Source organism: Oncorhynchus tshawytscha, linkage group LG06 (assembly GCF_018296145.1).
Source record: "Oncorhynchus tshawytscha isolate Ot180627B linkage group LG06, Otsh_v2.0, whole genome shotgun sequence".
NCBI lineage: Eukaryota > Metazoa > Chordata > Actinopteri > Salmoniformes > Salmonidae > Oncorhynchus > Oncorhynchus tshawytscha.
This window is the reverse complement of record NC_056434.1, coordinates 42,931,909-43,220,266: the sequence shown is the minus strand read 5'-3', so window position 1 is coordinate 43,220,266 and position 288,358 is coordinate 42,931,909. Positions and strand designations below refer to the sequence as shown.

Genomic DNA, 288,358 nt, shown 5'->3' with positions numbered 1-288,358 from the left:
CACCACCTCTGTGACACTCTTCAGCATACTGTATACTAGATGTATTGTGTACCGAGTAGTGGGCCATATGGAGTCTATTCATTGCTGAGGCATACACTGTCTTTCAGCATTATATTTAAGTCATTAAACTCACAAGTTATGGTAAGTTGAGTGATGAAAAGGGGAATTGTGTGGGTTCCCAGACAACTTGTCTTCCAAAACCTTTTGCTCCCCTTGAGATTCTTCTTAGCTTCTCCAGATTTGCACATTCCCTCTCAGGCCCAGATGAATGCTCGTTCCGAGGTAAAATTGGCCATCCTTTCACTTGTACACATTCCTCAATGGGACTAATACTTTGGAGGAGTGGATGAGGGCAACCAGCTCGGCAATACGATTAGCATATTTGCGTAATTAATTGTGGATTTCTTTCATTTTGAAAAATAGCAGCTGGTATGGGATGTGGCCTCCCGTCATGAGAATGGCAGCCACCCATAACACTTCAGAGCTGGCCAAAGACATGCACCCAGTCTCATTAAGGGGACTCCTACAAGCCTGCTGCTCTGAATGAGGAGACTGCTGATGCCTGTGAATGACTGGCTCTGCTGTTTTCCAGAGTGGGTGCATTCAGGTAATAATTATGATGCTTCTCTTCCCACACTCCGGAGCTGCATAAATCGGTCTAGTATTTTACCCACTTGGAGGCTTCGGTCTATTGTATCTTTGTGAGTAGCAACCAAACTTCAGTGTGTGGACAGTACAGCTGCCCACAACAACTGCAGAATTTTCCTGTATTTAGAGTGTTCTGACAAATTAACATGCGTATCTGATTTACACTTGTGTGTAAAGTACATAGAAATATCACAATGTTCGTAATATGGCAGAAAAATAGAAACACTGAAGGTGCTGTCCTGTTTTGTACACTGGGTACGTGCATATCACATTCCCAAAAGTTCAAACCTGACAAGCTCTTAGAGCATTCCAATGGAGAATTCTGAAAATAAAGTGTAAAAGTGTCAGAGTGTGTGAAGTGAGATGAATGAATGTGTAATCAGGGGAGTAGTACTGGTCCTGATTTAGCCCAGGAATGACAAGGGAGACCAGAGCCTCTCTGGGGATTCATATTTTGGGCCAAAGAGGGTGAATGAGTCATCATGGGCTGGGTCGATTGCATCCACAAAATAACATAGGGTATCTTCATTTCATGGATGCCTGCTTAATTAAGAAACTTTACTTTAAAAGTATAATGTCCCTGCTAAATTGTACTGTGCTCGTGATTCAGGGAAGGTCTGATTCTTGTGGTATTTTGATTGAACCTTTTAAGGTTTGCGTAAAGAGAATAATGCTCTTCTCTCTTGACATTTATTTGTGAAAGGCAAATCTTTTTTTGCCTAAATCAGTAGTGGCAAGACTATATAGTTTAGAGAGAACATCTGGGAACAGTATGATAAGGGTTATATGCATTAAGCTGAAGCAGCATTCATCAAATTTATGAGTAATTCGCACCATGCGAGAAGTTCAAGTTTCCACTGTTGTTGCATTGGGCGGTAGAAAAACACTGAGACAAGGGGAAAGAAAATAGTGAGTGGCTATTTGTCATCATGGTCAGGCTAAAGCTAAAATGGATGATCACTCCCAGATGAAAACACGCCACCAGTATTAATTTGTCTACATGTTAAATAGTGGTCTTTCATGGAATTGTAACTAGTTATTTGTTTTTTTTCTCAGAGCAATTGCTGGTTGCACTTCTTGATCATGGCTTGAATTCTGATTTTATGGAAATGTAATATCATAACATATGGTATAATGTTGTTGATTGAGCAACTTCTCCTCAAAGTGCATTCACCCAAATCAGAAGGATACAATGCAAGATATTCAGCTCAGGAGAAAAATGATGTAAGAGCTGGGGGTTAAAGAGGTAAAGGGATTTTTTAGAAAAAGAACATTCTCAATTGACGGTATGGGTTGAAAACACTTCAGAATACTTTCAAGTTACCATCGGGTTGAACTACTGTAAGTGTTGCTTGTACGGTTCAGCTAGTGTTAGTTGAGATAAGGATGACAGCAAATACAGCCTGTAAAACAATAACTGCACATTTGCTCCAAGTTTGAGTGGTAAACATCGGAATCCTACCTCAAACCATTACTATTAGAAGCCAAAGAAAACTCATGTATTCCAACACTCATCTCTTCAAGGATTCCAATTCAGAATGATTAAGGCTAATCTATGTATTTCTGACAATATTATTTATTGTGTGGATTGTAGTTCCTGTCCAGATTCTCCTAGGCAAATTACATTTTTTCAAAGACCCATTTATGGAAATCAAATCATTTTTGTTAAATCACATTTCATGATTTATGAGAAAGTCAAAATGTTTGTGTTGCTGTATTTTATGGGAAAGATATCAGTTACAGAAATATCAATCATATTTAATGGAACCACATATTACTGTCCTAAAATGAATGTTTGACAAAACATTTAGAACGTACTGTAGTAGTATTCAACAGGTGGAGAACAGTTTCATAACCAGACTCATGCCCTCAAACATGCATTGCGAGTATTGAATAACATACTGTACAGTAACTTAAAGCTAGAATTCTTAGTTGTTACATCCATTGTTGGACTTACACACTGATTATATATACCCATTGATTCTTAAAGAATATAACTTTTAAATGCCTCATGAGCTTAGGTCAACTGTCTTACCCCATCAGAACCCAAAACATAAGCTTGTTTTTCACTAATGTTTGTAAACAAAGCAAACATAAACAAACACTGTATAGCCACAAAACATGGTTAAAACTACAATTGTCCTATCATGATTGGTCAGTCCTTGCATTCATGGCTCTGTCTATGAATTTGAGAGTTGTTACAGCGCCATCCCTCAGCTTTTAAAAAATCAAAACAGAGGTGGGGTGCCTGCTTTGTTATTATTTCAATGAAGGACTCTAGCTTTAACTTGGTGGTACTCAATGGGTCAAATGTGAAAGCAGTTTAGCAGAGCCTTATTCTAACGATGATATGTCACCTTGATAAAGCTCTTGTACTCAAACTGTTGAAGGCCGAATAGGAATTAGATTCTCTCACTAAAACCTTTCACCCCGACTTCTGCACAGTCTCACACAACAGAACCAAACGAGTTTCTGCTTTAAGTGCACAACACCAATTTATAATGAAACAGAGTCGTCTCAAAGTTACAGAAAACCAAACACACTAAAAGCTCTTGGTTGTGCTTATGTTGGACTGTAGACTCTCTGATGTATGTGCCATGTGAATTATGATTTTTCCTGGTACGTAAACCACCCAGGTGTGGACTAGGAGACGTGTCTCTAAATTCTCCTCTACTGAAATCCTATGATGTTTTTTAAAATCTTTGCTGAACTTTTAGATCTTATTGAGCAATCATACATTTCTTGGCAATATTGTGAGTGCCACTTTGTTTTGGTCCAAGTAGTCAAGTGCAATACAGTACTCTCAGAGAAAGACCAATGTTCTTTCAATGTTAGCTTACAAAACACCAGCTCCTTAGATGAAGTTACATTATTATAATTGGATGTTCTTCCTTGTCTTCCTGGCTTGTTATCACTAAATAAATTGTTGTTGTGACAGTGTGGCTTGTTGGTTTTCTTTTGTGTTAGAACTAGCTGCCAAGTCCCATTTTCTAATAACGAAAGTGTTAATGGGTCAGGGCCACTTGGGAAACATAGTACAGCGTCAATTACCTCACCACAGCAAACTGGGATAGCAGAGCCATTGGCCGCATCTATAAACGTTTATATTGCAGAGAATGTTGCCAAGATACTGTACTTTGACGGTCACTTTTTTATACAGTAATTTACAGTAAATATTTCAATAAATTACAAATAAAAACTTCAATAATAAGTAGGGTCAAATCCTAGTGTGACCTGACTAGTAAAATATGTGTGAGCCTGGTTATTGCACATTAATGGCCTACTTGGAGACACTCAAGTTTTTTAATCATGTATCTCTTGACACATTCACAAAATAGTCATGGCCTCTAAACCTTCCAGCTGCCTACTGGACCTATTCCAACTAAACTATTGAAAGAGCTACTTCCTGTGCTTGGCTCTAATATGTTGAACTTAATAAATGGCTCCCTATCCTCTGGATGTGTACCAAACTTACTAAAAGTGGCAGTAATGAAGACTCTCTTGAAAAAGCCAAACCTTGACCTGGAAAATATACAAAATGATAGGCCTATATCGAATCTCCCATTCTTAAAAAGAAAAAGATTTTACTCAGCAACTCACTGCCTTCCTGAAGACAAATAATGTATACAAAACACTCCAGTCTGGTTTTAGACCCCGTCATGGTACTGAGACCAAAATCGTGAATGTGGTAAATTACTTTTAATGGCGTCAGTCCAAGGCTCTGCATCTGTCCTTGTGCTCGTAGACCTTAGTGCTGCTTACGACACAGTCAATCACCACATTCTTTTGGAGAGATTGGAAACCCAAATTTGTCTATGCAGACAAGATCTTGCCTGGTTTAGATCTTATCTGTCGAAAAGATATCAGATCCTCCCTGGTTATGGTTTGTCCTCTGACAAATATATGGTAAGTTTCGGTGTTTTCACTATATATGCTACCTCTTGGTGATATCATATGGAAACACAATGTCAACTTTCACTGCTATGCAGATGACACACAGCTATACATTTCGATGACACATGGTGAAGCCCCAAAATTGCCTAACCTGGAAGCCTGGGTTTCAGACATAAGTATGTGGATGGCGTAATTCTTTCAAAACAGAGATGCTAGTTCTAAGTCCCAAGAAACAAAGAGATCTCCTGTTTGATCTGACAATTCAACTTGATGGTTATCGTCATCTCAAATAAAACTAAAAGACCTCGGCGTTACTCTGGACCCAGATCTTTCTTTTGACAAACATATCAAAATATTACAAGAGCAGTTTTGTACCATTACAAAAATCTGATAATTTTTGTCTCAAAATAATGCAGAAAAGCAAATCCATGCTTTTGTCACTTCTAGATTAGACTACTGCAATGCTCTACTCTCCGGATACCTGGATAAAACACTAAATTAACGTCAGCTAATGCTAAATACGGCTGCTAGAATCTTGACTACAACCCCAAAATTATATAATATCACTCTACTTCTAGCCTCTGGCTTCTTGTTAAGGACTGGGCTGATTTCAAGGTTTTACTTGTAACCTACAAAGCATTACATGGACTTGCTCCTACCTATCGCTCCGATTTGGTCCTGCCGTACATACCTACATATATTCTACGGTTACGAGACTCAGGCTGGAGGCAGGTCTTTCTCCTATAGAGCTCAACTTTTATGGAATGGTCTGCTCATCCATGTGAGAGACGCAGACTCTGTCTCAACCTTTAAGTTTTTTCTGAAGACTCTTCTCTTCAGTAGGTCCTATGAATGAGTGTAGTCTGGCCCAGGGGTGCAAAGGGGAACGGCAAGGCACTGGAGTGCCGAAATACTTTTTCTGTCTCTGCCTGGCCGGCTCTCCACTGTGATTCTCTGCCTCTGACCTTATTACGAGGGTTGAGTCACTGGTTTGCTAGTGCTCTCTCATAGGAGGGGTTCATCAAGTCTTCATCAAGTGGCTAAGGTCCAAGCTATTTACGTCAATGAATAAGTGTCAGACACATCAAAATGTTTGGATTGGCTGTGAGTTTGTGGGAGCCTGGGGACTGGGGTCTCCATGGTGGACTCTTCAGACTAGTCTGACTACAGTCACAGTCCTCTCTCCAGTCCATTCCATTCCAGCCAGCTCATATCCTCATCAGCTGCATCTCTGATGGAGGACAAGAGTTCAATATGGGATTATAAATCTTATGATTAGGGCAAGGAGCTTTTCCTGCATGAGCTTGTGAACTAGGACCCGGGGCCTCATTTATCAATATGGCATAGAAACTATTCTAAAATACTACTTATGGATGGAATTTAGAATGTTTGTACGCATAGAAAAGGTGTGATTTGTCAAACAATCCTATGAGCATCACATGCAGACTGGTAGGAGAACCATTGATAAAATACCAATTGCTCTCAGCCTCGGTGCTCTTGCACGAACTTGGCTATTTGCATTTTGAAACTCGCCTAATTAACCATATATGGTCAAAAATCATCCCTTTAAAACCCGTGGGGAATCTTCAACGTCATATACCATGAAATACAACGGTGCAAACAAAAAAAGCTAAGGAAGAAAAACTTTTCCGAGACTGAAATAGAGATTCTAGTCAGTGGAGGCTGCTGAGGGGAGGATGGCTCATTATAATGTCTGTAATGGAGTCAATGGAATGGTATCAACCATATGGAAACCATGTTTGATGTGTTCTATGCCATGAAATTGACTCCATTCCAGCCATCATTAAGAGCCGTCCTCCCCCCAGCAGCCTCCACTGGTGCTATTGATTGAGTCCAACCAAAATGTTTTATTTGGATCGCTTTGTTGTGGTTTGACCAGTACAAACAAAAACATAGCTACAAAGAGAGGAACATTAGGACAATTAGGACAAGTTACTTTAGCAATGGCAAATTTACTTAAAACTCACCAATAAGCCATCCATCCTCAAGAGCTCCCTCCTGTAGGCATATAGGCCAACATTGTTGTTCTGCAGAATGAACTAGTTGTGTGTTCCACCTGGCCACCTTGCACCCACATTCAGCAGCGTTTTCTAAGCATACATAACCTATCACCTGCACATTAAGAGTGGAAGCCTTTTCTGTTCACATAGTTCAACTTGTTTCGGGATGGTGCTTTTATGGCGTTGTGGGTGCCGTCTATTGCTCCGTTCGTATTTCAGAACCCATTGATGGCAAAGACTTCAACCTGTTGTGCGATGGTGTATGGAAATTGAATGCTAAGAGTTTGTTTGGCTGATGATTGCATCCAAAACACTGGCTTATTGAGGGATGTATGATGCCAATCGGCAAGCTTCCACTGAAAAGTGCCCTTGGCCAAAAACACAAGAGTGGATAGCACTTTAGTGTACACCACAATGGCATGTGTTTGCCTTTCAAAGTAGGTCTTAAATATAGGGGTCAATTTCATGCCATATGTATTGAATTCAAAGTCAAATAAATCGTGAAAAATGAAGTTGAGAAAGTAAACATAATATTTTCGAGGATGAGTGAAATAATGGATGTTGAAATCACAAACCCAGCAATTGAAAGCAAAATGTATAGAATTGTAAACAAAAAGAAGACATCAAAAGCAAAAGCCAAATACATGTTAGCAAATAATTTTAAAGAGAGAGCAAAACTCGAAGACAAATGATTTAAAAAGTATATTTCAAAACGAATGCAAAAATAGTTTCTGCTTAAACTTTCCCAGCAACCAATCCTACTGAATAGATTTTGCCTACGCTCTTGCCTGCATGTACAACCTTTTGGTTACGGTACTCGTAATTTTGCATTCACTGCCAGTCTTTTCGATTGTGAGTTTTGGTATTATTTTCCGTGAAGGGCGGGTTTAGAGGGAGGCATAGACAATGAGTCTCCATTGGTCTACTAGTTTTGGAGTGACGGTTCGTCTTAACCCAATCAATGAACATGATAAACAGGCTTTTTTTCTATTGCCTTACTTAAGTGGACGGTCTGACGTCACCTCGTTTTAGGGTTTTAGTTAACGTACTTCAAAATTCTCAGTCACGAGTCAATAATGTATGGATATTAGAAGCATTTCTATCTAATACATTTAATGACAAACCATCTAACTACTTAGGTAAACATATTAAATACCTGTTTCGCAACGTTCGGCGCAGGTGTATGGCGAACTGGTTACCAACACCTGCACTGAACATAGTGCGTCAGGTAATTCATATGTTTACCTAAGTAGTTAGATGGTTTGTCAGACCGTCTAGTTAAGTATGCAATGGAAAAAAAGCCTGTCTATCATGTTCATCGATTGGGTTAAGACGAACCGTCACTCCAAAACTAGCGGACCAGTGGAGACTCATTGACTACGCCTCCCTGTAAACCCCACCCTTCACGAAAAAAGAATGTCAAAACTCGCAATCAAAAAGACTGGCAGTGAAAGCAAAGAAATAGACATTGAAAGCAAAAAATAAGTACGAGTAGCGTAACCAAAAGGTAGTACATGCAGGCAAGAGCGGAGGCAAATTGTATTCAATAGGACTGGTTGCTGGGAAAGTTTCACCGAAAACAATTTTTGCATTTGTTTTCAAATATGTTTTTTTTTCATAGAGTTTTGCTCACACTTAAAAATTATTTACTTAGAAGTATTTGGGGTTAGCTTTTGATGTCTTATTTTTGTTTACAATTCTACACATTTTGCTTTAAATTGTTGGGTTTTTGATTTCCACATCCATTATTTCACCCATCCTCGGAAATATAATATTTACATTCTCAACTTTTTTTTTCATGTTCACGATTTATTTTATTTTGAATTCAATACAGGTGGCGTGAAATTGACCCGGTATTTTAATCCTTGCAAAGATCCGATAAAAGTGTCTTTATAGTATTTCAACAATGGTTTCACTTTCACAAGTGCCTCTAATTTAACAAATGCACTGTGGTTGAATTATACATAGCCTGTCAAGACATGTTGCATGAATTCACAATTGAAAACTTAATCATTAATTATTACTCTCACAATTTCACACATTTTCAACATATATTTTCCACATTCTATGCTTGACAAGCAGTTCCCTTATTCCACCACTTTGCACTGTGCATAGGCATGGTCACACTCTCAAGGAAATTCACATTGATAAATCTCACCCTTTGCATGGAAATGATCCGACGCATGGTTTATGCACAGATTTGTGCCGACTCATGATTGATAAATGAGGCCCCTGGAGTTTATGCCTGTCAGATTGATCCTGGCCCTAATCATGAACACTTCTTGTTGACCAATGTGCTTTCAGTTCTGTAAACATCTACCCTTGTGTGCATCATACCTTTAATTGTGATCTAGCTCAAATACAGGGAGATATTGGTGTTTGTGTGGTCTTGATATAACTGTAGCTAACTTGAATTCATGTTTCAGATTCAGCATAAATAACACACAAATAACACATGCCTCAGAATGTATTCTTTCTTCAGGCGTACACTTTCAACCCTACTTGGCAAGTGCTGAAGTCATGGAATAAAAAGATCCATCATGTCCACTCAGATGGCCAGTGCTGTCTCTCAGCAATACCATGGCCTGATGAATGTCTGTTCCTATGCCATGAGACTCCTTCCAGCTATTTCGTGTTTATAAGAACTGGAGCTTCCATACCACTGGGGGCCTTTAAAGTGATAAGCTGCATTTATTTCCTAAACTCTGGGCGTGTTCTGTCTATGCCCTAGACCTCTGTTAAACTTGATGGTTAAACCAGAACCTGCCTCCAGATTTTTTATCGAAAAAATTATGACTCGTGAAAGGAACTATCCAGGGAAAAGATGGGAGATGATGATAAAAAACACAGATGCACCATGTTCTCCCTTTTTTTTGATGATGTCAGGAACTAAAATACACCTCTTGGCATCTTGCTATGAGAAAACGCATAACGTTTGATTCATGTATTATATAGCAGGCAGTAGATCATACACTGAATAAGTGTCAGGTTTAAATCATGTTTGTCCATCTGGGAAGGTGGAAACCCACGTGATTAACTAATCAGGCAATAATATTCCACATATCTTCTTAAATAATGGTTCAGAAAATTCCCAGGTGATGTAACAGCTCATCTCTCAAACATCCCAAACTAATATACTAACTAATATACTAATATAATAACAAAAATATAAACGCAACATGTAAAGTGTTGGTCCCATGTTTCATGAGCTGAAATAAAGATCCCAGAAATCTTTATAAAAAGCTTATTTCTCTCAAATTTTGTGCACAAATTTGTTTACATCCCTTTTAGTGAGGGTTTCTCCTTTGCCAAGATAATCCATCCACCTGACAGGTGTGGGATATCAATAATATGATCAAAGAGCATGATCCTTACACAGGTGCACCTTGTACTGGAGATAATAAAAGACCACGCTAAAATGTGCAGTTTTGTCACCCAACACAATACCACAGATGTCTCAAATTTTGAGATGTGCAATTGGCATGCTGACTGCAGGAATCTCCACCAGAGCTGTTGCGAGATCATTTAATGTTAATTTCTCTACCGTAAGCCACCTCCAATGTCATTTTAGAGAATTTAGCAATAAATTCATCCGGCCTCACAAGCGCAGACCACGTGTAACCACGTCGGCCCAGGACCTCCACATCTTCATCACCTGCGGGATCGTCTGACACCAGCCACCTGGACAGCCGATGAAACTGAGGAGTATTTCTGTCTGTAACGAAGACCTTTTGTGTAGAAAAAGTCGTTCTGATTGGCTAGGCCTGGCTCCCCAGTGGGTGGGCCTATGCCCTCCCAGGCCCACCCATGGCTGCACCCCTGCCCAGTTGTGAAAACCATAGATTCAGGCCTAATGAATCTATTTCAATTGACTGATTTCCTTATATGAACTGTAACTCAGTAAAATAGTTGAAATTGCTGCATGTTGTGTTTATATTTTTGTTCAGTATATTATTTGTCCAATACTATTTATTCTGCCTATTTCACATACTGTATGCCAAGCAGGGAGGCAGCTATAGCTGCGATTGGTTATGTTTACCCTGGTGATTTACAGTATCATTTATTCAGTATAATGGAAGGCTTTGGAATTGGATAGGGATCAGAATACGTTTCAGATCTACGTATGTTTCAGTCACACAAGTGCCAATGTAGCGTATAGATGACTATTCATTCAAATGTTTTGTCTCCACGTAATCCAATGATTATGAAAGTCCACACATACCTGAATAGATTTAACGATCCCAGCTCAGCTTTTTTTAAAATCTGCTATCCATATGGCTTCTTTCTTGTCATTCATGACTCACATAGGTACCTTTCCTTCCACATGTGTGCTCCAGCTCGTGAGCCTAATAGAGAAGTATATTCGCTATGGTACACAGATGTTTATTCTAAGGGTCATTTTTGTTGACGTCGTATTAACTCATATGTTTTAGCTAACTGACCCAACAATGATTTACGATCTCTGGGGACTTCCAGGAAGTGTAGGGCGTACATAATTACGAGGAGCATTTTTCCCACTCTTTCATCACTGATACTCACTGGACATTGTTTCTTAGGTCAGAGGTCAAGCAACTGGTATAGCACTTAAATCCCCACGCATCACTGATCCTCTGCTACAAGTTTGATCTACAACACCGGTGGGGACAAACACAAAGTCAATTGAATAATGTGAATGTTAGAATGGCCAAAACTGCAGTGGATGTGCATGTTTAGAGTTTGTGAGCATGTGGGGTATGGCTGTGAATGGTGAATGGGTCTTTCACATGCATTGTTTAGGTAGAACCTGAGTAATTGGCTGTGGTTACGCATATGTGTAGAGAAACAGAGGGAGAACAGAAGCCTTTGATCTAAACAGACCAGGCCAGCCATGCTTCTGCTGCACCTCCACACTTTTCTCCGTTTCTTTCGTCCAGGTGTGGGTGTAAAGGACAAAGGCATGGTCTGTGTAAATAGCACGTTCTACCTGGGGTCATTAAAAAACATCACTCATACAAAACACTCTTTGATACGCTCAGTGCGATAACAAAGAACATGTTTTTCACCTCCATAAATTTGTAAATGTTTCACCTTGTAAAATTCTCTGCTTGTAACTTTTGGGGATTGATACAGTTTTTACAATGCCATTAGCTAAATTGCGTTTTAAGGTACCTATGGCTGCTGTTATTTGAAAGTTGGCAAGAATGGTGTAATGAGAGACTACTATGTATTCTAGACTTCCTAAATGTACTATCGAAATTGAATAATAGCCAGCAGCATTCTTTCTTCTGGACAAAAATGTAATAAATTCTCAGAGCAGTGATTGGGGACATTGCCCTGTGTAGGGTGCTGTCTTTCGGATGGGATGTTAAACAAGTGTCCTGACTCTCTGTGGTCACTAAAGATGCCATGGCACTTATTGTAAGAGTAGGGGTGTTAACCCTGGTGTCCTGGCTAAATTCCCAATTTCCCAATCGTCCCCAGTTTCCAATTGGCTTATTCATCCCCCTCCCATGTAACTATTCCACATGTTGTTGCTATAAATGAGAATGTTGCTGTAAATGAGAATTCTCAGTCAACACGGTAAAATATACATAATACAAGTATAGTGCAGTACATACAAAGGCCATGCCATACAGAAAATATGAAACAGAGCCACATGCTCAGGACACCAACCCTGTGGCTGATATCCAGAAATCCTGTGGTAGATGAAGTACTACTGTACGTTGACTGAAGACTTCAAAAGAACCACCTGAGGATCAGGCAGCCATTATTAAAACAGTGTGTTTCCTTTGTGATGTCAAACGGATCCAGCTGAGATAGCAATACAAGTCCGGATTATCCATTTGTAAATGCGCTACAGATGGCCATACTAGCAACAAACTATCTGGTGATAAGCTACGGTTAAGGTTAGGTTTAGAATAAGGGTTAGTAGAGAGTTGGTTGAAATGTTACTGATAGTCTGTAGATAATCTAGAGATAGACTATCCAAATAAAGAGTTAGCAACATGATTTACTCTTATCAAACATCCAATAGAAAGTCTGGAATCTAGAAGCAGCTGCATGAAGTGGATAGTATAGCTAGCCCATATGTAACGGCTGTTGGTGGAAGAAGGTGAGGACCAAGGTGCAGCGTGGTACGTGTTCATCTTTATTATTGGAACTGAACACTGATTAACCAAAATAACAACGAGAATGAACAAAAACCAAAACAGTTCTGTCTGGTGCAGAAACTACCCACAAAACCCATGTGTGGGAAAAAACTACCTAAGTATGGTTCTCAATCAGACACAACGATAGACAGCTGCCTCCGATTGAGAACCACACCGCCAAACAACAAAGAAATACAAAACATAGAAACTGAACATAGAATGCCCACCCTAGTCACACCCTGGCCTAACCAAAATAGAGAATAAAAGCCTCTCTATGGCCAGGGCGTGACACCATATCTGAAGGCAAAACACAGCTGTTTCAAAATTAGATTAAATGTAACTGTAACATAGTGATTGCTGTTATACCTCCACAGCACATCCTAGAAGTCTCTTAAATGCTGCTTTTTGTTTTAGGTTTGAAAATGTACAGTTGACATAATAAATCAGCAGGAGGGGCTCTCCTAACATTACCATACTCTATTTCGGTAGATACAGTATCCACAATTTGATTTGAGTCCTTATATTATCATTGATCAATTCAAACATAATTGTTATCTTCACCGCATCTTCAGTCTTTACCAGCAAAGTTATGTGTTTGGCCTCGTGTGCTCTTCTCCCCCTAAGGAACATGCAGGTTTTCTGGTCATTTTGCATATATACAGAAAATCCACTTCCATGTATCTAACCGGTAATGATTTGGTGAACCACTCCCATGGGATCCTTGACACCAAACGCCTCAATCCTTTCATTATAGATTTAATTACCAGACCGTTAATTAAATTTCCCTGACCTTACCAATTATCTGTTGTTACACATGAAGTTAAGAATGTCCATGGAATGCTTTTTTAAAAGTTATTTTATGCAGAGAAATGATTTAAATCAGCTCTAATACATTCAGCACCTTAAGTGTAAAAATGTGCATCAGATTGTGTGTCGGTTTGGCAAGCTGTGTGTGTAGCCTATTCCAGAGGATGGGGAGAAGTGGAGGGATCCATTTCAATTACAATCTCAATACTATTGGTAAAATGTCAAGCCTCGGGATGTTGGAGTAAGTGGTTAGACAGAACGCCTGGAGCATCAGCTCAGATACAAACTGCATCATGAATGCACTACACAAACAAAGCAATTCAAACCTCAACGAACTCCATGAGTCCAGTTAAAAAGTTAAAAAGTCTGGAACGAGTGCAGAGGAGGGGTCCTTTAATTAAGATGTAACGTCATGGTTAGTGTGCCCCACAATCCCACGAGTAACAGAGGAATGATTCACATCATGCAAAAAGAAGAAAAGAAACACACCAAAAGCTTGATATTTTCAAGGAGGCCATTAAGCATTCACAAAGAGAAGCTGGTGGTGTATACAGGACACAGTCATTAAGGCCTGGTCTCTCATGGTGGTTAAAAGGTCTCTAAGCCCTGTAAAGCACTCTGGGTTTCTCAAGCTAATGAAGAAATATTGTCGGTTTTACACTGACAGCTTAATGGCTGGGTTAGTAAGGAGTTAACCGCCAGTCCTTATTCAGCGCCACAATGCCGTTTTAAACAGAGCGTAAAGTGAAAATTATTTTGGCAAATATGATTGCTTCCAGATCTGCTCCTTGCTCTCTCTCTAGAAAATGGAATGATACAATTAACCAGTTTAATTATCTTCTATGATGAATGGAATACACTTAGGCTACAGTACCTCTGATCAGTGGAGGCTCCTCAGAGGAGGAAGGGGAGGACAATAATAAAATAGGTTATCCTTTTTAGATAAAACTACACTAAATATATTCACGTCATCAAATAACAGATTAAAACACACTGTTTTGTAATGAATGTCTGCAGCAGCCTCAACAGCACTCTGTAGAGTAGTACCATGGTGTAGCCAAAGGAAAGGTATTTTCCAACCTCCTTTAGGTAAATTGACTTCAATACAAAACCTAGGACGCTCATGGTTAGACTTACACAGTAATTATGACGAGTTCTGGAGGACGTCCTGCAACCTATCAGAGTTCTTGCAGTATGAACCGACATGCTGCCCATCCAATAAAAGGATCAGAGAATGAATCTAGTACTGAAAGCATAAGCTACAGCTAGATAGCACTGCAGTGCATAAAGTGTGGTGAGTAGTTGACTCAAAGAGAGAGAAAAACAATAGTTGAAGAATTTTAAAGAAATTCATTTCTTAAAATATTAAGGAGAAGCAGTAGAGAGAGCGAGAGAGTTGGCTATATTTTATTGTAAAAATGTTCTTCTTAATTTACCTTTCACTTTGACTCAAACAATATTAGCTAGCTGGCATTTGATTGTGGGTTTGTTCTAGTTTGTTGACTATAATGTTAATATGGTGACAACTATTGTATGGAAGCTCTGTAGAGCTTAGCCGTTATGGCATGAAAGTTTGGCTTGAAGAAATGTATGCGCCTGGTCACAGAAAGCTAGCCACAAGTGAAGAGAAAAGGTGAGCGGGGGAGAGCATGTATTTATACAATGAGCAAAGTGATGATGCTGTATGTGGCTGCTATGAAAGTGAACTGTGTGTGAGGGTGATCAGGGGTGTATTCAGTCCGCCAATTTTATTGCAAAATGTTTGTCCAATAGAAACTCTAGTTTCAGTAGCAAAAGGGAACGTTTTTATGATTACACCCAGATCAGCTATATGCAGGCAAGTGTGCAAAGCTGTATTGAATGTGTCACATTGTCTGTCACCCAATCCCCTCCTCCCTTATCCAGAATAGGGGTGTGGCGACATGGCCATGTTCGTATTCGTATCCGTAATATCAGTTGATAGTCGTTTCGGGTGATACTCATGATAGGAAAAACCAAGTGTTTTAATATGCCTAAATAGATGTTTGCAAAATAACTCCCTGCACGTTCTCACTGCAAAAAAGCTGCAGATTAGGAGCAGTGCGCAGAGGGGTGGGTGAGTGTATGTCTGTGTCCTCAACTTGCAGAGGGCAGCCGAGTTTGCTGTCACTCAGTCAGAATGTGCATTAGCGGTTCTTATTTTTTTCCCTACCCTTGCCCCACTAGTTAGATATTGTACACATTGATAGCAAACGTCCTCGCCATGTGATTATTCATAGTAGCAGGCAACAGCAATCTAAATGATCAGACCAAAAACATGTAAGGAAAGGTGATCGGATGAAATTATGAAGTGAGTGGATGGAGAAATACAGGTTCACTCTCTCCAATCAGAGCAGCAGGATATTTACAGCCAGGCAAACTAGCCAATTTTGTTATTTAGACAAGCCTTTCTCAAACCCCTGTCCGGCCCACGCGTAGAGGAATGCTAGACGGTCCATAGAATATTTGTCTTGAATATGTTTTTTTGCATTTGGGTCCACCCCATATTTGACTTCAATAAATGCATGCCGTATGCCTACTTGCTCAATGTGCTGAACTATGCATGCTGCAGTAAAGAAATTGTGTTGCCATGATGAAGTACAGCTACACCAAACACACATGCACAAGCACACACACACTAGCCCTGCTGCACAAACTAGCCCTGCTGCGCAACCTGCATGCTGTCTCTCCTTGTTAACTAACCAAACGACCTATAGCCATGGCCTGCTCTAAACAAAAGCGAATAGATAAAAAACGTTATGCGAAAGAAGCGGACCCAACAAACTAACCTGAGGCAAAAAAGTATCATCCATTCCCTCGTAAGTACGATCCATGCTACATCAAGTTTGGATTTGTTTCAAATGACAGCTGCCCGCAAAAATCGGTCTGTGTGATATGTCAGACATGCCTTCACAGAGATGCTATGACACCATCGAAATTTAGAAACAAAACATCCACATCTCAAGGATAAACCAGATTTATTTTTAATGAAAAAAAGATTTGATGACCAGCCAAACAAAAATGCTGCACAATAATTTCCAAGACAATGAGAGTTTACTGAAGGCTTCATACTTACTCTCACATAACATTTCCATGTACCAGGCTCCTTTCACTATAGGTGAAAAGCTGGTCATCCCCTCAGTCGTGGACGGTTGCCGAGAGATTTTAAGCCCAACTGCTGCTACAAAGATCAGTGAAATCCCACTTTCCAATGACACTGTCATATGGCAGATGATATTGAATCACACGTTTTAGACAGACCCCGCATCAAATTGGTTTGCAATCCAATAAAGGAATAAAGGAACATGGATTACAATGGGACCATTGTGTTGGGATTTGTACCGATGGGGCTGCTGCCATGATGTCTCCCTTTGCACAGGCATGGCACTGTGTCATTCACTGCGACGTGCTGGCATCCAAGCGCTTATCTCCTGAACTCAACGAGGTCCTTAATAATGTTGTTAAGATGGTCAACTTCATAAAGGCAAACACTACCAACTCTCACATTTTTGCTGCGAGGAATTGGGGGCTGATCACTGTCACCTGCTTTTACGTGCTGGCTCTCCAGGGGGAGAGGGATCAGGAGGGTTAATGAACTGATTTCACACCCAAAATAAATCAGATCTAGCTCTGCACCTTCAAGACAATTAATGATTTACTAAACTTGCATACCTCTCTGATATACAGTACTTGACCATTTCAACCAACTGAACTTATCCATACAGGGATGTCCAAGTGACATTTTCCAGGCAAACTATAAAATTGCCGCTTTCAAGAAATAGCAGAGTGTCTGCAGAGACCGAGTGTATAGAGGAATTTTCAATATGTTCCCCCTATCTTCAACTCTGGCTGACGAGGGTGATGTGGACATAGATCACATGCTTAAATTGATGGGGTCACATCTGAACCAAATCTGCTCAAATTCGAGGATTACTTCCCCTCACAATCTGACCCACGCCCGGAAAGCAGTGGATGCATAATCCATTCACCAGCACTGAAGAGACTCACATATTCTCACCGGTTCTTCAGGATAAACTTTTGGAGATGTCCTGTGACCAAGGTCTGCACAGTCGTTTTATTGAGATGCGCCTTTCCATGTTCTGGCTGTTCAGCAGTGGAGAATACCCACAACTCAGTGAGATGGCAGTGAAGTTGTTAATCCCCTTTCAGTCTACCTACTTATATGAGACCAGCTACTCCTCTCTTGCTGCAAAAAAATGTAAATATTGCAGCAGACTGGCTGTTGAAAACACTTTGAGACTGTCCCTCTACTCCTTCCCTCCAAGGTTTGACCTGTTGGTGTCTAAGAGACAGGCACATCCATCTCATTGATTGAGTGATTCATCTTGTACTATTGATTTAAAAAAAAAATTATGTACACTGAACAAAAATATCAACGCAACATGTAAAGTGATGGTCCCATGTTTCATGAGCTGAAATAAAATATTTCAGAAATGGTCCATATACACAAAAAGCTCATTTCTCTCGCATGTTGTGCACAAATTTGTTTACATCCCTGTTGGTGAGCATTTCTCCTTTGCCAAGATAATCTATCCACCGGACAGGTGTGGCATATCAATAAGCTGATTAAACAGAATGAGCATTACAGAGATGCACCTTGAACTGGGGAAAATAAAAGGCCACTCTAAAATGTGCAGTTTTGTCACACAACACAATGCCACAGATGTCTCAAGTTTTTAGGGAGCATAATTGGTATGCTGACTGCAGGAATGTCCACTAGAGCTATTGCCAGATAATTGAATGTTAATTTCCTATCATAAGCCATTTCCAATGTAATTTTAGAGAATTTGGTAGTATGTCCAACTGGCCTCACAACTGCAGACCACGTGTAACCATGCTAGCCCAGGACCTCCACACCTCCGCGCTTCTTCCCCAGCGGGATCGTCTGAGACCAGTTACCTTTCAGTAGAGAATCGATTCATTTGGTTTAGTTGTCTCTATGAGCCAAGCTCATCGTCCTCACCGGGGTCTTGACCTGAACACAGTTCGGCGTCGTAACTGACTTCAGTGGGCAAATGCTCAGCTTCGATGGCCACTGGCACACAGGAGAAGTGTGCTCTTCACGGATGAATCGCAGTTTAAACTGTACTGGTCAGATGGCAGACAGCGTGTGTGGCGTCATGTGGGTGAACGGTTTGTTGATGTCAGCATTGTGAAGAGAGTGCCCCATGGTGGCGGTTGCGTTATGTTATTAGCAGACATAAGCTAAGGACAACAAACTCAATTACATTTTATCGATGGCAATTTGACTGCACATAAATCCCATGATGAGATGCTGAGGTCCGTTATCGTGCCATTCATCCGCCGCCATCACTTCATGTTTCAGCATGATAATGCAGGGCCCCATGTTGCAAGGATCTGGATCTGTACACAATTCCTGGAGACTGAAAATGTCCCAGTATTCCATGGCCTGCATACTCAGCAGACATGTCACCAATTGAGCATGTTTGGGATGCTCTGGATTGACGTGTACAACAGCATGTTCCAGTTCCCGCCAATATCCAGAAACGTCGCAGAGCCATTGAAGAGGAGTGGGACAACATTCTACAGGCCACAATCAACTCTAAATCAAATCAAATCTAATCACATTTTATTTGTCACATACACATGGTTAGCAGATGTTAATGCGAGTGTAGCGAAATGCTTGTGCTTCTAGTTCGGACAATGCAGTAATAATCCAACAAGTAATCTAACTAACAATTCCAACAAAAAAAACTACTGTCTTATACACAGTGTAAGGGGATAAAGAATATGTACATAAAGATATATGAATGAGTGACGGTACAGAGCAGCTTAGGCAAGATACAGTAGATGGTATCGAGTACAGTATATACATATGAGATGAGTATGTAAACAAAGTGGCATAGTTAAAGTGGCTAGTGATACATGTATTACATAAGGATGCAGTAGATGATATAGAGTACAGTATATACATATACATATGAGATGAATAATATAGGGTATGTAAACATTATATTAGGTAGCATTGTTTAAAGTGGCTAGTGATATATTTTACATCATTTCCCATCAATTCCCATTATTAAAGTGGCTGGAGTTGAGTCAGTGTGTTGGCAGCAGCCACTCAATGTTAGTGGTGGCTGTTTAACAGTCTGATGGCCTTGAGATAGAAGCTGTTTTTCAGTCGCTCGGTCCCAGCTTTGATGCACCTGTACTGACCTCGCCTTCTGGATGATAGCGGGGTAAACAGGCAGTGGCTCGGGTGGTTGTTGTCCTTGATGATCTTTATGGCCTTCCTGTAACATCGGGTGGTGTAGGTGTCCTGGAGGGCAGGTAGTTTGCCCCCGGTGATGCGTTGTGCAGACCTCACTACCCTCTGGAGAGCCTTACGGTTGTGGGCGGAGCAGTTGCCGTACCAGGCGGTGATACAGCCCGCCAGAATGCTCTCGATTGTGCATCTGTAGAAGTTTGTGAGTGCTTTTGGTGACAAGCCGAATTTCTTCAGCCTCCTGAGGTTGAAGAGGCGCTGCTGCGCCTTCTTCACGATGCTGTCTGTGTGAGTGGACCAATTCAGTTTGTCTGTGATGTGTATGCCGAGGAACTTGAAACTTACTACCCTCTCCACTACTGTTCCATCGATGTGGATAGGGGGGAGTTCCCTCTGCTGTTTCCTGAAGTCCACAATCATCTCCTTAGTTTTGTTGACATTGAGTGTGAGGTTATTTTCCTGACACCACACTCCGAGGGCCCTCACCTCCTCCCTGTAGGCCGTCTCGTCGTTGTTGGTAATCAAGCCTACCACTGTTGTGTCGTCCGCAAACTTGATGATTGAGTTGGAGGCGTGCGTGGCCACGCAGTCGTGGGTGAACAGGGAGTACAGGAGAGGGCTCAGAACGCACCCTTGTGGGGCCCCAGTGTTGAGGATCAGCGGGCTGGAGATGTTGTTGCCTACCCGCACCACCTGGGGGCGGCCCGTCAGGAAGTCCAGTACCCAGTTGCACAGGGCAGGGTCGAGACCCAGGGTCTTGAGCTTGATGACGAGCTTGGAGGGTACTATGGTGTTGAATGCCGAGCTGTAGTCAATGAACAGCATTCTCACATAGGTATTCCTCTTGTCCAGATGAGTTAGGGCAGTGTGCAGTGTGGTTGAGATTGCATCGTCTGTGGACCTATTTGGGCGGTAAGCAAATTGGAGTGGGTCTAGGGTGTCAGGTAGGGTGGAGGTGATGTGGTCCTTGACTAGTCTCTCAAAGCACTTCATGATGACGGAAGTGAGTGCTACAGGGCGGTAGTCGTTTAGCTCAGTTACCTTAGCTTTCTTGGGAACAGGAACAATGGTGGCCCTCTTGAAGCATGTGGGAACAGCAGACTGGTATAGGGATTAATTGAATATGTCCGTGAACACACCGGCCAGCTGGTCTGCGCATGCTCTGAGGGCGCGGCTGGGGAGATGTGGCGCATGTGAAGGAGATGTGTCGTGCCGCATGAGGAAAACGGTGGTCACACCAGACACTGACTGGTTTTCAAATCCACGCCATTACCTTTTTTTTTAAGGTATCTGTGACCAAAAGATGTGTATCTGTATTCCCAGTCATGTGAAATCCATGGATTATCGCCTAATCAATGGCAATCACTGAATGCCATTAGGCATACTTTTTGGGGGTTTTGTAAACAGATGTCTATTTCCATTCATCAAATCACACAAGTGTACATGCATTGCACTAGCTACTGTAGGTTTCCATCCAATTGGTGACAGATTTTCATGCAAATAAAAACAATATGTGCATTTTCTCACCAAATTGACTAGTTGCAGATCAAAGGCTGTGCGTGACGAGGTAGTGCACATAAAGAATTTTGCGGTTAAATGTACTGAATAAAAAATACAAGTTAAATGGGTTTCCATCACATGTTCAACTCTACTGATGTTTTCTAAAAAAAATGTTTTTTTTTTATAGTGAGAGTGCCCACTCTGGTATTGGCATGTGCACTCTAGATAGTATCTGCTCGCTGTTGGCTATAGAGCACACATAGTCTGCATGATGAGATCATTATGGACAAAAGAGGTAGATTTCTTTTTATTTGTCAAACGGCAGCCAAGCGTTGATGATCATTTCACCAGAAGAAGCCCCTCGATATTTATTGGAAAGGAGCGCAAACTCATCACCTTGCACATTCACCACCCTGTGAAGTCCTTCGTAATTGATGTCATCTGTAGCCTAACAGACTGGATGCATTCCCGACTAGTCGCAGTGGGAGGACCACACGTCATTGCACAGCTCCAAATTTACTTTGATATGATGGTTACCATATCAATATTTGAGTATAAAATCATTTCCACTGACATTTCTCGCATAATTCATTGTACCAAACACAAAAATATCCCACATTGTCTAGCATGTTTAGTGTTGAGGAAATGTTTTCTGTTTCCTTCAGGCCTGTCATGACATGTTTTATCCGACATGTACAGTATATACTTAAAGCATAAAAAAGGTTGGATGGAAACCTGGTTAGTTTGGATTATGTCCCATGGATTATGTTTTCAGTGAAAAGGTGGGAAGGTATTTAATGTGTCCACATTGATATACAATTTTTTGCAGTAGGAGAGTTTTAACCTTTGGTGTCAGTAGAGACAGGTCTTTTCCCATTCATGCTCCATGATGAAGAGCAGCAGAACTAGGTTACCATCATTCCAAGTGGCGCCCTATTCCCTATATAGTTTACTGCTTCTGATTAGGGCCATTTGAGGTGCTGCCTTGTGTTTTGTTTGGTACGTTTACTCATATGAGGAAGCATCTTAGCTCCCTACTGTATGGATATGCTGCTGATGTCAACGCTTGATATAATCAAAAGCTCCAAAGTGATTGATTACAATCAGGCGTGTGAGGAAACTATCAGGACTGTTTGAAATTGAAAATACTTGGAAATACCGCCTCTCAGTACTTTAGCTGGAGAAAATGATTTGAGGAAAGACACGTTTGGGTGATTTGTGCGAAGACTGCAAACATTTGTTAATATTTCGATAACTTTTATGTTTCTTAGACAATTGAAAAATATGGCAATACTTGTCAGGAAATAAAAACAACTCTCACATGTGACTCGCCGATTAATAGTTTTTAACAGTTCCGAATCTATTTCATCTAAATAACTGATGCATCACTGTCACACAGCAAACCTGAGAGAACTCTGCACTTCCTCAGCCAGGCTCTTGTTTTGAAGGCAAAATGGTTTGCACATGCTCTGATCTCAATAGAAACGCAGCCCCAAGCCCTATCCAGGGTTTAATATATGAGCGGTTGCCAACTGAAGCAATGTTGAGATGGTTATAGTAGAACATGAAAGAGAATAGTTGATTTCAGTTGCAATAGGCAATTTCCCACAGACCGAGTCACAGTAAAGGTTGTGAAGCGCATCGTATCTTGGACAGGCACTTGGAGAGGCACTTTGAATTAAGTCATGTCATCAAGATGGCTGTTCTTCGCACATACACTCTTCATCCCAATTATTTGTATATATCAGCAGAAGTGGATTCTCTGACATGCTAAATATGAGAAAAACACACTGTTTATATCAGTCCAGAACTATCCCCGGAATTTCAAGTCAACTGGTCCATTTTCATATTACAACTCTAAAGGGTTTTCCATTGGAATTAATTTCAGAACTGTCAAGGGCCTCTGAAACCCTGGCGCTCGACATTCTGAAGCCTATTTGCAAATGACCTCCTTCACCAGAGATGAAGATAGAATAACATAGCCTGCTCTCTATTCAAGAAGTACCTGGGTTAGCTACTGCACAGGGCAGAGGTGGGGAGCCAAGCCGGGGAATGTCAAAGCTGGGTAATAGAATCCTCACTGATTTGGGGCCTGTTGCACCTTCCCACACAGCCACCCACCAGCTGGTATTCCATTTCCTTATTTGTGTTTTTCTATCCTGGTGTCCAGAGTTATTAGCAACACTTTGTGCTCGCTCCTGATACACTGGTGTAATAAAGCAGACTCTGGTGTACTTGCGCACGGTGTCCATGTTCCAGATTTGCATGATGGATCAGAGTGGTGTCTGGCTGCGGCAGGTCGTCTGTTCTAATGGGTCTCTGAGGAGCACAATCAGCCATTTCCACTGCGCTCCGGATAAATAACTAGTGGGAGGGTTCGGCTCTGGAGGTACGGCAGGGACTGGGAGGGAAAGCACCCTGCAAAAATGCCTAAAATACCAGCTCCCTCTCAACAAGATAATAAGCCTAATGGTGAGTGAATGTATAGAACCAGAGACACACACTACCTAAAATGCATCCATATTTCCAAAATCAAGGCCTATATGTCAATTTTTGTGCATTCACAATGTTTCTAAACCCATGATGAAGGGTAGCGTTAGGTGTGCTGGCTCCCAGTCAAATCGCATTTCAGAGCCCTTTGCCCTGCTCTGTGAGTTTAACCCCACTGTAATGTTTATGTTCACTGGAAGCTCAAGAGGTGTTAAGTATTACACTGACAAGCGCTCTTAATAAAAATCTATTTAGGGCACAAAATCTATGTTCTATGACAAACACACATTGAGTGGCGCAGCGGTCTAAGGCTCTGCATCTCAGTGCAAGAGGCATCACTGTAGTCCCTGGTTTGAATCCAGGCTGCATCACATCTGGCTGTGAGTCCCATAGGGCGGCGCACAATTAGCCCAGCGTCGTCCAGGTTTGGCTGGGGTAGGCCGTCATCGTAAATAAGAATTTGTTCTTAACTTGACTTGCCTAGTTAAATAAAGGTAAAAAAACAACAACAAAAAACAATTTGAACATGTGAAAATTAAATCTACTATAGCAGTGCATACTAGTGCAAAAAGTGCATACAAATGATAGATAAACAATAAATACCACAAAAAAATAAGATTCAGAGCTTTCTAACAGTATAAGGCATTACTAGAAAATGATAATAAGATTCAGAGCTTTCTAACAGTATAAGGCATTACTAGATAACGATAATAAGATTCGGAGCTTTCTTACAGTATAAGGCAGTACTAGATAACGATAATAAGATTCAGAGCTTTCTAACAGTATAAGGCATTACTAGATAACGATAATAAGATTCAGAGCTTTCTAATAGTATAAGGCATTACTAGATAACGATAATAAGATTCAGAGCTTTCTAACAGTATAAGGCATTACTAGATAACGATAATAAGATTCAGAGCTTTCTAACAGTATAAGGCATTACTAGATAACGATAATAAGATTCAGAGCTTTCTAACAGTATAAGGCATTACTAGATAACGTTTTTTGACTCAACTGGACGACCTTTCAATTTTCCGCATGAATCGAATGGCGGTTTGTGGTAACAGTAGGGGGAGGTGTATGCTTCCTCATCGAACGTTTGTGGTAACAGTAGGGGGAGGTGTATGCTTCCTCATCGAACGTTTGTGGTAACAGTAGGGGGAGGTGTATGCTTCCTCATCGAACGTTTGTGGTAACAGTAGGGGAGGTGTATGCTTCCTCATCGAACGTTTGTGGTAACAGTAGGGGAGGTGTATGCTTCCTCATCGAACGTTTGTGGTAACAGTAGGGGAGGTGTATGCTTCCTCATCGAACGTTTGTGGTAACAGTAGGGGAGGTGTATGCTTCCTCATCGAACGTTTGTGGTAACAGTAGGGGAGGTGTATGCTTCCTCATCGAACGTTTGTGGTAACAGTAGGGGGAGGTGTATGCTTCCTCATCAACAACTCCTGGTGGACCGAAGTTGAAAACATCTAGAACTCCTGTTCATCCGACCTGGAGTTGTTGATGCTAAAATGTGTGTTATTATCACAGCTGTGGACATACCACCACAAGCAAACAAGCAAAACCTAGCGAACTGTACAAGAACAGTAGTCAGCAAGAATCCTCTTACCCAGATGCAGTCTTTATTGTCGCAGGGGATTTTAACCAATACGTTTTAAAACAAATTCTTCCAAAATATCCCCAACATGTATCATGCCCAACGAGAGGAAAGAACGTGTTGTTTTCATATTCGCAATGACAGTCATTAGAGTGTATAGTATGTACAGGAGAGGAGAGAGCACACAACCTTGTGGAGATCCAGAGGAAGAGCAGAGCTGCTTTAACATGACGCCATTTACTTGCACTTGGCACTTTGCCCAAGGAAGCGAAGGTAACCTGCCTAAATGACTACCGCCCTGTACAACTCATGTCGGTAGCCATGGAGTGCTTTGAAAGGCTGGTCATGCCTCACATCAACACCATCATCCTGGAAACACTAGACCAACTCCAATTCGCATACAGCCCCAACAGATCCACAGATGACGCAATCTCAATCGCACTCCACACTGTCCTTTCCCACCTGGACAAAAGGAACACCTACAGTATGTGAGATTGCTGTTCATTGACAACAGCTCTGCGTTCAAAATCATAGTGCCCACAAAGCCCATCACTATGCTAAGGACCTTGGGACTAAACACCTCCCTCTGCAACTGGATCCTAGACTTCCTGATGGGCCGTCCCCAGGTGGTAAGGGTAGGCAACAACACATCTGCCACGCAGATCCTCAACACTGGGCCCCTCAGGGGTACGTGCCTAGTCCCCTCCTGTAATCCCTGTTCCCCCACAACTGCATGGCCAAGCACGACTCCAACACCATCATTAAGTTTTCTGACAACACATCAGTGGTAGGCCTGGTCACCGACAACAACGAGACAGCCAATAGGGAGGAGGTCAGAGACCAGGACAATAACCTCTACCTCAATGTGAGCAAGACAAAGGAGCTTATCGTGGACTACAGGAAAAGGAAGGCCGAACAGGCCCCCATTAACATTGACAGGGCTGTAGTGGAGCGGGTCGAGAGTTTCAAGTTCATTGTTGTCCACATCACCAACAAACTATCATGGTCCAAACACACCAAGACAGTTGTGAAGTGGGCACAACAACATCTTTCCCCCCTCAGGAGACTGAAAAGATTTGGCATGGGTCCCCAGATCCTCAAAAAGGTCTACAGCTGTACCATCGAGAGCATCCTGACCGGTTGTACCACTGCCTGGTATGGTAACTGCTCTGCATCTGACCGTAAGGCGCTGCAGAGAGAAGTGCGTATGGCCCAGTACATCACTGTGACCAAGCTTCCTGCCATCCAGGAACTATATACTAGGCGGTGTTAGAGGAAGGCCCCAAAAAATGGGGACCTTTAAGAGAATGTGACTGGCGGAATGTTGTACTGTATGTGGAGGATGAGGGCTGCAGTTGGTATCTCAGATAGGGGGGAGTGAGGCCTAAGAGGGTTTTATAAATTAGCATCAACCAGTGGGTCTTGATACGGTTAAACAGAGATGACCAACAAGATGGCGCCGATAGAGATGGCAGCTTCGCTTCCAGTCCTTAGGAAACCATGCAGTATTTTCTTTTAATGTATTATTCTTACATTGTTAGCCCAGAAAACCTTAAGTGTTATTACATACAGCCGGGAAGAACTGTTGGATATCAGAGAGATGTCAACTTACCAGCATAACCAGCACAACGACCAGGAATATGACTTTCCCAAAGAGGATCCTTTGTCTGCACCTCCCATCATAGCACTGAGACTGCACTCGTGAAAGTGGTCAATTACCTTTAAATGGCATCAGATCAAGGCTCTGCATCTGTCCTTGTGTCCTAGACCTTAGTGCTGCTTTTGGTACCATTGATCACCACATTAGTTTGGAGAGATTGGAAACACACATTGGTCTACACGGACAAGTTCTGGCCTGGTTTAGATCTTATCTGTCGGAAAGATATCAGTTTGTCTCTGTGGATGGTTCCGTTTTAGGACCACTATTGTTTTCACTATATATTTTACCTCTTGGTGATGTCATTTGATACACAGCTGTACATTTCAATGAAACATGGTGAAGCCCCAACATTGCCCTCCCTGGAAGCCTATGTTTCAGACATAAGTAAGTGGATGGCGGCAAATGTTTTACTTTTAAACTCGGACAAAACAGAGACGCTAGTTCTAGGTCCCAAGAAACAAAGATATCTTCTGTTGGATCTGACAATTCATCTTGATGGTTGTACAGTCATCTCAAATAAAACTATGAAGGACATCGGCGTTACTCTGGACCCTGATCTCTCTTTTGACGAACATATCAATAATATTTCAAGGACATCTTTTTACCATCTTCATAACATTGCAGAAATCAGAAACTTTCTGTCCAAATATAATGAAGAAAAATGTATCCATGTTTTTGTCACTTCTAGATTAGACTACTGCAATGCTCTACTTTCCGGCTACCCGGATAAAGCACTAAATAAACTTCAGTGAGTGCTAAACACGGCTGCTACAATCTTGACTAGAACCCAAAAATGTGATCTGCACTGGCTTCCTGTTTTAAGGTAAGGGCTGATTTCAAGGTTTTACTGCTAACCTACAAAGCATTACATGGGCTTGCTCCTACCTATCTTTCCAATTTGGTCCTGCCGTACATACCTACACGTACGCTACGGTCACAAGACGCAGGCCTCCTTAGTGTCCCTAGAATTTCTAAGCAAACAGCTGGAAGCATTCTCCTATAGAGCTCCATTTTTATGGAATGGTCTGCCTATCCATGTGAGAGACGCAGACTCGGTCTCGACCTTTAAGTCTTTATTGAAGACTCATCTCTTCAATAGGTCCAATGATTGAGTGTGTCTGGTCCAGGCGTGTGAAGGTGAACGGAAAGGCACTGGAGCGACGAAACACCCTTGCTCTCTCTGCCTGGACGGCTCCCCTCTCTCCACTGTGATTCTCTGCCTCTAACCCTATTATGGGAGCTGAGTCACTGGCTTACTGGTGCTCTTCCATGCTGTCCCAAGGAGGGGTGCATCACTTGAGTGGGTTGAGTCACTGACGTGATCTTCCTGTCTGGGTTGGCGCCCCCCTCGGGTTTGTGCCGTGGGGGAGATCTTTGTGGGCTATACTCAGCCTTGTCTCAGGGTAGTAGGTTGGTGGTTGAAGATTGCTTGCTCTAGTGGTGTGGGGGCTGTGCTTTGGCAAAGTGGGTGGGGTTATATACTGCCTGTTTGGCCCTGTCCGGGGATATCGTCGGACAGGGCCACAGTGTCTCCCTGATCCCTCCTGTCTCAGCCTCCAGTATTTATGCTGCAATAGTTTGTGTCGACGGTCTAGGGTTAGTCTGCTATATCTGGAGTATTTCTCCTGTCTTATCCGGTGTCCTGTGTGAATTTAAGTATGTTCCCACTAATTTTCTATCTCTCTTTATCTCTCGTTCTCTTTCTCATTCTCTCTCTCTGATGACTCCTTGCTGTGCCCAGTCCACCTGGTCATGCTGCTGCTCCAGTGTTCTGTCTGCAGCTATGGAACCCTGACCTGTTCATTGGACGTGCTACCTTGTCCCAGGCCTGCTGTTTTGGACTCTCTCTCTCTACCGCACCTGCTATCTCTAACTCTGAATGATCGGCTATGAAAAGCAAACTCTGGCTTTACTCAAAGTCAGAGGCATGTCTTTAGTAAAAATTGAAAAAGCAAGGGGCCTGAACAGCTACCCTGGGGAATTCCTCATTCTAACTGGATTATATTTGATAGGCTTCCATTAAAGAACACCCTCTGTGTTCTGTTAGACAAGTAACTCTTTATCCACATTTTCTTTTCTTTTTTTTTAAATTTCACCTTTATTTAACAAGGTAGGCCAGTTGAGAACAAGTTCTCATTTACAACTGCGACCTGGCCAAAATAAAGCAAAGCAGTGTGACAAAAACAACAGAGTTAAAAACAGGATAAACAATCGTACACTCAATAACACAATAGAAAAATCTGTGTACAGTGTGTGCAAATGAAGTAAGCAGGTAAGGCAATAAATAGGCCAATAATGGTGAGCAATTACAATTTAGCAATTTACACTGAAGTGATATGTGTGCAGATGAGGATATGCAAGTAGAAATACTGGTGTGCAAAAGAGCAGAAAAAAATCCAACAGCTTGGTGCATTCAACACCTCTCATAAATACCTCTCCTAAATTATAGCAGGGGGTGTAAAGCAGGTGTAAAGCCATCATAAAACATATGTTTTTCCAGCAGCAGACTATGATCAATAATGTCAAAAGCTGCACTGAAGTCTAACAATCATTTTATCATAAATTTGTCTCAGCCAATCATCAGTCATTTGTGTAAGTGCTGTGCTTGTTGAGTGCCCTTCCCTATAAGCATGCTGAAATTCTGTTGTCAATTTGTTTACTATAAAATAGCATTGTATCTGTTGAAACACATTTTTTTCCAGAAGTTTACTAAGGGTTGGTGATAGGCTGATTGGTCGGCTATTTGAGCCAGTATAGGGGGCTTTACTATTCTTGGGTAGCGGAATGACTTTAGCTTCCCTCCAGGCCTATCTAGTAGGCTTAAATAGAAGATGTGGCAAATAGGAGTGGCAATATCTTATGCTATTATCCTCAGTAATTTCCCATCTAGATTGTCAGACCCTGGTGGCTTGTTATTGTTGATAGACACCAATACTTTTTCACCTCTTCCACACTGACTTTATGGAATTCAAAAGTACAATCTTTGCCTTTCATAATTTGGTCCGATATACTTGGATGTGTAGTGTCAGCATTTGTTGCTGGCATGTCATCCCTAAGTTTGCTTATCTTGTCAATGAAAAAGTAATTAAAGTAGTTTGCAATATCAGCGGGCTTTGTGATGAATGAGCCATCTGATTCAATAAATGAAGGAGCTGAGTTGGCTTTTTTCCCGAAAATTTCATTTATGCTGCCCCAAAGCTTTTTACTATCATTCTTTATATAATTTATCTTCGTTTCATAGTGTAGTTTCTTTATATTTTGATTTAGTTTAGTCACATGATTTCTTAATTTGCAGTACATTTGCCAATCACTTGGGCGTATTATCTCCCAAGAGAATTCTCCTCGGTTATCGTCACAGCCGTGTATATCCCTCCCGCAAGCGGATACCAAGACGGACATCAAGGAACTTGACTGGACTTTATGCAAACTGAAAACCATATATTCTGAGGCTCCATTTATTATAGCTGGGGATTTCAACAAAGCTAATTTGAGAACAAGGCTACATAAATTCTGTCAGCATATCGATTGCAGTACACGAGCGAATAACACACTCGACCATTGCTACTTTAACTTCTGCGATGCATGCAAGGCCCTCCCCCGCCCTCCTTTTGAAAAATCCGACCTTGACTCCATCTTGTTGCTTCCCTCCTATAGGCAGAAACTAAAACAGGGAGCGCCCATGCTTAAGTCTACCCAACGCTGGTCTGACCAATCGGATTACACGCTTCAAGATTGCTTCGAACATGTGGACTGGGATATGTTCTGGGTAGCCTCAGACAATAACATTGACTTATACGCTGACTCGGTGAGTGAGTTTATAAGGAAGTGTATAGGAGATATTGTACCTACTGTGACTATTAAAACCTTCCCTAATCAGAAACAGCGGATTGATGGCAGCATTCGGGCAAAACTGAAAGCACGTACCACCGCATTTAATCATGGCATGGCGACTAGAAACATGGCCGAATACAAACAGCGTAGTTATTCCCTCCATAAGGGAATCAAACAAGCAAAGCGTCAGTATAGAGACAAAGTGGAGTTGCAAATCAAAGTCTCAAACATGAGACGTATGTGGCAGGGTCTACAGACCATCTCGGGACTACAAAAAGAAAACCAGCCCCTTCGTGGACATCAAAGTCTTGCTTCCAGACAAAATAAACAACTTCTTTGCGCACTTTGAGGACAATACAGTGCCACCCGACGCGGCCCGCTACCAAAGACTGTGGGCTCTCCTTCTCAGTGGCTGAAGTGAGTAAAACATTTAAACGTGTTAACCCTCGCAGGGCTACTGTCCCCAAATGCTTCAAGATGGCCACCATTGTTCCTGTTCCCAAGAAAGCTAAGGTAATTGAACTAAATGACTATCGCCCTGTAGCACTCACTTCTGTCATCATGAAGTGCTTTGAGAGACTAGTCAAGGATCATATCACCTCCACACTACCTGTCACGCTAGACCCACTCCAATTTGCTTACCGCCCCAATAGGTCCACAGACGATGCAATGACCATCACACTGCACACTGCCCTATCCCATCTGGACAAGAGGAATACCTATGTAAGAATGCTGTTCATTGACTACAGCTCAGCATTCAACACCATAGTACTCTCCAAACTCATCATTAAGCTTGATACCCTGGGTCTCGACCCCGCCCTGTTCAACTGGGTCCTGGACTTCCTGACGGTACGTCCCCAGGTGGTGAAGGTAGGAAACAACATCTCCACTCCGCTGATCCACAACACTGAGGCCCCACAAGGGTGCATTCTCCCTGTTCAACCACGACTGTGTGGTCATGCACGCCTCCAACTCAATCATCAAGTTTGCGGACGACACTACAGTGGCAGGCTTGATCACCAACAACGACGAGGAGGTGAGAGCCCTCGGAGTGCGGTGCCAGGAAAATAACCTCTCACGCAAAAATGAAAAAATGTGGCTTGTCATCGAAAACTCTAACTTTTAGAGCTGTACAATTGAGAGCATCCTGTCGGGCTGTATCACCTCCTGGTACGGCAACTGCACCGCCCACAACCGCAGGGCTCTCCAGAGGGAGGTGCGGTCTGCACAACACATCACCGGGGGCAAACTACCTGCCCTCCAGGACACCTACAACACCCAATGTCACAGGAAGGCAAAAAAGATCATCAAGGACAATAACCACCCCAGCCACTGCCTGTTCACCCTGCTTCCATCCAGAAGAGGAGGTCGGTACAGGTGCATCAAAGCTGGGACAGAGCGATTGAAGAACAGCTTCTATCTCAAGGCCATCAGATTGTTAAACAGCCACCACAAGCACAGAGAGGTGGCTGCCTACCTACAGACTTGATATCATTGGCCACTTGAATAAATGGAACACTAGTCACTTATTAATAATGCCACTTTAAGAATGTTTACACATCTCACATTATTCATCTCATATGTATTTACTGAATACTGTATCTTTCACTATCTATTGCATCTTAGTCGCACTGTCACTGCTCATCCATATATTTTATATGTATATATTCTTATCCCATTCCTTTACTAGATTAGGTTTTGTTGTGGAATTTGTTAGATATTAGGTTTTGTTGTGGAATTGTTCGATATTACCTGTTAGATACTGCTGCAATGTCGGATCTAGAAGCATAAGCATTTCGCTACTCTCGCAGCAACATCTGATTATCATATGTATGTGACCAATAACATTCTATTTGGATTACAGAGTATAGATTGCAGTGATGTGTCCTACAATTCCACTGAGTAAACAGGCAGAAAGGAAACAGTATGAAAATGTAAAAATATATTAAATTAAACAGGTTCGTTGGCTTAATCCAATCAAATGACTAATTAATACAGCGGGCACAGTATAATTCCCTGAGAGGTGTTCTGTTGTAGGCAAGCTGCTTTCTTGTTCTGAAGTTGAAGCTTGGATCAAGGTCTAAAAAACTAAGAGTTGTCAGGCAATATCCGGGGTTCCATTGGAATGTGAAACTGTAGCTCTATCCTGAACAGAGTTTGGTTTCTCTCTGAATAATCTTGGGGTAAAGAAAGGGCCTCTTGAGTTTCCCAACGAAAGTGGTGCTGTGAATAACAGTGCTTTGAGTTGTTTTGTGGTGCTTTGTAAATCTGATGTGCTGTGTCACACTCAAGCTGTATTTAGGATGTCAGATGAGCAACCAGGAGGCACTTAACACTGCGCAATTACATCACATAAACAGTAATTATTCTCTATTTCAACTTTGCATCGGGTATAATTATCATTCTCTTTGCACTTTTTTTTCATTCAGTTTAGGCTAGTTGCTATCTGTGATGGGTAGTCAAGTGTTTTATGTTTGGCAGTCATGCAACTGTGCAAAGTAACATTATCGATCTGGTTACCGGAAAGACAACAGATAGCTTGCAATACCTTTTCTGTAACACAGCTCTCTATAATATACAACATTTGATCATTTTGTATATTGTATGTGTTTGATATATTTATGCAGGGCTCATCTGTAAAAGAGACCCTAGTCTCAGTATGACTTCCCTGTCAAAATAAAGGTTGAATATGTCGTGTTCATGCTCTATTTCTGTCATCACAGACATGCTCCATAGCCACTGATGTTCTTCTCTAATCCATCTGAGTAGGAGTGGATAGAAGTCCACTCCAATCCCAATGACCACAGTCACCCCTGAGAGAAGGACAGACAAGTGGGAAACCTGCCCAGATGCAGCCCAGATGCTTAATAGCCCACTATTATTGTATGTGGAGCGTATGTCTCCTGCTGGGCAATAACAAGTGCTGTCCCTCGGATAGCTCCCCCCTCCCATATTCCCTGGTCCATCTTCACTGATCTTGAATGGAACTCCAGCTGTCTAGGAATCTGGAGAAGTGCCTTGTTTTGATATACGCTTGCTGGATCCTCCACATCTGTCTCTCTCCCTGGAACGAATCAATCCTGACGCCTCGCTGCGGCCGCACCTGCTGTTCTCACATTATACAGTAATGCACAGACTGCATAAACAGACTCAACGTAGGCTGGGAACAACTATGGGAATGGCTACCCAGTGTTGAGGAGTGAGGACAGACGGAAGACAAACTGTGTTCTGTCCTCACCGAGAGAGAGAGAGAGAGAGAGAGAGAGAGAGAGAAAGGGTGTCATTTCCTGAGCGAAGGACTCAGATGCTGCCAAATGATAGGGAGTTTATGAGGCTCCTGGGCCTCGGCTGTAACAGTGCTCTGTAAATCCTCCCAGGCTGCCATTTTGACATGACAGGGTTCTGGGTTCCATCACTGGCTCCTCTTTTCACACATGCTGTGTGTGATTACACCCTGTAAAGGCATGGCAGGCTGGGCCCAGGGCACTAGGTGAAGCGTTAGAGGTGATCTGAGGCCAGGCTCAAGAGGGGTTACCCTGAGGTTGAATGTGGTGGTGTCTGTACAAAGTGGCAGTATGGTTCAGAAGTTTAACATTATTATTTTTTTATTTTTTTATTTTACTCTCTCTCAGTATGATCTCTCTTCTCTCTCATGAGCTAGAGTTTTGTAAGTTAGCTAAATGGATACTGCTGATATTCAGCTTCCTATTTTTTTATTGTCATATAGCAAAACGTCTTAATAGTACATGTATGAACTATGAATGGCGGCAGCTTGTTCAATGCTGCCGTGAGTGTCCAAGCTAAAATTGGAACACACCAGGGTTGTTACAGTACAAGAAGATAAGGCCATGAGGACATGCAGAGGAAACTTTACACCATGGATGATGGAGGACCACCCAATTTAATTACATTACCTGGGCAGTATCAGTGACACACACCCACACCTACAGTACACACACATACAACATTACTATTATCACACAGTCACATCAGTGGGTCATTTTTACACCGCCGCTTGTCTACATGGTGCAACATAAATTAACAAGTCAACAGTAAACATGTCATCCCCCACGAATGATGCAGCGCCCAAACTTATGTTGCGTTGATTGAGAGAGAAAGAGAGCGAGAATGAGAACGAGAGAGAGAGAGTGTGTATGATAGAGAGAGAGAGCGAGAGAGAGAGAAAGAGAGAGAGAGAGAGAGAGAGAGAGAGAGAGAGAGAGAGAGAGAGAGAGAGAGAGAGAGAGAGAGAGAGAGAGTGTATGAGAGAGAGAGAGAGGAGAGAGAGAGAGAGGGAGAGAAAAACATGGAAAATATAATGGGTCAGGCTTATAGGTCCTTGTGGTAAAAACTTGTTGCTCATGAGGAGATACATATATGTACAACATGTCATGACTGTAGTTAAAATGGGACAGGAGATATGTTTGTTCAATGTCTGGAATTTCAGTTGTTTACTACAGCTCCCGCCCTGGGCCAATCAGTGTAATTTTGTAAATGCTGGATCACTATGGCAAGACGCATCATTCAACCAAGTTTCGTGAAAATCAGTTGGTGTTTGAGATATTTCCTGTGACTAACTAACGTATGCACGTACGAATGTATGGAGACAGAACCATAGTCCCCCCCTCGATTTCATTGTGGGGGACAGTTACTGAAAGAATATCCATGTGCCACATTGATGAATGTATTGTCTTTTGAGTGGGCTCTACCTCTCCTACATACTGTATAGGAGTCATGACTGGGGAGGATGAGGAATATTTACTCTTTATGGCTCTCTAAAGCTGTCTCGTTAGAGTTATGAAGTGATAAAAGGATGCTGGCAGAGAGGAGATGAGTGGAATATTTCTCCATGATAACAGTGCCAGTTGTGTTTGCTTTTTGAAATAGAAATGTAACATTTGCAGTTAATAGTATCTGAAATTGCGGTCTTTTATTGTAACTATGAAGCACATTTCCTCTGCAACAATGATGAATCGCTAAGATTGCTTTGGTTTAATGGAATCAAAAATGCCCAATCTCTTCTTTCCGACAACTTAGTGTAGACATCTCTCTCGTTATTAATGAGGTTTGAACACAGAAAAAAAATTGTTATGACAGTACAACACTTCCCATAAATATGAATGGAATTTGTTTAAAATGTTCTTTGCACAATGTTGTAGATTCATCTTTAGAAATGAGTATGCTGGTTGCTATTAGATTGCATCTGGTATTTTCAATATCCACTGTTATGAAAACATCAATCACCTTGAAATTGTGAATAGCAGAAAGTTAGGTTGGAATTTTGCAATGATACAACTATTTACACGTTTTACTTGTGTCATGATGAAATAAATGCCACGTATAGCACAACAATGTGAAAAATGGATCCGAATATTTTCACAATTGATTAATCTATTAATTGCCCAGACTGGTATAATGAATGTGTTCAATCTGATTACAGTAATATATTGGGTTCCCAAATTACACAGAAAACATTAACATTCATTGTTCTCTTTGATGATACTAGATCCTCCTCTATTCAGGAGCTTCATCTTGTACAATGACTATTGTTGAAATGTGTGACTCACCGGGATCCATTTGTACATTTCTTCATAGAAGACTGAGTTCAGAATGCATTTTAGTCATATAACATTGTCTGTTTATGCATGTCAGCAGGTGATATATCAGCAATTATTCTGTTTGATTCACTGTCACCCACACCCTCCTGTTGTGAACTAACAATGCCTCTTGTTAACACGGTGCCACAATGACAAGAGAGATGTTTTCTATGAAGGATTCAGGTTCAGACTAGGCCTACTCTGGCTTTTATATGCAAGCCAATTTGCCATCTAAAGCTCTGTGTCTCATTATCAAGCAGACAGGAGGCCTAGTGGTCTGGTCAAAAAGCTCCCCATAATATTTATATTTCATAGATGTTATAAAGAGTTTGTTTTAGCTGTTATTCCTGCTAATTGAAGAGGTGAATTGTTATTTTTGTTGTTGTTGCTGTGCTCGGCTGTCAAACAGAGCCCTTCTTCATTGGGGTTTATTGGCAAGCTTTCTTCACCTTCCTTGAGATGACAAACAGATCTCTCAAGAACATATTTTCATCTAAAAAACACATTCCAACCCGAAACAAGGCATTAACAGACCTAGACTTGTCTTCCACTAAAATGTTAGACATTTTTGTATAATTTTTTGGACTGCATTCTCTACAACTTCATTCGACACACCTTCACCTTCATAGCCTACTAAACTTCCGTTGCCTCCATCTTCTACTGTCGTCAATCGAGCCGTTAAACAAAGGTGCATTCAGGAGCGCCAAACATCCTGTGGTTTTGGGTAATGCAATGTTGCCAATTCCCAAGGAGGCTATTTTAACGCTTTAGGTATGGGTCTGCACTTATTATTGAATTGTGTATTGATGGTAATTATATGTTTGTATTACCTGATTGTGTTTATGTGCATTTCATGCCTTTATTTCATGACATTGATATTTGATGGTTGTAAAATACAAAGTGAGGCCTTGATGAAAGTGTATTTCAATTCTTGTCATTCCTGTCAGGACCAGACATAGAACAGGTTCATGGATGAATGACAGGAAACCGTGTTGGTTTCAAGTTTTAATGTCACATGCACAAGTACAGTGAAATTAATTTATTGCACACTCAAAACCAAACAATGGAATAATCAATAACAATGTATTACACAAAAAAATTAAAATAATAATAAATATAAAGAACACAATAAGTAAGAAAGCATACTATTTACAGGGTCAGTTCCAATACGATATTTACAATGAGCAAGGATACCGGAGGTATGGAGGTAGATACACCACATGATCAAAAGTATGTGGACACCTACTTGTTGAACATCTCATTCCAAAATCATGGGTATTAATATGGAGTTGGTCCCCCCTTTGCTGCTATATTACAGGCTCCACTCTTCTGGGAAGGCTTTCCACTAGATGTTGGAACATTGAGGTGGGAACTTGCTTCCATTCAGCCACAAGAAGTCAGGCACAGATTTATGGGCAACTAGGCCTGGCTTGTAGTCGGCATTTCCAATTCATCCCAAAGGAGTTTGATGGGGTTGAGGTCAGGGCTCTGTACAGGCCAGTCAAGTTCTTCCACACCGATCTCGACAAACCATTTCTGTATGGACCTTGTTTTGTGCACGGGGGCATTGTCATGCTGAAACAGGAAAGGGCCTTCCCCAAACTGTTGCCACAAAGTTGGAAGCACAGAATCGTCTAGAATGTCATTGTATGCTGTAGCGTTAAGATTTCCCTCCACTGGAACTAAGGGGCCTAGCCCTCCACCAAACTCTACAGTTGGCAGTATGCATTTCGTTAGGTAGTGTTCTCCTGGCATCTGCCAAACCCAGATTTGTCTGTCGGACTGCCAGATGGTGAAGAGTAATTCATCACTCCAGAGAACACATTTTCCAAAGTCCAATGGCGGCGAGCTTTACACCACTCCAGCCAACACTTGGCATTGCGCATGGTGACCTTAGACTTGTGTGCGGTTGCTTGGCCATGGAAACCCATTTCATGAAGCTCCCAACTAACAGATCTTGTGCTGATGTTGCTTCAAGAGGCAGTTTGTAACTCGATAGTGAGTGTTGCAACAGAGGACAGATGATTTTTACATGCTACGCGCTTCAACACTTGGCGGTCCCCTTCTGTGTGCATGTGTGGCCTATCACTTTGCAGCTGAGTCGTTGTTGCTCATAGACGTTTCCACTTCACAATAACAGCACTTACAGTTGACCGGGGCAGCTCTAGTAGGACAGAAATTTGACAGTGCCACGTTGAAAGTCCCTGAGCTCTTCAGTACGAGCCATTCTACTGCCAATGTTTGTCTATGGATTTTGCATGGTGTTGATGGTGTTGGAGTCGTGCATGGCCATGCAGTCGTGGGTAGTCATTGTGTCATTAAGCCTAAGAGTTCTTGGGGACAGGAATGATGGTGTTCATCTTATAACATGTGAGGATAACAGACTGGGACAAGGACCGTTTGAAAATGACTGTGAATATGCTCTGAGAACGTGCCATGCAGTACTGTCGGGCCCCGCAGCCTTGCGGGTGTTGACCTGATTAAAGATCTTTTTCACGTCAGAGAGCAAGATCATCCAATCCTCTGGGTCGGTGACGGCCCTCACACCTGGCACGATGTTGTTGTTATCAAAGCTTGCATAAAATTTTAAATTAATTGAGTTTGTCCGGTACAGAGGAATCGTTGGGCAGATCACAGTTGGATCGTCCTTTGTAATCTGTAATGGACTGGAGCCCCTGCCACATGCGGCGGGCATCAGAGCCTGTATAGTATGATTCAACCTTATTCCTATATTGTCCTTTTGCTCGTTTGATTACTCTGAGGAGGTCATATAGAGACTTCTTGTACTTATTCCTGTCCTCGGATGTAGCCTCAGGTTTGTCTACGATAGCTCTGTGTGTGGTGGCCCTGTAATTTAGTTTAGCTCCAACCTCGGTGTTAATCCAGGGCTTTTGATTGGGGAAGCAGCGAACCCAAACCGAGGGGACAACGTCGCTGATAAATGTTCTAATGAAGCCGGTGACGGAGGTGGTTAGCTCGTCAATGTTATTTGCGTTCCAATCAGCGCTAGCAAAGCAGTCCTGTAGCACAATCTCTTATTCTTATTTCTTAACGGAGCGAGTCATGGGTACATCCTGTTTGAGTTTCTGCTTGTAAATAGGAAGAAATTAGCCCAGATTTCCCCCCCAAACACACTCCCTTTTCCCGGGATATATAATGTCAAGAAATCTGTCAATTATAAGAAATGATTTCTATGAACAGCGTGATGTGAAATGGAACTGTTAAATGATATGCAATGTCTAAATCTGTCTTCTTAGGCCTTCTCTGCTCTGCCATCTGCATGCTGAATAACACTCAGGGTGCATTGTCATAGTTTACCGTATTTAATTACACAAAGTCGCCATAAATTCGAAGCGCACGCATGGTTTATGCTAAAACTGTAGATGCGTCACTGAAAGGTAGTTAACGCGGTAATAAAAATGGCTGCTACTGTTGGGACAACCTGCTTCCAACCCACTGGGAACACCACGTCATTTCAATGTGGATAATTGGGTAATATTTGGTTGAGACGCTGATCAATGAGATTACCACTTGTATTCACCCATTCAAAAAGACAGGCAAAAGTTAGTTGAATATGCTCTCAACCATTCTAAAAGCACAACCAAATTCCAATGGAAAAACAATGACGGCGTTTTGGGCTTAGCTTTCACCTAAATGTCTTTCACCGCCCTTTCAGCCATTTAATAGCACAGCAATGTTCAAATGGGAATACAGTGTCAGCTATTTTGTTAATTTATACAACAGATGAACGTGTTATCACTGTCCTAATAGCAGAACCAAATGACCTGGATTGCAGTTGAAATTCCATTAAATGTACGTGGCGCAAGAGATCAAAGCCGTTCTCCGTCTGAGATTCTGTGCAGATTATTATATCAATTGTGAAGATTTCTGGAGACCTGCGATGACCTATGCATGCTATCTTGAACAAGCAAGCTTTATATCATTACATAAGAATACATTCATATTTACAATAACCTCCAAATGTGGCCATGGATGTCTTACACATTTTAAGGTTGAATGTTACATTAGTTTGCAAGATAAACTTTACTTTAGGCTATTTAATGTACTACAAAGGTAATATTGAATTGTGTTTAGTTGACAATGCAACCAAATATCAACATACCAACATTTAAAGGAGATGTATCTACTGCTTGGACAGTTCCGTCAGTTCCGCCACTGACTTAAATTTAAAGTCTGGCTTTGATTCCAGTTGGTTTACAAATGAGTTAATTATTTATATGTTGGATACAACCAGAAATATAAATAAAATAATAGGACTAAATCAAATCAAACATTTAATCAACTTTAAATTAATTGATTTGATTGAGTCCTATTCTTTCACTTAGATTTTTGGTTGAGATGTGAATCCAACTATTTAACTTTATTTAACATTTATTTAACTATTTAATTAATTTCTAGATAAACTGGATATCAGTAAATATTAGTATATATAATTGGAGATCAAATCCAATGTATTTTCCACCTCGAGTCCATGTCACAATACGTTGAGACAACGTTGATTCAACCACTTTGTGCCCAGTGGGAAATAATAATCACTTGGACACATCACAACTGGTGGGAGGATTTGCTGAGAAAGAGAAGAGCAGATTAGCCGACAAGTTCCAGGCCATGGTGATGAAAGACATCCGTTTCTCACTAACCATAAATGAGTACACCTCCAGCCAGAAAAATTGATTGATGAATATAAATATACATACCTTCCAAGAGTACTGGACTCTGGGGATGGTTAAACTCCCAGGTAGCCTGCCAGGTGAAAGGGTGAAGGAGATGTTGGTTGCGCAATCGGCCTCATACAACCTCACAATGCAAGACCACATTGTGTGCAGCACTACAGATGGTGCATCAGTTAAGGTGAAGTATGGGAAACTTGTCGTTCCAGAGCTACAGCTGTGCTACTGTGACAGACTGTAATATACTGCCCTCAAGCTCAACCCCTGGCCCCAAGTGACAGTGATGATAAGAATGATGCTGATTATGAAGAGGAAGATGGGGAGTGTGAGGAACATACGAGCTCAGAGGGGAGCTGCCCAGCACAGTGGAGAAAGTTAGGAGGATTGCATGTCACTTTCGCAAATAAGGGGGTTAGCGATGACAAGCTACAGGGGAACGTGAAGGAAGAAATCGAGAAAAGAGACAAAAAATTCAACTGGATTGCCGGCAGATATGGTGGAGATGTATGTGAGGTGGCACAGGGCTGTGAACAAGCCCTGACCGACGCACAACTGAAGCTGCTGATCGAACTCTGTATTTGCCTTAAACTGGTGAAGATGGGTGTGGAGTCACTGTGCCAGCTGGACTGCACCATCATCAAAGGTGCCATCGAGGCCAGGTTCGTGGAGAAGAAGCAGAAGAACTTAATGTCCTTCTTTAGGTATGCTGACATACTAATTCTCTTTTATTATAAGGTATGCCTATTAGGCTAATAATATAAATGAAATGGTCTTTTATGTTTTTTATGCAAAATGGGTTAAGCTACGTGGCTGTTTTTTAAACATTTTATTAATTTATCTTTTCATTTTCATACCCATAGGTACTGTACCTCCTGAATCCCGGAGCGCTGAGGTGAGAGAGAGAACAAAAAAGGAAACCGATTTGCTGAAGATCTTGTCTAAGGAATTCTCCCTGCTCGAAGCAAACCAACAACAGGCCAAAATGCATCCAGCTCCTGTTTGAGAGGCTCGCTACAACCCAGGTCACCTCTGTGGAGGCCGTGAGAATTAAGGCTCACGTTATTCTACATTTGTTTGTTTTTATTTGTGGTCTTGATAATCAGTCAGCTACAGTTACATTTAATTTGATTACGTTGTGTAGCCAGAAGGCTTATGTTTAATTTATTTTATGCTATTGTGATGTGGTTCTCTTGGCGGTGGAGGTTTCAGTGAGGAGGCAGCAAGATGGTGACTGTGCAATGCCCAAGGTGAGATGTTTATTTACAATGAAGTAGGGAAATAAGTCAAAGCAAAAAAAAATAAACAAGACAATGGACAGACCGGCACATAGACAAGACACCTCTCTCATCATTGTATCTGTAAAGACCTGCAGTGTCACTTTTAGTTTCTGGTCTAAGCTACGAGATCGGCCGCCCAAGTTCAAATACAGTATACCCTTCCAGATGATTCTACAGGCCCTATTAAAGGAAAGACTTAGTCCTCCTCTACTCTCAGCTAAGATGATTCATTTTACATAAGGGAAGTATTGTACAGAAGTTATTAAGCAGATGGTGGCCTGTGAAATGTCAAAAGTAGGCTGCATTTAGCTCTAGGTACAGAAAGCTACTCTGAAAATATAGTTGACCAAGCTACCAATTACTTCACACTGGAAGAAGTTAACCTACACTACAGCTACCCTTAACCAAGTTACTTTGAAAAGTAGTTCACTACATGCACACTACTTTTTGATAAATGATCATATCTAAATCTGAAATGACATAGACTACAAATTGTAAGTCAGATGTTAATTTATCCTATTAAACCAAAACTATGTTTTAAGTGAGAATTACACAGGTCTGATACTGAAAAAGAAAGGAAATTATTGCCTACTTCACCAGTAATTTAATTTTGCAAAAAAACTAGCGTGTACTTCCAATAGTTGGCTACACCGCTACATGGCAAAGAAGTAATTAACTACTGAAAACACTACCAAGATTTGAATTTGGTTAAACTACCACCAAGCTACTGCAAAACGTTGTTAAATTACTAGTTGAACAACATGTAGTTCACTACTCCCCAATTCTGTTACAGGTATAACTGCACAGATTCATGTGACTTCAGCAAAGACTATATTCACTTGCATTTAAGACAATAACTACTATTTATGTTAATAGCCAATTGTTCAAAACGCGTTTTTCTTTCAGTTGGTTTCCTTGTACTTTGCTGGTTCTGACAAAGCAGAGGAAGAAAGGGCCACACTATCCTCCCATCATTCCAGCACCTTTCATCCGCAGGGCCTGACTTTTTTGTTGTTGTTGATCTGTGGTACAGATAGCGTTGAGAGAAGCATTCAATTGAAATGCAAAAGAAATGCAATTTCCTGAAGCTAAAAAAGCCCTTTCAATAATATGAAGCAGTGTCTTGGAGATGCACATGTAGATGCCTTATTGTTAAGGCAAGCATTTCGTGCCTAATCCTCGTTCTAATGCTTCTTCTGTCAAGCAATTACAATGGCTGTTGAGTACAAAGGGAAAGACATCCCTGCGTCACGCACAGCGATCCGCTCTGAAGACGGCGAATGTTCACTCCGAGTGCCCCGCCCACACCACTCAGATCAAAGCCCCGATAGGTCGCTGGCACATTCTGCAAAATATTTGCTTGATAAAAGCTGGCAGATTTGCCATATAACAACATAATAAGAAAAATACCCACATAAGGAAGTGGTAAACCCCTCTATTCCAGCTCGGACTCCTCTGGATGCAAAAGGCAATATCGTAACATGATGAAGTAGGTCATGAAAATGGAAGACAGATGTGATATATTTCCTTGAGTTCTGGACACAGGGAATCCACGACTTAATGATAAAAATGTGCATTTATTGATCTAGAAGCAGGAAATCAGATCGCATGAGATGTGCTCCTCGGGGATGGAAGTTCAGACCTTTTTAATTTGAAAGTTTAAAGTGTCGTTGTGGTCCTCTTGCATGGCTAGAATTGAAGGCTAACATATTGGTATGCATACAAAAGGTCCCATTTGGCAGCAGCGAAAAGTCAATTTATTCTTAAAAATTACAAAGAGAATCAGTACCTGTTGAGCACTCATAGTAAGTGGCTTATACTGTATTTACTCTTATTGGCTATTGACCATAACATCCTTATGCCATTACCGAATGCAATCTGTCATCTTCTGTCCTCAACTTGTAATTCTTTGCTAATAATCCCTGGATTAATAATGGAGTTATCAGTGGTACATAAACACCTGTTGTAACGATTCTCGTCGTAGGTGGAAGAAGGAGAGGACCAAAGCTCAGCGGGGTTAGTGTTCATCTTATTTAATAATAATCAAAACTGAACAACAAAAACACAACCGAAACAGTTCTGTCTGGTGCAGACACACAAAGACTGAAAATAATCACCCACAAAACACAATAGAAAACAGGCTACCTAAATATGGTCCTCAATCAGGGACAACGATTGACAGCTGCCTCTGATTGAGAACCATATCAGGCCAAACACAGAAATAGAAAATCATAGAAAAACTAACATAGACAACCCACCCAACTCACACCCTGACCATACTAAAACAAAAGACATAACAAAGGAACTAAGGTCAGAACGTGACACCTGTAGTGTAGTTAGGTAGGCTATGGAGGCAATGAGGACATATTATGATGTGGAGATATTGTGTGTGAATACCTTTTTCATGTGTGCCTGTTCCTCTCATCTCAGAACTATTACCTCGCTTTTTGGCAGTGAGGAAATGGATGAACAGGATGAACATGGTTGAATTAATTTTGAGCATTAGCTACAATAGAACTGGCATAGCGCAGCGTAGGCTTCCACTCCAACTGCAGTCACCACACATGCACATAATGTATTTTAACTGCCTGTGCATTTATAGAATGGTGTCGAAGTCAACCATATCATATGGTTAGCATCGCAAAGGGGCAGGAACAACCATCCTTGTTAAACCAAATGGTAAGAAATAAGAGCACTTCATTGAGTTGGTGCGTGCTTCCAAGGCCCAGCTATCTGACATGTTTGATCATGATATGCCACGATAAGAGAAGCACACCTGTGTTGGTAGAATATGATCCAAAATGGAATGGACAATGGCAATGGGCTTCGCACATCACATTCTGAATCAATAAGGAACCCTGGATACCATGGGGTGTTCACATCATGGGAGTGGACCAGACGCACATATGTGGGAAACATCACAAGGGTTACTGGGTAGGGCCTTCTGCTCGTCAGGTCCGAGGTATGGGGAGGGGGAGGAGCGGGCGAGACATGCAGGCCAGATGTAGACACTGTGTTACCCTTCCCTTCCATATGGGAATATTTACATCCCCTTTGTGTTGTACATAGATGAAAGCAGGAGGTCCATTTGAGTAGATTTTATGACACATTTTCAGCAAATTTTCAGTGGAACTTTAAATGCCTTGTAAAACCCGTTCCATAGTCTGCAAGACCACCCCATTAAGTCTGATACCCTTTGTGAATGAGGCAAATGAGTATGGACTGTATATACTGTATCAGTATATTCAGTAGAAGGAAGTCATGGGAAATGTGTTTCTGAGGCTAAGTATTACATGCTAAAGTAAATGTCAAATAAACTCTTCAAAACACCCCCCCAAAACACGCAGGCAGATGATGAAAGCAGAACACCATTATTTTATTGTGGAAAAAAAAGAAACATTGGGAAAGTCTATTCTGGCACGTTTTTTTTTATATTACAAAAAAGCAAAGGCTACAAATCTTGATAATTTATACAAATACAACTTTCCAAAAATATAACTTTAGAAACTCTGAGTGCTCTGTGAGCATGAGTCTGCAATACAACCCACCGCTTGAAATCCCTGAGCAGAGACACAGAATGAAACACTTATTTCCATCTTCAGACACACACTCGTTTGTTCATCAACACTTTATACACAAGACAAATTAGCACAACTTGTGATGGGGGATGGTGGTGTTGGGGAGAAGGTGTGAGGGTAGAATACTTCATGGTGATAACCGAGCTCAACACTTCATTATATCAGACAGATAGACATGGTGATCATAGCAAAATACACCACAGTGTTGATGCAGTCGAGACAAACGCAACCGTTACGACAGTAAGAACCAGTAGAGCTATCGAGCTCCAGCCGGACAGACAGACTGCCGTGCTGTGCTTTCAAAAGACTGACAGACAGACATGAGAACAGAGGTTACGTACAGAGTGGAACAGGGCTCATACATGCTTAATGTTCAAAAAGAACAAGGCAACTATCATACTACTAACTCCATAAAGCACTGGATATGACCTCTGAGGATGGGGTCACTGTGTAGGGAAGTGGACAGCACAAGAAAATGCAATGTTTAAATACTTTTGCCGTTTTGCTAGTCATTTCAATTATCATGAACTTTGTTTTCTTTGTGTCAAGTGCAATATTTGAGCAAAATTAAGATGCTTCTGTTTGAATTTTGGAGTCAAATGGTTGTATTTTTTCAGCCAGAATCGCAAGGAAAAGTCTTCTAGACAAACGTGTACAGGTATATCACATTTCATAAAGTGAAATGGATCAATACTTATCTTATCTTACTAATCTTATCTTCAACATACACTTGGAAATGTAACACAGTACCAGCTGGTTTATATGCCAAGATAACACAAAGAAATAACTTACAAATATTCAACCGCCCGGTGGCTGTGGGCTTCTTTACAATAAACATAAATGTCATAGCGGGATTATCTGTTTCTCCAAAATAAAGTTTCTTCCAAGTTGGAGATACAGTTAATAAACGGTGGTAAAAAATGTTTTATGACAACAACCAAGTAGATGTAAATTACACAGAATATATACAATATTGACATGTAAGACTGAAAAGAGTGAGAGAACATGATGTTTTGATGCTAGGAAAAATTATTAATATCTTACACATACTGAACTTGCTGGGTGGGCACTGACCTTCCCTTGCAAGTCAGACTATTGTCTATTATACTGTATGTAGGTTTTTACTGTATATATTCAAATCCATATATACATACAAGTAAAAGAAAAGGAACATTTTCAAACAAAGCAATATTGCATTAAAAGATTCCCTTAGACAAACTATGACTGTGCATTGTTATGTAATGGAGTGCATCGGTTTGACGGCTACTTGGTTATAAGATTTCAGACATCAACGATGACTTCCAACTGTCCTCTTATCATGTCTTGTATTGCGAAGGGAGGGGAAGCCTTCAGTTCTCTGCTGCTGTCCAAACCTCCAACTAGCATGTCAGCTGATGGGGGGGGGGGCTAATGTTAAGTACCATGGGAAGGTAATTTGCCATTTCCTTTCAAAACACATTAGCTACCTTCCTCGAAGTAAATTATCCAAGGAGACATTAGTAGCCTACACCAGAGTCATATCCTAATCTTAATATATGGCTCTGACCTACACCAGAGTCATATCCTAATCTTAATATATGGCTCTGACCTACACCAGAGTCATATCCTAATCTTAATATATGGCTCTGACCTACACAGGAGCCATATACTCATCTTAATATATGGCTCTGACCTACACAGGAGCCATATACTCATCTTAATATATGGCTCTGACCTACACAGGAGCCGTATACTCATCTTAATATATGGCTCTGACCTACACAGGAGCCATATACTCATCTTAATATATGGCTCTGACCTACACAGGAGCCATGTTATGTCACTCTATGAAACAACAAGCCTAGAGAAGCAATTTGAAATTCACTGCTACATTTACATGGAATAGTTTTGCGCCTTCACATAGTAAGGCATGATAGAGTTAGCAAATAATGACAGAAACTCCAGCTCAAATTCATTTCACCTTTCCTTCAAACTATCTTATTGGTATTTTCTCTCACAACTAACACTGTGTCTTTTGGCAAATTATATTCTCTGGATTCATATGTTTCAGGGTGGGAAATCCTCAGAGCGCTCCTTGACTGTACCCTGAGAGCACATGTTCCATTTATACGGTATCTGTTTTCTCTTGTGGAAGTGTTATTTATAAGACGATATCGATCAGTGGGTTACTTTTTTGAATCACTCAACGATGCTCAACAATCTGCTACATCTCTTTGCAGGAGCTGTAGGTCTCAATGTCCAACGTGTTAAATCAGTGAAATCTCATAAACAATCACAATGAATGTCAGTCCTGGTCACCACTAGTTGAGTTCAATTTGAGAATGTATCGTTAAAGCTGTTATCTCCTATATCATGCCATGAGTTTCACTGATGTGCACAGAAGCCAATGAACACAACTTTCATTAGACCAGAAACTTAATTCGGCGGTGAGAAAAAAAGCGTAACTTCTACTGCAGTGTTCCTGCTTCGGAGGGCAGCGCCTTGGGACTCTGCCCCAGGACAAACGTTGTCCTACATGATCCTATAAGCATCTATAACTAATTAAATTCCTAATTAATCACAAGACTTCAAGTATGAACCTATGGCCCACTTCAAATTAAGTGCTCTGGTAGAGATTCACAGACCCTGGGAGAGCACACATTTTGGACAAAGTTCCAGGAAGACATTATTCAAAGGTAGTGCTCCTCACAACGGACACCCTCCCAGGGAAGCTACTCCTGGCCTGAGGAGTAGTGAAGAGTCACAAGGAGCGTTCTGCAGTCTTGTGCCTTTTTCTGCTGTCCTCCTCCATCCTCACTACCCCAGTTTCTCCTCCAAGGGAGCAGCGGCCCACTTCTTCCCCAGGCCTGCTGCACAGATGGCTGACTGGCTGGTGAGTTAACTCACGGCCCCATTGTCCTCAGGCCCTGTTTCTCCATTATGTTCCACAGTTTACGCAGATTAGACTGGGTGATGGTGTCGTCTGGCTTCAGCTGCAACGCTCGCAGGTAGTTGGTCTCCGCCTCCTGCAGCTTCCCGTTGAGATGGAGAATGGCCCCCAGGTTCATCAGGGCTGCTGGATACTGGAACACAAGAGCAGGACAGAACAGTTCAGTCATTCTCAGAAGCACGTCTCACAGAAGGCTACACTGCTAAAAAAGTACGGTGCCTTTTGGTTCTTTACAGTACCATTTCATCTAGCAGTATAGCAAAATCATTGGTTAGACGTCACTCTGAATGGTCTCTTCAGTAATAGCAGACACTGTAACAGTCAGAGATGGATATGCAAGAGAATGAGTGGAGAGTGGAGTAGATTGTCGAGAGCAGAGTCAGGCCTAGTGAGACAGTAGCAGAAGAGGCAGGAGAGTAACCGTCTCATACAGTACCACTCAGTCAGAGTGCCAGAGCTGTTAGCACATTAAAACACTTATGTCCTCTGGTTAGACTGAGGAATAAATTGCAAAGCACAGCTAGAACATTACGTCATCCCGAGGCTCAGAACCATAAAAAGAATAATACAAAAAGAAAATTAGACAAGTTATGTCATTATCTACACTGAACAAAAATATAAACGCAACATGCAACAATTTCTAAGATTATACTGAGTTACAGTTCATATAAGGAAATCAGTCCATTTAAATAAATAAATTAGGCCTCAGTCTACAGATTTCATGACTGGGATTAAAGATATGCATCTGTTGGTCACAGATAACATAAAAAAAGGTAGGGGCATGGATCCGAGAACCAGTCAGTGTCTGGTGTGACAATCATTTGACTCATGCAGCGCGACAGATATCCTTCACAGAGAGTTGATCAGGCTGTTGATTGTGGCCTGTGGAATGTTGTCCCACTCCTCTTCAATGGCTGTGCAAATTTGCTGGATATTGGCGAGAGCTAGAACATACTGTTGTACACTTCAATCCACAGCATCTCAAACATGCTCAATGGGTCTGTCTGGTGAGTATGCAGGCCATGGAATAACTAGGCCATTTTTAAGCTTCCACGAATTGTATACAGATCCATGCATGCATATTTGTATATATTTTATTTTTTTGACCTTTATTTAACTAGGCAAATCAGTTAAGAACACAATTAAATCACCCAACCTCAACCCAATTGAGATGGTTTGGGATGAGTGAAATAAAAACAGCCACCAAGTGCTCAGCATATGTGGGAACTCCTTCAAGACTGTTGGAAAAGCATTCCAGGTGAAGCTGGTTGAGAGAATACCAAGGGTGGCTACTTTGAAGAATCTAGAATCTAAAATATATTTGGATTTGCTTGACACTTTTTTGGTTTCTACATGATTCCATGTGTTATTTCATAGTTTTGATGTCTTCACTATTATTCTACAATGTAGAAAATAGTACAAATAAAGAAAAACCCTGGAATGAGTTTGTGTGTCCAAACTTTTGACTGATACTGTACTTCATGTATGAATCTAGATGGCCAAAAAAACATTTTCAAAAGGAAAGTACTTCTCAAAAGAGATGGCATGACAGTCTAACACTAACAAGTTCAGAGAATATTGATAGGACATTGATTAAAGTTGAAAAAAGTAGCAGGACATTTTTAATCACATTGAAGCTTGTTTGACTAGAATGGAGTCATTCTATTGTCGGAAACCAAACTCTACTTCTATTCACACACTGAGAAGAAATTAAGAATTTTATAAACTTTTGGGGAAATTTGTGAAAATGTCAAACCTTGACATAAACACATGGCGTTTCATGAGGCAAAGACCTATGGGTCATAATTACTTATTTATTATTATTATTTAAAAAAATAAATATTTATAGAATATCGGAAACATACAATATACTTGCATTGAAGCCGCTCAACAACTACCCCATACCAGTCATCCAACAGACTCCCATTCAGAGCGATACACAAGCATCCAGGGTCAATGCCCTGCTCAAGGGCCAAAAAAACATGAACCCGAACCCTCCGAGATCCCCCCCACAGTTCCCCAATAGCTGTCCCTCAACCATTCGAGACCCCTCCCACAGTCCCCCCCAAGAAGAAAAACAAACAAACAATTAATTCCATTCCCCACCCCCAAGAACCCCCTAATGCACCAACAACCAAGAGAATGAACTAAAGAGAAAAAAGGAAAAGACAGAAGAAAACAGCGAACAACAATTACTTTCGCTTTATCGCAAACCCAACACAACATACTTTCTATTGACCGATTACAATAATGTCTATTAAAATATTAAAAATATATATATTTTACCTTTATTTAACTAGGCAAGTCAGTTAAGAACACATTCTTATTTTCAATGACAGCCTAGGAACAGTGGGTTAACTGCCTGTTCAGGGGCAGAATGACAGATTTGTACCTTGTCAGCTTGGGGATTTGAACGTGCAACCTTTTGGTTACTAGTCCAACAGTCTAACCACTAGGCTACCCTGCCACCCTCAATTACCAAAACTGAGGACAAATGTCATGATCGGTTAATTCAACCAAGGGCTTTAACCTCTTTAATGAGTCAGCCAATAGGAAAATAGTCATTTTTCAGACCTTCAACTAAAACAGTCCCACTTAACAGGGACATCGTTTCATCTTGGAAGCCATATTGTGACAGTAGTGATGCTGTTGGACCAGCAATCCGGACTGCCCAGTCCGTAGTGCCATTCTGAGGGGAGTTTTGTGTCAGGACTTCTCCATGTCTCTGTGGCCTGTTTGGGGCGGTATATCCACAATTCAACCCAGCTCTTTGAAGTGGGCCACATGATTAACATATTATAATGTTTTTTCCTGCTGATGCCATGAGGCAAATACCAGAACCAGTCCAAGGGATGTGTCATCCGGGATAGTAGAATAGTAGTGCAAGTGTTCAGTGCACCATCTAAATAATCCCTGGGAGTTTAAATAGAGACCATGGGAGTGTATCACATCTCACATCTGATCTCCATTTTATCTGAAGGAGTAGAGCAGAAGTGTACTTGTGTCGTTAAGCGACTGTTACTGAGTAATAGCACATGGCGTTACATTTTGATAATTCATTACTGTTTGGAATGTAAAAGTTGACTCGACAGCATGTTGTGGAAGAAATAACACTAGTTGTATTCATGAGCATCATGACACGTGATTCCTAAAGTGGGCATTGATGATTTCTGTTTGTTTTTTATTATTTACCATTAGTAAAAAGAAAAAGAAAAGACAGGAGTAGGAAATGAAGTCATATAGAATAACTCATAAGTAATCATGACCCATAGGTCTTTGTCTCATGAAACGCCACGTGTTTATGTCAAGGTTTGACATTTTCGCAAATTTCCCCGAAAGTTTATAAAAGCCTTAGACCGTAAAACAATGTGGGGTGATGCTGCTGCCAACACTGTAGCACGGCAGGGAAAAAGTGACTATATACGGAATGGGAAATGCTGCAAGGTTTACAGATTTCTAAACATACCCCACTATGCACATTTGTATAAACAACAGGGGCTTTGTGAAATATTTGAAGTTGATACTAATCTCTGGAAATAAAACTAAATGCATGTCTTGACTGTAAAACTAAAATAATTTTCAACTTGTATGTTGTAATCGATTAAATAACATGCATTGTGTGGAACAAATAGAAGCTTGACTAGTAATTTCAACAGGCTCTAAGGGCTGTCTGCTAGCAAATAATACATCTCTTATCCTAGTAGCCCCAGGACCTAGAAGCATTAGTCCGAAGGTACAGGACCAAAAATACTTCTTATGTCATGGAGACTAAAGACATTTTTGGTCATCCAGTCATGAATGAGTTCCTGGAGGCGAGGACATTAAAACCACAGACACTCTCCCATTGTCTGGCCATTTGTCTTGCTTTGTCCACACTGGTCTGAGCTGTGCTAGCTGCAGTAACAATCATTTTCAGCTCTGCTCTGGGCTGTTCTGCTCCAGTCTAGGAAACTTATCATCTCTGTTTTTCCAGTGTCAAGGTTGGATGAGTGATGATACGTTGCATGATCATTTATATGGGAACAATATGTCCAGTAGCGCCTCTCCTCTCATAAGAGGAGTTAAATTGATAAATACATCAAACTTGCCTTTGAATTAATCGCATTGTCCCTTAGACAGCCCCACGTGTCCCTTAACAGACACACAGAGAAAGTATTCAGACCCCTTGACTTTTTCCACATTTTGTTAGGTTACATCCTTATTCCAAAATTGATTACGCCCCCCCCCCCGCATCATTTTACACACAATATCCCATAACTACATAGCAAAAACAGGTTTTAGAAATGTTTGCTAATTTATAAAAACAAAAAACTGATATATCACTTTTACATAAGTATTCAGACCCTTTACTCAGTACTTTGTTGAAGCAACTTTGGCAGCGACTACAGTCTCGAGTCTTCTTCGAAATGACGCTACAAACTCTGTCAGGTTGGATGGGGAGCATTGCTGCACAGCTATTTTCAGGTCTCTCTAGATATGTTCAATCGGGTTCAAGTCCGGGCTCTGGTTGGACCACTCAAGCATATTCAGAGACTTGTCCCGAAACCACTCCTGCGTTGTCTTGGCTGTGTGTTTTGGGTCATTGTCCTGTTGGAAGATGAACCTTCGCCCCAGTCTGAGGTCCTGAGCGCTCTGGAGCAGGTTTTCATCAAGGATCTCTCTGTACTTTGGTCCGTTCATCTTTGCCTTGATCCTGACTAGTCTCCCAGTCCTTAGAGCCCTGTCAGAGTGACCATTGGGTTCTTGATCACCTCCTTGACCAAGGCCCTTCTCCCCCGATTGCTCAGTTTAGTGGACGGCCAGCTCTAGGAAGAGTCCGTTGAAGAATGATGGAGGCCACTGTTATTGGGGACCTGCAATGCTGCAGACATTTTTTGGTCCCCTTCCCCAGATTTGTGCCTCGACACACAATCCTGTCTCGGAGCTCTACAGACAATTCCTTCAACCTCATGGCTTGGTTTTTGCTCTGACATGCACTGTCAACTGTGGGACCTTTTATAGACAGGTGTGTGCCTTTCCAAATCATGTATAATCAATTGAATTTACCACAGGTGGACTCCAATCAAGTTGTAGAAACATGTCAAGGATGATCAATGGAAACAGGATGCACCTGAGCTCAATCTTGAGTCTTATAGCGAAGGGTCTGAATACTTATGTAAATAAGGTATATCTGTTTTTTTTAAACTTTTAATACATTTGCAAAAATGTCTAAAAACCTGTTTTCTCTTTGTCATTATTGGGTATTTATGTGTAGATTGCTGAGGATACATTTAAAAAAAATCTATTTTAGAATAAGGCTGTAACATAACAAAATGTGGAAAAAGTCAAGGGGTCTGAATACTTTCCATGAGCACTGTAAGAAAACATATTCACTACAGTGGCTGGGGCCAAAGTAAAGGCTGGCATGACCAGGACTTCCCACTCCTGCTGACTCCAGTGTGTTAAAGCAGTTAATTGTCAGACAAAAATTCATTTGTGATTTCATCTTAGAAGTGCTTTGGTAACCACGGACTGCAGGACTGGTACTTTTGTAGCTATAGAAATATTCCCAGCAGAAGAAGTCAAATTTTCTCTATGTTTAGATCACACGAGCAGACAGATTTCATGGCTAAATGGTTATGGTAATGTTGACCCTGAAATTGATGGGTCAAACCCCAGAAAAATGGTAATCAAAAACTGACCACACCGAGAAAAACACTCAACTTGTTAATCGAAAGGGCAACACATCGGTAGTGGTGATACCATGTGTGTTACTGTTCGTCTGTGGTGTTGGAGTGGTTCCACTGTGTTTGAGGTGGAATTCCCAGCATCACCAATGGAGATGCCCACTGTACTACTTACTGTTGGCCTGACTGATACACTCAGAGGAGAGGTGGAGGAGTCACCCAAACCACAGTAAGAGGACTCACAGTAGGTGGCTCTAGTTTCAGCCATATGCCATTCAATCAGGGGTGGAAGTAACAAATGACAGATACTCTCATTACTGTAATTGAGTAGCTTTTCTGAGTACTTGTACTTTTTTGAGTATTTAATTATGTTTGAATGAGGTATTGTACTTCGCTACCTTTTTAAAACCATCCATTACAGAGTACAATTTTGTAGGCTATCCAAGGAAAGTTTGCGAGAGCTCATCGTTGCTTAGTCAGTGACCAATCAAATCAAATTTCTCAGTTAATTTAGTTCAAGACGTATCGTGAAAGAGGGGAAAGGTTTCTATGGAGACGGAGGAGACTGTGACCAGTTCTCCTTCAAGCACAGGAAAGGCCATGCAATGCAAGTGTTGCTTATCCATGATGGCGGATGTGGCAGCCTAAAAAAACTCTGCTTCAAACTTCAGGAAACATTGTAGAGGTAAGATAACTAGCTATTTTTTTATGAATGAGCAAAATCAAACATTTCCCTATGGATGGCTTTATCAGCTAGTATAGCTAGTTATCTAATAGTCTAACTTACGGACGTTAACTAGCTTAGTTGTCTAGCAGGCTAATGTTAGCAAGCTATTCTTGCAGCTAAGTTAGCTACATGGCTAACCACCACCTGATGATGAAATACGGCTAGCATGTCAATGTCAATATTAGTGGTTGCAAGCTAGCTAGCTATGAAAGTTATCTGGGTTAGCTAACAACATTAGGCTAAGGTCAGCAAGTGAGCGAGCTAGCTACTGTAAGGGAGCTAGCTAGCTAGCCAATATTAGCCTGCTTGGTCATGACATACAGTATTTAGACCTAGGATTTTTAGCTATGTACTGTACTTTGTGTAAATTAGGATAACCTTCATATAAAATCCAGAGACACAGTAAGTCTAACTGTGCATATAACTGTGTGAGTCTACACAATAAGTACAACTAGACATGGACTCATCTCAACATTAGACATGTTTTTAGGTCTGAGAACATCTGACAAACTCACTTCAGTCTCATTATCTGAGAATAATAAGTATGGAAAGTAGAGGTCGATTTAAAAAAATCTATCAATCATAATCACTAGTTATAACTACACATGGTTGATGATATTACTAGTTTATCTAGCGTGTCCTGCGTTGCATATAATCAATGCAGTGCGCATTCGCGAAAAAGGACTGTCGTTGCTCCAACGTGTACCTAACCATAAACATCAATGCCTTTCTTAAAATCAATACACAGAAGTATATATTTTTAAACCTGCATTTTTAGCTAAAAGAAATCCAGGTTAGCAGGCAATATTAACCAGGTGAAATTGTGTCACTTCTCTTGCGTTCATTGCACGCAGAGTCAGGGTATATGCAACAGTTTGGGCCGCCTGGCTCATTGCAAACTAATTTGCCAGAATTTTACGTAATTATGACATAACATTGAAGGTTGTGCAATGTAACTGGAATATTTAGACTTATGGATGCCATCCGTTAGATAAAATACGTAGCGGTTCCGTATTTCACTGAAAGAATAAACGTTTTGTTTTCGAAATGATAGTTTCCGGATTCGACCATATTAATGACCAAAGGCTCGTATTTCTGTGTGTTATTATGTTATAATTAAGTCTATGATTTGATATTTGATAGAGCAGTCTGACTGAGCTATGGTAGGCACCAGCAGGCTCGTAAGCATTCATTCAAACAACACTTTCGTGCTTTTTGCCAGCAGCTCTTCACTATGATTCAAGCATTGCGCTGCATCAACTCCCGAGATGAGGCTGGTGTAACCGATGTGAAATGGCTAGCTAGTTAGCGGGGTGAGCGCTAATAGCGTTTCAAACGTCACTCGCTCTGAGACTTGGAGTAGTTGTTTCCCTTGCTCTGCATGGGTAACGCTGCTTTGAGGGTGACTGTTGTCGATGTGTTCCTGGTTCGAGCCCAGGAAGAGGGATGGAAGCTATACTGTTACACTGGCAATACTAAAGTGCCTATAAGAACATCCAATAGTCAAAGGTATATGAAATACAAATCGTATAGAGAGAAATAGTCCTATAATTCCTATAATAACTACAACCTAAACTTCTCACCCGGGAATATTGAAGACTCATGTTAAAAGGAACCACCAGCTTTCATATGTTCTCATGTTCTAAGCAAGGAACTTAAACGTTCGCTTTCTTACATGGCACATATTGCACTTTTACTTTCTTCTCCAACACTTTGTTTTTGGATTATTTAAACCAAATTGAACATGTTTCATTATTTATTTGAGGTTAAATTGATTTAATTGATGTATTATATTAAGTTAAAATAAGTGTTCATTCAGTATTGTTGTAATTGTCATTATTACAAATAAAATAAAACAATCAGCCGATTAATCGGTATCGGCTTTTTTTGGCCCTCCAGTTATCGGTATTGGCGTTGAAAAATCATAATCGGTTGACCTCTAATGGAAAGTCTGTGTTTGGGCTATTGTAATGTCAGTGATATGATTAACTAAGTTACCACATAAAGCAGAATTTGCTGAAATATTCATTATGTGTATGTTTACCCCTATAGAGGTTTGGTCTACCTGAAGCATCCTCTTGACACAATGACATAGGACGGGACAGAGCAACAGAGACAGCGTTCATCTGATGAAGATGAATTCTTGTCATCACTGATGCCCAAAAGGCCACAAGGTACAAGGGAGCTGGATGGGTACTTTGCCTGTGTGTTAGACAAGACGAACTGGCTTCATTCCTTTCCATACATAAATGAACATAGGCCTGAACACAGCAGCATACAAATTAGATTCTCTAGTTCATCTGACTCTGGAGAAGTAGATAAATGGCCTCGTTGTTAAAATCCCGAAGTATGCCTTTAAATGTACATGGAGGGCTAATATCAACAACATGCATATCAATATCTCCTGGCTCAAAGTAGAGGAGAGAACACTACAGGTCTTTGAGAGAGGTATTGACGTGTTAAAAGTCCCGAACTGTCTGTTCAATCGGATAACACACAGCTCAGACACTCATATATACCCCACAAGACAGTCCCCAAGTCCAGAACAGAGGCTAGGAAATGCACAGTACTATACACTGAGTGTACAAAACATTAGAAGCAAGTGCTCTTTCCATGACATAGACTGACCAGGTAAATTCAGCTGAAGGCTATGATCCCTTACTGTCATTTGTTCAATTCACTTTAATCAGTGTAGATGAAGGGGAGGAGACAGGTTAAAGAATGATTTTTAAGCCTTGAGACAATTGAGACATGGATTGTGTATGTGTGCCAGTCAGAGGGTGAATGGGCAGGACAAGGATTTTAGTGACTTTGAATGGGGTATGGTAGTAGGTGCCTGGCGCACCGGTTTGAGTTTGTCAAGAACTGCAACACTGCTGAGTTTTTCACGCTCAACAGTTTCCTGTGTGTATCAAGGATGGTATACCATCCAAAGAATGGTACACCATCCAACTTGACACAACTGTGGGAAGCATTGGAGTCAACATGGGTCAGCATCCCTGTGGAAGCTCTGTTGAATTGAGGCTGTTCTGGGGGTAAAAGGGCGATGCAACTCAATATTAGGTAGGTGCTCCTAATGTTTTGTACACTCAGTGACTACATGGAATGATCTTTCACCTCAGGTAACTCAAGCTAGCATGAAATCAGATTTAAAAAACAGATTAAACAACACCTCATTCTTAGTAATGTAATATTGGAGCAATGTAAATTTGTATAATGCACAATGTTTTGTAGATCTGTTTAGACCCCAGGAAGAGTAGCTGCTGCCTTGCCAACAGCTAATGGGGATCCAAATAAAATACTAAAATTCTAAATACTAACTTTCTTGAGGAAGACAAATTGAAACCAGCTGTCTGGGAGTGAATAATCAGGTGAAGTTAAAGCTGTGACCCCTGGAGGAGAAGATCTGGCTGAACACAATGAAATAGCATCACAGGCCTTCACACAAGACACTTCCACATTAGAGAGAATGGTGTGCAAGGACTCCTGGGTAGGGAATGGTGTGCAAGGACTCCTGGGTAGGGATTCTACTGCTCTTCCTGCTTTTCCTTTTAGTCCTGCTCCAGCCGAGCTTCAAAAGATCCCCCTTCCTGCCCCAATGACCCTCCGCCCACCCTACGCTACCCTTTCCTCTGGCATGTAGTCGTGACAGAAGCACCACCAGATGTGCAACATATTCGCCGGACCTCAGAAGAAACAGCTGCTTAAAGCCATGGGAGTATGATGAGGAGGGAGCAACGACCGGCCATAAACCCCCTTAATTCCACTGTAAATAGAAAGCATAGGGACCATATCTAATTGGCCTGACAAATGTAAAGGCTGCAGATGCTGTCATTTTATGGTGCCCTACGTAGGCCTCTAATAGGCTGGTCTCTGGACAGGAGGACACAGGGGAGGGTTGAGGCACCAAAGCCCTCGAGTTAAGCCAATCGTCCAGTCCTACTCAAAGTGAATGGACACACGGATATCATTTGAAAAGTCAAGCAGTCAAGCAATACAGAGGCTGAAGCATAGCACCGAATGACAAATGAAGATAGACAGGAACATGGTCCAAGTCAAGTCACATCAGAGAGAACAGAGGGTAATACTGGGGAAGCTGGATGAACATCCTCAATAATTATCTAGCCTCCACTGTAAGCAGGCCAAATGGCAAAGGAGGCGTCCCAACTATTTGACCCCATTGGGCTGAAACTGCCTCTGTTTTTGCATCAAATGCATGTTTACATACATTATTTGTGGATGCTAAGAGATGAAAATGTGAAAATGATGACGATATGTTCCTGAAATAGACAACCACATAGGAAAGAAGATACAGATGATCGTGCTGCTCTGCATCTCAGCCAATGTTCTGACATTTTACTTTACACTTCAAGCATCACACACAAGACACTTCTCATGTCTTCACACATCTCAGTGTGAAAGATACTAATTTTAGATATGACTTCTACAGGAACACTTGGATGGATCGCACAGCTTCAGCTTCACGCTCTATCTTTTTCTCATATTTACTGCTGAGCACCAGAAGAATGAAGCTCCTATACAATAATAAGATGTCTTCACAGCAGGGACTGCCTGTGTGTGCATGCAAGTCATTCATTTATTGGACAAAATGCTTGCCTTAACTCCATCTATGATAGCCTAATCATGGAGACTCACCTGAGTGTACCAATGTTCACATTTGTACTTTCTACTGGTCTTCTAACAAAATGGGGGATTAAACAGCGCAATAAGCATTCTAATAACCAAACAGGGAATAGGGGAGACCGGGGTTCTGTGTTACATAGGTTGCTTTTCACAGTATAGTTTAGTCTGTTACTCCCAATCTAGAGGGTGCTGTGTAGTCTAGTCATTTTAAGGTTAAAATGTGTGACTACTTTGAGGTGAAGGGAATTTGTGTGTTTTTATGGGAGGTGAAAGTATAGTCTTGGTATTTTCATTGTTTGAACTATGGGAGTCAGATATTCATGAACAATTGTTTGTTGGAATGAGGAAAGGGATGGCTATATTTCAAACTTATTTTCAAAGTTGCTAGGTCAAGACATGTGGTAATTAGCATAATCTTGTTTTTATGCTCAGTTGGAGAGAGTTATATAATAAGTTATACTTACAAAGTATAAACTGCGTAATTTTGTAAACAATATTGTTCAATCAAAATAACCTGGCTATTTCTAAGACTGTAGGCTACATTCATTTCTTTATTTCAAGTAGACAGTGTTTTTGATAGGTAAGATCTCCCATTTTGGAATAAGCATACAAGGACTAAAGGGAAGCCATTTCAACCCAAGACCTTGGTCTTTCTAATAATGTTGAAAAGAGTCTCATCCTATAGGCCTACAGGTGAGAAAAAAAAGTCAAAAGTGTGACACACAGCCCCGGACTCCCCTAATCTGATGCATTGCACTGTTACCGACAACATTTTATGGAGGAGAAATCAAATGATGATTTAGTCTGCATTTCATCAAATTCAACACTGCATTCACTTTCTGTCAATGTGGGTACCAAAAAGTATGCTTTGTGAACACCCTGCGTTCTGTGGTGATTGGCTTATGATTTGCTCGTGGCAAAGGAGATCGAACCGATGAGACCTTTAATATTCTCAAACAATGGCCTCTAACACACTCCCGACATGCTCTGAATTTTAATTCACATGTAAACCACGGTCAGGGGTTGAATTGTTAAAATGTCATGGTATATCAAAAATGCTAAAATGCTGACTGGAGCCTGCATTTGTTACTTGAGATGAATAAAATACACCACCAAAAGTTTAATTTAGGGGCTTTAGGTTTTTGTATGTTATATTGAAGCTAATTTCCTGCAATTCTACATTGGGAGAGGTGTAGTTGCCCTTTAATTCACCATATGTTTGGTTAGTTGTCATGAATGTCGTCAGGGAAATGACCGGACTAAGGGGCAGCGTGGTGAGCGTACATTTCTTTTTATTTTGAATGTCGTCAACAAAAACAAGAGCCAACAAAAACAACAAATACAAGAAAAAACAAGAAACGACGACGACGACGACGACGACGACGACGACGACGACGACGACGACGACGACGACGCTGACTAGGGCTACAGGCCACTAACAAAGTCAACCACCCACAACTAAGGTGGAAAAACAGGCTGCCTAAGTATGATTCCCAATCCGAGACAACGATAGACAGCTGTCCCTGATTGAGAAACATACCCGGCCAAAACATAGAAACAGAAAACATAGAAACTAGAATTCCCACCCTAGTCACACCCTGGCCTAACCAAAATAGAGAATAAAAGCCTCTCTATGGCCAGGGCATGACACTAGTGGTGTTTCTGTACTGTACAATGTACAGTAGGCCTAGTGTACATGTGATGGCTGAGTTTGCAAGTACAAATTACCACCCGATTGATAGGTTACAAATCATCATGATATCATTCTGCCAGGTAGGCCTACTTTGGAGTCAACATTTAATTAGAAAGGGTTTTGGGAAAAGCCTTAGAAATGACTGTTTTGGTATGCTGACTGGCAACACAACACACATGGTCGCTCACAAACAGGCGTTACTTCTTCAGAAAGTTGCAGGAAATACGAATCACTGATTAATTATTTTAACTAATTATGAGAAACTAGTTCAATTGAACTACCCTACCGCTGTAAACTAGTCTAGGGACAACCAGTTGTTTGAGCTGCATGCTCTTGCTGCCCGACAGATGATATTCTGCTCAAACTAGGCTACGAGTGTGGCGTGTTGTTTTTGTGCGCAGCACACATCGTGAGGTGTATGTTGATAGGCTACTGATGTTACGATTGTCCATTTTATCCCTCCCTCATCACCTCCTCTCCATTTGGCCAGACTGTCGTTTTTGTCTCCAGAGTGCCTCTACTAAGGGTTTCAGATATTTTCGCTGTAAAAAAAAATCCAGAATCGTACACTTTTTGACCTTTTTTTTTTCCTAACAAGGGTTATCTAAATTCACCTTTAGTAGCACTGAATTATAGAAATGAGCTCCACACTTAACCTTCCACTCTTTGGTGTCCTGTCTCTATTAATGCATTGCTTTGAACTACATTATGACAATAATGAGGATCTTTCTGCTCTAAAACGGTGGGAATTTGAGACTCACAAATACAAGATAGTCCATTGAAAGCACACAACTATTTGCACATTTTTTACACTCTATATTACATAAACACAGCGGGCAAATGGTGTAAATTGTGTATGTTGTACGTTTACATCTACAGGAAACATTTCTGTTGGCTGAATCAAACATCACGACGGGTGACACTGTCCAGACAAACTCGGATTGTTCCTTGACAAGTGATTTCTTCTAATCAGGATGGAACTAACATTAAGACCACAGAGGCCAAACATTATGTCCCCCACTGCAGTTCAAACAAAGTCAAATCTGTGTCGTCAAATGATACTCAACTACTTGAGTCTATTCATTATCCACACAGCAAAGCCCTGTGACTAAGTGTTATTATCATTATTCCTTTCAATCGAACCACCCTTAAATTGCCCTGGCCCCTCCTTTGAAGTCCCTGATTGATGCTACACAAACAAACCTTAGAGCTCCGATGACTTGACAATGCAGGCCTTTGTGAGGAAACAGGCAGAGCAGTGATTGGTCAGAGAGCCACACAGCCAGTGATTGCAGACAGAGTGTCCATCATGTTGAGTAATAATAGGTCAACAGAGGTTGATGTACTCACGTTAGGTCTTATGCTGGCTGCCTGTCCATAATACTTCTCGGCTGCGTCGTTGAGACTGGCTTGTCTGCAAAGGAAAGCACAAAAAGCAATCATCCCTCATCTTTATTGCTTCGAACTTCAGAGGGTTCATAAGAGACCTTGAACTCTGTCTGTTTAATGCTGCTACGGGGTCAGTAAGGTTAGGCCACGCCGGAGAATGCCGTGTAGCAACGAGAGGAGTCAATGAAACAGGCAATTTGTTGCAGGCCTTTCAGCAGACAGCCCTCCATGCTGAGTGGTGTACAGCATGCCTTGATTGTTTTCATTATATCCTGGGTCGCAACCTTTGTGTCATGATCTTTGACCTGCGTGTCATTACAATAGGCCTCTCATCAACCATTGCCTTAGTAAGAACAAACATCACTTCAAAGGCCTGTCCCCTGTCTTCTATGTAAACCCATCTATTGTTTTTGGTACTGTCGCTGGGGTTGACAACTAGGAAGGAGGCCTAGGAAGGAGATTATCACAGAAACCCATGTGAAAATGTGTTGCAAGTTTATGTACTTTACAAAAATTGGGAGCATCATATCATGATTTTTAATTGTACTGTACAAACACAACAACAAAACATGCAGTGCAAACAATATAGTAATGTAAGGTAAAGGCACCTCTAGACAGATGGGTAGCCTGCAAATCCCAGAAGACTAGAAGTACTTAGAGTCTGTAGATTCTCCAATAAAAGTTACAGTCAAAACAAGAACGTTCTCCATATGTTCATCATCTCCATCCACAATATGCTACGCTAGTAAACTTAGATTACTGTCCTACCTGACTGTGTGACTCTTTCCCTTTGGCCAAGAGTTTTTCCGTTTATTCATATTCCTATAAATCAGAAATCATTTTTACAACCCGCAGCTGCATTTCACTGATGGTAGCAATTGTCTCACTGCAAACAGTTTAACTTTGACAGAGTCAAGGACGGAGTCAACGACTGCTGGCTCCGGAGTCCCGAGTCGTAATGATGAAAGCAAGACCATCTGAACTGAACAGGGCTTTCATTAAGCCTGTCTGGCCATATTAAGGAATCCTCCTCCATATTGCAGCGCTATACAGCCACTTTCACATTCCACGACTAGCACGACAACACCCCGAAGATATCCATACCTGAGTTATCTCTGAACCCAGAACAAAATCTCATAGTCTGTCAAAAGAGACTAATACCTGACCTACAGGTTATTCTGCAGAGCATAAGTGCTGTCATATTCTTGTTGAACTTTAATCAGAACACGTTATGATTTCAAGTTTCAAGTTTTATTAGACGTATGTACGGGATATGCATGGTATACATCGTCTAACAAAATCCTTACTTGCAGGTCCTTTATCGATAACGAAACAACAATGAGAAATAATAAAAGATAAGAATATGAACATAACGTTTGATAGGTCAAGAGGCAAGAGAAGCAGTTCTGATAAATTCGCAGTACTCATCATCTCATGTCAGTCTGCGTTATTGATAGCAGCATACAGCGTGCAATTCTAATAATAGCAAAATCCCAAGTTCTCTCTAGAATCCAATATTTCAATCACCACAATATCCAGCGGTAGGGAGGAGTTTCCCTCATTCAATTTTCATTTTGCCAAATCTGAATGTCACATTTGAGATGCTAAAACAAAAAATGCACACAAAAAAACAAATGATACACAACACCATTAAGCTTCCTTTGAGACCAATGTTGTTAAGCAACAGTGGTAATGGCTGGTCAACAGACATGGGTGGATCCTTTCACCGTGAGGTGACACCAGTAGTGGTATGAGGGACTGGGATGGAGTCTGTGGTGTGAAATGATATGGTGAAGATGTTTTGTACGGACATGCGATCAAACTCAAGAAAAGAACACAGCTTGGCTTCGGCATCTGTCATACTATATCCAGCAATGAGGATTGAGAATCATTGAGAATCCTTACTCAGTGCAGAGAGCCCTGCCTCCCTCCAATAACTGTTGATACAGTTCAGTCCAAGGCCTTTGTGTAGGAGGTGTGGATACTGGCATGTGTCACTGTTATTCACAAGTTATCACTATGAAAACTCAAACACACTGGTTTCTATTTTCGACTTGTGACAAAATGCACCTTAGTTTGCAATTTCGTCATGTAAAAACTGGGGCACTGGCATTTTCCAGACCTAATGCCTGGTTCTGCAATTTACCTGTCTAACATCAGCTTGCTTGCGCTGTGGTTGGAGGAGTGGCAATATTTAAAAACAAGGGCAAAAGTGACTATTTCACACAGCTCTAAGGAGTGGGTTGAAATGTACGGAATGGGTACCAAGAGGAAAATGGGAGAGGGTCATGCTTTTTCAATTTCACTCAAGGTGAGGTTTTTAAATCTAGTCCAGGGTAGGGACATTCAATTTGCAATTGACAAAGTCAAAATTTCTCTGTGTTTTAGAATGAGTTGCTTATTAGGCTATATGTTGATGTGTGCCTGATGCCACCCCTCATCTCTGATTCTCCGCTGTGTGCACAATATCAAGTGTGCACAATATCAAGTGTGCTATAGGCTATTTAGTGTGGTCTCAATCAAATGAACAATAGCCTATACAGTAGGCTATAGGCTACAGATGTGCATGCTTGGAGAAGCACAGATCAAAGTTATATTTCTAAGATAGCTGCTGGGATGGTGTAAATAAAACTAGGCTGCATTATACACTGCAATGGATATTCCAACCCTGAACCCTGGCCTGCTCTGCTCTTGCTGATCAAAACCTTTGTGTGTGCTGCCCAACCAATGGCTGTGCTGTGTAGGCCTACAGTGGCAGTTCAGGAGGAGAGTCAAAGGCTTCTTCTAAAAATGTTTTTTTTTTTTTTGCAATATCTTGTGTGCTTGCTAGCCTATAGCCTATGTTCTGTTCAGTTTGAGAAGGAGAGCAGGAGCACAAAGATGAGAAGGAGGACCGGAGGTCAACTTTGACAGCTTGTTACAACTATAATTTATTGAACTTATTAGAGTTATTGACCTCACAATAAACCAGATTCTAGTAACTTACATTGTGGTGCTGAAACAATCAATAGGAAATGGGCAGCTTTATGATGCTGAAAGTAGGCAATGTTGAATAGGCATCATTTATTTCAATCCTTAATTTTAATGACACTTTATTAACAACAAGAGGGCTTTGTGTTGGAGACTATTTCTTCCTATTTAAGAAATAAGAGGTAGGCCTACCTGTTTGACAGACAAAATGAGTCTAATAGCTGCTATATCCATAGATTTGTCAGACAATACTTCCACCCACTATGCACTCTTTGAAAAGCCTACCTTCGTGTCAGTGAAGGGCTGTTAAGTTTAAACCAGGACTGGAATTGAGGGGGTATGAGAGGGTATGCCATAGGCTTACCTTTATTAAAGAAAATGGGGAAAAAAAGCACAGGCCCACCCCTTGTTGGCTTAAGATTGAGATGTTTTGTTGTTGTACGGATCGTTTATATAAAGTGATCTGCAACAGTGCTTTGGACCTCGGTGCTTTATGCTACGAAACAAGCTGTCAAATACCCAGGAAATACGTGATGCATATGGGTATATCATTGTTTCGTTTCCTTGACATTCAGAGGCTGAGCTACAATCTTCTACAGCCGAAGACACAAAACATGTACTTTGCTTGGGAAGTCATCATATTCTGTCACTATAAACTAATTAAGCTATTCACTTTCTGTACAATAGAAGATGTTTAAACCCAAGACAGCTTTTAGGGAAACACTTGTGACTTTCTCTAGTTGGGTTAAGCCACGGAAGAAGAGCAGCCACCAATTAAAGCTGACATTTTTCTGCGTCGGTAGGCGTACTCTGTCTGGGGTGGAAAGGTCGGGCCTAACTTTTGAAAGTACCATGCTCAGATTCCTAATGACGTCTTAGATTTAATTATTTGCAAACAAGACATACTGATTTGACATTAGAGAAATATGATAAGATGAACACATAGGCATATCTCTGTCTATTCTTAGCCTGTAATTTCGGTATTTTGTGTGGTATTAAAACATATTCTGCTAATACTAAAATGACAGAATTGCATTGCATTTTTCTCAGACCTACAAACAAGATAACAGATTGATGCAATGCTTTTACTATAAAGGAGAACTTTCCACCCCTACTCTTGTCCACGGTGGTCTTTCCCACAACCTTCTGGCCCGCAGCTCTGTGCATCAAAATTCCTGTGTTGCCATGTCATGCTTATAGGACAAAAAAATGTTTCTAAAACTGTATATTTAAGGCTCTGACCTGTCCAAGAAGTGAAGGTAAACGGTAGGCATGTTCTCTGCTATCCACTTGATGTTTTAATCATTATTTTGGGTATAGGGGAGAGCCATCCAGTTTCATTTCAGAGAGGTCTGATTTTCGGAGAGGTCCGATGTGACCCTTATTATAAATAAAGTTCACTCGCTAAAGGGATGTTTTAAGACCCACAAAAAGCAGGTCTTAACAGTTGATTTTGGCATGGAAGAGTTGTGCTTTATGTGCCGGTGCATCTCATATTCAGACTCATAAAAAACATGATTGGTTTCCCCCCATTTCGTTTAAAAACAAAGCATAGCCTTAATCAAGGCTGGTTAACCAAAATGTGTCTTCCCTCTGAATCAGAGAGGTGTGGGGGGCTGCATTAATCAAAGTCTTCGACGCCCAGGGAGCAGTTGTTGTTGGGGGTTAACTGCCCTGCTCAAGGGCAGAACAGCAGATTTTTCAACCTGCTGGCTTGGGAATTAGAAACAATTACCTTTCGGTTTCTGGCCCAATGCTCTTAACCGCTAGGCTACCTGCCGCCGTCAGGTTTACAGCATCGCATAGGCACATCTTTTTTTTAATCCTGGCCATTTGCCAAGTAGCCTATGAATAAAGGGGTTTTAAATGGTCTACTGAGAGTGCTGTGAAATATATTAGAGATTTTTACCCTGATGCTTTTTCATTATTCACAATTCACATACCCGCATACTTCATTATGCTTGTTCAAGTAGACTACCCATTTCCATTTTAAAGAGCGCCCCTCGTCCGATTACCAAAGACACGCTACTCCAAACTATTCGGTTCTCCTATAATGCCATATCAACAGCATTTTGTTAGAGAATCTGCCTCGCACAACAATACAAATAACAGGAGCCTATTATTTTTTTTATAGACGTGTGAATGCTACGCATAAAGACATTTAGGTCGACATGTGCACATTTTGTACAAGTGCCATTGTACGAGAGAAGCGATTTATGATATCATGCTTCTGACCACACACTATTTAGAGATGTTGTTGTTTAAACAAACGGATTGCTTTTGTTTCCTGTTTCATATCAAGCCCTCTGCTACCCTTACCCTAGGCCTAGGCTAAGAAGGCTGGTTCCACAGCAATGTACTGTCTTTTTTATCCTGGCCTTGCAAAGTAGCTATCCATAAAATCTGTTTTAAATGGTCTATTTCAATTTCAGTGCCTTGAATTGAAAATATACTGCACATTCTTAAACATACACACACACATATGCCTACCTGCATACTTAATTTAGCTTGTTCAAGTATCCATCCCCATCTCCAAAGACCGTATCTCATCCGGTTACCAAAGCTGCGCTCCTCCAAACGTATTTAAATGATTCAGTTCTACAATACAGTACCAATGGTAGGCCTAGGCTATATTTTTCTTATTTTCTTATTGCCTCATACATACAATACAATTTACAGGAGCCTAGTATTTTTTATTTTAGGGGAAGAGTGATGCGTAAAGACATGTAGGCTAAGCTAGGCTCATTGAAGCGAATTACAACAATGTTATGTTGACTGCCAACTCTCCAAACATAGTAGGCTATTGAGAAAACACTGGATGTTGATTGGCCAGTGAGTGGCCAAGCCCTCGTCACACCTATTACTTGTTATTCCTCAAAACCCAGCCTTTCGCGCTACTGTGAGCTATTGTGCTCATAATTCCGGCTGTGAAAATAGCTAAACATATTTCTGACACACTACAGGACCTATAGCGCTACTGCCAACCCTTATATTTAAGCGTTGGCAGTTAAAATAGAGCGCCCTGTTTTTGTGCAACTCGAGAAAGCAGAGCCCAAGCTAACACCGCAATTGAGCAGCATGGATCATCATTTATCAACTAAGAGTTGAATAAACAAATACTTCACACAAAATGCCCATTATTCAAAGCAGTATTACTTATTTTCTCAACAATAACTCCTTGCGTAACCTCATTCAACTGTTTAACAAATAGTCTTTCAAAAGTAACTTAAATAGTGCCCCATACCAGAAATTGTGCAGCGATGACAAATATGGGTTTGGTGTCTAACCGTGACCGTAACCATGTGTTGCGATAACCGCAATCATATTCAGAATAGAATTTCTTCTCAAGAATTAATCTAATTCTATATAATTTTCAAGTCTATAAACATATCATTATCAGACTGGCGAACTGGAGAGCCGCCAAACCATTGTCACCAGACAAACAAGATCTTTCATACGAGTGGCAAAGGATTGCCAGGGGGTAGTGGCTTGTGAGAGCACAGCGAGCACAATGAGAGAAGACGACAAACTTCTGCCGTCGGTTAGACCCAAGTCCTCTGAGATAAAGCTGCTGGGAAGAGAGGCAAGAGAGGAGAACTAGAAGAGGATGGAGTGGAAGAGAGGGAGCGAAAATAGGGATCATGAGTGAATGAAAATAAAGAACTCCCTGGATGAAACAACGTTGGAACATATTTCACATCAGCAACACGACCGCCGAGCCCTCTGTCGTCGAGCCCTGACAGTTGGTCATCTAACGATGCTTTATTAACCCCAGTGCAGACGCACAGACACACAAGTCAAACAGCCGGCAGCACAGTACATCTAACGCAGTTTCAAAAAACTAACGTAATGAACAAATTGCTTCAGCAACAACAGACAGTGTAGGATATGTGTACTAACTACGGTGAGCCCATCTGTCTCGAGCAACAACACACACAAACGTTACACAAATGTTCCTTGTTCCTTCTGTCAAACAAGTCTGGCTTCCCGGAAGTGTGTTGTGACATCACACAGCTAGTGAACGGTGGGTCTGGCATGCAGAGGGATTTGAGCACTTAAAGGGCAGCATTAGCACATTCCCCTGGGAGACAGCACTCAGCCAGCCTTCCCTTCCCTTCCCTTCGCCTGCCAGCTGATGCCGCTGCTCAGTAGCCCTACGAAGGTTTGGAATAACGTGCTGATTGTTTAAAGAAGGCCGGGGGAAATGGATAGTGAGGAAGTAAACTTGTCAAAGACCAAGGGCCCCAGAGAGCAATAAGAGAAGGTTTTCACATCTGAAAGCCCAGTCCCCCATCCTCCCTATTCAGATTCACTAGTATCCCCCACCAGCCTTTCACGTCTTGGTTCCAAGACAAACACATAAAGAACATGAGTTCCAGAGCGATGCCAGCGCAGTGGTGGGGAGCCCCTTGCTGAGCCCAGCCTGAGACCCTCTTTAACAGCCAGGGGTCCGGACCCTGGAAGAGGCTCTGTAAAGCATGGCCAGCTGAGCTGGTGGTGCTGCACATCCCCCTGGATCAGAGTGCTGTGCAGTGGGCCACCATGTGAAAACCAGCTGGATAAAGACATTATATAGCACTGCATGACACAGCCTCTTTCTGTCTTTGGTAAAGAAAGTGAACTGCAAAAACTACCTCAGTGAAGCACAATGATTCAAGACATCGCATTAACGATTTTAGTAGTCGTAATATCCCACAGCCAGCAGTAGTAATTCTCACACAGATAAACCCTGATTTACCCTAATAAGTCTAAACAAGGGACATCTCTAAACTAGTAAATATAATATTGTTGGCTCTAAGCTGAGCTCCCTCAGTCTGTGTGGCATACTGTAAATTGGCACGTTCCTCTATTTACACATTTCCACTCGTGGCTTGCGCCTCAAACACAACAACTGGCGGCTTCCAGGAGAACTGTGAGTCAGACGCCGCGCTGCTGAACTTTGGTCTGATTTTAAACGGGCTTTTCAAGAATGAGCCAGAAACAGCAGAGGGTGTGCAGAGGGAGGCACGTAGCTGCGTGGCGTTCTAAGACAAGATGGCAGCTCCCTGGCTACCGCTGCAGCAACAGAGAAGGGGATTACAGCAGCCGGTAAAGTAAATCACACTGGCAGTAGAGCGCTGTAATCCCTGGGATAAAGTGTACAGACCGTAGACGCTCTCCCTCCCTCTCCCAGCTCTTGTCCCCTCCCCTCCCTCACAGTGTGTCCATCCCATCCAACACTCACCTGAGCATGTGGGCTGCACTGAAGACAACATCAAACTCCCCGCTGTCCAGACGCGCCGCCTTCTCAGCCATCTCAGCCGCTTCCAGAAGACGAGACTCCTCCAACAAAAACTGACCTGGGAGCAGCCAGAGAGAACAGAAACACCAAGTTAAAATGCTGTACGTGGATGTATTCCTAGAGTGGGATGAATACTTGCTGGGAATATTGTGTTTGGCCCGTGGAGATAGGGCGGACAGCGGCCGGCCTACCAATGATTTGCTGAAACACAAGATACAAGTAGAGCGTACCATCGCTCTTTGGGTATCGCTCAGGTCCATTTGTCCAATTAGGAGGATCTTGATAGATATGTTACTCTGACATGTGCGTCGGGCCTGGCTGGAGTTCTGCATGTCTGAGGTGCAGCTGAAATTATAGAGCAGGGCCTTTGTAGCCCATCCTATTGAGGCTAGAGTGTGGATCCCTGATGGGGGCATGAACTGGGGTCGGACCTCTCGGAGAGGGTCAGGTTTGTGGAGGAATTAATAGCCTGTTGGTTTTGGTGAGCTCCACTACTGTACAATGCTCCCAGACCACTGGTGGAAACCAAGCATATTTTCCTACATAGCTGCGGATGAAATGTAGACCTTGCTGCTACAGGTCTTAGGTAAAGGAGAGACCACTTCGGCACTGACTGATTTCCAATGTACTGCAGAGCACCTCCATGTTAGAAACACTGCTATGGCAGGGAATAGATTTCAATATGTCAACGCTTGTTTCATTGGAGTGGTTAAGGATAAGTGAAAGCTGTTCCTTAAAATATCAAGACATTTTTACGAAAGATTGATCACACGGTACATTACCACAAATTCTTCTGCTGGCACTCGCTCTCAAACCCACATTTCAAAGAGGACACTTGAAGTGACCTTAGTAGAGATCAAATTGGTTGTTTCTCGTAAGATCAAATGGTGTTCAGCAGAAAAGACATGTCAACTGTCACGTTCCTTCTTTCCACATCTGTGCACATGTCATATTTGAGAACAATGTGAGGAAATTGGGGTTTATCTTCATTGGTCAATAGTGTGAATATTCCCTCACGCTATCCTCCCCAACCAGCCACGTACACAACCTTAATACAGGAAGAGAGGTCAGCCAGCATTGCTAACTACCTGGAAGGGATCCAGTCAAGATGTGTGTCTTTGTGTGTGTGTGTGTGTGTGTGTGTGTGTGTCTCTGTGGATAGGCTTTGGTTCAAAAACCCACAAGAGAGAGTGGTCCTGAGAAATGACTTTTTCTCGGGGTTGGGCTCAATTCAGATTTTTTTTAAATATATTTTTTTATAAATCCAATTCAAGTAGTAAACAGGATACAGAATTGCAATTTTGAATTAGAATTAAAGGAAATACCTCTTCTATTCTACCTCAAATATCGCTTCTATTCTATATTAGGTCTAGTCTATAAAAATATCCATCTTGTACATAAAACATCAAACATGTCGTTATATACATACAGTATTGTTGAAAAAAATGATTTTCAGGACAAACTCTTAAACTGAATGATGAAGGAAAACAAAACTTGTAAGCAAATATTCTAAGTTATTATATTTCAATAATCACTTAGATTTTGTTCAATATGGAGGGAAAAATACTTCATTAACCCTCAAGTTGACCCCGATGCTTTCAAAAAGAAGCCAAACAAATGAAATGGTTGGTGGAAATATACTTGTCTATTCTAAGCACTAAGGTTAAAAGAGCATATGAACATTGTTTCCAGAGAAAAGTTATTTATTCTTTGGTATCTGGAAGTGTGACCTGTCAGATTTAATGAAACTCTCATGTTTTATGACTGAGTGGAATTTCTTTGAATTGCACTGAATTCAATTCTACTTCCTGCCACTCAAACTCAAAATAAAAATTCTACATCCTGTGGAGTTTGGCCAATTCAATTTGAATTTCAACTCATGAGTTGAATGAGGTCAGAACAGTGTAACATACAGATATTATTTGTTGTAGTGCAAAAGTACACTTTTTGGTTGGTTCAATGTGGCCAATGGCATGTCAGAAGATTAACCTTAGTATACAGTATAACCTTTATATCATTTTGGTAAATCAAAAGAAACCCAAAACCCCCAAACTGTACCACTTACCATAGTGCATATAGCAATTTCCTTTAGTGGGGTCTAGTTGGATGGCCTTCAGAAAGTACCTCTCTGCTCCGGTCTTCTGACCCTAAGAAGGGAGATTAATTAGATACATTGTTACTATTTTTTGCCGTTGCTATGCCGTCAATTTCAATATAAAAACATAATTTTACATGTCAGAGCTGATTTTTGCCAAGCCACAAACTAACTGTAACATTAAATCTTAATAAGAAGACATAAAACACATGTAACTACATTATTCTTTTAACACCTTGTGTCATCCTACGAAAGATTTAATCTCAAAGTACACAATGTCATGCTTGGCACAGTTGACTGCCTGGTCTGAGCATTTAATCATAACACACTTCTATCTGTACAAATAACACTTGTATGACCGCAAAAGCGCTGTGTGTGGCCAAACTACTGTAGCTGAGAGAGCGAGACCCAACAGACATGCACACACACACATACAACTGCACACACACACACGCAGTACGACATAGAGACATAGATCTTGAGAGAGGGCGTGGAGAGGCATGCTGGGTTACTCGAGCCTGATGAGGGGCAGCAGCAGCAGTGACAGATTGGGGCCCAGAGGAGCCAGCCCCCCGGGGGCCTCAGAGAGCTGGACCAAATCACTGCTAACACACAGAGGCTCCAGCCAGCACAGCTGCCTCTCTGTCTCACGCACATAACACTGGTCTCATCTGTGTATCAGCTGCACTCTGATCAACAATACATCTATATTCTATAAACATAATGCCAGTTATCAATCATTGCCTATAGAAATCTAAATATAAGAAATGCCACAGCATTTTAAATTATGTTTAAAAAAAAGCTGCAAGGACACCCTTAATTTTACAGTACATATGCCAGTAACTATAATAAATTATGTTTATGCATTCCATTATATAGAATGAAAGAAGACAATTCCTACATTTGAATTAAAAAGTCTTTAAAAAAAAAGCCATTTATCTAAACACTGCAATCCGATATGGATTTTATTTCACCTTTACTTTATCAGGGAATCATACTGAGACCAAGGTCTCTTTTACAGATGAGCCCTAAATGACAGAAATTACAGAAAATACACACATCAATATACTGTATAAATACATGCCTCCATTTTTTCACTGTGCTGACCTTCAATAACTCAAGAAGTATCCACAAGTGTAAATGTTTGAGTGTAATATTCATTGATGTGATGGAACATTTTACGAGCAATAAGTATATGTTTAATGCAGCTCAAGGCGTGAAAGTGACAGTAACAGAGCCAGTGCGAAAGGCATTATTTCTGTATGCTTTCACACTCAAATTCACAAATAGTACAAAGCACTCAGTTGAGGAGCAGCTGGAATAGTCATAACATCAGCATATTTCTGTTTACTCAAGTTCAGACAAAATGTCTGGCAGGAAACCACGTTATGACAATTTAATGCACTGGCTCTCATTGTGCGTGTGGTTTTGAATGGACCCGGATAGTCTAATGTTCATTTCACAATATTGATAGAGAATCTACAGTGTATGAGGTACATACATTGCAGGTTTGACTGAGAAGTGAGGAACTCTCTTTACTGATAAAAAGTTGTCAGGCAATGTGTGGAAAATGACTCCATTGATGTTCTCATGTTTTGAATCCATGCTTTGCCTTATCAGTCCTAGGAGTTCTCTGAGCAGATTGTTGAATGAAATCCAGCTGCATAATTTCAACACTTAGAGCCCATCAGCTTTCCCTCTCACAACTGTCAGGTATCCAGATCAAAACTATATTTAGTGTGGTGGATTGTATGTAGTTGTCACGATCATTTAGAGATGGATTGGACCAAGGTGCAGCGTGGTAGGCGAACATCTTACTTTATTTAAAATGAACACCCAAAATACAAAACAAACGTAACGTTCTGCATGCTACACAGCACCTATACAAAATCAAGGTCCCACAAACAAAAGGTGGAAAAACGTTGCCTAAGTATGATCCCCAATCAGAGATAACGATAGACAGCTGCCTCTGATTGGGAACCATACCCGGCCAACAAAGAAATAGGAAAACTAGAATGCCCACCCTAATCACACCCCGACCTAACCAAATAGAGAAATAAAAAGGCTTTCTAAGGTCAGCGTGACAGTAGTAGAGGTCATCACGGATCCACCTGTACCCAAATACCCGACACCTGATGCTTTCAATATACTTTGTATCCCTCATTTACTCAAGTGTTTCCTTTATTTTGGAAGTGACCTGTAATATGGACGAAGAGGTATTGAAACAAAATGGAATATAACGTTGCGAATGAATTTCGGAATGACACAATTTCATGTGAAGACCTGCATCACTATAGTGAGAGCTTATAGTGCAATTTCTAAAATGATGTATTTGAATGTTTTTGGAGCATTTCTTTATGTATTTTCTTCTTCGGGGGCCCATACTACACAACGAGGATGAGGAACTGATTTGCTGTTTGGGGTAAGTTTCTATAAAACATGTGAAATCACTAAAAAGGTTTCTGGACCCATCTATAATATGTCATTTTACATCAAAAATAGAGAGTTGGTTGTAAAAATAAAACTTCTCCTTTAACTGACTTTAACTGAAGGAAGGGCCAGTACAGATTCGAATGTGAAATCTGCAGTAGAGAGAAAGATGGAAATGTTATAATCTATGCTGCTGCTCTTGCTTTTTAAGAGAGTGGAGCATGGCACCTGTATCTTGTTGTTGTTGTTGTTGGCCAATCATAAGTCATCAAAACAGCAATAATCATAGAGCCTCTAGATATCTAATCAATGTAAGACGGAATTAAAAGTTAAAGGAGAAGGATAGGCTACAACGACCAAGAGCCAACAGGTAGGCTGCTACTTAATACTCTGAATGGAGTTGTTTTTATTTGTAACTGTAGGATGAGAAAGGTCATGCACTGCAGCCTCAATTAGCATAGCTAATAGCTTAACTATCTTCTCCCGGTTTGATGCAGTCAAGACAGGTAATCATATTTGATGATAAATAAACTAGCTATGACAGCTAAACTAATATAGCGCGAGTCGGCTTGGTTGGTTGCTGTCTCTCGTCTCTCCCTCCCTGTTCCCCGTGTTACTCGCTCACAATACGGCCCCTCCCCCATCTGCCAGAGCGGCACCTCTCTCTCCCTCCTCTCCCTTTATCAGCTCTGGTTAATTTAGTAGGTTAAAAAATGACTTTTCTGCTGTTTCCCTCACTGGGATCGGGTCTGGATCCGACCAGGTCTTTACAGAATGAATCTAGTTGTCATCGGGTCCGTTCAGAAAGGGTCTCTATATAAAATAAATTAATTCATGCATATTGTTTCTGGGTGGGAAAGCCCCAGAACCATTTCAGAACGAGTCCAACTTTCTGGACCCGTGAAGTCCTCTAATATGTAGCCAATGCTCTAAACCTGTCTGTGCAGTAAACACAGTAACAGCAGTAGAGAGAAAGCATCATAATAATTATGTTTGATGGATGGCCTGACAGCCTGCAGTGTTTGGAAGAATCTCTCTCTCTCTGACTGTTTGGTGAAGGGGCTGTTTGGTAAGGTGGAGAAATAATATGAAAAAAATCCCTGCCACCCATATCCACTTCCTATTCAGTGTCAACTCATTATAGAGGTGCAATATCCTGTTTTCACACATACTGTATTTATTGTTAGTGGTGACCCCCTAATCTCCCGGTGACATCAGACGCGGAACAGATGTGTATTGCCGCTCTGGCAGCCACCAAGGTAATTATGAATGGAGCCTGCATCACACTAGGCCCGGAAATGACTTGTGAATGACTGAGTTCAATAACACACACCACCACGGTGCATATCTCCGAATGACACCATCCTCCACCATAATCGAGCGAATCACATCCCCCAATGCACCACTAACCCTCTCCATACCCACAAACCCCTGCCAGGATCTGAACCTAGGACCTCTGACTGGACAGCACAGACTTACACAGATTTGCAGATGTTATCACAGGTGCAGCAAAATGCTTATGTTTCTAGCTCCAACAGTGCAGTAATAATATCTAGCAATACAATAACCAATGACCAAAAAGCAAAAAAATCGAATAAATAAACATACATACCTGGGCCGTTTTAGATACAAATGTGTGCTGGGGCTGGTTCAGCCACTGCATTTTACACTATGATCTGTTCTTTCAAAATCATCTCAAGGTTAGCTAGCCTGTAAGTCTGACAGCGCTCTCCTCTCCTCATCCCATAATTTACACCCAGAGGAGAAAGGAGGCCATTGTCTATCTTTGCCTGAGATCCAGGCACACGGCCCTGAGCTCTGAACTCCCCACTTTCCTCTAAGTCAATAGACCTTTCTTAACTAAAACATCTACTTCTCACTCCTTATCAAATCAAATCAAATGTAATTGGTCCATACACATATTTAGCAGATGTTATTGCGGGTGTAGCGAATTGCTTGTGTTCCTAGCTCCAACATTGCAGTAGTATCTAGCAATTCACAACAATACATACACACATCTAAAAGTAAAAGACTGGAATGAAGAAATATAAAAATATTAAATCGAGCAATGTCGGACTGGCATTGACTAAAATATGGTAGAATATAATACTCATTCATATGTATATATTGTAAGGCACAAAGTAAACGTTGTTTAAACATTATTAAAGTGACTAGTGTTCCATTATTTAAGTGACTAGTGTTCCATTATTTAAGTGACTAGTGTTCCATTATTAAAGTGGCCAGTCATTCAGTGAGTTTTGCCCTGCCTGCCATTTTTCTGCTTCTTTTAGATAGTGTTTTTCACCCAGTGTATGCTGTGACAAATGTACATTTCAGAGATTGTGTCTAGTGGCTTCTGTTAATCTTTACCAATTAGTGCCAGCTAACGGTCACCCCAGCACAAGTTTTTTTTTTATGCATGTGATGTCAGAATGCATTCACTGTTCCAAAATGTGATAGGCTTTACTGAGCCGGACAAACTTCTCTCTTCGATGAGAGCCTAAGCACATCCCCAGTGTTTCCCCAGATCAAGTATGCAGACATTTGCGCAGTCTTGCACAAACTTTTTCCCCCTGGCACATTTTCTGGCCGGTGCTCGCATTGCCTTCATTGTTGTTCTCCTTACAAATAATAACTTTGGACATGTGTGCGTTCCTATCAAAGTAAGTGCCTTATTTTCTCTATATAGTGTTGTCGTTTCTACTGTAGCATACAGTATGAATGGAGCATAATGTATTTACAGTTTTATTTACATTTTCAAGTACTGGTGACAAATCATGCATTCTGATTATTGCATCTATTGTAATGGACACCTATGATGTTGTCACGACTTCCTCCAAAGTCGGTTCCTCTCCTTGTTCGGGCTGCGTTCGGCGGTCGATGTCGCCGTAGCCATCGCAGATCTACCTTTCATTTTCCATTTTTTTTGTCTTGTCTCATCTTCCTGCACACCTGGTTTACATCTCCTACTATTAACATGTGTATTTAACCCTCTGTTCCCTCCATGTCTGTGTGGGGTATTGTTTATTGTCTAGGTTTATTGTCAAGGTTTATTGTAAAGGTTGGCATGCTTCCGGCTGGTCTACTACCGGTTTTGTTTTACCAGTGCTTTGTGGCAGCCGGTACTTTTGCTGCATCACTTGTTCTGTGGGCATTTGTTTTGTGACGCGGTTGCGTTCTGTATTATGATTGCCTAAGTAAAGTGCTTTGTCCATTCATCTCTGATCTCCTGCGCCTGACTTCCATGCACCAGCTACACCAACCATTGACAGATGTGTGTAAAATAGTTTTTTGAAGTTTGTATGATGAGCTAAGCTATTTGCAATCTATGTTTTGCACCATGTTTGTTGACATTATACAATGCATTCTGGGTGTCACGTAAACGTCTGTCAGACCAAACATGTTATAACAAAATGAGGTAAAGGAATGTTTCACTCATCTTTCAAGTAAACCTCCAGAAGTGAATGATGGTAGATGACACATCCCCTTTAATATAATTACATACTGCAAACTCATTTTGTCTCCTCTTCTTATCTTTGGATTACGCGAAAAAACAAACATCGTGGCACAAACTACCCATCGTCTGATTACTTTAGATTTTTTTAGAAAGTGTTTTACTCAATTATTATAAGAGTTAGCTAAATATGACTGCTTGTGTTACGTCAATTTTCCCACAGTTAGCGCTAGGCCTAATGTAACCTACATTTTCCGGGTTTGGTGGATTGTGTTATGCTGTCGCTACTTCTATATATGTCTGAAAAGTGCCATCAAAAACAAACTGGTCACATTCAGGACATAGCTTTGTAAGGGCTGTGTTTGTGCAAAATGTTTCTGTGAAAAAACAATGTGGCCAGTTCAAACGCTGACTGTTGTGTCAATCTAAACTGGACGTTCTAAATAAGTGTTCCAATCACACCAGTTTGAGCGTACGCTGCAGGGACCACTGTAGAATGATCACACCGGTTTGAGCGTACGCTGCAGGGACCACTGTAGAATGATCACACTTGTTTTTTGGTATGTGTCAAAGGGTTAAGAAGTAACTTTTCTCTTAAATACCTGCAAAAATTTTATTTAAACACATTACTCAGCTCACCATAGTTTTGTTCAACATGTACAGTAAGATCATGGATATATTTAAGGTTAAATGCTGAATACTCCAGCTTCTCCTTAATACATTATTTTTCTAATAAAATGTCATCAGAACTGGCATACAGTTGAAGTCGGAAGTTTACATATACTTAGGTTGGAGTCATTAAAACTCATTTTTCGACCACTACACAAATTTCTTGTTAACAAACTGTAGTTTTTGCAAGTCGGTTAGGACATCTACTTTGTGTATGACACAAGTAATTTTTCCAACAATTGTTTACAGACAGATTATTTCACTTATAATTCACTTAATCACAATTCCAGTGGATCAGAAGTTCACAAACACTAAGTTGACTGTGCCTTTAAACAGCTTGGAAAATTCTAGAAAATGATGTCATGGCTTTAGAAGCTTCTGATAGGCTATTTGACATAATTTGAGTCAATTGGAGGTGTACCTGTGGATGTATTTCAAGGCCTACCTTAAAACTCAGTGCCTCCTTGCTTGACATCATGGGGAAATCAAGATGCTGGAGGAAACGGGTATTTATTTATCTTGATTGTCCTGGATAGTCCTGACCCAACAAATTAATGGGACTTGAAAAAATCTCTGGTTAAGCACTGGAAATGAGGGGAGACCAATAGGAAGGGCCTGGTCCATCTTTAAACCTGTTGAGTGTAGGGGGCAGTATTTTGATGTTTGGATTAAAAACGTACCCAAATGAAGCAGCCTATTTCTCAGGCCCAGAATCTAGAATATGCATATAACTGTCAGATTAGGATAGAAAACTCTCTAAAGTTTCCAAAACTGTCAAAATATTGTCTGTGAGTATAACAGAACTGATATTGCAGGCGAAAATCCAACCAGGAAGTGGCTTCTATTTTGAAAGCTCCATGTTCCATTGCATGCCTTCCCTCCATTTAAAAAAAATAGTGAGAAAGATCACATCACGTCAGGGGGATGGCTGGTTGCCAGCAGCGTTTTGCATGTGCAACAGAGTGGAACAGCCATTTTCTCTCTCTCTGCTATTGAAGAAGCTACTGTACGGTTGAAATATTATCGATTATATATTTTAAAAACAACCTGAAGATTGATTATAATAAACGTTTGACATGTTTCTACAAACTTTACGGATACTATTTGGAATTTTCGTCTGCCCTGTCATGACCGCTCGAGCCTTTGGATTTCTGAACATAACGCGCCAACCAAATGGAGGTATTTTGGATATAAAACATTTATGGAACAAAAGGAACATTTATTGTGTAACTGGGAGTCTCGTGAGTGCAAACATCCGAAGATCATCAAAGGTAAGCGATTCATTTTATTGCGTTTCTGCCTTTTGTGACTTTGCTGCTAGCTGTTTGTAATGTTTTGTCTGCTGAGAGAGATTTCCTTACATAAACACTTGGTATGCTTTTGCCAAAAAGCAATGCAATTCGCTCTGCAATTCAGCGGATGTTGACGAAAATGATCCTGCTAACGGGATGGCTGCATCAAGAAGTTAACCACTCCAGAGGGCTCATCCCCATCCCAGGACCGTTGAACACATTCATGTCCCTCCCTCAGGGGCCAGACGCTGGGTTGCTGCCTGGAAGAGAGTGGCATCAGCCTGGGGAGAGGGGGGCCATCTTCACCATCCTGGGCCCGATCTGTCACTGCTCACTGTGTGCACCACACGACCCCTTCCCTGTGAACTCTGGAACCCTGTGGAGTGAACTACCCGCAGCACACAAACCAGCCTTTCTCCTATTAGTCAAACATGGGTCAACCACGTGACCTTGGTCAATATCATCTGAGTGCACAGAGGCACAGAATGAGGCACAGAAGGCAGCACGGTCTGGAGTTAGAGGATTCACATCAGATCAGCCACTCCACAGAGATTCCTCAGGGCTAATGGGTTTCAGACGCTGGTTAGTTAGCTCGAGCCATTTGCAACCTCTGTTGTTGAAATTGATTAGGGTTCAATATGGAGTGCCTGTTAAGAATTAGTCTGGGGATTTGGTAAAAGATCTTAAAAACACACAGGGCGGTCATGACATGGGTTTCAATCAGGAAGCTATCGCCACAGGATGATGGGGCACCTTGAGAAATTCAATGTTATCCTCACACAAGCCCGCACACATGCACAAGCCATTGATTAACTGCATACAGACTCTCGGGCTACTTGCGAAGCTGAAGAAGGATAAGAAAGAAGAGGAAGATAATAACGATGATGAAGAACAACTTACCGTGAGGGCGAGGAGTTTGCCGTAGGTCAGGTGTGCTGGGATGTGGTCTGGCTTGGCTCTCAGGGACTCTTTGTACCAGTGCTCGGCATCGGTCAGCTTGTTCAGTCTCATGTAGGCCTCTCCTGCGAGGGGAAGTGAGGGGTTGGGTCAAAAGGTAAGGAGCAACACGTCTTCCTATTGTCTCACACATTCAATGACAGCTAGGGCAGTCATCCAGAAAGGCCAGCCATGACTCCAGCGCACTTTGAAACCCGATACCAAATTCAGGTTTTATTAGCTAATGGAGCTATTACTAGGACTATGTTCAGGGACACACCCATTACAACATTGCTCAGTGACAATCCTGTAAAAATAATAATCGAACCTAAAGGTGGATTTTCAGATCACCCCCCATGTGTTTGTTAGATGGAGTTGTGGGAGGCCTAATATACTTCAGGCCTAACGTACTTTGCTAAGACTGGCCTGAGCTGATCGGATGACATAACGCTGATGACATGAGTAGAAACACCCTCCCTGATCCTTCAGACATCATCTGATACCTCATCCAGCCCCTCACACGTGTTATAAGAATGCTGACGACACAGTTGGGTAAATGGGGAAAGCACAAGCCAAAACAATGTTTTAAATGTAATTATCTCAGGAATAATACAGGGACAGGGGATGTGACAGTGATAGGTTTCACATGAACTTGTAACATGGTTCGTTTTTCAATCCACACCCATGTCTCGGCGAGGAGTGCCAATTACGGGATGTGTAATCTAAACTAGAGGACTGAAGCTAGATAATACACGGGGGATTATGGCTAATCATTTCCATTGATAAGAAACTGGAGAGAAAAAACAGGTGGCCAGGGGTGGACTGGAACAAAAATCCATCCCTGGCATTTTAGCCACACCAGCCCACAACACTGCACGTGTGTTATGTGTGTCAGGACACCTGAGTGACTAAACAAAATCAAATGGGGTACCCTGGAGGTCGAGGCCCCTGGGCATGTCATCTCGCCATGATAACTACAATATGTAGATAGCTGGTTACCTAATTTACCCAGCTAGCTAACATGGCCAGTAGTTGACCAACTTGACATTTCTGGCAGGTCTGTCATACATAAGACATAAGAGGAAAACTGCCCATATTGAAATTGAACTTTGTGCATTGTACTATTACTATTGTACTATTCTCAACAGCAGTAAGTTAAAAGCCTGACTGCGGAAGGGACCCGTAGTCAGTATTGACCCCGTTCTGTGTCCAGATCCGGAGCGTTGTCCACCAGTTGAGTATGGCTGCAGTACACTATAGTACAGCAATTCTCAACTGTTACTGTACCAGCGAATGGTGAAACAAAGTCCTCCTCCTTTTTTAACCAGCTCATGTTTAAAACCAGAACAACATGTAAAAGCACCACTGGAGATACAACTCACCACTATAACTTTGCCGCTGTTGCCGCTCTGTTGTGCAGTCTGTCTCTGCATCTTATCTGCTGTCACTCTGTCTGTCCTGTCTGTCTGTCACTCTGTCCGTCTGTGCTTCTCCTTGTTCTCCTCTGTTGTGCAGTCTGTCTCTGCATCTTCTCTGCTGTCACTCTGTCCGTCCTGTCTGTCTGTCACTCTGTCCGTCCTGTCTGTCTGTCACTCTGTCCATCTGTGCTTCTCCTTGTTCTCCTCTGTTGTCACTCTGTCTGTCTGTCACCTCTAAGTGTTAATTGCTATTACATAGAGAGCCAGCATATTAAGGAACATCTGTGTCTCTCTTTTCTTCCTACTTCTAATGCACTCACCTATAAGCTGTCTCTGCTAAGCCTAGCATCCTTTCCCATAGTACTGTGCTGGGCACAGCAACATCCTAGTTGTGAATGAATAAACACATTTATTAGATAAAGAAGAACAATTACTGCCTAATAGATGACCATTGGCTCATAATACCTTATGAAAGCCTAACTACACTGAACAAAAATATAAACGCAATATGAAACAATTTCAAAGATTTCACTGAGTTACAGTTCATATAAGGAAATCAGTCAATTGAAATAAATGCAATATGCCCTAATCTACGGATCTCACATGACTGGGAATACAGATATGCATCTGCTGATCACAGATACCTTAAAAAAGAAGGTAGGGGTGTGGATCAGAAAACCAGTCTGTATCTGGTGTGACCACCATTTGCCTCATGTAGCGCAACACATCTCCTTCGCATAGATTTGATCAGGCTGTTGATTGTGGCCTGTGGAATGTTGTCCCACTCCTCTTCAATGACTGTACGAAGTTGCTGGATATTGGTGGGAACTGGAACAGGCTGTCGTACACGTCGATCCAGAGCATCCCAAACATGTCAGCTTCCAGGAATTGTGTACAGATCCTGGTGACATGGGGCCGTGTATTATCATGCTGAAACATGAGGTGATTGGAGTGGATGAATGGCACGACAATGGGCCTCAGCATCTCGTCATGGTATCTATGTGCGTTCAAATTGCCATCGATAAAATGCAATTGTGTTCATTGTTCATAGCTTTTGCCTGCCCATACCATGACCCCATGGGGCACTCTGTTCACAATGTTGACATCAGCAAACTGCTCGCCCACACAACGCCATACACGCTGTCTGCCATCTGAAACCGGGATTCATCTGTGAAGAGCACACTTCTCCAGCGTGCCAGTGGCCATCGAAAGTGAGCCTTTGTCCACTGAAGTCGGTTACAATGTGAACTGCAGTGCAAGGCCAAAATTAATATTAAATTATTTGGCAACAGCTCTGGTGTCACGCCCTGACCATAGAGAGCTGTTTATTCTCTGTTGGTTGGGGAGTGATCGTGACTAGGGTGGGTCATCTAGGTGATTAATGGTTTATGTTGACGTGGTATGGTTCCCAATCAGAGACAGCTGTTTATCGTTGTCTCTGATTCGGGATCATATTTAGGCAGCCATTTCCTCATTGTGCTTTGTGGGATCTTGTCTACAGTTAGTTGCCTGTGTGCACACCAGTAGCGTCACGTTTTGTTTGTTTGTTTTGTTTGGTGAGTTTCTATTAATTAAAATATGTGGAACTCTACACACGCCTTGGTCCAATCATTATAACGATCGTGACATCTGGTGAACTTTTCTGCAGTCATTGTACCAATTGCATGCTCCCTCAAAACTTGAGACATCTGTGGCATTATGTTGTGTGACGACAACTTAACATTTTAGAGTGGCATTTAACTGTCTCCAGTACAAGGTGCACATGCGTAATAATCATGCTGTTTAATCAGCTTCTTGATATGCCACACCTGTCAGGTGGATGAATTACATTGGCAAAGGAGAAATGCTCACTAACAGGGATGTAAACAAATGTGTGCAAAATGTTTTAGAGAAATAAGCATTTTGTGGGTATCCTAACGGTTAATTACTATTACATACAGTACCTTCAGAAAGTATTCACACCCCTTGACTTTTTCCACATTTTGTTGTGTTACAAAGTGGGATTCAAATTGATTTAATTGTCATTTTTTGTCAACGATCTACTCAAAACACTCTGCCAACATCGATTTTTAAAAATGTATTGTAAAGAAAATTGTGTATCATAAAACACATATGTCTTGATTAAATAAGTATTCAACCCCCTGAGTCAATCCATGTTAGAATCACCTTTCATAGCAATTATAGTGGTCAGTCTTTCTGGGTAAGTCTCTAAGAGCTTCCTACACCTGGAATGTGCAACATTTGCTCATTATTCTTTTCATAATTATTTTATGTCCGTCACATTGGTTGTTGATCATTGCTAGACAACCATTTTCAGGTCTTACCATTGATTTTCAAGCAGATTTAACTCAAAACTGTAACTCTGCCACTGTCTTCATGGTAAGCAACTCCAGTGTATTGTCATGCTGAAAGGTGAATTCCTCTCCTGTTGTCAGGTGAAAGCAGACTGAACCAGGTTTTCCTCTAGGAATTTGCCTGTGCTTAGCTGTATTCGGTTTCTTTTTTTCCTGAAAAACTCCCCAATCCTTAACGATTACAACTATAGCCATAACATGATATAGACACCACTATGTTTGAAAATGTGGAGAGTGCAACTCAGTAATGTGTTGTACTGGATTTGCCCCAAACATAAAAATAAAATCAAATCAAATGTATTTGTCACATGCGCCGAATACAACAGGTGTAGACCTTACCGTGAAATGCTTACATACAAGCCCTTAACTTTATTTCTTGAACTGCATTGTTGGTTAAGAAAATGTTTACAAAAAAAATGAAAAATACAATAAAATAACAATAATGAGGCTATATACAGGGGCTACTGGTACCAAGTCAATGTGTGGGGGTACATGTTAGTCAAGGTATTTGTACATGTAAGTAGGAACACTTTGTATTCAGGACCAAAAGTGAATTGCTGGGACCTCCCGAGTGGCGCAGCGGTCTAAGGCACAGCACTGATCTAGGCCGCGACCGGGAGACCCATGAGGCGGCGCACAATTAGCCCAGCTTCGTCTGGGTTAGGGGAAGGTTTGGCCAGCCGGGATGTCCTTGTCCAATCGCGCTCTAGCGACTCCTGTGGCAGGCCGGGATCATGCATGCTGATATGGTCGCCAGTTGTACGGTGTTTCCACCAACACATTGTGGCCGGTTTGTATGTTAGGTTAGTATTGTGTAGGGCGGCGCTTAAATTGGCCCAGCGTCATGCGGGTTAGGGTTTGGCCGGGGTAGGCTGTCATTGTAATTGAGAATTTGTTCTTTATTTAACTTGGCAAGTCAGTTAAGTTTTTAAATAAATAAATGAAATAAATAAATAAAACTACAATGCTGTTGATCCATCCTCCTATCACCGCCATTAAACTCTAACTATTTTACAGTCAGCATTGGCCTCATGGTGAAATCCCTGAGGTTTTGTTCCTCTCAGGCAAGTGATTTAGGAAGGATGCCTGTATATTTGTAGTGACTGGATTTATTGACACACCATCCAGTGTAATGAATAACTTCACCCTGCTCAAAAGGATAGTCATTGTCTGTAGATTTTTTTTACCCGTCTACCAATACAGTGGGGCAAAAAAGTATTTAGTCAGCCACCAATTGTGCAAGTTCTCCCACTTAAAAAGATGAGAGGCCTGTAATTTTCATCATAGGTACACTTCAACAATGAAAATGAGAAAACAAAATCCAGAAAATCACATTGTAGGATTTTTTATGAATTTATTTGCAAATTATGGTGGAAAATAAGTATTTGGTCACCTACAAACAAGCAAGATTTCTGGCTCTCACAGACCTCTAACTTCTTCTTTAAGAGGCTCCTCTGTCCTCCACTCGTTACCTGTATTAATGGCACCTGTTTGAACTTGTTATCAGTATAAAAGACACCTGTCCACAACCCCAAACAGTCACAATCCAAACTCCACTATGGCCAAGACCAAATGCTGTCAAAGGACACCAGAAACAAAATTGTAGACCTGCACCAGGCTGGGAAGACTGAATCTGCAATAGGTAAGCAGCTTGGTTTGAAGAAATCAACTGTGGGAGCAATTATTAGGAAATGGAAGACATACAAGACCACTGATAATCTCCCTCGATTTGGGGCTCCACGCAAGATCTCACCCCGTGGGGTCAAAATGATCACAAGAACGGTGAGCAAAAATCCCAGAACCACACGGGGGGACCTAGTGAATGACCTGCAGAGAGCTGGGACCAAAGTAACAAAGCCTACCATCACTAACATACTTCGCCGCCAGGGACTCAAATCCTGCATTGCCAGACGTGTCCCCCTGCTTAAGCCAGTACATGTCCAGGCCCGTCTGAAGTTTGCTAGAGAGCATTTGGATGATCCAGAAGAAGATTGGGAGAATGTCATATGGTCAGATGAAACCAAAATAGAACTTTTTGGTAAAAACTCAACTCGTCGTGTTTGGAGGACAAAGAATACTGAGTTTCATCCAAAGAACACCATACCTACTGTGAAGCATGGGGGTGGAAACATCATGCTTTGGGGCTGTTTTTCTGCAAAGGGACCAGGACGACTGATCCGTGTAAAGGAAAGAATGAATGGGGCCATGTATTGTGAGATTTTGAGTAAAAACCTCCTTCCATCAGCAAGGGCATTGAAGATGAAACGTAGCTGGGTCTTTCAGCATGACAATGATCCCAAACACACCGCCCGGGCAATGAAGGAGTGGCTTCGTAAGAAGCATTTCAAAGTCCTGGAGTGGCCTAGCCAGTCTCCAGATCTCAACCCCATAGAAAATCTTTGGAGGGAGTTGAAAGTCTGTGTTGCCCAGAAACAGCCCCAAAACATCACTGCTCTAGAGGAGATCTGCATGGAGGAATGGGCCAAAATACCAGCAACAGTGTGTGAAAACCTCGTGAAGACATGCAGAAAACGTTTGACCTCTGTCATTGCCAATAAAGGGTATATAACAAAGTATTGAGATAAACTTTTGTTATTGACCAAATACTTATTTTCCACCAAAATTTGCAAATAAATTCATTAAAAGTCCTACAATGATATTTTCTGGATTTTTTTTCTCTCAATTTGTCTGTCATAGGTACACTTCAACTATGATGAAAATTACAGGCCTCTCATCTTTTTAAGTGGGAGAACTTGCACAATTGGTGGCTGACTAAATACTTTTTTGCCCCACTGTATGTGCCCTTCTATGCGAGGCATTGGAAAACCTCTCTGGTCTTTGTGGTTGAATCTGTGTTTTGACATTTGAAATTCACTGCTCGAATGATGGACCTTACAATTATCTGTAAGTGTGGGGTAAAGAGATGAGGTAGTCATTCAAAAATAATGTTAAACACTATTACTGCACAAAGAGTGAGTCCATTCAACTTATTATGTGACTGACTTGTTACGATCATTTTTACTCCTGAACTTATTTAGGCTTGCAATTTGTAAACATTTTGAAAAACATAATTTCACTTTGACATTATGTGGTTTAAATCTCAATTTAATACATGTTAAATGCAGGCTGTAACACAACAAAATGAGGAAAAAGTCAGCGGGTTTGAATACTTTCTGAAGGCACTGTATATAATATAGAGCCAAAATATAAATAAACTGGCAGTACATGTGTCTAGCATCACTAGGACCAGAAGACCACACTGCCTGTGCTGGGCCCAGCAACATCCTAGGGTAACATTTTATTTCAAGGTTCCATAATTAACACTTTATAAAGGTATTTACAAACTCTTTGCACACCATGTATTAACTATTACTCCCACATTTGTCAATGTAAGTTAGCTAGTTATTCACACATGCACACAGTACATATATTTCCTTGAACATCCTGTTTTGTGTGCTTGTTCTTTTACCAGGTACTGCAGGAATGTCTACCAATGGCATGGCCATCATTTTGTGATATTAAACTGGTTACTCAAAATACTTATAAAGTATTTAGAAAGTATAAATAGCACTCACTTTAGATTGGGGAATGCAAAAATAATTTTCTAATGATTAATGTGGGAGAAATTATAAATAAATGCTAAACACAATTTATAAATGCCTTTATAAATGGTTTATTATGGATCCTTAAAATACATGCCTTATAGATGACCATTGTCTTATTTACTACCTTATAACAGCGTAACTACATATTTAAGCAATAAGGCACGGGGGGGTGTGGTATATGGCCAATATACCACGGCTAAGAGCTGTTCTTCACACGATGCAACGCGGAGTACCTGGATACAGCCCTTAGCCATAGTATACAAACCCCTGAGGTGCCTTATTGCTATTATAAACTGGTTACCAACATAATTAGAACAGTAAAAATACATGTTTTGTCATACCCGTGGTATACGGTCGGATATACCTAGGCTGTCAGTCAATCAGCATTCAGGGCTCGAACCACCCAGTTTATAATTAAAATGAGAGAATGTAATGTGTTACCCCCTGCCCACTTAGCTAAGTGTTTAAATATTAGGCTACATATAATTCAATAGAAGAAAATAGGGAGCGAGAAGGAGAGAGAGAGACTGCCAGTTCCTTAATGTTTTGGCTGTATAATACTGCTAACAAGTGACCGGCCTTTCAGCGAATGAAATAGGCGGGACTTTCCAGCCTCCAAAGGCAGTAGCTATGTAATGCAATCCGAAAGCGGAGTCACTCGTTACTACGAGATCAATAACCCACTCGCTGAGCTGAAGAGACTGAGATTCAGAAGCAAATAAACATTTACCCTCTGTGGATAGACCAAGTACCCCAGGGGGTCTTAGTACCCCTGGTTGGGAACCACTGCACTACATGACCAAAAGTATGTGGACACCTGCTCGAACAGCTTCTGGAGTGTTTCCACTGCTTCAGAGTCCAATGACAGCGAGCTTTACACCACTACAGCCGACAATTGGCATTGCGCATGGGGATGTTAGGCTTGTGTGCAACTGCTCGGTCATGGAAACACATTTTATGAAGCTCCCGACTAACAGTTCTTGTGCTGACGTTGCTTCCAGAGACAGTTTGGAACTCGATAGTGAGTGTTGCAACCGAGGATAGACCGTTTGTACGCGCTACGTGCTTCAGGACTCGTCAGTTCGTTTTGTGAGCTTGTGCGGCTGATCCGTTGTTGCTCCTAGATGTTTCCACTTCACAATAACATCACTTACAGTTGACCGGGGCAGCTACAGCAGGGCAAAAATTTGACGAACTGACTTGTTGGAAAGGTGGCATCCTATGACGGTGCCACGTTGAAAGTCACTGAGCTCTTCAGTACGGGCCACTCTACTTCCAATGTTTGTCTATGGAGATTACATGGCTGTGTGCTCGATTTTATACACCTTTCAGCAACGGATGTGGCTGAAATAGCCAAATCTACTAATTTGAAGGTGTGTCCACATACTTTTGTATATATATATATATATCGCATTTTGTGGTCAATTTCGACCAGCCCACCCCAATTAAAGATGATTCGGCCCTTCTGGCATTTGCCAGAATTGCCATTCGGCCAATCCGCCCATGCAGGTGGCTGGTGAGGAATGCTAACCTGCTGACCTCTGAGACGATCAACAGACATCTCCGTGTTCTTCATTAGCAATAGCCTGTAATGTACCCTTAATATACCCTTAAATACAGGATACTCAAGCATGTAAATGGTATCAAATATAAGACCCCATTTTATGTTTTGCTGATGATAAGGATCAGAGTTTGGGAAGTCTTTTGTAAGCCAGTATATAAAGTATCCAAAGAAAGTCTGTTAGAAGAGATCTTTAAAACTGTTCTCCATCAGCACAAACCTTTTTTCCTTTCAGATCAGATGTGAGATATTGTATGAAATAGTTGGGTTACAGAATCCCCAGACTTAATAAATGTCCTTATCAGCAGCTAATATAATACTGTATCTTGACTGTTATGATTATGATACGGGCAATATGAATAGCTTAATCTATATACATATTTGTCAGACATGATGTAATGTAGAGCTGGTAACAGCAACCGACTTTGTGCCTTTCTAGCCAACTATCAGCTTCAGATGGAGCTCTGTGAGGGAGCACAGACACGGACATAAAATTTGAAGTGAAACAAATCTCAAGGACTTGAAAACCACATATAGTGGAACATTCCATTGCACCTTTGAGAGGAGGGGGGGTGGCAGATTAAGACCCAACTTTGACCCAGACAGCCATGTAAACTGCCAAAATTTGCCAGAAATATGGGAAAATGCTGTACCACCCAACCTCCCACAGCTCTTACAGCTTTCAAACTGTTAGAGATGATTTGGTCAACAATTGGACATAATCTCAGCACCTCTGTCAAGCTGAATTGGACTCCACTGGTAAATGTACTGTATTAGGGGGGCTTGTTGGAATTCAGCAAGAGAGTGAGAGGGCGAGGGAGTGAAAGAGAGAGACCTAGAAGAAAAAGAGAGAGGGAGAGAAATAGAGAGTGAGAGAACGATAGAAAGGAACAACATGGGGGAGCCACAGAGGGAGCAAAGGCAGATTGAGACTTCTCAGCAGGGCTGAGAATGGCCATTGAGTGACAAGGGTGTGAGTGGAATTGGGGGTCACTTGAAATTAAATATTATTGTTTTTTGCAATCAAAAGTCACAACTCAGTCTGCAGCTGCTTTCACATGACTGTAACTTGAGGAGCGCGGTTATTATTGCAGTGGAAAGCAAATTAACTGCGTTAACGCACAGTGGAAACCTCAACATTGGGGCCTCAATGGGTGCGTTGAGCTGCTGCCACACACCCCGACTTTGATGCCGGTTTACGTATCTTAGGGAAAAAAACGATGAAGATTTATAAGACGTTGTGAAAACAGAGCACCTTTAAAAAGAACAACCCTAGGCAGAGTCTACCCTCCGAAACCATGCTAATTTGTCATGCTTACTGTAAGTCTAGCTCAGCTGACGAGCTCAAGACCCTGGCCACAAGCAATACAATTCACTCCTGAGACCCTTCAGGTGGAATAAAGTTCAACAAACAGCCAACAACTGACACAATGGTTGCAAATGTACCCCCACACTTCCAAATGAAACACACATTAACTTGCATTCCAATCTACCAATCTTCTATTCCATTTTAATATTATTTTTTCTCACAAAAAAAACAACAGCTTCTGTGTTTGGTTCGAGAGAAAGAGAATTGCCGCTTACCCATCATGTTATAAAGGCTCTGAGGTGCAAATTGTCTTGGCATTTTCCGTATTGCTTCTTTATACACCGTGAGGGCCTCCTATGAATTAATAAAACAAAAAGAACCATCCATTAGGCACGAGGGCCCAACCAGGCCGGGGCCACAAGTCATTTCCCTACTGCAGTCAATGGAATGGTATCAACCACATGGAAACTACGTGTTTGATACCACTCCATTGACTCCATTCCAGCCATTATTATGAGCCTTCCTCCTCTCAGCAGCCTCCACTAGTGTGTGTTTCTGTGTGTATGTTTGGTGTGTGTGTGTCCCTGTGAGTGTGTATGTGTGTGTGCACCCTCCATCTTCCCCTCTATCCTACCTCCTGGTGCCCCTGCTCATGGAGCAGCTTGCCCAGGTTGTATAGGCAGCTGGTAACGGAGCTCTTGTGGGCGTGGGGGTCTTTCAGGTTCTCGTCGGGGATATCGGCGCAGGTCAGGAAGGTCCTCTTGGCTTCATCCAGTCTCCCCTGGTTCATCAGGACGATCCCTGTGTTCAAGTAGGCTGCTGCAGGGGGGAATGAGAGATCAAATACACGATCAACATGCAGGCAGAGAGTAATTAGGCTCTATGGGGCTGAAACTAGTCATTATCAAGCGTCTTTCGGAAATAAATTGGCCACCCACTGTGGATCAATTGGCTGCCACATCCATGGGGTGCCAATACATGTTCAAGACTCAGAGGGGATGGAATGTGAATGGGAGTCTGCAGGGTGGAACTGGCTCTACTAATAATGTATGTGCGCCTCTGCATGGCATGATGAAACGTAGACTACACTAGTGTCCTACCTAGCCCCTCTCCTCAGTTCTCTCTGTCCTTTGTCCATCCAAAGTGAACTGGCCAAGTTCCAAATTCTACTCAACAATCCCATTCTAGGAATAAATTGCATATATTCCCTTGGCTAGAGTGTTGGTGAAGACTGTTTCCATTAAGGATGTGTGCCTGAAAGGGATATGAGAAGAGTGTGAATAGAACTGTCTATCACTAGAGCTTTTCAATCGTCATGGAGATGGCACTTTGGAATCGTTACTTGACCAGATTCCAAGTTGTACCAGCTGTCAGTTAAACGCAGTGAAGAATGGTAAGACCTTGACAAATGACATCTATTATCTGACTTGCTCTCATTCCTTCACTTCCATCACCACGACCACCGCTTTAGGTAACTCATTCATTTAGCTATCGCCAGTAAAAGATGGGGTAATTGCATAATGAATGAGGACTATGATCATCATCTTGATTGTATTCATCATTATTAATTACACTTTGGGAGACAATGGAAGGGAAATCAAGGACTCCACTGTTTATCTGTCATCGGTTGATAGGAAAAACTATGGGGAATAATTGAGCACGTGAGAGTGACTTCTGCTAACCAGGCAGTGTGACAGTTGAACGATGCTGATAACGAGCTAGCAGGAAGCGTGCATGAAAGAGTGAAGGTAAGACTCACGGAAAACAAGCACATTAAGGGAGAAGGAGAGAGAAAGAGGGGGATAATGAACTAACAGAAAACATGCATGCAACTTTCCTGAAGGTAAGAGAGGAAAAGAATTATCATTGAGAGAGGAGAGAGAGAGACTTTGACCTCGATTCATATTAAATTAAATGATGCAATAGTTTAATCTGTCGGCTTGTGGTCCTTGAAAGCTAATCTACAGGTTGTATTCAATCATTCATTTAGCAATGTAGCAGGCCTGCCTGTGCCCTCCCTCACCCTCAGTCCCATTGGCAGTTGCCTGGACATTGGCACTGTGCAATACCAAGAGCTGGAAATTGTTAACAAAAAGAGGAGCTGTACTTACAAGCCAGAGTTGGCCTGCTCCCAATGGCCAGTTTATAGTAGTGGAGCGCCTCAGAGAACTTGTTGTTTTCTTGTAGCAGCAAACCGCTATAACAGAGAGAAGTAACAGAGAAAGGTAGGCACTCTCACGTCTACAAATCTCAACAGAAGTGACTAATTAACGTCCAATGTGTCTGATAAGACTGAATAACATAAGACAACAAGGTAATACAGCTTCCCAGTAATTACTAGATGAATATAATTGGAAACAGTGCCGTGAAATAAAATGCTACTGTACCTAATCTCTACATCTGTTCTAAACAATCTAAAAGTGGAACATAATCTAAGGTTCTGTTGAGTAACACCTAAAGCCCTTGGGGCTAATGTTGAGTATTGGCTGTCTGCTGGCTGTTGTCCTACCCTCATGCTGACATAGCATGATTAACAACCTACTGTCACAGACACAGCAGGAACACAAAACACAATTTCCTCTCTGTGAAGACCACTGATCAATAGACAGACGTGTGTGTGTGTGTGTGTGTGTGTAAGGGGAGACGGTGATGCTCATGTATGCAAACAGAGTGTATGCTGAAGTAAAAAGGGCTTTATAAATACATTTGATTTGATAAAGACACTCACAGGTTATACAGCATGTCTGCCATGTTCCGGCGGTAGTAGAGGGCGTTCCTGTACGCCTGCTCCGCCTCCGCCATCTTGCCCTGGTTCTTTAGGACGTTTCCAAGATTGCCCCATGCTGATAGAGGGAGAAAATAAGGTTAACAGGGTCAATCAACATGGCCGCCAGCCTCTTTCGAACACCCTCTGTCCCTGCCTTAGGTTTTCATTTGCGTATCTGAAAAAGTACGAGCTATTGTTAATCACGGCACTTTCCTCGCTGCACTAAAAACTGCTATGGTGAAACCTCTTCTGAATAAAAGTAATCTAGATTATTCAGCTCTTCAGCCAATCTCCAACCTTAAGGAAAATTCTGGAGAAATAGTTTCAAACAGCTAAATTATTTTTTAATTGCCAACTGTATATTTGTTTATTCCAATCTGTCTTTTGGGCCCAGCACAGTAAAGCACGTCTCTGTGCCTTAGTTAAAGTGGTAAATTAGCTTAGAGCTAACACAGATGCCAAACAGGTATCTGTCCTTGTACTCTTGGATTTAAGTGCTGCATTTGACACTGTTGACCATGATGTCCTTCTGGACAGACTGGAGAGATCCAAATTGGCGTAGCAGTCGGACGTGTGTTTTTCTTGTCGCGTGTTAATTAGTCTGTAAATAGTCTTTTTTTTGTATATATTTTATTCTCACTTTACATCTACGAACAATCTACGAACTTTCCTGCAACCAGCCTCATCCAATGTGGTACGGATATGCTATTTTTTTTATACCTTATAACTGGAACCTCCATCAGAACCTATCCAGCAAACTAGCTACTAATCATTGTTTGCCACTGCTAGTGGTCTTCACCTTTAGCTCGGACACTAGCCAGCTTTAGCTCGGACAATTACCTGCCAGTCGGCACAGCGCGATATCAACCCAGAGCATATCCGACGCAAGCTCTGGACCATTACACCGGATCATCGCAGCTACCGAGCTGCAACCGAGTGGCTCCTGTTGGCTAAGGCCTCTGTCCCGAAGCAAGCACCAGTTAGCCTTGAGGTAGCCTCGAGCTAGGCCCATCTCCCGGCCAGCCGAAAGAGTATACTAGCTAGCTGTTTATTCCATGTGTAACTCTGTGTTGTTGTTTTTGTCGCACTGCTTTGCTTTATCTTGGCCAGAATATGTGGACAACTACAAATACCTAGGTGCCTGGTTAGACTGTAAACTCTCCTTCCAGAGTCACATTAAGCATCTCCAATCCAAAATAAAATCTAGAATCGGCTTCCTATTTCGCAACAAAGCCTCCTTCACTCATGCTGCCAAACATACCCTCGTAAAACTGTGTTGTTGTTTTTGTCGCACTGCTTTGCTTTATCTTGGCCAGGTTGCAGTTGTCAATGAGAACTTGTTCTCAACTGGCCTACCTGCTTAAATAAAGGTGAGAAAAAAAAGGAGGTGGATTGGCCTCTGGTCCGGTTCTAAAAATAGATATCACATGTGGTGTTTTGGGTCCGGTACTGTTCAGTTTATGTGTTACCCCTTGGCAGCGTTAATAGAAAGCCCAGCATTGGTTTCCACTGCTATGCAGACGATACACAACTTTACATTTCTGTGTCACCAGAGGATTTTAGCTCCACAGATAAATTATTAGACCGTATTAGTGATTTAAATACTTGGATGGCTCACAACTTCCTCCATCTAAATCAAGACAAGACCGAGGTCCTTATTATTGGAGCCAAAGCACAGAGAAAGAATCTGTCCGCACATTTGAATAAAGATAAAACACCAGGTAAAAATCCTAGGTGTCATTTTAGATTCTGAACTCAATATCGAACCACACATTAGGAATGGGACCAAAATAGCTTTTTACCACCTGAGGAACATTGCCAAGTTCAGGCCGTTTCTATCTTAGGCTGTACAGAGAAACTCATCCATGCTTATATTACAAGCAGGCTTGACCACTGTAATGCTCTCATGTCTGGTCTACCCAAGGAAGCCATTGGTCAACTGCAAAACATACAGAATGCTGCAGCACGGTTACTGACCAAGACCAGACGGGGAGCACACATTACACTGATTTTCAAGTCTGCACTAGCTGCCTGTGAGGTTTTAAAGATGATTCTATTGGTTTTAAATCAATCTATGATTGTGCACCCCAATGCATGTCAGACATGCTTTTGAGTTATGTACCTCAGGTCCTATGGCACTGGCCTTTTAGTCATTTTTAACTCTAGGACCAAGATAGATATGGATAGGCAGCCTTTAGTTACTATGCCCCAGCCTCTGGAATAGCCTGCCAGAGAACCTGAGGGATTTCGAAACTATGGACATATTTACAACAGATCTTATACACCTTCGCTTTTCCTTACAGTGCTTTTTTTAGACTTTCAGTTTTTGTTGTTACTCTTTTCTTTTTTATCCTCTTATGTTTGTTGTGTAGTAAATATTTCATTGTTTTTTATTCTTTTTTCCCTGTGAAGGCGCATTGCGTTGCATTCATGTCTAAAATGTGCTATATAAATAAAGCCTGATCCCAGATCTGTATTGTCTTGCCACGTCACGTCAAATGTCAAGTCAAACAATGACCATAGGGGTTGGCAAGAGAGCGCAAACTGATATGGGAACAGGCTGGTTTTAACCCTCCTTAGAGGGCATTGTGCAGGCTGGGACAGAGGGCATATCCACAGCTGGTACTGAGCTACTGGGACCAGAGGCTAAGGAAAGAAAGACTCCCCAGGGAGTCAGTGTGTCAAAGAGCCCAATTATTTCCAAACAGAAAATGAATAAAATAACGGTTCCATACGACTGCTCTATAGTATATTAATATAGAGGGAAAATGTAGTCTGGCAGACTGGACAATGGTGCAATCTCAGGGGTGTGAATGAAGTAGGTATATTAGCTACATTTCTGTTGTCAAGTGGTATTTGTATTTTCCTATGAAAAATATGTCTATATTGATTACTGCTTTACAAGAAAATGCACATGCACAACATGATTAAAAGTATGAGGACACCTGCCCGTCGAACATATCATTCCAAAATCATGGACATGAAAACGGAGTTGGTCCCCCCTTTTGCTGCTATAACAGCCTCCACTCTTCTGGGAAGGCTTTCCACTAGATGTGGAACATTGGTGAGGGGACTTGCATTCATTCAGCCAAGAGCATTAGTGAGGTTGGGCGCTAATGTTGGGTGATTAGCCTGGCTCGCAGTCGGCGTTCCAATTCATCCCAAAGGTGTTTGATGGGGATGAGGGGCCTAGCCCTAACCATGAAAAACAGCCCCAGACCATTATTCCTCCTCCACCAAACTACAGTGAATTGAGGCAGGTAGCGTTCTCCTGGCATCCGCCAAACCCAGATTCGTCCGTCGGACTGCCAGATGGTGAAGAGTGATTCATCACTCCAGGGAACGCATTTCCACTGCTCCAGAGTCCAATGGCGGCAAGCTTTAAACCACTCCAGCAGACGCTTGTCATTGCACATGGTAATCTTAGGCTTGTGTGCGGCTGCTCGGCCATTGAAACCTATTTCATGAAGCTCCTGCCGAACATTTCTTGTGCTGACGTTGCTTCCAGAGGCAGTTTGGAACTCGGTAGTGAGTGTTGCAACCAAGGAAAGATGGTTTTATGCGCTACGTGCTTTAGAACTCGGCGGTCCCCTTCTGTGAGCCTGTGTGGCCTACCACTTCGCGGCTGAGCCGTTGTTGCTCCTAGACATTTACACTTCACAATAACAGCACTTGCAGTTGACCGGGGCAGCTCCAGCAGGGCAGAAATTTGACCAACTGACTTGTTGGAAAGGCGGCATCCTATGACTGTGCCACGATAAACGTCACTGAGCTCTTCAGTAAGGCCATTGTAGTGCCAATGTTTGTCTATGGAGACTGCATGGCGATGTGCTCAATTTTATACACCTGTCAGTAACGGGTGTGGCTGAAATAGCCAAATCCACTCATTTGACGGGGTGTCCACATACTTTTGTATATATAGTGTAGCTTGACAAACAAATCGACTGAATAGTGTTACTCTTCAATATTTTAGCTTGACAACTAAATCAATACTGCAGCTAAGTATGGACAGTTGGGATCCATCATGTATACATATGGGCTTATGTATGCACTTATGCACTATTTAACTGGGTCTATATACTGCCGAAGGCAGTAAGAGTAAGAGAACTGTGAACATGAATGACAGTGAACAATCTGTCCCTTAGATGCTCTCCCGATGGCTGTATAGGACAGGAAAGACAAAGAGTGAGTCATTCGGGTTGCATTTCATAAAAATGTATCAAGTGCTCAGTTATGCCAAAGGCTCCTTTTGAGCTATGCATTTATATACTAGTTTAGGTGTCCGAGAGAGATATCGCCGAAGTCTAAATAACAACAATAGGAAAGCCGAGCAGAGCAAAAAAAACAAAAAAAAACAAGTCAATAACTTCACCCTCTAAAATGCGACTGTAAATACAATAAGACCTTTTAAAGGTTATATACTACAACAGAAACCTTGCCATGTGAATTTGTTCCGCCTCTTTAACTGTGCTTTCTCACAGAACTTATTCTCAATGCTTAACGGAGTGTGTCACTATTTCAGACGCGGCCCATTGCGTCTCATCACACATCGTATGAGGACAGTGAGCCAGGGAAGGAACGTAGCTGCTGCTCTGAGTTGCGTTGCCAGGATAAACACCTGTCATGTATCGGCCCTGCCGCAGAATCTGAAAGGGAAATGAGCTAACACAACATGTCCTGCCGTTACCTTTGTCCTTAGCCCGGGCTCACTATCTCAGGAGTAACACTATTAGCTATACAGTACTCTTTGGATGACCGTGAGCCTAAATTTAAATGTTTGAATATTCTAGTAATGTAGTTTCCCCTCATTGCCAATCAAGCAGCGGTCAGTGAAGATGTCCTCCAAAAGTAAGAAGGAGAGAGACTCTAGTCTGCCATAGTGGGATATTTAGTAGGTTTACAATGAAGGCTTTGTGTTGAAAGGTCCTTCAGCCATGATATACTGCCTGGAGAGGATAAACTATCTGGAAGCAGATATACTGTAAACAATTTAACAAGGAGCTCTGAACACTCATGCTCACATCTCAGAGTACATTTAAAAAATCACCCTTTCTATCACTCCCACATTAACAGGGAGTAGCTATCGCGCTATCACTTCACGTGATGTTACTTTAGGCCATACAGAGTCAGCCTATATTATGTGAGAATGTTAAAGTGTGTGTGTGTGTGTATGCTTGTCTGTGTGTGTTACCTTTAGCAGGATTCACGTATATTCCTGACTTGTAGAGCATCTCCTCGTTCTGCCAGTCCTGGTTCCTCAGCACCGTTTTAACCCCAAACAGCAGGACCATGGCAGCGCTACAGTACACCACCACAGTCCTGGACGACCTCCGCCTCAGCCGCACGTACAGGGACCTCAGCCCCACCGCCAGCAGCAGACAGAAACCCATACTGGGGATGTACAGTACTCTCTCTGCTATCACAAAGCCCACGTAGAAGAACAGGTTGGTGGCAGGGAGGAAAGGGATGGCCAGTAGGCCCAAGGAGAACGCCACTACATTCTCAGTGGTGGGCAGTCGAGTCCTCGTGACGTAATGCTTTTTGGTACCGTTTTGTGCACTGGCAGGGTGAGGCTCTGTTTCAGAGTTTGTGTGGTCGGGAAGGTCAGGGTGGTAATAGCTGTGTCCATTGGTGTTGGACTTCCCGTTGCCGTTGGTTACATGATGGGTTTTTCCGTTGGTTTCCTTGCCCTTGACCCGGCGGGTGCAAAGCCCAAACCAAGTCAGGAGGAGCAGTCCCACATAGAAGGCCACAGTATGAAGGTTCCTCCATTCGACAATGCCTCTGATCAGAGGCAAGGCGTCCATGGACCAATCGAAGCTCAGCGTGTCCGGGCAGAGGAGGAGCCACATGTTGACAGCGGGCAGGTAGAGGAAGGTAAGTGCTCGGGTGAGAAGGGACGGGGAGTCCCCCGCTGGGTTGTCTGAGTTGGAGAAGTTGGGTGGTTTGTTACCCATCCAGTAAAGGCGGCAGACCAGCAGAACAGCCCCCCAGGCAGCCAACAGCAACACACTCAACAGCAGGTGGACGTTCCTCCTCTGGAAGAGAGAGAAAACAACAACAGAGCTGAAACTAGGAGGAACGGCAATCGACTGGAAAGCTAGCAGCAACAGAAAGAAAATATCATGAGAAGCTAGAGCCAAAGTCGTTTTCTGGTTGATTGGTGATTTTTCTAACTCTTGGAGTCTTTGCATTTGATTTTGATCCAGGCCATGTCGGTCAATTGAGCATAAGATTGAATGTAATAACTGGAAAAACAACACAAGAAATTATAACGGTTTGTTAACGGAAAAGGAAAAACACAAGTGTGTCATGTATCGTTATCTATCATGCACAATTTTCTCAGCCAAGTGTTAGACTGCATCTTTAGAATGTGTTGCAAAAGTCAACTACAATGGATTTTATTGTTATGTTTTGGCTGTGATGTGGGTTTTTAAACACCCATGCACAGGAAGATATCAGTTAACAGTTGCTTGGGCTTATAAACCAACAGAAAAAAAGAAATGGGAAAAACTGCCCTGTGACTTTATCTTTGACTTCAGCCAAAATAATCACGGCTACACTGGATTCATTGCCTGTTGCTGAGCAAATGTGGTCTAACATCATAGCATTCACTTATTCCGTGTTGTCTTTCTCTTCACAGACCTGGCCTTTGCCGACATGTCAAAATAAACTGCAGAATACGGGCCCATAGACGGTCTTAACTGTCATATTGCAAGCTTGATATGAAATACTTTGTGAAACTCTTACACGGAAATGATTGTGAAGTATTTATAAAGCGTTTGAATCTTTTACACTTTGGTGGGAGCGCAGATAAAAAAGCTGGCCTATATTGATCCCAATAGAACAGTTCCCGCAGTAGGATCAACTGGCCATTCTTACTGTGTTTATTTTGGAAAGAACACTCCGCTTAAAAAATCTTTAAGGCTTCCCTTTCACAATAACGCCAACTAGTATATGCAGGGAAACATTCATTTGTGCCCTGCAACAGTTCTCTGTGGTCATGAGAGGTTGATCTCATACTGGCACAGCATCCAATCATGAGGCTATAATACATAACATATCATATCTGACCAATGTATGTATTGTAATTGACTCATTTCCCCATAGAGATTGAATGAAAAGGATCAGACCAGACTGCCTATCACAAAGAGACATTACACAGACAAAGCCCTGGAGTTATGCAATGGACTTTAATTCGTATCATTCCTTAGAGATCTCAAGATAATAGACCTCCCTCACAGACATACACACAATAGAGTATTGGCTTTTATTCCCCATGTGCTGTACAGTACTCCTTTGGTACGTACACCCCTATTTACCATTTAAATAGAAAGCCATTGCTGGTGTCGAGCTGAAATCCCTTTAAGTCCATTTGATGTGCCCTCTTCCATCTCAGCATGTCAAATGGATTACATGTAGCATCTACTGTATGATCAAATACTGGGTCATTCCGTGAAATGAGTGCCTTTTGCGTCCCTTTGATATTCCATGTAGAAATGTTGCACCAATATTGCATTTTAAAAGCCTGTTTCATTAATTGACTTGCCCTTTAATAGACACCCCATGGAGAATTCAACAAATCTCAACTTTTTAAAAACATTTTCCTTCTAGGAAGATTTTAACCCATTTAATCCCCCAAAATGTTACCATCATTGTAAATCTATTTTGTTTTTTTGACAAAGTCATTTCTGAAGATTATTATTTATTTAATGTGATTATTTATTTCATTTATGTCTGTCGCTCATTTTAAGGTCAACCCTGTTACGTGAAATGAACTTTAATTTTCATGAGGTGAAACAATACCTTTTAAAATATTTTTTTCTAAAGAAGCATTGAACATCTAATAGTCAACCCAGTGTAAAAGCAGGTGAGCAGGATATACTCTTTTGGGGAATTTCCAGGTGTTTTGTGCTGGAAAAGTGGGCAAGTCAAACACACCTACTCACTTAAGGGTTTTTCTTAAGTTTTTTCATATTTTCTACATTGTAGAATAATAGTGAAGGCATCAAAACTATGAAGTAACACACATGGAATCATGTAGTAACCAAAAAAGTATTAAACAAATCAAAATATATTTTATATTTGAGATTCTTCAAAGTAGCAACCCTTTTCCTTGATGACAGCTTTGCACACTTTTGGCATTCTCTCAACCAGCTTCATGAGGTAGGGGTGGTATACAGAAGACAGCCCTATTTGGTAAAAGACCAAGTCCATATTATGGCAAGAAAAGCTCAAATAAGCAAAGAGAATTGACAGTCTATCATTACTTTAAGACATGAAGGTCAGTCAATGCGGAAAACTTCAAGAATTTTGGAAGTTTCTTCAAGTGCAGTTGCAAAAGCCTTCAAGCGCTATGATGAAACTGGCTCTCATGAGGACCGCCACAGGAAAGGAAGACGCAGAGTTACCTCCGCTGCAGAGGATAAGTCCATTAGAGTTACCAACTTTCAGAAACTGGCAATTAACTGCACCTCAGATTGCACGTCACAGAGTTCAAGTAACAGACACATCTCAACATGAACTGTTCAGAGGAGACTGCGTGAAAAAGGCCTTCGTGGTCGAATTGCTGCAAAGAAACCACTACTAAATGACACCAATAATAAGAAGAGTTGCTTGGGGAAAGAAACGCAAGCGATGGACATTAGACCAGTGGAAATCTGTCCTTCGGTCCAAATTTAAGATTTTTGGTTCCAACCGTTGTGTCTTTGTGAGACGCAGAGTAGGTGAACGGATGATCTCCACATAGGTGGTTCCCACCGTGAAGCATGTAGGACGCAATCTGATGGTGTGAGGGTGCTTGCTAGTGACACTGCCTGTGATTTATTTAGAATTCAAGGCACACTTAACCAGCATGGCTACCACAGCATTCTGCAGCGATATGCCATCTCATCTGGTTTGTGGGACTACAATTTTTTTTTCCTGTTTTTCAACAGGACAAGACCCAAAACACACCTCCAGGCTGTGTAAGGGCTATTTTACAAAGAAGGAGAGTGATGTAGTGCTGCATCAGATGACCTGGCTTCCACAATCACCTGACCTCAACCCAATTGAGATGGTTTGGGATGAGTTGGTCCGCAGAGTGAAGGAAAAGCAGCCAACAAGTGCTCTGCTTATGTGGGAACTCCTTCAAGACTGTTGAAAAAGCATTCCAGGTGACTACCTCATGAAGCTGGTTGAGAGAATGCAAAGCTGTCATCAAGGCAAAGGGTGGCTACAATGAAGATAAAATATATATATATATATAAAATATAAAATATATTTTGATTTGTTTAACACAAATGTTGGTTTCATGATTGTAGCTGGGCCACTCAAAGACATTCAGAGACTTGTCCCAAAGCCACTCCTGTGTTGTCTTGTGTGCTTAGGGTCAATGTCCTGTTGGAAGGTGAACCTTTGCCCCAGTCTGAGGTCCTGAGCACTCTGGAGCAGGTTATCATCAAGGATCTCTCTATATATTGCTCTGTTCATCATTGACTCGATCCTGCCTAGTCTCCCAGTCCCTGCCACAGAAAAACATCCCCACAGCATGATGCTGCCACCACTATGCTTCACCATAGGGATGGTGCCAGGTTTCCTCCAGACGCGACGCTTGGCATTCAGGCCAAAGAGTTCAATCTTAGTTTCATCAGAACAGAGATTCTGGTTTCGCATGGTCTGCGAGTCTTTAGGTGCCTTTTGGCAAACTCCAAGTGGGCTTTCATGTGCATTTTACTGAGGACTGGCTTCCGTCTGGCCACTCTAATATAAATCAAATCAAATGTATTTGTCACATACACATGGTTAGCAGATGCGAGCGTAGCGAAATGCTTGTGCTTCTAGTTCCGACAATGCAGTAATAACCAACGAGTAATCTAATGAAACATTTCCAAACCTACTACCTTATACACACAAGTGTAAAGGGATAAAGAATATGTATATAAGATATATGAATGAGTGATGGTACAGAACGGCATAGAAGATGCAGTAGATGGTATCGAAGGGCCTTCTTGTTGGAGTGTTGCAGAGATGGTTGTCCTTCTGGAAGGTTCTCCCATCTCCACAGAAGAACTCTGGAGCTCAGGTCAGAGTGACCATCAGGTTCTTGGTCACCTCCCTGGCCAAGGCCCTTTTCTCCAGATTGCTCAGTTCTGCCGGGCGGGCCAGCTCTAGAAAGAGTCTTGGTGGTTCCAAACTTCTTGATGGAGGCCATTGTGTTCTTGGGGACATTCAATGCAGACATTTTTTGCTACCCTTCCCCAGATCTGTGCCTCGACACAATCATGTCTTGTAGATCTACAGACAATTCCTTCGACCTCATGGTTTGGTTTTTGCTCTGATATGCACTGTCAACTGTGGGACCTTATATATACAGGTGTTTGCTTTCCCAAATCATGTCCAATCAATAGAATTTACCACAGGTGGACTCCAATGAAGTTGTAGAAACATCTCAGGATGCACCTGACCTCAATTTCAAGTCTCATAGAAAAGGGTTTAAATAATTATGGAAATAAGGTATTATTATTTATTATTTTATACATTTGCAAAAATGTCAAAAAATGTATTTTCACTTTGTTATTATGGGGTATTGTGTGTAGATTGCAGAGGATAAAAAAATGTAATCCATTTTCAAATAAGGCTGTAACGTAACAAAATGTGGAAAAAGTCAAAGGGTGTGAATACTTTCTGAAGGAACTGTATATGCTACTTCTCAACCAACAGCCTATTGACCAAACAATCGACCAGTCGACTAATTGGGGTCAGCCCTAGATGGCAGAGAGCGTGTAAAGTGGCGAGCGGTTTGCTGATGTCAATGTTGTGAACAGAGTGCCCCATGGTAGAGGTGGGGTTATGGTATGGGCAGACATAAGCTACAGACAACGAACACAATTGCATTTTTATCGAAGGCAATTTGAATGCACAGAGTTACTGTGATGAGATCGTGAGGCCAATTGTCGTGCCATTCATCCGCCGCCATCACCTCATGTTTCAGGAAACTGAAAATGTCCCAGTTTTTCCATAGCCTGCATACTCACCTGACATGTCACCCATACAGGATGTTTAGGATGCTCTGAATCGTCGTGTACAACAGCGTGTTCCAGTTCCCGCCAAGGTCCAGTAACTTCACACAGCCATTGAAGAGCAGTGGGACAATTTTCTACAGGCCATAGTCAACAGCCTGATCAACTCTATGTGAGAGGGACGTGTCACGCAGCATGGGGCAAATGGTGGTCACATCAGATATTGACTGGTTTTCTGATCCACGCCCCTACTTTATTTTTTTAAGGTATCTGTGACCAACAGTTGCATATCTGTATTCCCAGTCATGTGAAATCCCTCGATTTCAATTGACTGATTTACTTGTATGAACCCTAACTCGGTACAAATCTTTGTTGCTTTTATATTTTTGTTCTGTGTAATAGTCATTTTTTGATGTAACCTCTTGAGATGGGAATGTGTTTTTTATGAAAATGAACACGTGCTCTTTATTACATAATGTTAAAATGAGGTGGGTTTTTTTAATGACCAAGTTAAACTACTCAAAAAGGCACCGAAATGGTGGAACGACCCTACTGCATATCGCAGCTGTGACAGTGGCTGCGACCGTGGCTGTGTTATTGATCTTCCCCTCTGTCTTTTGACATTGCAGATTGATTCAGTGAGGAGATGTGCGTATCCTCAGGGGAAATGGGACTAAAGGGGCAGACTCTCCTCTCATCTGCCGCTGATGACTAGCAGTGATGTACAGTACAGAGTCATTCTCCCCACAGATAGTGACAGTGGTGAACACAGACAGGCCTTCAGCTAGGCTACTACCACAGTACAATAGAGAGACTTGTACTGTTAATGAATTGCTCACAAACCCACACGTCATGCTACTCACTGAAAGAGATAAAGAGAATGATTCAGTCATTCCATATTAAAAATCATAGGGATGCTCTTTAAGGAAACCATAACCCAATTGGTTCATGGATGGGGTATAGCTTAATACAATAATAGTATAGCCACTTGATTTAATTACTCTATGTAGTAATTTACAGACATAACATTGTCAATGGAACATCCAGTCTGTTAATCAGTACAATATGTCAAATATGTTGTAAATCTACATGTTGAAGACATCAAAATTCTTCATAACTGTTCGTTCGTTTGACATCTGTTTTAGTTCATTGATCAAAGTTTTGCTTCGAACAAACATTGAAATTCGAGATTCTGCTATGCCGTACAATCCATCACAATCGCTCCTTACAAACTATGAACTGGTGTGTTGTCAGAGTAACTACGGAATTATCATCAGATCATTAGATGCAGGACTAATTGACAGAGATCAAATCTGAATTGATTCCAGCATTGAGTCTCTTCCGTTTACCCCTGGTATGGTTTTGTGGGCCATCTAGGCCCCCATGAAGTAGGCCTCATGTCAAAATGGCCCAGTTGTAGAACTGTGTACCCGTCCAGTTTAATCTTTAAGCGGCAGGCTACAGAGGCGGAGAGGAACGGCATGACTGAAGAGAAAGACCGAGGCAGCCGGAGACTCAATCTTCCCATCTCCGGCTATTGAGATTAAGTAAGACATTCATTAAATATGTATTCAGCCATGCTGTACTCATTTGTAAGTGAGCCTGTTGGTGTAGGCTATGCTACCATACAGCTTCAGAGCAAGATTCCTTAACATTACCAAGCTAGCACAATTGGAAGTTGTGGGAACTTGTGTTTATAGTTTCACATTGGTTGTGGGAACTAAGCCACACGTTTCCTGACCGGTAAAACTGCAAGTGTTAGATTTGAACTTCTGAGAACAGAAGTGGAATTTTCTCCTGCTCTGTGAATGTTTACATTAAGGTTACAGGAGGCTCTGATAAAGTTTTACGCTGGTTCCTTAAAAGTCAATCTGGGAGGTTTTATTAATGGAAATTATAGGTTATTTCGATTTAAAAATATATATATATATTCTTGAAAACTTTCACTGAATGTTTCAATAAGTCTTTTAATAACACTGTTAGCTTATTTTGGATTTCACTTTTTTGAACTCCAAGAACAGATAGGACACATGGAAATGAATTTCCTTAGCCTTTAACCAGGAAAAAATATTTCTGCACTGAAATTCCCACAGAAGAATGTTGTTTCTTAAGGTTCTCTGAACTATTTGAGAACATTCCCAATGTCAAACCAGTTGGAGAACATTCCTAGAACATTACCATAATTGAAATGAAATGCAACTGTGTTTGAACTTTTAGTAAATGCTCTGTTAAAGTGACAAAACACCAAGAACATAAATGTTTTTTGTCAAGTTCCTTAAATTTGCTGAGAATGTTCCAAAGCCAAGCAACTACCGTGCACCATTCCCAGAAAGGTGTGGGAAGCTTGTATGCAAAATAACCATAGAACAACCACACTCTCACAAAGCTCTAAGATACATATGGTTCTCAGAGCGTTATGTGCAAGTTGAATAGACTGTCGTTGGATACCATCCCAATTAAAAAACAAGGTGTAAGGGCAACACTGTCAAAATGTATAACAAATCAGGACATTGTTTTCAAAGGATGAGGATCCACTGTTCAAATCAAATCTAATTGTATTGGTCACATACACATATTTAGCAGATGTTAATGTGAGTGTAGCGAAAGGCTTGTGTTCCTAGCTCCAACAGTGCAGTAGTATCTAAAAATTCACAACAATACAAACAAATCTAAAAGTAAAGTAATGGAATTAAGAAATACATAAATATTAGGAAGAGCAATGTCGGAGTGGCATTGACTAAAATACAGTAAAATAGAATACAGTATATACGTACATATGAAATGAGTAAAGCTGTATGTAAACATTAAAGTGACCAGTGATTCCATATCTATGTACATAGGGAAACAGCCTCTAAGGTGCAGGGTTGAGTAACCAGATGGTAGCCGGCTAGTGATGGCTGTTTAACAGTCTGATGGCTTTGAGATAGAAGCTGTTTTTCAGTCTCTCGGTCCCAGCTTTGATGCACCTGTACTGACCTCGCCTTCTGGATGGTAGCGGGGTGAACAGGCAGTGCCTCCGGTGGTTGATGTCCTTTTTGGCCTCCCTGTGACATCGGTGCTGTAGGTGTCCTAGAGGGCAGGCAGTGTACCCCCGGTGATGCGTTGGGCCGACCGCACCACCCTCTGGAGAGACCTGCGGTTGCAGGGTGGTGCAGTTGCCATACCAGGCAGTGATACAGTCCATTCCAGAGGTTAATATGTTGCTTGGCAACAGAAAATTCACCAGTTCAAATCTTCATATCCCATGTTTCTTGCTAATTCAAGAACAACTATCAAAAGTCTTAGGTCAGGTCCCAATGGAAGATGAAGAGGAGGGACAGTTTCACCTACTCAGCATTACTTCAGGTAAACAGAATACAATGGCTATGCTTCCCGAAATAAAGCATTAAAGCTGTAACTTTTTGGGTGACCCGACCAAATTCACATATAAATGTGTGTTATAGATCTGCCAGTCTTATTGAAAGCAAGTCAAAGAAGCGGTAGATCTGTTCCATGTGCTCTATTTCTATGCTTCCAGCTCTTAAGTTTTGTCTTTGCGTCTTTTACGCTTTTTGTTTTTTACACCAGCGTCAAACAACTGAAAATATAATATCGTTGGTTATGGAAAATATATTTCACAGTGGTTTAGATGGTACACTGATTCTCTACACTATACTTGTTTGTTTTGTCACATAAACTGTAAATAGGCTATTTGAATTTTAGAAACCAGCAAATGGACGGAGCAATTTCTGCATAGTGCATCTTTTAAGAAATCATTGGCTTTCATGTTATAAAATTCCTCTTTAATCTTATAGGAGCACACATAAAGAACTTGCTCTAACGGAGGTTTAAACCTATTACAACCACAGGACCATGACTTTTAGAAAGTTAGCCTAACTCACCATGAACTTAGTGGTTCTGCTCAAGGGAAGCGAACAGACGACTACAGCACTGCTGACTACAGTATTACACATCTTGATGAACACCACACCAATATCACAATGTCATTTACTGTGGTGTATGGTATCTGTGTCAGGAGTACGTGAAAGGACAAGCTGGGGAGCTGATGTGTAAGTACGGCCAGAGAGACTAAGGGAAAGTAGGTTAAGCAGCCCTATAGGGCAGGAAGACATAAGGGCTCACTTCCCCTGGAACAGAGGTTAATATCATATCTATGTATCATAGGACTCCACTAGGAGGCGTGATGGACACAGAGGAACGTGGCATTTAAAGCTGACCGCAGTAGGATTAGCCATTGTGTCAGTTCAAAGGACATGTCATGGCTATTACTAAAATAAACACATGAACAAAGGGGATTATGGTCAATGTCATCACCCTTTCACCTCGGGCTTGTCCTCCGCAAATAATACATTTTACTGTGCAGATTTTAGTTGAAAGATGATCTGACCCTGGGATAGCCTTGTCCCAGATCTGTTTGTGCTGCCTTGCCAACTGACCATAGGAGTTGGCAAAAAAGCACAAACGGATCTGGGACCAGGATAACTTTGGGACGCTCTTATGACATTATTGATTTGTGCGAGGAGCTGAAATTAGTCAATGGATAGAACATGTCGGGACATTGTGACCGTTCCACGTCACATCTGATGATGACAGAGCCGTACCCCATTTCAATTCTTCATTCTGAATCTTTCAACCTCAAAAAAGCAAGATATGAGATGTCAACAGCTGTATGAGTCGCTGCTATGTTCGAGTGACGTTAAAAGCAGAGCCAAAAACATGTTGATGTGGTTTAGCTTGTGAATTAAGTAACAGCGAGGAAGCACAGCTTTGGGTTGAAATATATATGACAAACATAAAAAAGAGGATAGCGGCAACGGGACATTTCATGCTTTTCTACAGATGTAAATCAGCATTGTTCTTGTTGGCCGTGAAATCCACCCTACATCCCAGATCCCCCTGCCATTAGGTCCCACAGTTCTGTCCTCTGAACTTCACATGAACCTGTCGGTTGTCCGTTTAAAAAAAACTCCACAAATCTGGCTTTACACACACTAAATCCAACTCAAAAAAAAAGATTATAGTGCAAAGTAGCTCCGCCACTTCTCAATCTAAACAAGCGGGAGAAACTGTAAATAAGATGATGTGGATTTGGAAGGGGACCAGGATCTGCAGCTGTTGTAGGATGCTGCCAGGGAGGTCAGAGTGCTGTGGTGTTAATAACACCTGCTGCTGGGGTTCTGGACAGGATTTACTGAGCGCCACGTCACAGTGCTTTCACACCATCCCCCGGGTCTGGGCAGGGGCTTAAGACACCACCTCTGTGTTTAGCCAAGGCGCACCAGGGGGGAGAGATTTGAAGAGGGGCTCCGCGTGTTGGATGTGGAGCTGGGACTGGAACGGCAGTCTGAGTGGGCTGGGAGCCAGAGGCAGCTCACGGAGTGCCACGTAACAAATGTGACGCCACCACCCCACTCTGCAGGGCTGAGCTCGCTGCGCATGGCTGCCTCTGACTCTGGCTTGGGCTCTGCCAGGCAGATTTATCCCTGTTGTGATGGGACCACCTTCCAGCAGGGCAGAAGGGCATTTGAGTCTCCTGCTGACTGTGTGCTGCTGATGGCTCTCTGGCCCAGGGCGTACGCATACCCAGTACCTGGCTCTGGGACAAACAAGTATGTCATGCTAACTCTCTAACTCACTTCACAGCCTCATGGGCACAGTCAAACACCACCATGCTAACCACATGTCTGTTGGAGTTTTCTGTGTATGCCATGCTATTTCCTGTGTCTCTGTTAGGTACAGGCTAATACCTTAGGCAGAATGGCAAACATGAAAAGAGCCTTGAATGACATTTCAACACATACCATTTGTGAATTCTACACTCTTTCATATATGGACTCACTTTACTGCCTGGTTTAGACTAGCTGGGGAAAATTGACTGCAAAACAGAACAGGATATCAGTTGAACAAACTGGAAATGCATTGTGTCTGCTAAAGAAAACCTTTGGAGGGTTCACTGGCCGGTGTTGGAGAACTTGATGCGCATCACTATTATCTCATAATTAAACAAACATGTGCCTCTCCCTAATATGCCTCCAGTTAAAATGTCCTCCTTTCAAAAGCACAAGTTCAATTACGGGCCCAGCAAGGGGTCCCTGAGTGCCACAAATCCATTATGCTGTGAGCCAAGGAATTCCAACTTGGTCTATTTTGTCTATAATCCCGTTTAGCTTGAAATAAGTGGTTTAGCACTTCCCGGTAGGAGGCATAAGGGATATTTCTCCCCCTTTTTTCTTTTTGTATTTCAACTTTATGAGGAAGGCAGGTGAAGAAAATATCCTTGGAGATGAAGTGCAAAAATGAACAATTACAGAAAGTATTGGTGCTTTGAATGCCTTTTTTCTCAACACTTGGGGTGGAAACGAGCGGAAAGAAAGTTTGATCCAAAAACGGTTATTGAGAGCTGCCACTGAATTGTAAGAGAGGTGCTCTGCCATTGATTAGGCTTGAGAACTGGAATTGGCAGCGTTCCAAAAAAAAAACATGTTTGTGGCCATCCGGTTTTCAATACCAAAGCCTATACGTTCACATGCTTAGACCTTGCTGTTCACTTTGTGCTCCTTTCCTAAAAACTGATATATTCACACCCTCCACTGGCTAACATGACAACCAGCTTCATGCTGGCCTGTCTTGTACCATAGCATATTCTGTGTTCTCTCTCCTTATCTGCAGAGTTTGTTCAGTAAGTAAGCAGTGAATCCTGGTGAGTAAAACATGCTGATTGTTTGCAGGAATGACAAGATATGAGTCTCTGTGTATTACTTCCCAAAAATGTGTGATGGATAACTAACGTCTGGCCAAGGTTTCCTAGATGGTTTAGAAAACTCATCTCTCTGGGAAACCAAATAGTGCCTTAGATAAGCTTCTCTGGTTAGTGGGGAAATTAGGAAGGAGCATGAGGCTGTACAATGTACAATGGACATTTTCCATTTTATGATCTTGTCCTCAATATTAGTCAAATAAACCCGTTGATCCGTTTGTCAGAAGAGCGACCAAGTAAAAACACACATTAAATTCAACTGAACCTTTGACCAATTAAGCAAACATCCAAAGATCTACCCGTCACAAACACACTATAACAAGTTGTTAAAATAAGGCAAAAGTGGTGCCATAACCTTGACAGTGTTCACCTCTAACGACCACAGAGCGTGACCAGGACTCACGTGACTCCTGTGGGCCACATGGTTCGAGGGGTCACGGGGTCAAACCTTCAGTGGGTCAGCCACAGCAGTGGCCTGTATCAAAGCATTTAACCTGGGTAAACCTCCTCACAGCCTGGACACAACCCACAGAGTCAGCTGGTCCTGGTATGGAAGTTATGGAACCCCCTCAGTCAAGAGACAGTCATGGAGAAACCCACAGGAGACTCTGGGAACGGGCCAGAGATGAGGCAGGAAAAAAAGGACATTAATTGACTGTGAGAAATTTAAGATAAGGGAAATAAAAACACGGGGGCTTCCGGCAGAGTGGCAAAGGCCAAGAAGAGGGGAAGATGAGAGAGGATGGCGCACCATCACTTCGCATGAGAGGAAATTACTTTCAAAGAGCATAGCTCATGGGACTGACAACATTAATCCACAACGGCTATCTGGGTGCTCACTGCTGTACTTTCAAAGCACTTTCTTTGCTTTCCAAACTGACATGGATTAGATGTTCAATGACAGCCTATATACAAAACCCAGGACTATAGCCTTGAAACTGTTGAAACTTAAATGGCTTGAGTTACGCCAGCTCATGTTCTGTTGGTCAGCCTTTATGAACCATAAACACAATCAGCAGATGACCCCTTTCAGAACGATACATTCAACACCTCTCTCTGTCTCTCTCTGTCTTTCTCTCTCTCTGTCTCTCTCTCTCTGTCTCTCTCTCTCTCTCTGTCTCTCTCTCTGTCTCGGTCTCTCTCTCTTTCTCTCTCTCTCTGTCTTGGTCTCTCTCTCTCTGTCTCTCTCTCTCTGTCTCTGTCTCTCTCTCTCTGTCTCTCTCTCTCTGTCTCGGTCTCTCTCTGTCTCGGTCTCTCTCTGTCTCGGTCTCTCTCTGTCTCTCTCTCTCAAACCATTTAGCACACTCATTTGACGTTCCAATCATCCCCTCTGCCCATTCCGAGGAAAGCACAATCATACACACTCCTGTTGAAGCGGTTCCTTTCTCACCAAAGACGGGTGACCCTGGTGTGAGGGTCAGAGAGGTTCCCCTTCCCCCTGTGTCTTAATCAGAGCCCATTAATGTCCCTCATAAGTAGCAATCAGTAGTGGCGAAACTGAAGAGCCTCATTCAAAGTGTAAAAACGACACGTTTCCCTCTCCTCAACCTGAGGGAGCCTCCTAACTGGAGGAAATATAAAAAAGAGCGCCCCTTGGTAGGGAATGTGCTGCATTAGCAGGAACGTTACAGTCTCTCCCTGAAGTATGATTGGGGTGGTCTAACACCAACCTAAAGCCTTAGGAAACATAAACAGTCAATCAATGTGAGATCCTACAATTGTTAAGTTTGAGTGAATATCGTAACTTGAGTTGATAGGGTGTCTGAAATGGAAACCAAACTTCACAACATATTCCAAAGTCCTGCTTGGCTGTGTGATAACTACATGACAATTTGGCTGAGACAAGATGCTGATTCAAGTTTGCTTGCAGGATGGACGGAGGAAAGACAGAGGAAAGAGGTCCTGGAGTTTGATGTTAATTCAGCACGATCCATGAAAACTGCATGGATTTGGGATTTCTAAAGAGCTTCATGCTGTACGTTCCCAGTCGCCTGTTGGTTGGCAACACTGTTTGAAAATGAAAAGAGCTCTGCTCTCTGCTTTGGTTTCTCACTCATTACCACGCCATTTGGCAGATCAGACCTCCTGCGTGCAGGCTTTAGACTGGATTTAGAGGCAATGTAAGCCTCTTCACAGAACATGCATGAAATGAAGGAGGCAGACATGAGATCCAAGCCAAGATCTGCTGTCAGAGCGCTGTCAGAAGCCAATCACTTTCACTTCTCTCAGAGAGGGGTCATTTCACAGGGTGCCTTTCTCTGGATGTTGTTGTGATGTTTTGTCTTAATAAGGTCCACTGCATTTCTGTGACAAGGTAACATTAGCGCTCTTTGTATTGGCCACACTTGACCGGAGAACACTTCAATAAAGACAAAGTGAGGACTTGCGGTTTGACAATGAATCGCTGACACAGGTTTATAGGGAGCATTTAGAGAGTAATATTGTTTTTAAGGTCAAATACCACCCGATAATAAGCTATTTGACATTCACCCTGAATCGATTCATAATGGCTATTTCGGTCATAAATATGAGCGTGAATTATAGTGTCTACAAAAAAGTCAAATATTACGTTTAGTGTGTGTGCTTGTGTGTGTGTCGTGAGGAGGAGAGAGAAGGGGCAAAGCAAACGCCTCTTTTACTCAAACAGAATAATCAAATCTCATCACCCCCCAACCTCCCGTCCCCAACCCACCCCAGCACAGTCTCTCCTCCCAACCACAATCAACTCTCCTTCCCTTCCACCCAACTCTCCACATGCCCACCTTACATAACGTTATCAATGTTGGATGGAAATATAACATGAGGATAGCACGAAAGCCTTGAAAGAAATGTCGCTTTTTCCTTCTTGCCTCTCTTCGTCAGCATATGATGCACATGTAGTTGACACCAGGCCCTCGCCTCTGGAGTCTGATTTTAAAAGCCAGACGGGGAGAGGATGGGGTGAGCTGACGGTGTGTGTGTGTGTGTGTGTATATGTGTGTGTGTCTGTGTGGTGGTATATCGGAGCCATCCTCTCCATTGAGTACAAAATTAGTACTGTCAACTCCTACACTTTAATTACAGAGCCCTCGGTGGAAATCCTGAAAAAATATCATATCCTACGCTATAGTGCCATAAGGTCACGCTAAAGATATTGACTAAAAACAGATTTTAAATAATATTATACTGGTGATGATTACTAATCAATCACAATATTTTACTCAAATTTTCGGACACTTAATCTGAACATTTCCAGGAGACATTTAGAACTGACTAGATCTTTGCCCTTTCGTTTTATTTTTTTAGTTTTTTTTTACAGCTATCTAAAAAGCATTGAACAAAACTCATTTGCTGAATACAAAATGTTCATTGTTGTGGACTAGTGTCTGTGCCGAAGAAGTATTGAGTCACCGTCCTAGCCTACATGATATGGCATACAGTTTATATTAATGGAAAGGATGGTGACACTGAAGGACACAAGGAGACAAAGATGTTTTATGCCCTTGCAGGAAGCATTCTGTCCAAAAAAATGAAGCGAGAGAAAAAAAAATCAGGCGAGAGAGAAAAAAACTTCTGCTAGAAGTGTGGGAATATTCTAGGAGGCATGACTGACTCCTTCCTTTTGGTCTCCCGACCTTCCCTTGTCTCTCCCTGTAGCCTTGGATTCCAACCAGAGCATGATAGCTCAATTCTGGCTCCACACAGCAGCATTTTGAGGGGGAGAGAGGAGACATTCCCAGCTGTGTTAGCACAGGAGGTTGGCACCTCAGGTGGTTGGTTCCCGTTTTGTTCTTCTGTCATATTATGGCATCACAGTTTCAGTGTTTGGAAACAGTGTTGTTGATGCACTGGAGTTGATGATGAATCTGGGAAAGAGTAGTTTATCTGCAGTATTCATATATAATATATTATTTATTGTGAATGGTGAATCTCAATGGTGATTGCTTGGGTTAGAACATACAAAGGATGACTCACTTGCTCTACGCAAATATTTTTCTGTGGAGTAAAATGTCAAATAAATCAGCAAATATGAAACATCAGCCCACAATTCATTATATGGTTGTCGTCGACTTCCGATCTGGTTTTTGTTGATTCCTTTGTGGTGTGTAGACATCTTGTTACATACAAAACAAACCTTTGATCACACAGAACGAGAGGGAATTTCATCAAAGTGGGTCTTACTTCTGCTCAAGTGGCATTGTTTTGAGAATGATTTTCCACAATTTGTATTCATGTTTACAGGCAGATTGTCCAATGTGGCTTCGCTACGCCGCTGTGATAATCGTTCCAGTGTGTCACAATGGTGAAATTCAAATTTAGTCTGAGCCAAGACAGTTAATCACAAATTACAAACTTAATGTTTCAGGATAAGAACTATGTGGCTCAGCAATAAAACTAGAGCTGTGGGGAAAATACTGCTGTGGAACATCATTCAATCACTCAATCTTTCATGTCTGCACAAGCTAATTCAGCAAAATACATGTGTCTAATCACAAGGACCTGGTTTGGAGTGAGATAAATTACCTAAGAGCTAACTCACTGGTCATAATAATTGGTCTTACAGTGCATTCGGAAAGTATTCTGACCCTTTGACTTTTTCCACATTTTGTTACGTTACAGCCTTACTCTAAAATTGATTGAATTTGATTTTTCCTCATCAATTTACACACAATACCACATAATGACAAATCAAAAACAGGTTTTTAGAAATGATTGCAAATGTATTAAAAATTAAAAACAGAAACATGACATTTACATAAGTATTCAGACACTTTACTCAGTATTTTGTTGAAGCACCTTTGGCAGCGATTACATTCTCGAGTCTTCTTGGGCATGACGCTACAAGCTTGGCACCCCTGTATTTGGGGAGTTTCTACAATTGTTCTCTGTAAATCCTCTCAAGCTCTCTTTCTCTCTGTCAGATTGGACAGGGAGCATTGCTGCAAAGCTATTTTCAGGTCTCTCCAGATATGTTAGATCGGATTCAAGTCCGGACTCTGGCTGGGCCACTCAAGGACATTCGTTGACTTGTCCTGAAGACACACCTGAGTTGTCTTGGCTGTGTGCTTAGGGTTGTTATCCTGTTGGAAGGTGGACCTTCGCCCCAGTCTGAGGTCCTGAGTGCTCTGGAGAAGGTTTTCATCAAAAATCTCTCTGTACTCTGCTGCATTCATCTTTCCCTTGATTCTGACCAGTCTCCCAGTTCCTGACACTGAAAATATCCCCACAGCATGATGCTGCCACCACCATGCTTCACTGTAGGGATGGTGCCAGGTTTCCTCCTTTGGCATTCAGGCCAAAGAGTTCAATCTTGGTTTCATCAGACCAGAGAATCTTGTTTCTCATGGTCTGAGAGTCTTTAGGTGCCTTTTGGCAAACACCAAGAGGAGTGGCTTCCGTCTGGCCACTCTAACATAAGGGCCTTCTTGTTGGAGTGCGGCAGAGATGGTTGTCCTTCTGGAAGGTTCACCCATCTCCACAGAAGAACTCTGGAGCTCTGCCAGAGTGACCATCAGGTTCTTGGTCACCTCCCTGACCAAGGCCCTTCTCCCCCGATTGCTCAGTTTGGCTAGGCAGCCAGCTCTATGAAGTGTCTTGGTGGTTCCAAACTTCTTCCACTTAAGAATGATGGAGGCCATTCTGTTCTTGGGGACTTTCAATGCTGCAGACATTTTATTTGTTTAATGTTGCAGACATCTGTACCTCGACACGATCCTGTCTAAGAGCTCTACGTACATTTTCTTCGACCTCATGGCTTGGTTGTTTTCTCTGACATGCACTTCCAACTGTGGGACCTTATATAGACAGGTGTGTGCCTTTCCAAATCATATCCAATCATTTGAATTTACCACAGGTGGACTCCAATCAAGTTGTAGAAACATCAATGATGATCAATGGAAACAGAACATGAGCTCAATTTCGAGTCTTATATCAAAGGGTCTGAATAGTTATGTAAATACGGTATTTACGTTTTTTAATATGTAAATGTGGATACATTTCAGCATACCTGTTTCCGCTTTGTCATTATGGGGTATTGTGTGTAGATTCATGAGGGGAAATAATAATTTAATCCATTCTAGAATAAGGCTGTAACGTAACAAAATGTGGAAAAGGTCAAGGGGTCTGAATACTTCCGAATGCACTGTATATGGTCACTGTGATTTATTGTCACTGTAACTGACTGTGACTGTGATGAAATGGTATGTATGACCGTGAGCAAGAGCAGTGTGACAATGACAGATGGGAATTGCCTGAGACAGGGTCTAGGACAGGGCTGGAACCAGAGGCTGGGTGGGGACTCTGCGAGGCCTCCAAGGCATGCACCTACCTGGTTGGCGACTAAAATGTTGCGTTGTTGTCCTTTTTTTTTAACTCGCTATAACATTCATATCAAAAACAATCTGCTATACGGGTATTTAATATACGGTAAGAGCGAGAGGAAGTTAGTGGTTGATGCAATGCAGAATTTTAAAGGTCAGTGGAGGACCTGGATGTCCTGCATGAAATCAACAGAGAGAGAGAGAGAGGTTTTGTGAACATTCCAGTGCATCTGCAACTCTGCATGTCCTAAAATACCCAAATAGACCAAGGGATGTCAGATGGAACATTGCCCTTTGAGAATGTTTTGTCCAGAGCCTGCCTCTTTCTCTTTCTCTCCATCCTTCTCTCTACAGTATGTATTTATTTTTGTCCCTCTCTCTCTCCCTCTCTCTCACTCTCTCTCTACCTCGCTCTACCTCGCTCTACCTCGCTCTACCACACTCTTCTTCTCTCTACCTCACACCCCTCTCTCTGCCATTTCCAACCTCCATCCTATCTTCCTTCCTCCCTCTCTTCTCTTTTCTTTCTCTCCTTCTCTCCCTCCTTCTCATCTCCAGAAGCTTCGGCAGCAGGGTGATGTGGGTGGATAGTGGTCTGCTAGCTTTGGTTGCTACGCTCAGAGAGGGATCACAGCCCAGACACATAACCATAGCAGACAGCTAGCCAATCACTTCAGGTAAAAATGGGACCACTGCTCCGCTCTGGGTGAGCTCAGTATAGATTCTATTGATGTTATAGGACAACATACTGGAGAGCTCTCAAAAATGCACCTTCCTATTTGCTGTGCCTTTTTTGGGTTCAGATGTAAAATAGCAGAAAAACAAGCAGCAGACCTATATTAGAGTATATTACTGACCACTCCATAATACAAAATGTAGTGAAGGGATTTAAAAGTAAAACATTTGATCGAAGAGGATAACAGGAGGACCATCCAGGTCCTCCTCTTTCTCCAAGACAGTCGTGAAGAGGCCACGACAACACCTTTTCCCCCTCAGGAGACTGAAAAGATTGTCAGAGGAAAGCCCATAAAATTGCCAGACTCTGGTCTCCCAAGTCATAGACTGTTTTCTCTGCTACCGCACGGCAAGCGGTACCGGAGCGCCAAGACTAGGACCAAAAGGCTCCTACTCGCTGTTTACTATCTATGCATTGTCACTTCACCCCTACCTACATGTACAAGTTACCTCAACTAACCTGTACCCCCGCACACTGACTCGGTACCGGCACCCCCTGTATATAGCCTCGTTATTGTTACGTTATTGTGCTACTTTTGATCTTTTTTTTCTCTCTTTTTTTTACTGTTGTTTATTTGGTAAATATTTTCTTAACTCTTCTTGAAATGCACTGTTGGTTAAGGGCTTGTAAGTAAGAATTTCACGATGAGGTCTACACCTGTCATATTCGGCCCATGTGACAAATGAAGTCTGATTTGATGTGATTTGAGAACACATTGTGGTTAATAATGCAGTATTATTTGGCTGCATTGGGCACATCACAGTGACTACAGTGCCATCCTCATTTCTACTCCAAAATGAGCTGGTTCTGGTTGAGGACTTCACATGTCTCTTTATTGTCTCTTCACTAGACAAATATGAATTGCTTTGAGTTCCAAAACAGTAGTTTGCGACAGCGCAATCACAGTTAGATTAATATCAATTAACCTGAGCGTGTTTGCAAAGCATACAAATCATGTTATTCATCAGCAGTCAAAACAAACCACTGAGTGTTCTCATAAAATACTAATTAAAATGGGGAACAGGTAAAAAGTAAAGTAAAAAATAATTTAATATAAATTCTTTGTTCTGAATCTCTGGTGCATGGAACTAATCTCACTGAAAATCTGAATTCCAAGACACTGCACAGACGAAGGCATGAGCTCCATATTTTTTCGACTACTGTAATTGTGACCAGGGTTATTTCCAGCCCAGCGTATAAATCAAACATGCTCAGTGAAAGCCTTAAAGATCATGAAACAGACAGCCTCAACAACCACAGAATCTATATTGAACCTAAAGCATGACAGTTCCCTGGATCGGGTGTGTATGACACTTCCCACTCTTTCTGTAGCATGCAGGTCTGGGGGAAAGCTAACAGAGAATCAATGGAAGAAGTTTGGAATAGAAGATGGTGCCGACGGACATGGCAGCTCTGCTTCTAGCTCCTAAGCTACTTTTCAGTATACTTATTTTATTGTGTGTTATTTCTTACATTATCAGGCAAGAACTTTTTTGGTGTTATTACATACAGCAGGAAATAACTTTTGGATATGAAGGCGGCGGTAACTCACCAGCATTACGACCAGAAATACGACTTTCCCGAATTGGATCCTTTGTTTGTACCCCCCAAGGCAATTAAACATATCCCAGAAGCTGCTCCAAGACCCCGCCGGCTGAGAAGAGGTATTCGGAGTGGACTTCTAGTCCGACTCGTGTGGAGTGCACACCATTTACCGCTTCCTAATATATTACTCGCTAATGTTCAGTCGCTTGACAATAAAGAAGACGAGCTCAGAGGAGAGGATTTCCTTCCAGAGAGACATCAGGGACTGGCTCTCTCTGGATATACGGTCCCTGTCCATACAGTCAGCTGGGTTCTCGGTGCATCGTACAGACAGAAATAAAGAACTCTACGGGAAGAAGAAAGGCGGTTGTGTGTTTCACAATTAACTACTCATGGTGTGATTGTGATAACGTAAAGGAACTTGGGGTCCTTTTGTTCACCCAACCTAGAATACCTCACAATTAAATGCTGACCATATTACCTCCCAAGAGAGTTCTCTTCGGTTATAGTCGCAGCCGTGTATATTCCCCGTCAAGCCGATACCACGACGGCCCTCAAGGAACTACACTGGACTTTGTGTCACATCTGTCCTGCAACGCCCTCTACTGCTCATCCTGTGTCTCCTTGACCTGCTGCCATTCCCCCAGTACTCTCTCCCTCTCTCTCTCTGTGTGTGTGTGATTGTGTGGGCGGAGACAAGTGTGCTAGAGCTAGAGCAGATCCCCACCAGCTGCAACCTGTTCCATAATCAAGACCTCTACAAATACTCAGCCCTTCCACTTCCACACTACCAGATTGTAATCTCTGCTCAGTCATTCTACGTTTCTAGCCGTTTGTTATTATTCAGATCCTGTTATTCTGTTGTGCCTGTTTTCCTTGCCTGATGCTGTTTTCCTCTCCGCTACAGTTCTGCCCGTCCTGACTCTGGTCCCTGTCTCCAGTCCCATGTCTCGCCATCCTGCTACTCTGTCCTGGATTCCCCACTCTACTACTCCCTTGGATTCTCCTCTGGACCTGCTTACCCTGTCTCAACCCCTCTCGCTCCAGCCTCAGACTCCGTACGTGGGTTTCCAGCAACCCACCCGAGCTTCCCCTGACCTGCACTCCATCTCCCCCTGTGTCTCAATAAATACCTTGGTTACTTCATCCAAGTCTCCTCGTCTGAGTCTGCTCTTGGGTTCCCCTGTTCCAGTTCCACTTTGTGCAAACTGGAAACCACATATCCTGAGGCCGCATTTATTGTAGCTGGGGATTTTAACAAAGCAAATTTGACAAACTCTACCAAAATTCTACCAATACATTGCCTGTAGAACTTACGTTTCAAAAACTCTTGTCCATTGTTACTTGGATGGCTACAAGGCTCTCCCCCGTCCTCCCTTCGGCAAATCAGATCACGACTCCTCATCCCTTCCTAATTCCTAAATTAAACAGGAAGTACCTGTGCTAAGGTCTATTCAACTCTGGTCTTACCAATTGGAATCTATGCTTCAAGATTGAAAATAACATTGACTTATACACGGACACAGTGACTAAGTTCATCGGGGGATGTCATATAGGGGACGTTGTTCCCACTGTGACTATTAAAACCTACACAAACCAAAAACCGTGGATAGATGGCAGCATTCAAGCAAAACTGAAAGCGTGAACCACCGCATTTGACCACTGAAAAGTGACTGGGAATATGGTTGAATAGAAACAGTGTAGTTATTCCCTCCGTGAGGCAATACAACAGGCAAAATGTCAGTACAGAGACAAAGTGAAGTCGAAATTCAATGGCTCAGACACGAGACGTATATGGCAGGGTCTACAGACAATCACAGATTACAAAGGGAAAACCAGCCACGTCATTGACACCTACGTCTTGCTCCCGGACAAGCTAAACACATTCTTTGCCCGCTTTTAGGATAACACAGTGCCACAGCTGTGGCCTGCTCCCAAGGACTGTGGACTGTCGTTCTCTGTGGCCAATGTGAGTAAGACATTTAAGCGTGTTAACCCTCGCAGGGCTGCCGGTCCAGACAACATCCCTAGCCGCATCCTCAGAGCATGCGCAGACCAGCTGACTGGAATGTTTACGAACATATTCAATCTATACCTAACCCAGTCTGCTGTCCCCACTTGCTTCAAAATGTCCACCATTGTTCCCGTACCCAAGAAAGCAAAGGTAACTTAACTAAACGACTATAAATTATATGATCCCTAGTGCTAGTTAAGGATAATATCACCTCCACCTTACTGGACACCCTAGACCTACTTAAATATGAATACCAAATAGAAATGCATACCCCAATAGATCCACAGACGATGCAATCGCCATAGCACTGCACACTCCCCTATCCCATCTGGACAAGAGGAATACCTATGTAAGAATGCTGTTCATTGACTATATCTCAGCCTTCAAAACCATAGTACCCTCCAAGCTCATCATTAAGCTTGTGGCCCTGGGTCTGCAACTGGGTCCTGGATTTCCTGATGGGCCGCCCCCAGGTGGTGAAGGTAGGAAACGACACCTTTTGGCTGATCCTCAACACTGGGGCCCCACAAGGGTGCGTGCCAAGCTCCCTCTTGCACTCCCTGTTCACCCATGACTGTGCGGCCACGCACGCCTCCAACTCAATCATCAAGTTTGCAGACGACACAACAGTAGTAGGCCTAATTACCAACATTGACGAGACAGGTAGGAGGTGAGGGCCCTGGCGGAGTGGTGCCAGGAAAATAACCTCTCCCTCAACGTCAACAAAATGAAGGCGCTGATCGTGGACTTCGGAAGACAGCAGAGGGAGTATGCCCCCATCCACATCAATGTGACCCCAGTGGAGAAGGTGAAAAGCTTCAAGTTCCTCGGCGCACTGACAATCTGAAATGGTCCACCCACAGAGACAGTGTGGTGAAGAAGCCACACCAGAGCCTCTTCAACCTCAGGAGGCTGAATAAATTTGGCTTGCCCCCTAAGACTCTCACAAACCTTTACAGATGCACAATCGAGAGCCTCCTGTCGGGCAGTATCACAGCCTGGTATGGCAACTGCACCGCCTGCAATCGCAGGTCTCTCCAGAGGCTGGTGCAGTCTGCCCAACACATCCCCGGGAGCATACTGCCTGCCCTCCAGGACACCTACAGCACCCGATGTCGCAGGAAGGCCAACAAGATAATCAAGGATATCAACCACCCGAGCCACGGCCTGTTCACCCCGCTATCATCCAGAAGGCGGGGTCAGTACAGGTGCATCAAAGCTGGGACTGAAAGACTGAAAAACAGCTTCTATCTCAAGGCCATCAAACTGTTAAACAGCCATCATTAGCCGGCTACCATCTGGTTACTCAACTCTGCACCTTACACCATTGCCTCAACCCTGCACCATCTGGTTACTCAACCCTGCACCTTACACCATTGCCTCAACCCTGCACCATCTGGTTACTCAACCCTGCACCATCTGGTTACTCAACCCTGCACCTTACACCATTGCCTCAACCCTGCACCATCTGGTTACTCAACCCTGCACCTTACACCATTGCCTCAACCCTGCACCATCTGGTTACTCAACCTTGCACCTTACACCATTGCCTCAACCCTGCACCATCTGGTTACTCAACCCTGCACCTTAAACCATTGCTTCAACCCTGCACCATCTGGTTACTCAATCCTGCACATTAACCATTGCCTCAACCCTGCACCATCTGGTTACTCAACTCTGCACCTTACACCATTGCCTCAACCCTGCACCATCCGGTTACTCAACCCTGCACCTTACACCATTGCCTCAACCCTGCACCATCTGGTTACTCAACTCTGCACCTTACATCATTGCCTCAACCCTGCACCCTGCACCATTGCCTCAACCCTGCACCATCTGGTTACTCAACCCTACACCTTACACCATTGCCTCAGCCCTGCACCATCTGGTTACTCAACCCTACACCTTACACCATTGCCTCAGCCCTGCACCATCTGGTTACTCAACCCTACACCTTACACCATTGCCTCAACCCTGCACCATCTGGTTACTCAACTCTGCACCTTACATCATAGCCTTAACCCTGCACCATCTGGTTACTCAACCCTGCACCTTACACCATTGCCTCAACCCTGCACCATCTGGTTACTCAACCCTGCACCTTACGCCATTGCCTCAACCCTGCACCATCTGGTTACTCAACTCTGCACCTTACATCATTGCCTCAACCCTGCACCATCTGGTTACTCAACCCTGCACCTTACACCATTGCCTCAGCCCTGCACCATCTGGTTACTCAACCCTACACCTGCACCATTGCCTCAACCCTGCACCATCTGGTTACTCAACTCTGCACCTTACATCATAGCCTCAACCCTGCACCATCTGGTTACTCAACCCTGCACCTTACACCATTGCCTCAACCCTGCACCATCTGGTTACTCAACCCTGCACCTTACGCCATTGCCTCAACCCTGCACCATCTGGTTACTCAACTCTGCACCTTACATCATTGCCTCAACCCTGCACCCTGCACCAATGCCTCAACCCTGCACCATCTGGTTACTCAACTCTGTACCTTACACCATTGCCTCAACCCTGCACCATCTGGTTACTCAACCCTACACCTTACACCATTGCCTCAGCCCTGCACCATCTGGTTACTCAACCCTACACCTTACACCATTGCCTCAACCCTGCACCATCTGGTTACTCAACTCTGCACCTTACATCATAGCCTTAACCCTGCACCATCTGGTTACTCAACCCTGCACCTTACACCATTGCCTCAACCCTGCACCATCTGGTTACTCAATCCTGCACCTTACGCCATTGCCTCAACCCTGCACCATCTGGTTACTCAACTCTGCACCTTACATCATTGCCTCAACCCTGCACCATCTGGTTACTCAACCCTGCACCTTACACCATTGCCTCAGCCCTGCACCATCTGGTTACTCAACCCTACACCTTACACCATTGCCTCAACCCTGCACCATCTGGTTACTCAACTCTGCACCTTACATCATAGCCTCAACCCTGCACCATCTGGTTACTCAACCCTGCACCTTACACCATTGCCTCAACCCTGCACCATCTGGTTACTCAACCCTGCACCTTACGCCATTGCCTCAACCCTGCACCATCTGGTTACTCAACTCTGCACCTTACATCATTGCCTCAACCCTGCACCCTGCACCATTGCCTCAACCCTGCACCATCTGGTTACTCAACTCTGTACCTTACACCATTGCCTCAACCCTGCACCATCTGGTTACTCAACCCTACACCTTACACCATTGCCTCAGCCCTGCACCATCTGGTTACTCAACCCTACACCTTACACCATTGCCTCAACCCTGCACCATCTGGTTACTCAACTCTGCACCTTACATCATAGCCTTAACCCTGCACCATCTGGTTACTCAACCCTGCACCTTACATCATTGCCTCAACCCTGCACCATCTGGTTACTCAACCCTGCACCTTACACCATTGCCTCAGCCCTGCACCATCTGGTTACTCAACCCTACACCTTACACCATTGCCTCAACCCTGCACCATCTGGTTACTCAACTCTGCACCTTACATCATAGCCTCAACCCTGCACCATCTGGTTACTCAACCCTGCACCTTACACCATTGCCTCAACCCTGCACCATCTGGTTACTCAACCCTGCACCTTACGCCATTGCCTCAACCCTGCACCATCTGGTTACTCAACTCTGCACCTTACATCATTGCCTCAACCCTGCACCATCTGGTTACTCAACCCTGCACCTTACACCATTGCCTCAACCCTGCACCATCTGGTTACTCAACCCTGCTGCTGCCCTATGTACATAGACATGGAATCGCTGGTCACTTTAATAATGGATCACTGGCCACTTTAATAAATGTTCACATACTGTTTTACTCATTTCATATGTATATATTGTCTTCTACTATATTTTAGTCAATGCCACTCTGACATTGCTTGTCCTAATATTTATATATTCCTTAATTCTATTATTTTGCTTTTAGATTTGTGTGTATGGTTGTGAATTGTTATATATTACTGCACTGTTGGAGCTAGGAACACAACCCAACAACATATGCTAAACATGGGTATGTGACCAATAAGATTTGATTTGAAACTGCTTGTGAGCAGACTGGTTCTAAATAAAGGAAAGAGAGGATAAGAAACAGAGAGAGAGAGAAATTGAGAAAGGGGCTGTAAGATATTTGGAGCGGCCAGCGAGCGGATCTTTGTTTTCAAAGAGATGTCATGTTACTTTCTGCTACTTAGTGAGTGTGCTCTGTTTCTCTCTCTCTCTCTCTCTCTCTCTCTTCTGTTTTGCTCACTCTCGCAAAGGGGAGAGCCAGGGTCAGAGCCTTGGCTGTCTCCGACACGATGCGTGTCAGCTCCTCTTATCCCTGATGAGGGGTGGGCCAGAGAAAGAAAGATCTCGAGCTCCCAACTGCTGTCACTTTCCATCAACGCAGGTCCACCACTATAGCCAGTAGCTGTAGAGCTGGAGGACGGAACAGTAGAGACCTGTTCATTCAGCATCAGTGGAATTTCTACACATTATAGTGTTACTTGATATTAGCTTCTGCAGAATGAGGAAAAACACTGAAAACAAAGCCTTACTGTTGACCGTGTTCCCCATTTCAATATACTGCACTGCGTCTACTCTTCGGAGGAAACTACTGTATCTGCTTCATTTCTAAATAGACAGAGCATTAGAAGGACGCATTTTACCTGAACAGTCTGCGTCTGGGTCTCCTCTCCCAGGCGAGGCCCAGTGGAGTGTATCAATTCACAGGTGGGTGAGGGCAGGGTACACTGGCTACCTCCACTATGCCCACTCCATCACACAGTGACAGCAGTCATTTAGAACATCAGACATCTGTGGACCCCTAAGTATAAGACTCTGGAGGGTCTCACATGGCAAGAACATGTCACGTCTACATACAGGGAGCACAACTCACATGCACCTCTCACACCCTTACTACCAACATTTTAGACAGAGCAACGCCAGAGGTCTGCCTGCCTCTTCTCAGACAGAGAGTCTGCAGCACCTGAGCCAGGCTGGTTACACTGGGCATGCTCAGTCCACTGCCAGAAACATAACTGATAACAGCAGTTTGAGGAGAGTACATCTACAGACAATATATGAGGTGGTTCTATATCTAAATAAATTCAAATCTAAATAAAATAAAGTTTTATTGGTCACATACATTTATTTAGAAGATGTTAATGCGGGTGTAGGGAAAGGCTTGTGTTCCTAGCTCCAATAGTGCAGTAGTATCTAACAAATCACAACAATACACACAAATCTAAAAGTAAAAGAATGGAATGAAGAAATCATTTCAGCCTCATGAGGGAGAAGAGGCACTACCGAGCCTTCTTCACATCTGTGCTGGTGTGAGCGGACCATGTTAAGTCCTCAGTGATGTAGACACAGAGGAACCTGAAGCTCTTGACACTCTCCACTGCGGCCCCGTCGATGTGGATGGGGGTGTGCACCCGCCTCTGTTTCCTGTAGGCCACGATCAGTGCCTTGGTCTTGCTGACGTTGAGGGAGTGATTGTTGTCCTGGCAACACACTGCCAGGTATCTGACCTCCTCCACTCATCGCAGTTGGTGCTCAGGCTTACCATCAGCAAACTTGATAATGGAGTTGTGTGAGGCCACATAGTCGTGGGAGCACAGGGAGTACAGGAGGGAGCTAAGCACTGCCCCTGGGGGGCCCCGTGTTGTGGGTCAGCATGGCGGTGTTGCTGCCTACTCTTACAACCTGGGGTCGGCCCGTCAGGAAGTCGAGAATCCAGATGCAGAGAAAGGTGTTCAATCCCAGGGTCCCGAACTTGGAGGGCACTATGGTGTTGAATGCTGAGCTGTAGTAAATTAACAGCATCCTCACATACTGTAAGTATTGCTCTTTTCTAGGTGGGAGAGAGCAGTGTGGAGTGCAATTGAGATTGCGTCGTCTGTGGATCTGTTGGGGCGGCATGCAAATTGAAGCAAACATGATGCTAGTGCTGCTCTGTTTTCTCCCCTGTTTGAGATGTTATGGCAGAATGTACTATTATGTGGGTACAACTGTCCACAGTCACAAACAGAGGAACTATGGGCCTTCACTCCCTTTATACAAAATCTAGACTGCACATCAAAAGGGAACTATTTTAATTTCAGTCATCATGAAATGTTTACCCAAAATCGCAGGGGAAAAACATTTAGTTCTCTTCTCTTTTCTAATTTTTAAAGCTCCCGAGTAGACAAAACTCTTTGTCACACAGTTGTCGAAACATTTACTTTAATAGCCAACAAACAAAGCAATTTGCTTGATGGAAAAACGTTGCATAAGCCAAGTCCTCAGGAAATACTTTTTTACTGCATATTGCTAATGACGAAACATTCTGAGCTCATATTGAAAAGCAATGCTAACGTTGGCCAAGCTAGGTGTACTAATTGTATCTTACTTCAGTATCTGTTATCGGAAATGAGCCTATGAACCAGTTCCACGTACAACAATAGCTAATAAAACGTTGGTTTTTTTCCACATAAAGATAAATCAGTTACACCACAAATGTGAGCGTTGCCAGCCATGTTATATTTAGTAGGCTCAATACAGGCTAGCATGCTATTCTTCCATAAATGCTACAACACTACATGATGAATATCCACGTTTTAAAGGGGGGCTTGAATAAACACACTCTGACAGTGTAGAAAATGATTCCCATCCCTATTGACTACATGTCTTGGCTGTAGTCTAGGATTGGAGTAGAGTCTAATCCTGACCTGGTGAAAATAGTGCAGAATGTGATATCCCTAGTGTAAACATTAGGCCAGACTCCAATACACATGTACCAGTGTAACTATAGCTAGCTAGAGCAAACGGGACAGTCCTAATGTTTGTGGCAGGATATATCATAGTTTGTTTGTTTGTCAAAAAGACGTTGACTCTTAGAAAAAAAAGTGCTATCTAGAACCTTTTAGGATTCTTCGGCTGTCCCCATAGGAGAACCCTTTGAATAATCCTTTTTTTGGTTCCAGGTATAACCTTTTTGGGTTACATGTAGAACCCTTTCTACAGAGGGTTCTATATGGAACCCAAAAGGGTTATACCTGGAAACAAAAATGGTTCTACATGGAACCAAAAAGGGTTCTCCTATGGGGACAGCCAAAGAACCCTTTTAGAACCCTTTTTTCTAAGAGTGTACTAGATGTACAAAATGTCTAAGTCTGTATGGTAATTAAAAACAGCTGTTTAATTGTAGTGACGGGTGACTGGCTGGAGGAACACTGTGTTTTTAAAAAAAAATTATAAAGGGGGTAAGCAGCAACCAAGAGCATCCAAGAGCTCTACCAGGTTTCTCAATAAAACTCTCCCTAGAGAACTAGGAAGAAGAGGCTGCCAAGAGCTCAGAGACCCAGCCTCCAGCCTCTCTCTCTCTCTGTTAACCCAACATGTGCTCATTCACTTACTCTCATCCTCTCTTTCTTTTTTCAATGCACACACACACACACATACAATTGCCTCTCACACACGCACACCTCTTTGTTGCTTGACTATGTCAGGAAAGGGAAATACTGAACACCAGCATATTTGATGCTGATGATATTTCATGCTGACGAGATGAAATCTATCATTCCAACAAGCACATTATATATAAAGAAAATGGAACACAATACTAAGCATATGATGATGATTTACGTTTCTCATCAGTCTGGCGCTCAAACTGCTGCTTCAGCATATCTACAGTATCTAAAATCCACATGCCTGCAATGTGTCTAACAATCCACATGCCTGCAATGTGTCTAACAATCATTGAAACCAATGACATTTGAAATATTAAGGAACTTTCTTTTAGCATGCCTAAACACAAATCCAAATGGTGGCCGTTTCAGGTTGACAGCAGCGACACATTTGGTCTGGGAAAAAATCATGTCATTTCTCAGGAAATGGCACATGCTAAATTAGGAGTGATGGACCTCTCGGTCTTCAGTTCAATAACATGCATTTTTCTCCCCTGCATCTGTGTGACAGGGCTTCATAACTGACCAATCAGCGGCAAGCCGTTCGAGGTGTAAAAAGACATGGACAGCAGCCACTTAATGCTGGCAGAGACAAACGCACATTAGCATGTGAATAGCAGCTCCAACAAATTAGGCTCGAATAAAGCAGTGTTTTCGGAGGTGCCAAGACTCATACATGTGGAATGGAAGGGCTGCAACAACAACAACACTCCAATAAAACGTGGTGAAATATGTAGGGATTTTCACATGGCTGATTACTGTGTACAGTGTACACCAGTGGTTTGTGTTCTTGGAGGGTGGGCCAGCTAAAACTGGGCTACACAGAAAGAGCGAGCCATTCACATTAGTCATGCACATTCTGTCTTTAAAAGTCACTTCTCGTATTTCTTAAAAAATATTTATTTATTTCTCTCTGTCTGTCTCTCTCTCCTCATCACCCACTAGTAATAGCAATGTGTTGGCAGTTTCGTTGGCTGGTTTTATAGACAGAAAACCCTGCACTATGAATCTGTCAAGAAGAAACCACAACTAGAAAAGTTGACCAGTGGCCAGCCACTGGCATAGACTAGAGTGGACAATGATTTAGCAAGACAGAAATGGCAACAAATGAAACCTGCTGACTGGTCAGTCCGGCTTTTCAGAGTATACAGAGCTGATGGAGAGCGGGGACTGAATGTCAACGCTGAATGTGTAGAATCCGCACTATACAGTACATAGTGTGCCAATAGCACCTCTGCTGCAGGCATTTGAGTTTGGCTGGCAGGCAATGGCTGGAAAAGGTCCAGGTTCTAGTTTTGTCCAGGTTCCATTGACTCAGAGGAAATGACTGGAGACACACACACATGCACTCGCACACGCACACAATGCTGGCCTCGAGCAGCTGAGATTATTCCCATGTGGCATTCCATGTTGTAACAAATGGACGCCAGTTATAGCCTGGTCATCCTCTATTAGTGGCACAATAAATACACACTGAAATCAAGGGATATTTTTTTAGCAGTTAGTATAAATCTTATTTAAACCTTTGGCTTAGCTACTCAGCAAAAAAGTTATGCACAGAGATCACATTCCAAAATATCCATGCCATAGATACCACAGTAGACATGAAAGTAGGGCTGGGCAATATGGCATAAAAATTATATCTAGATTTGAAAAAAATGTATGGTCGATTCACAATATAGTGTATATCTAGATGAAATAAGCTTTGTTGTATATTTAAATGTTCTTTTTAGTTTTTACATTTAACTAGACAAGTCAGTTAAGAACAAATTCTTATTTACAACAATGGCCTACACCAGCCAAACCCAGACGACGATGGGCCAATTGTGCACCGCCCTATGGTACTCCCAATCACAGCCGCTTGTGATACAGCCTGGATTTGAACTAGGGTGTCTGTAGTGACACCTCTAGCACCGAGATGCAGTGCCTTAGACCGCTGTGCAACTCGGTTATATACACTGCATTTCAAACAGTCAGCAATAATCTAATGAATTCAGGGCTTGTGAAGTTATACCTAGGCTAAATATAAGCCTTCCACAACCATAATTGTATTATTTTAACAAAAATAGTTTAACCTGCTTTGTTGCAAAAATCACTGTTCTGGCTTTCAAGTCTATCAATGTAAATGGCCTTTTTGTTACAAGTTTAACCAGAACCATGCATAATGCACATTCACTTATAATGACTAACTTATTGTAGCAGGCGTTATAGAAAATGAACACAGGTCTCATGAACAATCTCTCAAATGCAAGCCCATGTGCTAGTGAGTAGCCAACTAATCTTGATATTTTATTTGAAAGTTGCTAGCTTACAAGGTAGAATAGTTGAATGGTTATGAACACACCCTTATGTCTCCAACTGTTTGAACAGCATTGTCCACTTTGTTCAGATGTTGAAATTGAGTGGCCTACCTTATTTCTCAGAATGAGAAAACGAGTTGCCAATTCCATACACAATTGTGTTTTATGCTTATTGCACATTTATAGAACTCAGACTAGACAACTAGTAGAACAATCTTTGGCTAAAATGCTGCTAGAGGTACCGCAATGTCGTGCGTGACAAACTGAGCATTCATTTTCCAGAATCAATGTTCATTGATCCTCCCGTTTTAGTGGTGTCTGCTCTGTGTGCAATTTGAGGAGTTGAGACATAAAAAGGGTATCATTAAAAAGATGAACTTCTCCTTTATTACAGTAAAATAATGCCTCAATGTATTTCAGTGTCAACATGACCGGGTCTGATGGACCAAACCTCAAATGCAAATAGCGAGTTGAAAGCGCTTGTCAGAGAGGAAGAAGTGATCTCTCATCTTTGTTGTTGTGAGTGATGGGGGGAGGGGCTTGGTGTGTGTGTGAAAATGGGAAAGTGCACACGGCACAGAAGGAGCGAAAGAGATGAGACCAAAAAGACAACATGAGAACAAGTGGACATAAATACTCAGAAAAACGTTTCTGTATTTTTTTTCATGATTCTTGCAATACAAGTATTTGGAATATGGTGCAAAAACATACATCCTAATTAATCTAAATCATTTGATATTTATCATCCTACATGGAAGGTGAATCCGGGTGAAAGCTATGATCTAGCCTGGCGGATACGAGTCACAAACGGTCGAGCCATAAGCTCAACACTTTTAAAGAAAGAACCACTGTACATCGCACAGTTCGGGCTTGATCTGATTTATCTCTAGAGAAACTGGGCATTGCGCTCACAGAAAAAAAAACGAACTAAATGGAATTAAAATAATTGAACAGACGTCGGTCGGTCAATTGGTTGTTTAAAACTGAAACCGCACACAGAACACATAATGAAACAATGGGAGATTTACAGTGGATATAAAACGTTAATGTAATTGACTGAAAGCCACAATCAGATAAGGAACCCATTTCATGATCCGATAACGTTCTCAAAATGTCAACCTACTTCAGCTGAGAGTATACAGGAAAATGTAAAATACCATGTTAACATGTTATCTAGAGATGAGGTGAGAGAGAATGAGTGATTTACAGTGTCTATATTATGACAGCCTCAGCCTCAAAAGGAGTTGGTGTCAGTCTCATCTGTTTGAGGCAGAGGCTGTCCCAATATGGACACCGTAATAGTTAGATGTTAAACAGTGAAACACAGTGGCAGACTGAGCTTTAACACCTTAAATAATGCCTTATTTCTCTCCAATCGCCAAGCCTCACTTCCTAAACGTTGTACCCTCCACAACGGCCTGTTCTCACACTTCCTAAACCTTGTATCCCTCCACAACGGTCTGTTCTCACACTTCCTAAAAGTTGTATTTAGGGTTGCACGTTTTGGGGAATATTCAGAGGTGGAAACGTTCCGTGGGAATCCAGGGGAATATATGGGAATTAACAGAAATATATGCAAATTAATATTAATACCATTTAAATGTAGATGATTTTTGAATTGGATATATTTACCATTTCATATGGAGACAGAAACCTTTTACCTTATCATTGTAAGGGATTTCCTCCTCTTCTTCCGAAGTGGAGAGGCGAGAAGGATCGGAGGACCAATATGCAGCGTGGTTAAAGTTCATGGTTCTTTAATCAGAGAAACTATACATGAACAGAATACAAAACAAGAAACGTGAAAACCCCAAAACAGTCCCGTGTGGCACAAACACTGACACAGGAGACAACCACCCACAAAATACCCAAAGAATATGGCTGCCTAAATATGGTTCCCAATAAGAGACAACGATAAACACCTGCGTCTGATTGAGAACCACTCTAGGCAACCATCGACTTACCTAGACAACTACACTGAACACAACCCCATACATTTTAATAAACCCCTAGACAAGACAAAACACAATAAATCACCCATGTCACCCTGGCCTAACCAAAATAATAAAGAAAACACAGATAACTGAGACCAGGGCTTAGTTAAAGGTGCGGACTCCCGGCCGCACACCTAAACCCATAGGGGAAGGTCTGGGTGGGCGTCTGTCCACGGTGGCGGCTCTGGCGCGGGACGTGGACCCCACTCCAACATAGTCTTAGTCCGCTTTCTTAGCGTCCTTTGAGTGGCGACCCTCGCCACCAACCTTAGCCTAAAAACCCTAAAAGAGGGCCCCACTGGACTGAGGGTCAGCTCGGGACTGAGGGGTAGCTCAGGCTGGTTGAGGCTCTGGCAGCTCAGGCTGGTTGGCGGATCTGGCTCTGGCAGCTTCTGGCTGAATGGCTGACTGGCGGCTCTGGCGGATCCTGGCTGACTGGCGGCTCTGGCGGATCCTGGCTGACAGGCGGGAGACTCTGGAGGATCCTGGCTGACTGGCGGCTCTGGACAGGCGGGAGACTCTGGCGGCTCTGGACAGGCGGGAGACTCTGGCGGCTCTGGACAGGCGGGAGACTCTGGCGGCTCTGGACAGGCTGGGAGACTCTGGCGGCTCTGGACAGGCGGGAGACTCTGGCGGCTCTGGACAGATCGGGAGACTGGCAGGCGGGAGACTCTGGCGGCTCTGGACAGGCGGGAGACTCTGGCGGCTCTGGACAGGGCGGGAGACTCTGGCGGCTCTGGACAGGCGGGAGACTCTGGCGGCTCTGGACAGGCGGGGAGACTCTGGCGGCTCTGGACAGGCGGGAGACTCTGGCGGCTCTGGACAGGCGGGAGACTCTGGCGGCTCTGGACAGGCGGGAGACTCTGGCGGCTCTGGACAGGCGGGAGACTCTGGCGGCTCTGGACAGGCGGGAGACTCTGGCGGCTCTGGACAGGCGGGAGACTCTGGCGGCTCTGGACAGGCGGGAGACTCTGGCGGCTCTGGACAGGCGGGAGACTCTGGCGGCTCTGGACAGGCGGGAGACTCTGGCGGCTCTGGACAGGCGGGAGACTCTGGCGGCTCTGGACAGACTCTGCGGGCTCTGGAGACTCTGGACAGGCGGGAGACTCTGGCTCTGGACAGGCGGGAGACTCTGGCGGCTCTGGACAGGCGGGAGACTCTGGCGGCTCTGGACAGGCGGGAGACTCTGGCGGCTCTGGACAGGCGGGAGACTCTGGCGGTGGTACTGGGCCGAGGACGCGCACCTCAGGGAGAGTGCGTGGAGCTTCCACCGGAGGGCTGATGCGTGGAGGTGGTACTGGATAGACCGGACCGTGCAGGCGCACTGGAGCTCTTGAGCACCAATCCTGCCCAACCTTACCTGGTTGAATGATCCCCAATGATCCATCCACCGGGGACACCATGCGCAAGGCTGGTGCCATGTACGCCGGCCCAAGGAGACGCACTGGAGACCAGATGCGTAGAGCCGGCTTCATGGCACCTGGCTCGATGCCCACTCTAGCCCGGCCAATACGAGGAGCTGGTATGTACCGCACCGGGCTATGCACCCGCACTGGGGACACCGTGCGCTCCACAGCATAACACGGTGCCTGCCCGGTCTCTCGCCCCCCAGTAAGCACAGGAAGTTGGCGCAGGTCTCCCACCTGGCTTCGCCATACTTCCTGTGTGCCTCCCCCCAAGACATTGGGGCTGACTCTCGGGCTTCCATCCACAACGCCGTGCTGCCTCCTCATACCAGCGCGTCTCCGCCTTCGCTGCCTCCAGCTCGAGAATCTGTGGAAAGAACTGAAAACTGCTGTTCACAAATGCTCTCCATCCAACCTCACTGAGCTCGAGCTGTTTTGCAAGGAGGAATGGGAAAAAATGTCAGTCTCTCGATGTGCAAAACTGATAGAGACATACCCCAAGCGACTTACAGCTGTAATCGCAGCAAAAGGTGGCGCTACAAAGTATTAACTTAAGGGGGCTGAATAATTTTGCACGCCCAATTTTTCAGTTTTTGATTTGTTTAAAATATCCAATAAATGTTGTTCCACTTCATGATTGTGTCCCACAAAAAAATACAGTTTTATATCTTTATGTTTGAAGCCTGAAATGTGGCAAAAGGTCGCAAAGTTCAAGGGGGCCGAATACTTTCGCAAGGTACTGTAGCTAACCATTTCCTTGGCTCTCTTGTAGAGTGTATCCATTGTTTTCAGTGCCATGATGTCCTTGAGGAGCAGATTCAATGCATGAGCAGCACAGCCAATGGGTGTGATTTGAGGGTAGGACTCCTCCACTTTAGACCAAGCAGCCTTCATGTTCACAGCATTGTCTGTCACCAGTGCAAATAACTTCTGTAGTCCAAGGTGATTGATGACTGCCTTCAGCTCATCTTTAATGTAGACACCGGTGTGTCTGTTGTCCCTTGTGTCTGTGCTCTTGTAGAATACTGGTTGAGGGGTGGAGATGATGTAGTTAATTATTCCCTGCCCACGAACATTCGACCACCCATCAGAGATGATTGCAATACAGTCTGCTTTCTCTGTGATTTGCTTGACCTTCACGTGAACTCTGTTGAACTCTACATCCAGCAAATGAGTAGATAAAGAATTTCTGGTTGGAGGGGTGTATGCTGGGCGAAGAACATTCAGAAATCTCTTCCAATACACATTGCCTGTGGGCATCAGAGGTGAACCAATTGCATACACAGCTCGAGCAAGACGTTCATCAGCATTTCTCTGACTACGTTCCTCCATTGAGTCAAAAACATTTCTGATTCCAGGAGGACCATGAGCTGTTGCTATCATGGAGGACCATGAGCTGTTGCTATATAAAGATTATAATTTTTTTTAAAGAAAAAAATCAATACAATTCCATGTACAGATAAATAGTTAGATTAAACAACTCCTTTGTAAGAATTAAAAAAAAAAATGAAACATGTATGGAAACAGGTGAATTAACACTCCTTAGTTAGCAGTCTCAAGCAAGCTAAACCCCACATGGTAGCAAAAACTAGCTTGCAGAAATTGTTAACAAGTTAGAAATTATTTAAACACACTTCGCTGTAGACTACTATTTATTAGTTAACAAAAAAATAATCGGTGTCATATACACTATATTCACCCCACCCAGTATTGTAATCAAAACTGACCAGAAAGCATGTAGTCCTTGGCTCAGACAATGTAGTAGTGTGGGCTCAGTAGCATCTCATTAGTGTGCAAGATCTTGAGAATCAGCTGTACATGTGATGGAAGAGTGCACTGGGCATGTGATGGAAGAATGCACTGTGCATGCAGAAGGTTGCAATTCCATTGAATTGGGGATAGTTTAACCAAAATATGCCACAAGACCTAGAATTGCCTTATGTGTATAGCTAACATTTTTAATGAATTTAAACAAAGTTCCCAAAATTCCCGGGCTTAACTTCCCATGGAAAATTTCTGAAAAAAATCTGGAAATTTACCGGAAAGTTTCTGGCCCTTTGCAACCCTAGTTGTATCCCTCCACAACGGCCTGTTCTCACACTTAACGATGGGAAGTTCTTCGTCACAAAGCTTAACGGCTCAACTGTCATATATCTCTGGGCCAGACTGTGAAGAAGTATATTTATTTCTGTTGTGTCCATTCCAGATCTTTACATATACACAGGCTGATAGTTTCGTAAGGCGGACATTGGCCAAATGACAGCGGCCTGTCCCATTCATACCAACAAAGTAGACATCTGAAAGCAGGTTTCAACATTCATACAGAAGACTTGGCGTCGTTATCACAGAAAAATACATAATGTAACCGTCCATACTGTAAACGCATGAGACCTGCCAGCCTTAATGACACTCAAGTGATGGGAGTGATCTGTCAACTTTCCCTGCTTGTTTCCTCTGTGCTGGGGTTCAAAGATATGCAGTGTGGGATGCTGCACTAGAAATGAACACCAAATAAGCCCAACTTATTTCCAAAGCATACTATCCTTTATTCCTTATTTCACCTGAAACAGCACAGGGAGAGAACACAGCGTCACAATGTTTGCTGTCCTATGTTGATCTAAATACAGACTTTTCCTTCCTTTTCCCCCCTCAGAGTAAATTATGTTGAGTGTTGAGCAAGTGCAGGTAGACCCCATGACTCCATCAGGGCCAATTCAAAGATGGCACTGCAGACAAAACATCCGTTACAAGCCTCTGATGTATTCAACTGATTTGACAGTAAAATGGGATCTACTTGTCATATGCATAGAATATGGCACACAGGTGTTTTCCCAGACCATTCATCAACACCATGGCAAAGCATAAGATAATCCATAGGCTCTGGCCCAACCATGACAGCATTGTGCAAGTAGATCGGCCTGTATTGGCAGGGGAGGTGTGTTTGTGTGTTGGGTTTCTAATCAAATATTTAGAAGCTGTCAGATATGAAGTATCCTCTCCTGTAGCCCTCCTAGCACTGCATTCTCCCGGGCAATGCCACGCCTGACACACTATTAGCAGGCCTGTCTGCCTCAGTCAATGTATAGGCCATACTCCAGAGGACACCAAGGCTCAGTTAAGGCTTAAATCATGAGAGAGGCCCGTGTAGAGACGAAGACAGCAAGGGGCCTCGCTCACTTTTTCACACTATGATGAGCACTAAAACAGAAAGGATAGATTTTCTTACTTTCTCTCTCTTTCTCTATTTTTTTGTCTATGTCATTTCTTCCCCCCCGTCCCCACCAACTCTCCCCCTCCCAGAAATGTGCTTGGTACATCGTCTGTATGAGTCAGCATCCTGTGGTGCCATCGGCCCTTCTTGGATCCCTTTTGTCACATTTGTGCACATGTCTTGTTCAATTTGGCCTGATGTGCAGAGACTTGTGGAAGTCACATTGATTCGACAGCAGACGGTAAGCATTTGTGACAGGGCGCAGTAGAGGAAAAGGCTACTTGATGATGGCTTTGTGCTAAGAAAGAAACAAGGAAATTGTAAGACTAGGCTAGATTCTCATTCCTGTTTATCTTTGATTAGTGTATGTATAAAGGCTGGACATGGTTTATTTTTCTCTCCCTGTAATATTATTAGGGCTGTCAAATGTGTTATTTGCAGTTAACATTTGAGATTTGTAATGCCCTAAAAAAAAGTTCACACATTTCATCTCATCTCCATTTCTTTAACCAAAAGTTAACGTTTCCACACTGACCCTTTTAAGTGCAGCACAAAACGTGCTCGGCTGTTGCTGTGTGCTCTCAGTCTCAGCAGCTATAGATAAAGGCTCCTAGTTAAAAAGGCTTCTGAAGTTTAATTATATACGCAACAATTATAATCTATATAATCACACGTCCTGTTGCTGCAGGATTATTTTCCTGCTGTAGCAAACTGGCTTAAATTAATAGCTCAGACACACCGGTATGATTGTCAAATGTTTCTTCTGAACAGTGTCAGCAGCCAATCTCTTTTGTGTTTACAACACTTGTTGTATTCGGCGCATGTGACGAATAAAGTTTGATTTGACCTTGAAGTCGTCAGCCACTTGGCCTAGTTAAAATACTCCACACCAGAAGGTGGCAGTAACGTTGTTTTGCAATGCATTTCCATGTGTGTTGCTTATGGTCTATATTCCAATGTTGTATTTTGTAGAATGCCCTTGTTGATACTAGCCAGATGACCACAGGTAGATAACTACCTAGCAAGATGATGAAGAAACTATTTAATTCACTCTCCATGATCCCATATTGCCAATGCCAGCCCATAGCGAAATGTTTAGCTAGCTAGTTAACATTCTCGTATTCGCTAGATATCACAACATAGCTAGCTACACTGCACTAACTCGGCAGCTAACACAGGCAGCCGTTTCATGGAAACGAATCCATTGTGATTTAATTATAATCTCAATACTAGCGACAGTGGTTAGCTAGCTTGGAGGAAGTATTTAATGTGGTGTGCAATGCGTCTGTGCACTTAGCTAGCTACCATCCCAAAGCCTACATTGCATATGAAGTGTGACTGGCTCATGACATTTAATGTACAGAGAAAATGCCCTATTTTTTTCCTTTTTGTTGTTACCCCTATTGGCTCCCCCAAGTGTTGGTTCGTGCTCTCTGATTGGCTCAAAGTCAAGTTGTTGGCCACTGATAAGCATTACGAATTTACAAGTTGAAACGGCATGTCCGTCACTACCGGGTCGGCAGGCACCGTAAGCAGGTAGAACGACCTACCACTGTGATAAGTATCTGTCGGCAGTGAGATTCTCTGTGTGTTTCATGCTTCAGATCTGACATCTGTAGCAGCTCCTGTAGAGCGGTCTGTGGTGCTTAAACATCCACCATGCACGCAGCTTTGAGCAACAATAAAGCTAGCCGTTTAGTTATGCACAGTTTTGCACAGAAGTCGCTAGCAAATGCTAACGTTAGCTAGCTAGTTAACCAAACAAGAATGTTTACAATGCCACGGATGAATGCCTCTTGTTTCAAATAATTTCCCACAATGATTTTAAAATCGGAAGAGGACATCCATTCAATTTAGCTACTGTTTTTGTTGTAGTTCACAGGTTAAAAGATTTAAGCAAATGATTCCAATTCTAGTAGTAGCAGCTTGGGATCTAGTTGAAGAACATGGATAAGTAGCCTAGGATAAATCTAATAGCTGTATGATATTTTACATGATCTCCGACCTGTCTGATCTGTTATTTATGTAGTGTCCTATAACCAAAATATATTATACCTACAACCCAATGTGATGTTCTTTTAAATGGAAACATCTTTAACTATGCTAAAATTTAAACAATATATATTTGTTTCAATTAATCAAATTAATCGCACAGAAAACCATGTGATTAACTCAATAAAATGATTTAATCGTTTGACAAGCCCTAAGTGTTACACAAACACACGCTAAAAACACGTGATGAAGATTCATTCCAATGATAAGGCCTTGCATGTAAACGTACCACCTCATCATCATTATGTCACATTAAAGTATCATTCCTCTCAATAACATGCACTACATTATAGTGACAGACGATGAATGATCAAATCCTGAAACTGTGATCGTTTTAATTGTTTACTTATTACTAAAGCGAGATCTAATTGGTGTTTGGTAACAAATGGTGTCACAAGGGGAGTTAACGATGGATAATGATAATGACACTGTTCAAGGATAATGTAGGATTTGTACACAAGACGACAGACAGCAAGGCAACATGGGAATTCAAATTCAACTGACAAAAGTCCTTATCAGCTTCCCATGACCCCATTTCCATAATAATATGATTCCCTAACTCACGTCACTGCTCTGACAGTCACTTACGGATGTGTATCTTTGTGATTTGTATCCAAATACACAAACAGTATATAAGCTCCATGACTATGAACAAACAGAAGAAATAGCCTACTTTCCCTTTGCTTTTCTTCCCCACGTGTATATTTTCTTGCATTCAAAGGACAAAACAACAGCTCTTTCCGGATCATACAGCTGCACATACATGGCAAAATGTTTCGCAAATTACATCCTAATGAAAAGCAAACATAACACAGGCATACTTCCACACAACAACACCCATGTGAATAGATGGGCTTTCCACTTTGCAGTTTGCTGGGGTTTTGCCAAAGGGAGAGAGAGAGAGGAGGGAATCAGATACATGGGAAAAAACAAACTGTTTACCTTGTAGAAGAGCATGATGACCTGACGCAACTTGAGCCGGTGGAACACACAGACGTCATAGAGTGCCGACACGGCCAATACCGTCACCCCCTGCTCTTTCCACAGCATGCTGCAGGCAGCACAACCCAGGCTGCCCAGGAGCCAGGCCCCCAGCCTGCAGGGCCCCGCAGGGCCCCCTCGCAGGGCACAGTGACGCACGTAGCACAGCAGAGACAGCAAGAAGAAGAGGGCGGCGCCCACGTCGGCACGGCCTACCACGCCCGCCACCGCCTCTGTGTGGATGGGATGCGAGGCGAACAATAACCCAGCCAGGAGGCTCCACAGGCCCTCTCCTAGCAGCAAGCGGGCCAGCCAGGTGAAGAGGGCCGTGACGGCTCCATGGAGGCCCACGTTGACCAGGTGGTAGCCCCAGGGCTCCAGGCCACCCAGGGCATGGTTGAGGCGGAAGGAGAGGGTACACAGGGGCCGGTAGGACTTGTGGCTGCCGCTGTGGGTGAGCAGGGTGCCCCAGAAGTCATCGTAGAAGATGTTGATCCACGGAGTCTCTGGTAGCAGATCCTGGTTGGTTTTGATCGCACGGCTGTGGGCAGATGGAAAACAGAGGGGTTAGAAGATGAATGTGCAATGATCCTCATGTTTATGGATTACCTGATCAAGGGCAATGCCACCACAGTGCTTGGGACTGGCGTGTCAGTCAATTCAATCAATATGACACAGTATGTCTTCACTGTACCATCACATTCAGTAGAATTGCAAGGACTGAAAGAAATGCTTGGATTTCAGCAGTGGTCATTTATCATGCACCAAAGATAGGAGCCTTAGACAGAAATCAAATCACCTTGAAACCTGCTCATGCTTGACAGGGACACAACTCATCACAGAGAAGGCTGATGTACATGTAAAGATGTGTGATCCCCCCTCGGAGTGTGATACATTGCTGTATATAAGTACTGTAGCTTGAAACCTGCGTAAACCTTCTTTGAGAGTGGTATTGTGGCCTTCACCGACGTCAAGTCTCAGAATAAGCAAAGAGAGAGGAGTGCTCACCAAGGCTCTTACTGTGTGGACTCAGGGACTGCAGAGGCGCATGTACCACACCCTTGACCGAAAACGAATAAAGCAACAAAGAGAGAGAGAGAGGGGATGCCACGTTGGCGTAAAGGAGCATGGGGAGCCAGGGACCAAAGATGTGTCAATCACAGCTAGCCCTGTGTTTACCAACCGTTGAGTGCTGGGTATCTCACACACAGACACGCCACACTGTGTCAAGAGAGAGAGGCAAGGGAGGAAGGATGAACAAATATGTTTGTGGAAGGGATTACAAAGCAGGAGGGACTAGAGAGAGCAAACTAGAGAGCAGTGTTAAGGCCATGCATAATAAGTGTTGAGGGGCCATGGACACTCATGGAGAGACCATGCTGTGCATGTATAGTAGCTACCCCACCACGGGGCAACCCTGGCCTGTGTACTGTACTGTCCCCCCTCCCCATGGCTGGTGTCCGGGGTTGCGCCTGAGTATTTGACCCTGACGGCCATACATCAGGCCTAAACTGTGTGAGGTGTGAGGGTTGGAAGATGTGCAATTAGCCCCCTACCGGAGCACACAATGTCCGCGTCTTTGTTACCTAGCTGTGAGGTGGCTCTGGCACTGACACAAGACCTTGAACCCAGTGTGTCTGGGAAGTAGGCGGGAGACAGGGGGAGGCAGGTGGAGCAGGCGGGGAGATGATGGCTATGTAATGAGTCTCCTTGGAGAGGAGGAGGTGCATGATAATACAGAATGCCACCGCATAATTAAAAAGCCTGATGGATGGGACGTGTGATAACATACTGGGAACGACAGGTTGTAATGAGTCCCCACGGCAGGCACAATTAGCACACGCAATTAGACGTGGAGCGAGGAGAGGGAGAAAACAGGCACACACTGCACAACACACAATAACAGACTGAGATAAACAAGGAATTCAAAGAAATGCGCCACGGCGGCAGATGAATCAAGGTGAATAATTTATCTATGGATCATTTTTTGGGGGAAACCTCTGCATTTGTGTAGCTCTTAAACCTAGAACTTTACCCGGCATTGTCCTACATAGCCGCAAATAGCAACCATCTTGCCCTGCTTCTCAATATGGCTATGCCAGAAAGCAGATGAGGTTGTTGAAAAGGGGAAAGGTATGGAGATTGCAACCCACAAAAATAGCTAAATAAACTACCTCTGACAGGGCGAGGACAAATAGCCCTCCTTATGATAGATCTGGGGGGAAATTAATACAACCAACCTGGCCTATATGGAAGCTGAGAGGCAAAGATGATCAGCCGGAGATATTTCTATGAAATGAAAATGCCTGACATGTCAGTGAGCAGATCATTGGGTTTCAGACCTGGTTTCAAAAAATCATTTCATATACAGTACATGACATGGGATTGATAGAGCGTGCCTGGCGCAATCGAACCAATAGAATAGTCACAAAAGTGCCAACCCCACCCATCTGGCTGGGGTAAGACAGGGTAAAGCAAATGCTGAAATTATGTGATAGATTTCTAATAGTATTTGAACCCAGGCCGGATGGGTTTCTCTGGACCTCCAGGCAGCTCACCGCTGACAGAGTAAGATCTCTCTTTGGTTCATGGCTCTGATATACAAGTTTATTTTCTCTAGCCCATTTGTCAAGTGAGATCTTCACTCCAGCACAAGGCGCTCATATCAGAGGCATTATGGTTCAACTACAACTTTAATCCATTTGGAAGACAAGTGTGCCTTTTTTCCATTGTACATTGAAGTGGTGGCAGAAAGGACAGATACATTATATATTGTTTGAAACCTCACCAGCTCTGGCACCAAAATAAAATACCAAAACCCAATGCCAATCCTTCAAACCCACAGTCTCTGCGAAGCAGCCATGGATGCCTGAATCACAATGCATACAATGCATTCAGAAAGTATTCAGACCCCTTCACTTTTTCCACATTTTGTCACGTGACAGCCTTATTCTAAAATCTAAACACAATACCCCATAATGACTAAGCAAAACCAGGTCTTAAGAAATGTGTGTAAATGTATTAAAAATTAAAAATAAACAGAAATACATTATTTACATAAGTATTCAGACCCTTTGCTATGAGACTCGAAATTGAGCTCAGGTGCATCCTGTTTCCATTGATTATCCTTGATGTTTCTACAACTTGATTGGAGTCCACCTGTGGTAAATTCAATTGATTGGACATGATTTGGAAAGACACACACCTGTCTATATAAGGTCCCACAGTTGACAGTGCATGTCAGAGCAAAAAACCAAGCCATGAGGTCAAAAGGAATTGTCCGTAGAGCTCAGAGACAGGATTGTGTCGAGACACAGATCTGGGGAAGGGTACCAAAAATTTCTGCAGCATTGAAGGTCCCCAAGAACACAGTGGCCTCCATTCTTAAATGGAAGAAGTTTGGAACGACCAAGACTCTTCCTAGGGCTGGCCGCCCGGCCAAACTGAGCAATCGGGGGAGAAGGGTCTTGGTTAGGGAGATGAACAAGAACCCAATTGCTTCTCTGACAGAGCTCCAGATTTTCTCTGTGGAGATAGGAGAACCTTCCAGAAGGACAACCATCTCGGCGGTACTGCACCAATCAGGCCTCTATGGTCGAGAGGCCAGATGGAAGCCACTCCTCAGTAAAAGGCACAAGACAACCGCTTGGAGTTTGGCACCTAAAGGAGTCTCAGACCATGAGAAACAAGATTTTCTGGTCTGATGAAACCAAGATTAAACTCTTTGGCCTGAATGGCAAGCATCACATCTGGAGGAAACCAGGCACCGCTCATCACCTGGCCAATTACTATCCCTACGGTGAAGCATGGTGGTGGCAGCTGTGGGGATGTTTTTTAGCGACAGGGACTGGGAGACTAGTCAGGATCGAGGGAAAGGTGAACGGAGCAAAGTGCAGGGAGATCCTTGATGAAAACCTGCTCCAGAGTGCTCAGGACCTCAGACTGGGGTGAAGGTTCACCTTCCAACAGGACAACAGCACAAAGCTGGAGTGACTTCGGGACAAGTCTCTGAGTGTCCTTGAGTGGGACAGCCAGAGCCCGGACTTCAACCCGAACTAACATTTCTGGAGGCCTGAAAATAGCTGTGCAGCAACGTGTGCGGATTGATGAGGGATTTTTTTTTCTTCCATTTTAGAATAAGGCTGTAAAGTAACAAAATATGGAAAAAGTTAAGGGGTCTGAATACTTTCGAATGCACTGTATGTTCAGCTCTCCGATTGTCAGCTTCTTGAATGTCACGTCAGAGAGGCAGGCGAGCACCTACACCACTGCAGTTGACAGGCACTCTCAGGGGGAGAGGATGAAAGACTGTAGAAAGAGAGCGAGGGGAATAAGAGAAGGGGTCGTATAACCCACATCATCTTAACCACCGCTGTTCCAAGTGGATGTCTACAGAGGAATTACGACATTTGTATGATGACGAGTCTAATCATAGCCATTTTCTCAATGCAATCCAAGGCCATTCATTAATTAGTCCTGTTTAGCATGGTTGCGTGGGTCCTGATCGCCACAGCACATCCAGCCCCATTCAGCTCTGGTTAAAGGGCCTGCCGGTCCTGCCTGGCAGAGTGGAAGATTGGGTTTATGTGGCTGGGCCCGTCTTTCTGGGAAGCAGGCAGCAGCAGGACCTCTCTGTGCACTGCAAATCTTTTCCAGCCGTGAGTGCATTCCTTTGCCACCCGCACGCTTTCTGCGCCTGCCTGGCGACTCCCAGAGGACCAGCGGGATCATGTGACCGCTAACAAGCGAAACCCGAAAAAGCACCACCTCCCACTTCCTCACACCCCACCCAGGCTTCCACCCTTTCCCACCCAAGTTATGTCTGCTCCCCAATTTCTAGGATGAGTATTGTGTGACTCAATCGATCAGATATTTTTTCCCTCATCACTCCGGCTTGCCAAAGTTTTTGCACCAATTCTGGTGCACTTTTTATGTTCTAAGTATTTCAATGTTCACTTTTAACAGGAGGGTTCACCCAAAGCTCAAGAAAAGATAGGCCTACAGAGCAGGCTAGTCAGAAAAACATATAAACGATGCAAGGTCATAGAGGAAACATGATCAACTTTATGTAGGCCTAGTATGTAGATAACTTAATACACCAGGCAAGATGGTACTCATAGTGATTGTTGTGACTAGACAAAACTTAAATGCAGCAGTGTTGACAGCAGCTCATGACTTCAAATGTTTTGAGGCCAGAGTAGTGCATGACTTCATCAAAACAAAGGCCTGTGATTCACCCAGAAAGGAAAACAAACTCAGTAAAGTGTCTGGTGCTTATATCAAAGCCGTGATTAAGAGCCAATCCATGCTTAAGAATGTGTTCTTAACTGACTTGCCTGGTTAAATAAAGGTAAAATTTAAAATTAAAAAAAATTGAATTCCATAGGGCTTTGCCGTGCGCCTCTCAAAATTTGTAAAAATGCGGAGGGCTCCGTATAGCTCCGCATTGATTGGTTGACGGTACCGTAGGTGAGGGCAGGAAGTCCTGTAAAAACACTAACTCACTTCCTTGACAACTTCCTTCACAAAAGCTCTGCGCTGCTCAGCAAAGTGCAAGAAGAATGAATGTCCTGACATCTGCAGAGGCCGTATCACCGTAAATGTTGCAAGGTTAATGCAGACTTCGAATTGACCACGCAGCGCCTTTAACTGCCCTCACAAGCTCCAAATCTTCTCAATGAAGAGGATCACTTTCCCTTCAAAAAGGCTCAACATTAAAGAGATAGCAACAGAAAACATGGATAACATGGATAGTTTGAAAACGCAATGGTTAAAAGCTCAATTGAAATTATACATGTATTTTCATTTTAATAGCAGTGCGTATGATTCATGCCACAATGAAATTGCAATGTATGGACCCCAAAAAATATATTCAAGGTACCAATTCCATGGCACATGGTTTATGAACTGATACACAAAAATGTCATTTAAATTTAAATGATAATACAAAATTCTTGCATCCAATAGAATGTTAAATATATGGGTATAAACTTCCCAGCTCTGCAGATTTTGCTGTGTCATTAGATCATTTATTTTGGTATTGTCCATATAGAATTCCAATATGGATGGTGTTAAGCGATAGATGGGAGGGGTTGAATCGTGGGAATAAAAACAACAAGATAACGATTGTAAAATACACTGTCTGTAATATGTATACAGTATGAATAAGGTGAAAGTAGAAGCCTAAGTGTTGTTGTTCATTAGTTTACTCCAATTAGGGGAGGGGTGGCAGGGTTAGTGGAAAATAATAAAGGAAAATATATTTTGTTACATTACAGCCTTATTCTACAATTGATTTAATTGTTTTATTTCCTCATCAATCTTCACACAATAGGTCCTCTGTAGGTCCTCTCAAGCGCTGTCAGGTTGGATGGAGAGCATTGCTGCACAGCTATTTTCAGGTCTCTCCAGAGATGTTCGATCGGGTTCAAGTTCAGGCTCTGGCTGGATCACTCAAGGACATTCAGAGACTTGACCTGAAGCCACTCCTGCATTGTCTTGGCTGAGTACTTAGGGTTGTTGTCCTGTTGGAAGGAGAACCTTCGCCCAATCTGAAGTTCTGAGCGCTCAGTAGCATGCTTTCATCGTGGCTCTCTCTCTCTGTACTTTGCTCTGTTAATATTTCCCTTGATCCTGATAAGTCTTCCAGTCCCTGTCGCTAAAAAACATCCCCAAAGCATGATGCTGCCACCACCATGCTTCACTGTAGGGATGGTGCCAGGTTTCCTCCAGATGTGACACTTGGCATTCAGGCCAAAGAACTACAATCTTGGTTTCATCAGACCAGAGAATCTTGTTTCTCATGGTCTGAGAGTCCTTTAGGTGCCTTTTGGCAAATTTCAAGCAGCTGTCATGTGCCTTTTACTGAAGAGTGGCTTCCCTCTGGCGACTCTACCATTAAGGCCTGATTGGTGGAGTGCTGCAGAGATGGTTGTCCTTCTGTAAGATTCTCCCATTTCCACATAGGAACTCTGGAGCTCTGTTCGGGTTCCTGGTCACCTCCCTGACCAAGGTCCTTCTCCCCTGAATGCTCATACAATTCCTTTGACCTCATTGCTTGGTTATCAACTGTTGGACCACACATAGACAAGTGTGTGCCTTTCCAAATCATGTCCAATCAATTGAATTTACAACAGGTGGACAACAATCAAGTTGTAGAAGCATCTCAATAATTATCAATGGAAACAGGATGCACCTGAGCTCAATTACGATTCTCATAGCAAAGGGTATGTATACTTATGTAAATAAGGTATTTCTGTTTTATCAAATGGAAAAGGGGAAGGGGTCTGAATACTTTCCAGATGCACTGTATATATATATATATATATATATATATATAGTAACAGTCAAACGTTTGGACACACCTACTCATTCCAGGGTTTTTATTTATTTTTACTATTTTCTACATTGTAGAATAATAGTGAAGACATCAAAACTATGAAATAACACATATGGAATCATGTAGTAACCAAACAAGTGTTAAACAAATCAAAATATATATGATTCTTCAAAGTAGCCACCCTTTGCCTTGATGACAGCTTTGCACACTCTTGGCATTCTCTGAACATGCTTCTTGGAAGCCATTTCAGTTAATTTGTGGAATTTCTTTCCTTCTTGATGCATTTGAGCCAATCAGTTGTGTTGTGACAAGGTAGACGTGGTAAACAGAAGATAGTCCTATTTGGTAAAAGACCAAGTGCATATTACGGCAAGAACAGCTCAAATAAGGAAGGCAGTTTGCCACTGATTCATTCCAAACCACTCCTTGTTGAATTTGCGATTTCCAACTTGTTATATAATGTTTATGTCCAATGAGCACCGTTATGTTTTATCTGTAATTTATCTTCATATGACAAGGATTGAAAAGGGTTTGCCAGTAGATTGCAGATTTTTTTCTTTATATAACCAGGTAAGCTAGCTGAGAACAAGTTCTCATTTACAACTGCGACCTGGCCAAGATAGAGCAAAGCAGTGTGACACAAATAACACAGAGTTACACATGGGATAAACAAAAAGTACAGTCAATAACACAATAGAAAAGTATATATACAGTGTGTACAAATGTAGTAAGATTAGGGAGGTAAGGCAATAAATAGGCTATAGTGGCGAAATAATTTAAAATTAGCAATTAAACACTGGAGTGATAGATGTGCAGAAGATGAATGTGCAAGTAGAGATACTGGGAGGTAAAGTAGATTAAAAAAATAACAATATGGGGATGAGGTAGTTGGGTGGGCTATTTACAGATGGGCTATGTACAGGTGCACTGATCAGTAAGCTGCTCTGACAGCTGATGCTTAAAGTTAGTGAGGGAGATATAAGTCTCCAGCTTCAGTGATTCTTGCAATTTGTTCCAGTCATTGGCAGCAGAGAACTGGAAGGAAAGGCAGCCAAAGTAGCTGTTGGCTTAGGGGAGGACCAGTGAAATATACCTGCTGGAGCGCGTGCTACGGGTGGGTGCTGCTATGGTGAACAGTGAGCTGAGATAAGGCGGGCTTTACCTAGCAAAGATGACCTGGAGCCAGTGTGTGTGTCGATGAATACGAAGCGAGGGCCAGTCAACGAGAGCATACAGGTCGCAGTGTAGCACTGTGATAGACTACATCCAATTTGCTGAGTAGAGTGTTGGAGGCTAAATGACATCACCAAAGTCAAGGATCGATAGGATAGTCAGTTTTACGAGGGTATGTTTGGCAGCATGAGTGAAGGATGCTTTGTTGCGAAATAGGAAGCTGATTCTAGATTTAATTTTAGATTGGGGATGCTTAATGTGAGTCTGGAAGGAGAGTTTACAGTCTAACCAGACACCTAGGTATTTGTAGTTATCATTATCTAAATCAGAACCGTCCAGAGTAGTGATGCTAGATGGGCAGGCGGGTGTGGGCAGCGATCAGTTGAAAGCATGCATTTAGTTTTACTTGCATTTAAGAGCAGTTGAAGGCCACGGAAGGAGTGATGTATGGCATTGAAGCTCGTCTGGAGGTTAGTTAACACATTGTCCAAAGAAGGGCCAGAAGTATACAGAATGATGTCGTCTGCGTAGAGGTGGATCAGAGAATCACCAGCAGCACGAGCGACATCATTGATGTATACAGAGAAAAGAGTCGGCCCGAGAATGTTGAACCCTTTGACACCCCCATAGAGACTGCCAGAGGTCCGGATAACAGGCCCTCCGATTTGACACACTGAACTCTATCTGAGAAGTAGTTGGTGAACCAGGCAAGGCAGTCATTTGAGAAACCAAGACTGTTGAGTCTGCCGATAAGAATGTGGTGATTGAGAGTCGAAAGCCTTGGCCAGGTCGACGAATACGTCTGCACAGTATAGTCTTTTATCGATGGCGGTTATGATATCGTTTAGGACCTTGAGCATGGCTGAGGTGCACCCATGACCAGCTCGGAAACCAGATTGCATAGCGGAGAAGGTACGGTGGGATTCAAAATGGTCGGTGATCTGTTTGTTAACTTGGCTTTAGAAGACGTTAGAAAGGCAGGGTAGGACAGATATAGGTCTGTAACCGTTTGGGTCTAGAGTGTCTCCCCTTTGAAGAGGGGGATGACCGTTGCAGCTTTCCAATCTTTAGGGATCTCAGATGATATGAAAGAGAGGTTGAACAGGCTAGTAATAGGGGTTGGAACAAATGCGGTGAATCATTTTAGAAAGAGAGGGTCCAGATTGTCTAGCCCAGCTGATTAAAAGGGATCCAGATTTTGCAGCTCTTTCAGAACATCAGTTATCTGTATTTGGGTGAAGGAGAATTGGGAGAGAAATGAAGAAGTTACTGTGCGGGGTGCAGAGCTGTTGACCAGGTTAGGGATAGCCAGGTGGAAAGCATGGCCAGCCGTAGAAAAATTATTATTGAAATTCTCGATTATCGTAGATATATCGGTGGTGACAGTGTTTCCTAGCCTCAGTGCAGTGGGAGGCTGGGAGGAGGTGCTCTTATTCTCCATGGACTTTCATATGATGATGACCACTTGTCTAGCTTGCTAGCTAGGATTTTGAAAGGACGATGTTGACATCATACTTTCAAAACATCAGTCCAATCAAAGCTACTGTAGATATAATGTGATTTCACATCATTTTAACTATGGCCAATAACCTTGAGCCTTCTTGGATGGGCACTTCTAATGTAAATCTATGGCAGCACCCAAGGGGCTTGAACTTTCTAGCTCTCCCTGTAGATTTTGCGGTGACGTAGTGTCCCCATGAGTGACAGAACACTGCGCCAATCACGGCAGCAACTAGAGAACATTACCAACCCCTACGCTCTGTATTTTCCGCTGGCTGCCCCACCACCACAGAAGTAACTGAGCTAGTCTGAAACATCTGCATTTTGGAGATTAACGGTACCATTAACTATTTGGAATGGGATGATGAATCAGATGAATCAGAGAGCAGAAGCCAGATACGAGTACAGATACCTTCCAAAGACTGCAGAAGAAACTGGCAGAATAATGACTATGCTAATTCTGTCAGTGTGGTTCCTTCCTTCAGCCAATAAAATACAGCTGAGATGAATGGAGAGTTTCACATAAAAACAGCTGCACTCACACATCCTCTTTGACAGAAATATGTAAGATTTAGAGAACGTAAAGTTGACAGGCAAACATTTTGAAAAATGTTTAAACAGCCTACTTACTTTTATCATACAGCATGCTATCAGAGAGAATTTTAGAGAGGGAGAGCAATGACTGTAAAAAGTGGTCTTCTCAGAACAATACACAATCGTTTCCACTTTATGCCAGCATGTAAAACCAGGGGAAACTGCACTGGCAGTTGGGAAAGGTGATGTCGTTTCTGCCAAGTATGTGTCATCACCCTGCTTTAATATCTGAAAGGAGCACAGCCGTATCTTGCAAATGCCTACCGAGGCCTTTATGTTCTCATTTCAGGTTTTCCACCATCTCCTTTGTGTAATGTTTCTTTCCGTGGGCATGCTAACAGGTCAACAATAGAACAGTATAAAACCTTAATGCCTCTCATGGTGCCATTTTGAATGATTTCTCAAGGTTGGCAATCTGACTATTTCATTTTTAGCTCAAGTGCTTATGAGGACTGTTTCTGTTTGTAAAATCATGACAATACATGCTGTATCTGTTAAGGAAGTGTAACATAAACATTTGTATCTTTCTTATGCAAGAACACCACACATCATGAATACTACTGTAAAAGTCATCTTTATGATTGACTTTTACTCTCACTCATGGAAGAAAGGGTGTCTTATCAATTGTAGTACTATATTCTTTTGAATTTCAACATACTCAAAACCCCCCAAAATATAATTTGAATACATTAATTATTAATATAAGTAAGAGATTATAATAAAAAGCTCAGTCAGTCACAGAAGTAATTTGCCTAAAGAGAGAAAAAAACATAGTCCTTTGTGTCATCGTTACAAATCAGGTATTAGAGAAACACTATTAATGGGACATGTCTGGATAAGAATGTGCCAAATGTACCAAAACATGATCAAGTCTCAGTGCTATTGCATACTCATACAGAAGTATGCCTGTTCTGAGTAAATGCTGATTTCCTTCAATTCATATTCAGACAACAATCATATTAGATATCTTTGTCAACAGACACCTTGATCACAAACAATGGTTCCTGAGTTATCACTACAATTCATGTCTGCACCACACAGCTAAACATCAATTATTATATATATTTTTAAATTCTATATGACCTGCTGGCAGCCGATTACAATACGTCAGCCATTTTGCTAATTGAGTTTAGTAGGCCTATAAGTAGCCTGGTCTCAGATCTGTGCTGTCAGTTTGTGTAGTTTTGACAATGGCGTGACAATTCATAGGCGTTGGCAAGACTGGGACCACAAGAGAACTGGGACCACAAGCTATACAGTCAGTGGAGGAGAGAGTTTAGTGACCCGCCAGTCAGCCAGCACAAACAGGGAAAGTAATTGTGATTTGTTTCAGGAAACTAGGCGTATGTCGCACGTCACTACGTCACAGGAGAGGCAGTTGAAAGTAAACTTTGGCAGAAATGCCTTCTGGAACATGTGAACTTTCATGTGCCATAACAACAAACATGTACGCCATCTGTAAATACGAATAAAATTGTTAAATTACGAGCCTAGATGGTTTAGCCACGGAAAAAGTTGGGAACCTTCCCAGGATTGGCTGAGATAATGGATGGGCTGGACATGCCGAGAGATGAGTTCGGATTGGTCTGTCATGTAGCAGGCTTCTGTCTATAACATGAGCTGGTCAGTATGGCTCGCTTCGAGACAAGCAACACTGAAGCTTGCATGAGAGCACCAGCAGTTCCGGACGACTGTGTGATCATGCTCCCCATATCTGATGTGAGCAAGACCTTTAACCTTTTCACATGTGCGTTCCAAATATCTCTAACAGTCGCCCTCAGTGTGAGTTGTTTCATGCACGTGATGTCAGAAAGAACTCACTGTTCCAAAATGTGATTATTACACAACAGGACAGTTAACACGCACTGCCTGCTAATTATCTATAGGCTATGTTTCAATTTGTCAATTTATTGAGGTGTTTTCCGCCTCCTCATTAATTCACATAGAAGTAGCCCATTTCAGAGACAATTTATGTTAGAGGCTTTACTGAGCTGGATAAACTTCTCTATTTGAGGAGAGCCCACCGTACTTCACTCATGTTTGCGCAGATCAGGTATTCATATATTTACGCAGTCTTGCAAGAATTGGAACATTTTCTTGCTGGCGCTCGCTTTGCCTTCCTTCTTGTTTTCCTTACAAATAATAACTTTGGACAGTAAGTTCCTTATTTTCTGTATATCGTGATTTCGTTTCTACTATGGGCGCATACAGTATGTATGTACAGTGGGGCAAAAAAGTATTTAGTCAGCCACCGATTGTGCAATTTCTCCCACTTAAAAAGATGAGAGAGGCCTGTAATTTTCATCATAGGTACACTTCAACTATGACAGACAAAATGAGAAAAAAAATCCTGAAAATCACATTGTAGGATTTTTAATGAATTTATTTGCAAATTATGGTGGAAAATAAGTATTTGGTCACCTAAAAACAAGCAAGATTTCTGGCTCTCACAGACCTGTAACTTCTTCTTTAAGTGGCTCCTCTGTCCTCCACTCGTTACCTGTATTAATGGCACCTGTTTGAACTTATCAGTATAAAAGACACCTGTCCACAACCTCAAACAGTCACACTCCAAACTCTACTACAAACATAAGCAATTTTCTGTAATTGGCTCATCATTAACTTGTAAATAATTATCTTGTTGTCAGTTTATTTTCCTGTAATAATGAAGACAAATGAGCTAAAGGGAAGATGTTGTCAGCTATATGATATGGTCATTATTTTAACTGGCTAGCAAGTTAACTTAACATTAGCTAGCTAGCTAACAAGGTAGAAACAAACCAAAACATTGTTTAGAAAGTTGTTTTTAGTTGCCTGGTTTGCTAGATTGACATTTACTAAATGTATTTTTAAAGGGTGGGTTTATTGGTGGTAAAATAATCTAATTATGCTATTTTGGGCAGCCTGTCATTTTTGTGTTTATACTTTTTCATAACGACAATGACAAGTTTGATGTCAGACTGTCACGCCCTGACCATAGAGAGGCTTTTTATCCTTTATGTTGGTTAGGTCAGGGTGTGACTAGGGTGGGTAATCTAGGTTGTTTTATTTCTATGTTGGCCTGGTATGGTTCCCAATCAGAGGCAGCTGTTTAGCGTTGTCTCTGATTGGGGATCATATTTAGGAAGCCATTTCCCCACTGGTTTTGTGGGATCTTGTTTATGTATAGTTGCCTATGAGCACTCCATAGCTTCATGTGTCATTTGCTCTTTATTGTTTTTTTGTGCGGTTCACTTCAAATAGAATATGTCGAACCGATTTCACACTGCACTTTGGTCCGAATGTTATTACGACGATCGTGACACAGACGACAACAGAATGTTCATGATGTCACTGCGACAACTTCGATAGACGTAGTATAAAACAGCGTTTAGTCTTGAAATATTTGGTTGTTCACATATGAATCCTTAAAGAGATGGGTGGGGCTAAAGCTTAAGAGGTTGTGAACGATGCTGAATGGGTGTAGACAAAGAAGAACTCTCCAGTAGGTTTACCAAAACATTCAAGAGCCATTTTCTCAAAAGTGAGATTACAAGTTTCTCAACTTTCAAAGCATAATTACTTTCCCATTGTTCCTCAACTGTAGTGTATGACATACCGTTTTCTAGAGTCTCTACTTTTATCCAATGTAAAAATTGGTCGGTCACAATTGTGGTGTAGATCATTGTAGCCAGTACACGAACACCGTAGTCACTGAAAATCCCCATTTGTAAGGGATGAATAGTTCCTCCACTCTGTTTGACATGTATGATAAGTGAGATTATAATAGAAGCCTCAGACAATATCAGAGGAATGTGAGTGTTATACAAGATTGGATCACTTGTTTAAAAGCATCTGTTGTTTGTTAAGTCATTGTTGGAAATAGTATAACTAGCTAACCTATTTGATTGCTATGCACATGAAAACCTACTTGCATTTGACATAAATTACTAAAATGCAGGTAAAAGAAGAAAGACAGATTTTGTATACAATATCTTCCCACAAAAAACTCTTCAGATCTGACTGGCATTTCCTTGTTGGTTCGAGAGCAGAATGATTGACACAAGCCCAGCCCAGGCACTTTCTCATTAAAATATGTAATTGTCCTACGAACTACACAAATTAAGTGTTGGGTGTTACGCATCTCTCCTTCGACAAGGATAAATTACTCCTCTGCAATCCCACGTTAAAAGTTGTTAATGGAGGAGTAGATACTGGGAGTTTAAGATGCAGGTGACACTGGGTCAAAGTCAATAAGAGTAGTGCTTAACCTCCTCTAGGGGTTTGCTTTTATATAAAAATGTATATGCTCATATTATTTTTTATATTACCTTTATTTAACTAGGCAAGTCAGTTAAGAACAAATTCTTATTTCAATGACGGACTAGGAACAGTGGGTTAACTGCCTGTTCTAGGGCAGAACGACAGATTTGTACCTTGTCAACTCGGGGGTTTGAACTTGCGGTTACTAGTCCAACGCTCTAACCACTAGGCTACCCTTACCCTCATTATACAGTAATTTGTCTTTTATTTGCATAAATGACTCATTAAATTTCCCCTATGAGGGACAATAAAGTTGTATCGGATTGAATATAATAGAATTCCATAGTCTGAGGTCAAGAAAACTGAAGGATGAACTATTATAATTAGAAACCTCCAAAACTATTTTAGCATATTAGCATTTTCTAACACAGCAGAATGAGTCCATCCCTGCGAGGGGTTATTTGCAATGCTCCGTCAGTACAAACGCAAAGGCTCACTCCATTTCACGCCACAGTAGATAAGCAAACAGTGGGACACTGTGACAGATCATGGAGCGGAGCTGGGCAGTGATGAAGTACTGTTTTAGCTCAATGGACGACACCGCCTGCTCCCTAGCATCTTGATCAGTCCTTTGTAGTAGACTGGGATAGTCCTATTGGGGTGTGCTCTGCATACTGATCACCATGGAGAAATGAGCACCGGGCAGCCCTGGTTAGGCAGCTATGCATGGTGGAAGGTTGCTTTGGGCGAGGTGTTTGTTGCATCATTAGCTGTACTGTAACAGAGCAGAGCCACAGCAGGGCTGTGATTAATAGGGCTGTCGGAGTGCCCCTCCCACTCAGACGGAACCATGTCTGGCTGCACTGCCCAGGATTAGACAGAGTAATAAAGGCAATTTTCCGCACTCAGCACTGTTTAGTCAAACAGGAGCCACGGATGGAGGTAAATGCTCTGCAAGAAATTAAACTTCTTACAGATGGAAATATTGCCTTTCTTAACTGCATAGCATAGTTTGGCATCCTCTAAAGGCCATGAAGACCCTCGTAGTGCATAGTAGCAGTTCCTCTGCAAAATGAGAGTTATAGCTAAAACACGTTTTCTTCCATTGAGCCAAGTTAGGGCGTTCTTCAGTACAACCATCCCTTTTCTGCAGTGCCTCTTTCCAAGGCTAACTTTCAAGTTGTATGTAGGTTATAGCATTGCCTAGCCAATCTCAGCCAGGTGTGAGAGCCAATTACAAACCTGCCTGTGCAGAGCAGGCTGTGTGATATACACTCTGATTATTACATCCCATAAACCTGTCAACAAGCTCCTGACTCCTGGGTAGACAGCAGAGGGCTGCCGTGACAACACCATGCCATGCACTTTCTATCCATCTCTCTCACTTTCTCTCTACCTCCATCTTTCTCTGCCCCTTTTCCTCTACCACCCTGTCCCGCTAGCACCCAATCTTCCCTCCCCTTCTCCTCTGTCTTTGGTTAACCCCTACTGTGTAAGGGGTTACCAGATTCATACATGGAAAAACAGATCAATCAAAAGGAAGCTTGTTTTTAATAATTTTTTTCTCCACAAAAAGGGCTTTATTACAGACAGAAATAAACCTCAGTTTCATCATCTATCCGGGTGGCTGGTCTCAGACAATCCCATAGGTGAAGAAGTGGGATACAGAGGTTCTGGGCTGGCATTGTAGCACGTGGTCTGTGGTTGTGAGGCCGGTTGGACGTACTGCCAAATTCTCTAAAACAACATTGAAGGTGGCTTATGGTAGAGAAATTAACATTAAATTCTCTGGCAACAGCTCTGGCGGACATTCCAGCAGTCAGCATGCCAATTGCACACTTCTTCAAAACTTGAGACATCTGTGGCATTGTGTTGTGTGACAAAACTGCACATTTTAGAGTGGCCTTTTATTGTCCTCAGCACAAGGTGCACCTGTGTAATGATCATGCTGTTTAATCAGCTTCTTGATACTCCACACCTGTCAGGTGGATGGATTATCTTGGCAAAGGAGAAATGCTCACTAACAGGGATGTAAACACATTTTTGCACATAATTTGATATAGGCTTTTTGTGCATATGGAACATTTCTGAGATCTTTTATAGATACTCATGAAACATGGGACACACACTTCACATGTTGCGTTTATATTTTTGATCAGTTTATATATAAACAAAAGTGTAACCCCTTTGTTTTGGCAACAAACTAAACTTCAATATATGATGTGCCTTCAGAAAGTATTCCCCTTTACATTTTGTGTTACAGCCTGAATAAAACATGTATTCCATTTAGATTTTGTGTCAATGATGTACACACAATACACCATAATGTCAAAGTGGAATTTTTTGTTTGTGGAAATGTTGTTTATCAATAATAATAAAAATAAGCCAAAATGTCTTGAGTCAATAAGCACTCAACCCCTTTGTTATGTCAAGCCTAAATACGTTCAGGAGTTAAAATGTGCTTAACAAATCACATAATAAGTTGCATGGACTCATTCCGTGTTCAATAATAGGGGTTAACATGCTTTTTGAACGACTAACCCATCTCTGTACCCCGAACATACAATTATCTGTAAGATCCCTCAGTCGAGCAGGGAGGTTTTTCAATGCCTCGCAAAAAATGGCACCTATTGGTAGATGTGTAAAAAGAAAAAGCAGACGCTGAATATCCCTTTAAGCATGGTGACGTTATTAATTACACTTTGGATGGTGTATCAATACACCAAGTCATTATGAAGACACAGGCATCCTCCCTTAACTCTGTTGCCGGAGAGGCAGGAAATTGCTCAGGGAATTCACCATGAGGCCGATGGTGATTTTAAAACAAGAGTTTAATTGTTGTGATATGAGAAAACTAAGGCTGGATCAACAAAATTGTAGTTACTCCACAATACTAACTTTAAATGACAGAGTGAAAAGAAGGAAGCCAGCACAGAAAACAAATATTCCAAAACATGCATCCTGTTTGCAACAAGGCACTAAAGTAATACTGCAAAAATTGTGGCAAAGAAATTAACTTTTTGCCCTGAATACAAATAATGAGTCACTTGAGTACCCCTTTTCATATTTTTAAGCATGGTTGTGGCATCATGTCATGCTATGCTTGTCATGGCAAGGACTAGGGAGTTTTTAAGGATGAAAAGAAATGGAATACAACTATAAGCACAGGCAAAATCCTAGAGGAAAACCTGGTTCAGTCTGCTGTCCAACAAACACAGGGAGACAAATTCACCTTTCAGCAGGAAAATAACCTAAAACACAAGGCCAAATCTACACTGGAGTTGCTTACCAAGATACTTTGAATGTTCCTGAGTGGTGCTTCTGTAAAGTATTGACTTTGTAGAAGGGGGCGTGAATATTTATGTAAATCAGATATTTCTGTATTTAATTTTCAAATATGTCGAAAAACATGTTTTTACTTTGTCATAATGAGATATTGTGTGAAGACGGATGCTAACTTTTTTTTATTAATCCATTTTGAATTCAGGCTGCAACATAACAAAATGTGGCATAAATCAAGGAGAATATATACTTGTTTTAAAGGCACTTCGATAAATTTTTTAATCTAATACCGGGCTATCTTCAGACCGACGTGTTCGTGAGAGTCTCATTTTCATATTAGTTTGTAGGTCAAACTGGTCAGACACTACAGACAGAAGTCGGCAGATCGGCGGTACCGACTTCAGACGAGTCTTGCGAGGATTGTGGGGGTCCTAGAGAAAAACAACCGACATGTACGTGTTTGTGAGTGTCTCAAATTTCCATATTAGTTCGTAGGTCAAACTTTTCGGACACGACAGACTTTTTGTGAGAACACAGATTTTCGGGATGTTTGCTGGTCTGACAAACACAGACGTAGCTCTGCCACCTTCCACCACAGATGCGTAAGGCTGACATCACCGGATGCGGTGTACTGAGACGCAGCCCATGCAAAAAAATCCCCAGATATCTCTAGCTTATACAGACGGATTTTGATGAGGGATTTTTGATTACGCTAATTACATTCCTACAGGGGCACGGACATCGACTCTTGGTTAAGGTTTGTGGGTAGACATAGGTCAGTGGTTTCCACTGTTGTAGATCAGGTGTTTTCCTTCCTGAGGGTTTAATTCAACATGCCATCCAGTCATCCAGTCAGATTATGTTCTGAAAGAGCTGCAAAATCTGGACCCCTACAAATCAGCCGGGCTAGACATTCTGGACCCTTTTTAAAATTATCTGCCGAAATTGTTGCAACCCCTATTCCTAGCCTGTTCAACCTCTCTTTCGTGTCGTCTGATATTCCCAAAGATTGGAACTCTTGACCCAAACTGCTACAGACCTATATCTATCCTACCCTGCCTTTCTAAGGTCTTCGAAAGCCAAGTCAACAAACAGATTACCGACCATTTCGAATGCCACCATAACCTCTCCGCTATGCAATCTGGTTTCCGAGCTGGTCATGGGTGCACCTCAGCCACACTCAAGGTCCTAAACAATATCTTAACTGCCATCGATAAGAAACAACACTGTGCAGCTGTATTCATTGACCTGGCCAAGGCTTTCGACTCTGTCAATCACCACATCCTCATTGGCAGACTCGATAGCCTTAGTTTCTCAAATGATTGCCTCGCCTGGTTCACCAACTACTTCTCCGATAGAGTTCAGTGTGTCAAATTGGAGGGCCTGTTGTCCGGTCGTCTGGCAGTCTCTATGGGGGTGCCACAGGGTTCAATTCTTAAACCAACTATCTTCTCTGTATACATCAATGATGTCGCTCTTGCTGCTGGTGAGTCTCTGATCTACCTCTACGCAGACGACACCATTCTGTATACTTCTGGCCCTTCTTTGGACACTGTTAACAACCCTCCAGACGAGCTTCAATGCCATACAACTTAAATACAAGTAAAAATAAATGCATGCACTTCAACCGATCGCTGCCTGCACCTGCCCGCCCGTCCAACATCACTACTCTGGACGGTTCTGACTTAGAATATGTGAACAACTACAAATACCTAGGTGTCTGGTTAGACTGTAAACTCTCCATCCAGACTCACATCAAACATCTCCAATCCAAAGTCCTATTTCGCAACAAAGCATCCTGCACTCATGCTGCCAAACATACCCTTGTAAAACTGACCATCCTACCAATCCTCGACTTCGGCGATGTAATTTACAAAATAGCCTCCAATACCCTACTCAATAAATTGGATGCAGTCTATCACAGTGCCATCTGTTTTGTCACCAAAGCCCCATATACTAACCACCACTGCGACCTGTACGCTCTCATTGGCTGGCCCTCGCTTCATACTCGTCACCAAACCCACTGGCTCCAGGTCATCTACAAGACCCAGCTCGCTGGTCACCATAGCAGCACCCACCTGTAGCACACGCTGAAGCAGGTATATCTCTCTGGTCACCCCCAAAATCAATTCTTCCTTTGGCCGCCTCTCCTTCCAGTTCTCTGCTGCCAATGACTGGAATGAACTACAAAAATCTCTGAAACTGGAAACACTTATCTCCCTCACTAGCTTTAAGCACCAGCTGTCAGAGCAGCTCACAGATTACTGCACCTGTACATAGCCCATCTATAATTTAGCCCACACAACTACCTCTTTCCCTACTGTATGTATTTATTTATTTTGCTCCCTTGCACCCCATTATTTATATCTCTACTTTGCACATTTTTCCACTGCAAATCAACCATTCCAGTGTTTTACTTGCTATATTGTATTTACTTCGCCACCATGGCCTTTTTTTGCCTTTACCTCCCTTATCTCACCTCATTTGCTCACATTGTATATAGACTTATTTTTCTACTGTATTATTGACTGTATGTTTGTTTTACTCCATGTGTAACTCTGTGTTGTTGTATGTGTCGAACTGCTTTGCTTTATCTTGGCCAGGTCACAATTTTAAATGAGAACTTGTTCTCAACTTGCCTACCTGGTTAAATAAAGGTGAAATAAATAAAAATATAAAAAATATTTAAAAAATACAAATGCAGGCCCTCCTGAGAAAAAGTCTACTCAGAGACCCAAACACCTGTCTACTCCCTGTTGACATACTGTATGATGAGACAGGCTTCAAGACGGTTGTGTAGGGAGACATGAACACGGGTCTATTGTATGGCCATGCCAGGGAAAATAAAATACATGTGCTCATTGTGCTGCTGGGTTGAACATCTGTGGCAGGATTAGGAAATCGGAGGAATAGACATTTAAAAACAGTTTTAAGCCAATTAAATGCATTTAACTGCTTAGCTCTTAAGAATCTTACTGTCAGGCAGCTCCGGCAGACAAATACGCTTTATCCAATGCCTCTTATACTATGCTCTGGAGGAAGGATGTTATCCATCTTATCACTTAGTCATGGCCAGTCTGTCTGTCTCTGTCTCTCGCTGACCCATGTCTAAACAGTCTACTAGACAGTCCAGACAGTTTTAGTGGGGCTCATCCTGCTCCTCCACAGCCTTATTCACAACAGGATAAGTTTTGTCACGACATGACCTTTTTGGCCAGGGTATAATACATTAATTAAACTTTGTTCCCCTTGTGTTTTGGAGCGCACTCCTGTCACTCGTGGACAGGGACATCAATACGGGGGCCCATTTTCTCATCTGCTCGTGCTCTGTTTGCATGCTGGGTCCCATCCTGCCTACCTTGGGGCATTTTTATCATTTGGGCTGGGGGGGGGTTGTTGACCCAGATGAGCGAGAGCGGGCCTGTAGAATGTCGGGCCCTAGACTCCCATGCAGGCAGGACATGTGGCAGGGAAGAGGGGTGGGTGGTGGGCCTGTGTCCTGCCATCTCTCTTTCCCTGCCCCCCCAGCGCTGAGGGACTTTAAGAGGCACCCCTACATTCAGGATGGGCCAGGTCATGGCACGGCACTGCTGAGCCTTCCTCTTTCCTCTGTCCACTGAAGTTTATAGCCGGAGCATAAGTGCAGGAAGAGCAACTGAGAAAGAATGCCAGCGGACCAAGAAGGAGCGGATGCTTTTAGTGCTCTGATCTCCGCTAGCACGAGTCTTATTTCAGTCGGTGGCATTCAAAAGAGCTGTTGGAGTAACATTACAGTCTATTCATTGTGCTGCTATGGCCAATCGTCCTGCATCTGCTGGTGCCTAAGGACACAATGAGGCCATGGCTTACCACTCTACTGATCACTCTGGGAGGGATTGTGATTACCTAGTGTTTTCTGAGAGCTCAGTGCAACCTATCACTGCATCTCAGAGCAAGAGGCATCACTACAGTCCCTGGTTCGAATCCAGGCTGTATCACATCCGGCCGTGATTGGGAGTCCCATAGGGCGGAGCACAACTGGCCCAGCGTCGTCCGGGTTTGGCCGGGTTAGGCCGTCATTGTAAATAAGTCTTAACTGACTTGCCTAGTTAGATAAAAAGGTTAAATAAAGGTTAAATAAAAAATAAATAAAATGTGAATAGGCCAAGGAGCAATGCGAGAGGGAGAGCTAACTAGGGGTTTAAACTAATCATACCTAGCCGTCACCATGTCTTGAGACACGTCAGTGAAGACGTCTTGAGACGTCTTAGAATGTACTACTTTTTAAGAAGCTGTAAGTGATATCACTAAGGTTTCATTATTTACTTATTGATTCAAAATGGCAATGTCTCGAAATGTCTTGAGACACAGGTGATGGCTGGGTATGTCATATTCCCAATATCCTGTTTATGTAGATGAGCAAGAGGTGAAAAACACTGCCATCCTTTTAAACTTCAGGGCGGGCACATTGTGATGATTAGTGTAATGTGGATGCCATTACCAAATTAAAATAAACCCTGTTTACATTATGTAAACAAAAACTGCTACGACACACTAACACATTTGCTCATTTAATACAACTGTACCCTCTGAAATCGGATACTGTTGTTTTTCCCGAGACAACACCACCACAGACCGGTGGCATACGTGGCGTATCCACATGTGCACAGATTTGATTATGCAAATGAGGGAGGTTTCAAGCGGGATGCGGCTCTGTGTGATCTCATTAGATAGTCACTACAGCCCTGTGTTGACATATGCCTCCCACCCTACACCTTATTACCTCCCCATTAGGGTTCCGGGCTTAATTGAAGGCACATGGAGCCCCCATTGGAGAAGACCATATTGAGCGAAGGCTCCCAGTGCAACAGTGGAGGGCCTGGCTGCTTAACATTGAGTGGTTCCCCATTGTGTAGTTGGTAGCTCTCGAATGGTATCCATTGCGGCCTACCTCTGATAATGCTGCCTTTAACTCAGTGTTTGTTCTCAGATAGCCAAGGCCATGATTCAGATAGGCCAGATAGCCAAGGACTGCGATCTGGAAAAACAAACACGCTAGGCTAGGACAAGTATAATCTGGTCAAGGTCTAGTAATAGGGTATCAAACAGATAATGGGGTATTTACTGGTGAGCCAGAGTAGACTCCAAACCGGACGACAGCTTCCTTATTCCATATCATGTTTAACATGGAATATACAGTATATTTGTTCAGGTTTGTAAACACAAATATTTGTATATAGAGTTGAATGTATTGGAAAGAGATTTTGAAAAATGTATATAAATCTAAGTATAAAACAAATGAGGAAAGGAAGACATCTGGTCCATCTCCTCGCCCTTCAGGCCTTCATTAATGCAAAGCAACCGATGAGCACCGCTCTCGCGTGAGACTGCAGAGTCTAGTAATCCTATAAACATGTCTAAAAGGGATCCAAATAGCCACTTAAGTGTTTTTAAATGCTTTGTCTTCCACATGGTGTCAATTTGCATTTTTGTGAAGGAGCTCATTTATTTTAAATTTTACAGCCACCAAATCACAAAAACCACACATCCTTCCTGGTAAGCAGTTGTACTTTTACTGCCTTTTGACTTCACCATTTACTTTTTCCATTTACATAATGCTGAATTCCTCAATGTAGAAATTAAAACAAATTAACAACATGTTGCTCAGACAGTTGATGGCGTGTCGGGTTATTTAAGTCCTGCCATGAGCTTAGTTAAAAAAAAAAAACTGTGTTGGCCAATAAAAACAAACTGTTTAAATACAATTAATGGAAAAAAACTAAATCGGTGAGAAGCTATAACAAAGCGGGCTTAATCGTCACACAGTCTGACAGCGTCGGGTCACATACCATGAAAAACCACTAAATCAGAAAGTTATCTGGGGGGGGGACGCTTTTAGCAGGCTTGCAGCTAGCAAACAGGCTAAAGAAGTCATGTGGTTTCATTTGACATTTGAGTCATTTAGCAGATGCTCTTATCCAGAGTGATTTTCAGTAGTGAGGGCATACATTTTTGTACTTTTTCATAATGGTCCCACAAGGGAATTAAACCCACAACCCTGCCGTTGCAAGTGCCATACTCTACCAACTGAGCCACACGGAAACCTACGGCTTCAATGCAACAACGCAGCCAGTGCGGTTAACTGTACATATAGTTCACCAGACCAGGGGGTCAAACCATGCCAACCCCTCCGACTTCCGTTTCCTGATACATTCACATGGTCTTCACTGCATTATTATCTCAATGTGTTATGAAATAGTTACTTTCCTTGAGTCAATACAATACTTGGATCATTTTCCTCACTCCAATCAGCCGGCTTAATTGAATTACAGACCTAGATGTACTGCAACAGTCAGCATAATCCATTCAGTAAAACAACATTTGAGGGGTTTTAAATAGGGAGAGCTGAAAACTGATTTTGCAATATCAATAGCATTGAACCATCCTAGGCAAAACTAAGCAGAAACAATTGTCTATGATTGATGTGCTTTGCCTGACCACATTATACCTGCGATTATGAAGAAAGAAGGATTGCATTAGCGGAAACCGACCCTGTTTCGATGGCAGGCCTGTCGGCAGAACAGCTAGCTGATTGTCTTGATTAGCTAGACAGAACAGTGTGGTGGGATTTAGATCAGAGTTTTTCTTCAGCTCAATCTTTACCAGGTTGTACAAGTTTGATTAAGTTTGATCTAAATAAGATTTAGAGTGTATTTCTCCTCAATAGTCCAAACTGTGAATAAGCTCAAATCAGGAGGCAAAAGCCATTGGTCTGATCTGAGAGGAAACGAACAGAAATACAGATGCCTTCTATTTTATTACTAACCCTAAACCTGCGGAATTAAGGGTAGCACATAACCACGCACGATTGGTCTGGGCTGGTTTCCTGGTCTTCGTACTCTTATTTTCTTGATGATGGGTTATAAAAGTTTACCAGAAGTCAGATCTAATGCAGCAGAAAATAAAAACGTATAAAAAAAGGCCAAATAAAGTAGCAGCAATTTCACATGGGTCAGGTAATCAAATCCATTCCTTTCATAATGTGACTTTTCTGCCCACTGATACCTCAAAGTATCCACTCTGAATGTAGAAAACTATGCCATATGCCATTGCCAGCAAACGTCCCTGAGCTAGCCTAGCAAAAATGAAAACATTTTGAGTGCTTTTTCAAGGAAACTTGCCCTGCACAGCCAGCCCCAGGAAGTGGCCATTTCCCATTGTCAAATATGCTCCTTTGATGTTCTCACAAAGAGTAAATCCTGATGAGCACCAGAACAACAGGGGACCATATGGCTAAGTTGTACCGTTAGCATGGACAAACCCAAGCCACAGAGAGAACACTTCAGTTTATTTCTATGGCTCGGGTTCAGCCGGCAAGGCAGTTTTGATAAATCATGGGATGAGCGGAGAAATCTTCTACCACATCCGACTGACTCTTCTCTGTCTTGCTGGTCCTGACGGTTATATTGACGAGAGTGAACAAGTTATAAAACATTTCACAAGGGATGTTTACAGTATTTTAACTATGAACTGTAGTTAATCAAGCCTGGGGTTGTCATTAAAGTTACATCATATTTCTACTAAACATGCCTCATGTGAATTTAACAGAGTGGGTAAAGGCTCAACCGGAGGGGTCAACAGAAGTTTTAGAAATTAACATGCTCTCCGGCATCATGAAAGAGGGGGGAAGACTCCAACATGTGGGTGACACATCAAACGGCTTCCCTTCCTTAAAGAAAGGCCCCATAATAAGCCTTTCTCATGTAGAGGGATTTATGGGTGCAATGTCAGCCATGTTAGAACTAAAAGACAGAGGGCATATACCGTATTACGTTGCAGACGTGTTTATTATGATATCCAGACTTCTGAGGAACATTTTTGGCTCTCTCTTTCAACAGAGCCACGGTATAAAATGTCTCCAGATCTGAGCTCGATCAAAAACCCAAAGCACCCATTTCTAGCCACACTCCCTAACATTTTCGTGGTCAGTGATGCAGGGGATTCAACAATATATAGCAGTGATGTGGTTGTGATGTCTGTTCAGTATTGTTAACCCTATCAGTCCGGAGACCCCAGCAAAAAAATAGCCTTTTCATTTATCTGACTTTCCTTTATCTGCATGTCCAGCCCTTATATTTAGCCTCACAATGAAGTGTTTTACCATGTTCTTTTCAGGACAACCAGGGCTACAAGTAGAACACAACACTCTTTGACATGAACAGTTGCATTCATGAGTTTCATTGAAAGCTTGTGAGTGTCATAGAGCAAAACATGCTATAGGTGTGTGTTAGTGAGAGTCTCTGTTTTTTTAGATCGCTTTTAGTAGTTTGTAGCTCAAACCATTCGGACTCTACAGACGTGTATGTATAAACGACCGGGCCCCTTCGGGATCTGTCCTTGTCTCACAAACACCGCTCTAGCTCAGCTCCCGTTAATCACACAGACAAATTGTTGGTATCTACAGATCCTAAAGAAATAGACTAATCCAATTGGTACCACCCGGAAGTCTGTAGCTCAAATGCACACTGTTTAAAAAGGGTTAGTCCAAAACATACGGTTGGACTCATTGGGTTATAAGGCGTCTGCAATACACAGGGTTTCAATCCAAAGCATTCAGATTTTTTTTTTTGCAACACGTTGCCTTTAATTCAAAATCGACTTAACAAAATGACACAATTACTTGTGAAGCATACAGCAAAATACACTCCGTAAATGAACATTTACAAGAGCAAGACCAATTTACCCCTGTAAAGGACCCTTTTATAAGAAAGAAAAGGAATTCTGGAATTTCGTTTATCCTTACACCCGAATGAATTCACGGACCTACCTACTCAACACTGCCCATAATTGTCAGCACAATATCACAATAACCCAGCAACATTAAATAAAGCACCTCCCTTTCCCCTTCTCCCTCTTCACACATTCACAACCACAAAGGGACTGGCATTCATTGCATTTCTGGAATACTTGCTGGTGGCATATTGTAGGTGGACTGAACACAAAGCAGAGGGAGGGAACACAGTGGGACAAGCCCCCAGCAAGTGGGACAAAGAGACAAGCGGAGCGCTGCCCAGAAGCTGGCTCTGTGAACAAAGAGCTGAGTGGAGCTCTCCATCGGCCAGGGAGGGATAAGGAAAGCCGGTCCTGTTGCGCACGCACTGAGGCCTTAGAAAGCTACTGGAGCAGGACCATGTGTGGTCCATTATCAATGGGAAGACGGATGGTCCCTTGTTGTTCTCCCCAAACCTGGTAAGAAAGGGCCAGGAAACAAAGGACCAGTGGCAACTGAGTGTGAGAGAGAAGCAGAGCCATAGATTAGGGGCCATAAGAGCATGCCTGCGTGGGCTTCATCTCCTTCAGGGGAAGACAATGGGACTGACAGGTGCTTGAGAAGGACAGAGAGGACACAGAAAGGGGTCAGAGACTGGAGGTAGCTGGGCAGCAAACGGAACAGACAAACTCCTGCGAAACAAGTGTCTCCGCAGGAATGGATGTCTTGCATTTTGTGTACCTCGTTTAGAAAAGACACACACAATGGAACCCTACCAGGTAAACACAACAGCATTAAACTCTCTTCAAACACTTTTCTATTGTCTACACATACATCTGGGAATGAAGGGTGTTTATTCAGTCTCGTGCCATGAATCATAAAAACACTTCCTTTAACTCCACTCAGCATAATCTGAACCAATGTTCCACGCTCACACTCAAGCACTCACTCGTGTGTCACCGTGAATATAAGACCTCATCTCTTCCACATTCATCTGTCTCACTTCTTGGTCTGAAGGCTGCAAGAAGAACAGCAGGAAACAGATGGAACCATGTCCTTCTCACATCAAAAGATGGAAGTGGCCAAACAGACCCGTCCGTGCCTCTTAAAAACGCACGGACCTATCTGCGTCAGCTCTCTCACTGTTTCCAGGTCAGCCTGCCAAGACGTATAACAGCCTAACAGTTCATAGGATCAGAGATCATGGGAACACAGGAAAGAACAGGAGGACACTGACGTCATTCCACTGCCCTGCCGTGACCAGTCAGCCAGGTCTTACGCAACAGGCTTTGTGCTATTTTATCTGCTGCTTACACACAACCCCAGCCTGCGGTACGTGCTTCATGACGTACCTCAAACTGTCAGAGAGGATCCTGCTACACTGGGCACATAAGCACAAATTCTTTGAACATCAGTCAACAGCTCGTTGCGGCCGATGACGGAGGGACGACATGTTATTTGAATGCACATGGAGTAAGTGTGGGGTGCTTAGTGTGGACATCTCCCAGTATTGCCAGGTCCATGGAACATGGGGTTGTTCAGGAAAGGTTCAGAGAAGGGTAGAGAAGCAACTCAACACTACCAGAAGAGAAGAATTTCCAACTGTAGCCGTGTGCATCTCCCAAAAGCGTGGCGGCGAGTGGATCTCCCAAGATGAGGAAGTAAATGCAAGGTGACTGGGAACAAAATACACTGTAAATGAATCCAAATCAAGACAACAGCCATGCTCTCACTGGACCCTTTAACCCCATGTAAAATCAACAAGTCTAAGAATAGGGGTGGTGAGTTGACCATTAGAACATCTGGAAATATCCCCGTCACGGTCTGTCTCCCACGGCCCGTAAAGTGCGCTGCGTGTGTACTGAGAGGTAAACCAGCAAAGGTGCCTGTAGTAAAATGGTCTGACTGTGTACACACTTTGATTCCTTGTAATTGTAAAGAGGAAAAAGTGTAAAGACGGTTTGCGACGGAAGGACAGTAAACCGCGTAGTGTAATGTTATGGGGAGGATGACTACCCAGGTATACAGCATCTAGGGCCGTTGTGGGGGGGAAAAAAGTACAACAAACAATATCTCACAGAGTAATAGCCCACATGTTCTCCCACCGTGCTACGTCAAACACATCCCATGTGAGACAGAGACGCATCAGACACCAATGCAACACAATCTGACCAATTAGGACTGTGATAAACACAATAAAGGATTGCGTGATGGATTTATCAGTCATAACGTTTGGTTAATCCCAATTGACCATATTAATGAAGACCATTCAACGATCACAGTACATTAAAACAGTAATGTAATTATCATTATCATGAAAATCATTTCACCTAATGTCTTTTCTGCTGTAAAACTAACCTCTGTGATACATAGCCACATCGATCGCCTGACTCATTCTTCCGCTCATACAGAAACGGATAAACCCGGGACATGCCTTATCACACCATTAAGGCAAGAGTCTTTAAATAAGACAACTAGAGCCAGCCATGAAACACAGCCCTAGTCCATCTGTGTGACTTGTGATGATTACTACAGCCTTATTCAATCTCTCCAATTCATGATCATTTGTCCGGGAATCACATCTCTATCTCTACAGAGATAAAGATGGGACACCAAGAATGCAAACAAAGTGGAGATCAAAGTTATTTTAGTTTAGCTGGCTCCAATATATTACAGGCAGCCGAGAACATCTGTCCAGGAATTTATCCAATTAGGGAGTAACAATATATTAGGTATGGTATGTGAAAAGATATTTGGCTGTGCACCCTATTCACAAAGAAGCAGTGCATTTAAAGAGAGCAATACTGCATGCAACACCATGAGTAATATTTTATGAGAAAAATGGTAAACTACTGAACAATCTATATTGTGCACAAAATAAACTGCATGCAAGGTGAAATTCTTGTTTTCCTCTCTAATCACTCACGGGAAAATCATTTGTTATTGCAGGTGGCCACATTGGACCTCATCATTACTCCTTTAACGTACCTTCTAAAGAATACACAACTTCAAATATATAAATAATGTAAGGATTTTATTCTTTGTCTAATGTTACAGCTTCTCATGATGAAAACGTTGTATTTGTAAACCTGCATGCAGTCTCATATCAGGAATAAATCAGTTGCACGTGTTACATATGCTGTGAATAAATACATTCATGGAAGTACAGTGCCCTCAGAAAGTATTCACACCCCTTGACTTTTTCTAAATGTTGTTGTGTTACAGCCTGATTGCCTATAGATATTTTAGCACTGGCCCCTAATGTCAAAGTGGAATTGTGTTTTTCTAAATAAAACAATAAACATTGTTAAAGGAAAAGCTCAAATGTCTAGAGTCATTCAACCCCTTTGTCATGGAAAGCCTAAGTCACATAATAAGTCACATAAGTCACATAATAAGTTGCATAGACTCACTCTTTGTGCAATAATAGTGTTAAACATGATTTTTGAATGACTACCTCATCTCTGTACCCCGCACATATAATTATCTGTAAGGTCCCTCAGTTGAGCAGTGAATTTCAAACACAGATTCCACCATAAAGACCTGGGAGGTTTTCCAATGACCCTATTGGTAGATAGGTTAAAAAAAAAAAACACACACTATAAACCCGGACAGTTAAATTCACTGATTCATTTGATTGAGGGCCACACAAGAAGTAGTTGTGCTAAATTGACACATTTGTGTGACTTCAATGTTTATTTCATTTATGAGTGCACAAAACTTGAACAGCATAACATGCTTGAAGTTAAGGAGGCTTGTGATAATCATTTTTGCAAGTAATGAACCCAATGAGTTTGCAGCCGTTTGGCGATAAACGTTAACAGACGTCATCAACGTGGGTAACGTGCTGTACGTCATTAGTAAAACATTTCATTCAACATGGCGGTCTTCAGTTGTCAAAGTTGATAGCTAGCTAGCTAACTTTTATCAAGAACAGTCGACTGACGTGTTGGAGAATCTTAAAACGTAGAAAGAAGAAACACATTGTGGAATTTATTTATTGTTAAGTATAATTGTAGATTTCCCAATTAGTTGGTTTTCAAGTCAACAGCTGTGAATCATTCAAATATCTTGGCGCTTGGCAAGTGAGCCAATCAGATGCCAGCTGAGCGCAAGAGTATAGAGAAATGTTCCACTGTAAATAATAGTGTATGCATATTTAAAAATAGGAATTCTTTCACATTTAGCTATCCTTTTATGATTTCTAGTAACTCATCCCTTGTGTTATTATTACAGCGCCAGTGAAGAAGGGTTGGAACTGTAAACTGTGTGCTGCCTCATCTCACTCAGGACAGGATTGCTGAAACACATTCGTTTGCAGCACAGTCATTATTCTAGGGTCAGTCCACGTCTGTGTCTCTAAAATGATTGTATCTGCACATTCCAGTCAACCAATGCCCTCAAAATGAATCTGTCACGGTTTCACACTGAGCAGACCAGGGTTGGTACAAGTGTGAAGCATGTGTCTTTTATTTGTCCCTTGTGGGCTTTCAAGCAACCATATTCAAATTCAACTCTCCCCAGTCACTTAAAGGGGCACTTAAATGAACCATGAGACAGTAAAATGTCAGTTTAAGAATTGCGATTATTACACCAACATGTACTCGTCCTTTAACACCCACGAGTCTAGGACACACCCAGCTCATGTTCAGTCAGCAGACATCAGTGATGTAGATGCTGTGCTAGAGGAATGTCCTGGCCCGAGCTCAGATACACTTGGTGCTCCTGAGAATCCGAGTGACACTGGTCAATTGACGACCCAGCTCAGTATTTCTAGAACTAGAACTAAGAAGCATTTTCCATGGATAATCTCCATTCACATCCTGTTTTAGTCTGGACTAGGCTGGACTAGGCTTATTAATCTGTGTCCGGGAAACCAAGATCAAATGTACCCGGTCAGATTAGGGATTCATTGATTCGTTAGGTATGATCTACGCCCTAGATTTGAGCTACCCAAAAAGGAACTCACCAACACATTCAAATTCATACAGAAAGATCTGTGATGGGGGTGTAGATGGTAGGAAGCTGAAGGCACAGCTCCAGTTATTGAAGAATGATCTATTGATGCATGTGTAGTGACAAATGTCAATTTATCCATGTTATTAGTTGTAGTTGGATTTTACAGGGGTCAAAGTTACTTTGTACTTCATCTTTCTTAAGCTCGCAGATTTGTTTCCAGTTGAACTCGGCACAAACGACTTGTGTGCACATTTATGGATAGATTGCTTCCCTTTATTTCACATCTTCAGCCCTGAGTCTATTTTGAAAATATTCCCCATAAATCTGTTTGGAATAAGCTATAAAAGACTATTCCTTCTTATCTCGTGTGTTCTGCACAGGCCTAAGGCCCAAGCAGAGATTTGGATCAAATGACGAGATGGTTATGTCTCCACCCTAACAATGGAACTCGTTGTCCACAGAGCGGAACGGCAGGCAGTCAAGCTCCCGCCTATTCCTCTCTCTGGATTGGTGGCCACAGCTTGTGATTTTAAAACTTTTTTGAAATTTCGATGAGTGGGGTTGACATCAACCACCTGTATTTAATGGAGAGATATGCTATGCTATTAGCCTAATATCATTAATATGCATAGCCGTGTTTTTTTCTCAAGGTTGCAGGGTGTCACTACTTCTCAGTACACTCAAAACAACCTAAGCATTATGAAACTTGTATTAGATCAAATGAACCTCACGTAGCAAATAAGCCATTACAATTTTTGTTGACTAAATCCATCGCTCTCTCATTGACCTCGTTTGGCCCATATCCCTCTCGCTTTGCCTCTTCTTCTCTGGCCCTAGAAAACCAGCTCACCCTTTATGGAACAGGGGCAGCTTCGGAGGATTGAATATGTTGTTTCACACCTGCAATTTGAAGTTGATCATGTGTCATTGCCTAAGGTGCAATACTGTTTTTTTGCTAAACTCTTCTGCATCTGAACTTTTGCTTTTTGAGTGTAGTTAACTCACTTTTTTTATTTACTGTTTATATATGAGTGAAGGCTAATTGAAACATTTTAGGTAATCAGTTAGGTAATCAATCCTAAAATGTTTTAAGTAAACTTAGATAGAAATTGTAATTTACAATTACTCAAATGTAAGTAAGGTGCACTCTCCTAAACTCAAGCATTTAAAGTATTGCAAATATATACTTAAAGTGACCTTGACTTAAAAAGATTGTATGTTCACTTCCCCATATTGAATTAATTTAACTAGTGATTTTATGTAGCGAGAAATCAAAAATAACTGTTGATTTACATGTACATTTTAAGTCTACCTTAGTCAAAAAAACAACATTTGCATTGCTCATATGAAGGTAGTACTGCTTGCTTCAGATATTAAAGTTTCTTAAATTATTTTTTGTTGTTGTAAAAAAAAAGAAGCAGACATTGAATATCCCTTTGAGCATGGTGAAGTTATTAATCACACTTTGGATGGTGTATCAACACTGCATCTCAATGCTAGAGGCGTCACTACAGACCCTGTATCACAACCGGCCGTGATTAGGAGGCCCATCGTCGTCCGGGTTAAGGTTTGGCCGGGGTAGGCCGTCATTGTAAAGAAGAACTTGTTCTTAACTGACTTGCCTAGTTACATAAAGGTTAAAAAAACATTTAAATATAAAGATGGCGCTGACAGATAGGACAGCTCTGCTTCTAGCTCCCAAGTAACTTTGCAGTATTTCGTTTTTGTGTTATTTCTTATATTATTAGTTCAGGGAATTGTTTGTGTTATTACATACAGCCGGAAAGACATTTTAGATATCAGAGCGGCGGTAACTCACCAGCATTACGATCGTGAATATGAACTGATTCCAGAGGCTGATCCAAAACACCGCCGGAGTAGAAAAGGTATTCGAAATGAACTTCCGGTCTGACTCAGGAGGCGCGCACACCATCCACCGCTTCCGAGTATATTACTCGCTAATGTTCAGTCTCTGGATAAAAATGTAGACAAGCTCAGGGCGAGAATCTCCTTCCAGGGATTGTAGCATATTCTATTTCATGAAAAGTCACTACAAAGTTACAGGTGTCCTTCCTCCGTTTCTCAGGGATTTCACCATGGAGGCCAATGGAAGCCTGAACAGAATACAAATATTCCAAAACATGCACCCTGTTTGCAACAAGGCACTTGCAAAGCAATTCACTTTTTGTGCTGAATACAAAGTGTTATATTTGGGGCAAATCCAATACAACACATTACTGAGTACCACTCTCCATATTTTCAAGCATAGTGGTGGCTGCATCTTATTATAGGTATGCTTGTAATTATTAAGGACTGGTTGTTTTTCAGGATAAAAAGCAAGCACAAGCAAAATCTTAGAGGAAAACCTGGTTCAGTCGGCTTTCCAACAGACACTGGGAGATTAATTCACCTTCAGCAGGACGATAACCTAACACATAAGGCCAAATGTTATCCTAGAGTTGCTTACCAAGAAGACAGTAAATGTTCCTGAGTGGCCGAGTTAGTTTTTCTTTGTCATTATGGTATATTGTGTGTAGATGGTTGTAAATATATGTATTTAATACATTTTGAATTGATGCTGTAACACAACACAATGTGGAATAAATCAAGGTGTACGAATACATTCTGAAGGCACTAAATTATATTATAAATTATATTTGGACTCGAATCCCGTTGTTGCTGGGGGAATTCTGGGTCAAGCAGGCTTGGGAATATTTTCCTGTCCCCCTACAGCAGCGCAGTGCAAGAGGGGCTAAGATTTTTCAACTAGACAAGCGAGCTCCTTCTCCCCCACAGCCATCGCCCCTCCCCAATCCACTTCACTCCTCCTCAGACAGACCAGGAACAAACGATGGCGCAGTGACCTATAAACCCCCCTCCCCTCCCCAAAGGAATTATTCACCATCCTTCAAATCAGATTTCTATTGAGAGTCATCTGCAGCCAGGAGCAATCCTGTGGAGTAATATTGTACTACAGAGGAATGTTCTGAGCAGCCAGCTTCAACTAATGAGCTATATTTCTGAGACAAAGACATGGGTACGCCAGACAGGCCTGCTTTGTTCCATCACTCTGGTCAGCCGGCACTGACCAAGAATTGCAAACCCAGACGTGTAAGAACAAATGGTCCCCATGGGGCCCAGATGGAAAAAGAAACACAGCTTGATCTAATTCACCATAATCTTTTCTTGATCTAATACACCACAATGTCCATGGCAGCTTAATTTTCACCTTTCTTCCCGGATATTGTTAAAGAGAGGTGCATTTATGTGGAATCACATGCACATGGCAGTCAGTGTAGGCCTAAGCAACCAGCTGTCCAACATTCTAGGTTGCCAAGGAAACAACTACCCAGGCACACTGCTTTTCTGCGTATTCATCATCTGAAAGGACCAAATGGATTAGTGCAACATTTATCAGCCATTTGTTCCAAAATACTGTAATACCATTCTTTTCTTCTGACATTGGGACTGCTTTAAGAATAGAGGGAGATGACTGATCAATAAAGAACATAGTTACTGTATGTTTCAGATGTAGCAGGTATCGTTCCACATTTGTTTTTTTACATTTGCTCCTTTGAAACTGACATGAAAGCGTATCTCAAATAACACTCCAGTAATGTTTTGTCCTGTGTGACTCATTTGTTTTCTGAAGAGAACAGCCGGGGAGCCACTGGTGCATGTTCTTACGGTCTTGTGAGAAATTACCTTAGTTTGTTCCTTGCAAGTGTCAAACTTTTATTCTGTAATCAAATGAAAGCCGAGTTACTGCCAGCAACTAAAGAGGAACGTTGGTTTATTTTATTCCCTGGTAGGTACTGCACTTCCACATTTTGTGCATGGAAGTAATAGATGTTGAATGGAGCTGCAAACTAGGTTTCCTCAGCGTGACTCATTATACCATTTACCAATGTAGCAGTGACAACTACAGGTTTCACGTGGATAGCTTTAACAAGTTCTAAATCACACTGGCAAGTGAGGTTGAGTTGAAAGTGAAAAGAACATAGGAGCAGTTCTCTCCTCACCTGAAGAAATGGCAAAGAATCACAGAACGAATCAGATCCGGATGATGAATTGAAACAAAGAAACAAATTTGACTCAGCCCTAAGCATATGTAAAACACAAAGACAATATAATGGGAGCAACATTTGCCAATTATAGGAAAAAAGTAGGAAAGTGTGAAAATAACAGAAGGCAACATGGCAAGTAGTATATGATGCATGAAACTGTTTGGATATAGGCCTTTATTCATACAGATACATTTTCACAAAAGATGTAATGACTACATGCTGTGCACCAGCAGAATGCTGGACAGGCAACGGCTGGAAACAATTAATAGCCTGTTTTATGTCGTTTTTTCATTCCAGCTGTGCTGTAACATGGAGCCGCCATTATATTTGGATTGCAAAACAGCCCACTCGTGTGCAATGCAGCATGTGTAGGAAATGCCAGCAGCCTCATATTGGAGTTTTTACAGCTTTATTAAATGTATGGTAAACAATAATGTATTTCAATTAGGGATGATTAGTTACTCACTTTAATATCTTGCATTCTCTGGTTTAGGCATGGGGTATACAGTATATTGGGATTTCAACATTATGGATCACTATGGTATTTGCAGCATAGAGAAGGCGACGCTGGAATCACAAGAGTACAGCCTATAATCTATAGTAAGGCAAATAAACATTACACACGCAAGCATCCTTCCTCACATGCCTACCCGGATCACCTGTTAGGAGTGACGCTCATTAAGAAACCAGAGACTGGGAGGTCTGGTGGTCGACTGGGCCAGTGAAACAGTCAAACTCATGCTAGAGGAATCCAGCAGTAAAACTCTCTCCGGGATATTACTGATACGAGCTCATAAAAACAGGGCATTCTGAGTGACTGAGCAATCATCATCAATTCACAGGGATTTATCACTCTTTGTCCCCGGAGTGGGATTTGATTTTTGTTTGGGTGGATTGCTGGTGGCTTTGGCATGTCAGTCGAGGCTTCCGGGCGTCGATAGAAAAATCTTTCTGTCATGCGGACACGGCCGTTTTGAAAACATTCCTCAAAGCCAAGACCTTTTGAAACAGTCAGACATCGGGGTTTATTGGTTAACGGTGCTGAAATTAGAGCTGCTTAGACTTGTACTCACTCCTGGTTTCATCTGTAACCACCGCAGGCCCGTCCTCTGAAGGGGTAGAGGACCATCGGTCCGTAGTGTCCAGGGCCGCATTCACAAAAAATAGTTCTGACCCAAGATCATTTTTCTCTTTGAATAAGGTTATATGGACAGGGAGGACCCGATCCTAGATCAGGACTCCTACTCCGAGATGCTTTTTGAATACAGCCACAGAGTATCCGTAAAATCAAGAGATCGGTCAGTCGCCTCTCTTCACTGTAATCACACAGATTACTGGGAAGAAAGCCTCGAGCTGATCACATCACCATCCAAATCCCCTTGTCTCCCTGGATTACCCACAACGCCTCTCGTTAGCCCGAGGAGAGGTAATGTTTTCAAACACTGAGCTCACGCTGTTTCGCTACGCTTTCCTGAACTCCTTTGCAGCCAAAAACGACACGTATTCCAGCTTTTCCACCTATTCCAGGGTGATACCTAATGCTGGATCCTTGGCAGAATTAACTCTACTGCTTTTTTCAGAAGGGAACAATGAAACCTAGGGTTATATCTGTCTGTACTGATGCAGCCAAGACCTCCCATCTGTTTACGCTGTACAGACATAAGCACTCTGGGAGGAATGTTACAGCTTTCTCAAAATGCAATTTTCTCTCTCTCAAGCAAACCAAAGAAAGGGGACCACTGCAAGTCATCGAGGGTCAGGGTGGTGACACGCTTCCCACAAATGTCCGGATAATTCTGCCTACCCCCACACGTCCCGCCAGACACATGCCCCTGTCCCCTTCAGCGTACTAACAAGCTCAGGAGCACTCCTACTCATGTACATAATCAAATTATGCCAGAGCAGAGTTCCTCCATGGTTGAATCAACGTCTCGTGTCTCTAGACAATCACTAAAACCTCTGTCATTCCTAACGTCTGTCTCCACATCCCACACTGGCGGCCAACTGACTGACAGCATATACCATCAACGCAGACTTTGTGGCTTTTGCTCATGTACTCCTGAAACTTCAGCTGATACTCAGTTCCATTAGGTTGTGTGTGTGTGTGTGTGTGTGTGTGTGTGTGTGTCCATTTCAGTGTGCCACCTGAGCGAGCCAGTCTGAGAGTCTTTAATTCACTGATGTACTAAATTACATTTACATTTGAGTAATTTAGCAGACGCTCTTATCCAGAGCGACTTACAGGAGCAAAAGTAGGGCAGTGTACAGATCTATTGGAGGCAACAAAAAAAACTGCATCTGCGGTCACAGACTCCTTGAGAAATTACTACAAGATGAGGGGAAAGCAGCACAACCTGATGAGTATAGTATTTTGAAGTGGAGTAAATGCTGCACTTATTAACAATGACTAACACAATTTCAGTCAAAATAGAATAATTGTCAGAAATACTGTAGGCTACCATGACTATATCCAACCCAACTCCATTTGTTACCACTATCATGTATCCCTGTGGTTTTCAAACTTTTTGACCCTTGACCCCAAAGAGGAGTAGTAGCGTTAGCCCACCAAGCTTGCGACCCCAGCGCACGCACGTGCACATGTGCAAATGTTTAAAAAATCAAATTACTGAAATATCACATCTACATAAGTATTCAGACCCTTTGTTGAAGCACCTTTAGCCGCGAATACAGCCTTGAGTCTTCTTGGGTATGACGCTACAAGCTTGACACACCTGTATTTGGGGAGTTTCTCCCATTCTTCTCTGCAGATCCTATCAAGCTCTGTCAGGTTGGATGGGGAGCGTCACTTCACAGCTATTTTCAGGTCTCTCCAGAGATGTTCGAACAGGTTCAAGTCCGAGCCCTGGCTGGCCCACTCAAGGACATTCAGAGCCTTGTCCCGAAGCTACTCCTTGGCAGTGTACTTAGGGTCATTGTCCTGTTGGAAGGCGAACATTCGCACAGTCTGAGGTCCTGAACGCTCCAGAGCAGATTTCCATCAAGGATCTCTCTGCACTTTGCTCCGTTCATCTTTCCTTCGATCCTGATTTGTCTCCCAGTCCGTGACGCTGAAAAACATCCCCACAGCATGATGCTGCCCCCACCATGCTTCACTGTATGGATGGTGCCTGGTTCTCTCTAGATGTGATGCTTGGCATTCAGGCCAAAGAGTTCCATCTTGGTTTCATCAAACCAGATAATCTTGTTTCTCATGGTCAGAGTCCTTTAGGTGCCTTTTGGCAAACTCCAAGTAGGCTGTCATGTGTCTTTTACTGACTGGCTTCTGTCTGGCCACTCTACCATAAAGGTGTGATTGGTGGAGTGCCACAGAGATGGTTGCCCTTCTGGAAGGTTATCCCATCTCCACAGAGGAACTGGAGCTCTGTCAGAGTGACCATTTGGTTCTAGGAAGAGTCTTGGTGGTTCCAAACGTCTTTAATTTAAGAATGAAAATGAGTCCACTGTGTTCTTGGGGACCTTCAATGCTGCAGAAATGTTTTGGGCTTCTTCCCCAGATCTGTGCCTTGACACAACCCTGTCTCGGAGCATGGAAACAGGATGCACCTGAGCTCAATTTCGAGTTTCATAGCAAAGGATCTGAATACTTATGTAAAAAAAGGTATTTCTGTTTTTTAATTTTGAATAAATTAGCCAACATTTCTAAAAACCTGTTTTCACTTTGTCATTATTAGGTATTGTATGTAGATTGATGAAGATGTTTATTTGTAACCAATTTAAAACAAGGCTGTAACGTAACAAAATGTGGAAGAAGTCAAGGGGTCTGAATACTTTCCGAATGCACCGTATACAAAAGTATGTAGACACTCTTCCAATTAGTGGAATCGGCCACACCCTTTGCTGACAGGTGTATAGAATCGAGCACACAGCCATGCAATCTCCATAGACAAACACGGGCAGTAGAATGGCCTTACTGAAGAGCTCAGTGACTTTCAACGTGGCACCGTCATAGGATTCCACCTTTCCAACAAGTCAGTTCATCACATTTCTGCCCTGCTAGATCTGCCCCGGTCAACTATAAGTGCTGGTATCGTGAAGTGGAAACGTCTTGCAGCAACAACTCCTCAGCCTCGAAATGGTAGGCCACATAAGTTCACAGAACCGGACTGCCGAGTACTGAACAGCATAAAAATCAGCTGTCCTCGGTTTCAACACTCCCTACCTAGTTTCAAACTGCCTCTGGAAGCAACGTCTCTGGAGTGATGAATCACACTTAACCATCCGACGGACGGATCTGGGTTTAGCAGATGCCAGGAGAACCCATCCTACCCCAATGTATAGTGCCAGCTGTAAAGTTTGGTTGGTTTCCCACTGAAGGGAAATCTTAACGCTACAGCATAAATTGACATTCGAGAGGATTCTGTGCTTCCAACTTTGTGGCAACATTTTGACTGTCCTGCACAGCCCTGACGTCAACCCCATGAAAAATCTTTGGGATGAATTGGAACGCTGACTGCAAGCCAGGCCTTATTGTCCAACATCAGTGCCCAACCTCACTAATGCTCGTGGCTGAATGAAAGCAAGTCCTCACAGCAATGTTCCAACATATAGTGGAAAGCCTTCCCAGAAGAGTGGAGGCTGTTATAGCAGCAGGGGGGACCAACTCCATATTAATGGCTATAATTTTGGAACGAGATGTTCGATGAGCAGGTGTCATGTCACTTCTCTGGAGTCCAGGGAAATCATACGACATACTTGTAGCAGAGGTTGCAGGATCAGATGGAAAGCGTGTTCTGTTTGCACCGCGCCATCACTTTGAAGGGCAGTCTACCTGCAGAGTGCTCGTTGCCTGCTGGGTTGCCCTGTTCTTCCTCACAAATATCTTAACAAATGCACCAGTGTTACATTTTTTAACCCATAATATTGAAGGTAGTCAAGTGTTACAGCTGCTTGTCTTTAGACATGTAGCTAGTCGCCATCCAAACTAGGCCTATCTGAAACATGAAAATGATCAATCAAATCGCCAGGTAGACTATTGTTCTGGCAAAGCTGAGTCAGCAGTAGATTTCTAAACTGCATTTTATATGGATGATAAACATAAGCTCTTTTTTTCCAGGCAATAATGGAGGAGAATAAGTTCTTAATAATAAGAGAATAAGTTCTTTCTGGTCACTAATCTGGATATGGTCATTGGTCAACGATCAAAACACAACTTTTTGGTTCTGAAGCATAGGTGCCATATAAAGGACAAGCCAATGCTAACTAGCGTTAGCGCAATGATAGACTTCCAGCGCTAGTTAGCAGCTTCCTTCAAACTGCACTCAGAGACATAAAAAAGGTATTCACACGTTCATCTGACTCTGAGGAAGTAGATAAAGGGCCTCAACAGACTTTTCACCTAGTCATCTCGAGGATTCGAATCAGTGACCTTTCGGTTACTGGCCAACCACTCTTGACCGCTAGACTACCTGCCGCCCAGTAATTTTTGAGAGAGCGAGAGCGAGAGCGAGAGAGACAAAAGTTGGCTGAACATGAGAAATGAAATATATAGAGAGAGAGAGCTCCCCATTAAAACATTAAGTTGAACTATATTCATGGTTGGGCTCAACCTGCCTGTAAGAGATCTGATCCCTGATAACAGAGTTCACGTGTGGTCACTACACTTCATTGTGAGGTTTAGGCCTCATTGTCTGGGATAAGTCAGTGAATGAACAGATTCATTTTAATGTCCTATCAAGTCACATACAGTACTGAACATTCTTATTTGTATGATATTCCAACCCCGTCTGATAATTAACATAATCCACTGACATGAGGAACACATCCATCTGGACAACAGAGTGGCATACTATAATTTATTACTTCTGAGAAGAGCAGGGGAAGCCATTTCCTTGCTCATTTTTGCCCCCCAGACAATCAATTGGACTCTGATTGTCCTGATCTCTCTGTGTCGGATAAATTATAGCAGCTACAAAATAACTCCTGTTCTGGAATTGTCTGATATAAGCTACACATCACAATCACAAGCAGAGCACAAAGTGGTTTGATAAGCTCTGGTGACATCTCTGGGACGATAATATCCCTCACAACAAGGTCAATCATTCCTCAGTCACTTACCCATCTCCCGATGCAAGGTCTATAACCACATTACATGGATAATGACCCAGTCTGTCATTATAAACCACTATGAGTATGAGCATGCCTCATGTCCCCCCCCTCTTAGTTTTACATTGACTACATTGGAATCTGAATGTTATATTGCATTTTCCAAATACGGAGACTATACGGCATTCAAACCAACAACACGTTTAAGAGGGCCTGTTCTTATACGAGGATACTGGCTTTTTCGTCTATCTGTGGCAATACTCCATTTTTAGCTTAAAATGTATTTAAAAAACACTTCCTCAATTGTTCCACCTCACTGAATTGTCATAGCACTTTAACAGTGGTGGGTGTTCGTGAACTGTTGCAGAATAATTGAATCACTTAGGGGGAGAGTAGTTGTCCCCCCCCCATCCTGCTACTTCAGTGCCACAGAGCATTCCTAGAGCTTAACAGATATAAAAAATTGAAGTCACGCAAACTGGGCTAAAACACCACAGCAAACACATTCTATTCAGCTCAGTAGGCACAGGCTCAGCCCAGGCTCCTGGATTTGCTGCAAAAAGGGGGATAATCTCAGTACACAGTTTACCGCTCGGCAGTGTTGACTGGCAACCGCGTGGGGTAGAGGAGTCAGCAGGGTCAAAGTGGAAGCCAGTCACAGGCCCATCCTTTATCCTATCAACTTCCACTCCCAACTCTCAGACATAGGCCGAGGGTCCCAACTCTCAGACATAGGCCGGGGGTCCCAACTCTCAGACATAGGCCGGGGGTCCCAACTCTCAGACATAGGCCGAGGGTCCCAACTCTCAGACATAGGCCGAGGGTCCCAACTCTCAGACATAGGCCGAGGGTCCCAACTCTCAGACATAGGCAGAGGGAAAGGAGCAGAGACAAAGAAAGAAAGAAATTGTGCTAACCTTTTTCAGACTTGCCCTCTTTAGGAGACTCTTGTGTTTTTATCAGTCCAAATAACTGCCTATTCTCACAGGGGAAGAGGGAGAAATAGCAGAGGCATTCCTGAATACTTGCCATACCTCTCCATTCCCAGGTGAAAGGAGATCAGATCCACATGACAGTGTGAGGACAGTTAGTACCGTCACACGCCCTCCCTCACCACTTCAAATTACTCTCCTCTGGGACGCCCCCTTGGAGGGGTGCAACTGAGGCCCCTTCAGAGAGGGAGAGACAGAGAGAGCACTCTGCTGAAAAACGCTCGTGTTTTATGAGGTGCAAAGTGGGGTATTATTCTCTTCCTCTCTCAGTATGGAATTCTGAACTTAAAGAAAAATATGTACAGTATATGGAATGTTACGATTTGAGAAGTGTCAGTGCAATTGACCAAGCTAGTCTGTTGGCTGCAAAAGGCTGTGCTGGAAGGCAAAGCTGTCAGGTACTGTATTGTGTGGTAGGATTCAGTTGCATGAAAACAGATGAATGAAACTCTATGGGTACAGCTGGTTTTGGAGTTTATACGTACTGCAAGGCATTCAAAATATTACGTTTTTCATTCATGTTCCCCTGTGAAATGCATATTGTACTCACAAACGTCCAAATCCCAACAAGAGCTTTTGTTAAGTCATTAAAGGCAGAACTATTCCATTCAATGCCTCGCAGCAATTACACTGCAATCTCAATGTTGCGCATCAACTCTTGTATATCACCACATTTCCAATCGAAAATAATTGTGGTTATTGCCCTTCATTAAGACTTCTAGGGGATATTAAACCACACTTGAGTTCAGTAAAAGGGGGGATAACGTATACATCCCCTCATAGCAGGACCATGTCATGCCATATTAACAGATTTTGGTTGGGACTCATATTGAATTTATGACCTTGATATCTCTTAAAATGCGTGGAAGTTAAAAATATTTCTGGCCTGTGGTACGATGGAAAACCACATGGTCTAATACACGGCCGTAAAAACCAATGGGCTGTGCAGAAACACGGTCCTTTTGTAATCTCGGAACTGAGAGTGGCAGTTGGTAAGAGAGGCCATGCTCGGCACACAAACGCCCATCTGAGAGGCCATTTCCTCTGTATCCATAGCACTGATCGCCCTCATGCGCTCTCATCTCCCATCGTCCCCCTCTGGGCTTGTCATTTCATTCACCACCTCAGTGGGGGGAGCTCCATCAAATCAATTACCAGCCACACGCTGTGGGAAGTTTCCCTGGCTCTAGTCTGTCGAGTTAGATCAGATGCTGCCCCCTCCACTTAATAGGAATGAACTGGATTGATCCAGTGCTGCCTGCCTTTGGAGATATGCGACCAAAGGCCTGTTTTCCCTCAAATCACAAAGAAGAACTGGAATTATTTTGTATGAAATGTGAAAGTATTGAGAGGAGAGAGCAGTTTGGGTCTGATCTAGTATGGGTGGAATTTCAACTTAAAAGACATCATTGATGTTCACAACAAAGCAGAGCACAGCATTCCATACAGAAATCAACATGATTGCATTGCCTTTGATAAAGAGCCAGCAGCACAGAGTCAGGGAGAGGTTGAGGACCATAGGAGGATTTATTTTTAAAGAACACGATTAGTACATGATTAACAAAAACAAAAAAAAAGCTTAATGGGATCTTCCATGTAGTGATGAAGGGGGGGGGGTCATGTCTCCAAGTATTTTTTGCTACTTTACGGTAGCATTAGCTAGCGCTTCTCAGCTCTACCTGTGCCAAAACTCTGGTATTTCTCATCCTATAGTTGTTCTCCATCCATTTTTAAAATAGAGCCAACATGTTTTCAGCACTTTTATTTGTAACTGATAAAAAGAAACGTGCTTTCTAATGTTCTCTCGACTCTCTGCAGCAGACGTATAGTGAGCAATATGTTTGGAACATGAAATCGCAATAGAAATCGCAATACATATAGAAGCGTGAGTGAATACGTATTGGCACCTAAGTATTGCGATAATGTTGTATCGTGAGGTCCCTGGGAATTCCCATCCCGACTTCCACAGCAGTAAGCAGTGAATTATCACCATTGTGTTGCCATGGTACACAATGAAGGTAATTGTATACAAATCTACAGCAGTATCCCTCGTCTGAAGGCGGCGCTGTCTTTTTTGGGATAATTTGTGGCTACATTTTTTAGGCAGCCCACTCAATCCTCAAAGTGGGGTAGAACACAGACAATGTTTGAATTATTTAGCCCTAGTGGACTGCCTGTGGTACACCCTATGCCTCTCACAATCAGAGGGCTCATTCTGCCCATTCCACACCAGGTGCTATTGATTAAATGCTGCCAATTAGGAAACGGTGGATGATGGACAAAAACCTGAGGTGAGCGAGTGTGTTAAGGTCAGGGGCGACGTTTTTGTTTAAATCAATGTAAAGGCCACAGCAGACCTTCCAACACTGGTAACCAAAACCGTTGGCCTTTTATGGAATTAATTATTCGCATTATCTAATTACTCTGCATTATCTAACTACCACTACTACACAATGAGCCTGGGCTCTGATCCTAATCAAATCTCCCTTAAATCTCTAAAAAATAAACACAGGCATATGCACACATCCATCTAATAACTCAGCTGCTGTTGAAATACACACTGTCAAACTTCCTTGACATGTTTTGGGAAAACAACCATTAATGATTTTTTTTTTTTTAATAAAGTTCTCAGCACATAGCCAACAACACTGTTGCGTGCTGCCTGCCAGGCCATTCAGCCTCGATGCAAACAACGTGTAAGTAGAGTGGCCAAGTAAAGCATGTTTTATCGGTCCTAGTGTCTTGTTCTTTAAGCGTCTCACAGTGCAGGAACACTTCCTGGCTGCTGCTATAGCTCAGTCATAAAAGAAAGGAACAATTCGACATTCAAAGTAAATACTGGCTTTACCGTCCAGTCAATAGCCTTGTGCTGGTTGCTGACATGTAGTACTCAACGTGAATCAGTAAAACAGTCAAATATGCACATTGGAATAAAATGGCAAAGGTCACACAGCTTTTCTTTGGAATTCTGTTAAAAGAAATAAGTGAGTACATGCTTATGCTAATAAAGACTGCTTAGACCTCAAAAATACTCTTAATGAGGCCATCTGTTCAGATTTGTGTTGCATAAAAATGTTGAGGAGACTTGCTGAATGTATCAATGTTTATAAAGCCGCGTCTGGCCATGTAAGGCCCTTCCTGTTAGGGTCGCCAGCAGTTACCTCTGTAAAAGTAGATGTCGAAGCCGACTACATAGCTAAGGGATGAGAGCGAGGCTGGCTGCTACAAGTGGCTGGCTAGGCATGAGACGAGGGCTACCCCTCATCCCACTACACTTGCATCATCATCAGTTCATTCGATTGACAGCGCAGGAGCTCTAGGTGGTGGCTATATTTGAGTATTTTTGCCATTAGCTTGAATACCCTGGCCTTTAGGCATACCCTTTATACAGCTGTTCACTTTTCCGCAGCATGACAGCATCTGCAATCCCCTGAACATTTTAATTGATTGGAGGCCTGCCCTGATAAATGGTTCTTGCAAGTCCCCAGCAATGATATGTACAGCCAAACTTGCTTTTGTGTGATTTCAATAAATCTCACTACCATTTTTCCAACAACGATGGATGAACCTGTCAGAGTTGCCCTTTCCTGCTGGCGTCAAAGAACCTTGTACACCTCCCTGTGCAAGGTCAACCTTCCAAGGGCTTATTAAATGCAGGAGTTGAGAGCAGTGTCTCCAGGTGTCAGGAAGTGTAGCAGGATTTTTACTCTGCTTTTTACTCTGATCTGAGGCTTGATTCTTTGACCCTTGAGATTCATCCTCAGTTTTGAGCCATGGCAGCAGAACAGACTTGTTGTCATGAATTTGGACATGTTCCTGCAGATTGAATTGGATTCTAAAACCTGAGTTGAATGAGGATCTGTGATGCAATTACTGTACTGTTGTTCTCCCATGTACTGTATAAGCCTTTGTAAAGAATAGATGCACACCACAGGAGAGTTTTAAAGAGCTTCCCAACCCCTGCCTCTAAAAGGTTTTAACCCCTAATCTGGTTTAGTGGGGTCTAGTATTGTAACAGCTGCCTCATCCCCTGTGAAGTCAGACAAATCTGCAAATAATTAAAGCGTCGGTGGGTTGTCCGCTGTTTTATTTGTAATACCTTCAGAGCTTGCACACAGAGAAAACAAATGCCTTAATGAGAAAACAATTCAGGGCGCCAAATTGTCTGTGTGCCGGGATCTTTACTTTGACAGAAGAACAGATCAGCGCAAAGGGAAGAGGCAAACGTCTCATATGTGAGGCGACGTACACCACAGCACTTCAGCGTTACCAGCAGGGTTCTGGAGGGGACTTGCATAACCACACATAAAATGTGCTTTTGATTAGGGGCGGCTGCATCATCGCTGAGACACACACTGTGGTGAGCGCACGCTGCAGTGCAGTTGACCTACGGCTCATCTCAAATCCAGCTCCGATTACCCAGTGCAGATGCAGCCTACCTAGGCCTCACTGGCTTTGTCCCACGCAAGAGATGATCCTGCCCAAGATGATGACTAACGGGAATTTAATGGGGCTGAACTCGTTGGTATTAAACAATGACAACCATTCCACAAGGGGGAAAAATGTTACACCGTGAACCACCATGAGATCTGAGGGCTTCCGAGCATATATAATATATATATATATATATATATATCAAGAGAAATTGTTCTTTCAAACAGCTCTTTCCACTATAAATCAAAGCGGGACATGGGAATAAAGTAGCACACTACTCCTGAAGCAAGGCAGAAGCAAGGCAGAAGCCCTTTTCACTGACACCAGATCCTTCACCATGATTATAGCAGAGCTGAATATGCTCTCCAAAGATGCTTGAGCATTAAACACTACCGCTGTATTGTCCACAAGGTCACCAACTACAATCTGCATTGTGGTGTTTGCGCAAAGGTTTTTTGTTTTTTAATAAAGTGAGTTTTAGGCTAATACAATATCTGGGCTTGACTAGGATAGGATGAACGTTAATGTCCCAAGGGGGAAATTGTCTTCGACACACAGTGCTGCTGTGTACAAAACAGACACGGTACATTACACACATTACCCTTATCATCTAGCTACACACTTAGTCATTCAGCAGGACACTCTCATCCAGAGCGACATACGGTAATGGTTGCATACATTTTCATGTTTTGTTCGTACTGGTCCCCCATGGGAATCAAACCCACAACCCTGGTGTTGTAAGTGTCATACTCTACCAACTGAGCCACGGTGCTGTCCTAACACAGCTCAGCTTTACTTATTGCTGTTTTGGTACAGTATTTGATGAATGAGTGCTTATTTATATCTTACTGACTTTATTGTCCCCATAGAGACATTTTGTTGCAGTGCCATGTACACATTTAAAGTGGCATTTAAATACAAAACAAATTTGACAATATAACTTTCATAACAGTTACATACCAATAAAAAGAGACTAGCCTGCTGCCCTTTACTGGGTGGATAGGAACATTAGCCTGCTGGCCTTACTGGCTGGATAGGAACATTAGCTTGAGCTATTTAGGAGGGATATCACACCTGGCACAAATGATTGTCTAGTTCTGTTTTCCCTGCTGAGGGGTGCCCTATACCTGTGCCCAGAGGGGAGTAGTTCAAAGTCTGTGTACAGGGCGTGGCTTGGGTCTAAAATTATTTTGTGAGCCTTGCGGAGAACCCCGACCATAAAGATCTCATCCAGGCCTGTCTGTTTTACTCCAAGTACCTTGTTTGCTGTGGTGATAATCCTTCTCAGCATATTTCTCTGGCTGACAGTGGCATCGCCAAACCAACAAACAATATAAAAAGTTTAAATACTCTCTATGAAAGATTTGTAAAACAGAGTCCGTATAGTACAATTAACATTAAAAGATCCCAGCTTTTTGAGAAAGTACAGTCTCTGTTGACTCTTTTTGTAGATCAGGTCTGTATATTCACTCCACTGAAGCTTATTGTCCAAGAGGACACACAGATATTTGTATTCCTCTATAACCTCTATGTTCTGACCTCTGATAGATGTTGCAGTGGTTGGTGTTGTACGCTTCCTGAAGGCGTTGTTGGACTCCGCAGCAGACACTCTACTTGGACCTTCCAGCTCAGCGCATTTTGTCAATGTGGACACCCAGGTACTTATATGGTTAAATAAATAACCTGTCTATGTTGGTATTGTGGACAACCACAGGCAGGTGGTCGCCGAAAGATTTGGGGTCAAACACCATCTCCCCCATTTTGTTTACATTAAGGATGAGATGGTGCTCATCACACCACTTGAAAAAATCTTTGAATCGCTGACCTGTACATCTTTATACATCAGACCAAGAATGGCAGTATAATCAGAAAATGTGACAATATAGTTATCAGGATGTTTATTTTCCTAGACAAGTCAGTTAAGAACAAATTCTTATTTACAATGACAGCTCACCCTTGGCCAAACCCTAACGACACTGGGCCAATTGTGCCCCGCCCTAAGGGACATCCAATCACGGCCAGTTGTGATACAGCCTGGGAGAGAACCAGGGTCTGTAGTGACACCTCTAGCACTGAGATGCAGTGCCTTAAACCGCAGCTCCACTCGGGAGTCCAATTACTGCTTGTGCATTCATTTGTGTACAGTGTGAATAAGATGGGTAAACTCAAATAAACCTACGGGGCCTCAGTGCTAATGTCTCTAGCCTCAGAGAGCACACTGTTAAAACTCTAATATGTACAGCTATTCAGGAATGAGTGCTACCACCTTACAGTATAGGTGACTAGTGTTGAGTGTGTCATGGAGAGCAAGAACAGCTAATCACGGCAGTCAACTGAGTGATTGTAATTGTTCAGGGTGAGGGCCAAGATCTTAAATTGTGTAACTGAAAACTCGCAAGGAACCAACTGCCAATTGGCCTAAAATAAGCCTAAGGCACAACACCATTGGCCAGAATGAAAGGGGAGGATAATTTCACTGACTAATGTTTCATGTCTAACTGCTCTTTCCCAGATTCTGCTAAATCAAGTTACTTTCAGGTCATTCTTGCAAAACAGAATGTGTTCTCAGTGGTTAAATAAGTAAATAAATAAGCTTCCAAACGTAATGCTCGTCTTACGTGTATTTGTATTTTTTTGTAACTTTTATTTAAACTAGGCGAGCAAATGGGACATCAAATTCTTATTGACAATGACGTCCTACCGGGGAACAGCCTTGTTCAGGGGCAGAACGACAGATTTTTACGGTGTCAGCTCAGGGATTCGATCCAGCAACCTTTCAGATTTGTTTTCTTGCTATAGAAAACTGGATCAAATTAAGCATCATTGAGCCTCATTGTATTTCACTTCAGGCCAGATTCTGCATACAGATGTAGTATCTTAATTGCAGCAACAGGAAATTTGAATTATTATGTGGATTGTAATTAATGGACATTTTTGTAGTGATTGATACGTTTTTTTGTTAGGGAAAAACAAGTCGGAAATTTCAAAGTGTTGAAGACTTTTTTTAAACTCAAATACACTACAAGCTTGTATTTCACTCAAACACAGGCTCCCAAAGACAGGCCTGGCTGCCCATCAGTTGCTGCAAGATTCCTGGTCAAATACCAGGAAATATTTTGAGGCTGACAATAGGTGACATAAGTGTACCGCAATTAATCTGAAGATTTGTATGAAAAGCATGACACAAAGTGGTGGGCTAAAATATAGGCCAGCTTTTGTAGAGGACTGAGGACTTAAGATGCTCTTCTCACACCAAAACAGCCATGAAGAAGGCACGGCAACGCCTATTCTCCCTCAGGAGGGTGAAACGATTTAGCATGGCCTCTCAGATCCCCAGGAACTAGTACAGCTGCACCATTGAGAGCATCCTGATTGGTTGTGTCACCGTCTGGTATGGCGTTTCCAAACGCGACAGGACTGGCCCAGTGCATCATTGGGGGCGAGCTCCCAGTCATCCAGGACATACATGAAGGCTATCACTCCTGTTTAGATGTACAGTATTACCATTAGTATATCACCATAAGTATTTATATATTCCTGCTAGTACTGTATGTCACTTTCCACTTTTAATGTAGAAACCCATCTCAACCACTCCAGTACCCCTGCACTTTGAATAAGGTACCAAGATCTTAAACTGACATGTATATACAGTGCCTTCGGAAAGTATTCAGATCCCTTGACTTTTTCCACATTTTGTTAAGTTACAACCTTATTCTAAAATGGATTACATTTAAAAAAAATACTTAGCAATCAACACACCATAATGACAAAGCGAAAACAGGTTTAGACTTTTTTGCAAATTTATAAAAAATAAAACACAGAAAAACCTTATTTACATAACTACTTAGACCCTTTGCTATGAGACTCAAAATTGAGTCTCCTGTTTCCATTGATCATCCTTGAGATGTTTCTACAACTTGATTGGAGTCCACCTGTGGTAAATTCAATTGATTGGATATGATTTGGAAAGGCACACACCTGTCTATGTAAGGTCCCACAGTTGACAGTGCATGTCAGAGCAAAAACCAAGCCATGAGGTCAAAGGAACTGTCCGAAGAGCTCCGAGACAGGATTGTGTCGAGGCAGAGATCTGGAGATGGGTACCAAAACATTTCTGCAGCATTGCAGGTCCACAAGAACACAGTGGCCTCCATCAATCTTAAATGGAAGAAGTTTGGAACCACAAAGACTCTTGCTAGAGCTGGCCGCCCAGCCAAACTGAGCAATCAGGGGAGAAGGGCCTTTGTCAGGGAGGTGACCAAGAATCTGATGGTCACTAGCTCTAAAGTTCCTCTGTGGAGATAACAGAACCTTTCAGAAGGACAACCATCTCTGCAAGCCATTCCTCAGTAAAAGGCACATGGCAGCATGCTTGGAGTTTGCCAAAAGGCACCTAAAGACTCTCAGACCATGAGGAACAAGATTCTCTGGTCTGATGAAACCAAGATTGAACTGTTTGGCCTGAATGCCAAGCGTCATGTCTGGAGGAAACCTAGCACCATCCCTACGGTGAAGCATGGTGGTGGCAGCATCATGCTGTGGGGATGTTATTCAGTGGCAGGGACTGGGAGACTAGTCAGGTTCGAGGCAAAGATGAAAACCTGCTCCAGGGCGCTCAGGACCTCAGACTGGTGTGAAGATTCACCTTCCAATAGGACAGTGACAATAAGCACACAACCAAGATAATGCATGAGTGACTTCAGGACAAGTCTCTGAATGTCCTTTAGTGGCCCAGCCAGAGCCCGGACTTGAACCTGATCTAACATCTCTGGAGAGATCTGAAAATAGCAGTGCAGCGATACTTCCCATCCAACCTGACAGAGCTTGAGAGGATCTGCAGAGAAGAATGTGAGAAACTCCTCCTCTGTAATCTCTGCCAAAAGTGCTTCAACAATGTACTGAGTAAAGGGTCTGAATACTTATGTGAATGTGATATTTCAGTTTACATTTTTTATAAATGTGCAAAAAAAATCTAAAAACCCATTTTTGCTTTGTCTTTATGGGGTATTTTGTGTCGTTTGATGAGGGGGGAAAAACTATTTAATCCATTGTAGAATAAGGCCGTAAAATAACAAAATATGGAAAAAGTCAAGGGGTCGGAATACTTTCCGAATGCACTGTCCTTGCATTCTTGTGTTTCTTTAACTCACATCGTATTTCTGTTTTATTCTATTCTATTTTGTAAGGTATTGTTTTACACCTGTTCTATCCTGTGCACATGGCAAATAAACGTTGACATTTGAAAGATTTTGATCAATCCAAATGTTGTGCAGAGTAACAAAAATTCACAGCATCTTCTGTTTGATTTCAGAGGGAACATGTCTTAGTTTTTAGGCACTTTCAGACGAGATGTCTCCTAGTGTTCAGTTTCTGCTCGCTTTTGACCAGAACAAGCGTTCTGGGAGCACAGCTTGCGATCACTTTGGTGCAGCAGGACATCAAAATGAAACAACTAAAACTTGAAACATCTAAGGTCACCGGATTGTCTTTTTGATATGACTTCTTTGGGTCAACCTTGTCCAACAGACATCTTACAACTCTTCTCACCGCAAGATCCGTCGATCAGACACAGCTGCCATGTGTTACCACAATGCATCCTGAGAAATGGAAATAGAACCTGGTAGTATTCTTTCCCAAGGCTTCTGATTACCAGAGACCCCCATCTTTGTTCATGTCGAGTAATTACCACACAATTAAAGGCTCATGAAACACACAAACACATCTGTTTCTCATGACACCCAGTATCAATCACTCCCAAGGTTTACTCCCAGATGCCCTTCCCAATACAGCACCCAGCGGGTGAGATACACCACGTCTCCAGACACAACTCCAATCTCTGAGTGTCAGCAGGCCCCACATGCTATGGATCACACGTTAGGAAGATATGTAAGAGTCATTTTAGTGCATTTTCATTTCCTTGTGCTAGCCCAAAAAAACGGGCTTTGCGGGCACCATTCATCAATATGTAGGCTAAGTGCACAAGCCATTTTGAGACGGAATCCAGGCCCAGGGTGTATATATAATGCATAAAAGCATATACCCCTGTGACATTTGCAGGCAAGAGACACTAAAACCCTTTATTGTCAAACTGGGGTTGAATGGAAATTGAAAAAAGTATTCCGATGAGGACCAGACATCTGTGACTCAGTGCCGACCTACGACCCACACTTTAATTCATCGACAGAAATCAACCCCCATAATGTCAGTCTTTAATGCCTCTATGGCAAACGACAATAGCTGTGGAGCGTTCCTGAAGAAGATCACAGATAATGTTGTCAGTCTATTCTGTTCAAATAAACAGCCTGGGTCCAGTGAGCACACAATACACCAACCTGAGGATTACCGGGCTGTGCTAGCTAGCTGCCATTCAGTACTCAGACACATCAATCAGAGAGAGTGACAAGCGCACCACATTACCAATCCTGTAATGTGGGTCCAAATGAGCCGTGATGAGTGACAATTTGTTGCAAAGAGTTCCCGCTCAGACGTGAATGGCTTTAAGAAGACGCCAGGCTTTATCAGCAGTCGCTCACCCTGAAGCAAATCAGAGCTTAAAACACCAATCAATACTAGGATGGATTGACTTAAACTGCTCCTTATTAGACAGGCTGATAATTGTACAGTGTGGCTGGATTGACTAAGCTAAATATGGAGGTGGTGCCGATGCCTAAAGAATACCCATGCAAAGCCTCTGATGTGGCGATGGCATCGCTACCAGCTCCTCAGGTAAAAGTCCTTTAAGTCTAGTCCTTAGGCTGCAGGAGTTCATGGTCAGGACTAATGCTGTTCTGTACAGACTGAGAACAGAGAGCCCAAGGTCTTCTCAGCAGCATGAGCCAACAGACAGCAGATCAGAGATCAGTTCATGTTCTCTTTCTCTCCTCCTCCAGATTGAATACTTCATTATTTTTCTTGCGAGCACGTTTAGGAAGTCTCATTAGTCTGGCAGATGAGCTGACAGCACACCACTACAGCTTCTCCAACCTCAGGGGCCAAGAAGTAAAAATTAAATCATTTGCACGCACTCTCTCAGAACCCCAAACTTCCTCACCGACCAAAAATAAACCTCTGTCACTCGCCAAGTGTATCCTCCTCACATCGGAGAGGAAGATCTCACTTGGCTGGATCACTAGAGGGGGGAAAAACATTTACATTATGCCAACATATACAGTATGCCAACATATACAGTATGCCAACATATACAGTATGCCAACATATACAGTATGCCAATAATATGGTTTGCGACCCTGAGGGTCAATGCATAGCCAAAATAAACTATGGGAATCAAATGTGTTCACGTTTCAAACAGTGGGTGGACTGACATTGTCTATCGCTGACTCACTGGTGAAGTCTTCATGAAGAATTTGCTGTTTAAAAATAAATATGTTTGATGGTGTGAGAGAGAGAGAGAGAGAGAGTTGGCTGAAAATGAGAAATGCAATATAACATGAGTCTTTCTCCATCTGGAGAAATGTCAGACTTGTCTTCCTCTGGAATTAGAATAAAATCTATTACACACTAAACTTCATTACCATAGTTGTTACTTGTTGTGCAAATAATGTCATTTGTATGCAACTGTCCAACACACACAAAAAAACAGTTATGGCCAAAACAGAGGTAGGGTTGACAAAACCCTCACTGCTCAGCAGACATTAAATTAACAGCCAGCCTGGGTTAGACTGAGATAAGGAGGAAAAAGGTGGGATGAAGTTCGCCCCAGCTCCACTAGTGATGACTTAACATTGCAACAGCTCTGGTTTCATTCTTTCATATCCCACACAAGCACTTGGTGAAAAGCTCAGAGAGCTTAGATTACAGTGCTGGAGTGGATTCAACTCTTGCCCTCTCTCAATGTAGCAATTTGATAAAATGCTGGGGGTCCCACTTCCAAGCTGTTTTTTCACCCACTTAAGAGAAACAATATACAGTAAAGACAGTACAGTCTGGATGTTCATATGTGCCAATGTCCCAAAGGTTGTCTGACAGCGCAGAGTCAGTTAGTTTGTTCTTTCCCAGCTCTTCCGACATCCTTCCATCCCATAGCCATGCCACCTACTGCGGAGTGGACACAACCAAACAGCTTGGGTTGGCCAACGCAAAACGGAGCTCCCCCTCCCATTGAGTAGGCTACATTAACCCAGGCACGTACACCCACAAAGAGCGAACCCGGTTGGTTCTGACAAGTTGGCCCACAAAGGTGCCACAACAGTGAGGTCTTATTTCATTATGTGCCCAAAACAACAGCCGACACAACCAGGGTCTTAATTCGCCCATCTGTGACAAATGAGGACCTTCATTGGGTCCAGGGAGAATAGTAAGAGTCCCTTCACAATGCACACAGTCCATGCACAATGCACAAAGGCCCAGGCCCGGGCCAGGCTGTCAATAGTCTTATCATAACGTGCCAATGTCCCATGTTACAGGAAAACATGGCCACTGATGAACTATAGCATCCTTGTTTGATATTGGCAACAAGGGAGTTCTTGTTTCTAATGGATTGGGTTCTCTGCTTACAGTCGCCCTCTCATCCAAAACCCTTGTTAATCCCATTAATATGAAGAGAGCTCGGCAACCCGGACCTGGACACGGCACTAGATCCATCAGCCAACATTGGCCCTCTGAATCCAAGGCCTTGTCTAGACCCATTACCAACTCACCCACGTGAAATCAAATGATTTAAAACCCATGTCTAATGACGGGAGGAAACACTAGACCAAACCTTTACAGAGGGGGGCCTCCCTTCAGCCATTGTGGAGAATCATGTGCAGTATCATGTGCAGAATGTGCAGTATCGTGTTGCTGCAAGGGTTTTATTCTTTGACCAAGCAGCTTTTTCCAAGAAGATGATTTTTGCCCAGACAAGCTTCAAGTCTTCTTCTGGCAGCTTAAGTACTTACAGTGCGCCTCATTACTTTGTTGCGCTGTAAAATGTTTCACAATGCACTGCTGCCCATGTGAAGGATTTTAATGCTGGATAATTCAATCTGCCTTTATATGTACGTCTAAGGTGATTATGATTAGTTTCTGTGTGGGTGTGTATAAACGTGTGTGTGTGTGTGTGTGTGTGTGTGTGTGTGTGTGTGTCTCAAGAGGGCTGGTAGGCGCACCACATGATACATTTGGAGAGATAATCTGTTGGCTTTAACTAAATAGTCAACAAAGAGATTGTGAAAAGGCAAAGAGGGCGCTGATTAAACTCTTGTGTAGCGTGGTTCAAGTTCATCTTTAATGCTGTCCACCACAAAGCAGTAAAGCCGACAACTACTCATGGCCCGTTCCTCATCTCTGTGGGTTCCAGTGGGATGATTACAAAGCATCCAGAGCTGCTGAATTTGGGAGGACTGACTGTGAGGCTGTCTGTCTGTGCACAGGGTCTTTTATGAACCGGTGGGCAGGGCCTGATCAGGCCAACCCACAATCACCCTGTTCCAACTGCACCTCACATATGACAATCATCTGCCCGGGCAATCACAGAGGCAATTTACTCCCCTACTACAGCAGCAGAATGGGCCAGGCCTATCCAATTTCTCCCATGGAGAGAGGGTAAAACCCGATGGATGGATGTCACCTATCTTAAGTCCCCTGTCTTAAGTCTAGACACCATCTGGACAACGGCGGTTATAGCTATCTGGTGGCATCGCCAGAACACGTTCATCATGTTAAATGCTATCGATAAGGAATGTAAATCAAAAGTTGATTGACTTGCACTTGACATTTTACACTACTGTTTTGAATCAACCTATAGTGACGTGTTACAGAGGATTTATCACTTTGAAATTATGTTAAACAAATATATAGTATGTTACTACACAGTAGATACCTATCCAAAAGGTTATTACTCTCCACAAATCCCCATGATTTAAAAAAAAATCCCAAATCCAGGTTTGATCACCTGAAGCAGTCCTCAGACAGTGAGAGCTCAGCGGGATAATGACTGAGAAAGTTCACCTCAGCACGGCAGGGTCACACCAGCCGACACACAGATCACCCAGTGGGAGCTGCCATCACACACCGCGCCACAGATGGGGTTAAATAGCAAATGTGTTGACAGTCACTGGGTGAGGCAGTGACCCAGAAGGAAAGGGGAGTAAAATATACCCCAGATTTGTTGCTGCTGCGTAACATGTAGCCCCAATCCATCCCTCACTTCCTACTCACTTCCTGATTATGTGCTGTACCTTGCATCGACAACACCATTTATTGTTAAAACTTGGAAGATTGAGCACATTTTGTTCAAATTTGATACGACACGATTGTTAATTTCAATGGAAATTGCGATGGAAAAATGTGCATCGTATCTAGTCAATGGTTTCCCACGGCCTAAAGGTGAACTGATCGAATCCAAGGCTAAAATGCTTCAAGTAATTCTGTGGGTTTATGCAAAACTGAAGCAATGCACAACATACTGACAACTCTCATTAATAGTATTTCTAGCACCAAATACTGAAAGCTTCTTACTCTATGTCACAATAACATTTGCAATTTGAGCTCTTTATCGGCTGGAAAATACAGTTATGAAAGGAAGTCAACCCATACATCTGTGACTGGACATGTGCTGATCTTGTTGGCCTACAACCCATACATCTGTGACTGGACATGTGCTGATCTTGTTGGCCTACAACCCATACATCTGTGACTGGACATGTGCTGATCTTGTTGGCCTACAACCCATACATCTGTGACTAGACATGTGCTGATCTTGTTGGCCTACAACCCATACATCTGTGACTGGACATGTGCTGATCTTGTTGGCCTACAACCCATACATCTGTGACTAGACATGTGCTGATCTTGTTGGCCTACAACCCATACATCTGTGACTGGGCATGTGCTGATCTGTGCTGATCTTGTTGGCCTACAACCCATACATCTGTGACTGGGCATGTGCTGATCTTGTTGGCCTACAACCCATACATCTGTGACTGGGCATGTGCTGATCTTGTTGGCCTACAACCCATACATCTGTGACTGGGCATGTGCTGATCTTGTTGGCCTACAACCCATACATCTGTGACTGGACATGTGCTGATCTTGTTGGCCTACAACCCATACATCTGTGACTGGACATGTGCTGATCTTGTTGGCCCACAACCCATACATCTGTGACTGGACATGTGCTGATCTCGTTGGCATATAGGTAGATGAGAAATTGTCTGTCTGGTCACAATAGAAGCCAACTTCCAAGCATTCGCACAGAGAGAACAATAACTGCATGACTCAATAAGTGAAAATGATTGCTTGACTTGAAAATGCATCCCTGATTTACGCTGTTTCAGTGACAGGCCAGAAAAGCGTGGGATGACCTTGTATTGTATGGTAAACCACTGAAATAAGAGAACACATCAGTCTCAATGACGTTCAAATCAATCCCAAGGCACATCAACAACAACAAAAAAGAACAAACGTCAATGTGTGAATAATACCAAAGGACCCCTCTCACACAGACCTCCTAGATTGCTTCATCATTCAGTCTGAAAAACACTGACATCTCCATCCGGGCTGCACTGAACATGTTGCTCTTGACTCCACCTCAGACTCGAGAGCACAGGCGAGAAAACCCCTCACTGCTTTGCAAAAACACGACCATCTGGCTGCAGCCGACGTACAATTAGAGCGAGAGGCTTTGCATGCCTGTTGAGAGTCTGCCGTCCGTGCCTCCACGCCACTCTGGAGGCTTCCACTAATTACAGGGCACTGGGAGAGACTGTGGGAGAGATGCTCAGACTGTTGGGTTGACGCCCTTGGGCTCGCTACATTACCACAGTGCTGGGCCCGGACTGGAGTGGGCTGGCCCATCCTATTCCACTGGGTGGACACTACAGCCAGAGCCGGAGACAAGCAGAGCAGAGCCAGCTCAGACAGCAGTACAATCGAAACCCAACCAGGGGCAGGCCAGCCAGGGCTATTTACAGGGCAGTCAGCCTCACACAGACAGACAACCCAGATATGTTCAGGCCCTCAGCACAGGCAGGAAAGAATAGAGAAGCAATGCCTAAGACGTGTGAAGGACTACATATTTATTGTCTGTATTTCCTTCATCCTGGTAGGTACGTGGGATGTTTTGTCAATGATGACGATTTTGCGCACGCACACACAGACACACAGCACTCTGGGCATATTATACGAGGCTGAGGGTGTTAGTGAACAGAAAGCTACTTAGAGGCGTGTGTCATCAAACCAAGTGATTCATTATAGTTTGAGCCACTCAGCCACTCCTTAATGTGATCCGTGGGAAAATACATAATGTCAAGGCTATTTATGAACAACAGATTACTGGTAGACAGGCAGGAGAGAACTAAGGACCATAATCTGTTCCGAACACTAAGTAATAACTCATGTTGGAAATAAAATATTCATCCTACCTCTAAGCAGTGCTTTATATCGGTGAAAATATTATTCCCACTATTTTCCACATATCCCCATTTCATCATACAGAAAATATGTACAATCCGAGTCAGACACAAACAGGTCAATTCCCAAATGCTGAGTCTAGGAGATGATAGTGGACTACAGAAAAAGGAGGACAGAGCACGCCCTGAGAGCTTCAAGTTCCTTGGTGGCCACATCACCAACAATCTATCATGGTTCAAACACACCAAGACAGTCATAAAGAGGACACAACAAAGCCTATTCCCCCTAAGGAATCTAAAAATATTTGGCATGGGTCCTCAGATCCTCAAAAGGCTCTACAGCTGCAACACAGTACGGCCCAGTACATCACCAGGGCCAAGCTTCCTGGCCTCCAGGACCTCTACACCAGGATGTGTCAGAGGAAGGCCCTAAAAATTGTCAAAGACCCCAGCCATAGACTGTTCTCTCTACTACCGCATGGCAAGCGGTACTGGAGTGCCAAATCTAGGACAAAAAGACTTCAACAGTTTTTACCCCCAAGCCATAAGACTCCTGAACAGGTAATCAAATGTCTACCTGGACTATTTGCACCCCGCCCACCCTTACCCCTCTTTACACTGCTTCTACTCTCTGTTAATCATATATACATAGCCACTTTAACCATACCTACATCTACATACTACCTCAATTACCCCTACTAACCGGTGCATGTATATAGCCTCACTACTGTATATATCCTCACTACTGTATATAGCCTCACTACTGTATATAGCCTCACTAGTGTACAGTATATAGCCTCACTAGTGTACAGTATATAGCCTCACTACTGTATATATCCTCACTACTGTATATATCCTCACTACTGTATATAGCCTCACTAGTGTACAGTATATAGCCTCACTACTGTATATATCCTCACTACTGTATATATCCTCACTACTGTATAGCCTCGCTACTGTATATAGCCTCACTAGTGTATATATCCTCACTAGTGTATATAGCCTCACTAGTGTATATAGCCTCACTAGTGTACAGTATATAGCCTCACTAGTGTACAGTATATAGCCGCACTACTGTATATAGCCTCACTAGTGTACAGTATATAGCCTCACTACTGTATATATCCTCACTAGTGTACAGTATATAGCCGCACTACTGTATATATCCTCACTAGTGTATATAGCCTCACTAGTGTACAGTATATAGCCTCACTAGTGTATATATCCTCACTAGTGTATATATCCTCACTAGTGTATATATCCTCACTAGTGTATATAGCCTCACTAGTGTATATAGCCTCACTAGTGTATATAGCCTCACTAGTGTACATAGCCTCACTAGTGTACAGTATATAGCCTCACTAGTGTATATATCCTCACTAGTGTACAGTATATATCCTCAGTGTATATATCCTCACTAGTGTATATAGCCTCACTAGTGTACAGTATATAGCCTCACTAGTGTATATATCCTCACTAGTGTATATATCCTCACTAGTGTATATAGCCTCACTAGGGTACAGTATATAGCCTCACTAGTGTACAGTATATATCCTCACTAGTGTATATAGCCTCACTAGTGTACAGTATATAGCCTCACTAGTGTACAGTATATAGCCTCACTAGTGTACAGTATATAGCCTCACTAGTGTACAGTATATAGCCTCACTAGTGTACAGTATATAGCCTCACTAGTGTACAGTATATAGCCTCACTAGTGTACAGTATATAGCCTCACTACTGTTATTATTCACTGTCTTTTACTGTTGTTTAAAAAAAAAATATCCTTACTTATCTATTGTTCAACTACCTATTTTTTACTTAAAAATTGCACTATTGGTTAGAGCCTGTAAGTAAACATTTCACTGTAAGGTCTACCTACACCTGTTGTATTCAGAGCACATGGCAAATAAACTTTGATATGATTTAGTAATTTGCATTCCACTGTCTCTCCCCAACTGATGAACTTCAGAATGACTAATCTAGTGTGTCATTGATCTGAAACTTATAGCGCACTGGCCACCAAGTGCCACCCCACATCATCAGACTGCAGTGCTACATGCTTTGACTGCCTCCCCTCCCTGACCGAGCCGGTCAGGCCACAGCTATGTTCAGGGAGGCTCTGTCCTCAATAACGATGTCTTTCACACTTTCATACCCCCATTCTAACAACATCACAATCAGTCGAGTGCAGAGCAGCATTGATGAAGTAGAGCAGGGAACTTAATAGTCTAACCATAATCAAAACAAACCATCCAATATAGTGCTACTGTAACTCTTATGTACCATGAAGGGTACTTTGAGATCAAAGCTCTCATTTCATCACAAAATTGTCAACATTACTTTAGAAAACAGAGTGTAGTCCTAGGCTTTCTGAAAAGATTCAGCTCTGTTGCAGTCTTTCTACAAAGACATTCAGCTTGATCAATTCTCAAGGGTGACCCAGGAGAACAGCTTTATTTTCCTTCTCCTATCCTCCCCATCAACCTTTGATTCAGTTCAGTGCCATTCGAAACAAAGTCACGGATGTTTTTGCAACTTAAATCCAATCACCAACAATAACGCTGACAGTGCAGCTAATGCCTTAACCAGGTTGACACAACCTGCAGAGTGCCAGTAGAGGTGCCTAGGTAAAATCACTGGAGAAGCCAGGAAAATAATGGCCATATTACAACCTACGTGTTGTGATAATTCTGTTGTTAGTTCATATGCCTTGCGGACGTGATATATAGGCCTAAGGCTGAGACAATTAGACTGAGACAACTATTCCAGCACCATTCTACATCATCAAATCACCTCTGCTTAGTCTAATACAGTGACAACTGAAATATACAAAAACAATTTAGTTCAATTAACGTAAGATAAATATGATGTGGCTGTCCATGTTACTGATTTGTGTGTGTGTGCTTGCAAGTAGAAAAATATGTTGACTCACCTTACTTGTAGAGAAACGCCAATGCCATCCTCCTCTCTTCATGTTGACGAAACGGTCTATCACTGACATACAGTACACAATTTTAGTTTTTGTTGTCCTAGGATGACTGGCTTAAATGCTTACTCGCTAGCTTAACTTCCTTTCATGGGTAATGATGAGCCAGCTAGTTAACATTAGCCTACTACATCTAGCTACATATCTGGCCAAGATGGCGTCGCTGTGAGACGGGGTGTTCTCTCACTTGTCCAAGCAACTTTGAGGGTTAGGTGGTTAACCGTCTAATATGGGCTATCAATGTAGCAAGAAACTAACTAGAAGTTGTTTTAGCTACATTTGGCAAGTTTAGAGTTAATTTTTGTCAATTTGAATGGGAAGTACATGACGGAATATCCAAGCTGCACAGAAGATGGCAGGCATGCCAACTAGTTACGACGAGAGCCAGAGCAGCATGGATACACAAGATGCCATGAGCTCAAGCAAGAGAAAGAACAAGATGGACCAGGATGAGATCCTTGCAACCTCTTTACCTCAGACCCCACTTAAAAATCCACCTGGAGAAAAAAAGTGAAAGAGGACATTTCCATGTCTGAACTTCTCTCTGTAATCCAGACCCTGACTACTAAACAAGACGCCACAGTCTCCAAAGACTCCACCATAGAGTGGGCTACCAAAGAAACATCAAAGAAGATTGATAAATTGTCAGAAACTGTCCGTCAGCTTCTCACAGTTGTGAGTGAGAACAAGGAAAATATAATGTTCCTGGAGAACGAGCTGAAGAAACTGCAATCCCAAAATAATGAGCTGTATGAGAATGTAGCTGAACTTCAATGGTATTCTCGCAGGTGGAATCTGAAAATCCAAAGTATAAGAGAGGTAGAGGGAGAGGACATTAGGGAAGCAGTTATCAATATCCTGGGAAAGGTGGATCTGTGCATCAAAGACAAGCTAAGAGACGTGATTGACGTGGTACATCGACTAGGGAAACGAAGATCTGATGGACCCTATGCGCCACCACAGGGACATCATCTGGAAAATGGCCAAGGGGAACAAGTTTCTGGACGAGAAGAAGCTCAGCATCAAAGAGGCTCTGATACCGCAGGATCAGACTGCCAGGGAGAAACTGTGGCCGCTTATACAGAAGGCTCGACAATAAGGAAAGAAGACTGGGTTCAAGGGCCAACGCGCGTTCATCGAAAGAAGAAAGATTACTGCGTAACTCTGGTGACATGACATGAACCACACTTGAACTGTGAGCACTGCCAAGAGTACATTTACTGTACTGCCACAAGTAAATGTACCATTCAAACTACAATTCATGAACACTTGCCAACCAAAAAAAGGGAAAAAAAGGATTTGTTATACTGTTAACCACCTCTAACTCAGATGAGCGTAGTTTTCCGTCGGAGTAACCCTCTCAAGGTTTATTGTTTGTTTTATTGTTCACATTACTAGATTTGCTGTCTAGTTTGTGTCTTTCTTTTTTACGCAGGAATTTGTTTTCAACTCACTCAATATCGTTAGCCTGAATGCTAGGAGAGATCTTGCAAAAAGGAAAGGCTTAGTTTTATATTGTAAATGCAGATTTTGTCCTTCTTCAGGAAACTAATTTGTGTGAAAGTGACTTGAAATTGTGAAAGTCACTGTGGGGAAACATGGTCTATCTCAGTCATGGATCAAACCATTATGCTGGTGTTTTGACACTTATTCACAAGTTTAAAAGGTGACATTCTAGAATCCACATCTTCACAGTAAAGGAGATGGGTCATAGTAACTGTTAACTTGACAATGCCATCTTCATCATCTGTAATGTGTATGGACATTACTCACATGCTCCAAATAAGACCCTTTTTGTAAAATTTACCAGAAAATTACAGGATTTAGGCAACAAATATGCTTTTCTAATTCCCTCAAGCGATTTTAACGAAACACCTGATGACTGCTGATCGTTTTCGGTTCAATTTTTATCAAAGTCATTTGCATGTTTTACAAAGATATGAATAGTTCTGTGATACTGAATCTTTTGGATGTATTAAGGTTTAGTATCAAAAGAAGTGTACGACAGGGATGCCCAGTTTCACCCTTTTTATTCATTTTGGTAGTGGAACTAGATATTCTGAATAATGTAAATCTGCATGGCTTATCCATTTTTAACAGAGAAATCAACATTTCCCAACTGGCTGACGATACTACTCTTTTTTTTTAAAGACAAATACCAGGTCGCCCATGACCTTAATGCTATCACTGCATTCTCTATTACATTCGGATTCAAACTGAACATTTCTAAATGTGAAATCTTATGTTTATATGACTCCGATGATAAATAAATATAAAATATTCCAGTAAAGGACTATATTAAATATTTAGGAATACGTCTATCAAAAAACAACTTAGACAACATATGAATTGCTCTCGTAAAATGAATATATATATATATATATATTTAATAATTGGCTAGAAATGGATATATCTATACTTAGGAGAGTGCTTCTGTCCAAGGCAGAGGGACTGTCTCACTTTGTGTAAACCTCATTATCTTTATTCATAAATCCACCGACCTGTAAAAAGATCAACAAGACCTTTCATGACTTGGAAAAATAAGTCTCACCAACTAAAAAAAGTCAGTCCTCTCAAATAAAAGAGCTGAAGGAGATCTGGAAGTGTTGGATTTTGTTGACATAAATAACACTTTCAAGATCAGCAGGTTGAAAAGATGTTTGGCAATTCAGAATCAATTTGGTATTTCCTTCCAAACAATGTGTTTAATAAGTTGGGAGATCTTCAATTTTTACCAGATTGTAATTATATTCCTGAAAGATTACATGCTAAATTGGATGCGTTTCACCAACACGCTTTAATGTCATGGAAAATATGTTTCCTGCACAACTTTTCCCATAATAAAGCTCTTTTGTTGAAAAATGCAGACATAACTGTCAGGAATAAGTCATTGTTCTACCCTACAGTACCTGGCATGAGAGGAATATTGACTTTGTTCTTGAGGTTTTCGACAACATGGGTAATATTCTTTCATATGAACAATTTATAACATTGAATGAATTTATAACATTCCAATACCTTTCAGACAGTTTATTTCTGTGATCTAAGCCATTTACAGTGGTCTGACTACACTAATGAAAACTCATCTTAGCTTTGGTGATAATCACAGAGTTTATCCAGAACTCAGCTTGGAAGGCGTGGCCTTCCTTTACAAATCTTGCTGTAACAAATACATAAGACAAATTTCCCATTCACGGAACAAACGTACGCCTAGAGGAAACATTTTCTGGAAAATGCTTATTCCTGACATTGTCTGGGAAAAAAGCTTGGTTGATGCCTTACAAATATTGTATATTAAGATTCTACATAAGATACATCCATGTAATTGTTGTCGAAATTTGTTGATATTGCATACTGATACTGCATTTTCTGTGGGGGGGAAAAGATGAAAATATGAATCACTTGTTCTGTGAATGTGGTATATTTTTGGAAAAACCTTGCAGAATACTCATTTACCTTTTTGAACACTACCCATGTTTTTGACATGAAGAATATAAAGTGATACTATTGCAATGATAACAAGACCATTGAAATGATTTTTTTTGTTATGTTGCCAAATACTTTACACAAACACAAATTCCAGAATTCTACACAAAAACTACAAATATTTTTGATTGAATTTAATCATCTTGTTAAGACATTAAGCATGTTGAATAAAAAATAAAAAGTCCTGAACCATTATAATAAGAGGGAAAACAATTGTACTAGAATTTTGTCATATTTGTTTTAAAAATGTACAGTATATATATATTTGTATTTTATTTACATATATATGTTTTTTGTATGTATTTTGTATTTTATTTTTTAAAGATGTGTTTTGTTAAACATGTTTGATGTAGGGATGTGATTTTTCTTTTGAATTGTTCTTACTGGCTTGCCTAGTTACATAAAGGTGTATTCATGGCATCCATGGATACACAACATTGCAGAGTACAGACCACTTATTTTCATACAGGATTATAGCAATAGGCTGAGATATGAACTATACATACGATTCACTGTGTTCTAGTGCAGGTGTCAAGGAGTGATAATGATGACCATGGCCAGATGGAGAACCAACTTCCAGGGGTGATTCTGGCACCACATAGTGGACGACTCTTTAAGGCTGGGTTGTTTGTGCAGGGAGGTGGTGGTGGTGCTGAGACCATTGACAGTGGAAAGCCTTGTGAGGCCCCTAGAGTCCCTCATATAAAAGAGTTGTTTTGTGCTAGGCTAGCAAACACATCACACAAAACGTGTAGTTAAGGTGTTGTTAACTTTAACCATGATCAACTGGTAAGTGGAAGGTGACTTAAATCAACCCGTAAAACCAGTGATCTTTGAACAGGGTTGTCCTATAGAGATCAGACTCAGCAAACCCTACATTAATTAAAGCAAGCAGAGCACTCAATTTCTTGTAGGATATATTTTCTCAAGACCACAACTGAATGTAACGAGAGCAGTGTAATTACGTATTCCTGAGCAGCAAGACTCCACAACCAGATCGATGAGAAATCCTCAGGTAGTGTTCTCAGCCAGCCTCGGTGCTTCTGGCTATGCTCGACACAGTGACACACTGGATTTAAACTCATTAGCTGGGTTAAGTCAAGGCACTTGACTTGAGGTTTCTCTACTAGTGTACAGATTTGCTGTCTGAATTTCGAGAGGAGGATTTACTAAACATTGTGATTAAATATCCATATTTGATTCCTTGCTATTTTCCTTGCTATTTAACAACATGGGTTGTTAAGTGCACAACTTGGCCTACATGTAGCTAAAAGGTGTAGACAACAGAGACTGACATATGACACTATACACTGAATATACAATACATTAGGAACACCTTCCTAATATTGAGTTTCACCCCTCCCTTTTGCCATCAGAACAGCCTCAGTTAGTTGGGGAATGGACTCTACAAGGTTTCGAAAGCGTTCCACAGGGATGCCGGCCCATGTTGACGCCAACGCTTCCCACCGTAGTGTCATGTTGGCTGGATGTCCTTTGGGCGGTGGACCATTCTTGAAACACAAAGGAAACTGTTGAGTGTGAAAAACCCAGTAGCGCTGCAATTCTTGACTCAAACCGGTGCGCCTGGCACTTCCAACAACTAAGCAAGTTCAAGTCCAGCAGTCATTTGAAAAAGTAAGAACATTTCAGCGAGACAACTCAAAGGCGAAATCCATTAACGCCAAGATAATGGAATTCATTGCCCTTAACAATCAACCGTTCTCTGTTGTGGATGATGTTGGCTCTCCTCGAGCCCCGGTACACACTACCAAGTAGGCGCTATTTTTCAGATGTTGCCCTATCGGAGATACACAGTATTGTTGAATCGCACATCCACAAGCTACTTGCTATGGGCGTCACTAGTATTAGCTTAATGACTGACATTTGGACCAGCGATGTCAGCCCCATGAGCATGCGGAGTCTGACAGCACAGTGGGTCGATGAGGATTTCGTACTGAGGAAAGCCATATTGCATGCTCAAGAATGTGCTGGTTCTCATACCGCTGCTGCCACTTAAATGGCATTTGAGAACATGTTTAAAACTCGGAAAATCTCCAAGAACAATGTACACGCTGTGCTACGTGACAATGCACGTAACATGACAAAGGCTTTGGAAGAATGCGGAGTTGCCAGTTTGCCATGCATGGCACACATGCTGCAACTGGCTGTGAACTAAGTTGTTTTGGCCCAATGCAGCATATTTGACACAGTGGCAACTGGTAGGAAGATAGTGGGTCATTTTAAACACTCACAGCTCGCATACAGCCGCCTGCAAGCAGTACAGGAGCAGCTTGGAGTGAAAATGAAAAGGCTTTTGCAAGGCCAGATGAAACAGTACTTTCTACATGATGGAGAGCCTGCTGGAACAAAAATGCGTGCTTGGCGTGTACGCAGCCGACTATGCATTACCTGCAACAATCAGTACAAACCAGTGGACGCTCATTGAAAACATGAACACACTCCTAGCTCCATTCGACCATATGACTCGAGAAATAAGCTCTTCAACTGCGTCTGCAGCAGACGTGATACACTCTGTCATGGCATTGAAACGCCTGTTCAACAAAACTGCCGACACAGACCGTGGGGTTAAAACTTGCAAAAGTACTCTACTTAGACGCTCTGAACAAGCGATTCGGTGGCATTCTCTCTGAGCCTCTTTAATGTGTCACCACCATGCTTGATGCTAGGTACAATGACCACTACTTCGATGCAGACAAAATCAGGGTTTATGTGAAATGTTTCAAACACAGCTGGACAATATGGAAATGGACACAGTGACAGTTTGCACCGAAGAAGAGGACCCATGACAGAAGAGGCCACAAACAGACAGGGATGAAATTTCACTGCTTGACACGTATGATGAAATCCTGGTTGAGAATGAAACGACTGAACAAATGAACAACGAAACAGCACAGCGAGTAAGTGAAAGAACTAGGTTTTGATGATGTTTTACTGGTAATGGGGACATACGTAAATGCCAACAAAATAACCTTTTGGTCAGTATGCATCTCTGAGAGAGAGAGAGATGCGTTTTATTTTCATTTTCTGTTACTACATCGGCCAACATTTGCCATTGTTGATCTATGCCTAATGATCCTTTGGCATGCAAGAATAACGCAATATGTTGTATTAAATGTACTAACCCCCCTCCCCCATTATTTACAGATATTAGCATACCTGACAGAACCTACTATTTCTAGGAATGAAGATGCACTTGGATACTGGAGAAGTAACAAGCACCGTTTCCCTTCCTTAGCTAAAGCTGCGTGCAAGTATCTTGGTGCTCCCTGTAGTAGTGTGGACAGTGGGAGGCTTTTCAGAGCAGCTTCACACATTGGAGACGAAAAAAAGAAACAGACTCTTGCGACAAAGCCGAGCAGGTCCTCTTTGTGAAGAAAAACCTCCCCCAAATGTTAAAATTGAAAAATGGGCAGTCATATTGTAACAAAGCAATGTAGAGTCACTGGGGAAAAAGTGTACTAGGCTTTTCTGTTGTTCATTCATGGCTGGTATAGGTCAAGACTTTAGTTTAATTTAAAACAAAGCAGTTGGGTTTTTTTTTTAAAACATTTTTTAATTTCATAAATGAAAGATGAGATGACGTGTTGTAAATTTGCTCTCATTTCACTAGTCAAGTCAGTTGTGCACATTTGAAAAGTTGAAGTTGTGCCATTTATAGCAGTTTATGACAGCCTGGAGACAGTACTAATTTTCAAGCAGTTATAGCTCAAATTATTAACTGAATTATAGTTTCAACCTATATTCCTTTCAAATCATTTTTAGGTTTCTTCAAACAGTCAAGACTGGATAGTAAGAAAAGCCACCAAGAACTTAACCATCTTTGTAATGTGGGGCAGATAAAATATTTGTGTCATGAATATCTGTTGTGGAATAAAATACATTCATGGGATGTGTCATTTACAAGTTATTGAACAATCTGTTCTTAACTGAACAAATGAACATATGACACTTTGTTTCAACTAGTTAACTGTACTAGAATGCTTAAAAGGCTGCTAAAGTGTTAAATATTGGTTATCAGTATCAGGTTTTTTGGCAAGGAAAATATTGGATATCAGTATCGCCCAAAAAGTCATATCGATGCATCCGTATTAAAAATCCTTATTTAGCCTCCCCTTCATCTACACTGACTGAAGTCATTGAACAAGTGACATCAATAAGGGACCATAGCTTTCACCTGGATTCACCTGGTCAGTCTACAGTAGCTCATGGAAAGAGCAGGTGTTCTTAATGTTTTGTACACTCAGTGTATGTCCTCTAAATCGTAGGATATTTTGCAACCTCTATTCCAATCATAATGTAACATATCATTCTAAATGGAGTGTCACAGATTTACGTACAGAATAATACAAATTGCCCTGAGACCACCCTCCAATTCTGCATGTATCAAACCAGTAATAAAATATTGAAATGTAATATAGTGTGATTTGCACTACACTATCACTCGTTAAATCAACCAAGCTATTATACTGAAGCCATTATGTTTAACTGTCCAAAAGTATAGCAGCCGTTGGTAAAATAAAACTGGGAAGGTGTTGTGTTAAGATCTTCAGCCCTTACAGGTACTTAAATCTGTTTGGCACAATAAATTATCAGGCCCGGGAGAAATACTATTTATCTGGAGGCACAACAGCCGGCGGCAGACTGCACTGAACGCATTTCCACTTTTTAGGCAGTTCCTTTTTTAATGGAGAATTAACCACATTAAAATGTATCAATATGTTTTAGCCTGCCTAATGAAGCGCACTGGTCTTATTTGATGTCGGTCCTATCGCCTATTTTAAAAAAGGGTTGTTTTATTTCCTTCGTTTGGGATCATCATTCAACATTGTCTGTTAGAATAATAATATTCAGAAAATATTATTCACCCGTTTCTGTGGACCGTACAGCCCCTAACAAATATGACCGTGCCATACATAGTATCGCTGTTTCAGACGAGACGTGGCCGTGATAATGGTTTTAATGCAGTGCTATGTACATGGTGCTGCCTCATGCAACTATTAGCATGGCATTATGGAGTTACAATGTATAAAATTACTCCCCTAATCATGTTGTAGCGTTCAGTTCATCTCGCCTGCAACTATGTATCATTGGATCCTCTCAGGACTCAAAACTTTGTGCAGTGACACTGTACTGGCAAGCAAGTGCCTGCTGTTTACCGAGACCTTGCAGCCAACAGAGAGAACTGACAGAAGTCACCCTCCCTCTGCCCGCCATTCCGTACGCTACCGCAAAATGTGGTCTAGAGATGTTAAGACATATTTTACAATGTCAAGCAATTCTCTACCGCTATTAAAAACCACTGTATTCGTTGACAGTAGGCCTACGGGCAGCACAGCAATGTCATTCATTCATTCATGTACCTGTCATCGTAGCAGAAATCGGCGCCCAGAGTGTTGACATAGAGGACCAAAGCCACGGCGCTGCAAACGAATTCTGCAATCATTTCTCAAAAAAATAAACAAGGAAAGAAAACGAAGAACAGTGGAGATATATTTCAAATGCTATCTATATTATCTCTCTCCGTCTTTGTCAAGATGCCTCTGCAAAAACAGATATTCCAATTCCACATCCTCGCAAAGTGTTGAAAGTGGATAATCCAGGCAGGCATCCTCCCTCTAACCCATTTTGAGCTAGAGGAGGACAGCTATGATCCAAAACGAAATAGAGCAAACAGCCAGCATTTACAGTGTCTCTTACTGCATTTGCACGCCTTTCCTACAAGACTGCTCGTGTGATTCATAGTGGTCCGGTGGATAAACGTCGTGATTGAGCCGCGTGTGGTTTAAAGGATCTTCTGCGCATGTGCGATGTCCCTCCTCCTCGCAGTGAAGAGAAGAAAATGATGCTGATGATTTGAGGATTAGGCTAGCGCTGCATGATGGGACATCTCTTTATTGCCAACTGCTGCCAATTCCTGTATCCACATTGCCTTTCTATAGGTAATCTAGCCATAATTACAGTATATAGCCCCTGATGAGTGTAAATATGTCAATCTCGGTGGAGCAGTGACACCAGTCCCACCAGTGTTTTCCAATTGTTCCCCTCGGGAGAGCTCTTTGTATAGGCCTATACAACATAGTGCCATAATCTGGATTTAATACAAGCAGTAGGCTATAGCAGGGTGCAGTCCTGGTGTGCACATTTTGTTTTTTGTCCTAGCACCACACAGCTGATTCAAATAATCTATGATGAGTTGGTTATTTGAATCAGCTGTGTAGTGCTAGGGCAAAAAAAAAAAAACGTGCACCCAGGGGGTGCCCCAGGACCGAGTTTCACTCTCCAGGCATACAAAACACTAGGTTTCACCTGTGCTCGGCTGCAACCAATTTTATATATACATATAATGTAACCGAATTCAATAGAACTACAGGCCCAAAATGATGCAAAATATTATTTATTTAGGCTTCAAATGTCTGTTGATTATTGGAATATACAATCTGAAATGGCATAATGTCAGTCATAACATAATTACGAATCAACCAAAACTAGATTTTTAGATATATAGTTGAAGTCGGAAAGTTACATACACTTAGGTTGGAGTCATTAAAACTCGTTTTTCAACCACTACACACATTTCTTGTTAACAAACTACAGTTTTGGCAAGTCGGTTACGACATCTACTTAGTGCATGACACAAGTAATTTTTAGAACTATTGTTTACAGACAGATTATTTAACTTATTATTCCCTGTATCAGAATTCCAGTGGGCCAGAAGTTTACATACACTAAATTGACTGTGCCTTTAAACAGCTTGGATAATTCCAGAAAATGGTGTCATGGCTTTAGAAGCTTCTGATAGGCTAATAGACATCATTTGAGTCCATTGGAGTTGTACCTGTGAATGTATTTCAAGGCCTACCTACTGCGAAAAGTGCAAATCAATCCCAGAGCAACAGCAAAGGACCTTGTGAAGATGCTGGAGGAAACAGGTATAAAAGTATCTACATCCACAGTAAAATTAGTCCTATATCGACATAACCTGAAAGGCCACTCAGCAAGGAAGAAGCCACTGTTACAAAACCGCCATAAAAAAAGCAAGACTACGGTTTGCAACTGCACATGGGGACAAAGATCATATTTTTTGGAGAAATGTCCTCTGGTCTGATGAAACAAAAATAGAACTGTTTAGCCATAATGACCAATGTTTTTTTAGGAGGAAAATGGGGGAGGCTTGCAAGCCAAAGAATACCATCCCAACCGTGAAGCACGGGGATGGCAGCATCATGTTGTGGGGGTGCTTTGCTGCAGGAGGGACTGGTGCACTTCACAAAATAGATGGCATCATGAGGAAAGAAAATTATGTGGATATATTGAAGCAACATCTCAAGGCATCAGCCAGGAAGTTAAAGCTTGGTCGCAAATGGGTCTTCCAAATGGACAATGACCCCAAGCATACTTCCAAAGTTGTGGAAAAATAGCTTAAGGACAACAAAGTCAAGGTATTGGAATGGCCATCACAAAGCCCTGACCTCAATCTTATAGAACATTTGTGGGCAGAACTGAAAAAGCGTGTGCGAGCAAGGAGGCCTACAAACCTGATTCAGTTACACCAGCTCTGTCAAGAGGAATGGGCCAAAATTCACCCAACTTATTGTGAGAAGCATGTGGAAGGCTACCTGAAACGTTTGACCCAAGTTAAACAATTTAAAGGCAATGCTACCAAATACTAATTGAGTGTATGTAAACTTCTGACCCACTGGGAATGTGATGAAAGTAATAAAAGCTTAAATAAATCACTCTCTCTACTATTATTCTGACATTTCACATTCTTAAAATAAAGGGGTGTTCCTAAATGATCTAAGACAGTGTATTTTTACTCTGATTAAATGTCAGGAATTGTGAAAAACTGAGTTTAAATGTATTTGGCTAAGGTGTACGTAAACATCCGACTTCAACTGTATATTGAACTAGTTAGTATTTATAAGAGACTAAGGATTATATGTCAGAAATGATCATGTGAAAATACAGTAGTCTGCTCTAGAGCATTTCCACATGTTAACCCTGTAGATAATATTCCATGGGTGCCTGCCTTCCAAGTCAAAACACTCCACGGTGCAATAAACCTGAGGCAGGAAAGACAATCCAATAAAAAAAAGTAATTAACAATATTTTCTGAAGCCTCAGCAGAGAACTTAACAACTAACAATGACTAAAGAGGTAAACAAGGGAGAGTTTATTATTTGTTTACAATAACATTTACTAAGACTTATTGTGTGAAACAAATGTATGGCAGAAAGGAATATGAACAGTTGGGGAAAACCGTGATTTCTAGGGGATGTAGGCCTGATATGTATATGTCCTATTACTATCCATAATGTATAACATGGTTATTACACATTTATAGCAGGTCCATTGCTTTAGTATGAATCAAACCAGGAGGGTTGTTTTTACTTCTTCTTGACTTGTGGCCATTGCAGGCTACTACGAGTGCTTCCATTGGCCTTTCAAAACGTCCAGTAGAGGGCTCACCCAGCAAGAAGAGCAACACTGAGTGTAGTCAGCTACACAGTCTGAACACTGAAGCAAAGCTGCACAGTCATGCTTCCAACTGTAGCAAATGTTTTACACTAAAGCAAGTGTTTTAAACATCCACTATTGGAATATAACCATTTGAGTATTTTGAGATTGCACACTATAAAAGGAGAACGTTTGGAAGCAGAGGAAAAGATGAGACGAAAAACTAAATCAATCTTGGTGCTCCATAGTGTTCTCCAAAGTGTGCTCCATGGACAAAGAGGCCAGTATGGTCCACTGCATATTGATGCAATGGTATTTCAATAGAGGGACCCCAGTCTATCGAGGAAGGCATCAATGTGGCCATTCACTGAACAGCAGGACATGATGATGTAATAGATTTCAAGAATTAATTAAACTGATCGGAGCGACTGACCCAGTGTTTTTATGTGCATTTAACCCATCTGCTAGTAATTGTCTGGGATCAGGCAATGTTTTTCTGAATTATAATAGTGGAGGCAATATAGTTAAAGGTCCAATGCAGCTATTTGATCTAAATATCAAATCATTTCTGGGTAACAATTAAGTACTTTACTGTGATTGTTTTCAATTTAAATTGTCTTCCTAGCAAAGAAAAATTTCTCAAGAAAGAATTTAGCTATGACTGTCTGGGAGTGGTCTGAGTGGGGAGTGAAACACTTCAAATGAACTGTTATTGGCAGTTTGGAACTCTTTCTTATTGGTCTATTAACTAATTTGGCCTGGTGAGAATCACAGGCCAAAACTAATGTTCATCATTTTCACAATTTCCCAGTATTATTCCAACCATCATAGTGTGTCAATGCACTAAGTATACAAACATTAAGAACACCTACTCTTTCCATGACATAGACTGACCTGGTGAATCCAGGTGAAAGCTACAATCCCTTATGTCACTTGTTAAATCTACTTCAAGCAGTGTAGATGAAGAGGAGGAGACAGGTTAAAGAAGGTTTTGAGACAATTGAGACATGGATTGTGTATGTGTGCCATTCAGAGGGGGAATGGGCAAGACACAATATTTAAGTGCCTTTGAACATGGTATGGTGGTAGGTGGCTGGTGCTGTGGAAGCATTGGAATCAGTATTGACTGAAGGCAAAATGTCAGGTGGTGGGGGGGGGGTGCAACTCAATATTAGGAAGGTGTTCTTAATGTTTTGTACACTCAGATAAAAATGGCTGCAATGGACCTTTAACAATGGTTTATTGACAACTGCTATTGAATGATGTAAATTGTGTGAAATATTAAGAACATTTGTGTGTGTGGGCATGTGCCATTTTCCCACATCTAGTTCGGAGTACCAATCCACCAAATAACAGTCTTCAGACATACGATTAGAAGGGTAATATTGATAGGACAGAGAGGTCCTGTGGAAATTGGGCCAAATTGAAATGTAAAACTATAAAAAGCATATGCATCACCATGGTAGCCATTGAAAGAGAACACTTCAGAGATTAAGGGGAAATTATCAGACTAAAAGGTGAGGACACAACAGTTCACTCGACACAAGACTGAATCCAAACATTACACCGTTGATTTTATGTGCATTGTTAATTTATTGTACTTTTCAAAGCATTTTATCAATAACACAATCTGAAAATACTCTGGATACGTTCACACAGCATAACAAGAATATTCATTGACATTGTAGAGTAGGTTCAAGATAAGAAAAAGGATTACAAGGGTGTCTAACTGGTGTCTTCAAGTGGCCACACACCTCTCCAAACTATGTCATTTCAATGCACTATTAGGAAACAGCCTGTGGCACTGTAAAGGGCTTTTTTCATCTCTCCTAGCTTTGCCACTGAGGAACTGAAGCAAGCACACTTGTAGTTTTTTGTTTGTAACACAGGCCTGCTTCCCACAATTGCTGTTGTTCTTTACGTAAATCCAAAAACGTTCCATTATACGTTGTAATCTGGGTCAGGTAGGCATCATTTGAAATCTTATTCTATTGCCAGCATGTCTAGCTAAGTTATAAAATATGATCTTACAGTGTTAGGCTCTTCAGACAAACAGATTTTCTTCTAAAATGGTATACAAACGCCACACAGTCTTGCTCTGTTCCTTTCCAGCTATTAGGCTAGTGATTTTCAAAGGCGGGGTCGCGACCCCTAGTGGGGGAATTGCAGTGGGGAAGCCAAAATATGTATATATTTATTTAAATTAAGAGTACATATTATTATAGGAGTATAAATTAAGAGTACATATTATATGAGTATAAATTAAGAGTACATATTATTATATGGAACCATATACACATGCTTTGGGGGAAGATAACTTGATAAGAGATTACAGATTTTAAAGTTGCATCATGAGATTTGTGGTCAATGGAAATTTGGAGCAAAAAACAAAATGGGGTTCCCAGAAATTCTGGCAAAAACATTTTATTAGGCTGTCCATCCTGCCAATATCTGCAGTAGAAACAACACATACTGTAGATTCAAAACAGTCCACTCTCTGAGATCCTACTATTCCAGTCAGGGATTTCTTAGTGACACAGAACTCTTCATGTCTTATGTTGTGGCCAGTGATGTGCCATCCACCCATTTCCAGGGAATTAAGTCAGTCAGACCAATCTAGATTGTTTTCACTCCGTATAAGCAATTAATAAATGTCTGTTATTTTGGCACAGAAAAAAACATTGTTTGTACATAGCGTCTCTGCCCCCACCCCTTCACTCTCTCTCTCTCTCTCTCACCTGTTCCTTTCTGTTGTTTATGATCACACAGTGTGCTTCGCTCCCTAGACAATCCTGTCTGCTTTCCTCCAAGGTTTAAGCAGACAGGAGAGGAAGTAAAAATTGAATTCAACACTCCATCCTTCTTGACAAGGTCTCCCTAGAAGTTGTTCATGTCCTTATTTTAGTTAGATTGATTGATACCACTCACATTGAATGAAGTAACCAGAAGAAAACTTGGCATAGAGAAAGCAGTTCTGATAAACTCATTAGTTGACTCACCTTTGAGCTTCTTGTTCAGCCTTTCTGTCTCCCTCTGTAGCTGGTCTCTCTCTTCAGTCAGGTGTCTACAACGAATCTGTAGCTGGTCTCTCTCAGGCTATAAGTGGTCTGCAGCTGGTGTCTCTCTTTAGTCATGTTGTTGTAGCTGGTCTGTATCTGGTCTCTCTTTGCACGAGAATTCCAACTGGGCACAGATGCAAATTCAACATCTATTCCACATTGGTTCAACAAAATGTAATTGAAATGATGCGGAAACAACGTTGATTCAATCAGTGTGTACCCAGTGGGTTTTGACCAGTGTGACTAAGGGAGCAGTGGAAAAGTTAATCAATGATTACATCACTGATGATTAAGAATATTTCAGGGAAAACATACTAAACTTACAGTGGACACACAGGCCTATGATCCCAGCCAGTAGGAGAACATACACAGCCCAAGACACATCGAAGCAACTCCGGAGGGTGTGTGTTGATACCTGAATATTTAACGCCATCTCTTGTTCTGGGCGGCATGGCATATGTGTCTTCCTCAATATCTAAGATTGTCATTGTGCTGGATTCATCGTTTTATATATGTGTTTGTGTAGATTCCTAAAGGTATCCTTACACGCATATGGTCAAATACTGTGTTTGCACCTTGCACTGTCTGTTTAAAGGTCTAAATTCAGAAAATCATTATCAGACTCAAATATTTGTTTAAACACCCCATTCAAAGATGGTCGAAAACAAGGAAGTGAACATGAGCAAAACCGAACATCAATTACCACACTTTTTTTAAACTAATTGCGTGTAAAATGGTTGTAAAATGTCAAATGATGTTGACCTCTAAAATACAATTTAAGAATGATTAAATTACTAATATGTTGTTATATGTTATTATAAGAACTCTTGTTCATTGTTTGCCTATTAAAGTGCTATTAAGTTAGTGATAATGGACAAAAGATGGGAAATTATTTAATTATTTATGTTCGTTTTCTTGTTCGGGTGGCGCCTGCGTTTCTGTTTGTGCAGGTTCCGTGTTCTTGTTTTGTCTTCTGTTCATTTGTGTTAGGGTGGGATTATTTAGGTGTTAGTGTTTGTTGGGTTTTCTCGCTGTCCTGGTATTTTACCTAAGGGTACTATATTGTTTTTATAGTTACGCCTGTTTGGGTATACTATTTTGTTCCTTTGATTTTGGACATTAAAGCGTGTTTTTTCTCGCATCCTTTGCTCTCTGCGCCTGACTCCACACCCATTCACTCATTGAGCGTTACAGAAGCCCGCACCTTATTATGGAGTCAGCAGGAGCAGCGACCACCCCTCTCCCCACGATGGAGGAGAGAGTCCTTCATCACACGTCCATCCTCCATCGCATCGGATCAGCGATGGATCAAATGATGGAGAGGATGGACCGTTGGGAGAGGAGTGGTCTCCCTACTACCCCACCTACCCTCCCACCAGCAACTCTACCATCTCCTCCAGCAGGATCTGGTGCCAGCGCTCTGCGCATTACGCCTCAGAGGGAGTACGATGGAGCGGCAGCGGGGTGCCAGGGATTTCTGCTACAACTAGATCTCTACCTGGCCACCGTTCGGCCGGCTCCCTCGGACGAGGAGAGCGTGAGTGTCCTCATCTCTTGCCTGACGGGTAGAGCCCTGGAGTGGGCCAATGCTGTCTGGAACGGGCCACACTCAGCGAGGGGCGACTACCCGGAGTTCACCTGCCGTTTCCGTGCCGTGTTCGATCACCCTCCGGAGGGCCGAGGGAGATGAGTGGAAAACCGCGTTTAGTACCACATCTGGCCATTATGAGTACCTCGTCATGCCGTACGGGTTAAAGAATGCTCCAGCTATCTTTCAATCCTTCGTTGACGAGATTCTCAGAGACCTGCACGGACAGGGTGTGGTGGTGTATATTGACGATATTTTGATCTACTCTGCTACACGCACCGCGCATGTGTCTCTGGTGCGCAAGGTTCTTGGGCGACTGCTGGAGCATGACCTGTACTGCATCAAGGCCATGCGTAATTGGCCGACTCCGACCACGGTAAAGGAGGTGCAGCGGTTCTTAGGGTTTGCCAATTACTACCGGAGGGTTATCCGGGGTTTTGGTCAGGTAGCAGCTCCTATTACCTCACTGCTGAAGGGGGGGCCGGTGCGTTTGCAGTGGTCAGCAGAGGCGGACGGAGCTTTCCGTAGGTTGAAGGCGCTGTTCACTGAGGCGCCGGTGTTGGCACATCCGGACCCTTCTTTGGCGTTCATAGTAGAGGTGGACGCATCCGAGGTTGGGGTTGGAGCGGTGCTCTCACAGTACTTGGGTACGCCACCGAAGCTCCGCCCTTGTGCTTTTTTTCGAAGAAGCTCGGGCCAGCGGAGCGGAATTATGATGTGGGGGACAGGGAGTTGTTGGCTATGGTTAAGGCCCTGAAGGTGTGGAGACACTGGCTTGAGGGGGCTAAGCACCCTTTCCTCATCTGGACTGACCACCGTAACCTGGAGTACATCCGATCAGCTAGGAGACTGAATCCTTGTCAGGCAAGGTGGGCCGTGTATTTCACCAGATTTCGTTTTACGATCTCGTGTCGACCAGGTTCCCTCAACACTAAGGCCGACGCGCTGTCCCGCCTCTATGACACTGAGGACCGGTCCATTGATCCTACTCCCATCATTCCGGCTGCTAAGCTGGTGGCACCAGTAGTATGGGAGGTGGACGCGGACATCGTATCACCCGGAGAGTAATGGGCAAGTGGAGAGAGTGAACCAGGAGGTGGGTAGGTTTCTGCGGTCGTGCCAGGGGAGTGGGCGAGATACATCCCCTGGGCTGAAATGGCCCAGAATTCACTAAGCCACTCCTCTACCAACATGTCACCGTTTCAGTGCGTGTTGGGGTACCAGCCGGTCCTGGCACCATGGCATCAGAGCCAGACTGAGGCTCCTACGGTGGAGGAGTGGGTGCAGCGCTCTAAGGAGACCTGGAGGGCCGTCCAGGAGTCATTACGTCAGGCGAGTGGACGGCAGAAGAAGAGCACTGACCATCACCGCAGTGAGGCCCCCATGTTTGCACAGGGGGACAGGGTCTGGCTCTCGACCCGAAACCTGCCTCTCCGCTTGCCCTGCCGGAAGCTGGGTCCGCAGTGTGTAGGGCCATTTAAAGTCCTGAGGAGAATAAACAAGGTTTGTTATACTGTTATACTGTTGTACTGTCACGAATATTACCGAAGGTGGCTCCCCTTCTTGTTCGGGTGGCGCTTGGCAGTCGTCCTCGCCGGTCTACTAGCTGCCACCGATCCTTTGTTCCGTGTTCGTTTGGTTTTGTCTAATTGGTTTCACCTGTTCATTGTTTGGTTGGTAGGGTGGGGTTATTTAAGTTTGTTTAGCCCGTTTCTGTTTGTGCAGGCTTGTTCTTCTGTATTTGTGAGAGGTGTTAGTGTTTGTTGGGTTTTCTCGCTGGCCTGGTATTTTACCTAAGGGTACTATATTGTTTTTATAGTTACGCCTGTTTGGGTATACTATTTTGTTCCTTTGATTTTGGACATTAAAGTGTGTTTTTTCCGCATCCTTCGCTCTCTGCGACTGACTCCACACCCATTTACTCATTGAGCGTTACATACGGTCTGGCTGTTATCTTCTATATGTTTCACAATATCATTCAGTACATGTACTTTTACTGGTATTCTAAGCATGTAAACTATAGAACACATTCACATTGGTGGCCGCACATGACTCCAACACCACCATGAAATTTGACGACGACACGACAGTGGTAGGCCTGATCAGCGACAATGATAAGACAGCCTACAGGGAGGAGGTCAGAGACCTAAGCAGTGCCAGGACAACATCTCCCTCAGGAGCTGATCGTGGACTACAGGAAATGGAGGGCCAAGCACGCCCCCATTCACGTTGACAGGGCTGTAGTGGAGATGGTCGAGAGCTGCAAGTTCCTCGGTGTCCACATCACTAAGGAGCCATCATGGTCCAAACCCACCAACACAGTCATGAAGAGGGCACAATAATGCCTCTTCCCATTCAGGAGGCTGAAAAGATCTGGCATGAACTCTCAGATTCTCAAAAAGTTCTACAGCTGCACCATTGAGAGCATCTTGACTGGCTGCATCACCGCTTGTTATGGCAACTGCTCAGCATCTGACCGCAAGGCGCTACAGATGGCGCTAAAGGCGCTAAAGACTCCAGCCACCCAATACACAATCTGTTCTCTTTGCTACTGCACAGCAAGCGGTATCGGAGCGCCAAGTCTGGGACCGAAAGGCTCCTGAACAGCTTCTACCCCAAAGCCATAAGATTGCTGAACAGATGGCTACCCAGACTTTCGGCTTTTCACCCCTAGCTACATGTACATAGTACTTCAATCAATCACCTAACCAAACCTGCATGTACATATTACCTCAATCAATCACCCCAACTACCTTGTATCCCAGTACACTGTTACAGCCTGAATTCAAAATGGATTAGATATGCATTTTTTATTTCAATATAGTACTTTTTTTCCCACACAATACCCCACAATGACAAAGTGAAAAATGTTTAGACATTTTTGTGAATGCATTGAAAATGAAATACAGAAATATCCAATTTAAATAAGAATTCATACCCCTGGGTCAATACTTTGTAGAAGCACATTTGACAGCTATTACAGCTGTGAGAATTTCTGGGTAAGCCTCTAAGAGCTTTCCACGCCTATAATGTGAAACATTAACTGATTATTGTGTGTAGGCCAGTGACAAAAAATATATATATTTAAACCATTTTAAATTCAGGCTGTAACACAACAAAATGTGGAAAAACTCAAGGGGTGTGAATACATTCATTCTAAAGCCATTATTGCTGTCAATTTTCACAATTTATCAAGGCCACTTGGTAACTTTTCATCATTTGACCTCGCGTCCTATGACTGTGCTTCTTGGTGGTTGGGGTATTTTTATATTTATTTTGTTGTAATAAAAATAAGCTGCTACCATATTCCAACGTTCTTTTTCATAGTTGTAACAAAGGCATTCCACAAATAAAATTGATTGAATAGTTTTTTTTTAACATATAGCCTACAGTAACATAAACTAATAAAAATGCTATTGTTTTACTTAAAATAAAATAAAAATCGTATTTTAATGTTACACTAGCACTAAACACAACGAAATTATTATTTTTGTGATAGCATACAGTGCATTTGGAAAGTATTCAGACCCCTTGACTTTTTCCACATTTTGTAACATTACAGCCTTATTCTGAAATTGTTAAATCATTATTTCCCCTCATCAATCTACATACAACACCCCATAATGACAAAGTGAAAACAGGTTTTTAGAAATGTTTGCAAACAGAAAAACCTTATTTACAAGTATTCAGACCCTTTACTCAGTACTTTGTTGATGCACCTTTAGCAGTGATTACAGCCTTGAGTATTCTTGGATATGACGCTACAAGCCTAGGTGTGTATTTTTTGATAACTTATACCAAAGAAATATATATATATGCATACATACATACATACACACACACACACACACACACACACACACACACACACACACACACACACACACACACACACACACACACACACACACACACACACACACACACAGTTGAAGTCGGAAGTTTACATACACCTTAGCCAAATACATTTAAACTCAGTTTCTCACAATTCCTGACATTTAATCAGAGTAAAAAATCCCTGTCTTAGGTCAGTTAGGATCACCACTTTATTTTAAGAATCTGAAATGTCAGAATAATAGCAGGGAGAATTATTTATTTCAGCTTTTATTTCTTCCATCACATACCCGGTGGGTCAGAAGTTTACATACACTCAATTAGTATTTGGTAGCATTGCCTTTAAATTGTTTAACTTGGGTAAAGGTTTTCGGGTAGCCTTCCACAAGCTTCCCACAATAAGTTGAGTGAATTTTGGCCCATTCCTCCTGACAGAGCTGGTGTAATGGAGTCGGGTTTGTAAGCCACTCCATTACCTTGACTTTGTTGTCCTTAAGCCATTTTTCCACAACTTTGGAAGTATGCTTGGGGATATTGTCTGTTTGGAAGATCCATATGCAACCAAGCTTTAACTTCTTGACTAATGTCTTGAGATGTTACTTCAATATATACACATAATTTTACATCCTCATGATGCCATCTATTTTGTGAAGTGCACCTGTCCCTCCTGCAGCAAAGCACCCCCACAACATGATGCTGCTACCCCCGTGGCTCACGGTTGGGATGGTGTTCTCCGGCTTGCAAGCCTCCCCCTTTTTCCTCCAAACATGACAATGGTCATTATGGCCAAACAGTTCTATTTTTGTTTCATCAGACCACAGGACATTTCTCCAAAAAGTACGATCTTTGTCCCCGTGTGCAGTTGCGAACCATAGTCTGGCTTTTTTATGGCAGTTTTGGAGCAGTGACTTATTCCTTGCTGAGCAGCCTTTCAGGTTATGTCGATATAGGACTTGTTTTACTGTGGATATGGATACTTTTGTACCTGTTCCCTCCAGCATCTTCATAAGGTTCTTTACTGTTTTTCTGGGATTGATTTGCACTTTTTGCACCAAAGTACGTTCATTTCTAGGAGACAGAACGTGTCTCCTTCCTGAGCAGTATGACGGCTGCGTGGTCCCCATGGTGTTTATACTTGCGTACTATTGTTTGTACAGATGAACCAGACTTGTGAAGGTCTACAATATTTTTTCTGATGTCTTGGCTTATTTGTTTTGATTTCCCCATGATGTCAAGCAAAGAGGCACTGAGTTTGAAGGTAGGCCTTGAAATAAATCCACAGGTACACCTCCAATTGACTCAAATTATGTCAATTAGCCTTAGAAGCTTCTAAAGCCATGACATCATTTCCTGGAATTTTCCAAGCTGTTTAAAGGCACAGTCAACTTAGTGTATGTAAACTTCTGACCCACTGGAATTGTGACACAGGGAATTAGAAGTTAAATAATCTGTCTGTAAACAATAGTTGTAAAAATGACTTGTGTCATGCACAAAGTAGATGTTCTAACCGACTTGCCAAGAGTACAGTTCGTTATCAAAACATTTGTGGAGTGGTTAAAAAACGAGTGTTAATGACTCCAACCTAAGTGTATGTAAACTTCCAACTTCAACTTAATGTTGTATTCAGACCCTTTACTCAGTACTTAGTTGAACCCACCTTTGGCAGCGATTACAGCCTCGAGTCTTCTTGTGTATCACGCTACAAGCTTGGCAGACCTGCATTTGGGGAGTTTCTCCTATTCTTCTCTGCAGATCCTCTCAAGTGCTATCAGGTTGGATGGAGAGGGTTGCTGCACAGCTATTTTCAGGTCTCTTCAGAGATGTTTGATTGGGTTCAAGTCCGGGCTCTGGCTGGGCCACTCAAGACATAATAAAAATATTCCTAAACATGCATGTTGTATGCAACAAGTCACTAAAGCAGTACTGAAAAAAAACATGGCAAAGAAGTACATTTTGACCTAAATCCAAAGCCCTATGTTTGGGGCAAATCCAACACATCACATCACTAAGTAACTGCCTCCTTATTTTCAGGCATGGTGGTGGCTGCATCATGGGTATGCTTGACATCGGAAAATAGTGGGGAGTTCTTCAGGATAAAAATAAACAGGAAATGGCAAAGCACAGGCAAAGTCCTAGAGAAAAACCCACTTCAGGTTTAATTTAATCAACTTGCTTTTGCCAGCAGCATACCACCCTGCATCCCACTGCTGGCTTGCTTCTGAAGCTAAGCAGGGTTGGTCCTGGTGGGTCCCTGGATGGGAGACCAGATGCTGCTGGAAGTGATGTGTTGGAGGGCCCTTTCCACTGTTCTAAGTAAAACATATCCCAATGCCCCAGGGCAGTGATTGAAGACATTGCCCCAGGGCAGTGATTGAAGACATTGCCCTGTGTAGTGTGTTGTCTTTCGGATGGGGATGTTGAACAGGTGCCCTGACACTCTGTGGTCACTAAAGATCCCATGGCACTTATCGTAAGAGTAGGAGTGTTATCGCCAGTGTCCTGGCTAAATTCCCAATCTGGCCCTCATACCATCACAATCACCAAATCATCCCCAGCTTACAAAGCCTCAATCATCCCTGTAACTATTCCCAAAGTCGTTGCTGTAAATGAGAATGTGTTCTCAGTCAACTTACCTGGTAAAATAAAAAGAATGCATAATAATATTTCAGTCTGCTTTATACGAGACCAGTGACGATTTTAGCATGTACATCTTGGTGTGTAAAAAAAATATGGGATGCAAGCCACTGCACTAAACAATGCATTAACTGCACTGTATCGGTGACAAACGGTGCCCACAAATTGATTGGGCCTACATAAGGCTGTTCCACCAACACCTTACCACAACTACACCTGGCTATTGGGGTGGCAGGGTAGCCTAGTGGTTAGAGCGTTGGACTAGTAACTGAAAGGTTGCAAGTTCATATCCCAGAGCTGACAAGGTACAAATCTGTCGTTGTGCCCCTGAACAGGCATTTAACCCACTGTTCCTAGGCCATCATTGAAAATAAGAATTTTTCTTAACTGACTTGCCTAGTTAAATAAAGGTAAAATAAAATAAATATCAGCTGGACAGCGAAACAGTTCATTCAGACTCATTTACCGCCTTTATAAAAAACATAGCTGATATGGCTGACTTGGTTTCCACTGACAATTGAGATGTACAAACTATGGCACAAGGGGACGACAAGCGGATAAGACCATACGTAAATTTCGATTAACACATTAATGAGCGAGCTAGGACGGACGTAGTCAATATAACTATTTGTTCAGCACTTTTGATATGTACAGCAACAGAATTCAGAACATGAGCTGTTCTTACAGTGTTTTCCCTGTGCACCAAGTCAGAACCGTATGATAAATAAAGGGGGCATATAAGCAGACACTGAAAGCTCTCACAATATTCAATCATTACATTTCTAAAAAATAGGTTATAGGCTACATATGCACCACCAAGTCAGAACAGTAGGTGAAAGTAAGAGGTGAAAATAGACCAAATTATTAGGGTGAGGCTTATGGGCTACTGACAGCTTACTACACAACATACACTTAGTATTACATTCTTAGCTACAGTATACATATCTCCCTGGAATACTTTTGGACTCACCTTGTTGTGTTGTGCTCACTTGAACAGGAAGGTGGCGCGGCAGTCCTTCGTGGGAGAATTTTGTCCTTAAGTTGTCATTAAAGTCTGGCATTCTCTGGATTTATGGTGCTGTCAAGACAACTGGGAAGTCAGAAAAAAAGGTTGAATCATGATGACATCAGTGATTGTCAGGTCGTAGCTCTAGAAAGAGCCCCGAGTTCCCGATTTCCTATACCGAGTTGGAGGAAAGTTCAAAATGTCTTTTCTCAGTCGTAGCTCGTTTTCCAGAGTTCCCAGTTGTCTTGAACTCACTTAAGTCAGATTTTGCCATTCCGAGTTAACAGTTGTTTTGAGCGCGGCACAAATCATGCTTCATTGACAGCATGGCCAAAGTTGAATGTTTATCATTTTAAACTAGGAAAAGAGAGTCTTAATCTTAGACTTAGGACCACACAGCCACAGCCACTCTATTGAATAGCAGGCTAGTGATTGCTTTACAATGCTTGCAGTTAGCCACTGATTCCTTCCAAACCACTCATTGTTGAATTTGTCATTCCAACTCGTTGTGTAATGTTTATGTACAATGACCGATGAGCATTGAGACGTTTTATCTATAATTTCTCTTCATTATTTCTCTTCATATGACAAGGATTAAAAATGATTTGCCAGTAGATTGACAACTTGATTCATGATGATGACTGCTAGCTAAGATTTTGAAAGTATGATGTTGACATGATCAGTCCAATCAAAGCTACTGTAGATATAACATGATTTGACGTAATTTTATCTGTGGCCAATGACCTTGAGACTTTTTGGAAGGGCACTTCTAATGTAACTATATGGCAGCACCCAAGGGGCTAGAATTTTTGAGGTCTACCCTTAGACTTGGTGGTGACGTAGTGTCCTAAAAATGGACAGAACAAGCTAAATGTTCACTCCAGTTCTCAGAACGTTTCAAAAAGGTTCTGTATTAACGGTCAGGAAACGTATGGCTTTGTATCCAATCAGATACCAAAAACGTACTTTCCCACAACTTCCAAGGAAGTCAAAGACAGCTGGGAACTGTCGTTGAGCCTGTTGGTATCAGACCTCATGCTCCGATAACATCTGCCCGACGGTAAGGAAGTGAACAGATCATGGCTGGGGTGTGTGGGTCCTTGATGATGCTGCAGGACTTCCTCAGGCACAGTTTCAAGAAGATGTCCTGGATGGGTGGAAACTTGTCCCCAGTTTTGTACTGGGCCATCTTTACTGCCCGCTGGAGGGCCTTGTGGTCGTGGATGGAGCAATTCCCGTACCAGGCCATGATGGAACCGCTCAGGATACTCTTGATGATGCAGCGGTAGTATTTGGGGAGGACCAGGGGTGGCATTCCTAATTTCTTCAGCTGCCTTAGGAAGTAGAGACACTGTTGCACCCTCTTGATAATAGTGGTGGTGTTGCTGGTCCATGACAAGTCCTCAGTGATGTGGATGCTGAGGAACATTACACTGCTTACTCTCTCTACTGCAGTCCCATTGACGTGGATCAGAGTGTGTTCCTCCTCTGCTTCCTGAAGACAGTAATCAACTCCTTTGTTTTGATGATGTTTAGGGAGAGGTTGTTGTCCTGGCATCATAATGCCAGTTCACTTACCTCCTCCCTATAGGCTGACTCGTCGTTGTTGGTTATCAGGCCTACAACTGTGGTGTCATCAGCGAACTTAATGAGGGAGTTGGTGTCGTGCGTGAACAGGGAGTACAGCAGAGGGCTGAGGACATAGCCTTTTGGGACCCCTGTGTTAAGAGTCAGTGGAGGAAGTGTTGTTGCCAATCCTCACAATCTATGGTCTGCCGTCAGGAAGTCCAGGATCCAGTTGCAGAGGGTAGTGTCCAGATCCAGGGTTCTGAGCATGGTGACAAGCTTGGAGGGAACAATAGTGTTGAATGCTGAACTGTAGTCAATGAACAGCATTCTCACATAGGCGTTCCTCTGTTCGGGCCATGTGAATAGCTATGGGAATTGAATTGAATCTTCCGTTGATGTGTTGGAGCGGTAGGAAAATTGGAGTGGGTCCAGTGTACCTGTTATGCTGGCCTTGATGTGGGCCATGACCAGACTCTCAAAGCACTTCATGATGACAGGAATGAGTGTGATGGGGTGATAACCAGGGTGACATGCCCAAATGGCTTTCTTGGGCACTGGGACGATGGTGGTCTCCTTGATGCAAGTGGGGACTACAACCTGGGACAGGGACAGGTTGAAGAGGTCAGAGAAGACACCTGTCAGCTGGTCAGCGCAAATTATGAGCATGCAGCCAGGGATACTATCTGGGCTGGTCGCTTTGTGAGTTGGTTGGGATACTTACGGATTGTTATTGTGGGTACAACATCATCAGTACATTTCCTAATGAAGCCTGTGCCCGACGATGTATATTCCTCAATGTTGATGGATGAGTCTGGGGTGGATGACTCTTTGAACATATTTCAATCAATATTCTCAAAACAGTCCTGCAGCATTGAGTCAGCCTCCTCTGTCCATTTGTTGTTGGTGGCTCCCTCTTGAATTGCTGCTTGCCGGCGGAGAGTAGGAACAGAAAGACATGACCTGATAGGCCAAAGAGGGGGCGGGGATGTCTTTGTACATATCACAGATGTTTGTGTACACATGGTCCAGCATGTTATTTTCTCTTGTGGGGCAGGATACATGTTGGTGATACTTTGGAAGAATTTGTTTTAAATGTGCTTGTTTAAAATCTCTCTTTGCAATAAAAACTGCTTACGGGTGAGATGATTCTTGCTGGCTAATTTTCTTGTACGGTTTGCGGTGTGCCGCCTTGATGTTTGCTTGTGGCGGTAAGTACACAGCTTGGCACATAGTGGAGTTGGCATTTTAGCATCACAAACTCGGTCAGGGGAACAGGAGCTTGAGATGTTTTCAATTTCGTTACAAATTGCCGTTCAAACAATACATAACATTGAAAAGCAGTCTGATGGAATAGCAGAGTGGAGTGAATTGTCCGCAAGCCATATTTGTAAAAACAAAGACACAGCATTCACTGATGTCCCTCTGCGATTGAGGCCTTCTTCTGAGTTCAAAGTTTATTTTCCAGAGTTTGGAGATTAGACATCAGGATACTATGATTTCAGCCTAGCTTGGAGTGCTTTCCTTTCTTTTCTCCTGCTTTGCTTTATGCCATTTCGGCCAGGAGCAACAGGAAGCCTGCTGTGTGGGGAGCATAGGAGCAAATGTAGTATTCCAGATCTGGGAGACTGAGAGGTACACTACATGACCAAAAGTATGTGGACACCTGCTCCTCGAACGTCTCATTCCAAAATCATGGGCATTAATATGGAGCTGATCCCCCCTCTGCTACTATAACAGCCTCCACTCTTTTGGGAAGGCTTTCCACTAGATGTTGGAACATTGCTGCGGGGATTTAGCCACAAGAGCTTTAGTGAGGTTGGGCGCTGATGTTGGGCGATTAGGCCTGGCTCGCACTCAGCATTCCAATTCATCTCAAAGGTGTACGATGGGGTTGAGATCAGGGCTCTGTAGAGGCCAGTCAAGTTCTTCCACACCAATCTCGACAAACCATTTCTGGAAGGACCTCCCTTTGTGCACGGGGGCATTGTGATGCTGAAACAGGAAAGGGCCCCAACTGTTGCCGCAAAGTTCAAAGCACAGAATCATCTAGAATGTCATTGTATGCTGTAGCATAAAGATTTCCCTTCATTGGAACTAAGGGGCCTAGACCGAACCATGAAAAACAGCCCCAGACCATTATTCCTCCTCCACCAAACTTTACAATTGGCACTATGCTTTCGGGCAGGTAGCGTTCTCCTGGCATCCACCAAACCCAGATTCGTCCATCGGACTGCCAGATGGTGAAGCGTGATTCATCACTCCAGATAACTTCTAGAGGTCTAATGGTGGCGAGATTTACACCACTCCAGTTGACGCTCGGCATTGCACATTGTGATCTTAGGCTTGTGTGCAGCTGCTCGACCAAGGAAACCCATTTCATGAAGCTTCAGACTAACAGTTTTTGTGCTGACGCTGCTTCCAGAGGCAGTTTGGAACTCGGTAGTGAGTGTTGCAACTGAGGACAGACGATGTTTACGCTCTACACGCTTCAGCACTCAGAGGTCCCATTATATGAGCTTGTGTGGCCTGCCATGTATTACAAAGGACTGATGGACAGTAAGGTCACAAGTGCTAAACAGCTGTAGGCCAATAATCAGGGTGAGAGGTTGTATTGTCAGATCGCAAGCCCATTTCAACTCAAGATATTGCATCATCTCCTGCTGCTGCCCTTTCAGAGCGCTCTCATACTGTGGTACTGTTGATAAATCCTGTCCTGTTGATTCCATAAACCCTTAGTCCCGACACATGTGAGGTGTCCACCTAAGCGAAAACATGTGTGCAGCCTGAGATCCAATATGTGACAGACCATCTTGCTGTATCTTCCGATCTTACATGTTCAAGGAATTACAGGGACGTTGCTCTGGGCTTGTGAGATAATAACAGGTTCAGGACCACATCTGGGGGTAAAGCAAGTACTGTCTGGAAAGAAAGTGGGAAAAATGAAAATGGTACTTACAGTAACTGAAGTTGGCTATGGAGAGTAACATCATATTAACTCTAATGGGAGCATCTACAGTACAGGGCCTTTTTGGAGGGATGCATGTGTAATACGGTTTGACTGACACATAAAATATAATGAGGGTGTTGAACGGAAATATATACATGGCTAACCAGCCAGTTGCTCTATAATGTTTTAATGCAGCAACTCAATGAAGCCCACCTGAATATGTATATTCATTCATCCATTACAACAGAAACAGAAAAAGACAAACAGCTGGAAACAGAAGACAGATTCTCATTCTGTAGGTGATGCACGAGGTAACGTGGGATTATCTCCTATGAATGCGTTCTCTGGCAACGGTAACATTATTGTAGCACCTTTAGCAGTCCCCTGTACTTCATTCCCTCTACCTCCTCATGTGTATTGTTGGTCATAATGTTCTTCCCTGTTGTGACATCGAACCTCTCCCTTCTGCTGTGCAATCTGCTCCAATCGCAGACAGTCTTGCCCCATAATGGGCAGCCTCACAGTCATAAGGGAAAACATGAGATCATTTGCTTTATGTCATTGCTCAAAATACCCCTCCTCTCACATGGCTTGCTCAGCCGCAAAATAGAGAGCTTTAAAATAAATCATGTTGTCACTTCAGGTTTGATGGCCTAACGGAGAGGGACAGGCTGCTTATGGCTAGATGGAGCTGGAAAGCGAGGAGGATGTATTCGGCATAGGTCTGGAATCCGTTACATGGTCATTCATATAATTTCTTTCCCTCCCCATTAGACTGAAGAGAGTTTTACTACAGTAGCAGGCCTGTTAATAATGAGGAGATTGGAGGAAGTGGAGGTCTGTCGGACCACCTTCCAGCTCCAATTCTGACATGGGTGGTACTGTTACGGGTGGTACTGTTACTGTACATGTACAGAGTCTAACATTGCTAAAGAGGAGTAGGGTCTTGAGACTCTTGAGTTGTCTGATAATATAAAATGAGGGAACCATTATTGGCGATGACGTCAGCTCTCCCCAAGTGTAATGATAAAGAGAGAGAGACAATCCAATTGCGTGGGAAAATGAGTAGAAAGCTCACTGTATAATCAGGGGAGTCCTTCAGGACCCGCTGTTAGCTTAGACTGAACTTGACTAAGTCATAGGTACTTAATACAGAGGGGCATTGACTCCAATTACTGACTCCTTTTGACTCCCATTATGTCAACACACTCTGTTCACGTCCTGTTCTACAGTCAGATTACCAGTAGTCTAACCTCACTCCTCTCAGTTCATCAGCGAGCTGTGTGCTGACCCATCAGTGCTCTCAATGCCTTCCCCTTTGAACTGTGACAGATTATAAGACACTGGTTACATTATTGTGTTTTTCACATGTCTAAAGTGAGCAGGCCTGTCTTGATCTCCTGCTAGGAGGGTAAAAAAAAAAACAGGGTAGTTCTGAGTTTAATTCTCATTATTTCCTGGATAGAATTTGAGCAAGCTGGATTGAACGAGTCACGGATAAATAACTTTAATATTTCCGCTCCTGCACCCACGCTGCTGCGCCGGCCTACGCCATCTCTTTGGGGAATCTTAGTTATTCAAAAAAAAAATCTTGTATCGGTTCTCGTGGCCATTCAAGTGTGTGCACTTGTGATGTCAAGTGGGAGAGAACTCTCTGTTTGGGCAATATCCACTAGTCACTTCCTATTATGGGACCGGGGCCAATGTTTTTCATGCCCATACAGCTCAAAGCATCAGTATTTTCACTCTGGTACCTGCACACATTTGCAACGCATCAGAAGAGGTCAAGGTTATTTCCGGACAAGATGGAGCACTCGGTTTATTCAAACAGCAGAGAAAGGGACTGGAGAAGACAGGGAACAATGAAACTAACTGCAAGAAGGACAAGCATCTATTTATTTAGAAACTTTATATGACGAATGAATAATTATCAGCACATATTGCTGACACTGCACATTACCTGATTGAAGAATTCCTTGGCAGAATTAGCTCGCTAACTCTACTGCTTTTTTAGAAGTGAACAATGGGTTATATCTGTCTGGACTGATGCAGCCAAGACCTCCCATCTGTTTATGCTATACATTCCCGGGAGGAATGTTGCGGCTTTCTCATAATGCCATTTTCTCTCTCAAGCAAATCAAAGAAAGGGGATCACTGCAAGTCATCAAGGGTCAGGGTGGTGGCACGCTTCCCGCAAAATGTCTGGATAATTCTGCCAGCCTCCATACGTCTCGCCAGACACATGCCCTTGTCCCTTTCGGCATACTCACAAGCTCAGGAGCACTCCTACTCATTTACATAATCAAATTACATCAGAGCAGAGTTCCTCCTTGGTTGAATCAAAGTCTCTCTAAACAATCACTAAAACCTCTGTCATTCCTAAAGTCTGTCTCCACATCCCACACTGGTGGCCAACTGACTGACAGCGTATACCATCAACGCAGACTTTGTGGCTTTTCGTAATGGCTTTCATCGGAAGAAGAGGAATCATCGGACCAAAATGCAGCAGGGTACGTGTTCATCTTTAATAATCGCACTGAACACTGAATAAACAAAACAACAAAAAGGAAAACCGAAACAGTCCTGCAAGGTGAATAACACTAAACAGAAATTAACTACCCACAACCTAAGGTGGCAAAACAGGCTACCTAAGTAGGATTCCCAATCAGAGACAACGAAAGACAGCTGTCCCTGATTGAGAACCATACCCGGCCGAAACATAGAAATACAAAAACCTAGACATACAAACATAGAATGCCCACCCAAATCACACCCTGACCAAACAAAAATAGAAACATACAAAGCAATCTACGGTCAGGGCGTGACAGTATCCCCCCCCCCCAAAGGTGCTGACTCCGGCCGACAAAACCTGAACCTATAGGGGAGGGTCTGGGTGGGCATTACTCCGCGGTGGCGGCTCTGGTGAGGGACGTGAACCCCGCTCCACCTTTGGCTCGGCCCACTTAGGTGATACCTCTAGAGCGGGGACCCTCACCCCGGACTAAGGGCGCCTCCGGACACGAGGGCGACTCTGGCAGCTCCGGACACGAGGGCGACTCTGGCAGCTCCGGACACGAGGGCGACTCTGGCAGCTCCGGACACGAGGGCGACTCTGGCAGCTCCGGACACGAGGGCGACTCTGGCAGCTCCGGACACGAGGGCGACTCTGGCAGCTCCGGACACGAGGGCGACTCTGGCAGCTCCGGACACGAGGGCGACTCTGGCAGCTCCGGACACGAGGGCGACTCTGGCAGCTCCGGACACGAGGGCGACTCTGGCAGCTCCGGACACGAGGGCGACTCTGGCAGCTCCGGACACGAGGGCGACTCTGGCAGCTCCGGACACGAGGGCGACTCTGGCAGCTCCGGACAGGAGGGAGAACATGGAGGGAGGAGATGGAGAGACAGCCTGGTGCACCAGGCTGGGGAGACCTACAGGAGGCCTGGTGCGTGGAGGAGGCACCGGATGAACCGGGCTGTGGGGGAGCACTGGAGCTCTGGTGCGCAGCCTTGGCACCACTCCTCCAGGCTGGATGACCACTTTAACCTGGCCCCTCCAGAGTGCAGGCACAGGTCGAACCGGGCTGTGGGGGAGTAGTGGAGATCTGGTGCATACCAATCGCACCTCTCCCTTAGGCCCAATGCCCACATTTGCCCGGCACGAGCGGAGGCATAGGGCGAACTGAACCCTCCCAACGCCCCGGAGACACAGTACGCAGAGCCGGCGCAGGATACCCTGGACCGAACCTGCGCACCGGAGACCAAACGTGCTGAGCTGGCACAATCCGCCCTGGCTGGATGCCCACTCTCGCATGGCACTTGCGGGGTGCTGGCCTATAGCACTCTGGGCTTTGAACGCGCACTGAAGACACCGTGCGCTTCATTGCATAACACGGTGCCTGACCAGTACCACGCTGCTTCCAGTAAGCACGGGGAGTTGGCTCAGGTCTCTCGCCTGACTCCGCCAATCCCCCCGTGTCCCCCCCCCAAAAAAATGTTTTGGTGCTGCCTCTCGTGCCTATTGCGCTGCCTTACCCCATATCGCCGCCACTCAGCTTTAGCTGCCTCCAGTTCTTCTTTGGGGCGGCGATATTCCCCAGCATTTGCCCAGGGTCCCTTGCCGTACAATATCTCCTCCCATGTCCATCAGTACAACACTTTCTGCTCCCTCTTACCCCGCTGCTTGGTCCGTTTGTGTTGGGTAGTTCTGTAACGGCTTTCATCGGAAGAAGAGGAATCATCGGACCAAAATGCAGCAGGGTATGTGTTCATCTTTAATAATTGCACTGAACACTGAATAAACAAACAAAAAGGCTAAATGAAACAGTCCTGCAAGGTGAATAACACTTAACATAAATTAACTACCCACAACCTAAGGTGGAAAAACAGGCTACCTAAGTATGATTCCCAATCAGAGACAACGAAAGACATCTGTCCCTGATTGAAAACCACACCCGGCCGAAACATAGAAATACAAAAACCTAGACATACAAACATAGAATGCCCACCCAAATCACACCCTGACCAAACAAAAATAGAAACATACAAAGCAATCTACAGTCAGGGCGTAACACTTTTGCTCATATCCTCCTGAATCTCATCTCTTCGTGGACAGATATAATGGACATCGTGCTGCTTGCTTAGCCGTAACACTTCCTCCTGCTCTAGTTCACACTGAGAGTAGATACCAGGAACTCTGCCGGGCAAACTCACATGACCGCCCTCCTAAAACGCTCTTACACAGTCGTGCCACACAAAAGATAGGTATTCGGCAACGCAAGTGGAGACATTTCAGGCTTAGGAGTAAGTTAACAAATCTCCATCTGTTACACAAGCAGTGTTTAACTGGATCACTACAGCCCATAGTGCCATTGGGGCATAGGGCCATTAGGCCATCTGCCCCAATTGGCATTGTTCACGCTGGTGAATGCCCTCTGGTGATTGGATGTGGCTGAGCTTGGTAGCTCCTCAGAAGTGGGTCAAAAGGCACACACTCTGGCAGTGACCCCAGTACAGGACCAAATCCAACATGGCCACCACAAACAATGTTCCCTCTGACTCGAATAAGAAATATCAGCATGCGCTGAGAAGCAGGAGATTGAACTTCAGTCAACTTTCTAGAGTTTTCCCTGTCAACTTTTCCCTTTACTGTGGCAATTGTGATGGAATCAACACAATATTAACCACTTTCAATGTACCATACCGAAACAAAACAAAACTAACTAACTCTACAATATATTTTGTTATGGGCTGAACGCATCGGAGTAGGATTCTATTGCTTTAACAGGCATAACTCAGGCCCATACTCTACACAGCGGTGCGCCATAACCAGTCAGAGCTGCAGCAGGCCAATATGTAAATAGACCATATATGGCTCTGTGCCATGAGTAGATGCACTTGTTTTGTGCACATTTGTTCATATCCTTTGCTAGTTAGTGAGTTATTAGCCCAGTTATAGATAATTTGTAGTCAGCAATGGGGGAGTGGATTGCTTCTTACAAGAGCACAAAACATGAAAACATTAGACATCTTTGAAAAGCAAGTCAGGTAAAGAGCTTTTTATGTCGTAAAGGGGCAGTGTTGCATTTGAGACAGGCTTGAATAAGCTAAGTAGAAAATAGGCTGAGGGTAGCATAATTTGTCTGATTCTCTGTTATAATGGTATGGGAATAATTGTGCATTTTATTTTGTAAAGTGGTATCTTGCATCAAACAACACAACAACATTTTCAGTCACCTCCTTGTCTGAAGGACAAGTGGATTAAAAGGTTAATGTCAAGCCCTGCATGTTTTTTTTCAAAAGACTCATGGAATGCAGGCCTACATTGAACACCACACATTGACTGCTACTGTAGGCTGAATGATAGAACAGCTATTTCCATGATAAAATGTTATGGGATGCATCTCCATTGTTTGATGGTCGGCCACTCTGGTAGGTCTACATTATGATCAAATGCCACAGTAGACCTACTTGGCCAGTGTTAAAACTAACTCAAAGTGGGTCCAGCCTCAGTGTTCACAGTAAATGCGAGCCGGAAGTTGCACGATATTACAAAACATTCAAGTTTGTGCTCAGCAGACCTGAAATTTGCTCAGTGAGGAAATTAGAGGGAACATTGACCACAACATACTTTCACAATCAGCTCACATGGCCAGGGTTGGCTTTTAATGGACAACGAGAAGAGGGGAATGAGAAGCAAGAACAATAAGGAGGAAGAGAGACCTTAAGAGATAGACGGAATGTTTGGTTGCACAAAAGGTGTATGTGGTAAGACAATGGTTGATTAATAAAGTATAAAATACAACCCAAAGCCCAAAAACCCATGCTAATACTTAGGGGGGAATGTCTGAGCACCTGCATTAATTCAACACCCTTGAAGTGTTTTAATGATCTCATTCAAAATAACTCCAATAACTTTGTCAGATTGAATATTTCCACACAATGGAAATGGGAGTCACATGTGATAGGAGTGGGGATTAGAGTGATGAGTGAACACTGTCACGCTCCACCCTAGCAGTCAGTGAAGACTGTGAATCACAATGCTGTGTCTGTGTGTGTTTATGCCTCAGCACCACTGGGCCTGATGTGTAGCATGTGGTAATAATCCTGATCGCTTTTGATGAGAATCCCAGATGATCTGTGTTAAAGCTTCCGACAGAGGAGCCCGAGGCAGAGTCCTCCTACTCATCCAACTTGGCCCGCTCTTCCTCCCTTCCCCTGGTACAGGGAAGGTGGAGGATATGGACAGTCAGGAATTTTGTTTCGTGGTGATGTCATGATATCAGAGTGAGTTTGAGGGAGCTGCTATGCTAACAGTGAATATGTGTTATCAGGCCTACTGGAGTCAGGCATTCAAGGACAAAAGGCAAGTGTTTCCAAATTGTAGATGGAAGATTTTTTGGTGAATCAAAGATGCACAAAAGGTATTTGTTGTCAATTCCACGGTAAAAGAAGTGCACTGAGATTGATTTTTCACTTAAAAAGGTATGCCAAACAAAAACAATTGATTTAACATTTTAACAAACCATACAACTCTACCCGCAATGACTACTTTTAACAATTTTCATTGAACATTTTATAAAACACATTAACTGGAAGAAAAAAATTGGTTGCAGAATTGAGGTAAAATCTACATTTATGTGTCCACGTTTTCCATAAACTCTGTTAATATCTGCTCCAAATTAAGATTGTACATTGTCTGCAAAAACAATTAAATAGATGTTTTATTGTCACATCCACCGGATAGGTGCAGTGGAATGATTTATTTTACAGGTTCACCCATAATAATACAGCGCCCCTGGAGAAAATTAGGGTCAAGTGCTTTTCTCCAGGGCACTTCAAGAGATTTTCACCTTGTCGGCCCAGGTATTTCAGTTACGGGCCCAACGCTCTAAATGCTAGGCTACCTGCCACCCTACAAATAAATGTAGGGCACATAATGAAGAACCCCTAGAAAGAATGGAATGTCAGCTATGACATATTGACTTTGAAAACAATCTCTGTTGGTTATTGAACTACAGTAAGTTAAGTAGATTTCCACCCTGTAACGGAATTGCAGTAACAGAATTTCATCAGTCTACTCCCGCTCTCCTGCTTCCGACGTCACCGGTCTACTAACCACCGGTCCTGGCAACCCATCTTTACGCACACCTGGCAACCATCATTACACACACCTGTGCCCTATCATCAGTCACACCTGGACTTCATTACGACCTTCATTACTTACCATTTATATAGCAATGTTTTGTAAGTCATCAGGTAGTATTGTTTGTGATTCCAAGTCAGACACTTCTCTTGTTTTGTATCTGTCACGACTTCCACCGAAAGTGGCTCCTCTCCCTGTTCAGGCGGCACTCAGCGGTTGTCGTCGCTGGTCTACTAGCTAGTAATGATCCCTTTTCTTTTTTGTTTGGGTTTGTCTGTCTTGCGTTCACCTGTGTCTAGTTTAGGCTAATCAGTGGGGGTTTTAATCTCGCCCTACCTGCTAGGTTTTGTGCGGGATTGTTTGTGTTACTGTCATTGGTTTGTCCTGTTTAACAGGTGTATTTCACAGGACTGTTTTCCCACACGGTAGTTTTGTCAGAGGAGTGTTTTCCTCCGTTTTCGACTGGACTGTGTTCCTGTTTCTTAGTGGCCTCTGTTGTGGTCCTGTGCCTGTTCTGTTGATGGACTTGTAATAAAACACCCTTCTTGAAATTCTTACTCTCCTGCGCTTGACTCCACACCCACCTCTCCTAGGGAGACTCTGACAGTATCATTCCATGTTTGTTATTATTAAACTCAATAACTGCACCTGCGTCTACATTACAATGTCATTATCTTCGTGGTGTTGTATCCTAAATAGGTACACAAAGATATAAATATGCAATATCCTACTTTGCAAATGTAGGTATTATTCAACACTGGCTATGATTAATAAAGTATAAAACAAAACCCAAAGCCCAAAAACCCATGCTAATACTTATGGGAATGTCTGAGCACCTGCATTAATTCACCACCCTTGAAGTGTTTTAATGATCTCATTGAAAATAAACTCAAATAACTTTGTCAGATTGAATATTTCCACACCATGGAACTGGGAGTCACATGTGATAGGAGTGGGGATTAGAGTGATGAGTGAACACTGTCGCGCTCCACCCTAGCAGTCAGTGAAGACTGTGAATCACAATGCTGTGTCTGAGTGTTTATGCCTCAGCACCACTGGGCCTGATGTGTAGCATGTGGTAATAATCCTGAACGCTTCTGATGAGAATCCCAGATGATCTGTGTACCTATCCTAAATACACTACCGTTCAAAAGTTTGGGGTCACTTAGAAATGTCCTTGTTTCTGAAAGAAAAGCAGATGTTTTGTCCATTAAAATAACATCAAATGTATCAGAAATACAGTGTAGACATTGTTAATTGTTAGCTGGATATGTCATGTTCTGACCTTAGTTCTGTTGTTATGTCTTTGTTTTAGTATGGTCAGGGCGTGAGTTGGGTGGGTTGTCTATGTTCCTTTTTCTATGTTTTGGGATTTCTGTGTTTGGCCTGGTATGGTTCTCAATCAGAGGCAGCTGTCAATCGTTGTCCCTGATTGAGAACCATACTTAGGTAGCCTGGTTTCACTTTTGAGTTGTGGGTGATTATTTTCCGTGTCAGTGTTTGTGCCACACAGGACTGTTTCATTTGATTCGGTATTTCACATTGTTATTTTGTAGTTTAGTGTTCATGTAAATAAAGTATCGTTATGGACACTTACCACGCTGCACATTGGTCCGACCTCTCTTTCTCCTCTCCTTCATACGACGACCGTTACAGGAATTCTTACATTGTTAGCTGGAAAAGGCTGATTTTTTATGGAATATCTACATAGGCGTACAGAGGCCCATTATCAGCAACCATCACTCCTGTGTTCCAATGACACGCTGTGTTAGCTAATCCAAGTTTATCATTTTAAAAGGCTAATTGATCATTAGAAAACCCTTTTGCAATTATGTTAGCATAGCTGAAAACTGTTATGATTAAAGAAGCAATAAAACTGGCCTTCTTTAGACTAGTTGAGTATCTGGAGCATTAGCATTTGTGGGTTCGATTACAGGCTCAAAATGTCCAGAAGTACTTTCTTCTGAAACTCGTCAGTCTATTCTTGTTCTGAAAAATGAAGGCTATTCCATGCGGGAAATTGCCAAGAAACTGAAGATCTAGTACAACGCTGTGTACCACTCCCTTCACAGAGCAATGCAAACTGGTTCTAAACAGAATAGAAAGAGGAGTGGGAGGCCCCGGTGCACAACTGAGCAAGAGGACAAGTACATTAGAGTGTCTAGTTTGAGAAAGACACCTCACAAGTCCTTATTTGGCAGCTTCATTAAATAGTACCCACAAAACACCAGTCTCAACGTCAACATTGAAGAGGCAATTCCGGGATGCTGGCCTTCTAGGCAGATATGCGAAGAAAAAGCCATATCTCAGACTGGCCACTATAAAGAAAACATTAAGATGGGCAAAATAACACAGACACTGGCCAGAGGAACTCTGATTTGGAAATGCACAGTACTGTCTATATAAGGTCCCACAGTTGACAGTGCATGTCATAACAAAAACAAAACTGAGGTCGAAGGAATTGTCTGTAGAACTCCGAGACAGGATTGTGTCGAGGACAGATCTGGGGAAGGGTACCAAAAAATGTCTGCAGCATTGAAGGTGTCCAAGTACACAGTGGCCTCCATCATTCTTAAATATAAGAAGTTTGGAAACATCTAGATTATTCCTAGAGCTGGCTGACCCCGGCCAAACTGAGCAATCGGGGGAGAAGGACCTTGGTCAGGGAGGTGACAAAGAACCCGATGGTCACTCTGACAGAGATCCAGAGTTCCTTTGTGGAGATGGGAGAACCTTGCAGAAGTACAACCCTCTCTGCACCACTCCACGAATCAAGCCTTTATGGTAGAGTGACCAGATGGAAGGCACTCCTCAGTGAAAGGCACAAATTTGACAAAAGACACCTAAAGGACTCTGAACATGAGAAACAAGATTCTCTGGTCTGATGAAACCAAGATTGAACGCTTGGCCTGAATGCCAAGCGTCACGTCTGGACGAAACATGGCACCATCCCTACGGTGAAGCATGGTGGTGGCAGCACCACCACGCTGTGGGGATGTTTTTCAGTGGCAGGGACTGAGAGACCAGTCAGTATCAAGGGAAAGATGAACGGAGCAAAGTACAGAGACCCTTGATGAAAACCTGCTCCATACCGCTCAGGACCTCAGACTGGGGTGAAGGTTCACCTTCCAACAGGACAGCGACCCAAAGAAAACAGCCAAGAAAACACAGAAATGGCTTCGGGACAAGTCTCTGAATGTCCTTGAGTGGCCAGCCAGAGCCCAGACTTGAATCCGATCGAAAATCTCTGGAGAGACCTCTGGAGGCGCACTGGAGGCCTGGTGCGTGGTGCCGGCACTGGTGGTACCGGGCTGGTGACATGCACCTCAGGGCAAGTGTGGGAAGCAGGCACAGGATACACTGGGCCGTGGAGACGCATTGGAGATCTGGGACGTAGAGCTGGCTCAATGCGTCCTGGCTGGATGCCCATTCTAGCCCGGCAAATGTGAGGAGCTGGAATAGAGCGAACCAGGCTATGAATGCGAACTGGAGACACCGTGCGCATGTCTGCATAACACGGTGCCTGACCAGTCACACGCCCCCCACAGTAAGCACGGGGAGTTGGTTCAGGTCTCCAACCTGACTCAGCCAATCTCCTCGTCCCCCCCAATTTTTTTTTTATTGGGGCTGCCTCTCGTGCTTCCGTGCTAGCCGTGGCCCCTCATATCGTCGCCGTTCCTCCTGCGCTGTTTCTACCTGCTTCCATGGCCATATCCTGCCCCCTCAGTACTTCTCCTTGTAGTATCGCCGTTCCACTTTCGCTGCCTCTATCTCCTCCTTAGAAAGGCGATACTCCCCCGGCTGCGTCCAGGGTCCTGCTCCATCCAGTGTTTCTTCCCATGTCCGTACTGACTGCTCCTCCTGAACATGCTGCTTGGTCCTTTTATGGTGGGTTCTTCTGTCACGGTCATTGTATGGAGGAGACCAAGGCTACCTAAATATGGTCCCCAATCAGAGACAACAATAAACAGCTGCCTCTGATTGGGAACCAATTCAGGCCACCATAGACACACATATCCCTAGACTTACAAAACCCTTAGATATACAAAAAACCCTAGACAAGACAAAAACTAACATACCCACCCTAGTCACACCCTGACCTAACCAAAATAATAAAGAAAACAGAGATAACTAAGGTCAGGGCGAGACAATGGTTCATTTTACATGGAAATGACCTTGTGCACGCCTTGTCTACAATGGATGTGGAGACTACATGTATTCAGCAATACCCTCTGGCATATCAACTGCAGTAAGCATCATATATTATGGATGCATAGAGGACCCGAGAGGGGTGCCCTTTCTAGTTCTGTGTACAAAGCAGGAAGTGAGGATTTATGTATGCTGGTGAATGGGATGGTAATAGTTCTCCGACCCCTCTGACCTCCCTGACCCCCGAAAGGACTTTAACATTATGCCTCTGGAAATCACATGAACTCAGACTAAGACAATCCTCATTTCAATTTGTTTCTTGCCATGTTCTACATGCACTTCCTGGCCACAAACACTTTAAAGCACATTGCTAGTTTATTTCAGTCGTTACAGTACAAATCAACATAATAGTTGTGACCAATACTTGATTTGGTAGATTTGTAAGCCAGTTACTTGTATTATCTCTAAATGATCCTAATGTTTCATTGTTCATGTGGATTTCATGCAGTGCTCTATTTAACACTTCAAGGCTGTACTAAAGAATGAACAACTGGTGATTTTGAGTCTACTTATTGGACATCTGTAATGTGTTAAATATGGAGGGCTTACAGAGTAGTCACACAGTGTGTAGCAGTGAAAACCTCTAAGATGAAGTATTTCTTGGTCGTAAACATGCTACTTGATTTATCATGGAGTGAACACTCAGCAGAAAGCGGCAATAGTCACTGATGCTAGTGCAGGGAAGTTAAGTCTTGCATACACATTTTTGTGAGTTCGGCAGCTCCTTCCACCCTTTTTCTTATTTGCCAGCGACATTCATTTACTCACCCACGCACAAACACACCCACACACACTGGGAGGAGGGGCTTGGGGTTTAGTTACTGTAGCCTATTGGGGAGCTGGTCTTTCTAGCATTTTCCATCGATTTCTCCCCTGATTGCCTCCCTGTCCCCCCAGCAAACCGGGGAACATTCCCAGAGTATTCCCTAAGATTCCCATGGAGCTCTATGTAGTTTGGGTTTAATCTGACATTACAACCTGGACTAAAGGGTAGACATATTAAAAGTAAATCTGTCTCCCTCCATTTAATATAATATGTATGATATGTGCTAATATTTGAAAGTCCATCATCCATTTCGTATGATAGATATGTTACTAATTACAATTGTTATGATATGTTACGAATTTCAATTCGTATAATATGTTATGAATTCCAATTTGATGTAGCTAACAAAAGCTAGGTGGCTAACTGGCTAGAGTTAGCTAGGCTTGGGGTAAGGTTTACGGTTATGGTTAGAAGTTAGGTTAAATGGTTAACATTAGGGTTGGGTTAGGAGAAGGGTTAGCTAACATAGTAAGTAGTTGCAAAGTTGCTAATTACCTAAAATTGTGTGTGATGATATTTGAACACGCAACGTTTGAGTTGCTAGACATTCGCATTATATGGCCATCCTCCTTTCCTTCTTCATTAAGTAACCTTCTAACTTATATAGCCATACCAAAACGTAACCTATCATACTAATTTTAGTGTCCAGAATTTACTGTTATGTCTCGTGTATGAGAACAGGCTAAACACTAGGATACCTTCCCAAAAACATTCAAAGAATGTTTTCAATAAAAAAAATTTTTTATCTGAAAATGTTTTAAATGAATTTTCTCCTAACATTCACTGAAATGGTGTGCACAACATCTGGAACAACCATCACAGAACAGTCCCCAAACATTCTCATTAGGTTTCCAGGTAATGTAATAATACAATGTACCAGTAATATTTTTTTACATACTGCTGCAATTAAAATCTGAGCGTAGGCCTCCCGGGTGGCACAATGCTCTAAAGGCACTGCTTCTATGGCTAGGTGTGCCAGAGACTCTGGGTTCGAGCCCAGGCTCTGTCGAGCCAGCCGCGACCGGGAGGTCCAAGGGGAGACGCACAATTGGCCTAGCGTTGTCCGGGTTAGGGAGGGTTTGGCCGGTAGAGATATCCTTGTTTCATCGCGCACTGTGGCGGGCGCAGTGCACACTGACCAGGTTGCTAGGTGTACGGTGGGCTGCTTTAATGGAATGTTCTAGAAAAATTTATGGAGATGTCATCCGAGACACCTATAGCAACAAGCAGGGAAGATTCCCTCAATACCTTTTTAAACATACAGTGTGATGTTATGACATAAAGCCTCTAATAATATTCCCTGAACATACAGTACCAGTATGGACTGTCTGTTGTACTATTTTCTACATTGTAGAATAATAGTGAAGACATAAAAAACTATACAATAACACACATGGAATCATGTAGTAAGTAAAAACGTGTTGAAGAAATCAAAATATATTTTATATTTTATATTCTTCAACGTTGCCACCCTTTGCCTTGATGACAGCATTGCACACTCTTGCCATTCTCTCAACCAGCTTCATGAGGTAGTCATCTTGAATTGATTTCAATTAACAGGTGTGCCTTCTTAAAAGTGAACGTGGAATTTCTTTCCTTCTTAATGCGTTTGAGACAATCAGTTCTGTTGTGACAAGGTAGGGGTGGTATACAGACGATAGCCCTATTTGGTAAAATACCAAGTCCATATTATGGCAAGAACAGATCAAATAAGCAAAGAGAAATGACCACAACAGAAAAGTAAGAGTTATCCCTCCTGCAAAGGACACATTCATTAGAGTTACCAGCCTCAGAAATTGCAGCAGACACATCTCAAGCAACAGACACATTTCAACATCAACGGTTCAGAGGAGACTGAGTGAATCAGGCCTTCCTGGTCCAATTGCTGCAAAGAAACCACCTCTGAAGGACATCAATATTAATAAGAGACTTGCTTGGGCCAAGAAACACGAGCAATGGACATTAGACCAGTGGAAATCTGTTCTTTGGTCTGATGTGTCCAAATTTGAGATTTTTGATTCCAACCTCTGTGTCATTGTGAGACCACAGCATTCTAAAGAGATACGCCCTCCCATCTGGTTTGAGCTTAGTGGGTCTAGTATTTGTTTTTTAAAAGGAAAATGAGCCAAAACACACCTCCAGGCTGTGTAAGGGCTATTTGACCAAGGAGAGTGATGTAGTGCTGCATCAGATGACATGGCCTCCACAATCACTCGACCTCAACCCAATTGAGATGGTTTGGGATGAGTTGGACCACAGAGTGAAGGAAAAGCAGCCAACAAGTGCTCAGCATATGTGGGAACTCCTTCAAGACTGTTGGAAAAGCATTCCATGTGAAGCTGGTTGAGAGAATGCCAAGAGTGTGCAAAGCTGTCATCAAGGCAAAGGGTGGCTACTTTGAAGAATCTAAATTCTAAAATATATTTTGATATGTTCAACATTTTTTTGGTTACTACATGATTCCGTATTTGTTATTTCATAGTTTTAATGTCTTCCCGATTCCAGGCTGTATCACATCCGGCCGTGATTGGGAGTCCCATAGGGCGGCGCACAATTGGCCCAGCGTCGTCCGGGTTAGGGTTTGGCATCATTGTATATAAGAATTTGTTCTTAACTGACTTGCCTAGTTAAATAAAGGTTTTAAAACATTTTAAAATACTGTACTTCAGCAATAGAAGTTCTTCGATAAAAACGTTCCTGGAATATTCAGCTGATATAATCGAAACGTGACAATTTCAAAGATTTTACTGACTTACAATTCATATAAGGAAATCAGTCAATTTAAATAAATATATTAGGCCATAATCTATGGATTTCACATGACTGGATAGGGGTACAGCCATGGGTGGGCCTGGGAGGGCATAGGCCGACCCACTTAACAGCCAGACCCACCCGCTAGGGAGCCAGGCCCAGCCAATCAGAATGAGGCTTTCCGCACAAAAGTTGTTTTTTTTTACAGACAGAAATACTCCCCACACGATCCTGGGCTGGCGTGGTTACACATGATCTGCGGTTGTGAGGCCGGTTGGATGTACTGCCAAATTCTCTAAAACAACGTTGGAGGCAGCTTATGCTGTTGGGCATTCCTGCAGTCAGCATGCCAATTGCATACTCCCTCAAAACTTGAGCATCTCTGGCATTGTGTTGTGTGACAAAACAGCACATTTTAAAGTGGCCTTTTATTGTCCCCAGCACAAGGTGCACCTGTGTAATGATCATGCTGTTTAATCAGGTTCTTGATATGCCACACCTGACAGGTGGATAGAGTATCTTGGCAAAGAATAAATGCTTTTTGTGCGAATTGATTTCTTTTTATTCAGCTCATGAAACCATCACATCACAAGTTGTATTTATATTTTTGATCAGTGTATATGAAGTGGACAAACTTAAACAAATGGCATTTCAATCTTCTTACATATTTTATTAGGCTAATGTTCAAACTTAAGTATAGTTTTTAAAGAATGCTAATCAATAAGATTTGAACTCGCAATCTGCCATCTTTGTTACGACTTCTACCGAAGGTAACTCCTCTCCCTGTTCAGGCGGCGCTTGGCGTCGCCGGTTTACTAGCCGCCACCGATCCCTTTTTCCTTTTCTGGTTGTTTTGTCTGTGTTCCTTTTCACACCTGGTTTCATTTGCGTTTATTTCTGTGTATATAGGGCACTTGTTGCCTGCCTGAGTTCGTGCGGGATTAAGTTTGTGTGTATTTGCGCTAGATTATGTTTGATGTTTGTTGTTTTCATTATTACGCACGTGCATGTAAAGGGTCGGAACTGAGTTTGTTCCTCTGTGCGTTTTGCAGAGTTTCTGAATTGTTTTCACAATTACGCAAGTGTATGTAAGTGTCGGAACTGTGGTTGTTCCTCTGTGCGTTTGCACGAGTTTCTGATTATCGAGAGTTTAGTTTTTGGATTTTCGTCTGTGCCATTTTTGTATTGGTCGACTATATGATTAAACACGCTTCTCTGACATCCCTGCTCTCCTGCATCTGACTCCGACACCTCTCACCGAGACACTCCTTATCACAATCTTCAAGCCCTGTAGGCTATTAGTCTGCTGTGCCACCAGGATCCTAATGTTTATAGTGAATTTTCCTGCTTAAATAATGCTTAAATTATGATCCAAACTATGGCTATATGTCTTAGTAAATACTGTATGCACATCAGTGGAGGCTGCTGAGGGGAGGATGTCTCATAGTAATGGCTGGAATGGAGTCAATGAAATGGTATCAACCACATGGAAACCATATGTTTGATACCATTCCATTGACTCCATTCCAGCCATTATCATGAGCCATCCTCCCCTCAGCAGCCTCCACTGATGCACATCTATGTACAAATCACCACAATCTGCCAGGCAATAATTAAAAATAATTTCTGAAATCAAGTTTGAAGGGAAAATAAAAGGCAAAACATCCCAACTTGACAGTATATAAAGACGATTGGTAGAATAAGAAATAGAGGATACTCATTTTTCTAGATTTAGTTATCCTCTCTTTTGCAAAGACAAAGACCACAACCTGGAAGTGAGAGTAACATTGTAAACAGCTTTATTTTTGTTATGGTCTTCCAGTTGCGCACTGGATTCCTTCCAGAGATAATACTCCAAAGATCCCAGGTTCAATCTCCACTTGCGACTATCAACACGACAGTAAAACTGTTTTTGTACAACAAATGTCTAATAAATTGTCATATGTGTTTCTACATGGACTGTTCTATAACTACCTTCAACAGTAAGATAACATTAACACATGTGAACCTCCACGAATTGTTCCAAATGTAATTTCATCATTCTGGGAAGATAGTAATACCAAGAACATTGATGGAACGTTTTGTGCACCCTGATCCAAGCATTGTAAGAATGTCATCACAACTGGACAGTTTAAGTGTTTTGGGAATCCATCTCTTGTCATATCCCGACAATGTTTCCATAACCTAAAGACACGATTAAGGAATTTTTAAAAGAACATTTAAAAAAATGTGTTTTGGGAACGTTCTTGCAACATCAGCAGAACAATTGGACAGTTTTCGTGTTTTGGCAACATATCTCTTCTCATGTCCCCATAATGTTACCACAATCAAAATAAATGTGTTAGGAACTATTAAGGAACATACTAAATATGTTCTGGGAACGTTCTTGCAACATCAGGCGAACCTTTAATACAAATGTTGCATAATAATCAGCACAACTGGACAGGGTTTTTGTTATGAGAACATTTGCCGCAACGTAACGAATGTTCTGGGAACTATCATAGAACCAATCTTGGTTTACTGGGTTGTCACTACACTGTGGCAGCCAGTTGCATTTTACATAGGAGGCTCACTGTTGGGTGATGCGTTGGTTGTGATATGAGACTGGATTTACAAAAATCCCATTTACAAAAAGCCCATAATACCCCTAGCGTTTAACTCTGTGCCATAGGGATCGGCTGTTCCTAGAGCTTTGGAGTGTATAGGCTGATACAGAATAATCTGTATAGAGTATTGGGGAGAGGGACTTAGTGATTAGAGCAGTAAAGTCTCTAAGGAAACAGCATGGCCGTGTGGGACAACAAGGGATTCCAGCAGGCATTTCTAGACAGATTGAGTGAGGACCCATGGAGCGAGTGAACTCGCCACACTGCTGTCAGTAGGACTACACTCAGAGGTGATAGACTGATCAAATAACATTGACCATTATTGGATCTCTGAGTCTGTTATTTTATTGCTACAAGTTCATGATGAATAGCACATAATGGGAGGGGAAAGGAGGGGTTGTTGCCCTGAAATAACCGGACTCTCCTCCACAGGACGAGATGGTCAGGAGAGCTGAACATGATGACAACCTCTCAGTTAGAGTTGTTGGGTATGTTTCTTTATGACATAACCCAAACACAGCAGCCACAATAGAACAGATGCACAGCAAATTACAGTGAGGATGGATGTGTCCTCTTTCTGATGGAAATGCGAGCGAAAGCCATTCATTTCTGACTTTACTCAGATGCAAACTGACACATGAAAGGGACTATCTGCATCCATTTAGCCTGTTGCACGGACATTTCATTTTTTAGTAAGGCCTTCAATGCATAAGGACCAAATTGGATTGGACAAATATGAGTTCATAGTGTATTATATAAAACAAGCTGAAGACAAGACCACTTTAGTCCTGGAAAGGCAGTGTGGAGGCGGAAGAAACGAAGCAAAGAGTGAAAGTTGAAAATGAAAATCAATGCCACAACCAACCTCTGCATATTTTCCTTCACATGTAATGTTTTTGGACCATGTTTTCTGTGTGCAGCACATCAGTTTCATTACACAAGGTCCACAACAGACTGATCAGCTTTGAGCTGATTTCATGTGATGGGTATCGATGGCCTGTTTTCTAAAGGAGTCTCTCCAAGTCCAACGTATGAACCTTGGCATTGTTGTGATCAATTATGGTAACGTACTGAAATGCCACTAAAATTCTCAGTGAATGCCTGGCCACTAAGATTCAGAAGCATTGTTTGATAGACAATGTCTGTTTAACTATTCATCTAAGGAGACAAAGTCACTATCCTAGGAATTATCATTGAATTAAGGTAGCATTTAAATCAAATCCAATTTTATTTGTCACATACACATGGTTAGCAGATGTTAATGCGAGTGTAGCGAAATGCTTGTGCTTCTAGTTCCGACAATGCAGTAATAACCAACGAGTAACCTAACAATTCAAAAACTACTGCCTTATACACAAGTGTAAGGGGATAAAGAATATGTACATAAAGACATGAATGAGTGATGGTACAGAACGGCTTAGGCAAGATGCAGTAGATGGTATCGAGTACAGTATATACATATGAGATGAGTAGTGTAGGGTATGTAAACAAATTGGCATAGGTTAAAGTGGCTAGTGATACATGTATTACATAAAGATGCAGTAGATGATAGAGTACAGTATATACATATACATATGAGATGAGTAATGTAGGGTATGTAAACATTATATTAAGTAGCATTGTTTAAAGTGGCTAGTGATATATTTTTACACCAATTTCCATTATTAAAGTGGCTGGAGTTGAGTGTGTTGGCAGCAGCCACTCAATGTCAGTGTTGGCTGTTTAACAGTCCGATGGCCTTGATGTAGAAGCTGTTTTTCAGTCTCTCGGTCCCTGCTTTGATGCACCTGTACTGACCTCGCCTTCTGGATGATAGCAGGGTGAACAGGCACTGGCTCAGGTGGTTATTGTCCTTGATGATCTTTTTGGCCTTCCTGTGACATCAGGTGGTGTAGGTGATGCGTTGTGCAGACCTCACTACCCTCTGTAGAGCCTTATGGTTGTGGGCGGAGCAGTTGCCGTACCAGGCGGTGATACAGCCAGACAGGATGCTCTCGATTGTGCATCTGTAGAAGTTTGTGAGTGCTTTTGGTGACAAGCCGAATTTCTTCAGCCTCCTGAGGTTGAAGAGGCGCTGTTGCACCTTCTTCACGATGATGTCTGTGTGGGTGGACCAATTCAGTTTGTCCGTGATGTGTACGCCGAGAAACTTAAAACTTACTACGCTCTCCACTACTGTCCCGTCGATGTGGATAGGGGGGTGCTCCCTCTGCTGTTTCCTGAAGTCCACAATCATCTCCTTTGTTTTGTTGACGTTGAGTGCGAGGTTATTTTCCTGACACCACCCTCCGAGGTCCCTCACCTCCTCCCTGTAGGCCATCTCGTCGTTGTTGGTAATCAAGCCTACCACTGTGGTGTCGTCCGCAAACTTGATGATTGAGTTGGAGGTGTGCATGGCCACGCAGTCGTGGGTGAACAGGGAGTACAGGAGAGGGCTCAGAACGCACCCTTGTGGGGCCCCAGTGTTGAGGATCAGCGGGGTGGAGATGTTACCTACCCTCACCACCTGGGGGCAGCCCGTCAGGAAGTCCAGTACCCAGTTGCACAGGGCGGGGACGAGACCCAGGGTCTCGAGCTTGATGACGAGTTTGGAGGGTACTATGGTGTTAAATGCTGAGCTGTAGTCGATGAACAGCATTCTCAAATAGGTATTCCTCTTGTCCAGATGGGTTAGGGCAGTGTGCAGTGTGGTTGCGATTGCGTTGTCTGTGGACCTATTTGGGCTATAAGCAAATTGGAGTGGGTCTAGGGTGTCAGGTAGGGTGGAGGTGATATGGTCCTTGACTAGTCTCTCAAAGCACTTCATGATGACGGAAGTGAGTGCTACTTGGTTTCTTGGGAACAGGTACAATGGTGGCTCTCTTGAAGCATGTGGGAACAGCAGACTGGGATAAAGATTGATTGAATATGTCCGTAAACACACCAGCCAGCTGGTCTGTGCATGCTCTGAGGACGTGGCTGGGGATGCCGTCTGGGCCTGCAGCCTTGTGAGGGTTAACACGTTTAAATGTTTTACTCACGTCGGCTGCAGTGAAGGAGTGTCCGCAGGTTTTGGTTGCGGGCCGTGTCAGTGGCACTGTATTGTCCTCAAAGCGAGCAAAAAAAGTTATTTAGTCTGTCTGGGAGCAAGACATCCTGGTCCGCAACGGGGCTGGTTTTCTTTTTGTAATCCGTGATTGACTGTAGACCCTGCCACATACCTCGTGTCTGAGCCGTTGAATTGCGACTCTACTTTGTCTCTATACTGACGCTGAACTTGTTTGATTGCCTTGCGGAGGGAATAGCTACACTGTTTGTATTCCGGTTTCCGGTCACCTTGTGTCACGTTCTGACCATAGTTCTTGTGTGTTTTCCTTGTTTTAGTGTTGGTCAGGACGTGAGCTGGGTGGACATTCTATGTTGTGTGTCTAGTTTGTCTGTTTCTGTGTTTGGCCTGATATGGTTCTCAATCAGTGGCAGGTGTTAGTCATTGTCTCTGATTGGGAACCATATTTAGGTAGCCTGTTTTGTGTTGGGTTTTTGTGGGTGATTATTTACGTGTCTGTGTTTGTTTCACCACACAGGACTGTTTTCGGTTTTCACATTTATTGTTTTGTATATTTGTAGTGTTTTCTCGGTATTCGTCTTTATTAAAGATGTTTAACCCTAACCACGCTGCCTTTTGGTCCGCCTCTCCTTCCCAGGAAGAAAGCCGTTACACCTTGCCCTGGTTAAAAGCAGTGGTTCGCACTTTCAGTTTCACACGAATGCTGCCATCAATCCCCGGTTTCTGGTTTGGGAATGTTTTAATCGTTGCTATGGGTACAAAACATCGTCAATGCACTTTCTAATGAACTCGCTCACCGAATCAGCGTGAGAGGCTGCTGTGCGCTGCTGAGACAATACATGTAGTCCCATCAACTCACATCCACATCCACTCACCTGTCAAACACACATGGCCAACGAACAGTTTTACTCCAGACCGATTCTCTACCACTAAGCCTCATGTCCTCCTGAAATATTAGGCACTATAAATACCTGCAGGGGTAGGAAAGAACAAACATGGAAATACAAGATACAGATGAGGTTTCTAAGAGTCCATTTAACTACAGTTTATCATCAGTAACTCAACATTATAAAGGAGTCTGCTCATCTGCAACCCAGGATCCTCCCCTTACAGAAACTACAGTACGGCAGCAAAGGTAAGCAGATAAAAGAGCAGAAAGTGCTCGGTTTAAAACTCCAAATGAAATGACAGGAAATCCTCAGAATGACAGGAAAGCTCAGAACTGTATCACAAAAAAATGACTTCCATGAGTGAAACACGTCCTACCATACAGGAATGTATTTTGTCCTGTCTAATATTCCTAACAGTTTATCACGCTGTCTACGGTTACATACTGTAACCTCTGTGGTTCCACCGCAGCGCCGGTGATCAGAGATACCCTTCTGGTAATAATGTGTCTTCATCTGGAGAGCACTTCAACACTGGGGGTAAACAGATGTGTGGTGGAGAGAGAAATGGAGGATTCAGGGTAAATATTTGGATGGGTGATATGGATAATAGTTTGACAGTCGCCCACATCGAGATCAGTTTGTTTTGCCATTTGTCAGCCCTAGAGCTCCTGAAAACAAAAGGGCACAAGACATTTAAATTGCAGTATGTAAAGGTAGTGAGAAAAGCAGAAGCAACATTCTAACCCTGGTAAACATCTATCAAATCAATCAAATGTATTTATAATCAATCAAATGTATTTATAATCAATCAAATGTATTTATGAAACCCTTTTTACATCAGCCGATGTCACAAAGTGCTAGACAGAAACCCACCCTAAAACCCCAGACAGCAAGCAATGCAGGTGTAGAAGCACGGTGGCTAGGAAAAACTCCCTAGAAAGGCTGGATCCTAGGAAGAAACCTAGAGAGGAACCAGGCTCTGAGAGGTGGCCAGTCCTCTTATGGCTGTGCCGGGTTGAGATAACAGTACATGGCCAAGATGTTCAAATGTTCATAGATGACCAGCAGGGTCAAATAATAATAATCACAGTGGTTGTAGAGGGTGCAATAAGTCAGGACTAAATGTTAGTTGGCTTTTCATAGCCGAGCATTCAGAGTTTGAGACAGCATGTGCGTTAGAGAGAGAGTAAAAAATAGCAGGTCCGGGACAAGGTAGCACGTCCGGTGAAGAGTTCAGGGTTCCATGCATTCACAAGCTGTCATCCTGCTATTTTGGCTTCAACTTTTGTCATGATGAGAAATCAAGGTAGGCCTACAATAACACAGTATACTGCCATTGACACAACTGATGTATCCCTGTTGCAGTGTTCCAATTCAACTCTTGAAGACAAAAACATAAATCAACTCGTGTTACTTCTGTCTCCTTTTGCAGCCATTCCAAAACACTTGTGGCTGAATGATTCAATCTCTCCATGCTCACTGACAATGAAAGCATAGCATCAACAGTTCGCCCCAGTGATTATTTTCAAATGGAAGCCATCAGATAATATTGAGCGTCTGTTGTCGTGCTAAGCCAGGCCCAGTGATTGAGATATACTGAACACCGATGGGGAATTCTTCAAGGCTCTGCTACTATTACAGGAGCTGGAATTAATGTTACATTACTGCATGGTCCAAACACAGCAATTATAACGTTAATTAAAGACTATCCCACTGGTCACACACTGGTTGAATCAATGTTGTTTCAACGTAATTTGTCAATGTATTGTGAGGTGGAATCTATGGGGAAAATACATTGGATTTTCAAAAATGCACAACGTAAACTGTTGTTTTGAGGGTACAATTTTAGGGTACTATCAGAAAGAAACATGTTCCTACTGGAGAGTTTACCTGTCTACAGCTATTCATTTGGTCTCCCATCCAGGGTGTTCACTAAAGCCAGCCCTGATATTTGTCACTGACTACTACCGATGTGCTATCGTGAGAATGATTATGGAGAGTTCCCTTAATAACTAAATAGTTTCACTGCTATAGAAGTCATTCCAAAGGGTGTGTTTAACAGAGCAAATTAAATTTAACTATACTTTATCTTTAAAAAAATGTATATATCTGAATCCAACAAATCAGTTATTCATTTGTAGTCAAACTGAATGTTGAATTGTGTTTGGTAAATGCAACCAAATATAATTGAAGGAGATCTATCTTCTGCTTGGATAAAGCCATCTGTGCCACTGATTTAATCTGCTTTAATTCCAGTTTGTCTACAAACTAATAATTGATATGTTAGATTCAAGTCTCCATCTCAACCTAAAATCAAAGTTAAAGAATAGGATCAAATCAAACATCAAATGCATTTTATATAAAGTTAGATTTGATTTAGTCCTTTTCTTTAAATATTTGGTTGTGTTGTCAACCAAACACTATTCATTATTACTTTTGTAATACCCTTAAAGTTAAGGCTATATTACAAACTATTGTAACAGTATTTATTAAACCTCAAAATGAGTAACACATCCATGGCCACATTTTGAGGTTACTTTAAATGAGATTACTTTAACTGTAAATGTTTTGTTATGTAATCATAGAAAGTGTGCATGTTCAAGAGAGCATTCAAAGGCTGCAGATATACGGAGATCTTCACAATTGCTGGAATAATCCGTGCAGAATGTCAAACAACATTAAATCACTTGCACTGTGTACTTTTAATATAATCTCAACTGCAATCCAGGTCATTTGGTTGTGCTACATGATGAAGCACAGTGATAACACATTAAGTTGTTGTACAAAGTACATACAAAATATCTGACATTGTATTCCCGTTTGAACTTTGTTGTGCCTTCAAATGGCGCAGTGATAACTTAACCAAAAATCAGACATGGTTTTTCCATTGGAATTTGGTTGTGCTTTTAGATGTTTGAGAGCATATTGACGACATTGGGAATTCAACAAATTTCTGTCTGTCTTTTTGAGTGGACGAATGGTTGAAATCTCATTGATCAACATCTCAGCCAAAGTTTTGGCCCACATTTCCACATTGAATTTATGTGGTGTACCCAGTGAGATGCTTCTTCTGCAGTGGCAACCCTTCATTCATGGCAGGTAGGGCAGAGCCCAGCAACAAAATGCAGGTGTTTCAGCCTAGCTCAGTGCTTGCTGTGGTGGTGGGGCAGCCAGTGGAGCCAGTGGAGCGAAGGTGTTGGTAATGTTCTCTAGTTGCGCCGTAATTGGCTCAGTGTTCCGTCACTCATGGGGACACTACGTCACCGCCAAGTCTAAGGGTAGAGCTCGAAAATTCAAGCCCCTGGATGCTGCCATAGAGTTACATTAGAAGTGCCCATCCAAGAAGGCTCAAGGTCATTGGCCACAGATAAGTGTCAAATCCAGTTATATCTACAGTAGCTTTGATTGGACTGATCATGTCAACATCCTACTTTAAACATCTTAGCAAGCAGTCATCATCATAAATACACTTGACAATCTACTGGCAAATCCTTTTTAATCCTTGTCATATGAAGATAAATAATTAAGAGAATTACACCGAAAGAACGGCCCATGTTCTGAATTCTGTCGCTGTACATTTCAAAAGTGCTGAACAAATAGTTATATTGACTAAGTCCATCCAAGCGCACCCATTAATGTCTTAATGAAACTACGGAAATGCCTCATATGCGCTTGTCGGCCCCTCATGCCACAGTTTGTACATCTCAATTGTCAGTAGGAACCACATTTGTTTAAGCAAGTCAGCCATTGTCACGCCCTGGCCTTAGTATTCTGTGTTTTCTTTATTATGTTGGTTAGGCCAGGGTGTGACATGGGTGATTTATGTGTCTTGTTTTGTCGAGGGGTTTTGTAGTCTATGGGGTTGTGTTCAGTTGAGTGTTCTAGGTAAGTCTATGGTTGCCTGGAGTGGTTCTCAATCAGAGGCAGGTGTTTTTTGTTGTCTCTGATTGGGAACCATATTTAGGCAGCCATATTCTTTAGGTATCTTGTGGGTGATTGTTCCTGTCTCTGTGTTTTGCACCAGTTAGGACTGTTTCGTTTTTTCCCCACGTTTTCTTATTTTGTATAGTATAGTATTTTGTATGTTTTCATCTTTCATTAAAGATGTTTATAAATAACCACGCTGCATTTTGGTCCTCCTCTCCTTCCCAGGAAGAAAACCGTTACAGAATCACCCACCAAAACAGGACCAAGCAGCGTGGTGACAGGCAACAGCAACATCGGCCAAAGACACAGGACTCTCGGACATGGGAGGAAATCCTCGACGGGAGAGGACCCTGGGCTAAGCCAGGGGAGTGTAGCCGCCCCAAGGTGCAACAGGAGAAGCGGCAGCTAGAGCAGTGCAAAGAGGAATGGACATGGGAGGACGAATTGGACGGTAAAGGACCCTGGGCAGAGCCAGGAGAAGATCGCCGCCCCAAAGAAGAGCTAGAGGCAGCGAAGACGGAGAGGCGCTGGTATGAGGAGGCAGCATGGCGGCGTGGATGGAAGCCCGAGAGTCAGCCCCAAAAATGTATTGCGGGGGGGCACACAGGGAGTATGGCGAAGCCAGGTAGGAGACCTGCTCCAACTTCCTGTGCTTACCGGGGGGCGAGAGAGACCGGGCAGGCACCGTGTTATGCTGTGGAGGGCACGGTGTCCCCAGTGCGGGTGCATAGCCCGGTGAGGTACATACCAGCTCCTCGTATCGGCCCGGGCTAGAGTGGGCATCGAGCCAAGTGCCATGAAGACGGCTCTACGCATCTGGTCTCCAGTGCGTCTCCTTGGGCCGGCGTACATGGCACCAGCCTTGCGCATGGTGTCCCCGGTTCGCCTGCACAGCCCAGTGCGGGCTATTCCACCTCGCCGCACTGGCAGGGCGACCGGGAGCATTCATCCAGGTAAGGTTGGGCAGGCTCGGTGCTCAAGAGCTCCAGTGCGCCTGCACGGTCCGGTCTATCCAGTACCACCTCCACGCATCAGCCCTCCGGTGGCAGCTCCCCGCACTCGCCCTGAGGTGCGTGTCCTCGGCCCAGTACCACCAGTGCCGGCACCAGGCCTACAGTGCGCCTCGTCTGTCCAGCGCTGCCAGAGCCTTCCTCCTCTCCAGCGCTAGCAGAGTCTCCCGTCTGTCCAGAGCCGCCAGAGTCTCCCGTCTGTCCAGAGCCGCCAGAGTCTCCCGTCTGTCCTGAGCCGCCAGAGTCTCCCGTCTGTCATGAGCCGCCAGAGTCTCCCGTCTGTCATGAGCCTCCAGAGTCTCCCGTCTGTCCTGAGCCGCCAGAGTCTCCCGTCTGTCATGAGCCGCCAGTCTCCCGTCTGTCATGAGCCGCCAGAGTCTCCCGTCTGTCTTGAGCCGCCAGAGTCTCCCGTCTGTCATGAGCCGCCAGAGTCTCCCGTCTGTCATGAGCCGCCAGAGTCTCCCGTCTGTCATGAGCCGCCAGAGTCTCCCGTCTGTCATGAGCCGCCAGAGTCTCCCGTCTGTCATGAGCCTCCAGAGTCTCCCGTCTGTCATGAGCCAGAGTCTCCCGTCTGTCATGAGCCGCCAGAGTCTCCCGTGTGTCAGCCAGGATCTTCCAGAGCCGCCAGTCAGCCAGGATCTTCCAGAGCCGCCAGTCAGCCAGGATCTTCCAGAGCCGCCAGTCAGCCAGGATCTTCCAGAGCCGCCAGAGCCGCCAGTCAGCCAGGATCCGCCAGAGCTGCCATTCAGCCAGGATCTGTCAGAGCCGTCAACCTGCCTGAGCTATCTCTTAGTCTTCAGCTGCCCCTCAGTCCGGAGCTGCCCCTCAGTCCGGAGCTGCCCCTCAGTCCAGTGGGGCCCTTTGTTAATGTTACTAGGCCAAGGTCGGCGGCGAGGGTCGCCACTCAAGGGACGCTAAGTAAGCGGACTAAGACCGTGTTGGAGTGGGGTCCACGTCCCGCGCCAGAGCCGCCACCGTGGACAGACGCCCACCCAGACCCTCCCCTATTGGTTTAGGTGTGTGATCATTTTTTTTTGGGGGGGGGGTACCGTCACGTCCTGGCCTTAGTATTCTGTGTTTTCTTTATTATGTTGGTTAGGCCAGGGTGTGACATGGGTGATTTGTGTCTTGTTTTGTCTAGGGGTTTTGTAGTCTATGGGGTTGTGTTCAGTTGAGTGTTCTAGGTAAGTCTATGGTTGTCTGGAGTGGTTCTTAATCAGAGGCAGGTGTTTTTCGTTGTCTCTGATTGGGAACCATATTTAGGCAGCCATATTCTTTAGGTATCTTGTGGGTGATTGTTCCTGTCTCTGTGTTTTGCATCAGTTAGGACTGTTTCGGTTTTTCCACGTTTTCTTATTTTGTATGGTGTTCACGTTTTCATCTTTCATTAAAGATGTTTATAAATAACCACGCTGCATTTTGGTCCTCCTCTCTTTCCCAGGAAGAAAACCGTTACAGCCATATTAGCTATTAGTTTTTTAAAGGTAGTAAATGAGGCTGAATGAACTGTTTCCCTGCCAGACAAGGCTCCACTGATAGCCAGGTGTAGCAGTGCTAAGGTGTTGGGACTGCTGTTAGGACTTTGCTGTTGGGACAGCCTTATGCAGGCCCTAACAGTTTGTGGGCACCGTTTCTCACCATTATAGTGCAATTCATGTATTGTTTAGTGTTGTTTTGTGTATGCATGCCACAATTTTTGTTCTATTGCCACACCAAGATTCACATGCTAAAATCACCACTCTTCTTCTGTATACTCTTGCATGCTGTGCTGATTACACTGTTCTGTGGACATAGCAAAACATTTTACTCAAAATAATGAGACGTTTATGTCAATTATGTGATATAATCAAAAGTCCCAAAAGTAAGTCCTAATATCAGTATTTTATATATGTATGTATGTATGTATGTATGTATGTATGTATGTATGTATGTATGTATGTATGTATGTATGTATATATATACATACATACATACACACATACATACATACATACACACATATACATATATATATATATCCAGTGCCTTGCGAAAGTATTCGGCCCCCTTGAACTTTGCGACCTTTTGCCACATTTCAGGCTTCAAACATAAAGATATAAAACTGTATTTTTTTGTGAAGAATCAACAACAAGTGGGACACAATCATGAAGTGGAATGACATTTTTTGGATATTTCAAACTTTTTTAACAAATCAAAAACTGAAAAATTGGGCGTGCAAAATTATTCAGCCCCCTAAGTTAATACTTTGTAGCGCCACCTTTTGCTGCGATTACAGCTGTAAGTCGCTTGGGGTATGTCTCTATCAGTTTTGCACATTGAGAGACTGAAATTTTTCCCATTCCTCCTTGCAAAACAGCTCGAGCTCAGTGAGGTTGGATGGAGAGCATTTGTGAACAGCAGTTTTCAGTTCTTTCCACAGATTCTCGATTGGATTCAGGTCTGGACTTTGACATGGCCATTCTAACACCTGGATATGTTTATTTTTGAACCATTCCATTGTAGATTTTGCTTTATGTTTTGGATCATTGTCTTGTTGGAAGACAAATCTCCGTCCCAGTCTCAGGTCTTTTGCAGACTCCATCAGGTTTTCTTCCAAAATGGTCCTGTATATGGCTCCATCCATCTTCCCATCAATTTAAACCATCTTCCCTGTCCCTGCTGAAGAAAAGCAGGCCCAAACCATGATGCTGCCACCACCATGTTTGACAGTGGGGATGGTGTGTTCAGGGTGATGCGCTGTGTTGCTTTTACGCCAAACATAACGTTTTGCATTGTTGCCAAAAAGTTCAATTTTTGTTTCATCTGACCAGATCACCCACATCACCCACACCCAGATTCTTCCACATGTTTGGTGTGTCTCCCAGGTGGCTTGTGGCAAACTTTAAACGACACTTTTTATGGATATCTTTAAGAAATGGCTTTCTTCTTGCCACTCTTCCATAAAGGCCAGAATAATTTTGCATGCCCAATTTTTCAGTTTTTGATTTGTTAAAAAAGTTTGAAATATCCAATAAATGTCGTTCCACTTCATGATTGTGTCCCACTTGTTGTTGATTCTTCACAAAAAAATACAGTTTTATATCTTTAAAAATTCTAAATCCGAAATAAAATCTTACAAAAAAGGAAAAAGCAGGTGTTCCTACTCTTTAGTACATCCAGTGTATATTAAAGATTTTCTATCGTAAAAAGCTCAGTGAAATAAATTCTAACAGGTTACAGAGAGTGCAGGTTACAGAGAGACTTGATCGAATAAGACCAGTAGTATGAATAAAATAACGTTAAAAAAATGTATGAAATGTCAAGCTAAACTTAACAAACATTCCCCTCCAAGCGCAAAGGTCAGGCTAGACTATAAACACAATATTTCTTATTTTTAACCCTTTTTCGTGGTATCCAATTGTTGTAGTAGCTTGTATCATCGCTACAACTCCCGTACAGGCTTGGAAGAGACGAAGGTTAAAAGTCATGCGTCCTCTGATACACAACCCAACCAAGCCTGCTTCTTAACATCCACATCCACCCTGGAAGCCAGCCGTACCAATGTGTCAGAGGAAAAGCCGTGCAACCTTGGTTAGCGCGCACTGCGCCCGGCCCGCCACAGGAGTCGCTGGTGTGCGATGAGACAAGGACATCCCTACCGACCAAGCCCTCCCTAACCTGGACGACACTAAGCCAATTGTGCATCGCCCCACGGACCTCCCGGTCACGACAGAGCCTGGGCGTGAACCCAGGGACTCTGATGGCACTCTTAAGGGCGCTGCAGTACAGCGCCCTTAACCACTGCGCCACCCGGGAGGACCATAAACACACTATTTCAATGTCAGATAACCTTCACCAACCGATTGTTTGTCATTGGGTTAGTGATGATCAGTTGGCCTCCACTTCACGATGTTCTTATCTGTGCTGGGGTGCCCTGTGGATCCACACTGCTGTGCAGGCCCTGCCACCAACAGAGCCATGTGTACACTCTACTGCTGTGACTCTCTATGACACGCTCTCCAAATGCAGGTCATTTTCACTATCTGCGTGCGATACCACCATGAAAAACAAACATAGAAAGGTTATTCCAGCACTGCTTTTTAATGAGACCGTTTTCCCTTTTTAGTGGGAAAAAGAATGAACTTGTGTACGTTGGAGGGAACCAGAGGCCAAATTAAAAAGCTGCTGCGGCTCAGAAATCAGGACATTGGGCCGTCCTCCAGGGCAATCCGGGCCGGGAATGTGTGTACATAAGCAAGTATAAAATTAACTATTCAAACAGAATTTGTTTTGGGCTATAACTCAGAGCTTTGCAACCAGATTGAAGGGGCCAAAGCTCTGTCACATTTTGGCTTCAGAAATGGAAACTTTTTTTGACTTGCTAGCAAATGTGTGTGAGACATTCAAGATTTCTAACCGCTGTAAGGAAGGAGACACATGTTCCCCCATGTTCGCTGTGAGTTCTCTACTTGCTCATCTCTGCCAGTAAAAAGATTCTCCAGGAACCCAGGCAGAAAGAGCATTGTTTCCCATTAAGACTATATTTTAAGGGCAGCAGACGTCTTCGAGTACACCTTCAACAATATCCTGCATGTGCCTTTTCCCTTTTGAATGTGGATCCAGGAAATGGCAGAATTTGTTTATTGCAGTGGGGCACATAAGGCCTGTGTGGGTGTGGGTATGGCATGTCTGCTGATCTGAGTGACGAGAGACAGATAGACAGAGAGAGAGACAAAGAGAGAGAGAGGGAGCAAAGTACAAACGTTCAAAACCACAGGAAGTGACAACAGAGTGCCCTGAGTGTCTCTCTCTCTCACTGTTTGCCTTAAATGAACGCGAACACATCTTGAAGCGCTTAATCTCATCAAGGCTGTTTTATTTGTGTTGCCGCTCTCTCAGAAGTGGCAGGCTGGCTGAGCCTCAACCGTACATACTCCACCCATACATCATAAAGCACAGCCTGATGCCTGCGAAAGCCCAATTAGTCCTCAGCTCACTCCTCTCATTACACTCGGCTATAAATACACATGGAGAGGCGTGGCTTAACGTGACCTCGCCCCCAAGTAGGGTATTAACATCATCCTAAGCAAAATACTGACACTTTTTTGTAGCTTCAATAAATGTTTTCAGAAGCCTCACGTGTCATTATTAACATACTTGGCTGTCACACCAACAAATTATTGCACAATGCTTATTCTGCCACTATCATTTTTTCCCCAACCTGCTAACACTGACAGTAAAGTTAGTAAAGCTGTCGCATTATACTGACGTCACTGTTTGTTTACCCCTAGCCTTTTCACCGGTTAGCTGACGTTAGCTGGCTGGCTAGCGATTGACGTTCATCGCAATCTAATTTGCTAGTCTTATAAATGTTGTGTCACTACTTCCAGTCTTTGCCTGCCCTTGAATGGGCTAGATATTTAGTTGATTCTCGTTGGCTTGCCTATACATCCTTTCAACTTGCCGGAGACCAGCTGGGGAGACAATACCAAATGGCCCAAAGTGGCCTATGGTGATATCTACACCTTCTTGGTGGAATCTCCAGGTTTGCAGAAATATCCAAATGCAGAAGATTATTATAACTTATTTGGAAGGATACAGCTCACTAGTCCTTACTACAAGCTAACTAACAAGCTTTGTGCAATACACATAGCTAGTGATATACAAACAAGTGTCAGCGACTTGCCGGTGATGAAGTGTTTCGAACACACATACATGTGTTGAGTAACCGGAACCCCACAGCTTGCCAACATCCTCGTGGCGTAATAGCCTGATACCATGAGGTTCGTCTAACCTGGTCCTGGTCATTGAAACCTAATTTGGTGGTCTTTTTCTCCTACTATTGTTCAAACAAAACAGTACCTAACAGCTGTTCGGCATTTTAAAAGCAGGGTTAGTTAGCTAGTTGAAGAAAGTCTGTTGGAATCAGCTCTTTGACTGATAGTCATGACGTCCATTCCATGCGTCTCTGTTAATGCTAAAAATGTACATTTAGAATCAGTCTTTTTAGGTATGAGGTAGTTTCTTGATTAAGATTACATGGAAGTATGTGAAAAATGACCAACCAAGTACATCCAAAATGTTTATAGATTTAAAAAAAAGAATACACCCGTTGTCGGGTTATGAGGAAAGTAGTGTATCTATAAAGGGTGGTCTTTAGGGCAGGACCTGGGGGGGGGGCTCCAGCCTGGTGAAATGGCACCCCCTGCAGGAGTTGCTGGATGAAAATTGTGTCACTGGGGAATCTGTGTGTGTGTGTGTGTGTGTGTGTGTGTGTGTGTGTGTGTGTGTGTGTGTGTGTGTGTGTGTGTGTGTGTGTGTGTGTGTGTGTGTGAGAGAGAGAGAGAGAGAGAGAGAGAGAGAGAGAAAAAAAAGAGAAAGAGTGAGCCTGTGGATCGGTAGGGAGGAGCAAGTTCCACACTGACACATAAACACTCACAGCCTTGAGAAGCGAGAAATTAGATGCTCCAAAGATTACATCCAATGGAGAGGTCGTGGAAATATGGAGGATGCATGTTTCTTGGGATTAGAGTGCTTGCCAGCAGTGTCTCCTTTCCTCCTCCTTTCCCTCAGAGGCTCAAGCTGGAATGTTTGCATGGAACAGGCAATTAACATAGGGCCCAGACTCAGACCTGTGGCAGGCCCGCCAGGCTGACTTGATCAGAGCAGTGGAGCTCTGGGGTCCCTGCTCTCTCATCCCACACATTCACATTAAAAAGCCACCGTTCGGCCATATATCTGCAGCCATCTGGACCCCATCTCCCCACACTGACACACAGGCTTTGACCTAACTAGCACAGCCCATGTGCAGGGCCATTGTGCATTATATCACTAGTGTCAGCATGCAGAGGAGGGGACCTCTGTGTGGTGTTTTTTCTGTGGACTGGAGGATCACCCAGGATGATGTGGATTGATTTGTTTTTGTGATGAACTGGCGAACTCAATATGTCACTGTCAAGCTTAACTGCATTTCAACTTAAATAATAAATATCCCTAATTTAGCAGCTCACTACCCTCCCTCCTCATTGATATGATCGGGGTGCCCATTAGCTCTACGCCATTCAAGGCTTATCCTAATGACGTTGCCGGCTGAATGGGGCCTCCTGAAGTGAACTGACCTTTCTGTCCCGACGATGTCCATTAACGGAAGAGAAGCCATTAAAATCTACTCGGGTAAAGGTTTCTTCCGTACAAATACATTTCTCTCCGTGACATTTAAGTGAAAGCAATATGTATCCCCTTTCTCTCGGATGGTGGCACAGGAATTAAGCAATTACAAAAGGAGTCTTGTGCATGTAAATCATCTTCCCATTGAAGGTAGCGGATAATCTAGGGGGAACAATAAAAAAGACGCCGCCAATTGGCTGCTTATTGGTGTGGCCTGATGTGTGGCATAATGAGCAACCCAAGAGCTTCACCAGGCAGAGATCACTGAGCTGGGCTGTGGGGGAGGATGTAGCCTGTCCTTGATCAGAGCTTGGAGGCCACAGGATCATTAGTAGCAAGCTGAAGACAAGTACTGCAGCTCAGACTGAGAGCACAGACTTGCCAGTAAGACATTGCTACAGCATCCGAGGCCTCACCCTGGGAGCACAGTGCTAGAGATTTACTGCCCAATTTAAAACGTGGGACTGGATTGCTGGACGCCGTGTGGCCAATTGTGCTCACAGGACACAGTTAAACGAGATATATGACCAAAACATAGAGGAAACCACAACAGAAGATCTATCTAGCAGGTGTGTCAACCGCAAGGTGGTCTGTGGAAATAATTGAAAATATTTCACTGAAAGTGATGACTCTCGGTTCGGTCTAAAGTTACAGGGAGGGCATACCCGGGGGATTCCTTGAGCTATTGCTATCACACTGCTCATCTACTGCAATATGTGAGCAATATTAAGCCATTATCTGTGTGTGGGGAATACATCAGAAGGTAGAGTTCAAAGCTGCTATGATGATTAGCTGTCGTCAGCCTCGATCAGTGTTTTCTGACTAAACAACCCACGTTTACAGTGGTATAACAGCCACATTCCAGGTAACACGATTATTTGAATGAAAAACATAGCGGACTGAAGATGCGTCTTAAAAAGCGTACCCTGGGGGAGTCATAGCCTCCGCGCCACAGTGCTCTTCATCTCCTAGCTCTCCTCCCCAGTCATCTTGCTCTGGTCCCACACAGCAGTAGGCCTCTATTTCTCTCAGATCACCTCAGGATATATGATCAACATTAATGTACCAAGGGGGCTCTATTTTTCTCCCAGCAGGTTTGAGAAAACCAAAAGTTCTGGGGTAGTTAAGTGTTTATGAAGCGATAATGGTGACACAGTGAAACTCCCCTGTCCACATAGCCCCTAAGTCAACTAGAGGTCGGCACTGCTGGAGACGTTGCTCTGATGGGATCAAGACAGTGTACTGTATGTACAGTATGGTAGTTTATCACTCATTACACTGTAACACAATATTGATCATAATATATTGAAACGCAATATCAGAAACGTATCTTCTGACACTGTACTGTACTGTTAAAATCAAATTTGATTGGTCACACACAATTTAGCAGGTATTATGGCGGTTGCAGCGAAATGCTTATTTTTCTAGTTCTTATCAATGCAGTAAATGTCAAACAAGCACACCATAATCCAGAAAGAAAAAATAATCTACAGCAGTGGAATTCATATGTGTTACTTGTTTCAGGAAACTAGGCGTATGTCGTGGGCCACTGATTCACAGGAGAGCCATTTGAACATAAACATTTTTTAATCCAATGCGTTTTTTTGCAGAAATGCCTACTGAAACATGTGAACTTTCCTGTGCATTAATAACAAACTTGTATGCCATCTGTAAATATGAATAAAATTGTTAAATTGCGAGCCTAGGTGTTTTAGCCACAGAAAAAGTCGGCAACCATCCCGCTAGCCATCATTGGCTGAGATGAGTGGGCTGGTCATACCAAGTGATGAGTTTGGATTGGTCTGCCATATAGCACGCTTCTGTCTATTTGAGCTGGTCAGTATCTGTACAGTATGTAATCTTGTCTAACGTGGCTTTTTTTAATGTATTGTGTAATAGAACTACATAACTACTGCTCTCCAGTTTCTGGAGGACTGAGTTTTGAAATCAGTGGAATTAGAGTTCGATAGTTTAGGAGATGGAGAAAACACCCGTCTCCGGATTATATCTTCAAATTAAGGGAAACCATGGCATTCGTGACAGGGAGAAGAGTCCATTCATGATGTATACGGGTAAAATAGTCTAGCTAGCAACATTTTCAGATATTAAACATTTCTAATTTTGACAGAAAGTATTTTTCATTTCAAGTTGAAGTGTACTGTTAGCTAGCTAGCTAACGTTAGCTGCCTGGCTCGCTAGCTAAAGTTACGTGTATGATCTTATCGTATCTCAGAGCCATTTTCTTTGTTAGTTATAGCCTAATGTTAGCTAGCTAACATTGAACCTGTTTGGTTAGCTACCTACAGATTCATGCAGGGTAGTAACGTCATGAGATGGAATTATGGTTCATTGTTTGCCTAGCTAGCTAGCAACATGTCTTAACAAAAGACTCCACTATGCAAGTAACCATTTCAATAGAATGTCACTGCGACAACTGTTGATAGACGTAGCTGGTAATTTTGCTCTGGCTATCTACTCCGATTTCATGGCCGGTGCCAACAAAAAGAGTAAATTGTTGCAAGCAGCACAGTTAGTCACCAATGATCTGGATAACATAAAAACAGCCTAACCAGCTCTGCTAGTGCAAGTAACATGGTCAGTGAGCTGTTCTCTCATTTGTGTCTGAATGTAGCTAGCAAGCTAGCCATCGTTAGCTAGTTAGCTTGGGTGCTTGACTGCTGTTAGGTCAGAATGCTCGGATCAACCCTTAAAGAGATGGTTAGAACTAAAGCTTAAGAGGGTGTGAACGATGCGGAATGGGTAAAGACAAAGAAGAGCTCTCCAGTAGGTACCAAAACATTCAAAGGCCATTTTCACAAAAGTGATGTGGATGAGGTCCTTGATGGCCTTCTTTGTCAACCTGTGACACCGGGTGCTTCGAGTGCATGCAGTGTGCTGCCAAAGGAGTGTTGAGCAGACTGCACCACCCTCTGGAGAGCCCTGCGGATGCGGATGGTGCAAATGCTGTACCAGCCAAATGTCAGTGAGAAGGGACAATTTCAGGTCCTCAGGAACACAGAGGAACTTGAAGCTTTTAACCCTAGCCACTGTGGCCCCGTCGATGTGAACAGGGGCATGATCTCTCTGCTGTCGCCTGCAGTCAAAGATCAGCTCCTTTGTTTGATTGACATTGGGGGAGAGGTTATTTTCCTGGCACCACTCTACCAAGGCACTCACCTCCCCCTGTAGGCCGTCTCATCGTTGTTGGTAATCAGGTCTGTTGTGGATACGGCAAACTTGATGATTGAGTTGGAGACGTGTGTGGCCATGCAGTCATGGGTGAACATAGAGTACAGGAGGGGGCTGAGCACACACCCCTGTGGGGCCCCCGTTTTGAGGATCAGTGTGGCGGAGGTGTTCTCCCTACCTTCACCATCTGGGGTCGGCCTGGACCCAGTTGCACAGGGAGGTGATCAGACCCAGGACCCTGAGTTTAGTGATGAGCTTGGAGGGCACCATGGTGTTGAAGGGTGAGCTGTAGTCGATCAACAGCATTCTACCATACAGTTGAAGTCAGAAGTTTACATACACTTATGTTGGAGTCATTAAAACCCATTTTTCAACCACTCCACAAATCTCTTGCTAACAAACTATAGTTTTGGCATGACACAAGTAATTTTTCCAACAATTGTTTACAGACAGATTATTTCACTTATAATTCACTGTATCACAATTCCAGTGGGTCAGAAGTTTACATACACTATGTTGACTGTGCCTTTAAACAGCTTGGACAATTCCAGAATATATTGTCATGGCTTTAGAAGCTTCTGATAGGCCAATTGACATCATTGACATCATTTGAGTCAATTGGAGCTGTATCTGTGGATGTACTTCAAGGCCTACCTTCAAACTCAGTGCCTCCTTGCTTGACATCATTTGAAAATCAAAAGAAATCAGCTAAAACATTGTAGAACTCCACAAGTCTGGTTCATCCTTGGGAGCAATTTCCAAACGCCTGATGGCACCATGTTCATCTGTACAAACAATATTACGAAAGTATTAAACACCATGGGAACACGCAGCCGTCATACTGCTCAGGAAGGAGACGTGTTCTGTCTCCTAGAGATGAACGTACCTTGGTGCGAAAAGTGCAAATCAATCCCAGAACAACAGCAAAGGACCTTGTGAAGATGCTGGAGGAAACAGGTACAAAAGTATCTATATCCACAGTAAAATTAGTCCTATATCGACATAACCTGAAAGGCCACTCAGCAAGGAAGAAGCCACTGCTCCCAAACCACAATAAAAAAAAGTCAGCCTGCGGTTTGCAACTGCACATGGGGACAAAGACCGCACTTTTTGGAGAAATGTCCTCTGGTCTGATGAAACAAAAATAGAGCGGTTTGACCTTAATGACCATCATTATGTCTGGAGGAAAAAGGGGGATGCTTGCAAGCCGAAGAACACCATCCCAACTGTGAAGCACGGGGGTGGCAGCATCATGTTGTGGGGGTGCTTTGCTGCAGGAGAGACTGGTGAACTTCACAATATAGATGGCATCATAAGAGAGGAAAATTATGTGGATATATTGAAGCAACATCTCTAGACATCAGTCAGGAAGTTATGGGTTTTCCAAATGGATAATGACCCCAAGCATACTTCCAATATTGTGGCAAAGTGGCTTAAGGACAACAAAGCCCTGACCTCAATCCTATAGACAATTTGTGGGCAGAACTGAAAAAGCATGTGCGAGCAAGGAGGCCTGATTTAGTTACACCAGCTCTGTAAGGAGGACTAGGCCAAAATTCACCCAACTTATTGTGGGAAGCTTGTGGAAGGCTACCCGAAACGTTTCACGCAAGTTAAACAATTTAAAGGCAATGCTACCAAATAATAATTTAGTGTATTTAAACTTCTGACCCACTGGGAATGTGATGAAAGAAATAAAAGCTGAAATAAATAAATCATTCTCTCTACTATTATTCTGATATTTCACATTCTAAAAATAAAGTGACCTAAGACAGGGATTTTTTACTAGGATTAAATGTCAGGAATTGTGAAAAACTGAGTTTAAATGTATTTGGCGAAGGTGTATGTAAACTTCCAACTTCAACTGTAGGTATTCCTCTTGTCCAGATGGGATAGGGCCACATGCGTAGCAGAAACCCCTGCACCAAAAGTTATTTTTTAACAGTAACAGTAAGTTTTGGCAGTAACCCTCCTTTAAAATTACCAAATTTAGCAAGCCAAGTGTTGGTGTTGACCAATCTGCATGGCAGCAGGTAAAGCAGACAGGCAATACAGTTGTCATTCATCTAATTACATACTTCTCAGAGGTGCCGGTGGGAGCCGACCTCTGCCTCCTTATCTACAGTACCAGTTAAATGTTTGGACACACCGACTCATTCATGTTTTTTTTTGTGTGTGTTTTTTAAAAACTATTTTCCACTTTGAATAATAATAGTGAACACATCAAAACTATTAAATAACATATGTAATCATTTATATTTTAGATTCTTCAAAGTAGCAACCCTTTATGTTGATGACAGCTTTGCACTCTTGACATTATCTCAACCAGCTTCATCTCGAATGCTTTTCCAACAGTCTTGAAGGAGTTCCCACATATGCTGTACACTTGTTGGCTGCTTTTCCTTCACTTATCCCAAACCATCTCAACTGGGTTGAGGTCGGGTGATTGTGGAGGCCAAGTCATCTGATGCAGCACTCCATCACTCTCCTTCTTAGTCAAATAGCCCTTACACAGCCTGGAGGTGTGGTGGGTCATTGTCCTGTTGAAAAACAAATGATAGTCCCACTAAGCGTAAACCAGATGGGATGGCATATCGCTGCAGAATTCTGTGGTAGCCATGCTGGTTAAGTGTGCCTTGAATTCTGAATAAATCACACAGTGTCACCAGCAAAGCACCCCCACACCTCCATACTTCACGGTGGGAACCACACATGCAGAGATCATCCGTTCACCTACTCTGCGTCTCAGAACGACATGGCGGTTGGAACCAAACATCTCAAATTTGGACTGATCAGACCAAAGTACAGATTTCCACCGGTCTAATGTCCATTGCTTGTGTTTCTTGGCCCAAGCAAGTCTTTTCTTTAGTAGTGGTTTCTTTGCAGCAATTCGAACATGAAGGCCTGATGCCCGCGTATCCTGAACAGTTGGCTACGTTGAGATGTGTCTGTTACTTGAACTCTGAAGCATTTATTTGGGCTGCAATTTCTGAGGCTGGTAACTAATTAACTTATCCCCTGCAGCAGAGGTAACTCTGGGTCTTCCTTTCCTGTGGCGGTCCTCATGAGAGCCAGTTTCATCATAGCGCTTGATGGTTTTTGAGACTGAACTAGAAGAAACTTTCAAAGTTCTTGGAATTTTTGGAATTAAGTGACCTTCATGTCTTAAAGTAATGATGGACTGTCATTTATCTTTGATTATTTGAGCTGTTCTTGACATAATGTGGACTTGGTCTTTCACCAAATAGGGCTATCTTCTATATACCACCCCTACATTGTCACAACACAACTGACTGGCTCAAACGCATTAAGAAGGAAAGAAACACCATAAATGTACTTTTAACAAGGCACACGTGTTAATTGAAATGCATTCCAGGTGACTACCTCATGAAGCTGGTTGAGAGAATGACAAAAGTGTGCAAAGCTGTCATCGAGCCAAAGGGTGGCTACTTTGAAGAATCTCAAATCTATTTTGATTTAACATATTTTTGGTAACTACATGATTCAGTGTTTGTTATTTCATAGTTTTGATGTCTCCACTATTATTCTACAATGTAGAAAATAGTAAAAATAAAGAAAAACCATGGAATGAGGTGTCCAAATTTTTTGACTGGTACTGTAATTAGCAATCAAGTTAAAAAAAGTTAGGTGAATCAAACTGATCAAGCTCGTGCCAAATTACCAAAGATAACCACATCAGCAAAGCTACCACCTCGCCCTGGACTAACTAAACATCATCGCAAGTGGAAAATAGTAAGCCTACTTATGCAGCAGCTGACACTAGCAGCATCTCAGTCCTGACAGAGACCTCACTGCCCGGACCCGGCAATGACAGACTTTGCTCCTTCTCTTCTTCCTCCCCTCGAAAATGGTGTCAGTTCCTCTAGTGAGAGTGCCGGCCCTCCTCCCCCTCCTCCTCTCCCAGAAAACCAAGCTGATAACTGCCAGAGACCCAGCGGTGCTCTTGAGAGCGACCCCCCTTCTGTGAACACTGGTAAGCCTATGAATGATGAGACGGATAGCCTGAGTTCAAATATCTAATATACAGTAAATAGGCTACCAGCTACATACTTCATATAGCTATAGATAGGCTATTAGGGTAGATTGCATTGTCTGCATAATCAGTAGTGGAACGTGGATAAAATCTCTGGGGAAGCCGATCCAGAAAAAATCCACATTACAACCTATATGTTGTGATAATTACGCTGTTTGCTCTATAACCTGTTAGTTCATATGCCCTGACACCATGATATATAGGCCTAAGGCCAAGACAATAAGAAGACAGTGGCAGAATACATTTAACCACACCTTTGTTTCATCACAAAACAGGACAGCAACCTCTGTTCGGTGAAGTCCAGAAAGCATATTGCTCAAGCAAGTTAATGTTCCAACATTTTCGAACCACTAAACTATTGATTTAGAACCACAGAGAGTTACCACAAGTTGCAATGAAAACAGGAGCTGCCTTCACTATTCCAACATCATCAAATGACCTATTCTTAGTCTAATACAGTGACAACTAAAAGATACCAAACAATATTTAGTCCAATCAACATAAGCTAAATATGATGTGGCTGTTCATGGCTCTGATTTCTGTGTGTGCGTGTGTGTGCGCGCGTGCATGTGTGAGCGTTTGTGAAAGTAGAAAAAAACATGTTGACTCACCCTACTTGTAGAGGAACACCAATCCCATCCTCTATTTCATGTTGATGAAACGGTCTATCACTCTGTTATACAGTACACACTTAGATTTTTTGGGGGGCTAAAATGATTGCTCGCTAACCAACTTCCCTTCATGGGCAACGTTATCTAGTTATGATTAGCCTTCTATATCTAGCTACATATAGAACTTCCATCCTCTCAGGCCAGGGGTACAATGTATGAATTGATGGCTGGATCAGAATCACGGTTATAATCTTTGGGCAGTATGGAGAATTAAGTAAAACGACAAGTCCAAATCCCTATCTCCATCCATGGCTAATTTAGGAAAGGGCTCATTTTAGCTAGCCACCAGAGCACAACAACACAACAAGATGCGCAACGAGTTTCTGTCAGTGGATGTATGCTCTCGATGTGATGTGTTTGGAGTGAAGCGAAGTCCAACCTGGCTTCCCTTGACACGTTCTTTTTGTGCGCCAGGACCATTCACAGTTGAGCTCACTCAGTTGAGCTCACTCAGTTTAGTTCAACGCTGATTGGATTTTTTTTTCTAACATTTTTTTATCAAGGGAGGCCAAATGCTCGCTGCCAACAATGTCATACTCCTTTGGACTAGACAGCATCAGATAGATGGCCTACACATAGAGACAGAGGGGCGCTTTTTCGCTCGCTCGGAAGCTTTCACGATACATTCAGCCTCTTGCGAATGTAAGTTACATTATGAAACACAGAGACGAAATATACATTATTTTATACGTTTTTTTCATGGTAAATATTATGCACACCACTGTGCATAATGAAACAATCCCTGTTAAGATAGTTTTAACCGTGGACTGATTGTATTAATTGGTATTAACAGACTGGTTTTACGCTGCACACACTTTCTGTCTAAGGTGCAAGAGAGCGGGACCGCTATAGGCCAACGGGACAGTTGTATATAAAAACATTAATTGATTACTGATTAGTATGCTGTTGCATCGAACATTAATTTTACAATCTGCAATGTTTGGATTTCACACTTGAACTACTGAACAAGTAAATACATTATTGCTGCTAGCCATCATTCTAAATAGCAGCATTGCGACACCGTATGCATATAGCTAGGTGAAACATAAGTGTTAGGCTTAGCATAAGAAAATTACGAACAAACAAAAATAAACATGTATCAATTAAAGCAAAGCTATAGGCTACTCAAGCACCAGCACCACATAATCTGATAGTCTGTCGATACGAGGCTGCGTAAATACCGCATTTTAGCGTAAATGCCGCATTTTCAGGACCATGGACAGCGATTGGTAGTCTATTTTGTGAGTGGATGACCCATTCGATTTTTGTGGTGGTGGTGGTGGTGGTGGGTGGGTGGGGGCTGCGCTACGCCAGTGGACATGGCAGTGTGCAGTGCAATGGCGATTGAGTCGTCCATTGATCTGTTGCAGCGGTATGCAAATTGTACTGGGTCTAGACTGTCAGGTAAATTGGAGATGATATGTTGCTACTGTACTGTACTTTGAATGAGTCTTTCACAACATAATATTTATAGCAAAAAATACAACATGTCAACGTCACTTTCAATGGTATTGTTGATTTTATGGCAGCATGTACAACTTCACTGTATTAAAGTGAATTTCTCGAAATGAAAACCCGTGTCACAAACGGCACTGCACTAGGAGGGATACATGTTTAAAATCAGCTGGCCGGATGTTATAGGATATGCAACGTAATCTGAACATATCTAATGTGAAACTATTTACGGCACTGCTTTTGTACACACGAGAGGCCGACAAAGGCTACTGTACAGTAATAAACACTAAAAGGGATGTGCTACAATAAAAAGACAAATGTATGTTCTCTGCTTGCAGACCTGCCATTATTCTCTCTCTGAATGTTTAGCTCTATTTCTTGATGAGGGCTTTGTCCACTGTTGAAAGAGAACTCCGGAGATAATAAATATTCAATCCATGGCCACTGCAGAAGAAACAGTGCTGTAATGTCACTACAACATTTCATCAAATTTTCCACCTCTGCCGCAATTTATGTGTAATTGTCGTAAAAAGGCCATGTATCACGCTGCAAATAATATTCAGGTGAAAATGAATGACCTGAACGTCTCACTGGGACTGTAGGGATAGGAGTTAATGGAGCATAACGAGACAAAAAAACAAGTGTGATTTCCAGGACATTAAAAACAAGATGCATAAAATCAAGATGTACATATTAAAACAAGTCATAATTCTCAAGTTGTCCAAAGAGTTTTCTCTGGAGGACCCGGAACATCTCTGTCGGACACCAGAGATTGTCGGTACAGATAATTGTGTAATCTCTTGGGGACACAAAAACCATCATCACATCAATATAAGCACATAGCACATTACATATTTCCCTTTTACAATATAAGCTACATTCGTAGACAGTGAATATAGACCCTGGAGGAACAATATGGTTTAATAATATGGCATCAATGATCCCCATGAGTTACAACATCTGTTAAAATATCACTGCAACAGGAACTTTTCCAAAACAACGTGGACAGTCAATGTCCTTATACTCCCCTTTGTTATGTTGTCCTTTGTACTCTTCAATTGGCTACAGGTACTGTGATTCCCTATTCTATGGTATGAATCAACCAAAACATATATTACTTTATCATGTAATTATATGAAAACCTCAGATTTTCAACCAAAAGAAAGGAGACAATGAGACATCATAATTGTTGTCTCTTCACCCCCACCCAGTCCTGGCTCTCCTACACCCCTCCAACCACAGTGGGTGTGGGGAGCTGGAGGAGCAGCCAGAGGCAATGGTGGCTTTTTCAGCACCGGGCCTGTCAGCAAGAGCTGTGACAAAGCCCCACCACAACTGGGCACCATAAATCCACAGCTATCGGATCGCAGGGAACGCTCCCCACTCTAACTTTGCACGACAGTGCAATGACCATCCTGCGCAACGCCTTAAAGTGAAATATAATTTCTTAACAACAAAGAAAGTCTGCTGCAAGTTTAATCCAAATGTGGCTCAGGGACACTGGTGTCCCGGGAGGGAAGGTTTATCATTCAGCACAGCTAACGCTAAGAGGCTGCATGGAGGTCAGATCAGATCAAATCCTCCACTACAGAGGGGGCAATAATGTTTCATTTAGTTTTGCATCTCACATTTCACAGGTCTTGAATGGGGAGGGGGGGTACTGTAGCAGCCTATTCCACTTTAGCATACGGAGGTAGTTATGCCATAATGTTAAAATGGAAAGATCGAAATGTATAGTACTCTAATTGGCAACAGCTTAAGTGGTGATACATTTTATATTGTCAACTATCTTGAGTGCAAAGTGAAATATGATAGTGATTGATTTTTATGTAGGCCTATGATTTCAAGTGACATCCATCTGACTGCTGTCTGCATCCAAGAAAGTTTAAATTTAAACCTGTCTTAAGAGATCCACAGATCCAGTATAGCATCGCCCCATAGTATCCAGTCAGTGTAACACCCTAAGATAACCAGCTTTCTGGCTGCAATGTAAAACCATGGTTTCATGTTCGAGAATGGTAAAACTGTAGATGGCCGCAAAAGCTCTGAAATAACATACAAATACAAATAGCAACCAAGAGGACTGTCATCACGTCCACATGGATTTCCGTGAGCAAACTCTGCTTGCATATCTTTCATCGAGACAATTTAACAGGCTCAGAAATGCATGTACGCCAGAGGAAAAAATATGGAAAAACATCCAATTAAGTCATAGAGTAGAGGTTTATTAGCTTTAGAGTTACTGACCGTGAAACCACCCACACAGGACAGCTAAAGACATGTACTGTATACAATGTGTAATGCAGTATGACTTGCCAACATCGAAATGTGGTCTTTTCTGTTGTTTTTCTGAAAAACTAACATCTAATTATATTATTGCCTCTATCGTTGGACTGTCAAAAAGCGTGTTTGCATTTTTGTTGCAGGAGGGATTGTGTGCTGTTAAAGCAATGAGTGCCTTGAATACACGCAGGTGCATACACATGGCAAGTGACCTTGGGTCCATGAAAAATATTATGTATTTATTTTACTAGGCAAGTCAGTTAAGAACATATCCTTATTTACAATGACGGCCTACCCCGGACAACGCTGGGAGTCCGAACACACTCCCAATCATGGTTGGATGTGATACAGCCAGGATTCGAACCAGGGACTGTAGTGACACCTCTTGCACTGAGATGCAGTGCCTTAGACCACTGCGCCACTCGGGGGCCATAAATATAGTCCCATGTATTATTACATGCACCATGCACACAGAAACACATGCCCGCATGTATGCATACACACATACTCACAAAGCAGAACAACAAAAATGATATGAGCTTCTCAAAGAGGACATCGCTGAGCTTCTATGAACAATGTACAACAGCCCTGAAACATTTAAACCTGGTCTGAAATCAAGCTTTTCATATGTGATCTTGAGGTAACATTTTCATATGAGCAGGCTATTAGGCTGCCGACACTGGTAATTATGGAGAAATTACAGTGACATTAAATGTTGTGTTTGTGGTTACAGCACAAATCTGTTCTGCATATGCCTCGGTGTTGAAACAAGATTAATTAACAACAGTGGTGGAAAGGATGAGCAGAGTGAAAGGAAACAGTGGCGTCCATTAAGAGAGTCCCTTTTATGTTGTAATCAGAAAATTATCATATCCTTTATATGGTTAACAGGATATATGACCCTGGTATCTGACTGGAAACCAAATTCAAGGAATGAAGATGGAGCTAAATGGTATTGTGTCTTCAATCGAAGTGAAGGTACATTTACTTTAAGTCATGCCAAGGGCATTCGGACCAGGTTACCTTTCTGAGTCTATAGGAAGATTAGAAACAAGGGAGGTTAAATCTTTCACATTTTTGGATTAATTTACCTCATGTTGAAAATTGCCCTTTTTTTTTTTTACAAAGGCAGGCAGACAGGTCAGTATACAGTACATTCCAAATCTATAGCATCACACTGATTATTACACATAAATCTGAGAAATACATTTACATTTCATTCAGTAGTTCCAAAGCTCATTAGCTATGTGCAATAAATCATGGTAGATTGGTGTGTATTAAATCTAGCTCGAATAACACCATTTCCTGTGTTTAGAAGAAATTCAACATACGTCTTTACAATGCCAATACTTGAATATAATAAATGACACAGGGAAAGGCTGTGTAATTTGTGAGTTCACCCCAAGAGCATACAGTAATGTAACTGCATTTGAAAATCTTTCGATGTCCCTTTGAGCAAGGCACTTAGCCCTAATTGCTCCTGTAAGTCACTCTGGGTAAGAACGTCTGCTAAGTAAAGGAAATGAAGTAAATGAACTAGAGACCTGTTCGAAGAGACCACTGAAACTGGAGGAGCTGGACAGATGCACCTGGACTGTCTAAACGGCTGGCTGTGTTTGTTATCTGGAGCTCCACAGTAAGTCTATCCATATCTACATGCCGTATTCAGCTGAGAGTGCAGCAGCTGATGGCTCTCATGAACAGGATTAGTGCTTTTGGCTCCACAAGTTTCACATGCTGACGTAACACAGATATTTCCCCTTGAATTCATCTCAGTGTTAACACATAACAGTCCTGTAACCATAAACATTGGCCAGGAAACATAAAGAACTATGCGTATATGATCAATCAATACAGGCTCCTTTGGCTGAGTCTGCACCACGATGACAGATAAGGGCAGAACTAGGAATATGTGCATTTATCTACATCAGTTGAGGCTTTGTTGTCTATCGAACTGCAAGCATGGTTAAAGGGGAATGGAAACACTTTAGGAAGTATATCTAAGCAAAGAGATGTACAGTGGGGCAAAAAAGTATTTAGTCGGCCACCAATTGTGCAAGTTCTCCCACTTAAAAAGATGAGAGAGGCCTGTAATTTTCATCATAGGTACACTTCAACTACGACAGACCATCACTAAAGAGCTCGGGGCCCAGCTAGATTGAGCCCACGAACATCAGTATACAATCGAGTCCGGCCCCTAAACGCCACAGATGGAGCTGACGGAGAGTGAGATCAATGAAGACCAGAACTCGCTGTATAAACCTGAGAGCTCAGAATCACAATCATCACAGTACGAGCCAAGATATACTATCAATCACTTTGTGGGAGCGGGCTGGTGTTCCGAAAATGGAGAAGGAACAAGCCATGGACAGCAAATTCAAAGAAAACACCCATCCATAAAGGGAATCGGAGTGGAATTGTGTTTCCACAGATTTTTTTACCTGTTTCAACAGATGTGCTACCTTGTCCCGGTCCTGCTGTTTCGATTCTCTCTCTCAACCTATGAATGCTCAGCTATAAAAAGCCAACTGACATTTGCTCCTGAGGTGTTGAACCCTCCTTAACCACTGTGGTTATTATTTTGATGTAAAAACGGCTTTTGTGAAATACATTTGATAGATTGTTTGCTGTGCTGGATGCTGTGTATTCCCTAACTGTCCGAGTGATGGGACATTTTATGTCTAACATATTTTGGTGTGTATTTAATCTGCATCTTAACTATTTAAAGTGGCAATCAGCTGTAGAAACAATAACAAAGTGTGTCCCTGCTCCTCTTTCGATAAAAAGCTGAGGGACGGGGCTGGAGAAATCTAACCACTCTCAAATTCATAGACAGGCCTATAGATGCAAGGACTGACCATCCATGATATCAACATTGTAATCCTGTTTCTATGATCTGTTTCCACTACCATGTACCCAGTTTGCTTTGGATAAAGGCATCTGCTAAATGGCATCTATTATTAAAGTCTACTTTGACTCTGCCCACTAGCTTCCCAGTGTTCAGTCGTGGCCAAAAGTTTTGAGAATGACACAAATATTAATTTCCACAAAGTTTGCTGCTTCAGTATCTTTAGATATTTTTGTCAGATGTTACTATGGAATACTGCAGCATAATTACAAGTATTTCATGAGTGTCAAAGGCTTTTATTGACAATTACATGAAGTTGATGCAAAGAGTCAATAATTGCAGTGTTTACCCTTATTATTCAGACCTCTGCAATCCGCCCTGGCATGCTGTCACTTATCTTCTGGGCCACATCCTGACTGATGGTAGCCCATTCTTGCATAATCAATGCTTGGAGTTTATCGGAATTTGTGAGTTGTTTGTTTGTCCATCCGCCTCTTGAGGATTGACCACAAGTTCTCAATGAGATTAAGGTCTGGGGAGTGTCCTGGCCATGGACCCAAAATATCGATGTTTTGTTCCCTGAGCCACTTAGTTATCACTTTTGCCAGCCTGATAAACTGCCAGCCTGTATGCTCTGCAAACAAAATAATCAGAAAAGTTATTCTGATACCGAAACTAAATCACAATGTATTTATAATGAGCAAAAATTCCCTGTCTTAGGTCAGTTAGGATCACCACTTTATTTTAAGAATGTGAAATGTCAGCATAATAGTAGAGAGAATTATTTATTTCAGCTTTTCTTTCTTTCATCACATTCCCAGTGGGTCAGAAGTTTACATACACTCAATTAGTATTTGGTAGCATTGCCTTTAAATTGTTTATCTTGGGTCAAACGTTTCGGGTACCCTTCCACAAGCTTTCCACAATAAGTTGGGTGAATTTTGGCACATTCCTCCTGACAGAACTGGTGTAACTGAGTCAGGTTTGTAGGCCTCCTTGTTCGCACACTCTTTTTCAGTTCTGCCCACAAATGTTCTATAGGATTGAGGTCAGGGATTTGTGCTAGCCACTCCAATCACCTTGACTTTGTTGTCCTTATGCCGTTTTGCCACAACTTTGGAAGTATGCTTGGGGTCATTGTTTATCTGGAAGACCCATTTACGACCAAGCCTTAACTTCTGTACGGATGTCTTGAGATGTTGCTTCAATATATCCACATAAGTTCCCTTGTTATGATGACATCTATTTTATGAAGTGCACCAGTCCCTCCTGCAGCAAAGCACCCCCACAACATGATGCTGCCACCCCCGTGCTTCACGGTTGGAATGGTGTTCTTCGGCTTGCAAGTGTCCCCCTTTTTCCTACAAACATAATGATGGTCATTAAGGCCAAACAGTTCTATTTCTGATTCATCAGACCAGAGGACATTTCTCCAATGTGTAGTTGCAAACCGTAGGCTGGCTTTTTCTATGGCGGTTTTGAAGCAGTGGCTTCTTCCTTGCTGAGCAGCCTTTCAGGTTATGTCGATATAGCCTAGTTTTTACTGTGGATGAAGATACTTTTGTACCCGTTTCCTCCAGCATCTTCACAAGGTCCTTTGCGGTTGTTCTGGGATTGATTTGCACTTTTTGCACCAAGGTACCTCCATCTCTAGGAGACAGAACGTGTCTCCTTCCTGAGCGGTATGACTGCTTTGTGGTCCCATGGTGTTTATACTTGAGTACTATTGTTTGTACAGATGAACGTGGTACCTTCAGGCGTTTGGATATTGCTCCCACGGCAAACCTCTGACCCACTGGAATTGTGATACAGTAAATTAGAAGTGAAATAATCTGTCTGAACAATAGTTGGAAAAATGATTGTGTCATGCACAAAGTAGATGTCCTAACCGACTTGCCAAAACTATAGTTTGTTAACAAGAAATTTGTGGAGTGGTTGAAAAACGAGTGTTAATGACTCCAACCTAAGTGTTTGTAAACTTCCAACTTCAACTGTATGTTGTATTCAGTATTTTAATGACTCCAATCTAAGTGTATGTAAACTTCTGACTTCAGCTGTATATATTGAGTACCTACCCACTACTGATATTGACCTTAAACATAAAGCAACATTTCTGAAATTATTTAACTGGCATACCGGAATCTGACTGGTCGACTAGTGACACGTCCAATAAATACTTCGCCATCCAGACAGACTGACAGGAACCTCTGACTGGATATAATACAGCCACCAGACAGACTGACAGGAACCTCTGACTGGATGTAATACATCACCATCCAGACAGACTGACAGGAACCTCTGACAGGATGTAATACATCACCATCCAGACAGACTGACAGGAACCTCTGACTGGATGTAATACTACATCCATCATACGCTGGGATTTTGTGCTGTATTGCCACCATCTCTCTACAACACACACACACTCATACTCTAGCCATTACCTGGCAGCATCCCCACTCACACAAGTTTGTGTTTGGCTACACCGACCCTCTAGCTGAGGTGTTTCAGGCGGCATGTCTATGTTGTTACTGCTACGAGAACAAACTCTTATCTGGGGCAACGATCGGCTCAAACATGAACGGCGTCAGTAGGTTTATTGGCTCCCTAACTAACATTATTTCATTCTCTGTAATAAACTTTGTAATTAAATTTACCAGCGCTACACGATAAATTCAGCCATTTTTGGGAGTTCCAACATTGTCTCCTGCCAGTGAAGCAACAATGCCAATATGGAGATTTACAGTTACAGTAGGCTGGTGTCCCAGTGTTTCCATTCCCCTTTAAGGTGACTGCGGTACATATACCTGTTTTATAAAGGATGAGATTACTAGCTTATCAACGACAGAGTATTCAATGTTTTTTCTCTGAGGAATCAGAGCGAATACCACTGCATGGAGGTAACCTATCTTCCTCATAATTTTCCTGTTGCTCTGAATGAGGTTGTCAAAGAGCTGCAGATGAGATACAACACTTGGCACTGCAGTAAATCGTTACCAATCCAATTATAGTTCATCAGTTATTAACCATTTTTTTGTATTTTGTATTTCCTTGTTGGTTAAAAAAATAATACATATAGTTAAAATTTCCTGTCTTTGTTAGTTGCAGCCATCGTCGCAGATAACACCCATTACCAACGTTATCCAACGTTTGTTAAACATTGGCAAACGTTGATGGACGTTTGAAACCCAACCAAACCAACGTTGTAAAATACACCTTTGATAAATGTTTGCCAACATTTGATAAACGTTGGTGGATGTTCATTAACGTTTAAAAAGGAACTAAAACCCAACATTGTAAAATAAGACACATTTTTTTCAAAACGTAATCTGTCCCCTACACTTTAACCAAAATCAAATGTTTATCTGAATGCATTCAGATCCATCACCTAAATCCAACACCTAAAAAAAACATTTATAAAACCAATTTTTGCTGCCTGGGTGAGGCTATCACTGAGTGAAAAGTGAAACCATGTAGCTATGCGTGATCATTAAACTACCTCTTTGAAATGAACACGGGTGAAAAAGAACTTGGCTATAGGGGACAGGCAGATACAGTTGAAGTCGGAAGTTTACATACACTTAGGTTGGAGTCATTAAAACTAGTTTTTCAACCACTCCATAAATTTCATGATAACAAACTATAGTTTTGGCAAGTCGGTCTACTTTGTGCATGACACAAGTAATGTTTCCAACAATTGTTTAAAGACAGATTATTTCACTTATAATTCCCTGTATCACAATTCCAGTGGGTCAGAAGTTAACATACAAAAAGTTTACTGTGCCTTTAAACAGCTTGGACAATGCCTAGAAAATTATGTCATGGATTTAGAAGCTTCTGATAGGCTTATTTACATCATTTGAGTCAATTGGAGGTGTACCTGTGGATGTATTTCAAGGCCTACCTTCAAACTCAGTGCCTCTTTGCTTGTCATTATGGGAAAATCTAAAGAAATCAGCAAAGAAAAAGAAAAAAAATTGTAGAACTCCACATGTCTGGTTCATCCTTGGGAGCAATTTTCAAACGCCTGAAGGCACCACGTTCATCTGTACAAACAATAGTACTCAAGTATAAACACCATGGGATGCAGCCGTCATACCGCTCAGGAAGGAGACGCGTTCCGTCTCCTAGAGATGAACGTACTTTGGTGCGAAAAGTGCAAATCAATCCCAGAACAACAGCAAAGTACCTTGTGAAGATGCTGGAGGAAACAGGTACAAAAGTATCTATATCCACAGTAAACTGAGTTCTATACTGACCAAACCTGAAAGGCCGCTCAGCAAGGAAGAAGCCACCACTCCAAAACAACCATAAAAAAGCCAGACTACGGGTTGCAACTGCACATGGGGACAAAGATCGTACTTTTGGAGAAATGTCCTCTGGTCAAGATGAAACAAAATTAGAACTGTTCGGCCATAATGACCATCATTATGTTTGTAGGAAAAAGGGTGAGTCTTGCCGAAGAACACCATCCCAACTGTGAAGCACTGGGGTGGCAGCATCATGTTGTGGGGATGCTTTGCTGCTGGAGGGACTGGTGCACTTCACAAAATAGATGGCATCATGAGGAAAGAAAATTATGTGGATATTTTGAAGCAACATCTCAAGACTTCAATCAGGAAGTTAAAGCTTATCGCAAATGGGTCTTCCAAATGGACAATGACGCCAAGCATAATTCCAAAGTTGTGGCAAAATGGCTTAAGGACAACAAAGTCAAGGTATTGGAGTGGCCAGCACAAAGCTCTGACCTCAATCCTATAGAACTTTTGTGTGCAGAACTGAAAAAGCGTGTGTGAGCAAGGAGGCCTACAAACATGACTCAGTTGCACCGGCTCTGTCAGGAGGAATCGGCCAAAATTCACCCAACTTATTGTGGGAAGCTTGTGGAAGGCTACCGAAAACGTTTGATCCAAGTTAAACAATGTAAAGGCAATGCTACCAAATACTAATTGAGTGTATATAAACTTCTGACCCACTGGGAATGTGATGAAAGATACTAAAGCTGAAATAAATCATTCACTCTACTATTATTCTGACATTTCACATTCTTAAAATAAAGTGGTGATCCTAAGTGACCTAAGATGCGGAATTTTTACTAGGATTAAATGTCAAGATTTGTGAAAAACTGAGTTTAAATGTAGTTGGCTAGGTCTATGTAAACTTCCGACTTCAACTATATATAAAGACATTGATCCAGTCCCTTGGGTTGTCATCTTCCATTATAGCCAAATCACTCACTATCACTCACTATAAATGTATAACATCAACAGAGATGTAGGCCTAAAAATATGATATTTTGTTACAATACCTCACTATTAGAACATGTGACTGGGTTTGTGGCCCTTTGCAAACAGAGCATATTCCAATGTCAAACACACCCGAAGGACTTTATATTAATGCACATCAGCACGCCTATTGACTCCGCCTGTCAGAATGTTTAAACTGATGGGCAATGCAATATCAAACTGAATGCCACTGAGCACCAACGACAAAATGAACATAAGAGGTTCACAGGCTGCAGTGTCCGCAATAT

At 42.6% G+C, this 288,358-nt stretch overlaps 1 protein-coding gene across 3 annotated transcripts; it reads right to left on the bottom strand.

Annotated features, from left to right (window-relative positions):
• Window positions 1-45,763: 45,763 nt before the first annotated feature.
• On the bottom strand, window positions 45,764-215,274 carry tmtc2b (transmembrane O-mannosyltransferase targeting cadherins 2b). Of its 3 annotated transcripts, XR_006083616.1 has the most exons (13): window positions 214,537-215,274; window positions 142,898-143,477; window positions 100,368-101,214; window positions 95,138-95,252; window positions 94,521-94,606; window positions 93,044-93,228; window positions 92,685-92,763; window positions 82,127-82,248; window positions 73,352-73,433; window positions 71,230-71,344; window positions 62,997-63,060; window positions 47,534-49,049; window positions 45,764-47,491 (listed from the first exon to the last, which is right to left on the bottom strand). XR_006083616.1 is itself a non-coding variant. In XM_024423883.2 (12 exons), the coding sequence occupies exons 1-12, from the start codon at window positions 214,617-214,619 to the stop codon at window positions 48,870-48,872; spliced, it is 2,538 nt and encodes an 845-aa protein (XP_024279651.1). In that variant the 5' UTR covers window positions 214,620-215,274; the 3' UTR covers window positions 45,764-48,869. The 3 variants fall into 3 exon arrangements, 2 of the variants coding, with proteins under 2 accessions (XP_024279651.1, XP_024279653.1); XM_024423883.2 differs by having other exon boundaries at window positions 45,764-49,049; XM_024423885.2 differs by lacking the exons at window positions 45,764-47,491; window positions 47,534-49,049 and adding an exon at window positions 49,072-49,228.
• Window positions 215,275-288,358: the final 73,084 nt, after the last annotated feature.

What these genes read in the sequence shown, in the direction of transcription:
- tmtc2b (XM_024423883.2), bottom strand. Translation starts at nt 214,619, where the DNA reads ATGATTGCAGAATTCGTTTGCAGCGCCGTGGCTTTGGTCCTCTATGTC. An exon ending in GAGCAGGCCAACTCTGGCTT is followed by an intron (nt 93,229 to 94,520) that starts GTAAGTACAGCT and finishes TCCCCCCTGCAG; the next exon opens with CAGCCTACTTGAACACAGGG. An exon ending in AAATTGCTATATGCACTATG is followed by an intron (nt 71,345 to 73,351) that starts GTAAGTGGTACA and finishes GGCTGCTCCCAG; the next exon opens with GTCAGTTTTTGTTGGAGGAG.